This window comes from Mauremys mutica, chromosome 2, assembly GCF_020497125.1.
Source record: "Mauremys mutica isolate MM-2020 ecotype Southern chromosome 2, ASM2049712v1, whole genome shotgun sequence".
NCBI lineage: Eukaryota > Metazoa > Chordata > Testudines > Geoemydidae > Mauremys > Mauremys mutica.
This window is the reverse complement of record NC_059073.1, coordinates 83,770,230-84,058,587: the sequence shown is the minus strand read 5'-3', so window position 1 is coordinate 84,058,587 and position 288,358 is coordinate 83,770,230. Positions and strand designations below refer to the sequence as shown.

General features: G+C 43.4%; 3 protein-coding genes across 21 annotated transcripts; 1 reads left to right on the top strand and 2 right to left on the bottom strand.

The window, feature by feature from the left end:
• The first annotated feature begins 55,073 nt into the window (after positions 1 to 55,073).
• On the top strand, positions 55,074 to 168,233 carry CABLES1 (Cdk5 and Abl enzyme substrate 1). Of its 3 annotated transcripts, none has more exons than XM_045003304.1 (10): positions 55,074 to 56,086; positions 108,408 to 108,479; positions 111,607 to 111,699; positions 132,837 to 132,914; positions 143,130 to 143,229; positions 144,905 to 145,061; positions 146,124 to 146,227; positions 161,767 to 161,873; positions 162,992 to 163,199; positions 165,770 to 168,233. In XM_045003304.1, the coding sequence occupies exons 1-10, from the start codon at positions 55,506 to 55,508 to the stop codon at positions 165,908 to 165,910; spliced, it is 1,641 nt and encodes a 546-aa protein (XP_044859239.1). In that variant the 5' UTR covers positions 55,074 to 55,505; the 3' UTR covers positions 165,911 to 168,233. The 3 variants fall into 3 exon arrangements, with proteins under 3 accessions (XP_044859239.1, XP_044859240.1, XP_044859241.1); XM_045003306.1 differs by lacking the exon at positions 55,074 to 56,086 and adding an exon at positions 72,016 to 72,265; XM_045003305.1 differs by lacking the exon at positions 132,837 to 132,914.
• Positions 132,494 to 275,262, bottom strand: TMEM241 (transmembrane protein 241). Of its 15 annotated transcripts, XR_006576587.1 has the most exons (18): positions 274,912 to 275,241; positions 269,702 to 269,748; positions 266,147 to 266,224; positions 255,816 to 255,897; positions 251,823 to 251,900; positions 250,260 to 250,285; positions 246,839 to 246,890; positions 243,604 to 243,652; positions 241,058 to 241,103; positions 239,317 to 239,352; positions 229,129 to 229,163; positions 227,331 to 227,400; positions 222,849 to 222,942; positions 197,474 to 197,538; positions 187,647 to 187,818; positions 153,229 to 153,325; positions 149,186 to 149,281; positions 132,659 to 132,694 (listed from the first exon to the last, which is right to left on the bottom strand). XR_006576587.1 is itself a non-coding variant. In XM_045003310.1 (17 exons), exons 1-17 carry the CDS (start codon positions 274,981 to 274,983, stop codon positions 132,654 to 132,656), a joined length of 1,083 nt encoding a protein of 360 aa, XP_044859245.1. In that variant the 5' UTR covers positions 274,984 to 275,262; the 3' UTR covers positions 132,498 to 132,653. The 15 variants fall into 15 exon arrangements, 13 of the variants coding, with proteins under 13 accessions (XP_044859249.1, XP_044859245.1, XP_044859253.1 ...); XM_045003310.1 differs by lacking the exons at positions 149,186 to 149,281; positions 153,229 to 153,325; positions 241,058 to 241,103 and adding exons at positions 176,782 to 176,824; positions 240,976 to 241,021 and having other exon boundaries at positions 132,498 to 132,694; positions 250,260 to 250,282; positions 274,912 to 275,262; XM_045003308.1 differs by lacking the exons at positions 149,186 to 149,281; positions 153,229 to 153,325; positions 241,058 to 241,103 and adding exons at positions 176,782 to 176,824; positions 240,976 to 241,021 and having other exon boundaries at positions 132,499 to 132,694; positions 274,912 to 275,252.
• Positions 275,263 to 277,879: 2,617 nt separating this feature from the next.
• Positions 277,880 to 283,541, bottom strand: LOC123363777 (carboxypeptidase N subunit 2-like). 3 transcript variants are annotated; one of them, XM_045005138.1, is made up of 2 exons: positions 283,421 to 283,541; positions 277,880 to 279,183 (listed from the first exon to the last, which is right to left on the bottom strand). In XM_045005138.1, exons 1-2 carry the CDS (start codon positions 283,439 to 283,441, stop codon positions 277,939 to 277,941), a joined length of 1,266 nt encoding a protein of 421 aa, XP_044861073.1. In that variant the 5' UTR covers positions 283,442 to 283,541; the 3' UTR covers positions 277,880 to 277,938. The 3 variants fall into 3 exon arrangements, with proteins under 3 accessions (XP_044861073.1, XP_044861072.1, XP_044861074.1); XM_045005137.1 differs by lacking the exon at positions 283,421 to 283,541 and adding an exon at positions 281,763 to 281,874; XM_045005139.1 differs by lacking the exon at positions 283,421 to 283,541 and adding an exon at positions 281,498 to 281,588.
• Between the last annotated feature and the right edge of the window lie 4,817 nt (positions 283,542 to 288,358).

The window sequence follows — 288,358 nt, the reverse complement described above, 5'->3', positions numbered from 1 at the left end:
GCGAGGCAGCCAGCTTTTATTATGTAAAAGAAAACCACTCAGGTGTAAAATCCACTGAAGCAGAGGAAGTAGTAGTGGGGAAATTACCTTGGGTGGCATTGTATTTTAGGCTGTCTTGCTCTGGAAGCTGCCTCCCAGTGTTTCACTAGCTGAGGACAATGAATTACTATTTTCACATTGAACCCAAATATTTGTGGGATGATACCCAGTTTGTATAGGCAGTGTCCAGTGATTCACCACATCCGGTCATTCCGCCACTAAGCTCTTCCACAATTAGAATTATAGAATAGAATCATAGGACTGGAAGGGACCTCAAGAGGTCATCTAGTCTGGTCCCCTGCACTCATGGCAGGACTAAGTATTATCTATTCTAGAATGTGTCATCAGCAGCTCTGACATGAGGTTTTTTTAAGTATGAGTTCTGTGTGCACCAGCCCCCTATGGTTTGCATTTGTTTGTTTTAAGCTTCTATAAGAAAAAGATAACAGCTAGAAGTGACACAGATCTTTAGATGGTTGCCCAGTCATAATATTTAGCACTTCTGTATTATGTTAGCTCTTCAAAATCACTGTACAAACATTAAACAAACAATCTAAAGCCTTTCAGCTTTTGAATGACTAGGAGTATTGGTTGATCACAGGATGACTATGAGCCACCAATGTGATATGGCCGCGAAAAAAAGCTAATGCGGTCTTGGGATGCATTAGGCAAGGTATTGCCAACAGAGATAAGGAGGTGTTAGTACCGTTATACAAGGCACTGGTGAGATCTCATCTGGCATACTGTGTGCAGTTCTGGTCTCCCATGTTAAAAAGGATGAATTCAAACTGGAACAGGTACAGAGAAGGGCTACTAGAATGATCCAAGGAATGGAAAACCTGTCTTATGAAAGGAGACTCAAAGAACTTGGCTTGTTTAGCCTAACCAAAAGAAGGCTGAGGGGAGATATGATTGCTCTCTATAAATATATCAGAGGGATAAATATCAGGGAGGGAGAGGAATTATTTAAGCTCAGTACCAATGTGGACACAAGAACAAATGGATATAAACTGTCCATCAGGAAATTTAGACTTGAAATTAGATGAAGGTTTCTAACCATCAGAGGAGTGAAGTTCTGGAACAGCCTTCCAAGGGGAGCTGTGGGGGTAAAAGACACATCTGGCTTCAAGACTAAACTTGATAAGTTTATGGAGAGGATGGTATGATGGGATACCCTAATTTTGGCAGGGCCACCTGGGGCAGGAGCAAGTGGGGCAATTTGCCCCAGGCCCCACAGGGGCCCCCACGAGAGTTTTTCAGGGCCCCTGGAGCAGAGTCCTTCACTCGCTCCGGGTCTTCGGCGGCAGGGGGGTCCTTCCACCCCAGGACCCGCCACTGAAGTGCCGGGTCTTTGGCGGCAATTCGGTGGCAGGGGCCCCCTGCCACTGAAGACCACAGGCCCCCTGAATTTTGACAATTAATTGATTGGCAGAGGCCCTGGGTTTTTTTCACCTTCCTCTGCAGCGTGGGGCAGGGGTTACTTGCTGGAGGATTCTCTGCACCTTGAAGTCTTTAAACCATGATTTGAGGACTTCAGTAGCTCAGACATAGGTTAGGGGTTTGTTGCGGGAGTGGGTGGATGAGATTCTGGGCCTGCGTTGTGCAGGAGATCAGACTAGACGATCATATTGGTCCCTTCTGACCCTAAAGTCTATGAGTCGACAAAACAGAACTATTCCTTGTTGTGTTCTCTGCCCCCCGAACAAAAAAACTTAATTGAAAATCAGCATCTTAAAAGAACCATTAAGGATCTTTCAAAAGAACAGTCCAACCAAGGCTGCTGTAGTGACACCCTTGTTACATCAGGTCTGGTGTTTATTTAAGGCTGGTGTAAAATGAAGTGAGAGCTTCTTGTTTCCTTTGCATGTGTAACCCAAGCAGACCTTGCTTATTTTTTTTCCTTAAGTGCTCAGAGTTTAGGGGAGGAAAGGGAATGAGATTCTGCTTATACCAAGTGTGAAAAAGTAGAAGGGACCAAAATCTATTCTTGTGCAAAAATTTGTTCTCCCTGAAGTCAATAAGGTTACACATTAAGAACATAAGAATGGCCGTACCGGGTCAGACCAAAGGTCCATCTAGCCCAGTATCTGTCTACCGACAGTGGCCAATGCCAGGTGCCCCAGAGGGAGTGAACCTAACAGGCAATGATCAAGTGATCTCTCTCCTGCCATCCATCTCCATCCTCTGACGAACAGAGGCTAGGGACACCATTCTTACCCATCCTAGCTAATAGCCATTTATGGACTTAGCCACCATGAATTTATCCAGTCCCCTTTTAAACATTGTTATAGTCCTAGCCTTCACAACCTCCTCAGGTAAGGAGTTCCACAAGTTGACTGTGCACTGCGTGAAGAAGAACTTTCTTTTATTTGTTTTAAACCTGCTGCCTATTAATTTCATTTGGTGACCCCTAGTTCTTGTATTATGGGAATAAGTAAATAACTTTTCCTTATCCACTTTCTCGACATCACTCATGATTTTATATACCTCTATCATATCCCCCCTTAGTCTTCTCTTTTCCAAGCTGAAGAGTCCTAGTCTCTTTAATCTTTCCTCGTATGGGACCCTCTCCAAACCCCTAATCATTTTAGTTGCCCTTTTCTGAACCTTTTCTAGTGCTAGAATATCTTTTTTGAGGTGAGGAGACCACATCTGTACACAGTATTTGAGATGTGGGTGTACCATGGATTTATATAAGGGCAATAATATATTCTCAGTCTTATTTTCTATCCCCTTTTTAATGATTCCTAACATCCTGTTTGCTTTTTTGACCACCTCTGCACACTGCGTGGACATCTTCAGAGAACTATCCATGATGACTCCAAGATCTTTTTCCTGACTCGTTGTAACTAAATTAGCCCCCATCATGTTGTATGTATAGTTGGGGTTATTTTTTCCAATGTGCATTACTTTACATTTATCCACAAAGGTAATAATTGGAGATATACCAATCTCCTAGAACTGGAAGGGACCTTGAAAGGTCATTGAGTCCAGCCCCCTGCTGTCACTAGCAGGACCAATTTTTGCCCCAGATTCCTAAGTGGCCCCCTCAGGGATTGAACTCACAACCCTGGATTTAGCAGGCCAATGTTCAAACCACTGAGCTATTCCTGCCCCTACAGGTGTAACTGTCAGCAGGAATTGGCCTGTGTTCTCCTTCCCCTTCTTGAATCACACATCCATGCTTACCCAATATTTTCCACTTGGGAAAGAAGTTAGTTTGAGTTGGGACAGAAAAATGAGGACTAACTTCAGGTTTATTTAGCTTTAAGATTTTGGAATAAAACTCAAAAGAGGTTATTTTATGATGGATTGAATTGCTAGAGAACCAGCAAATGGACAGAACCTGCCTTTAGCCTATTCAGCCAGTCATTCTAGTATAGCCTGCTAAGAAGTGAATTTAAAATCTTTGAGGGAGTGTGACATTATCTGATTAAAATATGACCATATAGATCATTGTTGCAACCACTGTTATATATTTGCAGCAAATCTTGTACAAAGATTGTCAAGTGAGGTGTCTATAAAAAGGGTTATGATCTGCTGGTTATGATTATGCATGTATCATTCTTCTTCGAGTGCTTGCTCATATCAATTCCAATTAGGTGTGCGCACGCCGCGTGCACGTTCGTTGGAAGATTTTTACCCTAGCAACACTCGGTGGCTCTGCTGGGCGCCCCCTGGAGTGGCGCCGCTATGGCACCGGATATAAACCCCTGCCGACCCATCCGCCCCTCAGTTCCTTCTTACCGCCTGTGTCGGTCGTTGGAACAGTGGAGCGCGGCTTAGCTGACCTCCACTTCCCTAGCTACTCGTAGTTCTCTCGTTCCTTGTTGTGTATATAGTTAAAAACTTTTTATATAGTTCAACTCAGTTATCACTTTATAGTATATTTAGTATAATATAGTTAAGAGGAGTTCGGGGAATAGCCCCTTCCCCACACCCGGTGCCGGGACCCATGCCGGGTTCACTGGGTTTCAAACCGTGCTCGGCCTGCCACAAGCCGATGCCAACAGGAGACCCGCACGACTCCTGTCTGAAGTGCCTCGGGGAATTGCACCTGACAGCTAAGTGCCACATTTGCAAGGCTTTTAACGGGACATTAGGCTAAAGCAGCTACTCATGGAGGCGGCTCTCACCCCTCCGCCTTCGGCACCAAGCGCTGGTCAATCTACGAGCAGAAGCACCTCTTCGGCACCGGACCACGCCGGTACGGCCAAGGGTCCTCGCCACCAACCGTCGCCGGCACTGAGGCCGGCTCGACGCCGCTCCCTCTCCCCGAGGTCGAGAAAGACTAAGACTCCTGCTGCTTCCGTGCCACCGGCACCACAGCCAGAGAGCTCATCCAAGTCGGATCGTCCAGCGCCGGCACCCGCCACGGCACTGACGACGTCGGCACCATCAATTCCGGTCCCACAAGGGCCGTCGAGTCCGATGCCTGTCAGCTCCCCGGTTAGACCCGTGGTAGAGCTTACTATCCCGTCCACGCCGGAGATGTTCTCAACGGCGAGGGATCTCATTGCAATGACAGAATCAACGCTGCCTCCACCCCCGGCACCACCGGTGCAGGTGATACGGTCTATAGGCAAGCCGGCCTTGATACGCCCACCCTCTGTCGGCACAGCGGACCGGCACCGTTCAAGATCACGGTCCCGCAGATGTTCCAGGTCCCGATGGCGCTCCCGTCACCGCTCGCAGTCCCGACACCGTTCTCCTCTTCGGTACCGGTCGCACTCGCGGTCCCGGTCGGCATCCCATTCGCCGGCCCGCTATTCTCAGCACTGCTCCGGCTCCCGTCACCACTACAGGCATCGAGATTCCTGTAGCCGCTCCCGACGTCGAGGCTCGAGATCCCGGTCAACCTCCCAGCACCGCTCCGGTCGCAGGTCCCGATCTCGCTCCCGGTACCGGTATACCTCCCAGTACCGGTCTCCGGTGCCGAGTAGTGCAAGGCCAGCTAGAGACAGGGACTCTGCTCAGGGCCTCTCCGCTCCTCCATGGCCATCCAGGCACGCTTCTGTGTCGTCTCACGCGAACAGCTATTATGTGCAGGACTGCGAGTCCGATGTGCCCACAGGGGTCTTCCAAGAGGCACAGGCCCAGGACCTAGGCCCACACCACTGGTCCTTCTGGACACCCTGGGTGTACCACCAGGCCCAAGGTGCACCAGTAGTCCCGTCCCGCACCATCAGAGCACCGGGTGCCAGAGGCGACAATCAGCCATCCCCTGGTGCGGAGGAAGCTCCAGTCCACCGGTCCCACTGGAGCAGGAGGTTGCTCAGGAGCAAGAGGCCACGCAAGACCCTCTCATCCCAGGTGTTTCCTCTTCCTCTTCTCCAGATGAGGCGGTGGCAGGGACATCCTCCTCGGGCCCTCCTCCAATCGACCTGAGGGCCCACCAGGATCTCCTCAGTAGGGTAGCACTCAACATGAACCTCCAGGTGGAGGAGGTCCCAGAGGTAGAGGACCCGGTAGTGAGCATTCTGTCAGCAGATGCTCCCACCAGAGTGGCCCTACCATTTATTCGCACCATCTAGGCCAATGCCGACACTATATGGCAATCGCCGGCCTCCATCCCACCTACAGCCAGGGGAGTCGAACGTAAATATATGGTGCCCTCTAAGGGGTACGAATATTTGTATGTCCATCCTCCTCCCTGCTCACTGGTTGTTCAGTCAGTTAATGAGAGGGAACGCCATGGCCAGCAGGCGGCAGCCTCAAAATCGAAGGAGGCTAGGCGAATGGACCTGCTCGGCCGTAAAGTGTACTTGGCAGGTGCCTTACAGCTCCGGGTGGCAAATCAACAAGCCCTCCTCAGCCACTATAGTTACAACACATGGGCGGAGGGGGGGAAATTTACGGAACTACTCCCTCAGGATTCCCGTCAGGAGTTCGCGGCCTTCTTGGAGGAAGGAAAAAAGGTGGCCAGAACTTCCCTCCAAGCCTCGCTCGATGCAGCCGACTCAGGAGCCAGGACTCTGGCCTCAGGTGTTGCCATGAGGCATATCTCATGGCTTCAGGTTTCCAACCTCCCGCCAGAGCTGCAGTACACCATCCAGGACTTGCCGTTCGATGGTAAAGGCCTCTTCTCGGAGAAGACTGACCCTAGGCTGCAAAGCCTGAAGGACAATAGGGTCATAATGCGTTCTCTAGGCATGCACCCACCAGTGACCCAATGCAGGCCCTTCCGCCCCCAACCTCCCCGCCCGTACTTTGTGCCTAGACACAGACAGGACTTTGACAGACGGCGCAGACGAGGTGGGCGTAGACACCAGTCAGGACCCCAAAGGGGCTGAAATCAAGGTCCCTCGAAGCCACCAGCAGGACCAAAATCTAACTTTTGAAGGTGCGCCCGAGGACGGCGTACCAGTTATAGACCAGGATCCTTCTCCTCCCTTCTCCAACCGTCTCTCCTACTTCCTCCCGGCGTGGTCCCAAGTTGACTTTGGATCTCTGGGTCCTACGCACGGTGGAATATGGATACCACCTCCAATTTGTTTCAACCCCACCCTCCCACCCCGTCCCTCTTCAGGGACCCCTCTCACGAGCAATTCCTCTTGCAAGAGGTGCGGTCGCTCCTCGCCATGGGGGCTATAGAGGAGGTGCCAAAGAATGAAAAGGGCAACAGGTTTTACTCCCATTATTTCCTAATCCCCAAGTCGAAGGGTGGTCTCAGACCCATCCTAGACCTGCGAGGACTCAACCAGTTTATGGTAAAGTTGAAGTTCCATATGGTATCCCTGGGGACCATTATCCTGTCCTTGGATCCTGGAGATTGGTATGCCGCCCTCGATATGAAGGATGCATATTTTCATATCGGCATTTTTCCTCCGCACAGGAGGTACCTCCGCTTCGTAGCTGACCATCAGCACTTCCAGTTCACAGTCCTGCCCTTCGGACTTTCCACAGCCCCAAGGGTATTCACGAAGTGCATGGCCATGGTCGCCGCATATCTCCGCCGATGTCGGATACACGTCGGATACACGTTTCTGTATCTGGACGATTGGCTCATCCGGGGGACCTCCGAGGGACAAGTCACCCAGCATGTGGGCATCGTCAGGGACCTATTCACTCGTCTAGGCCTGGTGATCAATATAGAGGAGTCCTCTCTGGTTCCCACACAGAGGTTAGACTTCATAAGAGCAACCCTAGACTCCAATCTAGCCAGGGCCTGCTTACCACAGCCGCGGTTTCAAGCATGGCAACAATCATCCGAGGTCTGCAGAATTTCCCGACGACCTCGGTTCGCACTTGTCTCGGTCTCTTGGGTCACATGGCTGCATGCATGTTCATAACCAAGCACGCCAGGCTCCGCCTCCGTCCGTTACAAACTTGGCTCAACTCGGTATACCGCCCGAGCAGGGACTCAATAGACACAATAGTCACCATTCCCCCGAGCACTCCAGGCTCTCTAGTCTGGTGGCTGACTCCCTCCCTGGTGTGTGCAGGGCTACCGTTCCATCCGCCTCAGCCCTCAGTGTCCCTGACGACAGACGCATCTTCTCTCGGCTGGGGCGTGCACCTCGGGAGCCTTCGTATGCAAGGCCTCTGGTCACCTCAGGAGCTGATGCTGCACATAAATGTCCGAGAACTGAGAGCAGTCTGCCTAGCGTGCCAGGCGTTCCTGCAACATTTACAAGGCCACGGTGTCTCATTGTTTACGGACAACACAACAGCCATGTACTATATAAACAAACAGGGAGGGACTCGATCTTCCCCCCTTTGTCAGGAGACCATCGGACTCTGGGACTTTTGTATAGCCCACTCGATATACCTGGTAGCGTCCTTTCTCCCAGGGGTTCGGAACACTCTGGCGGATCGACTGAGCAGATCATTCCTCTACCACGAGTGGTCGATATGCCCGGATGTTATTCATTCGGTTTTCCAGAGGTGGGGATTTCCCCACATAGACCTGTTTGCTTCCCGTGAGAACAGGAAATGCCAGATGTTCTGCTCCTTCCAAGGCCTCTCACCAGGGTCGATCTTGGACGCATTCCTGATGCCGTGGATGAACCAGCTGCTTTATGCCTTCCCGCCGTTCCCACTGGTTCACAAGGTCCTGCTAAAACTCCGCAGGGACAGAGCGCGCCTACTCTTGATCGCTCCAGCATGGCCCAGGCAGCACTGGTACACCACGCTGCTCGACCTGTCATTAGCCAACCCGATTACCCTGCCACTCCACCCAAACCTCATAATGCAGGACCACGGCAGACTTTGCCACCCAGACCTGCAGGCCCTTCACCTCAAGGCGTGGCTGCTGCATGGCTAAACCAGTCAGAGTTGTGTTGCTCTACCTCAGTACAGCAAGTACTCCTGGGTAGCAGGAAGCCTTCCACCCGGTCAACGTATCTGGCCAAATGGAAACGTTTCTCCTGCCGGTGCGGGACACACAGTGTTACCCCCACTGAGGCCTTGATCCCTACCATCTTAGACTACCTCTGGTCTCTCAAACAGGAGGGCCTGGCAGTATCTTCATTGAGGGTGCACTTGGCGGCCATCTCTACCTTCCATCCAGGGGAGAGTGGCTGCTCTGTGTTCTCACACCCTATGGTCTCGAGATTTCTCAAGGGCCTGGAGCGCCTATACCCACAAGTACGACGCCCCGCCCCAACATGGGACCTCAACCTGGTTCTAACCAGGCTTATGTCTCCCCCATTTGAGCCGTTGGCAACATGCTCGTTGCTATACCCGTCCTGGAAGACAGCTTTGCTCATAGCCATTACATCGGCCAGACGAGTTTCCGAGCTTCGTGCTCTAACGGTGCACCCACCATATATTGTGTTCCACAAGGACAAGGTGAAGTTACGGCCACACCCGGCATTCCTCCCTAAAGTGGTTTCGGCATTTCATGTCAACCAGGATATCTTCCTTCCGGTCTTCTTCCCAAAGCCACACTCATCACGATGGGAGCAACAATTGCACTCCCTGGATGTCCGTAGGGTGCTCACTTTTTATATCGAGCGGACAAAATCATTTCGTAAAACGCCCCAGCTCTTCGTTGCAGTGGCAGACTGAATGAAGGGTCTACCTGTCTCATCCCAGAGAATCTTGTCGTGGGTAATGGCGTGTATCCGTACTTGTTACGACTTGACTCATGTACCCTCAAGCCGCCTCACCGCACATTCTACCAGGGCTCAGGCTTCATTTGCCGCCTTCCTGGCTTGTGTACCTATCCAGGAGATATGTCGTGCAGCTACCTGGTCTTCGGTCCACACCTTTGCTTCACATTATGCTCTGGTTCAACAGTCCAGAGATGATGCAGCCTTTGGCTCAGCAGTTTTGCATTCTGCAACATCTCACTTCGACCCCACCGCCTAGGTAAGGCTTGGGAATCACCTAATTGGAATTGATATGAGCAAGCACTCAAAGAAGAAAAGACGGTTACTCACCTTTGTAACTGTTGTTCTTTGAGATGTGTTGCTCATATCCATTCCAAATCCGCCCTCCTTCCCCACTGTCGGAGTAGCTGGCAAGAAGGAACTGAGGGGCGGATGGGTCGGCAGGGGTATATATCCGGTGCCATAGCGGCACCACTCCAGGGGGCGCCCAGCCAAGCCACCGAGTGTTGCTAGGGTAAAAATCTTCCGACGAACGTGCACACACACCTAATTGGAATGGATATGAGCAACACATCTCAAAGAACAACAGTTACAAAGGTGAGTAACCGTCTTTTTTTGTATTTGAAGTTATAAGTATTGGCTCTATACTTGGATTTCAAATGTTTGCTCCTGGGGTACCGCCCACAAGGTAGCTAGCCAGCACAGCTTGGAGGGACTATTCAAATTGAGTGGCTTATGGAAAGAACATTTAACTGAAAATAGACCATGGGAGACGCCCATCTACACTTAATGGAATTTCCTGCAATAACTGAGAGAAATTGGGCATGAACATGTGACTTGCCAATGAGACTCCAAACACGATCTGGTCACCTGTGATTCTCCACTAGCTGTTCTGAGGGCTTTGTTTTGAAACAGTGGGTGTCCCTCTACATTGCAGAAGAGAAAAAAGGCCCTGGAAACTCCCCCATTTTGCCTCTATCCTCCTCCAGCCTCTGGACTTATACTAATGGGAGCATTCTAAGCAAGGGACTGAGGTCCTTCCAATGCTTTGGAAGCAACCAGAGATTTAACAAGCCAGCAGTTTATTCCATCACTGCTACAAGCCTGATCCAAGAACTTTACAATTATTGTATGTATTTGATTCCTTTAACCAATTTTAACTCTCACCTTTCTTTCTTGTCTTTTATGATTCAATCTTTAGATTTTAGGTACTAAAGGATTGGCATCAGCATGATTTTTGAGTAAGATCTAAGTTATATATTGACCTGGGTGTGTGGCTGATCCTTTGGGATCAGAAGAACCTTTTATTTGAAGAGGTTGGTTGTAAAGAACCACTCATCTCTAAATCCAGTGTTTTTGGTGGTGATATAAGGACTGGAATGCCAAAGGAAACTGCTTTTATGACTTCTTGTTAGCCAGTGTGGTGAAACAGAAGTTTCTTCTTCGAGTGATTGCTCATATGCATTCCAATTAGGTGTGTGCGCGCCGCGTGCACATTCGTCGGAAGATTTTTACCCTAGCAACACTCGGTGGGTCGGCTGGGCGCCCCCTGGAGTGGCGCCGCTATAGCGCCAGATATATACCCATGCCGACCCATCCGCCCCTCAGTTCCTTCTTACCGCCCGTGTCGGTCGTTGGAACAGTGGAGCGCGGCTTAGCTGACCTCCACTTCCCTAGCTACTCGTAGTTTCTCTCGTTAATTCTTGTATATAGTTCAGATTTATATAGTTGTAGTTAACTTTATTCGTTTGTAGTATAGTTAGTGTATTTAGTTCACAGGGGTTCGGGGATTATCCCCTTCCCTGCACCCGGGGCTGGGTACGATGCCCGGTTCACAGCGTTTCACAATGCTCGGCCGGCCACAAGCCGATGCCGGCAACAGATCCTCTCCTAAGTGCCTCGAGGAATCTCAACTAACAGATAAGTGCCGCATTTGTAAGGCCTTTAAGCCGAGAACAAAAGGGGAGCGGGACTTTCATCTCAAGGAGCTCCTGAGGGAGGCAGCTCTTGCTCCTCCGCTCTCGGCACCGAGCGCTGGTTACTCTTCAGGAAGGGCTCCCTCGGCACCGGATCGCCAGTACCGCCAAGGCCTCTTGGCACCGGCCGTCGCTGGCTCCGACGTCCGCTCGGCATGGATCCCTCTCCTGGAGGATGAAGAGGCACAAGACTCTTGCTGCGTCCGAGCCGCCTGCTCCGCAGCCCGAGCGCTATACTAAGTCGGACCGCCCGGCACTGATGTCTGCCGCAGCACCGACAATATCGGCACCGTCGACTCCGGCCACGCAAGAGCCGTCGAGTCCAGTCTCTGAACGCTCCCCGATGTGAACTGTGGTTGAGCTCACTATTCCCTCCACGCCAGAGAAATTTCCACGGCGAGGGAGTTGATGGCAATGACAGCGCCTGCGCTGCCTCAACCCCCGGCACCACCTGTGCGGGTTATATCGTCGATCGGCAAGCCTGCCTTGCTCAGACCACCCTGCGTCGGCACCGCAGAGCGGCAACGTTTACGTTCGCGGTCCCACAGATGTTCTCGGTCCCGTCGCCAAGCCAGGTGCTGACACCGCTCACGGTCCTGGCACCGTTCTCCATTTCCGTACCAGTCGTACTCGCGGCACCGATCAGCATCCCGTTCGCCGACCTGGTACACCCGGCGCCGATCCAGCTCTCGGCACCGCTCCAGGCACTGGATCTCGGTCAACCTCCCGGCACCGCTCCAGTCGCAGGTCCCATTCTTGCTCCCGGTACCGGTATGCCTCCCGGTACCGATCCCCGGTGCCACGTCGAGCGGCATCAGCTAAAGAGGGAGACTCTGCCCAGGGCTTTTAGCTCCTCCATGGCCATCCATTCGGATGTGCACACCAGAGTCTTCCAGGTGCCCAGGCACAGGACCCTGACCCCCATCAGTGGCCACCCTGTACATCTTGGGTGTGCCATCAGGCCAAAGGCCTACCTGTGATCCCATCTCGCTCTGTTCCATCAGAGCACTGGGTGCCAGAGGCGACAGTTAGCCGTCCCCCTCCGACCTGTACGGAGGAAGCCCTGGTTCAGCCACCGGATTCCCACATCCCACCGGATCAGGAGGTCGCCCAGGAGCGTGAGCCCACACAGGACCCACTTGTCCCCAACCTTTCTTCTCCCTCCTCCCCAGATGAGGCGGTGGCAGGAGCGTGCTCCTCGGGCCCTCCCCTAATCGACTTGGGGGCCCATCAGGACCTCCTGAGACGGGTGGCATTCAATATGAATCTCCAAGTGGCCACTATCCTGCCCGTGGGCACGGGAGTCAAATGCATGTGCATGGTATCCTCCAGGAGCGACAGGCACCTATATAAGCAGCAAAGAATCCTGTGGCACCTTATAGACTAACAGACGTAAGGTGCCACAGGATTCTTTGCTGCTTCTACAGAACCAGACTAACACGGCTACCCCTCTGATACTAGGCACCTATATGTACGTCTTTCCCCCTGCTCCCTTGTCATCTAGTCCATCAATGAGACGCAACACCCTGGCCAACAGGTACCAGCCCCTAAATCCAAGGAGGCTAGGCGAATGGACTTCCTGGGCCATAAGATGTACTTGGCAGGCGCCCTGCACCTTCGCGTAGCAAACCAGCAAGCCCGGCTTAGCCGTTACTATGGGCGGCGGTGGGAGAATTTATGGAGTCGGTTTCTCAGAACTCCCGTCAAGAGTTTGATGCCCTCCTGGAAAAAGGGACGAAAGTGGCGAGAGCTTCCCTCCAGGTCTTCCTGGATGTAGCTGACTCCGCAGCCACGACTCTGGCCTCAGGTGTTGCCACGAGGCGCATTTCATGGCTCCAGTTATCGAGCCTTCCCTCGCAGCTGCTGCACACTATACAGGACTTATCCTTCAATGACAAAGGCCTGTTCTCAAAAAAAAAAACAAAAAAACCTGACCCTAGGCTGCAAGGCCCAAAGGACAGCAAGGTCACTATGCACTCCCTCTCGGCATGTACATGCCGATGTCTCATCGCCGACCTTTCTGCCCAGCCTCGCCGCCCTTACCCTGCGCCTAGACAAAGACAGGGCTTTGCCAGCAGGCGTCGCTAAGGCAGTCGTAGGCGTTGGTCAGGACCCCAAAGGGGCCAAAATCAGGGTCCTCCTAACCACCAATCGGGCAAAAGCCTATCCCTCCTCGTTCATCTTAGGCACCCCTCTCACAAGCAATCCTCTTGCAAGACGTGCGGACGCTCCTCCCCATCGGAGCTATAGAGGAGGTTCCAAGGACGAAAGGGGCAAAGGGTTCTAGTCCCACTAATTCCTGATCCCCAAGGTGAAGGGAGGTCTCAGACCTATCCTAGACCTGCGGGAGCTCAACAAGTTTATGATATATCTGGAGTTCCGCATGGTATCCATGGGGACCGTCATCCCATCCTTGGATCCCAGAGACTGGTATGCTGCCCTCGATATGAAGGGCGCGTATTTTCACGTCGCCGTTTATCGTCCACACAGAAGGTACCTCCGGTTTGTGGCCAACCGTCATTTCCAGTTTACGGTCCTCCCGGTTGGCCTCTATACAGCCCCATGTGTATTCACAATGTCTGGCTGTAGTCGCCGCCCTCTCCGCCACCGTCGGATACACGTTCTCCGTATCTAGATGATTGGCTCATTCGAGGGACCACCGGGGCCCAAGTTACCACTCATGTGGGCGTCGACAAGGTCCTATTCCTGCGTTTAGGCCTGATGATCCATATAAAGGAATCCACCCTGATTCCCACACAGGGAATAGACTTAACTGGGGGCCATCCTGGACTCCAGTATCGCACAGCCTGCTTAGCTACGCCTTGATTTCACGCGATGGTAACTATTGTACAAGGTCTACGGACCTTCCCAACAACTTTGGCTCACACTTGCCTAGGTTTCCTGGGTCACATGGCTGCCTGCACATTCGTAACCAAACATGCCAGGCTTCGCCTCCGTACACTTTAATCGTGACTCACCTCGGTGTACCACCCGGGCAGAGACAGCATGGTCATGGTCACCTCAAACCCCCCCCCCCCCCGAGCGTCCTAGGCTCCCTCGACTGGGGGGTCGATGCTCTCCCTGATGTGTGCAGGGATGCTGTTCCATCCACCTCACCCCTCGGTGTCCCTCATGATGGACGCCCCATCTCTCGGCTGGGGTGCTCACTTGGGTCAGTTTCGCACTCAAGGCCTTCGGTTGGCTCAACAGCTGGCCTTGCCCATCAATGTCCGGGAGCTGAGAGCAGTCTGCCTTGTGTACCAGGCGCTGCAGCAGCACCTGCAAGGCTGTTGTGTCTCGGTGTTCACAGACAACACAACGGCCACGCGTTGCATAAACAAGCATGGAGGAGCACGGTCCTCCCCTCTTTGCAGGGAGCTATCCAGCTCTGGGACTCCCGCACAGCCCAATCGATGGACCTGGTAGCGTCCTTTCTCCCAGGGGTCTGGAACACTCTGGCGGATCGCCTCAGCAGATCCTTCCTGTCTCTCAAGTGATCGATTCCTCCGGACGTTTTCCATTCCATTTCCGGAAGTGGGGTTTTCCCCACATAGTCCTCTTCACTCTCGCGAGAACAGAACGAGAGAGAAGTTCTGCTCATTCCGAGGCCTCTCCCCGGGCTCGATCTTGGCTGCTTTTCTGATGCCGTGGACGAGCCGTCTGCCGCACGCTTTCCCGCCATTCCCGCTGGTTCACAGGGTCCTGCTAAAACTCCACAGGGACAGAGCGCACCTGATCATGATTGCTCCAGCGTGACCCAGGCAGCACTGGTACACCATGTTGCTAGACCTGTCGGTAGCCAACCCAATTCCCCTGCCTCTTTGCCCAGACCTCATAACGCAGGATCACGGCAAACTTCACCACCCAGCCCTACAATCCCTGCACCTCACAGCATGCCTGCTGAGGGTCTAAACCGATCCGAGTTACGTTGTTCTGCCTTGGTTCTACAGGATTCTCCTGGGTGGTAGGAAGCCTTCCACTCAGTTAACATATCTGGTCAACTGGAAGTGTTTCTCTTGCTGCTACGAAACGCCAATGTTTCTCCCACCGAGGTTCCGATACATTCCATCTTGGACTACCTCTGATGTTTCAAACAGCAGCGCCTGGCGCGGTCATCATTAAGAGTACACTTGGCAGCCATCTCTACCTTCCACCCAGGGGAGAGTGGCCGCTCCATGTTCTCACACTCTGTGGTTTCTAGGTTCCTCAAGGGCTTGGGGCGTTTATACCCCCAGGTTCACCGCCCCGCCAAAACCTGGGTCTTCAACCTGGTTATAACCAGACTCATGCCTGCCCCATTCGAGCCACTGACAACATGCTCGCTGAGATACCTGCCCTGAAAGACAGTTTTTTCCTTGTGCCTTTGCGTCGGCCAGACGAGTCTCCGAGCTTCAGGCTCTCTCGGTGGACCCATGGTATACTGTGTTTCGCAAGGACAAGGTGCGGTTGTGACCACGTCCACCCTTCCTCCCTAAGGTGCTGTTGACCTTCATATCAACCAGGATATCTTCCTTCCGGTCTTCTTTCCGAAGCCACATTCATCGCGAAGGGAGCACATTTGCCCTCCCTAGACGTCCGTAGGGAGCTCGCTTTTTATATCGACCGGACAAAGCCCTTTCGTACGCCCCAACTCTTCGTTGTATTGGCAGACCGGATGAAGGGCCTACCTGTCTCCTCCCAGAGGTTTTCATCTTGGGTGACGTCGTGCATTTGCACCTCTTGTGACTTGGCCCATGTTCCTTCGAGCCACCTTACTGCTCGTTTCACCAGGGCTCAGGCTTCTTCTGCTGCCTTCCTGACTCACATACCCTTCCAGGGGCTATGTCGTGCTACTACCTGGTCCTCGGTCCACACCTTTGCCTTATTGGTCTAACAGTCCAGAGATGATGCAGCCTTTGGCTCAGCAGTTTGCATTCTGCAACATCTCACTCCGACCCCACCGCCTACGTAAGGCTTGGGAATCACCTAACTGGAATGCATATGAGCAATCACTCGAAGAAGAAAAGACGGTTACTCACCGTTGTAACTGTTGTTCTTTGAGATGTGTTGCTCATATCCATTCCAGACCCGCCCTCCTCCCCCACTGTCGGAGTAGCCGGCAAGAAGGAACTGAGGGGCAGATGGGTCGGCAGGGGTATATATCTGGCGCTATAGCGGCGCCACTCCAGGGGGCGCCCAGCCGACCCACCGAGTGTTGCTAGGGTAAAAATCTTCCGACGAACGTGCACGCAGCGCGCACACACCTAACTGGAATGGATATGAGCAACACATCTCGAAGAACAACAGTTACAACGGTGAGTAACCGTCTTTTACTTTTGTTGCTGGTTTGGTATATCTTAGGGAAGAATAACCACCAGTTTGGGGTTGTGTTTGCCCTGTTTTTGGCATTCTCAGTTGTGGCCCACTGAGGCACGGTTACAGGGAGAAATCTACAACATTGTGTGTTGAGCTTCCTCCAGTGCTTTTGCAACCCCTTAAAAGTACAAAGATGTGTTGGCCTATGGAACTAGGCCGAACATAAGGAAAGAACTTGATTGCCTGTGCATCTCAGTACAGAAAAATACATAAAAGAAAAAAACTTGGATTTCTTTGATTTTTAGTACAGTTCAATATAGTATTGACCACCGTGCATCATAAATCTGAAGCCCCTCGATGGAAGGTACTGTACAAGTTAAAGTACTGGTATCCAGAATGGAATGTTTTGATTTGTTTTTCCTACAAATGTGTGGGAATTCGTTCCTTATCCATGGAAGGGGCAATAGTTCTGGCTGGAGCTGGATAGAGCATGTACAGGTTCTGTGCAAGCTTCCCTCCCTACTGGACTGGTACTGCCTCTTTCCCCCACCACAGGCACTCACCAGTTGTCCAGAAATGGGACCCAGCACACATAGAAGATGATGGTGATGGGCACTAGGTCCCAGGAGTCAGCGTCCTGGAGCTGCCTGCCAGCCTCAGCTGAGGAGAAGGACAGAGGGACCTTCTTCCCTCCCTGACAGCTAAACAGAGCTCTGGAGAAATTGGGGGTGGAGCAAGGGAGGACTATGTCTGCTCAAACTACACCCACGACTGGCATGGGTTCCCATGGTAACTGGATTTTTAGTGTCCGGATACCTGGAAGTTTCTACAGTGTGGGGAGATGCAGACACAGGGAGTGGAAGCAGCTGCCTGCTGGCTGAGCTCCTTCCAAGCCACAGAGGGCTGCTTTGCCTTTCCTGCTGGCAGGAGTGCACCAGCAGGGCTGCATGAGCAAGCTCACCCCCCTCATCCGGGCCTGGCCACGCCCCCTGCCTGACCAGTAGGGCCTAAAAATAGGAGGGCCCAAGGCTAGAGCCTTATTAGCCTAATGGTTAATCCGAGTCTGCACCTAGGCAAGCTGGTCTTTTCAATAGATGATCCCTTACACCAAAAATCACAACAATATCCAGGTTACTTCCAGTCCCAAAGAACCCAGGTCAATGGTACCTTAGATCTCTCACCAACGACAACACTTGTGGCCAGTCCTGTAATACTAACTAAAGAGTTGTTGACTTGGAAAACGTGTCTATTCTCCTTTCAAAAGATTTATTTTGTTTCAAAACAAAGAGTATCCACAACTGGACAGCTGACAACTGCATGTCCCCCTCTCTCAGTCACTGTGTTGTCATTTCCCGTTTGTTCTTAGCCAAGGCCCAGAGCCTGCACAGGCAGGACCCTGCATCTATGCAGAGCCCTGCGATTGGGCCCAGGAATCCATCTTTAGCTACCTATTCAGGTACATAAAATGGCCCGCACTCCCATAGTATCTGAGCACCATTCCCATCTAAGGTGCTAGATCAGTAATAAATAACAGCCCACTACAAAATGCAAATCTCTAAGCTGAGCCCACATATAAATTACACTGCCATTATGCACCTGTCAGGCTGACTTGCAGCATTTGATTGGACTCACTTGCCTTGTGGCCTGTGAAAGTCCAATATGGCCCTTCAAAATTAAAACTAACAACACTCACAAGACAATGAGATGTACATCTCTCAAAACTCTATGCTAATTTTACCCAAACAATAATTAGTTAGATATTGTTTTAAAACTTACACCGTAATAAGCAGTTTGTTGCGACAATGGATTACTTCAATGGTGCACTATGGGGGCTCCTTGGTCCTACTCCATTTAAAGTCAATGCAACTTTTGTCACTGAGCATGGGAACAAGGCCTTTGAAGACGAGAGAGGGGAAGCATCAGGGCAGGACCAGTAGGGTTGCCACTGCACGGATCCAGGGGTCACTGCCCCAATGGTCACTCTCCCCACACATTAGATTACCTATTGGGACCATGGTCTTTCTACAGAAACCTAAGTGTGCTATTTCCCATTGCCAAGATGGACAAGGTTGGTGTGAGTGCTGATTGGACAGAGATTCCCGGTGTATATACACAACAAAAAAATAAAGCATGCTGTATCCGAAGCCACCACACGAGAGTGGATGTGAGTGAAAATACTGATTAGATGCTTGAACCAAAGCTAGGGTTGCCAACTGTCTAATCACACAAACCCAAACACCCTTGCCCTGCCCCACCCCTTCCCCAAGGTGCCTCCCCTCTCACTCCATCTTCCCTACCTCCGCCGCTCACACTCACCCACCCTCACTTACCTACCGGGCTGGGGCTGGGGTGCAGGAGGGAGTGCAGGCTCTGGGCTGGGGCTGAGGGGTTTGGAGTGTGGGAGGGGGCTCCGGACTGAGGCTGGGACAGGGGGTTGGGGTGCAGGAGGGGATACGGGGTACAAGATGTGGGAGGGAGTTTGGGTGCTGGAGGGAGCTCAGGGCTGGGGGTTGGGGTGCGGGAGGGGTTCTGGGTGCGGGCTCCGGCCAGGTGACGCTTACCTCAGGCATCTCCCATTCGGCAGTGCAGCGGGGCTAAGGCAGACTCCCTGGCCCTGTGCCACTTCTGGAAACAGCTGGCACATCCCTGAAGCCCATGGGTGGGGGGAAGAGGTCTCCGTGCAATGCCTGTGCCCTGAGCACCGACTCCACAGCTTGCGGCCAATGGGAGCTGATGGGCCAGTGCCTGCCTTAGTCCTGCTGCGTTGCTGCCCAAGATCCGCCCGAAGTAAGCAGGGCCATGGGGCACTGCACGCTGCCCCCTCCGTGCACCGCTCCCAGAAGCAGTCAGCACGTTCCTGCGGGCTCTGGGAGGGGGTAGCAAGCAGCTCTGTACTTCCCATTTGCCGCAGTTCCCAGACAATGAGCGCTGCAGAGTCAACGCTCGGGGTGCAGTTAGCACATGGAAACCCCCGGCCCCTCCCCCAGGGGCTGCAGGGATGTGCTGGCCGCTTCCAAGAGCAGCGCAAGGCCAGGGCAGGTGGGAAGCCTGCCTTAGCCCCACTGCACCACCGGACTTTTAATGGCCTAAAATCTCCTGGTTTGGCTTCAGTAACCTCAGGAAGATAGAGCCCAATTCAGGGAGACTCCTGGCAAAACCGGGAGGGTTTGCAACCCTATCTAAAACCCATGGGGAGAGCGTCTCTTTGACTCCAGTGGGCTTTGGATCAGACCCCATATTGGGTTTATATGGCTAATGGGTACTAGAGATCAGCCTACCACAATCACATTCACAATAACTGAAAAACAAACAGTCATTGCCCTACTCCTCTGCAGAAGTACCAGATTCTGAATATTTTTCTTTTATGCACATTCTTAATCAAGGCTCCCAACTGGGCTCTTTGAAATACCAATGTTCTAAATATGCTTAAGGCTAAATAGGAAGTGTTGTAACCCAGGTTGAATTGCAAACAGCTAGTTATGACCGTTAGGATGCTACATAATTTTTGCACAAACACAAGAAACTCACATATGCATTTCAACGTATTCATTTTAAAATATAATTGTAATAAGCATTATAGAACTGTTTTAAGGTGGAATTAAACTGAAGCCTCATCTATCCACTGTGTCATTCTGGGATTGATTTTATAGTATCTGGGGAATTAAATTTAGAGGGAGGCACAGGCTGAAATAACTGGGTGACCAGTGCAAGACAGCTCAGTATCTGAAAACACGCAGGTTGGCTACTAGCTATAGGCAGAACCCTTTCCAAAAAGTTACTGCCCTACGGCAAAGTATTATTTTAGATCTATGTGGCTCCTCAAAGAGAATTACACAGGAAGCAATAGCTAGATGTCACATCACTGGGCATTCCATGCATGTAAGGCAGGGGTGGGCAAACTTTTTGGCCTGAGGGCTACATCTGGGAATGGAAATTGTATGGTGGGCCATGAATGCTCACAAAATTGGGGGTTGGGGTGTGGGAGGGGGTGAGGGCTCCCAGGGTGGGGCCATAAATGAGCAGTTCAGGGTGCAGGAGTGGGCTCAGGGCTGGGGCAGAAGGTTGGGATGCGGGGGAGGGGGTGCGGGCTCTGGGGTGGGGCTGGGTATGAGGAGTTTGGGGGGCAGGAGGGTGCGCTGGGCTGGGATCGAGGGGTTCAGAGGGCAGGAGGGGGCTCAGGGCTGGGGCAAGGGGTTGGGCTGTGGGGAGAAGCTAGGGGTACAGGCTCTGGGCAGCGCTTACCTCAAGCAGCTCCCAGAAGCAGCAGCATGTCCCCACTCCGGCTCCTAGGGGCTCAGCCTATCCTAGGGAGCTCAGCATATCAGAGCCCAAGGTCAGCCATCCAGATACAAGCTAGAAGAGCAAAATTTGGCCCCTAGGATGGGTCGTGTACGGTCACACCACCACTTCATGAAGGAGCAACATTTTAAGAGCTGCACACAAGAAGCTATTTGCAGCACAAAGTAGTTGTACGGGTACTATAAAATCAAGGAACTATGCTACATATGCTTGAGCGCCATTTCCTGGCTTCTTTTCTATTATGCATCTATCGACAAACATCTCTTTATGGAGCACTCCTGTGGCACATCCCCAGAGAACCAGGAGGAAAAGGCGAGGGAGAGAGAGTGAGGGTAAGGTCAGCAAGATAAACACAGTTGTTTCTCATTAAGTCTGAGGAGAAGATAATATTTCCAGCAGTTCTTGTTGACAGGAAAACCTTACTAACTTAGGCCCGTATCAAGTGGGAATACAGGATGGTGCGAACGGATGTACTGGAATTAGGTGTGCTGGGGGTGCTGCTGCACCCGCTGGCTTGAAGTGGTTTCTATTATATACAACATTTACAAATTTGGTTCAATGGCTCTCATTCCTGCTATGAAAATTGTTCCAGCCCCTCTGTGTGCAAAATAAATACATGCATGGGAAGCCTTTTGCTTTACAAAATCTTTGTTCGTTTTCATCAAACTTAATTTCCTTGGCTCTTTAGCTAGGTTTTTGGTGTTCCAGAGCTTTACAAGTTTGATTGCCCAGATGCAAGAGCTCAGTTTCACTGGCATGATTTAATCAAACTGCAGTCAAACAGCTCTCTCGCTGTGTGTTTTCATGGCATAATAACATGCTTCACTGGACTGGTTCAAGTTCTAATGTTAGCTTGCCCATAGCCACCAAGAGAATACCATTACACCTGCAATTTGCTTTGTTTCTTCACCTTTGATAGTTGCACCTTTTGTAGGTTTCAACAAGATTTAAAATGGTTAAAAATGTAATAATGGGAGTCTTTTCAGAATGGTAACAATTTCCCATTCTGTCTCAAAAATTCTGACTTTTAACAAGTTAGCCCTTATTATTGAAACTAGGACAGGACTTACTGAACTGTATGTTACCTAACATGTAAGCAATAAAAGCAAACCATGAGACAGATTGTTTCTTTGAATAACCCTCCAGCCCACCCCACCCCACCCATGGCAAATGGAGCAGGAAAGCTGGAGATTATTCCTGGGTAGGTTTCCTTAGATCATCTATTGACGGGCAGGGTTTGCTCCTCTGTGGAGCAAGCATATGATTCCACTCTCAGAAGCTATGGATGCCTTGAAAGATATGCACTATTTGGAGTATCTTTCTGAGGCACAAGCACAAGGCTATCATGGCAGAGACCCTGTGCCACTGCACCAGCCCAAGGCCCCTACTTGTCCTCCCTCCAATTCCTTCACAATGTTGCTCCTCCACAGAGTACAGGGCCAAAGGACAACTACCAAAAGAGTGGCTGCTGCAGGCCCTTCTGCAGGGGAAGGTGCAAACCTCCTTGATAGTGCTCATCCCTGAGCTCCAAATCAGCCCCACCTCCCGTCCCTGTAACTGGATGCAACTTCTGCTGGAGAAGGGAGATTATTTCAACCTTGTCTCTCCGTGAACAGTTTCCTTTGATATAGATTTCCTCTGGCATCTTGGATTTGTGACATCGGCAATGTGGTGACACAATTAAAGCCCTGTAGGATAAAAGCCCTTTATTCCCAAAGAGATTTGAAGCAGACTATTATCTCAGACCGGTCTAAACATCGCTATTCTATGCACAGCAAAAAAATCAGGCAAATAGAGGAGGTTACTGGTAGAGCTATGCAGAAAATAAATTTCTTCCCATAAGAAATTTTGACTTTTCTAACTTAGTTTCCGTTCTGACTCCGAACAGGAAGTCAAAATGTTGAATAGTTTCACAGAATAAAAATATTCTTGAAATTTTGAATCTGAAATGTTGAAACAAAATAACTGACATTTCCACTCGAAACTAAATGATTCAATTAGTTGACACAACACCTTTCATTTTCAAGTATCAGGGGGTAGCCGTGTTAGTTTGTAACCACAAAAACAACAACGAGTCCGGTGGCACCTTAAAGACTAACAGATTTATTTGGGCATAAGCTTGTGGCTAAAAAAACCAATCCATAAACTGAAATATTTAATCAAAACTTACTTTTTCCATGGAAAATGTCAACATAGATGAAATCACACTTTCTGACAGGAAATTATTTAATGTGAAAAACTTCAACCAACTCTGACAATAGACACACACACACACACACACCCCGTAGCTAGTGTCTTCAAGAAAGACTGACTTCAAATTGAGGGCTCAAACATGAACAGTCAGTATTTTAACACAAAAGACGTTGGACTTTCCCTGCTTCCCTTCAATGAGGGTTTTTGCGAGGGCCCAGCTTTCCCACCTGATGTCCAAGATTTTCAGTGAGAATCTACTTTTGTGTTTCTGTCAATATTTAAAGTTTGAGTTGCTATCAAAGGAATTTGTAATGGTCCTTTAAACACTCTTTTGAAATAGTGAACTCTGTTTATTGTGGGCCTGAGTCAGTAACTCTTACTCATGGACGATGAGGAGAGTATTTAAATTCACCCCTGGGCAGAGAAGCAGCAAAAAGCCTATGCACCACTAAGTCTCACATAAACCTGTTTAAGTTGTATAACCCTGATGCAGATCCGTTTGCACTGGGATGAATTACACCCATTGAGTAACACTTTGAAGCCAATGAAGTTATCCACGTGTGAGTGAGCGAGGCTGCAGAATCAGGCCCGATATTATATTTTGAACGGTACCAGTGCCAGCATTTATTACCTATTTTGTGATTCTAAGATAGAAAAATATCCCTATCAACTGAATCAAAAAAGAACTAGATAAGGTCATGGAGGATAGGTCCATCAATGATTATTAGCCAGAATGGGCAGGGATGGTGTCCCTAGCCTCTGTTAGCCAGAAGCTGGAAATGGGTGACAGGGGATGGATCACTTGATGATTACTAGTTCTGTTCATTCCCTCTGGCGCACCTGGCAGTGGTTACTGTTGCAAGACAGGATATTGGGCTAGATGGACTGTTGGTCTGACCCAGTATGGCCGTTCTTATGAATATACTCACAATGTTAAGGTTTTAAGGATTTTTCTTTTCAGGTTCCTGAGTTAGTAATACCTGTATGTATTCTCTTTGACTCTCCTAGTGGGGATTCCCCAGGGATAGTCTTCTTTTGCAGCTATGGCTCCAAGGAAGTGGAAATTCCTGGAGAAGTTCTTCCAACCAAAGCCTCTGATTGATTCTTTTTTTAAAACAGGCTAAATTGGGTGGGGAAGACGAGAACACCTCTTTTATGGGATTTATCCCCAAGGTTCCTCCCTTCACACCACGTTATCTTCTTGGGTATGACTAGACCTACTAATAGTGAAAATCACTTTAATAATGCTGTATAACTTGCTTTTTTTTAAGGATGTAAAACGAGAGGAATGTCATAATGTTATCCCCACATGTCAGAATGTCATAATTTTGAAGTATTGGTGGATTGTTTTAAAAAAAGATCAAATGTTAGAAATAACAAGCACCAACTAAAATGGAATTTGATAATCCTAAAATACCATGTAAAATGAAGGTGAGGTAATTTTTTTTATTGGACCAGCTTCTGTTGGTAAAAGAGACAAGCTTTTGAGCTATACAGCTTTTTTTCAGACTTGAAGAAGAGCTCTGTGTAGCCTGAAAGGTTATCTCACATGTTGGTCCAGTAAAGGATATTACCTCAGCCACCTTGTGTCTCTCATATCCTGGGAGCAACACAGCTACAACAACACTACAAACACATCATACGTCAGTAAGAATTATTTTGCAACAGAAATTGGCATTTTAATAAAAACAGTCACATGCCTTTAAGTAAAAAAAAAGTATTTAAAAGGCAAGCTGGGATAACTTTACCTGATTGATGTAGTAGAACAACAGCTGGAAACTAAATTGAATCTATCTGTGGTAACAGAATCTGCACTTAATTTGTCAAGCTCTCCAGCCTCATGTGTAACTAAAGAAGCTGTGAAGAAAACATTTGTGATGGGAAGTTGTACTCTCGTTGGGACTTTCCAGTTTGTGTGTGGGAGAGAAAAGAGGATAAAATTATGACCTCAACTAAACAAAACAAAACAAAAGTCCTGTTTCATGGGAAATGAATTGTGATGTTTCCAGGTATACGTAAATAGACACAAGAAAGACGACTGAGGTTTCACAGGCAATGAGATAGCACTAGTGACCCTGGAAAGAATTAGATAAATATTTGTAGATTTTGATGAAGCCAGGAATTTATTTATTTATTTTTTAAAAAAAAAGATGCCACAATCATGATCTCCCAACACTAACTCACATGAGTAACCTTCATTCAACTCATCAGTGAAATTCTCCACGGTGCAGAGAGCCAGTAGAAGGTCCTTTGCACCATCCCACACACATTCTGTGTAAAGGCAGCTGGCTGTTGATTGGTTGCACAGTGGAACCTGAGGATCCTGTGTGGTGCAGGTGAGGGTCATAGACAGGGCAAAAGGGGTGGAGGAGGAGAAGGATGACAAAAAAAATCATGCAGTTTCTCAGTAAGGAATGTACACACCTAACTGCTGTAGACTGGATGGCAGAAGTGAATTTTAGGAGGCACTTAAATGCAGCAAGGAAGGTGGCTTGACACACAGGCTTAAGGATGGAGTTTCAAGCTTAAGCGACAGCATGGAAAAAGGTGTGAGAGACGGAGACAGAGGGTCTATTGAGGCCGGAATCAGGGGAATGAGGAAGGCAGCAGAGTAGAGGGCTTCTGGGGAGAATGATGAAATATTGTTGCATGGAGATTGTGATGGTGGCAGGCCTGGTGTCAGCTCATGCTAAGGCCCCACGCCTCACAGAACACTGACAAATGCATAGGTGCAGAGGCACCAACTTCCACTGTTCCCAATGGATGCTCAACCCCACCCCTCCCCTGGCCCCACCCCTGAACCACCCTCATCGCGCCCCCATTCCACCCTTTCCCCAAAGTCCCTGCCCCCTTCCCGCTCCCATTCCACCTTCCCCCAAGTCCCCGCCCTTGCCCCACCTCTTTGCCACCTCCTCCCCTGAGCACTGCATCCCCACTCCTCCCCATCCCCCCTCGGAAGTCCTAAGCGCCACCAAACAGCTGTTTGGCGGCAGGAAGCGCTGGGAGGTAGGCAGAAGAGCGGGGACACAGCGCTGGGGCTGGGGGAGGAGGTGAGATGGGGCGGGGGGGGAGGGGAGCTTGGCTGCCACTGGGTGCAGAGCACCCACAAATTTTTCCCTTTGGGTGCTCCAGCCCCAGAGCACCCACGGAGTTGGCGCCTATGCATAGCTGGGAACCAGTGTGGCTTACCTGTGGGTTAGTATAGTTAAAATAGATATTAGTGTTCTAACAATGTGGGTAGTGTTTAGACATTATGGAATGCTTCTAGGATGTTGCATGTGTTAATCCTACTTATAATATCTGTATTCCATGTTATAAAGTTGTATTGAGAGTTTGCATTGTAAACCTCTGTAACTGTGTATCGCACCAAACAGGCAAAGAAGCATTAAGTACGACTTCTCCTGCACACAGGATGGCCCCTTGAAGGCAAATGGGGTATTGTGTAGCATCAAAGGACACAGATCTTGTCAATTGCATTCCTCACACCCTCCAGGAAGAGGAGGCCTGCGCATGAACTCATCTCATCAGCTTGGATTCTGGGGAGATAAAAATCCCTGACAAGGAGAAACAGGGTCTCTTCATGCTGTCTGGATTCTGAGGGGCAAAGATTCGGAAACACAAGCAAGAGATCCCCCTATTTGACATGTGACAGGCCTAAAGGACATGTAGAGTAGCTTATTATAGAAGCTTATATTACCTTTTTAAATCTATAGACTGTAAGTAATTTGTGTGTGTGTGTTTCTTATTTTATCCCTGTAAATAACTCATTTCTTTTCCTAGTTAATAAATCTTTAGTTAGTTTATTAGGATAGGCTACAGATGTTGTCTTTGGTTTCAGATCTGAGTGCAACTGAGCTGGGGTAAGTGACTGCTCCTTTGGGACTGGTAGTAAACTGAATATTGCTGTGATTTTTGGTGTAAAGTGACCATCAATCACATAGTCCATCTTACCTGGGTGGCAAGATAGCCTGGAATACCCAAGGGGACAGTCTGTGACTCCATAGTAAAACTGTTACAGTGCTTTAGGAGTTCACTTGTTATTGGATTGGTGAAATCTAATTACAGAACATATACCCAGTTTGGGATTTGTGCCCTGGTTTTTGATAGTCTGCCCTGACATTCATGGTCATGAGCCACTCAAGGGAGCATGACAGAGATACAGGACAGACCTGCATGAAACAGGACCTTGAAGGTAGCCAGATCCTCTGTTGGCATAAAATCAGCACCTATTTGATCTGGCCCAAGAAAAGTCAACTCAGTGTAATGAGGAGCCAGCGACTGGGTGGGGCAACATAGTTGAAGGGAAAGGTGAGATGTGGTCTTGACAGCAGCATTTGCAGGGAGTGGGGCTGATGAGGTTAGTAGCCAAGGAGAAGGGTGTAGTAAAGGCAGGAAATGATTAAAACATAGACAAGTGAATTTCTGTCCAGAACAGAAAGGAAGGGGCTGAAATTTGTAAATATTGAGAAGGAGAGAGAAACAGGACTGGGCCTCAGATACAATAGTAAGAAGAGATGTGTCATGGTGACTTTAATCTTGGCTTTTATTGTTCATTACTTGCATTGTGGGAGCACTCAGAGGCCCCATTCAGGATCAGAGCCCCACTGCACTAACAGACTGTATGATACAAGCCTTCTCCCCTTCAAAAAGAATTTGTTGACTCAACATAAACAAGAAGAGTGAAAGCTGAATGGCACATAGCCTAAGCATAACCTGAGCTAACAAAAAGTATAACTATGCTATCATACTTCGGGGAGGGATAGCTCAGTGGTTTTGAGCATTAGCCTGCTAACCCCAGCATGGTGAGCTCAATCCTTGAGGAGGTCACTTAAGGATCTGGGGCAAAATCAATACTTGGTCCTGCTAGTGAAGGCAGGGGGCTGGACTTAATGACCTTTCAGCACTCCTTCCAGTTCTATGAGATAGGTATATCTCCATATATATATATTATTATCTCACACACACACTTTCCTTTTTTACACCTCATGGGTACCAATAATGAAGGACAAGCGCTTAATGCAAAACAATTTTATTCATCAATACAATAACTTGCTATCCTTTGAGATTTATTTACAGTCTTCTAAAAAGGTCTTCCTTTTGATACAAATAGGGACGTGTGGACATTCTTAAGAGAGCATTAATTTCTTTCAAATGTGTTAGTTGTGCTGTGAATTGTTCTCTCTCTTACTGATTTTAGTTAACCAAACACTTAAGGGAAGCATAAGTCTATTGAACCAAGGACAAGACTGAGAGTCAGGAACAGCTATGTGCTCTGATTCCCACTCTGGCACCAACCTCTGCTGTAGCCTTGGGCAAGATAGCTCCCACCAACTTTAGTTGGTGGTTTGAGTGCTCAACACATACAATAAGGCCCTACTTGCCTTAAATTGGGCAACCAAAAAACAGAAGCACTCCAAATCAGAAGGCGCTGTTGAAAATGTAGGCCTCAACCGCTCTCATTCTTTAACAAATAGTGAGATAATGCTCACCCTACCTCATAGACCTGTAGGATGAAATTCACCCATGTGCCAGCATGAGGCCAGATAGTGTTTAAGCAGTGCATAGCCCTTGTGTTGGCCCTCTGCACAAAAGTTAAAAGTGGGTCTGTGACCAGTGTCCTAGTGGGGAGCCAGCTGTGGTCCCTAATTGAGCCGCTCAGCCTGCTGCTGGTCTGGGGTTCTGTCCACCGGCCCCACTCAGCCCACTGATGATCTGGAGTTCTGGCTGCCAGCCCCTTGCCAGCAAGGGTCTTGGCCGCTGGCCCCGCTCAGCCCGCAGCTAGCCTGAGAGAACAGAACCCCTGGCCGGCAGCGGCTGAGCAGGGCCGGCAGCCAGGACCCCAACTGGCAGGAGCCGGCGGATGGAACCCCAGACCGGCATCGGGCCCCTTGCCAGCCGGGGTCCTAGCCATCGGCCCCCGCTTAGCCTGCTGCCAGCCTGGGATACCAGCCGCCGGCCCTACTCACCTCACTACTGGTCTGGGGTTCCAGCCGCCTGACCCCCTGCCAGCCGGAGTTTGGGTTTCCAGCCCTGCTCAGCCCTCCTGCCAGCCTGGGGTACCGGCAGCCAGCCCAGGGCTCTGCTCCTGGTCTGGTCCCAGCACTCTGCAGCCTTTATAAAAAATTACACTACAATTAGCTTAAAAACTTGAAAACTTAAAAACTTTGTTTGTATATAGTAATTGTTAAAACGTGTATAATGTTAGTAAATACATAGGTATGATGAAACAGAGCAGTTGTACTTAGGGGCCTGTGCTTAATTTGTGTTTTCAATAATTTACCTTCTAAAAAAAAAAACTCGCATGTCTCACACCCCCGGAAAGGGCATCTTGCACCCCTAGGGGGTGCGTGCACCCCAGGTTAAGAACCACTGCACTAAACTGATAAGATCTGCATTTTAATTTAATTTTAAATGAAGCTTCTTAAACATTTTAAAAACCTTATTTACTGTACAAACAACAATAATTTAGTTATATATTATAGACATAGAAAGAGACCTTCTAAAAACGTTAAAATGTATTACTGGCACGTGGAACCTTAACGTAGAGTGAATAAATGAAGACTTGGCACACCACTTCTGAAAGGTTGCTGACTCCTGATATAAAAAGACCCTTTGGCCTGATTCTGTCATCTCAGATCTGCTTAGACCTCATCAGGGGAAGTTTGAGTTGCAAGACTGAGGTCCCAGTTATGCTGGGACGCCCTGAATATGAGATTTGGACATTGGACTATGACCAATGAACTGAATTCTAAAGGAACTCTTTGCAACTACGAAGCTCACCATCTCTGTTGTGAATCTGAACTTCAATGAATTGAGCTCATGCCTGTATGTATATTAAACATTTAACCATACACTGTCTCTTTTGTTTTTTTAATAAATTTTAGTTTAGTTAACAAGAATTGGCTGTAGCGTGTATTTGAGTAATGAAACATTCATTAACCTGGGAGGTAATGTGCCCGATGCTTTGGGATTGGTAGAACCTCTTCTTTTATATGATGAAATAAGATTTACAGAAATTTTCATCATATCTGACGTGGGTACCTGGATGGGGGCTTGAGACTGGATCACTTTAAGGGAACTGTGTTGTTTGGACTTCTGACTAACCAGTAAGGTAATAAAGACGCTGTTTGTGCTAGTTTGGTGAATCTCAGTATTGGAATATCCACCAGCTTTTGGGGGATTGTCTGCTCCATTCTTTGTAGTTCACCCTAATTGAGAGACACTCAGTCTGCTGCCGGTCTGGGGTTCTGTCCGCCGGCCCCGCTCAGCCTGCTGCCGGCTGGGGGTTCCGTTCACCTAGGCCAGCAGCCAGCTGAGCGGGGCCAGCAGCTGGGACCCCGGCTGGCAGCAGTGTGCCAGTAAAAATCAGCTCCATGCCGCCTTTGGCACGCGTGCCGCAGGTTGCTGACCCCTGTTTTATACAGTGTTCTAGCATCCATTTGACCACACAGCCCTGGTTAAACAATAGGCTTTTGATGTAACCTTTTGCTTTCTAAACACCACCAGTAATTAGTTACACAAAGTAACATAGGGAAATTTATCCATTAGGCAGGCTATTAAAAACTTCAAAGAGACATATAGACAATAACATTATTTTACCCAAGATTCATTCAAATGTTAATATTCCCATTTGATCTCTGAATCAATAGTTATAGTGACAGACAGGAACTGTCTGTTTACCGGCAGCATCTAAGACAAACACAATTAGTATGACTTCTAACAATATAGGTTTGCATTTCAAAGTTCTAGCCTATTTAGCATGAATGGCCCCAATTATCATTCGCATACCTTTCTAACATGACTTTAAAGGTGGGCTTTGGGTCATTCAGCCTGCAAGCTGTTTAACCCTTTCTAGCCATGCGACACAGGGCCAAATTAATCACTGGTGCAGCACCAGGGAAGTTCACAGGGTTGCAAAGTTGTCCCAGTATTTGGTACTTTGCAGAAGAAAAGCACTGTATGAGTAAATGCTAAGTGTTGTCATTACTCATAATGAAGCTGCAGAAATTTTTTTTATTAACTTATGAGTGATGATCTCCTCTGACATTTAAAAGTGTGTATACAGACACACACTCCCATGCCCACATACCTATTCATAATTTACACACTTGAATGACAGCCATGGAGATTCACTGAAAAACTCTTGCAGCTAGGAAAATATATTCCCAGACTAACTAGACATAGTCACAGAAACAGAACTAAATTAATATGTAAACACAATGTTCCACCAGCGTGACCCTGAAGAGCAGCGCACAATGAGGCAAAAATCACATGTAGCAATACAATCAAACTTTTGGATAACAAAACCCTCCACTGACTCTTCCAGAAAAATGCCCTTGAACAACCAACCCAGGGCCATCCCAGCCACTGACAAAGCTAACAACAAAATCAAATAGAGAAACATCTAGACAGAATTCAACCTACAAAAGAAACTATAAACTATTATTGACCATGAGACAAATTAGTAAGAGATCACACTGTATATTAGCAATTCACACTGAAATGTATTGGAAAGACTTATTCAATGAACATGTGTCATGCAATCATATACTAAGAAACATTTATATGTGGAAGAGTAAACTTATTATTTCAGTGTTTTATTCACTCACACTGGATCTATGGAAGAGTGTGTGGGTTTTAAAAATCTGCTATAATGTAAACTGCAATATCTACGTGGTATTTAAGAGAATAAATTAGGAAAGAATTTTAAGCATACAATTCTCATTAAAATTATCACCTGTCACCCCCTCTCTACAGATTAGAATAGAGACTCTTGGCCAAGATTTTAAGAAGTGACTCATGATTCTGAGTGCTTCAATTTGTAAGTCCAACTTGAGACAATTTAAAGGGCTTGATGTTTAGGAAGTGCTGAGCATTAGCCCTTCAGAAATTGGATTGGAAACAGTTAAGATGTCTCAAGTTGAGCACCCAAAAATCACTAGTGTTTTGGAAGGTTTGGGCGCTAATTTTCAATTTTAAATATCTAAAGTGTAAATTTAGTACTCAGGAAAGGCTCCAGAATGACATCCCCGGCATAAAAAACCTCCTATATCCAGAAAGAACCAGTATAGTATGGAAAGTAGCATGCAAGCTTCCCCACGCCAAAGTGCCCAGAACCTGCTCCAGAAGAAGCATTACTATTGTGATTAATTATTTTTAATGCTATAACTCCTAGGTAATGGACCAGAGCCCTGCAACTCCCAGGTAATGGACTGGGTAACTCCCAAGTAATGGACCAGAGCCCTGTGTGCGAGGCACTGTACAAAACACAGAACAAAAGCCTGTTGGAAATTAATTTAGTCTGCACAGTGTGACAAAGTTCCTCCTCTACCTTGGTGGGTCCTGCGCTTATTGGCAGAGTTTGCTCACCTCAGTGATCTTCCCCACAGTCTGGGTCAACTCCTCCTGTGTCTGATCAGGAGTTGGGAGGTTTGGGGGGAACCCGGGCCCGCCCTCTACTCCAGGTTCCAGCCCAGGGCCCTGTGGATTGCAGCTGTCTATAGTGCCTCCTGTAACAGCTGCATGACAGCTACAACTCCCTGGGCTACTTCCCCATGGCCTCCTCCAAACACCTTCTTTATCCTCACCACAGGACCTTCCTCCTGGTGTCTGATATCGCTTGTACTCCTCAATCCTCCAGCTGCACACCCTCTTACTCTTAGCTCCTTGCACCTCTTGCTCCCTCACACGCACTTCCTCTCCTCTGGCTCTCCCCTCCCTGACTGGAGTGAGCTTCTTTTTAAACCCAGGTGCCCTGATTAGCCTGCCTTGATTGGCTGCAGGTGTTCCAATTAAGGCAGACAGGCTGATTAGTTCTAGCAGGTGCCTGATTACTCTAGTGCAGCCCCTGCTCTGGTCACTCAGGGAACAGAAAACTACTCATCCAGTGACCAGTATATTTGCCCTCTGCCAGACTCATGTACCCCACTGGCCTGGGTCTGTCACAACAGCTATTCATTCTTTGGCCACTCTGTTGAAACTACCATTAAGGGTTCCAATAAGCATCTATTTCAGTAATGGTGATATGTAGACCCCAACCACTAGGAACCCCACTAAGATAACCGACGATCAGGACCCAAATGGAACTGATGACCTCAAACTGGAGCTATCGCTAGCCCCAGGGGCGGCTTCAGGCACCAGCACGCCAAGTGTGTGCCTGGGGCGGCAAGCCACGGGGGGCGCTCTGCCGGTCTCTGCGAGGACGGCAGGCAGGTTGCCTTTGGCGGCATGCCTGCGGAGGGTCTGCTGGTCCTGCGGCTTCGGCGGACTTCCCGCAGGCTGCCGCTGAATCCGCGGGACCGGGGACCTCCCGCAGGCAAGCCGCCGAAGGCAGCCTGCCTGCCGTGCTTGGGGCGGCAAAATATCTAGAGCCACCCCTGGCTAGCCCATTGCCTTGAACCACCACATTTTCCCTTATCATGTCTATACAACAAATATATTATTTTATGGTCAAATTGTGCGGGTCTTTTCTCAGTTTTGACTCCATCAAAATCAATAGGAATTTGTCCTAGGGGAACCCAAAGTACAGGTTTAAGGATATGGTTCAAAAAGACTAGCAGATTAAAAACAAACACATGCAAAAACATATACGAAAGAACTAGTTACACAACCATGTTTAGTCAGCTACATATAGATACCAACCTACTCTCAATGTTATTGCATGAATGTATCAAACAGTATGAAAATCACCTCTGTGCAGAAGGTTAGCACAATGCCGATGCACCACTAAGTCCTCAAAACAGGGCTTAAGTGAGATTTAAGTGGTATATAGGCTGTGTACTTGCCTGCTGCACGGGGGCAAATTTCACCCATGCGAAGGAAAGTGGATGGCCTTGGAGAGGGGACAACCCTAAGAAGAATAGCACAGAAAGTATCAGAAGGATCAACAGTAATAATATCCTACTACAGAAAGCTCCAGAGAGCATGAATAACCACCAGACTATGCTGAGTTGAAAGGTCTCACAGAGACACTGCTTGTTTTAATAGGTTATTTGAAAAGTCACTGGAAAAACAGGTTTCAGGCCTGACAGCTCTATCAAATTTCTCCAGGACCAGCAAGGGTGGAGACGCTGTGCCCTCTGGCATCCTATCCTGCCAACACACCTCTGTTCCATAACAAAGACACAGGACTGCAGAAGCCAGCACTATGTGCTGCACCTTGTACTATCAATAAAAAATGCCACCAAAGCAAAAATATATTTTACTCAGTCAGAACACGTGCACAGATGGACTTCCAATGGAGTCCACTAAATTCACATGCCACAGACCAGGGGGAAGGTGTTGCCTTCAAAGAAAAACCCATGGGAAGGTGAAAGCACCCAAAGTTCTTCCAAGTTACAACTCGTGGAGCTGGCACTCTGTGTTCCCCTCAGGGCAAAGGGTTTATAGCCTAACGAAGGAGTAGGTAGCAAACCTCACAGTTCCAAAACCCAGCCCTACAGATCCATCCATGGGAAGAGACTATCCCTCTATTATTAGGGGGTAGCTGTGTTAGTCTGTATCCACAAAAACAACAAGGAGTCTGGTGGCACCTTAAAGACTAACAGATTTGTTTGGGCATAAGCTTTCGTGGGTAAAAAAACTCACTTCTTCATGTATCTGAAGAAGTGATGTTTTTTACCCACGAAAGCTTATGACCCAATAAATCTGTTAATCCCTCTATTGTGCTCCCTGAGTTTCCTATCCCTCATGAGCCATCTCCCTTATGCATCTGCACTCTGTCCTGCCCTAAGAGGAGGCGTAGAAGGTGCAGCAGCGTTCAAGCAGATTTGAGGAGTATTACTACTACATGGAAGCCATCATAGCAGTTGAGTAGAACATGCCACATAGAGTAGCTACTTCTCCCAAATCCAGGGTGTCTAACCCAGGCAGAGGTTGCATGGAGGATCATAGTGGTCTCAAGAGAAGAGGGACAGCAGATAATAGCACCACGAATCCCCTTTCACAAGCTTTTGTGCAGACATGTATTACCTAAGGCAACATTAAGTGCCATCCAGGTTTGGTGTAAGAGCCACCTGTAGAGGGGAAAGCAAACAACCATCCACTAAACTCAATTCTCCGTTTCAGAGGAAAAGTCCAAATGCCGCTCTCTCAAACACTGCTTAACTCCTTCCCAGGACAGCAATATCCAGGCCACGTGTGCCCTAGCCAGAAATGATATTCCTGCTAGCTAAAAAGAGCCTCTTGATGCCGACCTTAAAGTATAGTGATAATAATAATATTTGGCATCTATCTAGGTGTCCTGTATCTTCAGAGTGCTGTACAACCATTAGCTAATTATGTGGTGAAGAAACACCAGTCAAGATGGGAAATAATGTGATTAATTTTGTAAAGGTTATCACCAGCCATGCTACCTCCCTGACGGGTGCCATTAAGAAGGGAAATGGAGGCACATGTCAGTATCACAGTACTGAAAAATTATTGTCCTCTCCTCTTAGTACGTAATGCTGTCATTAAAGCAAACTCCACAGGGAATGAAAGCACACACACCGCAAATGCCTCATCATGCGATAATAGCGGTGTGTCACAGAAAGAGTCATTTTTTTCTAGCACTGAATAAGGAACTTTATTAGAATAAACAAAAAATATAGTGTTATGCCTAAAGCTACAAACTCCCTCCTGCTCTCAGCTTCCCAGCACAGCTAATACCTGTAGTAGGAAGCCAGATTTAAAGAAATAATAAACGTTCTTACACCCCTGGAAGCCATTTAAAACTGTCTCAAGCTCCCACCTTTATGCTCATCTTGGGGTATGCCAACCCACCCACAGATATCAACGTCAACATTATATGTATTGCTGAGTTTAAATTTGAAGTCCATTATTTTCTTTGCAGATTACCAAAATGGTCTGATATGCCATTTCCAAGCCACATACCCTCACATATTGAAAAGATGTGAAATTCTAGTGTTTATCTGATTATTTGTACTGGGAAATATATGGGCCAGAGTCAGAGTGGTAGGAATGAGATCAAGCATGCTGAAAGGCCAATGGTACATGCTGAGGTTCTGAGGTTCTGTGCTATCTGCCTGGCACCAGTTTACAATCCTGAGTGCCTGGTGCCACACCAAACTAGGTTCCTCCTAAAATCTGACCCTCTTTCTCCAGATCCACTCATCATGCTACAGACCCAGATGTTGTCAATGCATGACTGTAGGGGGGTGGGCAAATGGGCCTCAGATCTACTTCAATGCTCTCTCTGATCCCCAGAACGGCTCTAAACTCTATGCTAACTAGCGCCATTCTGGGAGCTGGGGGATCCCTGGGACTTAGCAATGCCTTGCTCATACCCCTTTGCCACATTCCCCACCCCCTCAGATGTTCAGGGCCACCATAAATGTGACTCTGTGCTGCCTGAAGATTCACTTAGGCAGGGACAATCCAATCCTCAAGGAGCTGGATCCTTTGGCTTTATGGCCGCTTTGTACCAACAGAGCAGTACAAAGCAACTGGCGCAGGACTCAGTATATATCTTTATCATTAGTTCACTGATATATTTGTGTATTCATGCCACTTTGATGCAATAAGGCTCAATGCATTATTTATTGAAACCTGTAGAAGGGGGCCAGAGCAGGCCCTCGTATAACCCCCTCTTAGCCACAGCTACAAATTCCACAGAGCCCCTTCTACACAGTACATGCACAGAAGAGCATCATGTGCTTATGAGAGGCAGTGTGTGAGGTTCCATAGTCTTATGGAAGAGCCCTGTAGAATTTAATAATGATGAAGCTTGTAGGGTTCCACAGAAATGTAACTGGGCTCTATATGGTGGTTTAAAAAAAGAAAGAAGTTCATTCTTCATTATGATATGTAGAAGTTTAGAGTAACTGCACTAGGGTTCCACAGACATGTAACAGGATTCTGTAATTTTCATCATCATTAAATTCTAGAGGACTCTTACATCAAGCTAGAGGTGGCATGTGAGCCCTCTTTTAACAGAGGGGACATCCTGGGGTCCTGCTTAATGTAGCTTTCAGCCCGGAAAATTAAATGAGGCTGGCAAGTTTCACTTTTGCTGCTAGCCACTTTCTAGTGCATTTTGCGTTCTAGGTTTCATTCGCACAATGCTGGTGTGTTTAGTTTCACACCCCTGCAAGGGAACGTTCACACTGTAAACAACATAATCCCATGAAAACATTTGTCTTCATTTTGGAGTCCCATTCACTCCCCTGCAGAAGTCCAGTGCGAGATGCGTGTGCCGCTTGAGTTGTACTGAAGAGTTCAATCCTACACCATTGAAATCAATGGGAGCAGGCCCCAAGTCCACAAAATAAATGGAACTTAAGTGGTGCCTACAGCTTGTGTGAGTCTGCTGCACAGGAGTAAATTTCAAACTGAGTGTTTTGTAATGCACCCCCACTGAACAGCTGCATTTTGGGCCTAGGATTAGTTATCTGGGTCGCCTGTAAAAACTACAGTTTAAAAACAGGGGAGATACTGAATGTAGAGAGAACAGGAGAACATGAGGCACCTTAGAGACTAAGAAAAAGGGAGGGGGAGGAGTAATTCTTCCTTGTTTTTGAGATCCAAGGGAATTGGATCTGGACTCACCAGGGAATTGGTGGAGGAGTTTCTCAAGGCTACCCAGGGAGGAGAAGGTTTTTGGGGGAAAGGGAGTGATCCAGGTACTCAGAAATTCTGGATGGTGGCAGCGAGACCAGATCTAAGCTGGTAATTAAGCTTAGAAGTGTCCATGCAGGTCCCCACATCTGTACCCTAAAGTTCAGAGTGGGGGCGAGTCTCTAAGGTGCCACAAGTACTCCTGTTCTTTTTGCGGATACAGACTAACACGGCTGCTACTCTGAAACCTGAATGTAGAGAGTTTGTTCGGTGAATTTCATTTACCATGTTTGCATTTGTCATCCTCTTTGCTTTTGCAGTCCCTTGTGGTCTTGTCTCTCTTTAGACTCCAGTTATATTTAACTCACGGTAATGAAAGAGAAAATCCTTCTTGACTACCTCATTCCAGTTTGCAGGCAAATATGGGAAGCATTCAGACCACATTTCAACAGCATGCTGCTATTCAAATAAATGTATGTTTGATAAGACGCAAAGAATTAACACACCTATGTTTACCACTTGGTTTTATTCTCTTGGGAGCTAGAAGAATTGTCCTGAAGAGTGCAGCTGCAAAATCCCTCTAACTCTTTAAGGGTACAGTACACTCCATAATATGCTAGAAATACAGTAAACATCTCTAGTGAGATGCTGGTTAGAAGGATTTTTAATTGACCAGCTAGGATGATGAAAGAACAAAACACTGAGAGGTGACCAGATATTATCTATTCACAGGCTGTAGGAAATTTAAACCAGGAAACGTCTGGAGAATTCAAAGGAGGATTTCAATACTGATAACAGCAACAAAAACAAAGCTGGGTTTCTAGATCCTATTTCCCCCCTTCTCTATTGTCCTTTATGGTTATCTTTTTTATGCAGAGAAACCAAAGGACTCACACCAAGCTCTCCTCTCTACTTAAGCCTGGTTGTGGGTGTGACATTACCCAGGGTACAATCTGGACTGATGAACATGTGTCCCCTCAGTTCTCCAACCTTGGGTGCCTTGTACACTACTTTGCTGTTAGAGCTACCACTCATGGTCCACTCACACACAGCCTCCAGCATGTAAGTCACTCCCAGCTATACTGTATGAGTGCTATAGCCAGCCACTCATGAATTACACTGCAGAGCAACACCAGTAAATTCCTAGTCCTAAACTTTCCCCCAGAAATGTGTGTCTTGTATTGCCCAGCCCTCTTCTGGACAACACAAGCTCATATAAAGTCCATCGTTTTATGAATAGAAAACGACATGCACAAATCCTGTTATCCCAAATAGATTTTCCCAAACATACTGGTTTAGATAAAACAAGTTTATTAACTAAGGAAAGATAGATTTTAAACGATTACAAGGAAAGAGGCATAAAAGTCACAACTGGTTACAAGAAAATAAAAGTAAAATGCAACTAATGGCTAATTTAGCAAGTGAAGTGGATTGAAAGCCAAGTCTCTCTCACCACAAATTTCAGCAATCTTACTGGGAGAGTCTCTTTCAGTCAGGATCGCTCCCCCAATCCAATGATGTTTCCTTTGTTCCTTTGTGTTGTCGATGCCATGGGTAAAAGATGAAGGGAGATGATCTTTTGGGGTGTCTGCTCCTCCTTCAGATTGTCCCTTCTTTCTTACCCTTCTTTTCTTTGAGAAGCATCCCCAGCTGAGGTTCAGGAGACAGTAAGTCAGTATGGACAGGAACCCCCCCCCCACCTGTTTCTTTGTCAAGATATAGATTTTCACCCACACCCTCCTTCCTGCCAAAGAATGGCCACTTTATGAGTTTCCACAAGGCATACTTTGTACAAAATGTATCATCATCTTGTAAAAGGGGTAAGTAGAGGGGTACAGATTGTCACAGTGGGGTCATGCAAAGAGGTAGCCTGTGGCAGTAAAACATCTGTTCCTTCCCTGTGGATTGCAGAGGTGATCTCTGGATCCATATAATTTGCTAGAGCCAGGGCAGGATGTAAAAGTGCCAGCAGTGGTGCCAGTACAGACAGAACCCAGGCGTTTCCAGCATCATATCACTTGAAGCTACTCAGACCAGGTGTTCATGACACTGTGCCAATAAAAAACAGAACCCCACTTTCAGGGAAGTTTGTTTGAGTACTGACTGAGCATAACTGGAATAACTGATTAGGGACTTCATGATTTGGCCCAATAATAATTATAGCAAATAAATAATTTTTTTACCTTGTTCCCATCTGCCTTAGGTGTTTGTTACACCCCCCTGTTGCATCTGGTTTTAAATGCAGCTTATAAATTCTTTGAGGCGGGGACTGCCTATTGCTATAGATTAGTACAGCAACTGTTACAATGGGGTCACAGCTGGGTGGGGCCTCTAGGTGCTACTGTAATATAAATAATGATAATACAAGATGTCCAACTGGAAAGCACCCAGGGATCGATCCTGAGAGGTGCTGAGCATGAGCAATGATCAATGAAGTCAATGGGGAGTTGCTGCTCCTTGGCACCTCTCAAATAAAACTCTAATGTAGTTTTTATAAAGTCCATTATAAAATACTGTTTTAACAACTGCAGTACCAGGAAAATAACAGGCAGAATTTGAGGAACCTTCTGCTTGTGCCTAGATGCTTTGGCTGATTGAGCTGCAAGTCAGGTTTCCTAAAAAACTTATGCTGCTCTTGAGTGTAATATACACAAGTCCATTTAAAATTTGCAGTGAATGATGGTGGTACACATCTTTAATAACAGTTATTTTTTACAACGCACGGCTTCTCTGCCACATAGCTCTGAGAATCATCAGTCACAATCATATTTCAGGATCTATAGAGAGCCCACAAATATGTAGTATGTGAGTATGAAATGACTAGGCCTAAGGTTTTATTCACATCCATACTGTAGATGTACAGCACACCTAGCTTCATTATAGCGCAAACTGAATCATTACCTGAATTCTAAACTTGCCTATTGATATTCCAGTTCCATTCTCTGTGGTATCCCCTAATAAAGTACATGTCATTCCCTGTCTAATGCTTCTGGGTAAAGCTCCGTCTATTAAAAAAGGAGCTGAATCTCCTATTTAAATAACTGGCTACAAATTGCCATTATAATAACAGGTTGGCATAAGAACAAAAGAGGGTTAAAATAAACTGAACACATGAGATACACAGTGGTGCAGAGTACGAGTGCTCAGACTACTGATCATAGGAAGAAATCTGCTATTTACGTGCTCCATTTAGTTTCTGACTGATTTCCAATATTGTAATCATCTGTTTTGTTCTTCTCTAGAATCCCTTCTCTTCACACATGCTCAATGCAGTTCTCTTAAAGCTCCAGAGTTTTCTTCTGTAAGCGTTGCTTCTAATATTAATAATTACGAAGACTGCAAGCAATACAGGGTTTGTCTTCCAGAAGAGCAAATATAGATCAGATTCCAAACAACCTATCCTGACATAAAGCCATTTCTGATACCTTTACTCAGGTTGATTAGTACCTTAACCCACTAACAGTCCCACTGAAATCAATACAACCATTTATGCAATAACATGCTACTCTACTTGAGTAAAGACAGCAGCAGCTAGCCCCTGGAAAGCAGGGACTTGCAAGGTTCCACAGAGTGCACAAGCAAGCTGCTACTACTAAGGGTATGTTAGAACCATAATTGAAACTAACACATCTAAGTGCATCTAGCGTTGTTCACCGTTAGGAGTGTGAGTGCTCTGAATTAGCTCTGAAAAGTGGTTCACTCCACACGCTATGAGAGTGTTTGCAAAACTGGTTCAACTTTGTGCTAGTGTGGATAGAATTCTTTAATCAGAATTCATCTATCCATTCTCTTTCTATAGTAGGTCTCTTGCTATGGGGAAGCGCGTGCCCAGATGAGCATTTCCCAACAGTTATACTCCTGTGACACACGGGTGGTTAAAATAGTTTGAAAATACCCTGACAGAATAATTCTGGTAAATCTTCATTCTGTTTTCTCTAATTTTGGGAAATACTTTTACGTCACATGCTGGGAGAACTAGCTGAAATGACTTCCCAAACGTGGAGAAAATAAAATGCTAGTGTAATTCTGCTACATTCTCAGGGGATATTCCTGTTCCCTTTCAGACAACCACATGAGGCAACAACCATCAAGGAAATTGCAACAGAGTAAAAGCAAACTGCTCCTCTTTAATATGGCTAGGAATCCATCAGTATCAAACTTTCAAATAGAAAGAGTTCTATTTGTGAAATATCTAAAAAGAAGCTTTTAAAAGAGCTATCTCCATTGGCTATATTGTCAGTTCTTTGTTTTATGGTTCAGTTGTTTGTTGGCCCTTGACAGTTTTATTTGGAAATTCATTAGAAGGGATTCAGCAGAATTCTACCAACATTTACTTCCACTAGTTTTTATGGATTTGACTTTTCTTTGAGGCTTTAGGAGGTTGTCCTCTTGATTTCCTCATGGCCTCAAAGTTGAAAACCAAAAGAAAATGAATGGCAACTGAACTTTTCTTCTTACTTTAACACTTAAATGCTTCAATTATTTAAACATAGTTGGTCCAATTTTCTATGATCTCTTCCTGTTTTGTGGATGGTGTATATGTATCTTGATCCATTAGCCTCTTACAGTGTAATGCAAGAGGAGTCTTTTCTTTAGAGAAACACCAATAGAGAAAGGCATCTAATTTAGAGCAATTTTTAGCCACCTTTATTTTATCAGATTATATATACATATATAACATGATATACTTATTTAGAACTAGACTTTTTCTCCTTCTGCCATCAGTATGCAATCCGCTTTCCCAACACAAACCTCTCCAGTCCACGCGGCTAAGGTAATCATCCTCCTAGCCCACTGCTCTGCCCACTTCACCCCACTATTTGAATCCCTCCACAGGCTGCCCATTTTCCACTGCATCAGATCAGAAGTTTCTTATCCTCTCCAAATGGACTCTTCACAAATGTGTTGCTCCCTATTTATCTACTCTTATCTTTTTTTAGATCTGCCCCCTTTGTTCCACCAATAAGGGCAATCACTAAGCTCATATTGCTTGGTTCTAACACAATCATCTCCAAACTCATGCTTCATCTTATGCATTAAATGTCCTCTCTGAATTAATCCATAAAGCTCCTATGCCTTTCCTCCAGCCCCACTTCTGCTCTGGTGCTTAGAAGAAGCCAGCCAACCAATGAGGGCAATCAGGGATACCCCCATTTTAATGTATATATTAAACGAGAAAAAAAGAAACAAACCTTTCAATTATTTGGAACCATCACGCAGTGTAAATGCTAACTTATGAGACGGCATGATCTCCTCCCCCACCTTACTCCCATTATTTGTCACACTCAGTTGTAAGTAGATTCAAATTAGTTTGTCAGCTTTTGAGGATGGGTACCCTGGCCTTGAGTGTGTTCTGCTCTGTGTGCAATCACATCCCCCCATCCTTATTTTGTTCCTTTCTGTCTGGGAAATAGGTCACTCAGAGTGTTTTGGCCAATATATGCTGGGTTGCATATAATATTAATAATATGCACCATATATACATTAGTATGCATTAAGCACAAATAGTATAGCAGTTATATAGGCTAATTTGCCCTATATGTTTTTTATAATCCTGTTCTCTCATGCTCAGTATCTCATAACACCTTGCATTAGCTGAAGTGAGCTTTGGCATAAGCAGATAAGAAACTTGTCAAACTTAAGATACCTTTTTTCTATGTCTCAGTACAAGCTAGGGGAGTACCATCACAGACCAGTACCTGAAATGCTAGTATCTAAAAAAAAGACCAGGAACAGAATAAGATAGGGAACTGGAACAAACTGGTTGAATTTTAGTGACATGTAAAAAGATGTGTAACTTGTAAAATCCTCATATAAATACCATCAGCTGACATGTGCAACTTTGGGAGCCTACTCTCCACATAAGGTGAATGTAACATCAGTGCACAAGACTATCTATTTCAGAAAAGAAAGCACCATTTTTGAGCTCCTCTTATTTGGGTTTAAAGCATTTCTAGACAGGCTGAATTAATATCAGGGACTCAGAAGTGAAATATTTTACCAGCAACACCCAGCAAGTCTGCCTCTGAAGTAGAAATGTTTATTTATTTAATTTGTTAGAATAATTGAAGACGGGATCTCAAAAGCTGTCAACAACATTTTCACTCTAGTACAGCTCTACAGTGCTCTGTGTCCTATGAACGGGAGAATTTTCCTCCCAGAGGCAGCCCATATACTTAAAAAGGTTTGCTCACATGAATGTTTCAGAACCTTGCAGTACATTTTAAAATTAAACTTCCTGGGATGATTAAAATTTAACATAAAAACACCATAATGATGGAACTCTCCAAGCTTTCCTTTGAAATCTTAATACCCAAGACATCCTATAACTTAATTCCAAATTGTCTTGAACTAGGAAAGAATAACTTACATCATGGCTGACATTTCATGGAAAACTTCGTAAACATATATCAACAGAACTGGCTCCAAATATGTCTTCTGTTTTATTCTTTCATTTTGATTTAATTTTATTTTTCTTGACCACTAATGCTTTAAGGATATTCGCAGGAAGATAGGATCTTTGCACCTGACTGCTTGCTGATTTCCCACTTGAAATCATAATTCTGCATTTCTAACATCATAATCACTGATTTCCCACTTGAAGTCATAATTCTGCATTTCTAACATCATAATCACGTCAACAGCAACTATGTTACAAACAAAAAGAGAAATATGATTTTGAAAGGGAAACAAGCAGTAAGAGAACGAAGAACTCCTAAGCAAGAATTATACTGTTTTTGTGCAATTGTCCTCAGTAAAAACAAAATAATAAACAAATGCAATGATGTGGCCATGTTTTTATAGTTAGGATCAACAACTGCCACATACCAATTACCACTGTGACATTGCTACCTTTATATTGGAAGCTCTTTTGGGCAGAGTCTGACTTTTGCTATGTGTTTGTTCAGCATCTAGCAAAATGAGCCCCAGTTTTAGCTGGGGCCTGTAGGTGCTGCTATAATACAAATTACACGCACAAAATGATGTTAAAATCATTATTAAGGTTGCAAAGTCAAACACTCAAAAGTTAGGAAGTGCCAGAACTGAGGTTGCCTGTGCAACCTTCATTTGGCCACCTTGTGAGTCTGCATTATGATACTTTTGTTAACTATATGACCATATACTATTTTGACACAGGACCCTGGCCTCATTCAGTGCACAGGATGGACAGCGCTCAATTAATGAGCTGCTATTCAATATTTTATTTAATCTTCATTGTTCCATGTCTGGTCCCAGGTCTGTCTTACTGCACACTATTCAAACCCTGCTCTGAAAGATAGAATTACTATTTTCCTCATGGATAATATAATGATGAGCCATAGCAAAGCCCAGGTGCTTCACAAATATTTAATTTATCTTCACAAAATCTCTGTGAGGTCAGGGGTGATATAATCCCCATTTTACAGATGAGATGCTGAGGCACAGAGAGATTAAGATCAAAAGTATCCACTAAATTTGGGTGCCCAATCTGAGACACCGAGAACCTGATTTTTCAGAGTACACCACTACCCTGATATAACGCTATCCTCAGGAGCCAAAACAATCTTACCACATTATAGGTGAAACCGCGTTATATCAAACTTGCTTTGACCCACCAGAGTGCACAGCCCTCCCTTTCCCTGCACCCTCCCCCGAGCACTGCTTTACTGCGTTATATCTGAATTCATGTTATATCAGATCGTGTAATATCAGGGTAGAGGTGTAATTAGCATTATAAATCCTTTACATATTGATGCACAGCTCCCGTTGACTTCAGTTGCAGTTGTGAGTACTCAGCACTTCTGCAAATCAGACCTCAGGTCTCAAGTTGGGCACCCAGAAAATAAGAAACCCACAATTAATGACCACCTGTGAGAAGTCTGGATTAAGTGACTTTATGCTTCACACAGGAACTCTGAGGCAGAAGCAGGGAGAGACTCCAGGGCAGCATTCAGTTGCCTTAACCATGAGACTCTCCTTTCTCTTCATGCAATACTCTGCCTCATTCACTACACACCTTCCACCTTCTACAAGAAATGAGGCAGGGGCCTACACACAAGTCTCCTTTGCTATATAACTCTGATTCATGGAGCAGATCCATCCTGTGCACTGAATGAGGCTGGGCCCTGGGGAAATATAGCACTCTTCTTCTTCTCATGTCCAGCCACAACAAACAACTATAGTCTTCTCAGTGTGGGGCAAATGATATAGCCTGGTGTGTAGCAGTTGCGATATCATGATGCATAGTTCCTCCATGAGCTGGCAGACCAAGAGATGTTCCATGGTTTCTGTTTCACTACAATCACATGTGCATGGGTCATGAGAATAACCCACTTCTGCAAATTGTCTTTGACCAGCCAACTCTTGTTTAGAGGTGATTTAAACCTCTCCAGGTCAACCAATCCTTCTCCATGCCTGCGTGAAGGCGCTTGGTAATATTTATGTACATTTTGACATCCTCATTGAGTATTTCAAGCTATGTGTACCACATTTCCAGTCGTGTAGCTGTCAGTGATTTTTTTAAGCATTTCTGTTGCAGGTAGGAAGCTTTTCTGCAATTTCAGATGGCCAGCTACTATGGTGTGCCCTTGTAGCACCTGTCTGATATCTTCAACCTTTCATAATTGTTCCCTTTTGCTTGTGACCACTCTCCTAATATCCAGTGCAGCAATTCCAGCAAGCACATAAACGCTGTTCGCATTTGTTGGTTTTAGTCATCCTATAATGTAGTGGCAGCTGTCATTCAGCACAGGGTCCAGCTTCTTTGCATGAGCTGATCTTTCCCACACTGGACATGAGTATTCAGCAATCAAATAGCAAAGTGCAACTGCAATGGCTGTTAATGTTGCTGGATTGCTTCCCCTTTTTGAAATTCCAAACTTCCTATGTATGTTGTTCCAGATGTTAATTTTCCTTTTTGTCATCTCCACACATGCCTTGAAGGAAAGAGAGCATGGCCTAGCGTCACTCCAAGGTAGACAGGATTCCTGCTGGGGTCATTTGATACCCGATTCCAGATGATGCTGAGTTGTCTATTGGCCTCACAACTCTGAAGATGGAAGAGACTCATTTGTGTTTTGGCTGGGTAGGTGCACACTTGGTTCCAGTGTAATAGCTTGAGAGCCCGGACAGCACCAACATTAGCATAGCTTTGATCTGGAGGAGATCCTTGGCTTGGGCAGCGACGCATAGGTTGTTAGCATAGATAAGACTTCTTGTCCTGAGATGGATTGGTTGATCATTCATGTAGATGTTGAAAAACACTCCCTTGTGGTAGGTCATTTTTCTGTTTCCATCATCAACTCCACTTCCTGTGTAGTTCAACATAAAAATGTCAGTTCTCTAGTAGATATTGCATCAGATATATGAAGTGGTGATCTTTTGTCATGTTGTATATTTTAGAGAGGAACCTTTGGTGATTCACTGTGTTGTATGCTGCTTATAAGTCAACAAAGACAGCGCCTGTTACCATGCCCTTTTCAAAACTATCTTTGATGTATTGAGTGATATTTATCACTTAACTGATGCATGACTTTCCTGGGCAGAATCCAGCTTCCTCTGGAATCAGGGGCTTTTCAACGAGAAGTGATAGGCAGTTTAAGATAAGACGCTTTACAAGTGACATAGTAATAGGTCTGAAGTTCTTCGACTCCATTGCATCCTTCCCTGACTTCAGGAGTGCCACAACATCATGTGCTCATCATCAGATCTTGGGTACTCTGTATGTGTCTGAACATGTGTTAAACAACTTGATTAACCAGTTCTTTGTTGGTGATCTGGAGGGTTTGAGTTGTTTGGTACGAATGTCATCTAGACTGGTGGCTTTCCCATTCCTATGGGCATTAATTCAATCATTGTGTACTGTGCCCTAAAATTATAAGTCTTCTTGCTGCTTAAGCCATGTATTGGGTTGTTTGTTTGATTCCTTGCCGTTTTCTAGGAGTTGGTGTGTGACCTGGTCTGCAATAATGTTGTAGTGTTGCTCTGCTTTTTTGGGGCCATAGTTAAGCTTCCAGATGGTTAGCCATGCTTTCTTACTGCTGTGGTCACAGCCATGCTCCCAGTAAGATTCTGCTATGACTTCTGTTTTTCCTTCTTTAGGTCAGAGACCAGTTCTTTGCCAGCTGTGATGGTATCCTCAATAAATAGGTCTGCTTCAAATTTCTGCTTGTATTTTGTGTACTGATCCAATAGCTCAAATGTCAGTCCTGGCACATAATTTGTTCTGCAGCCTAGGGGAATATTATTCTTTGAGACAGTGCACTCCACGTTGACAAACTGATCATAATTTTCTATATTCGTTCAATTTTTCTTAGAACATTATAAAAGTTGTTGGTGAAGCCCTTGCATTCCACTTTCTTAAAATTAAAGAAGCACTGAAATGGTACTGAGTTCAGTATTATGGCCCCATAGATAGAGTGTGAGCATGTAATTAAAAACTGTAGCATAATACATATGCATGCCAGCTCCTTGTCTCTCCTCCCTGCTGATTCCTTGTCCTTGTCTCCTTGTCTAGCCTGTCGCAGTCACCTCCTTTCCCTCAGCTCCTTATCCAATTTCAGTGTTGACCCTCCCAAGCCATGTGGCTCTCAGGTCTCTCCACCTACATTCACTGGATCCCAGTACCCTCTGCCTCTAATTCCCAGTTTCTCTCCCCTCCTTCAGTCCCAGATGCCTTGTCCCAATCTACTCCTTTCCTTCCCACTTAGTTCAGCCTTTGTCCCCTCCACATCCAAATAAAACAGCTTCCCCTTCCACAGTCCCTGGATGCCAGTAGGGAGAGGGGGTCACTCAGAGCACTGGAGAGACAGGCATCCTGCTCTCTGTTCCTCTGCCTAAGCCACTGGGAGCAGTTATCATAGGAAAATCCTTCTAAGCCCCTGGTAATCATGAAGCATTCTCAGTCTCTGTGGGGACGGTGAATGAAGACTCTAGTTAGAATAAGAGCTGTGAGAGGCTCAAGCATGCTCAGTGAAGACAGAATTTTCTGAGATTTTTAGCTGTTAAAGTCTAACAAGTCTCTACTGAGCATGTGCTAACTGATTTATCAAAGCTTATAACTTGACTACATTTGGGCAGATTTTCATAGTGATGGCAAAAGGCACATCCTGGACACAAAGGCCACTGCCCTGCCAAATTTCATGTCTGTGCTCCAAAGCATGTGAGTGGTAGAGTTTATCAAAGAAAAAAACCCACAAGATTTTTAACCTAGGCAAAACAATTTTCCAGAAAAAAATTCAGCCTGAGGCAGACACTCAGCATGGAAAACGCAAGCCCAAACAGTTGATGTCTGGCAAAGGTATAAGCAACTGAAAACTGGGTCTTATCAAGGGAAGTGTGAGGCAACCTTAACAGTAGGAAGTGCTACTAGCCTCACCTATCCTAATTCCTTTTGTGGTCTCAGACAAGCCACTTAACTAGTCCACCTTAGTTCTGTGGAGACAAGATAAACATCTGTCAAATGGGCCCTATTATTATTATATACAGACTACTACCATATAGGAGATAGGAAATTCTACAAAGTTCTCACGGAGTTTTCACCAGACTGTACTCTTTGCATAAAGGTGTGTGAGTGCATGTGTGTTTGTGGCATGTCCCGCCCCCCCTCCGGCCCCCATGAATAGCATGTTCAACTTCTTCCCTTCCCCCCATCCTACAAATGTCAGATGCACAACATCATCCTCACTGAAGCCATGTGCCTCTGTACTTCCTTTCAGGTCCCTGTGGTGTTTTGCCAGCACAGCCATGTTGCCAGGTGATGACAAACCCCTTACCCCTCACGGTGTTGAGGTGTAAACTGGGCAAAGTGAAGAAATAATTCAGCGTTACTTTACCCAGCACAAGTTCCACAGATTTCAAGACGGGGGAAACCAAGCACTGTACCCAGCAATGGCCATCTCAGAGCACAGAGCCCAAATGCTGCAGCACAGCCATAAAGAGGATTCTGCAGGGTCCAGGAATAAAGGTGAAGAATGCCTTCGAGAAATACCTTCCACTCCTGTTCCCATCCCAGATAAACTGAGATTTCACACACGGAGACAGAGGGGATAGCACCCCATATTACTTGCTAAACTTACACATTAGTAGGTTGTTATGAAGATATATTATTTACTGCTTGTACACATCCTTCAGTTATGTAAGAGCTAAGTATCATTCTTTAAAAAAAGACCAGAAGAAAATATGTATCTGCAGATTTGTATCTAACAGCCTGTCAAATGTGGTGGCAGTAGATCTTTAAGCATTAGCACCAAGACTTTGCATTTTAACAAGTAAAACAAAAATGCCAATTGAAATGTAAACACACAAGATTTAGAAGGGATGTCAATGTGAGCAGCAGCTCAGCACTTCTGAGACTCAGATCACTTTTATATACATTAAATCTGGGCTTCAACATTTTTGGCTATGTCGAACAAATTATGCATTTCAGCCTTCCATTTTCTTTCTTAACTACTGCTACATATTTCTGAGATTACGTTTTAAGTTTCTCTCCACTTTTATCCCAGATCCTTTTCCTGAGCAGTAAGACTTTATATACAATTTTCCAAGCCTTCATTGCTACTATTTTTCTCCTTTAAAGTGCTGTTGTGTGCTGAAAAGGGACTTTAAAAAACAGGCATTTTGTGTTTGTATATTTATTGTTTCTGAATGCACTTGCCTATCAAATGTACTCAGTAGAACTTTTGTCTAACTGCCAACTCAATCTGGGCTCTGAAAATCGAGCTGCATACATTCTCTCATGGGATATCATCAATAATAATCAGTTATTCTTTCAGTTACACCCGTGCAGAAGTATTGTCATCACACTGCTCCTTCACTGACATCTGCACAACCCCATTATTAATCTCATCTGACTAGTCCTGTCACTGGAATTTAGTAAACAATTCTGTTGCTGTTGCACAAAGAGAATAGAACCAGCTTCATTCTCTCTTAGTGGTGGCTGTGCAGGGCTAACAAGAATAAAAATTCAAGCCTTGTCTACACTACACATGCTTTGCCAGTGTAGCTACACCAGCAGACCCCTCCCAACCCCAGCCTAGATGTAGCTTATGCCAACAGGAGTTTTTCTTTCAAATGACATTACCTATGCCAACAGTTGACAAAGCTGCATCTACACTGGGGATTTTGCTGGTTATGTTGACTAGAGGTGTGTTTTTTTCACACCCCACTGAAATAGCTATGCTAAAAAGCCTTATAGCGTAGACCTGGCCTTATTTTTCTCGCTAAAGACAGCAGATATTATGAATGCACACAGGAAACAGACTGGTGACTCCAGGCTTGTCTTCACTGCAGGGTTAACTTGAGTTATCACTTGAGGGTTGCCCCTGACTTGAGTCGCATCCACACACAAAAACCCTTAACTCCTGGGCAATGGCAGTGTTTTTACTCAAGTTAGCTGGCAAGTCAGTGGGTATTATAGGCTATGGCTCAAGTTAACACATTTCGTCAGCTGCTAACACAAACATCTGTGTAGCTCAGGTGTTATTCGGCTAATTTGAGAGGAGTTATTTTAGTTTATCTACATAAGAGTAAACACTGCACTACAGAAGGTGCTAGTTTTGTATAGTCACATTTCAGACTAGATCCACACTCTTAAATTGCCTGAGCTGCTTATTTGGCTATATCTTTAATTTTCCAGCTCTCTTTAAATCCATACTCCACTCTGTACTGTATTAACTAACCCACCACATTTCAGGTTCTCTGCAAACATCCACATGGCTGCCTAATGTCTCCTCCAGCTCATTGTATTCAGGGTGAACAAGACAGATCCCCCACAGCAGTCTCTTGAGCATAACACTTGTTACCATCTTACCACTTATATCAGCCTCTGGTTTCTGTTATCAACACTTTTTGTTTCAATTAAGCAGAGCTGGTCAGTTGAAAAATGAAGAGAGAAAAATAGAGAGTCACAAAAGTTATCGGAATTTCTCCCCCCTCCCTTGTTTTTGAAATTTTCCCCACTCAGACACACACACAAATAAAAAGACAAAGGGAGAGGGTGAGAATGTCATGAAGAATTTCAAAGACCACTTTTTTTTTATTTTTCATCAAAATTTTCTGTGCAGCTCTACAGTGGAGGATTTCTCAATCCATACATACTAATAACCATATTGATTGCAGTGTAATACTACATGAAGGACCAAGCTTTCAAGTTTCACACAGTGAACTCAGTTTGGTTATCTTTTTCAGGTCAGATTCTGGCAAACAGAACAGACATCATGCAAGTAGTCTTATATATTGAGTCAGACCATGGACTGAATGGACATAATTTATACTTTGCAGCCAGCTCCATGCTTTCTTCATTATTTATAACCCTGAGGGGATCACGCTCAGAGATACTTTAGATATTAATGCAGACACCTGAGATTTTAATTTGCAACTAATATAGCATGCTTGGATACTTATGTATTTCGAACACACCCATCATGTTAATAACACGGTGTCATACACTTAATTAAGAGTATCATTTCCATCTGAAAAAGGATTATACTCTTCTTTGTTTTATGCTGCTTTCTTAAATGAGTTTATTCCTGTATGCAATGTCAGGTCATCCTGCAGTCATTGTTGAAGGTAGGCCTGTACAGAGAGAATACTTACATAGATGGGCGGCCTGTCTAAGTTAGCAACATTTGCACCAGTTTAAATACATTGATGTAGTTACTTTGAGGCAAACCCCTACCACACACACACTGAACCCAGGTAAAATGATGCTTGCACTAATGTGATTTACCTTATTGGAGGCTTGTGTAGATTAGGAAAATTTGAACAAGTATAACTACATTTGCCCTTGTGCAAATTTCCCTAATCTAGACAAGACCCTCGGCTCATCATCCTGAGCCCTGGTGGTGAGGAACCCTACAGCAAGGACTTTCCAGCCAGCTGTCAACTGAAAATTGTTCAGGCAACTGTAACTGTTGAGTTTGCTGCTGTCTCTCATCCTTGACACTGTCACCATTTTCAATTTTACGTTAAAAGAGGAGTAGTACGAATAAAGGAAATCCAGACTGAGTCACCATCACATCAAGGAGCCCACTCTTGAATTGTCTGGACATTCAAAGCTCCAGTTTTACAGAGAATGGAGGCTAAGGCCCAGGAGTCCCTCCCATAGGCCAAATTTAAACTTGTTTGTTTTCTGTATTTGTTACTAATCATATTAGAAAATATTGATAAAAATTGTAAAGCAGAAGCAGCTCATATTTGCCCATGGTTCGCAATTGGAAATAACATGTTAGCCACCAGTAAATGTAACCTGAAACTAATGCAGATCACGTTATACTAGTTATACCTCTGTATGCAGCCTTAGGCATATGGCTATCTGACAACTGCACACGCCTGTGTGTATGAGATCCAACCATTTCTTAAGCCATTGATGAAATTATCACCAGAAGAAAAACTCTTGTAACAGGTTGAGTTAACAGAAATAAATGAGGTTCAAGACAGTACTTCAGACGCTATTCTGGTATCACTAGCTGTGCTCATTGAGGACTACTGCAGAAAGGGAAAGTTTGAAGACATAAAATTCCATGGAAGATGATAATTAACATAGGAAGAACACCTATTTACATTTCTAAGTGTGGGGTAAACTAAAAGACTGTAAACCAGTGGTGGGCAACCTGTGGCATGTGGGTGGCCCAGCAGGGTAATCTGATTGTGGGCTGCGAGACACTTTGCTGATGTTGACCGTAGTTCCACTGACTGGCCGAAGTTCCCGGGGCTGCAGGGGGCCGTGCCTGCGGACGGTCAACGTCAGCAAAATCAGATTACCCTGCTGGGTCGCATGTGGCCCGCGGGCCACGGGTTGCCCACCACTGCCATAAACCCAAATAAATAATCCACTCATCATTCCTGTGTGGAGGATAACTTCTACAAGAAATGCTTGAGAATTGTTTTGTTTTCATATTTCAGCAAAAATTTGAAAATAGCTGGCTCCTCCTGACTATTATCCTCATTTAGGGGATGAGAGAGGGAGGATGGTTTGTGGTTAAGCAGAAGAGTGAGAGTCAGAAGGTCTGGGTTTTACACTTGGCTGTGCCATTGACATCCTGTGTGACAATGAGCAAGTCACCATAGGTCTACACACTGCACAATAAGCCCTGGTCTATGGGATTGTGGCTTGTGGATTTAGTGTTTTTAAGCCCATGTTTCAGTGGTCACACTAACACTATTCTATAAACTTGGGTTTCCCATTGCTGGAATCGGGTTTCACAGCTGCGCTAATGACAGCGGGACTTGTGGTCTGACCCACTACCCTCGCAGGATCCTAGGACCCAAGCTGTGAATGCTTGCGGAGCTGAGTTAGACTAATTTGTGTGTGAACAGAAAGTGGCTTGGGCTCAAACCTGAGTCAGAGCCCAGGCTGTGTGCAGTGTAGATATACTGCTCTCTCTGTGCCCTCATCCCATCTGCAAAATGAGGTTAATAGTAGGGCTGTAAATTAATTGCAGTTAACTCAAGTGATTAATGCAAAACAAATTAACTAGATTTTAAAGTCACGATTAATTGCAATTTTAATCACACTGTTAATAATAGAATACCAATTTAAATGTACTATAAATATTTTGGGATATTTTTCTATATTTTCAAATATATTGATTTCAATTACAACACAGAATATGAAGTATAGAGTGCTCACTCTATATTATTTTTATTACAAATATTTGCACTGTAAAAAAGATATAGTATTCTTCAGTTCACCTCATACAAGTACTGTAGAGCAATCTCTTTATTGTGAAAGTGCAATTTATAAATTTAGAATTTTTTTTACATAACTGCACTCAAAACAAAGTAAAACTTTAGAGCCTACAAATCCACTCAGTCCTATGTCTTGTGTTCAGCCAATCGCTAAGACAAACAAGTTTGTTTACATTTATGGGAGATAATGCTGCTGGCTTCTTATTTACATTACCTGCAAGTTAGAAAGGCATTCACATGGCACTGTTGTAGATGGTGTTGCAAGGTATTTAAGTGCCAGATATGCTAAACATTCATATGCCCCTTCATGTTTTGGCCACCATTCCAGAGGTCATGCTTCCATGCTGAATTTAAATTGGTATTCTATTATTGTTTACCGGGGCGATTATAACTGCGATTAATCACAGCTATTTTTTTAATCTCATGATTAACTGTGATCATTGTTTAGAATGGTTTGACAGCCCTACTTAATAGCACTGCTCTTACTTATGGGGGTGTGTTGTGTGGATAACCACATTGAAGATTGTGGATTCAGATATAAAAAGATTCAGATATAAAAAGATTGACGATTCAGATATAAAAATTTTATTAAAGTTAATGTTTAAAATTAAATATACACAAGTTAAGAGGGCAGGTACTGTACATCTGGGGTTACTACAGTCTTAGCGACCACAGGGATACCTTAGATAGATGTTGGTAAAGTCTTTCAGATGCTTTGGGAGGAATGTGCTCTAGACAGGGTTTACAGTGTGGAAATGAAATGCACAAGGATTAAATGACTAGCTCCAGACCACCCAGCAAGTCGCTGGCTAAACTGGGACTGAGGGCTCTGGGCTTCCTAGTCCACCAGCCATCTCTGCAGACCACACTCCTTCCCCGGGAGCCACGGCCTGGCAGAGGAGCCTGAGGGTTACTAAACCCTGGGAGCCTGAACGGACTTATGTAACCACCTCAGGACCATGTGCTGGGCACTACACCCAGCCTCCACCTTCCGCCGCTGCCTCCCCCCAGCGCACAGACACAAGGAGGAGGAAAAACCAGAAGGGCTGAAAGGAGGGAGCTGCCTTAGACCCAGCCTCCTCCTCCTCCAGCTGCTGGCTGGGGCTTTTGTTTTCTTCCCATCTCGCTAGTCCCCACACGTGATTGCTGTGTTATGGCAGGGCGAGTGCACCTATAACGACTGTTAACACGGCCCGAGGAGCGGGGAGGGGGGAGAGGCAGGGCGGGAGGCAAGGCAAAGGCAGCGAGCCACCCATGCACAGCCAGCCCGGGGGAGGGAGGCGGGGAAGCATGCCAGGCCAGCCACCGCTCCCTCGCCCTGCCTGCTAACCCTTCTCCTCCGCAGCCTGCCCGAGAGCCGCTGCCTCGCCGCGGCCACGGCCTGGGGGAGCGGGAGGCGAAGGGAAGGAGCGAGCCCCGGACAATGGCGGCGGCGGCTGCCACCAGCAGCCCTGGCAGCGCCAGCAGCACGTTGCCGCAGCCGCCGCTGGAGCCCTGCCTGAGGAAGCCGCCGCCGCCGCGCATGGACCCCCGGCGCAGGCAGGCAGCGCTCTCCTTCCTCACCAACATCTCGCTGGACGGCCGGCCGCCGCCGCCGCCCGAGGAGAGCGGCGCGGAGCAGAGCGGGGGCGCCGCCAAGGCGGCAGCCGGCAGCGCCAGGACTCGCCACAGCCTGGGCGCCTTCCAGCCCCCCGCCGCCGCCGCCGCAGCGGCTCCGCAGCAGCCGGGGGGCCACTGCGGCAGCGGCCGGCTGTCGAGCCCCCCGGGAGCGGCTGGGGAGCCGCCGGAGGAAGAGGAGGAGGAGGACGCCTTCGCCAGCGTGCAGGTGCCGGCAGCCGCCTTCCTGGGCTCGGGGACCCCCTCCGGGGCGGCCGGCGGCAGCAGGGGCCGCCTCAACTCCTTCACTCAGGGAATCCTGCCCGTGTCCTTCTCCAGACCCATCCCGCAGGGCTACTGCTGCCTGGAGCAGGGCGGCCCCGGCGCCTTGGAGCTGCAGCGGTCCCGGTAAGCGAGCCCCGTGCACCCCCCGTCTCCCTGCGCGAGTCCCCGGGGGCGGCGTGCGCAGGGCACCGCGCGGGCCGGTGGGCGACGCTTGCAAGCGGGCAGGCGACACTGACCCCTAAAGGTGCCAGCGGGGACGGGGCCCCGTCTCCTGGAGCTAACTCCAGCCCGGCGGGTTAGCAACACCCAACCTCCGGGGGGGGCGGGGGCTGCGTGCTTTTGAACTTAGCCCAGGTCACCTTGGCAAACCCATTGGTTCTGCTTTCAGCTGGGCCAAGACCGTTCTGTTTATACAACGCCCCCTTCCCCGCTGAACTTCTGTCCGCTACCCATTAAAATATGTGCAGTTAACCCTTGTTTCAGGGGCTGGTACCCCGTGCTCAGGAGACCCGTCAATGCACGTTTCCTGGCGCATGTGAACATCTGTGCAGGGGCCAGGTTAGAGAGCAGATCGGATACAGGGTTAAAAATAGCTCTTGATAGACTGTTAATCGTTAGGGTGTCATTGGGTCTGTGACAGGAGAAAAGGCCTGTTTGCTAAATTATTGCCTCTCCTTTTTTCCATTAATGGGTAGCAGGCATTTATCTGCTCTTAACATTAATCTGGCATTTTTAACAAACTGACCCAAGTAGCAGTGTTAGTTTGTAGGGTTCAGACACAGATCTGGATTTTGAAATATTGATCGGTGAGGTTTACCTCCTCCCCCTCCAGTGTAAGCATTCTGTTTACCTAATAGAAAGATTAAGAATTGCAGTGTTGTAGTAATCCTGATGAATAAATGAGCCATACATGACAGTTCTGCACAGTTCTCACTTTAAGCGCACATCATTCCTTTAACCTCTATGAATATTTTCAGAGTTGAAGCATTTTCTTTTAGCATGCACATAGAGCAGATGCTCAACAGTTTAAATATTATCATTTGACAGTGTCTGGGAATCAGTAAGGCGAGGGATAATGACAGTCATACTGGTGTAAATTGCAGTACCACAAAGAATAGGTAAACTTCTTGTAGTTGGGGCATTTATGTCCCATCAGCTGGAGGCACCATGGAGAGAACAAATAATAATTTTAGTGTGTGAATGTGGATATTTATATATGTGTACTGTGGATTTAGCTGTGTCATGCTGATTAATGCATTCACTGATAAATTAGCAGGCTAGTTTTTCAAAGTTTCACCCTAAATGTGGTTCAGGTTTAAACTCATATGTATAGTCTTACCAGATATCCTTTTTTAAATACTCAGTGCAACATTGGTTTTCTTATTAATAAATCCAAAGTCTTACCCCCTTGTTTTCTCATTTGTGTAAATGCAATGAACTGAACTATCATTCTGAGTGCTTTCTAGACAGACTGCTGACACAAATACTATTGAAAGACCCTGCTCCAAAGTCTACTTTCCATTGACTTCAATGATTGGATGAGGTCCAAAAATACATGAAAGAAATGAGATTTGCTAACCCCTTAAGCACACCCTTTATCTACAGACACCACTTTTTCTTATGGTGAATGTCTTACCACCTTGTGCCACTGGTTATTAGTTTGCCCTTTTAATGGACTCTCCCATAGAGAAAAATCTCGCTTGCTAAAATATTTCTAAAGACGTCAACTAAGAATACTCAACCATGTACAAATGTATATATGCATTATGGAATAAATGTATCATAGTTACACAATAATCCTCATTTGCTTAATATGCTTAGGTGTCACAGTGGGGTAGGGAAGAAACTGGAGGAAGAAACCATGCTTCGTCCAGACCAGCATAATTTGCCACTCCTACATTCCCCATTTGTCACGCTCACTTCTTTCTATTTCTCCCATAGACTTAGCTAAGTAGACTTTGACTCTCATGCTTCAACAGCTTGTAAGGGTAATTGATCATAAAAGTACCAGAGGCTGCTGTAGAAACAGCCTTTTAAGGGTTAGGTTTAGTAGAAAGATTGGAGCTCTACCAAATGAAAGTTGCCTCAATACTGTATACCCCCTGTCCTTGGTTTGATCTGAATTGTAGTCATAGCTTTCTGAGGTCCCTTTACAGATATTGATGCTGAGGTAAGCCCCCAATAAAATAGCTGCTGGTGATGTACCCTATTGAACGCTAGGGGGAGGAATAGCTCAGTGGTTTGAGCATGGGCTTGCTAAACATCATAGGGTTGTGAGTTCAATCCTTGAGGGGGCCACTTAGGGATCTGGGGCAAAAATTGGTCCTGCTAGTGAAGGCAGGGGGCTGGACTCCAATGACCTTTCAGGGTCCCTTCCAGTTCTAGGAGATTGGTATATCTCCAATTATTATTTTTTTTTATTAACCCAACTTCAGTCTAGTTCTAGTCTTCATCTATAGTTCCTCTTTTGATAAGAGTTCCTCCATTTTTTTAAAAAAGATGTTCTGAGCAGTGCTCTGTTACTGTTCAAGAGAAGATTTTCCCCTCACCCCTGTTGTTCTCCTTACTGAATAATAGTTGTATTAATGCTCCTGTAAAGACTTACTGGAGTCCCAAAGATCCTTCTTATTTTTCATTGCATGCACATGTTGGCCCTATATTATAGACTAGACATCTTCTGCCTAACTGAAGAGATCTGGATGGGACTTCTTCAGATCTCATCTGTGTCACTCCTTAACTGGACTCCTCTGATCTTCCTGCCAACCCCTTGCCCCTGTTGTTCTGCAGTGTTTCCCTTCTCGTTTCTGTGCCTGCTTGGTTATTTAGTTTCCCTCCCCAGTACATACAGCTTTTTATATTAGCTTGCCTGGAAAAGTTGGAGATATAGCAAATGAAAAATTGTCTGTTGGCTGGATACCCTCTTATTCAATCTGACTTGTAGACTGCGTTATCTAATCTAATAGGCAATCAAGATTTCTTACGCTAGGGGGAATCCCCACAGATCAGTGTTTCATAAACCAGCTCAGTGTTTAATGCTGCAAAAGCACTGGTTATAAGGAACCTTGTAGGTTTCACTTTATTCTGCATACAAACAGCAGCGTGGATTATTGGAAAGCTGAGCGAGAGAGAGAGATCTGAACAACAGCTCACCCAATATACAATACCAATCAGGTATTGGCCCTCTCTGAGTTCTCCATGTGCTTATGTGGTGCTGGTAGTGCACCCAGATTTATAGATTTGAAGTTGGAAGTGTTTTCTCATGCAGTTGCTTCTTCTTGGGCTAAATTAAACTCTGGTATAAGTGGGATGCCTGGTAAATTTGGCCTGAGCTTTGTATCACTTGTGTGCTCTTTAGTGGCAAGTTTTCCCTTCAGTTACACCTGTGCAACCGTGCTGACTATAGTGAGATTGCATGGATGTAATCTAGAGCAGAACTTGGCCCACACTGAATATATTGCCATTATAAAATGCACATGGCACTTTTAAAAATACCTGGTAAATAGATACTATAATTATAAAGCAGCACCAACTTGAGTACTCTAGCTTGCACACAGTGCATAAGGTGTCCTTTCAGAGATCTTATATTAGCCTTTGGGCTTAAGTATAAATTATGCACAATGAACAGCCATTAGACTATCCCTACTTACAAATTATCCACTAGGTCCTAGTCTTACAAGAGAGCTACATAACACATAAATCATAAGCATGCACATTGCTGACATAAGCCCAAGGACAGAGTTCAAGACCTTCTGCTATTCCGTTAATGGTGAGAAAAGAGCCAAATGCTCTGCATATGGCCTTCCACTATGAGCAGGATGACAAGGAGAGAAAAAAATTGTCACAAGACAGTCATTAGCGCACCCGAAGGAGAGTCATTAGGTAGTGGTTATCAGTGATGAGAGTATAGGGATTAGAAAGGAGTGGGGGAGAGTAAAATAAAGCGTTCAGAGAATTTCTTTGTATTTGCTTTCTCCCTCTCCCCTTGTGGCAGACTTGAGTTTGATCTGTCATTTGAAAGACTAGTCCTCTATGCTTAGACATGCACTTTGTTATATAGTAACATTAAATAATTTTCTATTACAATATCATACAAGACATGCTATGATGTTTTTGTTTTCAATTAGTTTCCAGAAGCCATTGTGAACATATAATTAGAGTTTCCTGCCTTTTTTGTTTGTGTTAGCAGTTTCAATAATTGCATACTAGTTTATATTTAACAAGGTTATCATTAATGTGGTTTGGGTTTCTGCTGTACATTTATTCACAAGAAACAAACTATACAAGAACATGGAGCTGCTTGCTGTTTGGAGGCTGATATATAATTATGTGTATACAAGAAAAAAACTCTAACCCTGATTTTAAAGTTGGTACATAGATGCTGAAATTCTGATTAACTTATCTGGTGCCTAAGGTATTATTTATTTTAAATGATCTGTTAAACAGATGGCTAAAAATGGTAGACTACTTGAGATACAGAGCACCTCACTCTTCTGGTAGTCCCATTGGGCCTGTACATGGAGTAAACATGAATAAAGGTGGTAAAATCTGGTCCTGAAACAACAAATGTGATTGCTTTTCACGTACAGCTAGAGCATTTACCTCCATAGCTATTTATGAAAAATAAACATTGATATTTTGTTCAGCGATGTTGCCCGCTGTTGTGTTAACTTCAGTGGAGTAATTGGGCCAGACAGTAGGGCCCTCTCATAGTCAAAGGCAAAACCGAACCCTTTTTGTGGGCTCAAATTGTAAGAGACTAGCATATAGGTTTTGTTATTCTTGAGAATTGCTGGCAATAATGACCAGATTTGGGGTTTAAACTTTACTTTTCATCACATTTGCCTTTCTCATCACAGTAGGATGAGGGTAAGGAATCACTTTTTGGACAACTGATACTGGAAAAGGAACAGAAGGGAACAGATGCCAAGTAATTGAGCATTGTTCATTTAAAGAGACACTCAAGTAGTTCTGGCCTGAAATTTAATTTACTTTAAGATGGTATATTGTCCCACTAAAGAAAAATACATTTATATCCATGTTTTAGTAGCTATCCGGATTAGTTTTCTAACATTAAAAATCTAGTTTACTTTTCATTATTTGAAGTTCACCAATATTGTTTATCTTCCAACTCACTCATTTTATACAGTGCCGATAGGAGTCACTTTCACACTTAGGTTCTCATGAACTAGCACAGTGTTGTGACGTTTTTGGTAGCAAAGTCATGAAGAGGGAATATTTTAAAAACCCAAACAAAAACAGTTTAAAACATGGAAATGTTTATTAATAATGGCATTGGTCATTTTTAATTTACAGAACCTATTTTGGCCCTCCACTAAGTAATAGTCCCTTAAAAAAGATGGATAACATCCTTAGAAATTTAGATTTAAAAAAAAAAAAAAAAGAATCTAGGTGAGTGCTAGAGATGCAACAACCCATTAGGGGGCTGTTCAGGAGCTGAATCCTGGTGTTCAGTTTGCAAGAGGTTGGCAGTGAATCAAACCTGTCATGTTTGCTTGAAGGTTCGAATTAACTTAACTCAAACCTTGCAGCGGTTCTCAAACTTCATTGCACCGTGACCCCCTTCTGACAACAGAATTACTGCATGACCCTGTGTGGGAGTGGGGGCAGAGCCGGAGCCCAAGCTCTACCGTCCCGAGTGGGGGAAAAGGGGGTCCAAGCCCCACACCCCCAAGTGGGGAGGAGCTTGGGCTTCAGTCTAATGCTGGCTCTGGCAACCCCATTAAAAATGGGGTCATGACTCATGTTGGGGTTCCAACCCACAGTTTGAGAACCGCTGCTTTAAGGAACCCCATAACTCCTTAGTACACCTTACTTATTTGAGGGAAGGTAGATTTTCTAGTGGGCTCCATTTCCCCAGGGTGAATGGCTTCCTTCTCAGTCTTAAAGGAACAGTGCTCTTGGGGTTAAGGCATAGATTTGGACACAGGAAATTTGGTGTCTGTTCCCAGGTCTGTAATAGACCTGCTGTGTGTCTTTGGACAAGTTCTGTGAAGCCTGATTTTCAGTAGTGCTGAGTTCACATAGGCCCTTTACCTCCATTTCCTCCTCTGTAAGATGGTGGTCGTACTTGTGTATGTCACAGGATAGTTGTTTGATTAAATTAATATTTGCAAAGTGCTTTGAGGTTCTGGGATGAAGTGTGTTATACAAGTGCAAAGTATTATTTGTTGCACCTTTGGGCTGAAAACCTCCTCAGGGGTTTTCAGGAAGGAGTCACACCACTTCCTTGTCTCCATATTCCTGGGAACACTTCCTATCCCACTGTAGCAGCTACAACACTAAGACCAGGAACAGGGATGGTACCTCTGAAAGTTCCAGAGCAATTAAATATAGAAATTTGAGCCCCATAATAAATGATTGCTAGAGAACCCCTCTGAAGTAGTTGATGGTCACCATTTAGGTACTGGCCTCGGCTGAGCTACAGAATGGAAGAATATTTCATAGTGGCACTGCTCTCTACCAAGGTTAGTCTTGAGGACTTTCATTGCCAGAGAAGCATATGAGAAGGCAGTAATGGTATGTAAAATGACTGAAGACAGTAGTTGAGGTCAGACATAGCTATATATATTTTTTCATTACAGGAACCATGTATACATAAACTTGAAATTCTCTTTCGATGTATAGCAGTTGAAAAGCTGTCTATAAATTTGAGTTTCATCCAGGAGTCTAGGAGAAATAAAAATCAGTCCATCCATAATACACATTTTGTAACTTCCTTTCCCATCCATATTTATGGGGGGTGCATTAGGGGACAGCTAAGGGAAAAGTTAGGCAAAACCCTCCCATTTTATTATGCAAAACAGTACTATCAAGTCAAACAGTTGCGCTGTTCTACTAATGAGCAAAGTTTATTTTAGTATAACAGCTATGATGCCCCAGCTGATATACACTGCAGGGGTAACGGATTATATCAGCTTCTCAAATGCTAATAAGATAAAAGACTGGAAATTAAGGGAAATAACCACATCCTGTAGAAAAGGCTCCACTCCACCAAATTCCAAGGCTTTATTAGGGCACTTAGTAAGGTTCATTTGTCAAACAAAAGAATGACAAAAGACAGGAAAAATGTACACTAAGTTACTGTCAAGTCAGTATGGGCACTAGAACAGATTGTAGTATATGCAGTCATTATAAATCAGACTGATCTCTTTATTTAGCCATCAATAAAAAAAAATCATGGGGATTTATATTAATTCGTTTCTAGATCATTTAGCATTAGGGCTGTCAAGTGATTAAAAATTAATCTTGATTAAAAAAATTAATCATGATTAATTGCACTGTTAATAGAATGCCATTTATTTAAATATTTTTGGAGGTTTTCTACATTTTCAAATATATTCATTTCAGTTGCAACACAGAATACAACGTACACAGTGCTCACTTTATATTTATGTTTGATTACAAGTATTTGCACTGTTAAAAACAGTCTTTCAATTCACCTAATAGAAATACTGTAGTGAAATCTCTGTCATGAACATTGAACTTACAAATGTAGAATTATGTACAAAAAACTGCATTCAAAAATAAAACAATGTAAAATTTTAGAGCCTACAAGTCCACTCAGTCCTATTTCTTGTTCAGTCAATCACTCAGACAAACAAATTTGTTTACATTTGCAGGAGATAATGCTGCCCACTTGTTTACAATGTCATCTGAAAGTGAGAACAGGAGTTCACATGACACCGTTGTAGATGGCATTGCAAGATATTTACATGCCAGATGTGCTAAAGAGTCATATGTCTCTTCATGCTTCAACCACCATTGCAGGGGACATGTGTCCATGCTGATGACGGGTTCTCCTTGATAACAGTCCAAAGCAGTGCAGACTGTCGCATGTTTATTTTCATTATCTGAGTCAGATGCCATCAGCAGAAGGTTGATTTTTCTTTTTTGGTGGATCGGTTTCTGTAATTTCCACATCAGACTGTTGCTGTTTTAAGACTTCTGAAACCATGCTCCACACTTTGTCCCTCTCAGATTTTGGAAAGCACTTCAGATTCTTAAATCTTGGGTCGAGTGCTGTAGCTATCTTTAGAAATCTCACACTTGTACCTTCTTTGCATTTTGTCAGATCTGCAGTGAAAGTGTTCTTAAAATGAACAACATGTGCTGGATCATCATCTGAGACTGCTATAACATGAAATATATGGCAGAATGCAAATAAAACAGAGCAGGGGACATTGAACTCCTTGGGGGATAATTGTGTCACAAATTTAATGAATGCATTTTTTTTAGAAGCGTCATCAGCATGGAAGCATGTCCTCTGGAATGGTGGCTGAAGCATGAAGGGGCATATGAATATTTAGCATATCTGGCATGTAAATACTTTGCAATGCCAGCTACAAAAGTGCCATGCAAATGCCTGTTCTCACTTTCTGGTGCCATTGTAAATAAGAAGAGGGCAGCATTATCTCCTGTAAATGTAAACAAACTTGTTTGTCTTAGTGATTGGCTGAACAAGAAGTAGGACTGAGTGGACTTGTAGGCTCTAAAATTTTACTTTTTTTATATAACTGCACTCAAAACAATTCTACATTTGTAAGTTGCACTTTCATGATTGCACTACAGTACTTGTATGAGGTGAACTGAAAAATACCATTTCCTTTGTTTACCATTTTACAGTGCAAATATTTGTAATTAAAAAAAGTACACTTTGATTTCAATTACAACACAGAATGCAATATATATGAAAATGTAGAAAAACATCCAAAATATTTAATACATTTCAATTGGTGTGATTAAAGTGTGATTAAAACTGCATTTAGTCACAATTAATTTTTTTGAGTTAATTGCGTGAGTTAACTGCAATTAATTGACAGCCCTTTTTAGAATACGTAAGAATCTTATAGAAGCATTGTTGACCAAACAGTGTTGAGTAGCTATACCAAATACCAAGTGTGTATTTGTTAGCTGACAAAAGTGTAACAGCAGGGACTTGGCAGCAGCTGTGTTTATACTGTATACCTATGTTCTCAGTAACTGTAAACCTTTAACCTCCAGCCTCAACTCTCTGAAAGTTTATGGCTATCCGATATAATTGCTTAACATATCAAGGATTAGTAGGTGTGTGAAATGTATGAGAGGTATCAGGGGAAGGGAGGGATAATTGAAGAAGCTTTGACAGGTTTGCATATGTAGCTTGCGTCTGGCACTTCCATTCTCACTGGTGAAGTTCCTCTTTGTCCTATTCTTAGCAGCAGCTAGGCTGGTTCTCCTTGTTTCCAGATGCTTCTTTGCAATGAAGAGCCTGGAGATTGGTAGAAGCAGCTGGAAATGAAGAGTGGCTAGTACCATGGGGCCAGCCAGCTCTCCATGGACCACAGTTTAAGAACTGTTGTTATCTTAAACTGACAACATCAAAAGAGTTACAGATGAGGGTGATTTTTAAAACTTGCTCACTCTAGTTGAGAATATACCCTAATATCTTTACTATCTGCTAAAATATATATGAAATTCACAATTTTCCCTTTCTAAAAAGGGAATAATACTCTATAATCCGGTGAGTGCCTTGTTTCTAGGAAATAATACTCAAACTGGATTATACCTGATCTTTTTCCAGAGCAGTGAGAAATTTGTCTATAGGAAGTCAGAGTGGAAGAGATGAAGTATTTAAAACTAAGATTTTAACAAGTCAGAGCCAAGTCTTGACTTCCTTGACTTCAGCTGGAAATCAGTGGGACTTTACCTGAGTAAGGACTAAGAGACTAAATCAAATTTGAGCTTACACCTTTGCATTTAACTGTAATACTAACATTTATACACACACCGACTGATCCCATGACATGTCATTACATACAGTGGGCCAGATGCTATGCTCAGTTACACTGATGTCAGTGGAGTTAATCATAGATATGCATTGATGTATCCAAGAGTAGAATTTGGTCTAGTCTTGCAGGTCCCCATTGCCTAGAGCTCCCACTGAAGCAAGTGGGAATTCCACAAGATCAGGGCTAGTAATACAACAGATGCAATTAAAGAAAACCAGACATGTTTGAGTGTAAAACAGGTGCTACTAGCATGGCTCAACACTATGTGACTTGCATTTTTCTCTTCCACCCTGTTGTTACAACTTTGGCCACTTAATTTTATAAACATGCACTTTGGATAAACATCTTAATCTTTGTGTGATTATCTGAATGGGTCTCAGTCTCCAAAGCTTTTGAGATTCACCCTCCACATCTTAAAAATAGGCTTTGCTAAACATGTCTTGGGTGGTGTAAGAAGATTCATCTCTTAAGGCCCATATCCTGCAGACTTACCTTTGTGTGTAATGTTATGCACATGGCATTTTAATATATGGAGATATACCTATCTCCTAGAACTGGAAGGGACCCTGAAAGGTCATCAAGTCCAGCCCCCTGCCTTCACTAGCAGGACCACGTACTGATTTTGCCCCAGATCCCTAAGTGGCCCCCTCAAGGATTGAACTCACAACCCTGGGTTTAGCAGGCTCAAACCACTGAGCTATCCCTCCCCCCAAAGTGCTCCCTTGTGTAAAGTTGTGGAGACCTGTTAATGACACAGGTAAGTCATTGCAGGTTTGGGGCCTTGCCTCAGAATACCCTGCCAAATAGAAAAACTTGGTGCCTGTATTGTTCCAAGTTAAGACTCTAAATAAAGAATAAAGTCATTTTTGTAATTGTTAATTGTCATAAACAGATAGTTAAGGGTTAAAGTCTGTTTTACCTGTAAAGGGTTAACATGTAGTACCTGGTGACCACCTGACCAGAGGACCAATCAGAGATGAGATAATTTCAAATCTCTGTGGAGGGAAGCTTTTGTCTGTGTTTTTCTTTGTTTGTGTGAGAACTGTTTTTGGATCTAACAGAGGACAGTCATGTCTCCAAGTTCTCCTGGAGTAGTTTCTACTAATTAATAGTGAGTATTAATTAGAAAGGCGAATTAGTCTTATGATTTGATTTCTATATTTGCAGTTGTGTGTTTGCTAAAGGAAATGCTTTATTCCTGTTTGCTGATATTGCTTTTACTGAGAAAAGGGGGAGAGGGGATTCTCTCCAGAGATTGATAAGGTTATACCCTATGAGTGTCCAGCTTGGGCTCATAGAGATTCTGTACTTTCTTTTTGTTCTCTTAATAAATTCTTTTCTATTAAGGACTTGTTGGTCTTTCCTTGGGTGGATTCTCAGGGAAAGGGGAGGGGGAGGTATCCCTCTGTAGTTGGATCCCGGTATCTCTCCTAGGAAAAGGGAGGGGGGAGGAAGCAGGGGGAATGGTTTGTTTCTCCTGGGTGTGAGAACTCCATGGATTTGGGGCTCTTGGAATCCCCTAGGATTTTGGGGAAGGACTGTGTCTCAATCCACATTTCTTGATTGAGTGGTGGCAGCGAGAAGGAACCCTACCCTAAGGGTTAGGGTGGTGGCAGAATACCTGCGGGTCCCCATCTTTGAACCCACAAGCTCAAAGTGGGGGTGAGATCCCATAGGACATGGTGGCAGAATACATGCGGGTCCTCACTTTGAAACCGCCCAGTTTCAAGTGAGGGTAGACCATGACATGGTGGCAGCTTACTAGATCTAAACTAGGATTTTAGTTTAGAGGGAAACCAAGTCAGGTCCCCACATTGGAGCCGAACAGCTCCAAGTGGGGGTGAGACCTTTGACATGGTGGCATGCGGGTCCTCACTTTGAAACCGCCCAGTTTCAAGTGAGGGTAGACCCATGACATGGTGGCAGCGGAGTTTCGAACCCATTGTTACAAGGAGTTTTTTTCAGCCGGGCTACGCTGAAGGGAGCTATTCTCTTCTTCTAGAGCAGGAAAGCAACCTGAGAGAAGAGGGAGTTTACAGTTTCAGCCAGGTTGGCTGGAGGCAATTAAGTTTTCCAACAGGCTTTGTTGGAAGCAGTTTTCTTTCTTGTTGCTTCAACAGGCAGCTTGAGGAAAAGGCAGTTTTGAAGCAGTTTCAGGGTTAGGAGGAGTTTTTTTTCTCTGCTGGCTATGCTGAGGAAAAACTCTTCCCTAGAGGTGTGTCCTTCCTTTGTGATATCAGGTATCACTCAGGATTCCTAAGGTGGGGGGAAGTGCTCGACAAAGTACATTCCCATCCAGTGGGGAAAACAGGTTTGGGGGGGGGAGACAGAAACCCTCCAGCCACATTTTTTTTCCCTGTGTCTTTTGAAATCCTCTGGAGCCAGGGAATACAAATCCCTGAGAGGATTTACTACACTTTTCTGCAGGTACTAAGTAGCACCAGCCGGTCAGCTGGGCTTATTAGGAAGATTGTTTTTTTGGAAACAGATTTTCAGCTGGGTTTAGCTGAGGGATAAGGTTTTCTAACAGGCTGTGTTAGAAAAGGATTTTTTTCCTTCTTTTCTTTTTTCTCCTTTTTTTCTTTCTGTCTGCTTAAAAACAGCTAGGAAAGAGGTGCAAGTTTTTCTAGGAGGCTTGTTAGAAAGGACCCCCACTGTGAGGTACTTAGCAAGTGCTAGAAACAGGACAAACCAGTTTTTTTGGTCTTCTCAGTATATCAGCAAACAGCAACTACACATTTGCAAATGAAAAGGTTTTGTTTCTTTTCTATTCAGTCTCTCGGGAATAGAAAGGGTTAGGAATTGGGAAGCAAGCAACCCAATTCCCTGACTGCACAGGGGTGTGGCCAGCACCAAAGAGCAACACCAGCAAGCCACACATAAAATTCACTGACTGCAGAGGGGTGTGGCCAGCACCAGAAGGCACTGTTCCCCATCCCAAGAAATTTCCCACCTACATGGCAGGTGAGGACACTAAGGCCTTCTTCAAAAAGGTTAAAAGGACCTGCCATGGGTACAGCATCCCTGAAGACCAGTACAAGGACTGGTCAGGAAAGTGGACTTTTGCTGTCTATAACAATTATTCCATCCCCATGCTACTGGGGGAAGACTTGGCCAACCATGTGCAGCTGGCCAAGAGGGGGGGAGTGGTCACCCGCGGCCAGGCCAAACAAGCAGGCACTCCCATCCCTGTTCCTGAGCCATCCACCAGGACCCTGTCTGTGTTACCAGAGACCCAGACAGAGGTGGTGGAACCGGATCTCATGCCAACAACTACAGCAGCCATAGTACATCCAGTCCCAGGACCGGAACTGGAAAAGCAACCAGCGGCAGAACCAGCGCCAGCACTGATGCCAGCGCTTGCAACTCCACCGCCAGGGGGCGCCAACGGGCCTAAACTGGCAGAAGCAGCAAACAACTCTACCCAAGAGGCTCAGCCAGAGCCTGAAATATCACCTTGTGCACCAGCGCAGAGCGGTTCACAGTCAATGGAAACAACCTCATCACCTACATCGCTCCCACAGGAACTGGTGTCTCCCGCCTCAAGGGAACAGTTCCAGACAGAGCAGTAAGCCGATGACAGCCTTAAGAAAGCTTGGGCGGCGGCACGAAGCAACCCACCGCCTCTCAGCTCTTCTACCCAATTCCAGTTTGTTGTAAAACAAGGACTTTTATATAAAAACATTCTTTCTGGTGAACACCAGGAAGGCCAGCATCCTCAAAGACAGTTGGTAGTTCCAACTAAGTACTGGGACAAGCTCTTAAGCTTGGGCCCTGACATCCCAGTGGGCATTCTGGGGTCAACAAAGCAAAAACAGGTTAAAAACATTCCTTCCACTGGGGGAGGATGGGCAAGGACGTTGCCAAGTATGTCCGCTCAAATGCATAAAAAGTGTTCTTCAATGTCAAATACCTTGTTGTTTACATACTTAGTAGTATATGTAATAGTGCATGTGTTTTGTTAATCTGTTTATTTTAAAGTTCTAGAAGGAAATCACCGCCAGTGTGGTTCCCCCACTGTCTGCGATTTGGGGGGCGTGTCATAAACAGATAGTTAAGGGTTAAAGTCTGTTTTACCTGTAAAGGGTTAACATGTAGTACCTGGTGACCACCTGACCAGAGGACCAATCAGAGATGAGATAATTTCAAATCTCTGTGGAGGGAAGCTTTTGTCTGTGTTTTTCTTTGTTTGTGTGAGAACTGTTTTTGGATCTAACAGAGGACAGTCATGTCTCCAAGTTCTCCTGGAGTAGTTTCTACTAATTAATAGTGAGTATTAATTAGAAAGGCGAATTAGTCTTATGATTTGATTTCTATATTTGCAGTTGTGTGTTTGCTAAAGGAAATGCTTTATTCCTGTTTGCTGATATTGCTTTTACTGAGAAAAGGGGGAGAGGGGATTCTCTCCAGAGATTGATAAGGTTATACCCTATGAGTGTCCAGCTTGGGCTCATAGAGATTCTGTACTTTCTTTTTGTTCTCTTAATAAATTCTTTTCTATTAAGGACTTGTTGGTCTTTCCTTGGGTGGATTCTCAGGGAAAGGGGAGGGGGAGGTATCCCTCTGTAGTTGGATCCCGGTATCTCTCCTAGGAAAAGGGAGGGGGGAGGAAGCAGGGGGAATGGTTTGTTTCTCCTGGGTGTGAGAACTCCATGGATTTGGGGCTCTTGGAATCCCCTAGGATTTTGGGGAAGGACTGTGTCTCAATCCACATTTCTTGATTGAGTGGTGGCAGCGAGAAGGAACCCTACCCTAAGGGTTAGGGTGGTGGCAGAATACCTGCGGGTCCCCATCTTTGAACCCACAAGCTCAAAGTGGGGGTGAGATCCCATAGGACATGGTGGCAGAATACATGCGGGTCCTCACTTTGAAACCGCCCAGTTTCAAGTGAGGGTAGACCCATGACATTAATATTGCATTTTGATGGTTGTATGCTAGTAGTTTGTAAAACTCCTAATACTTCCTAAATCAAAGACTATTTCAAAAGAGTAGACTTTCAAATGAATACTGTTAGGATAAATGAGAGGAACATTCAAGACAGTAGTGCATAGATTCACAGTTTGAAGGACATTTTTGTATACAAAAGAGCTAGAAACATTAATAAAGAAAACTTTAGATTTCACATAACAGAGAAAATCTGTAGGAAGACATCTTATTAATTTCTATTGCTTGCCTGCCACTTTGGTCATGACATAAGATACTTGAAAAAATGGAGAAGGGCAAAGTTATTTAGCCATCCTTTCTTCTTCACTAACCTGCAAATAGGACATAGAATACTAGGAAGTTTTTTATACTTAGTTGTACAACTCAGTTTACATCACCTGCCTGTGAACAGCAGTAGGTTCCAGCCACTCTCCAATTTGTATGTGCAGCTTGCGGTCATGTTGGTATGGGACATATCCCCAAATTCTTTTCTCTACAGGGATACTTAGAACATCAGAGCAGCCTTCCCTCAGTATGCTCACTGGTGAAGTAACTGGTTAAATCACACATTACATTAGGACAATATAAAAGTTCCTATGTTCTCACCATAGGATTTTTAGTGCACAAACAGCACAATTATGGCCACCATGCTACAATGGGATATGTGATGTACTTGCTTATTTTGGGCTTGATTGGGCTTATTAGGCACAGGCCTAAGTAGAGGGCAACGCAGAGTCTCACCACTCTGAGGAGCTCTGAGAGATACTGTGCATCTGGAAGGTACAGATTGTTGACAAATCCCACAGTATACAGGCTGAGCTATCCAGATGGTGACCCCTGCTCCATCCAGTGCACCTGACCCATTGTGTGTGTTGGGGGGGCGGGGGGAGAGACCAAGAGGCTCCTGTTTCTCCTCACCCCCAAAACCAATTGGCACCAGTTGGGGGCATACAGAGGGGTATTGTCCTTAACCCACTCTATATCGCACACTTCAGGCTTCTAAGAAGGTGTGGTAAAGAACATAAATGTAAAACAGAAGGTAAATGGAAGTTCTGTTTTGAAAAGTTACTCACCAGCTTTGCTTCCAATACATTTTTAGTCATATCTGGGTACTTAAATGCCAAAAATAATTTACTTTTCACTTATGTTAGTCCTGGAAACCCAACATAGCTATGGGAAAATAAGCTGCATTTGATTCCTGCAGGCACACCATCTGCAAAATTATTTACTAATTTTAAATCATTTACACCTGTGTAAATCCACGCAGCAACAGAGTTGCTCATGTGCCATCGAGTATATAGTCTGACAAAGAGCATACACAGGTGTTACTAAGAGCTTGTTTAGTCTGCAGAATCTTTTTTCTAGTATTGATGCATGGAAGGAAATAACCCAGTTTCACTTTCAGAGCTCAGGTGAAGTTTGCAGAACTGGTAGCTAGAAAAAACTTAATTTTCCCCAGAAGTGCTGACAATAATTAGAGATTAATTAGACAACGTAAGTCAATAAGATACTTTCCCAAAAGAGTAGGGAGACAATAGAGGAATGGTCTCCAGATGCTGCACTGAGGAGTATGGGATAAAGAACTCCATAGGTGAGTCCAAAATGTGTGCTAATGAGCCACATATTAAAGATATGGGCGGCTTATTGTCTGCTGTTAATAACCTAGAAAGATCTTATGTTAAAATTCCTAACAAAGGCACAGGTATGTTTTTTAAAAAGTTGCTCAGATGACTATTGAGTGTCTTTCACCTTCTCTGTGTCTTTGGAGCCCCTAATTCTGCTAGAATTACTCACATAAAGCAAAAACCAGGTTTGAATTTGAACAGTACTTCAGTCTCATTCTGGAAGAGATGTATGAATGATTAAGAAAAACCTGATATAGAATTGGAAATTGTTAATGGCCTCTCTGGCTCCTTCAAAGAGCATAATCACAATAATAAGTATCCCAAAGTGACCTTTCTTTCTCTTAGATAAGTTTGAAAAATTCATGTAATTCTTTGTGACCTTACATTTGAATGAAGTGCTTTCATGTTTTAAAATGCCATTCCTAGCACCACAGAACTCATGAACAATCTTCCAAACAATGAACTGTCTGCATACATCTGATTTAAGGGGAAATTTTGATAAGGGGATTTTAGCGTTAAGGGTTTATTTTTGTTTTTTTTAATATAGGGATCATAATTAGAGGAACACATTTTATCATTTATACTTTTACATCCCAGTTGGTACATGTCTTAATATAGTGAAGATATTGACATGGTATAACTAAGGGAGGAGTTTTAATGAGTAAGTTTAAAAATAAAAAAATATATATATTGACTGTCCCTTTAAATGGGCACTGTGAAGGATGGTAAGACAAAATTGTTATTTACTAACCTTGTGTTTTGAGTTAAGATTGTAAGCATGATGCAGATGGACAAATACGGTGTGTTGTTTTGCATACAATATATTGACATTCTCCCTGTGGGGTTCAAAGAGCTACTGTTCAACTTGCTGCCTGCACCCATGAGGATCCCCATGCATGTGTGGGTGTTCCCATTTGGATCAGATTGCAGGACTGCGGTCTATGTATTGGGGCACATGCTAGTGTTCAGGGAGGAACCCATACCATTTTTAAAAAATAAAATCACTCAGGATCATAACTGAAACTTAATGTAGTGCTTTTGGGGGAATAGAGCAATGGAAGAAGCCTTACCAGCAACTCTATGTTGCATAGACCAGGACAGTATGAAAATAAGTATAACTTCATTTACTGGGTGGCTTAGGTGTAAACGAGGCTAGAATTTGGCCTCCTTTCTTAAAGATGCGGTAGGTGATATTTCAGGCCTCCTGAGAGACTGCATATCTTGAATATCTTTTTGTATAAAGGGACATGACAACATTTGAGGATTAGGGTATTTTTCATGTATCAGCAGTGAGTTTGTAATTGATGTAGTTATTTTGCAGCATGCCTAAGTATATTTCAACTCTCACTTAGGTTGTTTCCTGTTTACTTATGCTTTAGAAAAGATGCAGCTCTTGGCAGACTTCCTGACCCCTCAAATCTTCATTTCCAGCTGTAGGCAAAATGCTGGTAGTGATGATTTGCTATCACTTTCCCACCCTCCTCCTAATTAGGAGTGCACTTTGTATTATCAAGGAAGGGGAGCAATTAAGGCTGGAATCTATCAGACTTAGGAACCCACAATTTGGGCACACCTAATACCCCAAGTATCTCTGAAAATCCCACCCTAAACCAACAGGCATCTTTTCTGCATCCACTTGCCATCCCATAATGTAACTGGAATTTCATACATGAGTAGCTAATGGTGATGATCGTAAGCTTGATCCTGCTCTCATTAAAATCAACAGCAAAATTCTTGTTAAAAACAGGGAATAGGCTGGGCCCTGTATGCTGTAATGACTTCTGTGCTAGCCTATATGTTTGAGAATTTTCAGAAGAGAAAAAATGTTTATATCAGTAGGTCTTTAAAATTATGATTTCAAGAATTTTGTCAGCCAAATTTTGAGGTGATGTGTAAGGTGGTAAAGGTTTGATTCCCATAGATCTACTTGCATCAACTTTCTGATGTGTAAGAAAGTTTAAAGCTCGGGTAATTTACACACTGGAGGAGTGTGATGGGTTCCCTAGGGTTCAACCTGGAACTGAGGTATCACTGTCTTACCAACCTGGGCTCCCTCTCACACTGTGATACTGTGACAAGCTGCAAACCCTTCCAGGTCCTGCACTCACACAGCTATCCACAGGCAGGGACACACCCAGCTGAGTTACGTGAATCCTTTTGTTAGCCACTCATGAATCAACACTAGAGAGGCTCCAACCAATTCTCCCCAGCCTAGGACCCCAGAGCTGTACCATCTTGCCCTGGTCAGAAGCCTGACCAGTGCAAGTTTATTACACAGTCCACCCCTCCCTGAATGTGTAGAGGACATGCACCAGTTTTTGTTCACTGAGCAGATTTTCCATGCACTTCAAGCAACACACTGTTTTAGGTAAAAATATAAAACAGATTTATTAACTACAGAAAGATAGTAAGCATACAGATCTAGCACTTAAAATCTGTTTATAAAGTGGATTACCTAAGAAAGAAAAAATGCAAGCTGAGTTCTATTACCTAGGCAGGATTTGAATCAAGCAGTGTCTCACCCTGATAGACAATATAAGCAGGTCACAGATCTTCCATACACCGGCTGGAAATCTCTTCAGCCTGGGACCACCTCCCCAGTTCAGTCTTTTTATCCAGATGTGTTTCCAGGTGTTGAGCTGTGGGGGGAGGGAGGACAAATGATGATGTCACTTTCCCTTTTATACCTTCTTTCAGCTTGCTGGAAAGATCTTTTGCTGTGACATGAGTCAAACACCCTCCATTGTATACATGCTATCTCTGAGAAGTTTCCACTGCATACAGTTTCTGGGGTAATCCGTGTGTGTGTGTGTGTGTCTATTCACTTAATGGGCCATCATCTGTTTCTGGCTGCCCCCTTGTTGTACCGGAAAGACTGGTTGTGGGTGTTTCCAACTTTACAATGTATTTTGGTAACGCATAATAAAACTTCATAACTTCACATACAATGAAAGCATATCAGTGTTCAACAGATCAAGACTTTTAGAATGATACACCATAAGGAATACTTTGTATAAATCATAATATCACCATGGTAAGTATGGGGGTGCCTGGGTGTTGCTTTGGGGGTACAGAAAGGCACAAGGTGGAAGTAGAGATGTAAGTTAGATGCTGATAAATTAATTTGGACCTGGCTCTTTGTGTATACATTTACTCATGTTCAAAATTAAGCAGAGTAAGGCAGCAAACGGGTAAAATTCTCATCGGAAAAGGTTTTTACTTACTTTGTGCAAGTATCAGGGACTGCACTAGGTGCAAAGGAGTGGAGAATCAAGCCCACTTGGCCTGATTCTCTGTTGCCCTGCACATCGTGTAGGCATTTGCATCAGTGCAAATTGACAGCATTTTACACCCATTTTCACTGGTGTACATTGTCACACTGTCTGGAGTAACTCATGAGCATGAGTGCCAACCTCTGGGTAGGGCACAAACCCCAAACTGGTTTTATGTTCTATAATTCGATTTCACCAACCAAGTAACAAGTGTGAACTCCTAATGCACCGTAGCAGCCTTAACATGGAATCACAGTCTGGGCACTCTGTTCTGTCTTACCACCCAAGCATGCTGGTCTTTGACATAGATGGCCCCTTTATACCAAAAGTCACAACAATAGTCAGGTTACTCCCAGTCCCAAAGGACCATTCACTTGCCTCGGGTCAGTTGCACCCAGATCTTTCAAGGACAAGGCTTGTAGTCAATCATGTAATAAACTAAAGATTTATTAACTAGGAAAAGCAGGGGAGGAGTTATTTACAAGTTTCAAGCAGGTAACACATACACAAATGAGTTACAGTCTTAGATTCCAAAAGATAATAGAAACTTCTATAAGCAAATTCCATATGTCATAGGGCTAACACAGGCAAAACCACCAGAGGTTTTTTGCTTATGCTTAGTGATTCTTGCCCCTTTGGAGCCCAAGCAGCAAAAAGAACCTAGTTTCTCCTTGTCAGGGTTTTTCAATCCCCTTCACACTAGCGTCCATGCTGATGGGATGAGTTCATGTGTAGGTCTCCTTTTCCTGGAGGGCGTTGAGAAGTTCAATTAATACTTTTTTCTTTTGATGTCTCAAAGGCATGTTTGGTTTCAAAGGTCTTCTCATTGGGAAGGACTTAACATCGTCTGTAGGAAGTCAGCATTTGTATTAGAGAAGGCTTCTCCACTGTTTGAGTTACACAGAAGTTTACAGTGGAAACTCAATACAACTTTATACCAGGCTACAGACATAAGTGAGATCAATACATGTAGCATCCTACAAGCATCTAGTCAGGTCTGAACATATTCTTATCAATTTAACATCTATTTTAGCAATAACATAACAGATGAACCAGCCTGGTTTCCAATTATGCATTTGTCAGTGTCCAGTAAGACCTGAGGCCTTGGCATGAGCTGGCACCTGATCTGCCAACATCACATACATGACTCCATGTAGTGCACGGCACAGAGAATCAGGTCTTTTGAGTCTAGGGAGAGTCTGAGTTCCATGTTGTAGGGACCTGAAGGTGTAACTTAATCCATCTTAGACCTCCTTTAGTCTTTTTTAATTATTATTACTTCAGATTCACTTCTGGATTTTGTCCCATGAGTGTGGGTACAAATCTAGGGTGACCAGACAGCAAGTGTGAAAAATCAGGACGGGGTGGGGGGTAATAGGAGCCTATATAAGAAAAAGACCCCAAAATCGGGACAGTCCCTATAAAATCAGGACATCTGGTCACCCTAGTACAAATCATTTACCTTTTGGTATTTTCTACTGGAAGTCACTGGTTATTGTCTTCTTCCCCAGTGGAGCACTTTAACAGATGCTGAAAGGAGACCTTGGCTTTTGCCTGTCAGATTAGAGTATCGTGCATCTATTTTTAATGGTCTACATGTTACTCTTCACATTTTCATTTGACAGTATAATAGTTTGAATTTAAATAGAATCTCATTGTTCTAGTCGTTCATGAGAAAGAAGTTCTTCCTATAGTATTGTTGTGAAGGATGAAACAGGAAAGAAAATTCCTGAATTTTCAGATCACACGATGCTGGTGTCAGTAGACAATTTTGACTGACGTGAAGGCTTGTCCTTGAACCCAGCACAATTTGAATCTTGTTCTCTGCAACTTGTAGAAGAAAAAACATGGAAAATAATGGTCTCTGTTCTTGATGGGTTTTTAGCTCTGGTAAAGTATATCAAACTTCACTTTCAGGGGGAAAAGGGAATTAAGTGGTCGGGCAAAATTCTGCCTCTGTAGACAATATTTTTATATATTCAAGGATTACATAAGGCAGAATTCTCTCATTTAGTCAAGACAAAAGATCTTCAAGACAGATGAAGATACAGGTTTCCAAGTGTGGCAAATTACAGTACTGCCTCCCTCCCAGCCACTTCTGTTTTACTAACACTCATTTATTTACTTTTCCCCAGTCAGCTGTAAACTGAGATTGGCAAATACATTGATGTTTGCTAGTGTTGTATCAACAAAAGAGATTTTTTTTTTCCTGCAAGTAATGTCTGTTGTGAACCTCGCCTTTGTTCCCAAGTTAACTGCTTTTGGTTTAGGTTTTAAACTTGTCTGTATTTGTATTCTCTTTTGGGATGGTTAACATGAAATAGACTTTATAACACAGCAATATATTAGATGTGAGTGTTTGTGGTGATGTATGCTGTAGACCACTGAAAAGACGTTTGTTTTACAAAGATAACGTCAGCTAAAATTCACACTCCGCTCTGAAAATGTTTTATTTATTATTTATTTATGGTAACATCTTGGAACCCCAATCAAGGGTTAGGGCCCCATTATGCCACACACTGAACAAACAAATAGCCAAGAAGACAGTCCCCTGCCTCAGACAGCTTATAACCTAGGAATCAAAAGGATGCAGAAATTGGATGAAAAAGACATTTTGGTGAAAAATTGAACAGTTTAGCAGAAAAGCAGAAGTTTAGCTCATTGCATGGCTAGCCAATTCCAGAAAAAAATTAGGCCCTAAAATAATTTTTACCATATCAAAGGCAGATACTAGCTATAGTATTTGAGTGCATAGTGACCATTACATTTTGTCTACACAAATACAATCTCATTACTTGTTGTAAAGTACATCCTCTGAGAATGAAGGCACCATATAAAATTCGCTCCTTTCAGAGCCAGAAAAGTTCATGATTGTTTAGGCCCCAACTTGTGAAAATAAAGCAGGCTAATTGAGTTTCACTGTACATTGTAGGGAAAATATTTATGTTGAGCTTTTCCTCTAATTTGAGGCAACAATGATAAGTTTAGAAATAATTTCCTCAGACTGCAAGAAATCAAGATCAGGAAAGAAAATGGTATTGAAAAAATTGTTTTACTTTTTCTAGTTAGTAGCTTGTTTAAAAAAAAATAGCTTGTTTTGTTTTAAGAGAAAATAAAGGCTATTACGGACAGAAAATTAGAAGTTTAGAAACAGCAATTACCAGAAAATACCCAAGAGGGAGGAAATCTCCAAATTCTTTTTATAACTCTGGCAAAGGTAATTGAGATGACAGTCTATTAGCATTAGCATCTCCCATTTTATTTTATTGAACTTGTACAGCTTGTTACACTGGTGTCTGGACCAAGTCGTCCAATATCATTTTCCTTTCAACTTCAGTGCTGAGTGCAGCTAGAAGAGCAATTCATTGCTGTGTGAATGCATTTGGCATGTAGACAACAGGTGGTAAAATCCAGGGATAAGTGTACAAATTCTTTGTCCCTCTGCCATAAGCCTTTCTTTAGTCTTCTTGCTGATGCTTGCTCTCAATAATGATTGCTGGCACATGGCATATTTTGCCATCAGATTTTTCTTATTTACATTTTCCTAACGACACTATTGGAGTCTGAACGGCTCTGCAGAATTTCTTGGAGCATGTTGGCAGGACCAGAGTTGTTACTGTACGTTTTTAATTTATTTTACTTCAAACAGCGCTGCATATTCACACAACATTTTGACCTTGTACCTTACAAGCAGGGACATTTGTTACATTAGAAGGTAACTAGGTACAGCTGATAAGGCCTGCTAGCTGCTAAAACCAATTTTTTACTCTGAGACTGCTGAAACATTATAAATCACAGCTCAGATTCCAAGTAACTTTTTCTAATGAGCCACCCTACAGTAAAGGGTGGCAAGTGTGTGGATATATATGGGATATCTAATTGAAAAGATGAGGAAAAATTGGAAAAAAGTGTTAAGTCTCTCTCCCATCCCTTCTCCACACACAAATTGTTTTAGCTAAATAATCCATATAATAGGCCTGATTTTACCCCCCATGTTGGTATATAAATCAGGAGTAACTTTGTTGAAGTGAAGTGTGGGTGAGAGGTAAATAAAGTCCACTGCATTACTGAACACAATCCTTTATATGGTGTAATAATGCCTGCAGAATATGCCTTTTGTCCTTTTACTTTTAAGCAATTACATACATGGGTATAACTTCATAATGTATTGAAAAATACACGTAACCAAAAATCTGTGCTACAATCATGTAGCTCTTATACTTATAGAGAAGAGGGACATTTATAGAATGCAATAGAACACAAGTTATCTTTTGGAAAGAGAATTATTTGATTAATTGCCTACGTGACATCCTTTGTGCAGATAATGTATTTGCAACAAGAGTTCATGCCCTGTACAGAGTTTTTGTTTGTTTGTTTACTATTTCTCATTAAATTGTGCAATCAGTGCTGGCACAGGTAAAGCTCCAGCTTGTGTTTGACTCACTGATATGGTATTATAAATAGGAAACTATGCTTTGTGTGCATAATCCCATTAAGCAATATTTTTGTTGTTCAAAAACTTTCCTCCTTACCACAAAGCTCTCGTGCCTGTGGTGAAAGCTCCTATGTCTGGGGTGAAGTGTTTTGTGACACATTTAAAATGGACCTTTTGCCCTGTGCACAGTTCTTATAATGCTATAAGCTTTGCCAGTGAACAAGTGTCTCTTTATTTTCTGCCTGTGTTTATTCAGCTTGAGTCTGTGAAGCTGAATACACTGTTAGAGACATAAGTCAGGTGATCTAAGCTGTGTGGAGTTATAAAAGATATGCTTCCATAAAAAAAAAATCAACTAACTTAAGATATAGCAGAATTGTTACCTATACATTACATGACTACATCTAGTTTTGAGATTTAATTAAGTAATAAACATAGGCACATTTTCTTTATTTTTAAAAACCTGTTTAATTACTACTCAACAGATGACTTTTAGTAATGTGAAACTCAGTTGTTTTGGGGAGAGGGAGATGTTAGTTGTAAGTTTGTTGAAAAATATTTTATAAAAAACAGTTGTGCAAAAATCATCCCCTTCGAACAGTTAACACATACTCTTAACTATGCTCCTGTCAGTAGTCCATTGACATTCCCTTTTTAAATTAGTCTGACTAATGTAGGGCCTTAAAGTTAAGCTGCTGCTTAACTGTTTTTGGATCAAGGCCCAACTCACTAAAGTTTTAAGAACATGAGTACCTAAAGTCAAGGGGAATAAAGATACTCACATACTTAAGTCATTGCCAGTTCAGGCCAAAACCATAACTTTTTCAGTAACTTCTGAAATGCTTTAAAACCTTAGAGTTTGGAGTGGCACCATCTCACTTGCTGCTTTGAGAGCTCAAGAGAGATCATTCTGCCCAGCTTCCAAAATAAAGAATCTAACTACTATAAATATTAATACACACAACACTGAATATGGCCAGTTTCCTTTAATATTACACTGATATTTAACATTAAAGAAAATAGATTTTACTATGGTATTATGAAATTATCAGAATATTGGACAATACCTAGCTCCCATGGAAGTCAATGACAAAACCTCCCTTTATCTGAAATAAGAGTAGGATTGAAGTTCTTGAAAGAGTAGAGAGAAATCAAGTATCTTGTGTCATCAGCTCTCTAATGTGTTAACATCTAAAACAGATACAAAGAATTGCTATGGTAATGTTCGCAAATAGTTCTTTATTTGCTTTAGGTATTTATTGTCTGATGCTGATAACTGGTTAAAAGACAGGGAACAAAGGGTAGAATTAATGGTAAATTCTCAGAATGGAGAGGGGTAACTATTGGTGTTCCCCAAGGGTCAGTTCTAGGACCAATCCTATTCAATTTATTCATAAATGATCTGGAGAAAGGCGTAAACAGTGAGGTGGCAAAGTTTGCAGATGATACTAAACTACTCAAGATAGTTAAGACCAAAGCAGATTGTGAAAAACTTCAAAAAGATCTCACAAAACTAAGTGATTGGGCAACAAAATGACAAATGAAATTTAATGTGGATAAATGTAAAGTAATACACATTGGAAAAAATAACCCCAACTATACATACAACATGATGGGGGCAAATTTAGCTACAATGAGTCAGGAAAATGATCTTGGAGTCATCGTGGGTAGTTCTCTGAAGATGTCCACGCAGTGTGCAGAGGCGGTCAAAAAAGCAAACAGGATGTTAGGAATCATTAAAAAGGGGATAGAGAATAAGACAGAGAATATATTATTGCCCTTATATAAATCCATGGTACGCCCACAACTTGAATACTGTGGACAGATGTGGTCTCCTCACCTCAAAAAAGATATTCTAGCACTAGAAAAGGTTCAGAAAAGGGCAACTAAAATGATTAGGGGTTTGGAGAGGGTCCCATATGAGGAAAGATTAAAGAGGCTAGGTCTCTTCAGCTTGGAAAAGAGGAGACTAAGGGGAGATATGATAGAGGTATATAAAATCATGACTGATGTGGAGAAAGTGGATAAGGAAAAGTTATTTACTTATTCCCATAATACAAGAACTAGGGGTCACCAAATGAAATTAATAGGCAGCAGGTTTAAAACAAATAAAAGGAAGTTCTTCTTCACACAGCTCACAGTCAACTTGTGGAACGCCTTACCTGAGGAGGTTGTGAAGGCTAGGACTATAACAATGTTTAAAAGAGAACTGGATAAATTCATGGTGGTGAAGTCCATAAATGGCTATTAGCTAGGATGGGTAAGAATGGTGTCCCTAGTCTCTGTTCGTCAGAGGATGGAGATGGATGGCAGGAGAGAGATCACTTGATCATTGCCTGTTGGGTTCACTCCCTCTGGGGCACCTGGCATTGGCCACTGTCGGTAGACAGATACTGGGCTAGCTGGACCTTTGGTCTGACTTGGTACGGCCGTTCTTATGTTCTTATGCTCCCTATTTAAAAGAGGCTTTTCTATGTCATTCACAAAGGTACGAGAGAGCACTACCTCAGAATTTGGGGCAGGGTGTGATGTGTGTGGAATAGTTAATGAGGTTATTGTTAGTACTTTGAGGCCTGGTTTTGAAACCCTTTCTCATGCAATAATCCTTCCTCAAGCAAGCAGTCCTGTTTCAGGATTAGGCATCTGATATTTAAACACCTCTCTTTCCCTTACACCAGTATTCTTGCTTTGCAGCACACTAAAGGTATTTTGTAGAGCTCTTTAAATTCTTTGCACTCTTTGCTAATCATCTCAGAGTAAAGTTGTACAATATGTAGCTACACTGTGTGCAGGAATAGTTGTTTCCACATTTTCCTTTTTTTAACAAGTGTGTCTTTATTGTAGCAGTTGCCTGGTAATATGCACAAAAGTTAAGGTTGCACAGCCGTTTCTATTATAATCCCATCTTCAGGTGTTCATAACTTTCTGAAACATCCATATTTTAGGCTTAGTGGAATTAGAGCAAAATCCTTTCAGTGGTTTTGAGGGAATGAAATGGGTTTTTACATTTAATTTCTAATTGCACCCCTCCCTCTATACATACATACATACATACATACATACATACATACATACATACATACATACACACACATGCACCCCGAAAAGATGGCTATTTGAAATTTGGCATAAAGAGTCTTCGTTGAGGGTTAGTGTTTATGCTTATCTTGGGAGGAAAAATAAAAATATAGTGTAAACACTGGAAAAGTGACTTCTGAGAAGTCAGCAGGATTGTAGAAGGACTTTCTGAAGCCCCATGCCCTTTGACAGCATAGGACACATTTTCCATGTCACCTGGTCTGATCAGGGGATGGTGCAGGAACAGGGACTGCTGCTCAAACTATTTGCAGAAGGGAAGTGTCTAATACAGTATTGCCAGCTATCAAATGATGCACTCACTGCTGTTGCTGGCACCACCTCTGGTAGTGTATCTCCCATCATCCTCTTGCCCTACAGACCCTTTTCACTCCAGGAACTGCAGCCTCTGCTTTTGTGACCTGGCCCTCCGGCCAGGTCACCATACATGTCTCCTTCTGGGAAATGTAACAAAGTCTTTCCTAGACAAACCGTCCCAGGCAGTCCATTGCGTGGCCTGTGGCACATCCCCAGTGGCTGGTAGTGGAACATGGGCCCACCATCTACTCCGGGTTCCAGCTCAGGGGCCCTCCAGTTAGCAGCCAAGGCCAGCACTGCTATTCCCCTGAGCCTTCTCCTACCTGCCCCCCTCTTTGGGTTTGCCAGCCTCCCAACATCCTCCTTCCAGGGAGCAACTGTGGACAACCCTCTGTATCCCAAACACACCTCCCTGCAGGAAGCGACTACAGCCTGAAGCCCCCTTCTTCTGCCAGCTCCTGGGCTTTACGATAGGCCTGCCTGTTCCTGCCCAGCTAAGCCTGTTCCCAGGCAGTCCTTGGCTCCTCTTCCAGGTGCAGGCTGTGGAGTTAATTAGCCCATCTTAACCCCTTCCAGTCTCGTGTGGTGTGAGAGCTGGTATGATTGGGGGTCTACAAGTCTTGTGATATTTGCTGTGTTTCTTAAAGCCTCCGTCATGGGACTGAGACTCAGTTTTCACTTTTTTTAAAACACAAAGCAAGTTTCTTGCCTTCATGGTTGCAAAAAAGCCTGAAAAAACATGAACCACTAAAGACTCAGATAACAACAGAAGGCAAATAAAGCACCCAAAAATTTATAAAAATCTTAATTTTTACAAATTAATTTTGGGTTCTCTTTCTTTTGCCTTTGGATTTCTGAGCCTCTAGATTGCACTCACTTCATATTTCCAATTTTCCTCTGCAACAATGAGGGCTAGAAACTTACTTTTTTTTGTTTCAGTATTTTGAATGCCCTAATATGGTCAAATTCTGCCATCAGATACTTATGACTAGCCAGATTTCAGAGTGGTAGCAATGTTAGTCTGTATCAGCAAAAATGTGGAGTCCTTGTGGCACTTTAGAGACTAACGAATGTATTTGGGCATAAACTTTCGTGGGGCTTATGCCCAAATAAATTTGTTAGTCTCTAAGGTGCCACAAGGACTTCTCATTGAAAATCAATGGCTAGTCATTTAAAAAAAAATCAATCAGTGTTATGGTCAGGTATTGTAGAATTAAGGCCCTAACCATCCAAGTATTAACTCCATAACTTCAGCTTTTGCAGAACAGGAGGGTTGGAGTTATTCGTTCTAATGGGTGATGAGGATTTATTACTGATTTTAGACCAGTTTTTCATTTCTTATACACATTCTTTATAAAACTATGTGTACATGCACCGAGAGCATTGAATTGGTGTATTTTAGATATCAAAGTATTTATTTTAAAATGAAGGGCTCAGACTGGCAAAAACGTAATGTATATTTAGTTATTCAGGAGTAGATGAATGATCTATGAAATAGGTGTTAAAAAACAAACACTTAGAATGAAAGATTGCTCTGTCAAAAATTCAATAGTCCAGATGAAGGCTGACAAAGCTTCTCCTCCCGTTCTCTAATCCTTCAGCAAAACCAGGGAAGACAAGAAATTACATTTTCAGTGTTAAAGCAAGAAATGCCTTTTTTTCCCTCTCCCCTGAAAAAGCTTTCAGGCCTTATTGTTTAAAAAACAAAGACTGCGGGGGAGAGAACTTTCAGAGAAAGTAAAGTGAGGGGGGAAGTGGAAGGGATTTTTTCTTTTTATTATTTATTTCCAGTATCTCAAAAATTGCTTAGGAAATTTCACTCAATTTGGGCAGAGACCAAGCATGGAAATTTTCAGATGCAAAGGTGACTGTTTAGTAAGTTATGAGCACATGATAATATAGGAGAATGGTAATGGAATGTGGTTTTTTTTTTCAACTTTAAGTACAGTGTAGCAGCTGCTACTACCATGACTGCTCTAGAAAATGCCTCTTATTGATGTTTGTCGGGGTGTTTAGTTTATTATGTAATACAGCAGAAACCTTCTGTACATTTTCTGACTTTTTTTAAATAATTGTTTGTGAATTGTTGTTTATTTTTAGGAGTAGGGTAGGAGATGGGTCTGGCATAGGGAGCACCACACCAACAATGAGAATCATTATGTGAGGAAAACAGGAGTTTCTGCTGTTTGAGAAACAGACTGCATATTATAAGATTGTAAATTAAACTGAGCAAGTTGTACAAACGTACATCAGGCTGGGTTGTTCACTTTTTTCACAAGCTTGTGGAAAATAACTTAAGGAATTGAGTTCAAAGTAACTCTTCCAAAGAAAGGCAGGGAAGATAGGGGAATACATTGTGATGTACTGACTAATGTATGGGTATACCATTGGGTGCTACTGGATGGAATGAAGTGTGTCTGCTCATACTATCTTTCATAACCAGTCTACAATTGGAAATTGAGTAGTTGCTGAAAGTTATTTTCGGTAAGAGGTCTGAACCATGTGTGACGTTATTGACTCAAACTATGACCGTATCAATCATTGTTGCAACCCAGGTCCTATAGTGGCACCAAAATTGTACAAAGGAGATCAAGTAAGATGGCTAGGAAAGGTTATGATTTTCTGTTTATGATTATTCTATCTGTATGCATGTATCAGTTTTGTATTTAAAGTTATAAGAATTGGCTCTATACTCTCTGGGTATGGCTACACTTGCAGCTGTACAGCGCTGGGAGTTAAACCTGTCTTCGTACAGCTGAGTAGGGAAAGCGCTGCAGTCTGTCCACACTGACAGCTACCAGCACACTGTCGTATCCACATTTGCAGCATCTGCAGCGGCATTGGGAGTGGTGCATTATGGGCAGCTATCCCAGCCTTCAAGTGGCTGCAACATGCTTTTCAAAAGGGGGGTGGGTGGAGTGTGACAGGGAGGGTGGGGGAGAGAGAGAGTGGATTTTTGGAGCTGACACTGTGTCAGCATGCTGCCTTGCAAGTTCCGACCCCCCCTCCCTCATCCATCCCTCTCTCACTCACTGAAAGCAAACAGCTGTTTCTTTTTCCTCACAGACCAGATAAGCAGCCGCTCCGAAACGGTCCTCCCGCCCGCCGCGCTGCTTCTCTCCTCAAGCCCTCTCCCTCCCCCTCTCTTCAAGCAAACACTAGCTGTGGGCCTTCCAAAGGGAGCCCCCCCCCGCCTCTGCTCATTCACTGCAAACAGGAGCTGTGTTTGCTTTTTAGATACAAAACAAAGAGAGGCATCACAACAAAACAAAGAGCGGGACCTTCACTTAAAAGGATTATGGGAAGCTTCGGGAAGCGTACTAAGATTATTCCCTGTTTACACTGGCGCCCCAGCACTGCAGCAGCAGCACTATACTCTTTATTCCTCTCGGGGAGGTGACGTACAAGCAGTGCTCTAGCCACGGAGATACAGCGCTGTACGTGCCTTGCCAGTGTGGATGGGGAGTGAGTTACAGCGCTATAAAGCCACCAACAGCGCTGTAACTCTCAAGTGTAGCCAAGGCCTCTGTATTTCAAACTTGTGCTGTGCTATGCTTCTGGGTGACACCCCAGACAGTTTGGCATCAGCACTGCCTAGCCTGCTTGATGAACCATTAAGGACCATCAGCTATACAACTGACCCATTGAGAGAAGGCAGATACACCTTGTGATTCAGCAAGAAATGCAGGGACATGTCTATGGAGATAACTCTAAGGCTTTCAAGACTTGTGCTGGGCAGCTTGTGTTTGAAACAAAGGAAGCACAGGCCACATGGCAAAAGGGTATAAAAGGCAGCTGCATCCTCTCCATCTTGTCTTCAATCCTGCTTCTTACCTCTGGAGAAACCTTGTTCAGAGCTTCAGTTCATAGCAAAGGACTGAATGACCCATCCAAGCTGTGGATGTACTCCAGAGACTTGACTTAAGCCAGCAGTTTATTCCATCACTGCTACAAGCCTGAACCAAGAACTTTGCCATTACTGTACATAATTGGTTCCATTTAACCAATTTTAGCTCTCATCTATATTTTTCTTTTTATGAATAAACCTTTAGATGTTAGATTCTAAAGGATTGGCAACAGCGTGATTTGTGGGTAAGATCTGACTTGTCTGTATTGACCTGGGTCTGGGGCTTGGTCCTTTGGGATCAGGGGAACCTTTTTTCTTATACTGGGGTATTGACTTTCAAAACCATTCAGCCCCATAACAAGTGGTGCTGGTGGTAATATTGGAGTGTCTGAGGGAACTGCTTATATGACTTCTGGTTAGACAGTGGGGTAAAACCAAAGTCCTCTCTCTTTGGCTGGTTTGGTGTGCCTTAGTAATTGAGGAACCCCAGCCTTCGTCTGTGACTGCCCTGCTCTAATCAATTTGTCCTAAATTGATACTCTCAGTAGCGTCCCACCAGAGGCCACTTTGTTATACCATGCATGAGTGGTTGGGACTGAAGGCCAGCTCTGAGCTGGCTGCTTGCCCCACACTTCAACAATCACCTGCCAGCGCTATATGTGGGGAGTGGGTCCTGGCGGAGCAGTTCATCCCAAAAGACTTGGTGATACACATTCAGAGGAGTCCTAGAGAGTCTTACAGAAGTAAAGACACCCGGGTCCCTCTACTTTTTCAACTGGGAAATTTCTCCCAGGTAATGGCCTGCATCCACTGAATATTTGTGGCCTCCTTGCAGTCCCTGTTGAGGGGATCATGACACCTTCCCTTCCCCTCACCTTGCTCCACCGAAATTCCTAAAGAGGAGCCCTTCCTGCCTTGGTGCAGGTTCCCTGTCCATTTCCATCATCTTGGGGGACCCTCCACACCATCTTCCAGGAAGAGCAAGCCACACTTCAGTGAGAAAGTGCCCTGTGAAGCACAAACCCAACAAGAGGATGAAGTCAAAGCCTTTCTCTGGCTAGTCAGAGTCCAGCCAGAAATCAATTCTGACCAAGGAGAGCCCGGAGTAGTAACTCCAGTTTTAGGGAATCTCCTTGTTTCTTCCTCCACAGAATGGGGTTACTTCAGACTTCTGGTTGTTTTCTGTGGGGAGGGTGGGTTATGTCATGGAAATTTCTATCTTCCCTTCCTACCTTAACCTCACTCCTCTGTCCTTGGATCAACAGAAACAAGACTGAGTCCTACAGACTTGTGGTAGAAGCCATGTCTTCTATCCCCAGCCCATCAAAGGAGGCAGGAAGTTTGCACTTAGTACTGATGATGCACAAGTGGTCAGGAAGACAGAGACTTGTTTACCTTTAATCATTGAACCAGTTTGAAAAATATCAGAAAAATCACTTTTTCTGCATTCCATAATTGTTTAGTTTAATTCTGCAGTGAAAAGGAGGCGTTGTGTTTGTGATGGAGCCTCTTTCTCAAAGTTTTTAGCTCCTAGTTGATATTTGAAAGAGCCATCATCCAGTAAAGTTAAACTGAGGACTATATGTAGTCCAGATGTTGTCCTCTATGTATGAGCAAAACTGTTTTACCAGTAAAGGAGCAAGATTAGCTCTTTATGGTCTTCAGTGTCCTTATAATATTGACATAGGCACAAAAGAAAAAAATAGGATAAGTGAATATTATGTAAATCTGTAATTAGTCACAGTTAGAACAGTTTGTGAAAATCAGCTTGCATTTCCAGTAATTCAGATTTATGCAATCCTTTTAAACCTCATTGTACTATGACACTAAGGCAACTAATTAAATTTACTATACAAAAATTACTTTGGAAAATTAATATTTTAAAGAGCATTTTAATGGAAATAGTGTTCCGTTAGATAATTTATTATGACTGCCTGTTAAACATCCCCAGCCAAACACCATGAAAAATTTTCTGTTGGCTGTATGTAGATCAACATGGACTAGGTCTGTCTTATCTGAAGGTTTTCTGTAGTTTATTCACAGATGTTTAAAACTTTTTTTCTTGAATAATTCATTGTACTTTGTTTGAAGGAAGATGTCCATGTACAGTAGCCATGTGTTGTGCAGTACTCAATTCAATCTCTCTAATTTTTCCTCAAGAAAAATCTTCCAAAATATAAAAGGTTTCAAAGAGTTCTGTGATGGCTGCAATGAGAATGGTAGTGTCTCCACCAGCTTGCACCTGCCGCTGTAGATATGGTCAGTGTAGTAGTGTGCTTGGGGGTAGTTAGCTCCATTGAGGGTTAGAGCACATGCATTTGCGAAAGGGAAGAAGCCCGGTGGTGCACTGGGGTACAGCCCAGAGGGTCAGCATTCAGGTCCCAGTTCTGTACTCCTTATTCATGTTGAGTAACACTCAAGCAAATAGTCGTGCTGACTTCAGTGAGCTTTCTGGTGTGAGCAAAGATTCTAGAATTGGACCTTAAATTAGGAACTGAGGGTGTGATGCACAAAGCAACTTAGAGGTAGGCACCTAAGTCTGTGTGTGGCACCACTGTGATCCACAAAGTTCCTGCTTGGCTGCTGCCTAACCCTGTAGTCACCTTGCCTAACTTTCCACTGTAAAAGTTCCTGAGGAGCCTAAATTTTAGACCCTGGGGCACCCATGTAGCCGCTTCCCTCTAGGCATCTGGATGCCTATCTCCCACCTAAGTCCCAGAGTGATTCACGAGCTGGGGAAGATAGATATTTGGCTTCCTCGGTCACCTGCAGGGCCCAATCTGGTAGGCAACTGGCGAGCACACCTACCAGAACAAGTCCCATTCAAAATCTATACAGAAGAGAAGGAGGTGGCGCCACCTTATAACTTTTAGCCCAGTGGTCAGAGCTCTCACCTGGGGCATGGGAGATCTAGGTTTGATTCCCACCGCCAAAGTGGGAGGAGGGATTTGAACAAGAGTCTCTCACATCTCAGAAGGGTGCTTTAACCACTGCACTACCAGATATTCCGACGTGGGGCTCAGTCAGCCTTTCCCATTGAGCAAATAATGTGAGCAAATAATGAAAGTCATTGGAGCAGGGGAACTGGATGTAGGGTTCTCACATTTCCAAGGTGGGTGCCCTAATCATTGGGCTACAGTCTCTCTCCTCACTCACCACTCCTGGAATAGACCCATAACCTCTGGCTGAGTTACTGAAGTCCTCCAATCATGATTTAAAGATTTAAGTTACAGAGAACCTGCCATTTACACTGTATCCCACACTGCAGAGGAAGGCAAAAACCCCCCCCCAGGGTCTGCCAGTCTGACCTGGGGGAAAAATTCCTTCCTGACCCCAAATATGGTGATCAGTTGAACTTTGAGCATGTGGGCAAGACCCACCAGCCAGACACCTGCAAAAGAATTCTCTGACACTGAACATTGCAACACCTAAGTACCTTCATGGATCCCACCCTGAGAGCCATAGAGAACCTGTTAAAAATGGGAAGTAGCATAACTGCTGTGTACAACTGGTTGAGGACCAGTGGTGTATAATGATGTTATATCTACTACCAGACTAGGTCACTGAAGGGCTTATTGCTGCTCAGAAAGTTAGCACAAAAAGTAGTTCTGATTAAAACATCAATGACGTAAAAGCTATTGAGAGGAAAATAAGTGCAAATATAGATGTACAGGAGAAGTTAGACATTCTGGATATGCATAGCTCTTGAATCTAAAGAAAATATGCTAGCTAATTTCTCTTAGCTATCCTGTCTAATAAAAAGTTAATCAAAATGATCCAGAAATAAATTGTCCAGAATATAATCCATAATTAGTCAATTTATTCACTTTCTGAATTTTGGAGTTTATAAGGAATTGCATTTCTTCTAAGTGTAAAAATGACAGCCCTTCGGTTTAAATTATTGTGGTCACTGTTTTATCACTTAGGGCCTTCCTCCCCTGCTCTCCCATCCCCTCCCCTGCAATATTTTAATATTATGGCTCATTTATCCTTTTCCCTTTGTTGAAAACACTGCTCCTTTTGATTAGATCAAAAAGGGGGCCCCTCCTAAACCCTTCACTCCCAGCAATGAGAGCCTACCAAGTAGGACACACTCGAGGAGGCAACCTGATGTCAGCAGTTCTTCCTGTGCAGAAGATTGTCATAGGCTAGAATGGATTAATTGAAATTATTCTGGCCATGAATAAACCTCAGATAGGGCCAACTAAATTCCTTTGATTGTTACCAAAAATTCTCAAGTTAATCTGAAGCTAATTTCCTGATCATCATGGTAATTAGAATTCTGGATAATTATATTTACAATAGAGAATATGTACTAATAACATATCCTCTGAAGACTCCAAATGAGCTATAAAAGAACCAAATCACTGTTTCAGAGAGTGACAGTGGTAACATTAACTGGATAAGTTATATCTAATAATTGTCTGGTTTTATTTGCATGAAGCAGTCAGCTTGAAGTATTGAAATGTAGGAGATAATGTGAAATTCCTAAGCCTGAATTATAGTAGTTTTATATTTGAAAGGTACCCTGATGAGCATACATTGGGGGGAAAAAGCGAAGTATTACATTTAATGTCTGATGCTGTTTGATCTTTTACTTCAAAATACTTAGTTCAGCGCACTCAAGAATAGAACTTGTTTGATGCAACACAAGGTCTGCGGCGGGGCGAGGGGGTGAAATCTGTTGAAGATTGAAAAGAAGAATGATAGTTACCTGTTTTGTTCAACTAATTTGTTTCAGGTTGTAACTAGGCATTTCAGTTTCACCATTGGTTTTACAGTATAAAAGAGAACCTTCAAAATTGAAAACCATCTTGTAATAAGGTTATATAAAATGTGAGTATCAAAAAAATCTAATGAGTTCTCTTGAACTAAACAATCACTCTAACAGATAAACATTTCTAGTACTGAAAAAAACAAAATAAATAAATATATGTAACACCTGAGTGTTCAGTACCATACCAGGCTCAAAGTTAAGCAGAGATCTTGTAGGTAACTAACTTAATTTAAATCCCTGTTGGTCCTAATTAAAATTACCTGCAGTGACATCCTAATTCACAGCATTCCCCAGGAGTGATTATCTCACCCTTTATGTACTGCAGTTACAAACCATATTCCCAGAGGAACACGCTTCTAGCAGGAGTTAGAACATGCATTCTTTAGCTAGTTTACTAATCTACCCAGCCCTTTAAAAATTTAACTCTCAAGTTACTACATCAAACTTACTACTGTTCTAAAAGTTTTGAGTAAGACATGTGGGTAGAACAATTGAAATATGTCCTCTTAAAATGAGGAGCACTGTATGTATTTCATTAAGCAAAAGCAATAATAAAATATCCCCTTTCAAATGGGGAAACTGAGGCACACTGACTTCTAAAAGACAATGCCGCCAAGTCTACGGCAGAACCAAAAGTAGAGCCCAGTCGACAAAAGCAATTGTATTGGAATTATCTGAGATGCTGTGCAAGAAATTCTATTCACTCCCCGTTGTGGTCCCTCACTCTGAGAAATAGGAGTTGGGACTGCTTGGGAGGCAGAGCCCTCAGGCTCAAAGTGGGAAGGGAGAAAGCCATATTTCACACTGTAGCAAACTCCTGTGAATACTTCTTTTTATGGTTTGGAGAAGGCCTCCTTTGCTGTAAAGAATGGGAGTAACATAGAACATTTGAGAGAAAAAGGGAATTAGAAAGACAGAGGTCTTGGAGGGGGGGGGAACCTTTATACTGATTAGTTTGTCCACGTACACTTTATCCCTAGTTTCCCCAACATTAGTGAAATGGCTAAGTTAGGGGATTGTTTTAATCAAGTAGATGTTGCGTTTTTATAATGACTTTAGAAAGTGACTGACTATGGCCCTGATCCTGCCAAGTGCTTCACCTGCATTTGTGCTAAGCCCCACTGGTAATAAAAGTCCATCTGAAAGCAATTTGCAGGATCATGAGCTACATTTGTCTGTCAATAATCACAATAGGGATTCCCTCCCCCCCCCCTCCATATTTATTACACATCTGCAGGGGATACAAAGACACAGCTCTGTTATACAATATTAGAAGTGTGGTGGTTTTTAAAAAAAAAAAAGTCAGACCTGGACCAAATTCATTGCTTGTGGAAAGGGCACATCTCTATTTACTCCTAGAGTCCAAAAGGAATATGGAAGTAAATGGCTTCTCTCTCCTATAATAAGTGCATTTTATTATAAGGTAGTTGCCAGTTCTGCACTCCATGCTCTAGTCTTGTATTTTCCCATTATTTTTGGAGATACCTGCCTTGCAACAATACACTATACCCTATCGCCCCTTGGGATGTTATGGCCCCACAGCCAAGTCCAAATAACCACTCTTCTCAGTGCAGCATGACCTAATGGTCAGAAACAGTAGAGCTGTCCTTAGATTCATGGCAGCATGGCCTAGTGGCCCACATCAATGAGGTAGCTCTCTAGGTCATGGCAGCATGGCCAAAGTTCATGGTGGGGGGGCTGTCCTTGGATTCAGGGCAGCCTGTCCCAGTGGCCAGAACCAGCAAGGCTACCCCTCAGCACAGAGTGGCCTGTCACAGTGGCCAAGAAGGGGGTGAGTCACCACCTAGGGGTGGGTGGCAGCCAGGCCCTCCCTACTCCACCAGGTCCCAGCCCAGGGGACTATCACCAGAACACGTATCCACCACTGGGTCAGTTGGGATCCTTCCAAGTAACACACACTCCATTCTCAGCTCCACAATCAGATCAAGGTCTGATTCCCTTGGGCTACTTCCTACCCTGTCTTCCTGCTCCATAGTCCACAGGTCCTCTGTTTCTCCAGGGTGGTCAGCAGATGACGTTCCCAGAAACTCCTTCCCCTTGTGGGCCTCCACAGACAGCTAGGTCTCAGCCTGCCTGGCCTCTGTGGTCTGGGGCTCTAACAGCTCTCAGGCAGGAGCCTGCAACACACATCCTTTCTCCTCCATGGTCAGCCCTGAGTGAGCAGAGCTCCTCCCTTTTATACTGTGGTTCCAGCTGGAGCATTCCCAATGGGGCGGGAGGGGCAAGTGGCATGGCTTCTTTAGCCCAAAGTATGGGGTTAACCTCTTCCTGTCCAGTGCAGGGCAGGTATGCCCTGTCACATCTATGTATGTATCTGGATTAGTTCCTTTTCAATTATAGTTATGAAATAGGTGACTAGCCTTAAAATCACATTGTGGCATTAGGATGCTAGTAACAAGAATTCCATTGTGTTATTTTAGAGACCAATTTAATATGAAGCAGTCATCAAAAGTTTTTGGGAGAAATGAATGTGATTTAACTTAATTTTTCTCCTAGGTTTAAAATTTAGTTGGCAATTGATCAGGTAATCTATACTGGAAAGTTGATGTTGGGGCTGTTTGAGAGAGAGATAAAAGTAACATCGTCTTTTGCTGTTACGGCTTTGAATGTTTGTTTACACTGGTGCATACTAACTAAATTGTTTTTCAGTGTAAGTAAGCTATTGGTTTCTTTTGGAGTATTTCTGGAAGTTTTAGATGGATCAATTCTGCTGTTACTGGCATGTTTATTGGCTTTTCTTTTTTACTTGTGAAGATTGTTTCTCTCTCTCTCTCTCTCTCTCTCTCTCTCTCTATATATATATATATATATATATATATATTATTTAAGGTTCTTTTATCTAACTATATATGGTCTCTTATGAAATCCCAGAGTTACTTTGGGAAAAGATAATATGGAGTGCAACTTTCAGCTGTGTGGACTTACATAGTCAAGTAGTTTAGTCCTGAGTTTTACCTACTTAAAAATTTTTATAATTTGGCAAGAAATATGATCTGTATTTGATTTTTTTTTTAAATTCACCTTTACTTACGTGTGAAAATTAGCCCCTCCCCCTCCAAAATTGCCTTTAATGTGTTTTGATGCATACTAAAAATGTTTGTCACGGTACTGGGTACCTCCATAGCTTTTGTTTTGATTTCATGAATGGCAGCAAGTGTATTACAAGCATTCCTTTCATCAGTATAGCCAAGCTGTTTATATAAATGCTAGACTGTTTCAGGGCTTTGATTCTTCTCTGACTTACAGTAATGTCATTCCATTGACATCATTGGAGTTACTGCTCACTGATACACTACAGAGGGCTGCAGTCCAGTTTTAAGTTTTGGCCAGCAGTTACCAACAAATAAATTGCACCACAACCTAGCTAGCTAGCTAGCTGTTAAACTAATGCAAACAGGAAGCCTATCATTTCTTCACAATGAAGTCAAGTTCAGAAAAAGAATAGTGCACTGAAAACCTCAGAATAAGCATCTTTCTGGAGAGGACTTCCTGAGGGACAGTCCTAAACCCAGGCTCTGAACAAAGATCTGATCTGCCTCCATTCATCATGGAGACAAGGAACGCTCCATGTGAAGGCTGCCTGACATGAAGAGTCCTAGAATGAAAATTCAAAAGTAAAACAGAATTTTCCCTTTCAACCTCTTTGTTTTGTTCGAAAAATACAGCATATGTTCCCCAAATTTACAGCACTTACTCTTTGAGTAAAGATTTATTTTTCTGAGCACTTACAAGTACATCTGTATTGGTTTAAATTAATTAATTAAAACTAAACTGTTTTCTTTAAGAATTTTAGCATCCATGTCAGTCGTTTCTTTTTTCCAAATGATCATAACTATAGAATAACTGAGGCTCTTCAAACTTTCCATGTTCTTAACATTAATTGAAGTCTTGAGCATGGGCTATACTTGAAGAAATTAGATTGTAATTAAGCTATAAATCATAGTTTTATCTTTTTTGGTATTACATAGGTGATAGGGTCAGGTCAACAACTCAGGTAACTTTTTTAAATAGTATAGTTCTGACATGATTGGTTGAGTTACCAGTAATCACCCTTCTTCTACAGCTAATTTGCATGCAACAGTTCTATTAGTTGTAACAACTGATATAAGGAAGACCAAACATGTATCAAGAGTTCTCACTGGTAGACTACTTGGCCCAGTTGTCACTGCTGGGGTTTCATGACTGCATGCTATATTTGGGCATCAGTGCAAGAAGTGCTCCCCCTGGTTCTGCTGTCTCAGGTAGACAGCACACAAGGGTAGCACTGCCAAGGAAGACTGATGCAGGGGTTGCCATCAAAGTACATGGGCCTTTGGCACTGGGCTCTCCCTATCCCCCTTTTACATTGCGTCAGACCTAACGCAACCCTTCAAAGCAATATATCAATTGTATGTTAAAGGCCAAATTTGCCAGTATCCTCTGATTTGTGCTGCTCTGATGATGTAGAACAGCTGTAAACCCCAGTCTGCTTTGCCCATGTGCTCTGGCCACTTTTCTTTGCTCTGGTATACTGGTGAATATGCCTAGTTAAAAGTGGTTGAAGGTTATAACTATATATCTTCATATCGTTCGAAATATCACTTGGTAGCATTCTTTTTGGGTCTCTCTTTTAGTGTTCATATATGGAAAATTATCTTTCTTTCTTTTTTTTTTTTTAAACAAGAAAATTCCAAGACACAAAAGCTACAGGGATTTATTCATTTTTCCCAAACCAGGGAATTCAGAATTAAGGGTACACTTTAAAGAAATTTTGTTATGAAATGAAAATGCTCAAGAAAGGTACCCAAAAACTGTAACTCTAACCCGTAGTAAAGGAACATGCAAATTGTTTTTAATGTGTTTATCAAATCAGTTTCACTTAATCTGGACCACAAACACTAAAATTCCCTAATCATAAAGTTAGGCATTACTACAGGGCAGAGTTAAGGTTGTTTTGTCTTTCTTAACTGTGCATTTCTTTACCTTAACATCTGAATTTCTTACATGTAACCTTAACTCTTAATTATATTCTGCCATTAATTTCTTTAATTTTGCATAAGCATAATCATACTGAGGTATGTATTTCAAAGTTGCCTTTACCTACTTTGGTGTCTTAGAACCCAATCCTACAAACTCTTACTTAAACAAATAGTTCCACTGATTTCAGTTCAGCTGCTGTTCTGAGAAGGGGTTCTCAGAATCTGGCTCTTAGGTTATAGTGCAACTGCTGAATAGACATTAATTCTCATCCTAGTAGAACAGATAATGATTAACAAGCAGAGATGGCACAGGGAAAATCGGTTTGATTTTGCAGAGAAAGGCTATTCGAGTAAAATGTGGACAATATAAAAAGGAAATAAAGATGCTGGATTTGTATATCCTTTACAAAGCTATTGTTTTGGAAATAGCAGTGGTGTTTATAGAACAAATGATATATCATGTGGTTTTGCTCCTTTTGCTAGCTTTGAATGTCTTTGACGTCTGTACAGTGATGTCTTATAATAAGACACTGCAGTATTGTAGTAATGGCTGTTTTGAAAAAGACAGCCATGTTAATGTCTTGAGCTATCTAAAATGTATCTTTGTACAAAAGCCTTGCCTAATGCACCTCTACCTCGATATAACGCTGTCCTTGGGAGCCAAAAAAATCTTACCACATTATAGGTGACACCGTGTTATATTGAACTTGCTTTGATCCACCGGAGTGTGCAGCCCCGCCCGGAGTACTGCTTTACTACATTATATCAAAATTGGTGTTATATCGGGTGGCGTTATATCGAGGTAGCGGTGTAGTTCCTGAAGAACTAGCAAAGGGTACAAAAACCAGTGGCTTTTTATTTAGTCCCTGTCACAGGGTGGCTGGCCAACCCCAGTAAAAGAAGCAGGTCCAGCGCCCCTGTGTCAGAACAGGTGCTTTCACTTTGGCCAATTAAGAGGGCAGGACTAGTGTGTTGGAGAGACCCAGTGAGTCAAGGAGATGCAGTCAGGAAAAGGGCAGGTGAGAGCTGTCTGGGAGTCAAGAGACCAGAGAGGGTCTGCAGGGAAAGCTGAAGTGAGTAGAAAGCTTGCTGCAGGCCCTCGCTGGAAAGAAGGAGGGATTATCAGGGAGCCAGTAGAAGGGCTGGCCTACTGACCTTCCTGAGCCAGAGCCAGTGCTGGGAGGCTGGAAAGGGCTGAGGGCTAGGAGGCCAGGGGAGGGGCTGGTCTCCTGATCTTCCAGAGCCAGAGAACCATGGCTGGAGAAAGCTAGAGAGGGCTGAAGGGTGAGAGCAGCTGAGGGAGATGCCTGCTGGCTCTCTGAGCTGGAGAGCTGAAGCCAGAGGGCCAGAGAGAGCTGGAGTCTGGAAGTGAGGCATGGCAAGAATTCTTGGAACTGTACTGGAGAGCTGGAGTGTGATGAGAGCAGTCGGAGCTATACTCGGTGTGTTGTATGTATTGTTTGGACAATGCTGGGTAATTCCGGCCTATGATTGTGGGAGATTTGTTATGATTTATGTGCACAGGACCAGGGGCGGCTCTAGGAATTTTGCCGCCCCAAGCAGGGTGGCACGCCGCGGGGGGCGCTCTGGCGGTCGCCGGTCCCACGGCTCCGGTGGACCTCCCACAGGCATGACTGCGGAGGGTCCGCTGGTCCCGCAGCTCCGGTGGACCTCCCGCAGGCACACCTGTGGATGCTCCACCGAAGCCGCGGGAACCAGCGGACCTTCCGCAGTCATGCCTGCGGGAGGTCCACCGGAGCCGCCTGCTGCCCTCCTGCGGTGCGCCGCCCCAAGCGTGCGCTTGGCACGCTGGGGTCTGGAGCCGGCCCTGCACAGGACTTTGGTAATAAATTAACCCTGCAAGTGAGTGAGAGAGATTCAGAAAGACTTATGGACTGTTTCTGGGGACTCTAAGCAGGCAAACTGAGACAGGCATGTCATGTTGCAGCATGCAAGAGGAAGGTGCTCCAGTCCTGTTTAAATTATTCAACAGACAGTAAAATAAAATAATTTGTAGAAGTGAATCAAAAATGCTTTTGGCTGAATAAATGACCAATTGTATGTAATGTGTGATGTACATTTTAGGGGACTGAGGGACATTTTTTTGAACCTCTAACCTCTTGTACTGAAACCTTATCCCTAGCGAGTGCTGTTATATGTCTTATTACAGTTGGGTGATGGTCAGAAATAGGAAGATGGGTAACAGAGGCTACTGCCTGCAGAGAAAAAACAATAGGCTTCATGCAGCGGCTAGGGAAGATAAAGACAAACTAGGCCCCAAACTCAACATCATTTTGGGCTTCCCTTCCACCAGAGCTGTAGGACCCCATCTTACCCAGTGAGAAACTTCCTCCCAGACCCCTCGCTTCAAACACAATTTTTTTTTTTGTAAATCTCAATTGGACCCAGAACCACACTTCTTTCAACATGTCTGAGGCTGAACTGATGACCAGAAGAGGCCAGTACTGTTTTGAGCATCTCTCACAATTCTACCATATCTCCCTTCTGTTTACCAGAACCGTTTATGTACTCTGTGTGTGTAATAAACAGTCTGCTTCCACTGACTTCAATGGAGTTACTCCTGATTTACCCGTGTGCAAGTTCAAGAAGAATCATGGTTGATTTACCCTTAAGTTAGGCTGACATAGCTACTTGGGGGGGTGGGGAATCACACCCCTGACTGATAATAGCTATGCCAACCAAACCCCCACAGTAGACAGAGTGATGTTGACAAAAGAGTGCTTCTGTCGACATAACTAACTTCATTCAGGGAGGTGGTGTGCCTACATCGACCAAAAAAAACCCATCCGTCTCTGTAGGCTGAGTCTACGCTACAGAGCTATGCCAGTATAGTTTCCATAGTGTAGACACAGCCTTTATCAGACACAGATGATTCTAGTTAACTGCAGGGACTTGTGATACAATTTAATTATTGTAATGTTTTGACATTTCACATATGTTCATCTAGTGTTGTATTTAATAGCCTCTTTTTTGTTTGTTTGGTTAGGGCAGTTTGGGGGGTTGTTTTTTGTTTTGGCTTGGGGGGGGTTGCATTCCTTCTTTTCAGTATTTCTTTTCTTGCACTGTATTTGTATATTTTATATCTATATCAGACAAACGCTTAATACAGCCAACAAATTCTACTAGGTCTTCCCTCCATTTATCAAAATCTTTTATGTCTAAGATATATATGTGTTTAGTATGCTCACATATTGTACATTAATGGGTTCAGTACATTATGGGTTACTATGGTAGAATTTTGTGAGCCACTTCAAAATTTGTGTCTAGCCATTCAACACGGGAGCGGATGACGGCTAGAGAAGGATAAAATGGTTTGGATTGCAAAGTAGGTGAGGTGGCAAGCTCAAGCAGGGAGAATGTTTTGGGAAGGTCCCAACTGGGAGAAGCATTCTTATAACTGGGGGCTGAGGTTAGTTCTGTCTCAGCTGTTTCCCACTCTCTTTTTTTAAAATGGAAAGTCTCAAAAACTTGCCCTGGAGGAGATAGTGGAGACCAAACAGGAAATGGCACTGTTGAAATCATCTCCAGACTTTAGTCTACAGACAGTTAGGCTAATGTAGTTTCGCAATGCATGCCTCAACGGGAACAGTTTGTTGAGTCAATGTTGGGCATTCACCACCACAGTCGGATAATTACTTTCTCTTGAATCAGAATATCAATGAGACCTCCTTAATGCCCTTGAAAAAGTCGTGTTCCAAACCATAACTTCATCCTGCACAGAGGTAGCTCTTAAGCTGAGTTATCTTTCAGAGCATCCCTTTTTGTATTCTGTGGTTTGAATTACTGTTTCTTAATTAACAAAACAATTGATGTATTTTTCAAAATACGCTGAAGATCTTTGGTTTTTTAAGCGTTCAACTTTAGCTGCATTCCAAAACTATTAAACAGTTTTAAAGATCTGAATCATGCATTGAATTTCTTTCCAGGCTTTACAGAGAAGGCAGCTCTTTGTAGTTTTTATTACATATAATTAATTACAGCTCTTGCATCAGCCTGTCCTGTTCCTTCCTGTCACTTTGGGTGCCTCCGGACAATTCTCCTCCTTTTTTTTCAGAAGCTTATTCAGGATTTGTCTTCCTATATTTCTCTTTCTGTAATGGTAATTTTTGGTCTCTGCTCATCTAACTTCTATTATATAATGATGCAGATACCTGGATTTTGTTAAATATCTTTACATGTTGATAGTGTTGTTTAATGGCTCTTCTTCCATTCTTCAAAATCCTAGGAGCTAAAGGTGTTCTCAAGTCAGCCTTCTTTAATTGAGAACACCTCTTCAGTGACTTTTTGAGTACTCACAGCAGAGGGTAAATTTAAATCAAACCTGCCCTGTTTCCCAGGAAATTGGGCTATTTTGGTCCCTCTAATAGTCCCAAGATACAATATTTTAAACTCTGGTATAAACAGTAAACAGCCCTGACAGTCTAACCCTGCTGCTTCTCTGGCACTCCTTCTTTCATATTGGTTCTGGTCACTGCAGAAATGAGATGAACATATTGGACACCTGAACTATGACAATCTCAAATTGACATGATTTCTTGACTCTTGACCCTTATTTTATTTTTTTTTGTCATTGTTAATCATTTGAATACTTGCTTATTGGGATACCTGCAGCTTGTCTATGGCTGTTGTACCTATGGTGGGATTTCAGTAGCAGTGAACATCCCAGATAAGGATAATGTTATGAATAACAAATTATATACATATTTGTTCATACGAAGTCCGGCCTTTTTTCCCAATTCATATATAGCTGTTGGTTTGGGTTAAGATGCATTAATCATGGATTCTGGAGGAGCTGTACCTGCACCTTTTGTAAGCCCCTCTGAGACCAGTTTAAAAAAAATCCCTAGTTTCTGATCATGCTCCTTTGAAGTCAGTGAGAGCTGCACCATTAACTTCAGTGGTATCACACCCGTAGTGAGTGTGGTCTTCACCATCAACTTGTGCAGAATCGATACTTGTATTACATCCCCACATATATTAATTTTTGTTTTGTAGCTGGGCTAGAAACCAAGAGAGTGGAATTTTTCTTATCTCTTAGTTCAGATCTGAACTTCATGGTCCGATGACATCCCTAGTGTTGCTTCTTAAGGTTTACTTGTACTTCTGATTGATTTAATTGATCTGTGTATATTGCAGCAATTGACCTCTCAGCTATTTTTCTGAGAATGGTAAATTGGTTAATGAATCCATTCATGCTATATACTCAAATTGACATTGTCAAGAAGAGTGAGAAATTGACCTTATTGGGAGTTGTGAGCAGAATATGGCTTTTTTCTCCCTTCATGTACATGTTTGTATTTGTTTTAGTTATTGAACAATAAACTTAACTCCTATTTTTTTTAAACAACTAACCAGGTTTTGGGTGGGGACAACAGACAAGGTATTTTTGGTTTCCACATCTTTATGTGGAATCAGGCAGCTAGTCGCTGATTAATCCAGAGTGCAAATGGGGCCATGAGCAATTTTAAAAATGACAATCTAAAACATTGGCCAACCAAACAACTTTTTAGTGTCTTGCCCAGATTTAGTATGCTCATAGATTTATAGAGTCCAAGGCCGGAAGGGACCATTGTGATCATCTAGTCTAGCGGTTCTCAAACTGTGGGTTGGGACCCCAAAGTGGGTTGTGATCCCATTTTAATGGGGTCGCCAGGGCTGGCTTAGACTTGCTGGGGCCTGGGGTGCAGGCTGAAGCCTGAGCCCCACTGCTTGGGGCCAAGGCCAAAGCCTGAGGGCGTCAGCCCTGGACGGCAGGGCTCAGGTTACAGGCCCCCTGCCCGGGGCTAAAGCCTTTAGGCTTTGCCCCGTCCCTCCCCAGGCAGTGGGGCTTTGGGGGGCTCAGGCTTTGGTCCGATCTCCTGGGGTCATGTAGTAATTTTTGTTGTCAGAAGGGGGTTGCGGTGCAATGAAGTTTGAGAACCCCGATCTACTCTGACCTCCTATATAACAAAGGCCATAAAACTTCCCCCAAAATAAGTCCTAGAACATATCATTTAAGAAAATAATCATCCAGTCTAGATTTAAAAATTGTCCGTGACGGAGAATCCACCGCAACCCTTGGTAAATTGTTCCAGTAACTAATTGCCCTCTCTGTCACCTTATTTTCAGTCTGAATTTGTCTAGATTCAACTTCCAGTCATTGGATCATGTTATACGTTTCTCTGCAAGATTGAAGAGCCCATTATTAAATATTTGTCCCTATATAGATACCTGTAGACTGTAATCAAGTCACCCCTTAACCTTCTCTTTGTTAGATTGAGTTTGCTGAATCTAATTTATCACAATCAGGCATGTTTTCTAATCCTGTCATCATTCTCGGAGCTCTTCTCTGAATCTTCTCTAAGGGCTTGTCTACACTGGCACTTTGCAGCATTGCAACTTGCTCACTCGTGTGTGAAAAATCACACTCCCACCCTCCCCCGCGCGCAGCAAGTTTCAGCACTGTAAAGTGCCAGTACAGACAGTGCATCAGCACTGGGAGCCGCACTCTCAGCGCTGGGAGCCACGCCCTTCATGGAGGTGGGGTGTTTTAGAGTGCTGGGAGACCTCTCTTTAATGTTGGCTGGCACTTTAACGTTGCCAGTGTAGACTAGCCCTCATTTATCAACATCTTCATGAACTGTGGCCACCAGAACTTGACATAGTATTCCAGCAGCAGTCACACCAGTGCCAACTACAGAAGTAAAATCACCTCCCTGCTCCTTCTGGAGATTCCCTTGTTTATGCATCCCAGGATTGCATTAGCTTGTTTGGCCACAGCATCACACTGAGTTCATGTTCAGCTGATTATCCACCATGATGCCCAAATCTTTTTCAGACTCACTGCTTCTGAGGATACAGTCTCCCGTCCTGTAAGCGTGGTCTGTGTTCTTTGTTCCTAGATGTATACATTTATATTTAGCTGTATTAAAATGCATACTTTTGCTTACGCCTATCTTACCAAGTGATCCAGATTCTTCTGAATCCGTGACCTGCTTTTTCATTATTTACAGTCCCTCAATTTTTGTGTCATCAGCAAACTTTATCAGTGATCTTCTTTTTTTTTTTCCAGGTCATTGATCAAAATGTTAAATAGCTCTGGTCAAAACTGATCCCTGTGGGACTCCACAGGAAACACACCCACTTGATGATGAGTCCCCATTTACAGTTCCATTTTAAGACCTATCATTTAGCCCATTCTTAATCCATATTTGTCATTTGTAGGCTGATGTAATGAGCTAAGAGGGAATAGGTAGCAACGAAGATTGTTGCAGACAAATGTTTAAGGGAAATTGCTGCCATGTGGCAAAAATTAATAGGCTGGATATCAGCACTTTCTGCTTAAATAGGATTCTGGGCAGCAACATTATAACAAGGTCTGGATTTCAGAACTATGAAGTTGTCCTCCCTCAAAAATGGATATGAATGGCAATATTTACTTAGGCCCCATCTACACAGCAGCATATTAGTATGGGAGAAATTTGGCCAACTAAATCGAGCAAAGATGTTACCTTGCATCTACACTAGAGAAAATGACTGAGTTTAGGTCAGGCTTAGCTAGCATAGGTTAGCTAAACCAGAACTAAACTCAACCAATTTTCCTAGTCCAGAAACCCTTTAACATTTTAACTAATGTATTTTAATACACAAGTTTTAGACAGAGCAAGTCCTATTTTAGCATGAGTTCACCTGCAGAGGTGAACCTATACTAATTTTAAACCATGTTAACTAAGGGCTGGGCTGCACCAAAATAAGGAAATCTGTTTAATTCACACACTGTTGTCATTTTAGGCAGGTGTGCATTTTACTATTCCTTCTTCAGAATAAGTGTCCTATAAAAATATTTCTTGAAATAGAACATTTTTATTCCAAAGTATCTGCATACAGTCTTGGACCAAAAATCGCAATGTGTGAATGAAAACAAATGATTTTTGATGCATGTCAACCAACACCAAACAACTTGTTGAGTTTTAAAATACACCTTTTTAGTTTGTACAAATAAGCTCTAAGTGTGAGAACTCAGAGGAAGAAAGTTCTAATATTAGAAATCCACATTAAAGAACATAAGTATAGGTGATTAGAAAGGCTTTGTCAATGAAATTTGACTTTATAGAAATAATGCTGCAAGTGGGGTAAATAGTTTACCGTTTCAATAGCTTTATTCCTAAAAAAAGTCCTTTTTATGGTGTTTGTGCAACACAGGATGTGGGTTCCTTAGTTGGTGTTTCTGTATGACATTCAGTTATGAAAAAGCTTATCATGTTGGCATGTAAGTGATCATAATTAGGCTTCAAAAGTACCCCCTTCCCCTGATGAATTGGAGGAAATTCACACTCAGTGCTATTGTTTCAGTCTGTCGGCTTACAGACTCAAAGCAGTACATCTTCTCAAGGCTACCTTCACATCCAGACAATTTCTTCAGTGAAAGCTCAGATTCTGGAGTATTCTGCTAGGGAACCCATCCATAATCCTTGGAATTTCTTTGCTTGAGCATTTGTTATACATAATATTCCGCTGTAAATGTGAAGAATGTTACTGCTGTAGCTCATAGTTTGGCTCACTTCTTTTAATCTCTCAAACTACTCTGCAAATTACACAAATACACTGCACCGCGAACAGCAGGGAGCTGCATTCCAGGACAAGTATGAGCAGAGGCAACTTATTTGCACAAGTAGGGTAAAGCAGTAGAATAGTCCTCCACACTGGACAGAATTCAGTTGCAAACTTCTTTTATTCTCAAGAACACAAAGTGAAAAAGCACTAGCGGTGGGAAGAAAATGGACACGTCTATTGCTTTGTCTTGAGTAGGATTTAAAGATATGATTTTTAAATCTTGGCTCAGTCTGACACAGGGCCTGTTACAGCGGGGACCAGGAGGGCCATTTGGCCTGGGTATCAAGCTCAAAGGGGGCCTCAAATTTAGACACTTGTTAATTTTTTGGCATTTGGTAAGTTGCGCAACTTGTTTTTATGCGCATCCCTATCGGACCAAAATGTGACACACAGTCTCAGCGTAGAGCTGCAAATTTAAGCAAATGAGAGATGTGATTTTGGTACAAGACATAATTTTTTTGTTAACTAATATAGATTTTGTCATATTAAAGAGTTTAATATGTTCATAAATATTAATAAAAATATATCGGTTCTAATGGCACAAAATTAGACTGTGATGAACATGTCCTCTCAGATCAGCTGGTTATATAAACAAACCACTACTAGTGGCTGGTGCTGGATCACGTGCGTGTTGAAAGGTAGAGAATTGTTACACTTTAGTGTCTTTCTAGTTTTACATCTAGTTGACTATGGAATTATTTGTGTGTGAGAATTCCTCATTATTATCTTCATATGGTAACTAACAGAGGTGACTGGTTGGTTGGTTGAGCCCTAGCTTGGTAGCTTGGACATCATCATAGGCCTTGTTCTCTCCCTGCATTCTGCTGGGTCTCCTTTTGGATGCCCAAAATTTCCAATTTCAGAGCAATATTTTAAAGTGCTTTAACATCCACATGCAGACTCTACTTCTAATTGAAAAGTATTGTCAAGGAAGTCAGCATTCATTAAACAGAGAGAAAATGAAAGATTCTAGTAAACAGTTAGAGTAATGTAATTGTGACTCATGCTTTTCAGCTATTTCCTGAACAATGGGATGGAGTGCGATCAAATGAAAGCAAGTCGCTAGGTTCAAAGATAGGGAATATTGGGGGCAGAGTCAGAGCAGTGCGGTGGGGATGCTGAGGGTGTTGAAGTAGGGCAGAGGGTGTGGCGATTAGCAGGGTGCAAAGTGGTGGTCTCTGCCATCTCGCCAACCTTTACCCCTTTGATCTGTGTTCTGGCACAGCTACTGAGGGGCCAGCGTATCCTAGGAGATGACTATTGTTAGCGTAAGAGATCATCCAAACACTATGGGTTTTTTTTCAAAACCCAGTTGGAAGACTAGTTTTCCTGAAGCCCGTGGTTTCCAAAAACTGGGTTTTCAGTGATCCCTTAATGAATAAGGCATTGTCATCAAAGGGACCTTTACTCTCTGGGAGCTCAGAAGTGCTGATGAAGCAGAACCATCATGTGGGGGGGGGGAGGCAAGGGGGTGGAGAGTTGGGCACCTTCCCTTCAGTGACTTAGGAGAGAAGAGAAGTGGTACCACCTGGGCTCTCCTCCACAACTGCCTCCATCCTTCAACAGTTTCTCCCCATGGCAGCTCCACTAGGAGCTCCCTGTTCAGGGGAAGGACCCAGAATTCCCTTCCTTCCCTGTGCTAGGGGAAAGGGGGAGGTCAGAGAAATGTAGGGAGGAAAGGAAGGGGGCAGAGCTGTGCAGTGGGTGCTTTAGCTCCGTCTTCACATCTCCCCCTCCCCCCATTTTTATCCCTCATTCAAAACATGCCTCCCACTGACATTATACCAGTCCCTGCATTGCTCCTGCATCCTCTCCACAGCACCTCAATCCAGCAGACTTGGGAAGAGCACTGCTGTCATTGGCCCTAGTAACTTGATGTCTGTGCAGCAGTGCTCTCCTTAATAGAGTATTGGGGTTTCCCTGCACTCCCTGTCCCGCTCATATTTTCCTTCTGACAAGAACAACACTTCTCACCTGTGCTGTAGAGTAAATCCTGTCCTATTAAGCATTAGGTCATGATTTTTTTTCTTTATTTCAATCTTCTCATGATAAAAAAACCTGAGAGTAAAGGAAACAATGTATGTGACCTTGACAACTGCATTTCATCAAAGGGGTGTCTGGCTCAACAGAGAGAACCTCCTTGCTGCGTATAGAACATCATAAAATCAACACCAGAAGAGGATAGATTAATGAGAGCTCATTTTAAAACTGCTATTTAGCACCCACTACTGCCAGTTTTACAATCTTTGAACTAAATATTTAGATCCACCCCCAGCAGCAATGAGACACCAGGGGACAATAATTGCCTGTACATGTGTGAAAACTGAAGGAAAATAGTGTTTGGAGGGAGCAGAATGTGAAGAAAAGTACAATGAAATGCATTCCTTAGAGCAATGTGAATGATAGGAAGTCAGTTTTGGTTCATAGTGATATGGATATAGGTCTACACTTTCTGCAACAAAATAGATGAGCTGCTGTCCTTACGTAGATATTTAAACCGATTGATGAATGGAAACTGGAAAGCAAAAAGCAAGTTTGGGTATAAACTGGGGAGAGTACTGTGGCATGAAATCAGTGGTTGGCAACATAAAGATTCAATTTTTGTTTTGATAGAAAAGCTTTTATGAAATGGTTTACTTATGGTAGGAATCAGTGTGGATCGCCAAGATAAGTAGGACTGAACAGAATGAAACCTGTCTAATATAAAAACATGTGCAGCATATTGCCTTAATAAACAAGAATTCTGATTTTTATTTTTTTTAATCAATGGTGGTTATTTCTTTTCTCCTCAGGCGTCGGTTGATCTCGCAACGCTCTTCTCTGGAGACTTTGGAGGACATCGAGGAAAATGCTCCACTACGGAGGTGATTTTATACATTGCCTGTCTGTATGTCCGTTTGCCTGTTTATGTATAATAGGGACAGATTATGCCACCCTTACTCATATTGAGCAGTACCTTGCTCAGGGAGTAAAACACCCAGGATGAAGAGTATCAAAATCTGGTTCATACTGTTTATCCTCTTTTGTAGTACAGGGTGGTAGATAGAATCTGACTCAAAAATTGCCTGGTTTAGACAGTAAGAAGTGACAATATAAATTGGCAGGGTAGAGAATGGAAGGGCACTTAGAACTGTGATTGTCAGTGCTAGGAGTCATTAGAGCCTTAACGACAAGGAAATCATGATTATTTAACAGACACTTTATTTTTACAAAATTGAGTTTAAGCTTTTTGTCATTCTCTCTCTCTTTTTTTTTTTTTTTTTTTAAATTTTATTTGTGCATGTGTATTTGGGGTTTTGTTGTTATTTTGAGGTTGGTGGTTATGATACTGCTTGTTCTTAGGTGAAAATGCTCAGTTGTGCTTTTTCATTATCCAGCACCAGGGGCGGCTCTAGGATTTGGGGTGCCCCAAGCACGGCGGCACGCCACGGGGGGCGCTGTGGAGGTCGCGGGTCCCGCGGCTCCGGTGGACCTCCTGCAGGCACGCCTGCGGATGCTCCACCGGAGCCACGGGACCAGCGGACCCTCCGCAGACATGCCTGCGGGAGTTCCACCAGAGCCGCCTGCCGCCCTCCCGCAGGATGCCACCCCAAGCGCGCATTTGGCGCGCTGGGGTCTGGAGCCGGCCCTGTCCAGCACTATAGCTTTTTCCCCTTAAGGAGTCTGTACCCACCCCTTTTGTATCTTCCGCCTCATCATAATGTTAATCCTGCAGCCAAGAAGAGATGGCTTCTTTTTGGAGACTGCCATGTGATTGTACGACTAGTCACTAGGCAGTTGGCCAAAGTGATGCAATCTGCAGTGCTAGTTTTAAAAATTAGAAGTATACAAAGATATCCAAGCAGAGAGTTAAGCTTCCAGTTCGGCTATTCAGTGAGGCAAAAGTTTAATTTTAAAGTTCTGTTTACCTTGGGACCCAGTAATTCAGATAGCATATATTGGTATTTACCACATTACCCTGCTTATCCATGTTTTGCTAATATGCACCAAAAAAAAGCTGTCTGTCCCCACCTCTCAGCAAATATTTAACAGTAGAGGCTGTAGCAAGTTGGCCTATTACCATTACTTCATTATTTTTACAAAGGACACTTCCTAGCACCTTATAAAGTGGTCTCATAAATGATTCAGATGGAAACATAATTGGCAAAAGAAATAAATGATTCAGATGGAAACATAATTGGCAAAAGTTATGTTTGTTAATAACATAAACAAAGTGAAGTGGGATTTTGTTTATTTACTTGCATATATATACCTGCCCCTAGAAATTTCCACTACATGCATCCGACGAAGTGGGTATTCACCCACGAAAGCTCATGCTCCAATACGTCTGTTAGTCTATAAGGTGCCACAGGACTCTTTGCTGCTTTTATTGACTTGGTAATTCACAAAATCACCTAGGGCTGTGTTACTTTTGCAATGGAATTCCTGCCACAGTGGGGATTTTCCCTTTCAGTGGAGAGTTAGGGGAGATGCTGGCATGGGGTCAGGGTGTCTCTGGAACTGTGCTGCCAGGGAGCAGGTGGAGAAGCAATACAGCTTCTACAAAGATGTGTAGTGTGTGGCTGGGCCCTCTGGCCTGTTCTGCAGGTGGAGCGCTAACCGCCCCACACCACCATGCCCTCTAATAGAACGATCTACAGAAATGTAGTGCACCTCACAGCAGTTCATCTCCAGATGTGCTGGGTATTTGGCTACCAGTAGGTCTGGCTACTAACTCCACTACTAAAAATCATATGAAACTTTGTTTAAAGTTCAGTCCTAGCCTCTCCTGTGTGTGACAGGCATTGCCCACATATCCTGGAAAATCCACTACCATGCTTGGGCATACATGCACCATAGCTGGCTGTCCAAGATACTGTATGTACAGGCCATCTAGCAGAAGACAAGATAGTAGGGCAAATCCCACTCTCCTGCCTCAACTGGCATGGAGCTCTCTTCCTGGAGTGGAACCAACACAATTCCATTGCAACGGGAGGGAGGATTTCTGGGTCTCCAAATGGGTTTATTCTCCCTCCCCGCTGAGAAGCAGACCTCCCTGCACATTTTCATGAGGCTGGGCTCAGCTGGAGGCAGGGTTCATGGATCTGCTACTACTACATGGATACAATGGCCATTCTTTCCCTTGTGTGATGGTACAGGCACCATGGAGGCAACTCCAGCCTGCAGGTAAAGAATGGTTCTGCTGCTGTTGCTGCTGCTTCATCATCGGGGAAAGATTCCTTTCTCCCTAGCTCCTGAGGAACATCCCAGTGCATAGCCTGGCTGCTCAATTTACAATTTGGGCCTTAATGCATTCATTCTGGAGAGTGTCTACATAAAATAAATTGGTAATTAAAACACAAATCTACAAAATGTACTGCTGTTTCAGTCCATAAGGGAGTGTCATTGTTTGTTTGTTTTTCTCCTGTTGCACTTTATTTTTAAAATTACCATTTAAAAAATGTTAGCCAAAAATTGGTTTTAGAACTAAGATATTTTTTCCTAAGCAATTACTTTATCTATTGTTCAAATGTTTTATAACTTAGTACAGAAATAACTGACCTCTTGAACTAAAGGAACAGGAGAATCACTCCACTAACAGATAGATGACAGATTGCTGCACCCTCTATTTTAATTTTAACTCTAACAGAAACTTTTTAAGTGGTTGAGGAGGACACAAAAATGAAAGTGTGTATATTGTATCTTGAGTAATTCCAAGAATTCAGCTAAAGATTTCTAATTACTGATCATTTCAGAAAACTGTGTCAAACATACCTCAGCAAAGTCCGAGAAGTGGTACATTGCTGAGTTTTTGTGGAGTGTTTTTGTGTGTGTGTGTTTAATATTAAGCCTTCTCATTTCCAGACTTATTGTCTTCATCATTCTTGCTGACTCCTAAAACAGGGTGACTTGAATCATTTGTCTGGTCTTTCCTTCCTGTCATTGTGTTGAGACTTCTCAGCTGTCCAGCAGGGAGCTGACTAAATTCTTTTTAACTAATTTATTTTTCAGATGTCGGACTCTGTCAGGTTCACCCAGACCAAAGAATTTTAAGAAGATTCATTTTATCAAGAGTATGCGGCAACACGATACCAGAAGTGGCAGGTACTGCACAAGCAAAGTGTTCTGTTCAGAAGTTTGGGGTGGGGTCACAAGGAAGGTTAGAGTACGTTTAGCACCTTTACACAGCAAAGTTAACCTTTAGAAATTACCATGTAACACAGTAAATAAAACTCCATTAAGATTAAAATTAAAAAGTGACTTTCTAAATGAAGATGCACACTAGCTTCTTCAGGTGAATTACTGATCGATTGGATTGCTAGTCAGGGGATTTTTAAGACCTCATCTACTTTACAAAAAGAGTTGTGTAATAGGAAAGTACTTTTTAAAATATATTTTTTTACAATGGTTTAAGTTAATCAGGTTTTACCATCATGTGGGACTGAGCAGAATTTGGTTAAAACTGTTCCTTAAAACCATTTTTGAGACTAGAGCCAGATCTTTGGGTACACCTAAGATCTGCTTGATACATCTAAGGGGGTTTCCGAACTGGTCCCCAGCATAAGTTACAGGAGCCAGGGGACAGGAGGAGGGGCATAAAGCCAGCTGGCCTGTTAGGGCAGTTCTGTGGAAATGGGGCTGAGGATCTGGCCCCAGGTTGCTAGAGACATAGGATTCCCAGAGAAAGAGAGATCAGGAGAACTGGTAGTCTAGGAGATGGAGATCCCTTTTGCGGGGGGTAAGGGAGTTGTTTAATTTTGCAGGGGAGGAAAATGGTGGAATTGGAATTTCTGGAGAGGAGAGCAAAGGGAATTGATAAATGGAATGTGAGGAGAGAGAGCTCTAAGAAGAGGCAAAAAAGGATAGCTCTGTCAAAAGAAAAGAATACAGATAAGGGGGTGAAATATAGTGTTGTTGCCTCTGTCGAACCAAACAATAAATATGACATGTTCTGTGTCTACTCTGATGGGTTCAGAGCAAGATTGGGCCGCCTGTGCTTGAGATGTGCAGTAGGGTAAGAGTGGTGGAGTTAAAGGCAACCTGAGGGAATCTCCCTTTACATGGCAGATGCTTGGAACTTTGTTCAAAGGAACACTGGAGGAGTGCGTCCAGTAGTAGCCTTCACTGCTGCTTTGTAAAGGCGCAGCATGCACGCATGCCCACACCATTCCAGATCCCAGCACGAGTATGGGAAGGGACAAAGCTAAGGCCACGTACCCCCATGACTAGTCAGAGTCTCACCCAGTACTCTCCAGGGAGTACTGGATATATAGTGTGGGATGCTCCTTTGTACTCCTGTAGGGATGGTAATACAAGAGGATATGGTAAATGTACAGAGATGATCCTGGCTTTCACATTAGCAAAACATGGACCTTTATTCCAATCCCTTTCATCCAGTCCACATGGGAGATTAATCACTCCCTGATGAAACCTATCCATTGATAAAAATATAATTTCCATGTGTTTTGCCATAAAGATATGCTTCTGAATATGTGCCTCATGGCTTCACTCAGACTCTTCCTTGAAACCCTAAAAATCAGTATCTGTATGTGGGAGGGGAACTAATAAACTAAACTTTACCATTGTCTGCCCTGCATGTGTATGCTACTCCTGGGGGAATTCTGCACCTCTGCGCATGCACAGAAATCATGTCCCTTGGAGATTTCTTTGCTTCCCCACAGAAATATGACTTTCTAACGGGGAAGCAAAGGGCAGCCACAAGAGGGGTCATGCGACCCTCCCCAGCAGTATGTTTGGGTGCCCAGGGCAGCTGGCAGAGAGGTAAACCACTGTGGGGCATGGGGCGGGACTGGGGAAGACCCAGCTGGATCCTACCCTGCACCAGGCTCAGCTGCTAGTCCTGCCTGGGCTGGCAAGGACGGGACTTCCTCTGCCCCTGCACAGCATCCAGGGCCAGGTCAGACCCACTTCCAGATTTCTCCCCAGGCTTCAGGAAGCTCTGCAAACTCCCCTTCCTGCACCTATCGCTCCTCAGCTACAGGAGGAGGGATCACTGTATGGGGAGCTGCTCCCCCATTTGCCAAACCCCCATGCATCCAGACCCCCTCATACCTAGACCCTCCCGCCAAACTTCACCCCCCTCCAGAACCCCACCTGCTGAGCCCCTCTCCCCCTGCACCTGGACCACCCCAATGAGTCACCCGCACCTGGATCCCCACCCCACCAAGCCCCAACCAGCTGCACCTGGATCCCCACCTCACTGAGTGCCACTCACCCAGCATCTGGACCTCCCCATTGAACCCCCCCCCCCATCCGGACCTCCGTGCTGAGCTCTATCCCCCCCACACACACACACACACAGACACACACCCCCGCTGAGCCCAAACCACCTTCACCTGGACCCTCCTGCAGAGTCCCATTGCTGTTGCACCCAGAATCCCCCAACAAACCCCTGTGCCTCCAGATCCTCCCTGCACCCGGATCCTCCACTGAGCTTCCCACACCCAGATTGCCTCACACAGAACCCTTTCAACCTACACCTGGATCCCCCCCACACTAAGTCCCTCCACATTTGGATCCTGCCGGGCTGAGCCTGCCTTCCCACACCTTGTGCGCCCGGTATGTAGGGGCAGGGCCCTGGGGTGTTTCTGGGGCAGGCCCCGTCCTTGTGCTGGGTCAGGGTTGGGTGCAGCCTCACTGCTGAGCCATGTCCTGGGGGGAGCTGCAGAGTGATCTCCCCCTCTTTGTGCTCCCCAATGCTATGCTGGAGCCTCCACATTTATTTGACAAATAAAATCTGCAGAATTTTAAAATATTGTACGTAGAATTTTTAATTTTTTGGCATAAAATTTTTATTTGTTTAGTGCAGAATGCCCTTAGGAGTAGTAGGCAGAACTCCCATGGCAGTCAATGGGAACCATGCACACATGCATCGAAAGAGTTAGGCCCATAGCATGTAATTTAGCCAAATGGAGGACTAGACCAGGGGTCGGCAACCTTTCAGCAGCGGTGTGCTGAGTCTTCATGTATACCCTCTCTAAATTAAGGCTTCGTGTGCCGGTAATACATGTGAACGTTTTTTAGAAGGTCTCTCTATAAGTCTATAATATATAACCAAACTACTGTTATATCTAAAGTAAACAAGGTTTTCAAAATGTTTCAGAAGCTTTATTTAAAATTAAATTAAAATGCAGATCTTATTAGTTTAGTGTGATCCTTGCCCTTGCTTTTCCTTGCTGAGTTTTCCAATGTCTAGTGGCACCTATTTAGATACTTTAAGCTGCACACAGGCTTCTGAGTTATAAGTTGATAACCGGCTGGCAGGAGGTCAGCGGCTGGAACCCCTGATCCGCAGCTGAGGTGAGTGGAGCTGGTGACTGCTAGGGCTGAGCAGGGCCGGAGGCCTGGACCCTGTCTGGCAGGGGGCCTGCGCTGGAACTCCAACTGGAAGCAAGGTGAGTGGGGCTGCGGGGACCCTGGCTGGCAAGAGGCCAGCAGCCAGAACCCCAGAGCAGCGGGGGCTGACCGCCAGAGCTCTGGGGTTTTCACCACCGGTTCCTGCCAGCTGGGGTCTCAGCCCACTGCCAGCCTGGGGTTCCTTCCCCCAGGCCAGCAGATGGTGCTCAGTGGGGCTGCGGCGGGGGGGACCCTGGCTGGCAACGGGCCAGCAGCGGGAACCCCAGAGCGGCGGCGGGCTGAGCAGCTCATCCCGCCACCACTCTGGGGTTTCCACCACCAGCTCCTTGCCAACTGTCTCAGCCCGCTGCCAGCCTGGGGTTCCTTCCCCCAGGCCGGCAGCGGGTGCTGAGTGGGACCAGGCAGGACCCCGGCTGGAAGGGGCCAGCAGCGGGAACTCCATAGCGGCGGCAGGCTGAGCAGCTCAGCCCGCCCTGCGTGCCATGAAAAATCGGCTCGCGTGCCACCTTTGGCATGCGTGCCTTAGGTTGCCGACCCCTGAACTAGACAAATGTCAGTTCTAATTTAACACTGATTAGTGTGATCGTCAGCCAGAGTTTGATAGCTTTACTTACACTGAGTAACACATTTCTCTGCAACTAGTCCCACTGAAATAAGACTACTTGTGATATAAAGTGCCACTCAACATGAGTAAAGATATCAGAATTTGGCTGTGTGTGATTATAGTTCCTTTTAAACTTAGCTTTTGGTGCAGAGACTATATGGTATAACAAAGTTGTTTTTGCAGGCTCATTACTAGTGTCAAACTTCCAAAAGCAACCTCCAAACTGGCATCTGTCATTTTATGCGTAAAGTAGTGCACTCCAGCAAGATATATTTACACATGCAAATTAATAAAGTGCCTGAATACCTGTGGTATGAATGTAAATGTATTTTGTATCCCTGTTATGTGCACACAAAAACTTAGCATAAAAACTCGCCTATGAAAGAGTGAAATTTGGTCCACAGGCAGTAATCTACATCAGCCTGTATTTTTTCCAACAATTGCTAAAGGGTTGGTACAATATGTATGTGGTATGCTGTCTTAGTGTATACACCAATAACATGTCTGATAAGAAAACTGAATATTTTTCTTGTTATGAAAACAGTAAGTTTGTTTTTTGCATACTTTCTTATCTTTATTGGCAGATGCAGTCTTGCCGAGTATTTCCATAATCATATTAAAGATCCCTTTATCTAGAGAGCACACACAATAAACAGAAGGTCCATGATTTTTGAAATGCTGTACGTCATACAGACAAATAATCACAGAGATATTGGTTAAAAATAAAATGTTGTGTCAACACATTCAAACTTGGTTTCCTCAAGTTGGGCACCTAGATCCACCTTTAGGCATCTAAGGAAATGACCTGATTTTCCAAAGATGTTAAGCACCTTGAACTCTCATTGAAATTAACAGGAGTTCTGAATGCAAAGCACCTTTGAAAATCAGGTTGGTCAGTCCATCATACTCATCTGGTTCTCATCACTGTAAAATTTTTAAATCTGAGCACCTCACAGTCTTTAATGTTATATATTCATCATAGGCGCTGACTTTTGTTTTTGCCGGTGGGTGCTTTTGAAGAGGTGTGGGGAGGGGGCACTCCATCAGTTTTGCGGGGAAGCTATTTTCAGCATATTTATACACTTCTTTCATATTCTAGTTATTGAATGTGTCTATCATTGGTATCTTTACTATTTTAATAATGATTCAATTGTTATGAACTACATAATTATATTCTCATGAATTACAGTATATTAAAATCTTTGCCATCACCTATAAGCTGTCTTCACTAACATCCCAGTTTAAAGACATTATATTTCACTGTAGCTTTCTGGATGAAACTGTAGCGATCTTATTTACATCTAGGTTCCCTGGTATTATTTTGATGAACGTTAAGGACAGCTACATTATTCAGCTGTGTCTGCCCCGTTGATGACTGGAGATAATTTTTAGGTCTTCTGAAGCAGGAGAATTTGCATTCGACAGTTCAGGATGATACAGGCACAGTGAGAAGAATTCTTATGAATTTGCAGTACTCTGGAAACAGTGCTTCCAGAGTAATGCAAATGACTCCAAGATCTCTTTCTTGATGGGTAACTGCTAATTTAGGCACCATCCTTTTGTATGTATAGTTGGGATTATATTTTGCCATGTACATTACTTTGCATTTATCGTTGAATTTCATCTGCCATTTTGTTGCCAAGTCACCCAGTTTTGTGAGATCCCTTTGTAACTCTTTGCAGTCTGTTTTGTACTTAGGTATCTTGAATAATTTTGTATCATCTGCAGACTTTACCACCTCACTGTTTACCCCTTTTTGCAGACCATTTATGAATATGTTGAACAGCCCTGATCCAGACCAGTATAAACCTCTTGGGGATACCTCTATTTGCTTCTCTCCATCCTGAAAATGAACCATTTATTCCTACCCTTTGTTTCCTATCTTTTAACTGGAGTGCCTGGGAATGCTTTCAGGATCATATAAGGATGCTTAATTTAATTTAATGACAAGCCTTTTGTTATCTTAATCACCCTGCCTCTGTTTATAAACAAACTCCCTGCCCCAAGGGCAGAAGTTGTTAGCAGCACAGAACTCATCACATTCCACACTCAAGCTCTGACTCCTGGGTGCTGAGCATCCACTCTTCTTTTTTCCATGGGTGCTCGAGCCCCAGAGCACCCATGCAGTCGGCGCCTATGATATTCATCCTCACAACACCCCATGAGGTGGGGAAGTGTTGTTATTCCTGTTTTACAGATGGGGAACTGAGGGACAGAGAGGCTAAGGGACTTAGGTGCCTGACTGCCATTTTAGGCATTAAGTCCAACATTTAGGGCATGGCTACACTTGCAGATGTAGAGTGCCTTGAGTTAAACCAGCCTTCGTAGAGTGCAGTAGGGAAAGCGCTGCAGTCTGTCCACACTGACAGCTGCAAGCACACTGGCGTGGCCATATTAGCAGCTCTTGCAACGGCCACAGTGCATTGTGGTAGTTATCCCAGCATGCAAGTGGCTGCAACATGCTTTTCAAATCAGGGAGGTGGGGTGGAGTGTGACAGAGAGTGTGTTGTGTGTATGTGGGGGGAGAGAGAGTGGGTTTTGGGGGAGCTGAGAGCATGTCAGCATGCTGTCTTGTAAGTTCAGGCAGCAGCAGACCCCCCTTCTCCCTCTCTCATGCACAGCATTCCACAGTAACGGTTGCTTTGTCTCAGAGTAGATAAGCATGCTGGCTGTCAGAAATGGAGCCTTCAAAGGGCATATCGGCATGCCTGCAGTAATTCCAAAACAATGACAAGAGTGGCCACTTGACTTAAAGGGATTATGGGATGTTTTCGGAGGCTGATCAGAGCGCAGCAATGCAACACCTTGTTCATACTGACGCACGGGCGTTTCAGCCAAGGCACGCCAAGCATTAATCTTCTCGCTGAGGTGGAGTACCAGGAGCACTCTAGCCCTGGAGTCAGAGCGTTCTATGTGCCTTGCCAGTGTGGACAGGTAGTGAGCTAGGGCGCCTGGGGCTGCTTTAGTACGCTCTAACTCGCAAGTGTAGCCAAGCCCTTAGACACCACTGGAATCCTCAAAACCCCCCACTCAGCTGCCCCCTAAGCCTATAGGGGCCTACATTACCTGCATGCCTAAAGTTTCCACTAGTAAAGTCCCTGTGGTGCCCAAGTTTCCACCTCTGGGCATGCGCAGAGCTGCTTGAGTCCTGGTGCATCCCAGCTGCTCAACACCACAACTGACACCTAAGCCCTATCTCGCCTGTGGGCCCCAAACCAGTAGATGGACTCAGAGCACACCTAGCCAACACAAAGACAGCTAAGGAAGGTGGGTGGCTGGCTGGCTGGCTGTACCAGGATACCCAGAAGCCCAGTGGTTAGGGCAGTCATATTAGGAGACCAATTTTCAAATCTCCACTCAGCCTGATTTGGGGCAGGAGCTTCACCCTATGTCTCCCATATCCCAGGTGAGAGTCCTAACCCCCAGTTATTGGTTATTCTGGGGCTGGTCTCTCTCACCTGTTGAAGCTGTTCCAGTTTGTATCAGTAATGAAATACTCATTGAAGACTGGCTCTGTAGCCCGATGGTTAGGGAACTCCTTGAGATCTGGAAGACCCAAGTTCAGTTTGCGTTCCAAACCAGGCAGAGCAGGGATTTGAAAACAGGTCTCCCACCTCCCACTAAGGGTCTGCCCCATGGCTATTGTATGTAATAGGTGGGGAGCGTCTCTCTCTGTTTTTTCTTGAGGAAGGGCTAACCTGGCTTAGGCGCCGAACTCCAGGAGAGGGTTCACTGCTGTGAATCCTGAAAAGAGTGAGGTGTCTGACTCCTTTTGATGAGCTGGGGCTAGGCTGCACCCTTCTCCTCAGCACTTCCTATGGGCTGGAATTGTCACAATCCCCGGGTACAATCCGGATCAGTGAGATGTTGTCACCGCCTGCCCTGTAAACATTCAACTTGTCAGGCCAGCTGGAACTCTCTGCCAGATACCTATAAGCTCCTTTGTAAGGGCATAGGGACTGAACCTAGGTCTGCAGAGCCTGGGATGGACAATATTCCCACAGTGCTACCAGAAGGCTCTGCAGAAGCACAGCTGGAAAGCACTGTGGAGAATAGGCACCGCAGGAAGTACCGCCCACAAGACCTAGGGTGATGGTAGCTTGTGGCCATCTGATTGGCCAAGTGCCCCTGCTTAACCCCAGGGGTTGCCCCAGGAAGTTATAGGACAACCAACACAGACCTTGGCCTGTTACTGTGCCAGACTTTGCCTTGATTCTTGATCTTTGACTCCAGCCTGACTTTGACCCTGAGTCCTGCCTCTCGATTCTAACGTGGTACTACCTCTGGTCTCTGACCCCAGCCTGACTCTGACCCTGACTCTTTTTTACAGCACCCGGCCTTGCAATTCTTCTAACTCCAGCCCGGTGACTGCCATCCCTGGTGGGAAGACCTCAGCACAACTGTGGCTGCTAGGCAAGACTGCCTACGCCCCAGTCCCTTACATGCTTACAAGCACCTCTTGCATTGGGATGCTGTTAAGTTACGTGACCTGGAAATCCAACAGCTACTGACTAAATAAACATGAGGTGCACCATCAGATTCTTGTATCCCATGTTCCTGTAGTTACAGTAACCACACATAGGAACCTGCATCATGACATCTAATCTAAGCTAGGAGATGTGCAGTATCAATGGTGAAATATCAAGGCAGAAGAAATCTGGGGGTTTGCTGCCCGCCATGAGACCAAAGACTTCTATGCTGCTTTGAAAGACATATGTCGTCCTATGCACGCACACACACCACACACACACACATTGCCTTTTATGAGCATGGATGGCTTAACACTGACCACTTTCAAAGGAGAAGACCTTCAGAGGTGGCCACAGCATTTCAGTGATCTTCTGAACACACCATCCAACATTATAGATGAGGAACTAATAAGAGTAAAAGCAGCAAAGAGTCCTGTGGCATCTTATAGACTAACAGACGTATTGGAGTATGAGCTTTTGTGAGTGAATACCCACTTCATTGGATGCGCATCCGACGAAGTGGGTATTCACCTACGAAAGCCCATGCTCCAATACGTCTGTTAGTCTATAAGATGCCACAGGACTCTTTGCTGCTTTTACAGATCTAGACTAACATGCCTACCCATCTGATACTTAACAAGAGTAATGGATCAGCCAACATATGACATCATGGACACAGTTCCATCCTTCGATGAAGTCCGCACTGAAATTAGTGCCATGAAGAACTGTAGGGCCCCCAGATCAGATGGCATTCCTGCATAAATATTCCAGTGTGGAGGTGAGAGCTTGCTGAGGCAACAACATGGACTATTTCTCAATATATGGAGTACTGAAGATGTACTGCAAGCCTTCAAAGACACCACCATTGTCACCATATACACGAGGAAAGGTAAAAAGTTTGACTGTGGCAGTTATCACGGTATCTCGTTACTCTCCATTGCTGGAAATGTTCTGGCCAGGGTACTCCTATCGTGTGCTATGCAATGTCGCTAATCGCACATTATTGGAGTCGCAGTGCAGTTTCAGGCCAACGTGAGGAATGGCAGACATTAAATTCGTAGCTCATCAGATGCAGGAGAAAGGCAGAGAACAGCAACAGGACCTTTACACTATCTTCATCAACCTGTTTAAAGCATTTGACATCGTCAGTAGAGTTGGACTTCAGCAACCATTATGTAAGTTTGGTTGTCCAGAAAAATTCTCCAACATTCCGAGGTTACTTATGAGAGAATGCTTGGATGAGTCTGTGTAGAAGGTGTTCTGTCTGACCTGTTTCCTATCACTAATGGTATTAAGAAGGGCTGTGTAAGTGGTCCAGTCCTTTCAATCTCTTTTATGCAGCAATGACTCTGTAAGAGACCTGAGTGCCGAGATCACCATACGTTTTTGGTCCTCTGGAAAATGTATTCAACCTGAACAGGCCACAATCTTTCATGAGCTCTTTTAGAAGTTGTTCATGAGCTGCTGAATGCCAATGACTGTGTTCTAGAGGCACATACTGAAGAAGAGATACAATTGATTGCAGACAGATTTGCAGAGTCTGAAAAAAGGTACTGGCTGACAATCTGAAAAAGATAAGCCACGTATCAACTAGCACCAGCGAAACCCTGCACAAAACCAAAAATCACCATCAGCAACAAGCAGCTGAATGCTGTTACAGACGTCTGCTATCTTAGCAGCACATTGTCAAATGATGCTACTATAGGCAAGCAGCTGACAAGATGCATCAACAGAGCCAGTTCATTGTTTAGCATACTATTAAGCAGAGTCTGGCAGCAACAGGATATTAAGTATCAAACCATGCTAACTTTTATAAAAGTGATTGTGCTGTCCAATTTGTTGTATGAGTGCAAGACCTAGAACTGCTATAGACATCACATCAAGCTTCTAGAAAATGTACATGTATGAAACCTGTGTGGCATACTCGGCATTAAATGCCAGGATAAAGTTACCAGTAATGAGGTTCTGGAACATGGCCACTCCAGAGATTGAAACCATGCTCATTGCATCATGTTACACTGGGCTGATCATGTGCTGAGGATGGATGACACCAGACTGCCAAAGCAGTTGCTGTACGGAGAACTGAAAGTGGGTAATCTCACACAAGGTGGCCAGGAGAAACACTTGAAGGACACACTGAAGCACAATTGGAAGCAGGGCAACATTGACATTTATAGCTGGGAGTCATCAGCAACAGTTAGATCACGCGGGTGAGCAGCAGTCAGTGATGGGATTACTCAATTCGAGATTAATCTCCATATGGATCTTGTGGTACAGAAGCTGAGTGGTGCAGACTCGGTGGCACAGACTTGAATCCCTTCCCTGATATCTAGTTTCATATGCACTCAATGCAAAAAGGACTGCCATTCACTCATCAGCCATTTTAGCCACAGTCAGACTCACAAGGCATAATACCGTCATCAGTGGTCATGAAGGACACCAGCAACAACTGGCTAGCTTAGGTAGCTGCCCATTGCTTGCTGGCTTTTGTGATTCCTTTTCTTAGGCGCCTGACTCTCCCCATGGTTTGTACAGGGAGCTTAGGCACTTCACTCAGGGCTGAGGATTCCACTGGGTGGCAGGGCAGCTAAAAGTTGGGCATGGCCAAACTCACACCTGACTTCCAGAGAGTCACAAAAACAAATCTGTGGTGATTCAGGGACTTGAACCCCAGTCTCCCAAGTCATAGACTATTACTCTAACCACCGGACTCTCCTTCCTCTCATGTGACTTATTCAGGTGCCCAATGATGTATTTAGTCACCTAGCTTGAGGAATCCAACTTTGAAAGTGTTGACAGTGGCTTTAATTTTATGTTTGAGGGGTTAATTGAAAACAAGGTAAATAAAACAAATTAAGTATTGAATTAATCATATTATTGGTATGCGACTCCTGGTTTTATAGTGAAAATACAGACCTTTTGATTAAAAAAGATGGATGACTACCTCACTTGCTGTATATTCTTAGACGTACTAGAGCATAAGCTTTCGTAGGTGAATACCCACTTCTTTGGATGCATCTGACAAAGTGGGTATTCACCCATGAAAGCTTATGCTCCAGTACATCTGTTAGTCTGTAAGGTGCCACAGGACACTTTCGCTTTTTACAGATCCAGACTAACAGAGCTACTCCTCTGATACTTGTATATTCTTAATTACCTGGTCCCATTATGGTTGGAGGTATCTGTTCTGTCATGGGTACTGTAGTGTGATTTATCTATCTCTCGTAGCATGAAGAATGCAGTTTTTTCCCATGGACAGGAACACACACTAGTGGCAATTTACTTACCTAAGCTGGAGGTTGAACTGTGGTCTTTGATGTTCCAGTGCAAGTGGTCTATCAATTGTGTTTTAAAGGAATATCTCTACTAGCTCAACACAGAAGAGAGCCTCCTGTACTGTACACAGCACCTTCCCCACAATTCCTTAAGAACTACCCAATGACTAACCGTTGTGTGTTAGTCAAACCAGTTTCTACAGATTTATAATATATTTCTCGTTAGAGGAAGTGGCAGATTAGATGTTCATAGTCTTAATCAAATCTGGCTGGAAATTTTGTGACTTTTTTTTTTCTTTGACAGAAAATGGCAATTTGTCGAAACTGAAATTGTTCACAGGAATGGGGTTGTCTCAACAAATTTCTCAGTTCAAAAAATTATTTGAAAAAAAGTTTTGTTGAAAAATCTTGTTTTGACATTTTCTAATCAAATTCTGTTTTTTAGTTCAAAATGACTGTGTTAGATTTTAAGCCAACTATTAGTAAAAATGCAGTTTTAAATAAAAAAGGTCAAATTGCAATTTTCATTTACTGGAATCGTATTTTTTTTTCAGATTTTAACTTTTCGTCCTGATTTGGGATGGGATTTTTTTTCTTTTTTTTAAATCTTGAAAATTTTCCCAAGATGAGAAAATAATTTCCTACCCGGGTCTAGACTCAAACAATTGTGCACTGTCAAAGCAGTCTTTGCAGCTGCTCTAAACTGTAGCAATTAGTACCATTTTTGTGTGAAAACATAAAAATTAAAGAATGAAACCATCTCTTTGTTGTTTGATCCCAGTAGTGTATAAGCAGTTGCATTGTATTGTCCTTTGCACAGCAGGCTCCTATTATTAGTGCATTCATAAACTTATGGCTCAGAGGATTCATTTTCATATTAGTCATATCTAGTATCTAGCAGAAAAGTTCACTAAAACAGTGATATCAGCTGTCAAGCCCATTAATATTTCCCTTGGCCTTCTTTATCAATGAGACTAACAAATAAGTGGAACATGCCAGAAAAGCATTATGTCAGTGTGGAAATGAAAATTGCAAAAATTCCTGAGGGAATTCTGCACGAACAAAATAAAAAAATCTGTGCACAATATTTTAAAATTCTGCAAAATTTGGCAAATTGTATTTGTCAATAAACATGAAGGATCCAGCATGGCAGTGGGGAGTACCGGCCACTGGCTGCACAGAGAAGGGAGATCACCCTGCAGCACCCCCTCTGGGACACAGACTCAGCGGTGAGGCTACACCGAACCCTGACACAGCTCAAGAGCCGAGCCTGCCCCAGAAACACCCCGGGGCCTGCCCCTCTGCACCAGGCATGCCAGGTGTGTGCAAGCAGGATCTAACTGTGGAGGTGCTTAGTTCAGGGGATCCAGGTGTGGGGTAAGAGGGTTCTGTTTGGGGCAATCTAGGTGCAGGTGGCTCAGTGGGAGGTCCAGGGAGAATCTGGTGGGGTGGGGGTCTGGATGCTACCCTTTCCCCACTGCGCCTTCCTCTCCCCACTGTCTCCTGCCCCTATACCCCTCCCCTCACTCCCACATCCCCCTCCTGCTGTCCCATTCCCTATGCCTTTCTCTTCCCCCTGGCCTATCCCATCACATCCTATTCCACCACCCTACCCTACCCTACTCCACCACATTCACTCACCATTGTACAGAAAACAGGATTGTGGCCATGCAGGACACCCAGCACACACAGAAGGAGAATATGGCAGGCACTAGGACCCGGGGCAGGGGGGTGTCAGCGAGCCAGAGCAGCCACTCTCCCTCACCCAGCAGGAGAGAAGCTCTTCCCTCCCACCTTCTCCACTCCCTGCCTGGGCCCAGTTTGCAGGGAGAAGGGCCAAGCAAACCAGAAACATGCCAGGGGGAGGTGCAGCATGGGAACCACTGAGCCCCCCTGTCTCCCGGCAAGCTGAGCAGCGCAAGTCCTTGGCAGATTGGCATTCGCAGAAATTGGGGGAGGGCAGTGGCACGTGACCCCGTGTACCCCCTCAAACTACACCCGTGGGTGTCCACAACTGTGCCTCCCTAACCCCACCATGATTTACCTCTCGGCCAGCTGCTCCAAGGGCAGGAAACGATGCACCCAAATTGCTGGGGAAGGTCATGTGACTGCTCTTGTAGCTTCCCTTTGCTTCCCCATCAGAAAGTCATTTTTCTGCAGGGAAGCAGAGAACTCTGCAGAGGACATGAATTCTTAATGTGTGCAATGGTGTGGAATTCCCCCTAGAGTTAAAAAAAAGACTACTTCTCCTCCCCTCCCCCCCATCCCATCCCATTTCTTTTAAGATTTTGGTTTGGGCCAAAAGCAGAACATCATAAATCCATAACCTCTTTGAGCAATAAAGTCCTGTCATAAAACATGTCATTATTTACAAACATATTACATAAACTAATTAATTAATATAAAAATTGCTGCACTCTAAACTTAGCATATAAATATATATGTATACTAAGAGGTGGTGTTCCTCTTGGTTCAATGTCCTCCACTTTTTTAGTAAATGGAAGAGCTGGAACCACAAAGATAAGTCACTTAAGGGGAAAACACAACAGGAAAAGTCCAAAATAGAGCAACACAAATAATAAAAGGTTTAGAAAAATCTGACCTATAAGGAAAGGTTAAAAAACTGGGCATAGTTAATTTTAAGAAAAGAAGATGGGAAGGGATTTGATAAGGGCTGCTACAAAGAGGATGAGCATCAATTGCTCTCCATGTCTGTTGAAGATAGGACAAGAAGTAATGGGTTTAATGTGCAGCAAGGGAGCTTTCGTTAGATATTAGGAAAAACTTTCTAACTATAAAAGTAGTTAAACTCTGGAATTGGCTTCCAAGAGAGACTGTAGAAGGATTTTAAGAACAGTATAGACAGACACGTGTCAGGGATGGTCCAGGTATGGTAGGTCCTGCCTCAGCACCTGGGGCTGGATTTGATGACCTTTTGAGGTCCCTTCCACCCCTACATTCTATGGTTCTATGAAAACCTTCCCAGACAGCATGGCGCGTGTGTCCATCTGTTGTTTTTGTACGCAGGGGAGCAAAGCCACAACAGTTAAACTTAATGAACAGGGGCTGGAATACTGGACTAAGTCTAAGTATATATCACATGGTTCAGCTTCCTAGAAGGTCACAGAATTTTGTCAACACAGTAATTTCCCTTGGCAAGCGCTTGAGAAAGAGAGAAACAGATTTTAATTCTTCCTCCTCTTTAAGTCAGCTGAGTTACTTCTCTTCTTGTCCAGAAACATTGGTGCAAATTTCACCTCTCTCAAAATATTTTCTCCTCAGCAGTAACTCAGAGTTTTTCTGAGAATAGGATAGTTGCCTCTACACCTTCCTCTCCAAATGCACATTTATGGGGGGAAATAAAAGTCGTCTCCCCTTCTTGCTTGGATCATCAGTAGATCCAGAAAAAACAGGATTTTGTTGCTTTTGAAAATGGTCTCCTCAGAAGCTTTGGCTGTCTTTATACCTGCTGCTTATATCAGGACGGTCACCTTGTGAAGTGGCCAAAGGGTTACATGCCCTGGGTAAGAGGCAGAGGCAGGGGCAGGGGCGTCCCAAGACTGTGAAGCTCTGGAACCTGCAGGGAAGTGAGCCTCATTCCTGTGGAAGTACTAGCCCTCCACACTGCTGCTGTGGCCTCCCTGGTAAAACCCCCTTGGCAGCTGTGCAGTGGCAGCCATAGAACAAATTCAGCAAGAGTTCATGCTGCTTCAGGCAGCTCACAGTCAGGTTTGTGTAAGGAAGTGTCCAGGGTAAGCAGAGGATGACACTGGTGGGGAGTAGCTGTTCATTGCTGCTTCCCATCCAATCCCAAAACCCTGCAGTGCACCAACCCCATGAAGTTCTGGTAAAGGAGCTTCCTTGAGGTCTCAGATAAAAGAGGCCATTACCATGGAGACAGAACACACTCCTTCTATTGTCTCCAGGAGAGCTTTGTGGGATCAGGGTCCTACTCTGTTTATGGAAGGAGAGGAGACTGGAGCTCAAAATTGAGTGGGAAAAGTAGCTGTTTTTTCCCCCAAGCTACCCTGGAATTACTGTGCTGTTACCTGTTTTCTTCCTTTTTGATACCTAATTACTCTTGGGGGAATTCTTCATCACTGTGTGCGTGCAAAATTCATGTCCCCTGCAGATTTTTTTGCTTCCCTGCAGAAAAATGACTTCCTTCTGATGGGAAAGCAAATGGAAGCTGGAAGAGCACTCTCACGCCCCTCCACAGCAGCACAAGCAGGTTGGTTTGGGCACCCAGAGCAGCCAATAGAGATGTAAATCACTGCCGGGGGTTGTACTGGGCAGGTGTGTGTGTGTGTGTGTGTGTGTGTGTGTGTGTGTGTGTGTGTGTGTGTGTGTGTGTGTGTGTGTGTGTGTGTGTGTGTGTGTGTGTGTGTGTGTGTGTGTGTGTGTGTCACTCTGTCCCTCTCGCTCACTATTGCAGCACTCTCGGTGTGGAGGGGCAGGGCATCAGGGTGTTTCTGAGGAGGTAGGAATAGGGCAGGCTCTGTCCCCTTAGGCAGAATAGAGAGTAGCAGCCTGCCTGCTTAGTGAATTGTTCCCATTGTTCTTAGTGAATTCCCCCAGGAGTATAAAACAGATGTAAAAGTTTTAAGGCTCCTTTACATTGCCAGAGTGGTGTAAAGGACAGTATGGCCTCATAAATGTTTATGGTGCTTTAGTGATTAGAACTGATCTAAATTTTTGGACTGAAAAAATTTCCTATCAAAATGTGTTCCATGAACTGTTTGCTACTGACCTTCCTGGAGATGGTCAGTAGCCAATATTGTGAGTTTGGTTCTCTAGCCACACTAAGCATATGGCTGCATATGTTTGTTGACTAATAACTAGAAATAAAGGGTCAAACCTAGCTACATTACTATTAGGCAGGAGGGTTTGGGGATTTCCTCCAAAGCTCCCCACTTCCATTCTCCATCCATTATATTGTAGTTTAAGAAAATAATTGAAACCAGATTGATTATTTTGACAAATAAAATATGCAGAATTTTGCAGAATTTTAAAATACTGTGTACAATTTTTTAACATTTTTGGTGCAGAATTCCCCCAGGAATCCCTAATATATATATATATATATATAAAGTTTTTCTTGGTGAGATCTCATTGTATAAGGGCTATCTCTACATGTGGACATGTGAAGGCACCAGTTTGGTTTTCTTTTAATATCATGGGATTTTTCAGGGAGGAGTAGGGCGTTGGTGGAAAAAGCTGAATTTCCAGAAGCAGCAGGGAGGCAGAGTATGTCTGGGGGGTATTGTGGTTTTCAGAATTCAAAGATGTTTTCTGATGTCAGCCTGAAAAATGGTGCCAAGTTGCGTACATCAGCAAACAAGGCTTTCAGTGAGTGAGGGAACTGCTCTGAGTAATAAAATTGTTTGGCAATAAGCAGTGGTGAGCAGAAAGTGAATCTTATGCCAGCTTTTGTGTTTGTTGACTGTCTTTCTCAAATGTGAAAAACACATCCATCTTGCTTTATAGTTGACTTTAATACCATTAAGGCATCTTATAGGGTAAAGTGCTGTCTTGGTGACAGGTTAGATAAAAAGTATTTTGGCACCTAGACAAAGAATGAGATAATACTCTGATGCTGTAAGAAGTCCTCTCACTAGTATGTAGTTGGTTATTATTAGAAAACATTTTTGCATTTGCTTATTATTGCAGCATAAATATTCTCTTCACTGAAGACTTCTTCAAATACATTTTTTGTAAAAGAAGAAAATATTCCTGCTATAATGGAATGTTCCAGGAGAAAGATGACTAACTTCTCAGCTATAGGCACTGACTCTGTGGGTGCTCCGGGGTTGGAGCACCCACGGGGAAAAAATGGTGGATTCTGAGCACCCAAGGGCAGCCCCTCCACCCCACCCCTAGCACCTCCCACCCCACGGATCAGTGCCTCCCCCTCTCTTTCCATGCCTCCCACCCACCTCGAACAGCTGTTTCATGGCATGCAGGGAGGCTGGGAGGGAGGGGGTTGAGCAGGGACACAGTGCAGTCAGGGAAGGGGGCAGAACTGGATGGGAAGAGATGGGGTGGGAGTGGAATGGGGGTGGATAAAGGTGGGGTGGGGCTTTAGGGGAAGGGGTGAAGTGGGGACAGGGCCTGGGGCAGAACCAGGGGTCGAGCACACCCCGGCAGTTTGAAAAGTCAGTGTCTGTGCTCTCAGCTATTCAGGATCCCCCTGGTGGGTGCCGGGAGCAGCATGAAGCAACTCTCTGGGCAACTTAAGTGTGCTTCCGCATATTGGAGAATTGTGGATGCCGTTTGGCTACTGTGGTGGTGATGCTTTAGAATAGCACAATTGCTGAGGGCTTATCTGTAATTTTAATTAAAATGTCTTATGTTGTAGCCCTGTAGATGTACTTGGTACTTTACTGACACTGAACTAAAAATGGTCCTTGCACTGAGCTTATCACCAAGCTTTGACCAATGTAATGCAAAGAGTAAAAATGAGGGGTGAATTCCTGCCCCCACTGAAGTTTGTGGCAGATATGTAAGAGAGGGGAATCAGAGTGTAACGCACCAGAGTGATATGCTTGTGGAAGCCAGGTTGCCAAGTAGGTATTGGCAGCATTCTGAAACAAAAAATAGGGAATTTTCAAGGTCAGCATTTTATTCCTAGGTATAGTGCATTGCACTAATCAAGCCTGGAGGTCATAAGTGCACAGACCATCATGATAAACTCAAAATGTGACAGGATGAAGCACAGTCTGCTTGCCAACCATAGTCCTGTTTGGGACTATGTAAATGCAATCTAAGTATCTTTTAGAGCACACCAGCAGGGTCCACACAAGTCAGTTGGAGCGTGGCTTGTTAGAGCATTTTACAAATCACACTCTTCTAGCATGCTTTGCCAAGTGCCATGCAGGGAAGCCCTCAGTGTCCAAAAGCAGTGAATAATCCAGCATTAGTGAGGAAAGTGGAGACATTAAAAAATGCCAGCTGTTTACTGTTACAGTAGTTTGTGTAGTTTTTTTTCTGGTGAAAATGATCTTCATCGATCCACTCTCATCCGCTTCGTCATTACCTTCAGTAATTAATGCCAATCAATATGGGTTTATGGAAAATAGATCTTGTCAAACTAGCCTGATATCCCTCTTCGATGAGATTACAAATTTTGTGTGAAAGACAACAGTGTTCATGTAATATACTTCAGGGCCGCCCAGAGGGGGGCCAAGAGGGGCAATTTGCCCCAGGCCCCGAGCCCCACAGGGGTCCCCACCAGAGTTTTTCGGGGCCCCTGGAGCGGGGTCCTTCACTCGCTCCGGGGGGGGGGGCGGAAAACTCTCGCGGGGCCGGACGCAGGAGCTTCTTCTGCTCCCGGTCTTCGCCGGCGGGGGGTCCTTCCGCCCGGGCGCGGACGGACCCCCCCCCGCTGGTGAATTACTGCCCAAGACGGAGCGGGACCCGCCGCCGAAGTGCAGCCCGGTCTTCGGCGGTAATTCGGCGGCGGGGGGCCCTTCCAGGACTCGCCACCGAAGTGCCCCGAAGACCCGCGGCGGGGCCCCCCCTTCCGCCGAATTACCGCCGAAGACCGGGCTGCACTTCGGCGGCGGGTCCGGCTTCGGCGGTAATTCGGGGGCGGGGGGGGCCCCGCCGCGGGTCTTCGGGGCACTTCGGCGGCGGGTCCCGGAACGGAAGGGCCCCCCGCCGCCGAAGACCCCGGGCCCCCGGAATCCTCTGGGCGGCCCTGATATACTTAGACTTCTGTGAGGCGTTTGACTTGGGACCACATAATGTTTTGACGATGACTCTAGAATGATACATAATCAACATAGCACATATTAAATGGATCAATAACTGGCTAACTGATAGGTCTCAAAATGTAATTGTAAACAAAATAGTAATTGAATGGGTGTGTTTCTAGTGTGGTCAGCTGGATCTATTCTTGGTCCTACTATGCTATTTAACATTTTATCAATAACCTGGAAGAAAACATAAAATCATCACTGATAAAGTTTGCAGATGACACAAAAATTGGGGGAGTTGGAAATAATGAATACAGGTCACTGATACAGAGCAATCTGTATCTCTTGGTAAACTGGGTGCAAGCAAACTGTACACTTTAATATGGCCAAATGTAAAGTCATGCATCTAGGAACAGAGAGAGCAGGCCACACCTCCAGGATGGGGGACTCTGTCCTGGGAAGCAGTGACTCTGAAAAAAGACTTGGAGGTTATGCTGGATAATTAGTTGAAAATGAGCCCCTAGTATGAAGCTGTGGCCAAAAGGGTTAATGCAATGTTTGAAGGCATAGAGAGTGGAATCTGAGGTAGTAATAGGGAGTTTATATTCCCTCTGTATTTGACACTAGAAGTCTGTGCAGTTCTGGTGTCTACAATTCAAGAAAGATGCTCATAAATTTGAGAGGGTTCAGAGAAAAGCTGCAAAAATTGTTAAAAGATTGGAAAACCTGCCTTATAGTGATAGACTCAAGGAATTCAATCTATTTAATTTATCAAAGAGGAGGTTAAGGGTTGACTTGATCATAGTTTATATCTACATGATGAACAGAAATTTGATTATAGAAGACTCTTCAATCTAGCAGATAGTGACATAACAAGATCCAGTGACTGGAAGTTGAAGCTAGACCAATTCAGACTTGAACTAAGATGTAAATTTTTTTACAGTGTGGATAATTAATCACTGAAGCAACTTAACAAGGGTTGTGGTGGATTCTCAATCATGGAAACTTTTAAATCAAGATTGTATGTTTTTCTAAAAGATATGCTTAAATTCAATCAGAAATTAATTCAGGGAAGCCGTATATGGCCTGTGTTATACAAGAAGTCAGACTAGATGATCACAAAGGTCCTGTCTGGCTTTTTATTCTATGAATAGTTGTCTGAAACTTTTGTGTTTTGCTTCTGATCAGTGTACCTAAATCGGTTTAAAATTAATTGTTTACCAGTCTTGAACTGGTAATAAAGGATCATGTTAAAAATGCAAAGGAGTGCTTTACTATTTTTTTAAACAAGAAGAATTACTGATGTTATAATAGGAATACATTTTTTAAAATGTTATGAGGTTTTTATACTTCTCTAATGATCTCTCTCAAAGAGCATTGTTTTTAAACGTATTTGAAATTGCTTGAATTATGATTTATAACTTGACATGTCTAGGGTAGATTGATTCAACCAATACCAAGTATATGCATTTCATATTTTATTACAAATACAGCCTATCGTCAAACTTCCTTTACCGTACAAGTGAAATTATTAAATAGAACCTCAGTATGGAACTTGGGAACTTCAGCTCTGTTAGCTGTCTATATGATGAGTAGGTGATGTGAGGCAGTGTAATTCAGGTTTCCTGTAAATCATTCAGTTGTACAGTATTTTTCCATGGAACACAGCACCAACTTCTAAAAAGAGAAGGACAAAATTGTCAATGGTAGAAGCTTTTAATTGCTAAATGCCTGAATGCTAACGCTTGTTGTTTGCTTTGTTTATTGCTGTGAGATTTTTTTTTTAATTTTAGTCTTTGATTTTTGTTTATTTTTTTAGAATAGTCCTTATCAGTGGCAGAAGATCCTTCTGTAGCATATTTTCAGTGCTGCCGTATCGAGACTGTACCCAAATCGGGTATGTATATTTATGCATACTACCTCGTCTCTTTGGGTCATAACAGCATATATAGTACTGAATACAGACAATAGGGCTGTTGTTTTTAAATATCTTCCCCCAAAAGATAAATATTTGATTTGTGCTATAGTATCAGGTTAAAATCATATTTTTAAATCACAGATTTCCTTATCTTTGTGTTTGTTTTTCATGCTTCACTCATCTTGGACAATGCAGATATTCTAGACACTATTACTTTTATATATAGTCAGCTTTCCCTTTCTGGTTCTCCTACACTAGAACAATGCTACAGTATCTAGTTTCCAGCACTGTAGAGAAATGATTGAATTCAAACAAAATACTGTTAATTGAACTATTTCATTAAAATGGTTTAAAAACTGTATTCAATTACTGAAAACACCAGTTGTAAAAATGGAGACAAATAACTTAATAAGCCATGGGCCAGATCCTCAATTGGTGTCAGTGTCTTCAGTGGAGCTATGCCAGGTAATACCAGCTGAAGATCTGGGCCAATAGGTTTGTAATTTTCCAAAGATACGGAACGTGCAATGCCCATCATTCCAAACTGAAACCACATAAGTGAAGACATCAAATTAGGATATGTGAAGTTGGGTAACAGTGTGAGAAAGGACACCCACAGATCACTTTGGGTCAAATTCATCCCTTTTCTAATATCACTAAAGTACATCAGAGATGAATTTGGCTCATTGTTTTCAGTAAAGTTTTTTAGCATTACTGTTCAGTGTTTGAGTAATTCATAGCAAATTGTTTTGTGTACAAAAGAAGCAAATACCATATGGTGAAATTGGGTCAATTATCCTGTCTTTGAGAAAAAAAATTCTTTAGCTAATTAAACTGGAAAGATGCATCAAGCAAATCTTGAAACATTAGCAGTTTACGTCTGTAGTGCATTGCAGTGCATTTATGATCACTGGAATGTGGAATTTAACTGCTATCTCAGAGAGCTGAATATGCCTTTGAAAGACTGAAAGCAAGGGGCTATGCCTTCTGAATTGCAGTGATAATGAGGAAAATCACCTGGGAGGCAGAATTTAATCAGAAAAATGTGAATAACAATTGAGAATCATTTAAGAACACCTTACTTGATGCCCCAAAAGCCACAATACCACATTAGAGGAAGAAGGCTATGCTGGTTTAAAAAAAACTATCTGGTTTAAAGAGGAAGTGAAGGCAGCTGTAAATATATAGAGAGAGAGATAGACACATTAGGAATCATGGAAAATTGATAAGGGAAGGCAAGGGACACCAGGAGAAATCTATGGCCATCAGAGTTAAGAACAATAAAGATTTTTTTTAATATATTAGGAACAAAAATATGATGTGATATTGACAATGATATTGGTCCATTACTAGATGGAAATGGTAGAATTATCAATAATAATGCAGAAAAGGCAGAATAAATATTTCTTTTCTGTATTTGGGAAAAAACATGTTATACAGTCTTATCATATAGTGATAACACTCTATTCCATTAGAGTGTCTGGAGAATGTTAAGCAGAAGCTACCAAAGTGAGGGCTTGGCTACACTTGCAGGTGTGCAGCGTTGGGAGTTACAGCTGTCTTCGTACAGCTGTGTAGGGAAAGCGCTGGAGTGTGGCCACACTGACAGTTACCAGCGCTGCAGTGTGGCCACATTTGCAGCATTTACAGCGGTGTTGGGAGTGGTGCATTATGGGCAGCTATCCCAGCGTTCAAGTGGCTGCAACGTGCTTTTCAAAAAGAGGGGGGTGGGGTGGAGTGTGACAGGGAGGTGGGGGAGAGAGAGTGAGTGGATTTTTGGAGTGCAGATTCTGACCACTTCCCCGACCCCTCATTCACTCTTAAATGCAAATAGCCTGCAGACCAGATAAGCAGCTGCTCCTACGGACTCCCTTTCCCCCCCTCCCCACCGTGCTGTTTCTCTCCTCAAGCAAACACTAGGCTGTAGACATTCATCCCCCTGCCTGCCTCATTCACAGCAAACAGTAGCTGTGTTTGTTTTTTAGATAAGCAGCTCCGGGAGCCTCGAGTTCACAACAAAACGAAGAGTGTTATCTTTACTTAAAAGCATTATGGGAAAATTCTGGAGGTCAGTTACAGCGTAGTAAGATTAATCACTGTTTACACTGGCACTCCAGCGCTGCAGCACCAGCGCTGCAGTCATTATTCCCCAGGCAGACGTGGAGTACAGCCAGCGCTGTAGCCAGGGAGATACAGCGCTGTATGTGCCTTGCAAGTGTGGACGGTGAGTGAGTTGCAGCGCTGTAAAGCCACCACCAGCGCTGCAACTCTCCAGTGTAGCCAAGCCCTTAGACATTTTTAAATCAGCTGGTCCAGATAACTTGCATCCAAGAATTTTAAAAGAACTGACTGAGGAGCTTGCTGGACCATTAACATTGATTTTTAAATAAGTCTTGGAGCACTGGGGAAGTTCCAGAAGTAAGAAAGCAAATGTGCCAATTTTTAAAAAGGGTAAACGGGCTGACCCAGGTAATTATAGGCATGACAGCCTGACGTCAATCCCAGGCAAGATAATGGAGCAGTTAATATGGAACTCGATTAATAAAGAATTAAAGGAGGGTAATGTAATTAATGCAAAGCAACATGGGTTTATGGAAAACAGATCCTGTCAAAGAGACCTGATTTTTCATGAGATTACAAGTTTGATTGATAAAGGTAATTGTGTTGACATAATTCACTTAGACTTCTGTAAGGTGTTTGACTTAGTGCCGGACAATATTTTGATGAAAAAACTAGAATGATATAAAAGTCACATGGCACATATTAAATTGATTAAAAACTGGCTAATTGCTAGGTCATAAAATGTAACTGTAAACACAGACTAGTCATTGAGCAGGTCTGTTTTCAGTGGGGTTCCTCAGGGATCGGTTCTTGGCTTTGTGCTATTTAACATTTTTATCAATGACCTGGAAGAAAACATAAAATCATCACTGAAAGTTTGCGGATGACACAAAAATTGGGGGAGTGGTAAATAATGAAAAGGATGGGTTGCTGATTCAGAACAATCTGGATTTCTTGGTAAACTGGATGCAAGCAAACAATGTAGTTTTAATATAGCTAAATGTAAATCTGGGAGCAAAGAATGTAGGGTATACTTCCAGAATGGAGGAACTCTATCCTTGGAAGCAGTGAGTCTGAAAAAGATTTGGGTGTCATGGTGAATAATCAGCTGAAAATAAGCTCTCAGTGAGATGCTGTGTCCAAAAAAGCTAATGGAATCCTGGGATACATAAGCAGGGGAATCTTGAATAGGCGTATGGAGGTTATTTTACCTCTGTATTTTGCACTGGTGCAACTGCTTCTGGAATACTGTGTCCAGTTTGGGTGCTCACAATTCAAGAAGGATTGGAGGGTTCAGAGAAGAGACAGAAGAGCTCAATCTCTTTAGCTTAAAAAAAGAGAAGGTGAAGGGGTGACTTGATTACAGTCTATACGTACCTATATGGGGAATGAATATTTAGCAATATTCAATCTAGGAGAGAAAGGAATAATACGCTCCAATGACTGGAAGTTGAGGCTAGACAAATTCAGACTGGAAAGAAGGTGTAAATACTGTGAGAGTAATTAACTATTGGAAGAATTTAACAAGGGCCATGATGGATTCTCTATCACTGACCATTTTAAAATCAAGATTTGGATGTTTTTCTAAAAGATCTGCTCTGGGAATTATTTTGTGGACATTCTATTGCCTGTGCTATACAGGAGGTTAGAGTAGATGATTGCAATGGGCCCTTCTGACCTTGGAATCTATGAATTTCCACAGGCTCAACTGCGTGCCACAATCTAGCCCAAAGTAAAATAATCCGTAGAATACCGCTGTGAGATAGCTAAGTACTGACTAGTGGCATGGGTCATCCTCACTAATGTAACATCAGCATAACACAGTTGTAATATACTGGGAATATTGCAACAATGTTATTGCTTCATCTGAATTTTTTAATAATAGACACTCTATTTCCCATGATAATTATGGGCCAAATCTGAGAGATGCTTAACACCCGCAGTGATGTTAATGGGAACTGCAGGAAGCCAGCACTGCTTGATTGACCTTGACTGTAATTTTATTTATATTAAGTACAAAGAAACCATATGTCATAAAACTTAAAACGAATGGCCTTAGCATTATAAAGCACTGCATTTGTTTGGTGTATAAATCTACTCCTGTTTAGTACCACAGCAAACTTGTGCTTGTTACATTTCAGCTTCAGAAAGGTTCTTTATGGTTAAAGTATTTATGATCTTTATGTTTCTGCAGTAAGAAGGAACAAAATCTTGCTCTTCTGAGCATGATTTATACTGACATCATACAGACCTATTTAGAATGGCTGAGATAAACATGCATGTCTCACAGACAAAATATGTACATTAAGAAAAATATGATAGTGATTATTTAATCTCTAATTCGATTGGCTCTCAAGCAGAGCTACCACTTGTATGTCTTCCTAAACTGGAAACTGCACCTCCCGGCTGCTGTGTAGACGTAACCTAAGTTTCTTGTGCTATTTTTTTCCTTTGTCAGAACTTGGTATTTAAGGCAATTTTAGATGAAGTCATCATCGTCAACCTCAGGCACACATTTCCTGAATGTTTATCATTCTGTAGACATGGTGAACAGGAACTCCATCTATTCTTAGAAAGTAAAAGAAAAAGATAAACGCTCCTTGCTTTACTTTACCCCTCCCACACAACAAAAAAACTAATAATAGTGCTGTGGAAAATTACAGATTCATAGGCTTTTTTTTTCTCATTAATTTTGTTCCCACAGTGAGAAATTTTCAAAGTCTACAAATTATTTAATGTCAGGAGTATAAGCTTCATTGTTATGTGTATTTTTGGCTTGATATTGAGATTAAGCAGGAAACCTCATTAAGGTGGTAGGATTTATTTTCCTGAGATTTCTCTTATATTAGGTAAAATATCAAGGCAGAAGCTGAAATGCTGAGTCCTTGATGTACTTAGTGAGAGTACACAATACAATTGGAAGGGACTTTGTACCAGTTTCTCAGATTCCTCTGCCAATACACTGTAGCCGTAGTTCTTGTTCCAGTAATAAGTGCAATTAGGAAGTGAAAAACTGGAGCCCAGGTATGGTGAGCAGACTCAGTCAGCATGTGAAGGAAAGGCTTGTTGTTGGTATGTCTGGCATCTGATCCTTGCCAAAGCTATAATTACCCTTATCCCTGCAACAGAGTCAATAAAATGGGAGTTCTTCACTGTGAAGGATGAGAACAATATTTTACTTTGGATTCTCATGAATTTGAAGTGCTGTTGTTTTCAGGCTAGTCTTAATTAATCTGTAATGGTCTGGGATCATTGAGTATATTTACTCCTAACCATATCCCCCGAAGAGCTTACATTTCCAAATAAAATTCACTTATCAGGCACCTGTTGTTGTAAATAGACTTTTTTTCTTTTTAGGTTTCTGGGAGTCAGGTTAATATTTAATTGACTTTTAAATAATTCACAAAAATGTTCAGCTAGTGTTGTCGTTTAAAGAGCAACTGCACAGCAGGAATCTTGCAGTGGATCACATCCAGGCATCCATTTTAGAATCATTCAAGAAATGTTTCATTACTGAATCCAATAATGTGTGATTTATGGACAGCTAATCCGTGCTTAAAATGCATGTGGTAAGAGTTCCTTCTCCGATTTTTGTTTATTCTGATTGTTTATTCTTTCCTATATAAGACAGAAATAATCAAAACCAGTAATTATCCTGTAATAATTTTGCCATGGGATCACAAGTCACACTATGCTGTTCCAGGAAAAATGCTGTGGTACTGCAGTAAAATGCAGAGAGAGAAAATAGCACATTTTCACTACTTTCACTGTAGCTCCCAAATAACCAGCATGTTGAGCTCTGAACCCTGTCAAAACTTCAGATTTAATTTTTTACATACAGTAGGTAAATAGCACCCACCCAACACCGCATTTCCTGATACAAAGTGCACAAATAAAATGTTTAGGGCCTGATTTTTCTGTAACTCTTACGTAAATCTGGACTAACTCCATAGAAGTCAGTGGAGACAAAAAACAATGAGAATCAGGACCCAGTGCATTATTATCCACTAAGGAAATGTAAGAGACCCTCACCCTGGCATGGAAGGTAATAAGTAAGACTTTTATTTTAACAACATCCCTTGTTTCCCTTTCCTTTAACTGGAGAGAGTCTTTAGAAGAAACCCCCCTCTTTGACAGTCTCTTATATGGTACGACCAATAGTGATATCTGCCCTTGGGGGTGGGGGGAGAGAAGAAGTTAGTTGAAATGGTTGGAGCCGTTGTTGTTGTTTCCGAGAAGACACAAAAGAATTGCAAAGATAGAAAATGCAGCTTCTGGTGTTGACCTTCATTTGCAATTGCACTGCTGAAACAAACACAGGCATAGCACATCGTTTTATCAGCCACTCTGAGACCTGGCAAACTTGTACCGGTGTCGGGCTTTTTAAGTTGCATCTCTAGTCACGGGCTTATGGCAAAAAGAACAGGAGTACTTGTGGCACCTTAGAGACTAACAAATTTATTTAAGCATAAGCTTTTATGGGCTACAGCCCACTTCATCGGATGCATGCCGTGGAAAATACAGTAGGAAGATATATATAGATATCTATATTTTTTTTCCACTGAATGCATCCGATGAAGTGGGCTGTAGTCCACGAAAGCTTATGTTAAAATAAATTTGTTAGTCTCTGAGGTGTTACAAGTAATCCTGGGGTTTTTGCGGATACAGACTAACACGGCTGCACCTCTGAGGCTTATGGCAGTGTTGCAAAATATACAGACTTAGCTGGCTAAGCCAGACTCTCATATAGAACAGAAGGCAAAAGAAAGAGGGATGGGAAAGAGAAGAAATAAAGTGGGAAAGGAAAAGGACACAATGGGGCAGAGTGACAAAGTCTCACATCCCAGATGGTGTTTAGGATTTAGCCAGAGCCCATGGAAGTTGCAGTGTTATCTGGGTCCCCTCTCTGGTCTGGTCTGGTCAGGATCTCTCTCAGGTTCAGGCAATCAAGGCCCAATGGTATTCTGGTAAATCCCAAGGTCTCAGAAAATATGGGGGGATGGCAGCAATGATGATGAAGGTTGCTCCTTTCTGTTCTGTCAGCCAGCATCGGGGTAGCCAGCTTCCCCACCCCCCCAAAGTTTCTTTTTGAGGACCCCAAAAGGGAGTGATGGGTGGAACAGCCCATTCTTATTATTTTGTCTAGCAATTAGGACTAATTTCCGACACACCAGTTTTGGTTCAATCGATTACCGGTCCAACACTTTTCTTGTTTACAGGTATAACCCTAATACAATCCTTGAATTATATCAGTAGCCTTTTCGTTTGGACTAATTTAGTCTGTCTCCCTGTGGCACTTTTTCCACAGCCACATTCATTGTTATAGGTTATTGTGACACTTCATCAATTCTTTATCCACTTTCACACAGTTAGGCTCACAAGTGGGTTAGACCAACCAGGGCCCGGTCATTACAATAGTGCTACCACACTATAAATAATAAAAAACACAGACTTTGGAGCCTTAGAAATAATATATATAAGATCGTCTGGGGGCCAAGCCACTGAGCAAAGTAAAGAGACGGCCCATGAGGCGCTTGGTAAGGAATAGAGCCTTAACAGTTACAGTCCCTCTCTGGTACACTGGGGTGTTGCAGAGACTGCGCCTAAAGAACAATGGAGTCCATCTCCCCTGGTGTGACTGGCCACTCAACAAGCTGTATAGGAAGAAACAGACATGTTCCAGCTCCTCCTCTACCTGCTGTGGGGCCCATGCAATCCCCAGGTGTTTAACTGTGCTCTCCTGAATGCAGGGATTGCAAGTGTGACAGGTTGCTTGCTGAGTTACAGTGGGGAGAGGCTCTTTGCACATTTCCCTAGTTCTCTGCATCCCCGTACAATGAACTTCTGCAGTCTGGCCCTGCATTAATAGTTCCAGAAAAAAGGTAACTACAGAATGACTTTGCCTAGGCTCCAAAAAGGTTGGTTGTTTGGTTGGTTTTTTCTAAATGTGTCTGGCTCAGGAGGGAGCCTAAAGCTAACCCATGTGAGTCCTTGGGGCCTCCTCTGCCATTTGGCCCGGCCCATGCACATAGACTTGGATTGCTTTAGGGTCTTGGTAATGGGCAGAAGAACAATAGTACAGTGTAGACCTGAGAGAATTACATGCTCCAAGTAAGCACTTTATTACGTGGGAGAAGGATGTGCCTGCACTCAAGTGGTCTCTTCATTTATATGTAAAGAAGAACATGGCCAATATTTTAGACCAGTCCTCTCCAGGAAAAGGAATTAAGCTCTCTCTAGCCCAAGGGTGATGGGTTCCAAACAATAACCACTATGTTTTACAAAGTGAGCCGGCAGATATTACCTACAAGTAGAGGCTTTGGGAAAGGAGAAGACTGAAAAGTGTTTCTGTGGCACTTTCAGAACAGTACTTAATTTTGAGTGGAATGAGAATAAATGCACTGTAGTAGCAGGGCCCCAGGGATGTATGTTCATTTCAGTAAAGTAAAAGTGACAGAGAAGATTGAGTCACCGTTCCTCATTAAACTTCAGCTAATGTTTAGGAAATATAGTTTATACTCTTACTTGTCAGCTGCCCCTGATCTCACCGACAGAAGAATCAGTTCCTTTTAAATCTTCAGAGTCTACGTTTCTGAAAGACAGCTGTGCTGATTTTTTAAAGTATGCCCGCTTGCTCCCTTTTGAATGTTAGCATAGATACTTAACTTTTTGGTTTTTCCCTTTGATTGCATTAAATAAAAACTGTTCCTTGGGTTTTTGTTTTGTATAATGGCATAATTTCCTCTATAGTCTCCCTAATCTTTTTAGGAAGGAGACTAGAGTGCTTTCATATTATTTCAAAGAATTAAATTTAGCATCTCGGGAATTTTTTAACATATATTAATTTCAAATGTATTTGTTTAGAATAAAGTTTTTATGTTGTGGGACTAATGCAGTAGGGTCTTAAATATCATAAAAATGATACCACATACCATTTTTTCCTTTTAACAGAAAGTATTCCTTTAAGCCTCTTATTCCCAAGTGCACAGAATTTAATCTGGTTCTTCTGCTAGAAGGTTATTTTTATATAATTGTTCTGATCGCTCAGTAAAATATCAGGTAACAAAATGAGAATGTAGCATTGTACTAAGTTAAATTCACTTAAAAATTAACATATTTACAAAAGGTTAAATACCCAGTACAAAGTCTTGTTTTATTATAGAAACGCCTTATCCAGAAGGTGGATACATTTTGCTGTTCATAAAAGTTGATTGTAATTTATGGAGAGCTTCATGCCCTCCCCCCCTCCAGTTTTGAGGGAGAATAAACTGAATGACAGTTTGCATTGTGGACAGAAGGAAGCAGGACAGGGTAAACTCCTGAAGATTCAACCATACCGAATATGAAACATCACAAACTAAGGCTCCAATCCTTTAGTCTCAAATCCACTGAGATGCCTCACAATGTGTCTCATCTTTAACACCACTCTGTAGACTTTCCAGTTCTTTTGGGCCTAAGGCCCCAACCCAGCAAAGGACTTAAGCACATGCTTAACTTGAGTAGTCCCATTGAAACCAATTTGATTAGGCGGGTGCTTAAAGTGCTTTACTGAACTGAGGCCTATAGTGCCCTTCCTGAAGAGAGATGCTTAAGCATGTGCCTAATGTTAAGCACATTTTAAAGTTCCATTGTAGTTAATGGGATTTAAGCATGTATTTTAAAGCTAAGCCCATGCTCAAGAGGGGAGGACTTAAATATGTGCTGACGTGTTTTCAGGCCTATGTAGGGATTGGGTGGGCAAATTCCAGAAGATAAATCCTGCAGTTGCAGGGAAGCAGTCATTTGTGGATCTCATTACCCTACTCTTTATCCTCGTCTTTTTCTTTTGGTTATGAGACAGATGTGTTATGATTCCCAATTCCAGCATGGTGCACCTTTCTTTGACTCACTTGTGGTTGGTTGGTTTGGTTTCTGTTCTGTATGGGTAAAACAAACTATAAAGTTTTATAGAATTTATAGCTATAAAGTACTTTAAGTAGTATAGTGCAGTATGCAGAAGTTGTCTGATCTGAACTTTCTGTATTGTATGTTTTATCATCTTATTTCATCGGTCTTTGGTGGAGGGTAGCAATAGACAGTGTTTCTGCTCCCATCTTAGGAAAAATGTGTTTATTACTGGCTTCTGTTTTCCAGGGATATGAAATTAGAAGGAGGACGTTGTGTGCCTACTGGAGGAGTGTGTTTAAAAGAGATAATTGGTCTTGAAGGTGTGGAACTAGGGGCTGATGGGAAGGTAAGAATGTTAGTTTATTAGATCTAATTTTATGATGAAAATGTAAAATAACCAAAGCCAAGCGCAAATTACATGTTGCATTGTAATCTACATAATGTAAGAGAATAGGTTACAATGCAGTACATACTGATTTATTATAAAATGAATTTAAAAAAAAAGTGCGCAAGCTGTCAGTGCAAACCAACTAGTTTTTTCCTGAAGAAATCATCCTCTGGTCATAATTAGACTACAAATGATTAGTAAATCCAATAGCACTGCTCTGTCCACAACAGATCACTTCACAGTGTATTGACTGGTGTTAGAAAATCATGTGTTAGGTGGTATTACAAATAAGCAGCATTACAGCTTCCCTTTTTATTTTAGTGAATCTTATACATGAAATATAGCAGTAACATTACTTTTGTGCTGTGTGAATGCCTCAGAAAATCCACAAATATTTGCTAGAATAAAAATATTAATTCTGAAACTTTGGGGAAACAGTTTTTAAGCATAGAGAATATATGACTCAAATGCAAGTATTTGTGCTGAAAACCTAGTTCAACTAGTTATACTCATCCAAGGAGTAATAGAAACAATACTTTGTTATTTATTATTATTTGTATTGTAGTAGGGACTAGAGGCCCCAGCCTCATTGTGCTAGGTATTGTACAGATACATAGCAAAGAGATGGTCCCTGCCCCAGAGATCTTACAATCTGTGACCTGTCTTCCCAATCAAAACTAAACACTGCTCGCATTTTGAATTTGATGTACACACAATGAACTGCTTATAAACAATCGGCAGACTAAAAATTATTTGTTGAAATTATTCCATGATTAATTTTGTATAACAAATACATTTGTAGAGCCCTGCAAATCCGTGGAGATCCGCTTTATATCTGTGGATATCTGTATCCGCGGACCGTTTTTGTGGATCGAATGCAGATACAAATTTTGTATCCGCGTAGGGCTCTATACATTTAAGAAAAGAATACCTGTTTCCTGTTAAATGGATAAGTAGATAAAAAAGGAAATTAATCAAATAAACTATTCACTGCAAATCCTTCATTCATCTTTATTCCATGTTGATAGGCAACAGATTACCTGCAGCATACCAGTGTCTAATATCTCCCTCACTATCTAAGATGTTAGGACTAAAAAGTAGCTTCAGAAGCATTTAATCCTGAAACAACTGATAGATAATGTTTTCACCTCTTAGCTCATAGTTCACTCTGGTCCCAGTTGTGCTTGAGAACCGGTATATAGGAATGCTGTTTCAGTAAAGAAATTGTGGGAATCTGCTACAGCTTTCCTAGGAGGAAAAAATGCAAGTGAGGCCTTATCCAAAGTCTACTGAAGTCAATGCGAATCTTTCAGCTGACTTCAATGGATTTAGAATTAGGCCCTTCATTAGGATTTGGTAAATATAACATACTGTATCTACTTTTTTACAAAGGGCATAACATGTATGCAAAAGCTTTTCAGCATGGATGAACTGATCACACTGAAAGGAAAACAAGTGGCTGGTATTAATCTGTGATTAACTCAAAATCTGAAACACAAAAAATTGAATTTGATGGTAAATGCCAGCCACACTGCATGGCATCCCCAATTTCAAACCCAGTCACATCAATTGGATCCTATTAAGGCTGAGTTGTGTGATTAACTGTGTGCCTATTCTGGCTCTTTCTGTCTAGACTGTTTCTTACACACAGTTTCTATTTCCAACCAATGCCTTGGGAACACGGAGAAACACAATTGACTCCACCTCCTCCTTCTCCCAATTTCGCAATGCAAGCCATCGTAGCCTTTCCTTGGCAAGAGCTAACAGCACGCAGGGGAGCATTGACACAGGTAACTTCATAGGAGTTATTTATTTTAATATCCCTTCTCACACTTGCTATAGGAAGTTCTTCACACTGTTGTTTGCTGGGGGGAATTTTTTTTTAAACGAAGCAAAGTTCAGTCTCCAACCAAAGTAACGGGTGATGTAGATTGTGGAAAAACCTTTTTCTAGTTGCCCATACTTTGCTTAGCCAAATTGGTTTAAAGTTCATAGAATCTCAAATAAACAATATTACTGTGGAATGTAGCCCATTACCATCTTCCCACCCACCACACTCACTCACTGTTGGTATCAAAGTCATAGATGTAAAATCTTACCTGTGGCTTTTTGCATTATGAATAATGAAGGTTTTATTTCAATATCAGAATAAACAAGGCTTTTTCTCCCACTCCCCCAGAAGTGTAGCTAAAGCACTATACGTTTAGGATATCTTTACATTTTACCTGAAGCAATTCAAAAGGTCCGTATAAATAGGAGAAAAATCAAGGCAGTTGCTTTATCATATTCACTTGCTGATTTAAAAAAAACTGAAACTTCCCCCATGTCCTTGATCTGATTTTACCACAGGTACCTCTCATCTAAGTGTGGAGGGGTATGTATACTGTAATGTAAAGATGGCAACATATAGATGGCAAACTTATGACTCATGACTACACTATGTAAATTCACAAAGAGTCGTGAATTCAGAGCTTGGAGAATTACAGATTATATTCATAAATGGTAGGTTCAGCATCTTTCTGCAAATTATATTGTCATTGAAGCTTGGGGACTTTACATGCACAACAGCTTTAATGTATCCCACTTCTGTGGAAGGGACACTTCTATATATTTAAAAGGAATGGCAAGCAAGAGAGTTTATGATTTTCAAAGGCCTAAGAGAAGCAGGCACCAAGCTACTATTCAATTTCAACAGGATTTTGTTGCCGGTATCTCCCTTAGGTTCCTTCAGAAGTCCCAGACAGAGGTAATGTTGTCCATTGACTGAAAACTTGCTTGCTGCGTATGTTAAGTCTAAGACATTTCTTGATGCAGTTAATTGTTCAATCACTTTTTTTATATGTTCTTTATAGGCAGTGACCTGGGAGACTATACTGACTATGACCCAAATCTTTTAGATGATCCTCAGTGGCCATGTGGCAAGCATAAGCGGGTTTTAATATTTCCTTCATATATGGTGAGTAACACTTGATAATAGAGTAGTTAGTAGATACATTTTGATCCTAGTGCTTAGGACTTTGAAATCTCCTGCTTAAAATCATCACACACCATTTATACCGCCTAACAGCAGCATTTTGGAATCCCTTGTTCTACATGACAAGGGACATGTAAAAGTAGGTCAGTGTGGGTGTTATTTTATTACTGCTTAATTTCATGGACATTTTAGATGTAAGTCTTGTCGGTTAATAATGCATTTATTCTGTTCCGTCTTTCAGTGGGTTACTTTTATTTCCTCTCCTTGGCACTTATTTCTCGTGTAAATGTGATAGCTGTTACTTTTAGTTTTGTATGAAGCTGCACCAAACAGCGCTGTGTTTTTTGATTCCTGTCATCGCTAGGACAGAACTCTGGTTTCCGGCAGGTTCTTTATATTCTTTGAAGGTGTTATACAGGCTGCTGTCTGTTTTGGCAAGGGTTGCTCTTTGTAGTCTCAAAGTAAGAAGGAAAGTCCCATCACTCACATAAGACATATATTTTCCATGATGTCCAAAGCTGTAACAATTCAGGCTCACAATTCTGCCCATCTCAATATTTTATGTGAGAAGACAAATGGCTCTGCAGCCTTCTAGTTGTTTTTAATTGCATCAAGTTTACATTATCCTTCCTAGAATTTGGTGCACATCTTTTGATTGAGGGGGCAGTCTTACAACATGCATTACATAAGAGTGTGTGCACACATGCACAGTGCATCCAAAGAAGGAGAGACAATAGGAAAAAAATTGACTCACCCCTCCGCCCCCCACCAAAAAAGGCAAGTTTACATTTATAACTATGTATATCTCTGAAAAATTGGTCCATAACAGAAAGCTATTAGGTCAAGTATTGACTTAGCTCAAAACAGATCTTCTTGATACTAGTACAACAGCAGCTAAGCATGTGCTGCATGAAGTTTCTTTTTTCCTCTATCAGTCTTTATTTAATAAACAAGATACAAGTGTTCTCTTTCCACCCATTATTTCTTCAAATTAACATGCTGTGTGCGCCAGTCAGAAGCGAAGTCTGCTCCTCACTGCCAGAAGTTTTCTCGCTATTGCATAGAATGCTTTGATTTAATTCCGCTGCTCCCTTTGTGATGACAGATCTGTCCCTCGAAGGGACAAAAGGTAGAATCTCCTCTGCTTTACTTCCTGCTAATTTCACTATAGGAGCTTGAGAGGTATTTTGGCTTGCACCTCATGGCTAGTGAAATTGAGTGGGGAAAATACTGGATCTGTTTTGAGATTGTTAATGTTCCCTGTCCTCCTGCAGGAAAACCAGCTTCTCTCAACCGAAAGATCATTAAACCATTGCTCAAGAAATCTTCCATTGAGACTGATTTGGCAGTCCTTGCTTTGTTTCTAACCTTCCCCACATGGATAAGGATATTGGGAAGTCTGCAGAGACGCAGCATTTGTTTCATCTAGAATCCTCTGATATCTTTTTCCTTGGTCCCTCCTTTTCAATCTGGCTTTGGCACGGGTATGGCAGAGAGACTGCTGTAGTCTCTTTTATGGATGATTTCCGTCTAGCAATGGACAGAGGTCACATGTTGATGCTGCATCTTTCAGGCTTGTTATCCATCTTCAGTTGTGCTGGCCACAAGATTTTGCTGCCCACCTGTGGCTCTTTGTTGGGATAGATGGCATTGGTTGGAGGTTTTCAGTCTTCTAGAAGGATCACAGAATTTAACGCCAGAGGGATCATTAGATCATCTAGTCTGACCTCCTGTATATTGCAGGCCATAGAATTTCATTCCACTATCCTTGCATTGAACCCAATTAACTTGTGTTTGACTAAAGCAGACAGGGGCGTGCATGGGAAAAAATTTGGCCACATTAGGAGGGGCTCGCTCTCCCCCGGCATCCAGAGTTCTGTGCCCCCACTGATTGTGGGGGCTGTATCCCTGCTTGTCCCCTCTTGTGCATGCTCTTGAAAGCAGATCTTCCAGAAAAGCATCCAGTTTTGATTTGAAGACCTCAGGAGCTGGAGAATCCATGACTTCCCTTGGTCGTTTGTTCCAATGATTAATTATCCTCGTTAAAGACTTATACTTTGCTTCTAATTGAATTTGTCTGGCTTTAACTTCCAGCCATTGCTCCTTGTTATACTTTTCTCTGTGAGATTAAAGAGGCATTTAGTACCCAGTATTTTCTAATTATGAAAGTACCCAGGTAAGTATCCACCATAATTAAGTCACCTGTCGGTCTTCTTTTTGATAAACTAAACAGCAAAGGTTGATGCAGGACAGTTCATCTTCAGAGTTCTGCAAGTATTCTGCTACTTGCTGCTTTACATTTCTGAAGCCACTGTGTGAAACGGGGAGACAGTCTGGGTGTAATACAGCATGCAGCTGATATACAGCTCAGTCTCTTCAAGAATGAGCAGTGTGTTATCTCCTAGTGCCTAGCAGAGTTATAGACTGTGGCTGAAGCTCATTCTAGACAAGAAAGAGGTGATGCCAAGTGACGCATGTAGAATTATTTTGGAGGGATTCACCTAATTTATGTCCAAGAGGCTCACAATTTGGAGATGCTCTTGAATATCTGCTAATACAGGTACCCAAAAGTGCCTTTATACACAAATCTGTAAATGGTGATGATTGCACCTGTTCGTCTAATGATGGCCTTGCCACAATTATAAATACCAAATCAATAAACAGGATTACTGCAGGACTGTTTATGTGATGCTAGCACTGAAGACTGTTTAGAAGCTACAGTAGCACAGACTTCAGCTGCTTGCTTGGCAGTGTGAGTTGAAGAAAGGATATCACACCAATTCTGTGATGACTGCATTGACTCTCTGCAGCCAAGCCTAATTTGGGACATTCGTTCTGATAGGTCAAGCCTTACAAATTTGAGACCTGGATACCTAAGGGACTGACATGGCCTCTCAGTACACCACCAGAGCCACTGGAGCACTCAGGCAGGATTCCTACCTTTAAAGGTCAGGCAGCAGGACATTTTCAGGGAAAAGTTGACACTTCTTCTCCTGGCACTTCTCTGTCATCTTCTCTTCCCCACCACTCAAAGGTCTATGTGAGAGACAAGGCTGGTGGTGAAAAGGTGCCCAGGCCTAGTGGCGTAGTGTTAAAAAAGAAAAGTAGGAGGTAACTTAACCTAAATTAAATTCCATATTCCCAAATGAGAAGTGGGTAAACTCGGTTTACTCAGGTTTACCCTCAACTACACTACTTCCTATACCCTATAGCCCCTCTGTCTTCTAGCAGCAAATCAAAAGATTGCTGGAAAAAGAATAGAAACAGGCTAACTACATATCACCTTGATAGCAAGGAGAAGGTGATCAGCTCCTCAGGGGCTCCCTGTCTCTTTTACACTTACACACACACACTTCCCTGCTCTTCTTTCACACCTTCCATTCACTCCTTATCTCTGTCCTCTCTCCCTCCCTTTACCCTCCCACCCCCAAGACTATCCAAGATTCTTTTCCAGGGGGACACAGGATCATTCTCTCCTTCCCCATGCACCTTAGGTAGCTGCTGTTTTCTGCAAGCAGCCTGTGCTGCTCTAGCTCCTGCTGGCTCTACCCCCTGTTCCCTGATGAAAGGAGTGGGGGTTCCTACCTTCATCAGACAGTGGGAGGGTTCCAAACATCTAAAAGGAACACTAGAATAATGTGAGGAGGAACACTATTGACCATTACGCACATTGACCCTGGAGGGTTATTTTTGATTAAAGTGATGACAGTGGGTATAAACTGCTCTTAAGATCGGAAATGGGGTTTAGAGCTATTAAACTAGAGTCTTCCAGAGTGTTGCATACTGATGGATGCTGGCATTTTCTAGGTAGAATGCCAGATAAAATATTTTCTGCTATCCTGTTATATGGCCAATAGTATTGGAATCCACACTGATATTCAGATTATGCCATCCTGTAAACCCAGACTTAAATATCTGTAGGACTGAAGTCATGAGTGCTTCTGTAACTTTACTCACATGAGCAGCCCCACATAAGTCAATGGCACTACTCACATGGGTAAAGTTATACATTCCAAAACCATTCCCAAAACTCTTGTGTTTTGTTATGCTAGTCTATAATGTCTTAATAGTATAGTTCCACTCTAGAACAAAGCAAGGAGAATTTGACTGGTAAGTGTCTTTGAAGGGCATTTTGCTTGCAATCGGAAGGTGCTGTTCTAATAGATGACAATTTCATCTTCTTCATAATTTTGTTCTGGATTTGCAGAACACTGGCTCCACCCTAGAGAGTGAGTGAGTGGCTTCTGAAGATGCCGATGTGATTCCAAAGATACTGATTTCTCTTAGAACAGCGTAAAACTGTTGTAACTCCATCAGCTTCAGTGGAGTTACTCCTAATTTATATCACCATGAGTGGGCACAGAATCAGGGTCTGTTAGTTTGGTTGCATAATTGTTTCCAGTTAACTTTCTTCCTCCAAAATGTTTTGTCTACAAATCACCATATGCTGCTGTTAAAGCAAATTTTAGCTGGAGCTCAGAGATAAACATGCAGTTTTCTGAACCTGCATAGCCATTTTAATATTAACAGACCACTGCAAAGTGACCACAGCAGTTGCAGACCTACTATGTACTGATTCCAATCCGTTTGCAGTCCTGAATGGAATGCAGCTTTAATTACTGCTTTTCACAAGTGCAGAAGTGGGAGGAGCTGAGGGTGACCCTGGTGTCAGCGATGGACATTTTGTTCAGTATGGGTTCAGCTCGGGTTTTTAATTAAAGTTTTATTAGTTGGCAGGCGTTTATCATTAGAGTTTAGCAGCTGCAGGCTTGTAGAATTTTCCCCCTTTTATGGACGTGAAGATCAATTAATAGAGGGAGCGAGAGAGGGAAGGTGACGAGATGATCTGAACAAAGGGGAATTTTACACAAATTGGGCCAGATCCTGAGCGGGTGTAAGTCTCAATGGCTTCACTAACTTCAAAATATAATTATAGGCTTGTACATTGTTCTTGTAATTCTAGTTTTCTGATTTAAATCATATGGGCCATAGCCTTACTGGAGTAAAACACTGAAGTCAAGGGGAATTTTGCCCTAGTAAAAGACTGGGATTTGGCTCAAGATATGAGAGACTCCTGACCCCTGTTTTGTTTTTACACTGAAATATGTGGGTTTGGCGCTTGATCTTGTTTGGCATGGAGTGTCCTCAACTCCTGTTGAGTCCGATTCTGATCATACTTACATTGGCTTTATAGTAGTGTCGCTCTTGGTTACACTTAAGCTATCCTTGATTTATAGAATTAGGCTCATTGGCTGGAGGCCCTCAGTGCTTTGCAGGATGGGACCTGGGGGAGAAGCTCAACCTTAAGGAGAAAGATGCAATTGTAAGGCAAATTTGTAAAGTGATGCTCAAACTTCGCCTTGTAGGGGAAGATTTTCAAAGGCACAGATGGTAAGTGCTTAATTCCTGTTGATTTTCAAAGACTGAAAATCATCCCTGTAAAGTCTCTTACTTTGAAAGGGAGTCATGTAGCTAACTCCCCATCCTCCATGCTGAAAATGTGTCTTTTCAAATTACTAAGGCACCACAAAGTAAATTTTGTACTTAAATATAAATGAAATATTCTATTTTAGGGAGGAGGTAGAATAAATCATGCTAAAATAAGTGGTAACATCCTTCTTTGACCTATCAAAAAATAGTATTTCTTGCAGAGTCTGAAAAATTCTTTAAGTGCACCAAAATAATAGCTACAGTAGCGTCAGAAAAAAATGGCAGCTCCTCTGCTAGAGACCCATCAACACTGCACTCCAGGTTTGTGTACATTCACTGGCCCCTCTGATTGTTCCTGTCTTTCTCCTAACTATTTCCATTCTTCTGAACAGGGACAGTACTGAAACTAAGAACGTAACCAAAACACATTATGCACAGGCAGAGAAAAAGAAAAACTCTACACCAGGGTTCTCAATCTTTTTCTTTCTGGGGTCCCCCTACCATGCTATAAAAACTCCATGGTCCACCTGTGCCACAACAACTCTTTTTCTGCATATGCAGTAGATTAAAGGCCAGGGCTGGCATTAGGGGGTAGCAAGCAGGACAACTGCCTGGGGCCCCACACAACAGGGAGCCTGCAAAGCTAAATTGCTTGAGCTTCGGCTTCAACCTAAGGTGGTGGGGCTCAGGCTTCAGTCCCAGACGCCAGTGAGTCTAACACCAGCCCTGCTCTCTGGTTTATTTTGGCAGGCCCCCTGAAACCTGCTTGCGCCCCCCCCAGTGGGCCCTAGACCCTTGGTTGAGAACCACTGCTCTACAACACATGCAATTTTTTTTTCTGGTGCAACATAAACCACGAGAGAGATGTTTGAGTGGTTCATGTATGTTGCCAAAACCTGCAGTTAAAAAAATCTAGTTTGATAGTATCTAGAGCTTGAATGGACTCTTCTATAATACTTGGGCCTTTGTTTTTCCACTCAGACCAATGAAGTGAGCTTTAAAATTGCTTTCAGGAATTTACATCATTTTCATTGCACTGGTTTGATTTTTTTTTGTATCAATTTCTAATGCTAATATGTCACTTTACATGAGTTTGAATTGATTTGCAAATTAGATACCATTAACTCTGGCTTGAATAGAGACTGGGAATGGTTGAGTCATTACACTGCTTGAATCTATTTCCTTATGATAACTATCCTTACACCTCTTGTCAACTGTCTGTAATTGACCATCTTGATTATCACTACAAGTTTTTTTCCTGCTGATAACAGGTCATCTTAATTAATTAGCCTCTTAGAGCTGGTATGGCATCTTCTCTGTATGTGTATACATATACACACACACTCTTCTTATATGTTCCATTATATGCATCCGATGAAGTGGGCTGTAGCCCACGAAAGCTTATGCTCAAATAAATTTGTTAGTCTCTAAGGTGCCACAAGTACGCCTGTTCTTTTTGTTGTAAGACCGAGGCTCTGAAAACTGAGGGAGAAGAACTGTGCCTGTGACATTCTTTATGGTGAGAGGTTAGAAGAGGGAAACAATTTAAATACCTAGGGTCAGTGGTTGCTGATGATGGTGTCCTCATGAGTGATGCCTGGCGTTGTAGTACAGCTGCTTGGTACAAATGGTGGGAGCTGACCCCAGTTTCTGTGACAAAAAGATGCCGATAAAGATAAAAAAATTGAGTGTATAAAACTGTAATTCAACCCATCTTAATGTACAGAACAGAGACTTGACCAGATACAAGGAAGGAAATTAGTATGCTCTCCACCAGGGAAATGAAGATGTTGAGGTGGTCAGATGGTTGGACACTCCATGGGAGAAAAATGAAATGAGGGACCTAATACAGGTTGCCCCAGTTGAAGACAAGTTAAGGGAGCCTAGGTTATGTTGGTATGAACACGTCCAGCAGAGCCCCAAGAGTTATGATGCTAGGGTGGCTCGTGAAATGATTGTGGACAGAAGACAACCAAATGGGAAGACCAAAAACTTGGTATATGGAATCAATATCAGTGGAAAGACCAATCAGCACAAATGCATAGCCTACTATCATGAGTTTTGGAAGAAGGCTATAAAAGTCGCTGATCCCGAATAGGGAAGTAGCAAGAAAGAAGAGGATGCTTTGATATTAGATAGCAACACAATCCACATAGTGCAGCAGTGTGTTTTGCTTAGAAGAATTATCTATCCTGTTGTGGGGGAATGTGCTGGAACATCAGTATTGATCAGAATCCTAGCCGAGGCAGAGCCTGGATCAGAGGTAGGGTGAAACTTCAGGCATTCAAGATTGGTTGTTTCTCTAAAAAGTTCTCTGAGAAACGTGTCTAGCCTCCTCTCACCACATATATTTGAAACTGCAGAAAATTCAACTTCTTCCTTTTTGCATCCTTTCTTTCCTCTTTCCTTTTACTCATTGCTACCATTCCCCACTGTGTGCCCCACAACCTGCTTCTGATTCCACTGTATGGCCTCTATTACTATTGCGTGTCGGGGTTTTGCCTCTAAAACTATTGACTATCTAAGCCAGTGGCTCTCAAACTTATTTGATCACACTCCCCTTCTGCATATTGGTAGCTGTTTATGCCTCCACACAAGTACATATACTGCTGTCCAGCCAGAGTGGAGAGCAGCGGCTGCTGGCCGGGGACCCAGCTCTGAAGGCAGCACCACGTCAGCAGCAGCGCAGAAGTAACTCTTTTCACAGCAGACTTAGCGCCACCATTACTTCTGCGCTGCTGCTGCCACCCTGGGGCTGACAGCGGGAGCCTCACCGGCACATCCATGTGAGGGATTTGGGTTGGGAGGAAGGAGAGCCTGAGCCCAGGTGCGGGACTGAGCGGTGGGGAAGGAGAGCCCGAGCTGCCTCCCAGTGAGGGATTGAGTGGGGGAGAAAAGCCCAGGCAGGGGGCTCTGGCTGTCCCCTTTATCCTCTCCCCACACCTTCCAGATGTGCATGGCCCTTCTGCACAATCCCCTGCCACCCGGGGCTGACAGTCAGAGCAAAAGAAAAGAAAGAAGGAACAAACACAGGTCGTGCCTCCCTTTGGAGGCACACCCCGTATTTTGAGAACCGCTGATCTAAACACGTCTTTCATTAGATGGGCCTTAAACATCTGTACCTTGAACATAAGAACGGCCGTACCGGGTCAGACCAAAGGTCCAGCTAGCCCAGTATCTGTCTACCGACAGTGGCCAATGCCAGGTGCCCCAGAGGGAGTGAACCTAACAGGCAATGATCAAGTGATTTCTCTCCTGCCATCCATCTCCATCCTCTGACGAACAGAGGCTAGGGACACCATTCTTACCCATCCTGGCTAATAGCCATTTATGGACTTAGCCACCATGAATTTATCCAGTCCCCTTTTAAACAATGTTATAGTCCTAGCCTTCACAACCTCCTCAGGTAAGGAGTTCCACAAGTTGACTGTGCGCTGCGTGAAGAAGAACGTCCTTTTATTTGTTTTAAACCTGCTGCCTATTAATTTCATTTGGTGACCCCTAGTTCTTGTATTATGGGAATAAGTAAATAACTTTTCCTTATCCACTTTCTCAACATCACTCATGATTTTATATACCTCTATCATATCCCCCCTTAGTCTTCTCTTTTCCAAGCTGAAGAGTCCTAGCCTCTTTAATCTTTCCTCGTATGGGACCCTCTCTAAACCCCTAATCATTTTAGTTGCCCTTTTCTGAACCTTTTCTAGTGCTAGAATATCTTTTTTGAAGTGAGGAGACCACATCTGTACACAGTATTCGAGATGTGGGCGTACCATGGATTTACATAAGGGCAATAATATATTCTCAGTCTTATTCTCTATCCCCTTTTTAATGATTCCTAACATCCTGTTTGCTTTTTTGACCGCCTCTGCGCACTGCGTGGACATCTTCAGAGAACTATCCACGATGACTCCAAGATCTTTTTCCTGACTCGTTGTAGCTAAATTAGACCCCATCATGTTGTATGTATAGTTGGGGTTATTTTTTCCAATGTGCATTTCTTTACATTTATCCACATTAAATTTCATTTGCCATTTTGTTGCCCAATCACTTAGTTTTGTGAGATCTTTTTGAAGTTCTGCACAATCTGCTTTGGTCTTAACTATCTTGAGTAGTTTAGTATCATCTGCAAACTTTGCCACCTCACTGTTTACCCCTTTCTCCAGATCATTTATGAATAAATTGAATAGGATTGGTCCTAGGACTGACCCTTGGGGAACACCACTAGTTGCCCCTCTCCATTCTGAGAATTTACCATTAATTCCTACCCTTTGTTCCCTGTCCTTTAACCAGTTCTCAATCCATGAAAGGACCTTCCCTTTTATCCCATGACAGCTTAATTTACATAAGAGCCTTTGGTGAGGGACCTTGTCAAAGGCTTTCTGGAAGTCTAAATCCACAACAAACGTGGACACCGGATCCCCCTTGTCCACATGTTTGTTGACCCCTTCAAAGAACTCTAATAGATTAGTAAGACACGATTTCCCTTTACAGAAACCATGTTGACTATTGCTCAACAGTTTGTTTTTCTATGTGTCTGACAATTTAGTCGAAACAATAGTTAAAAATAAATTTGCCCGGTACCGACGTTAGACTTACCGGTCTGTAATTGCCGGGATCACCTCTAGAGCCCTTTTTAAATATTGGCGTTACATTAGCTAACTTCCAGTCATTGGGTACCGATGCCGATTTAAAGGACAGGTTACAAACCTTAGTTAATAGTTCCGCAACTTCACATTTGAGTTCTTTCAGAACTCTTGGGTGAATGCCATCGGATCCCGGTGACTTGTTAATGTTGAGTTTATCAATTAATTCCAAAACCTCCTCTAGTGACACTTCAATCTGTGACAGTTCCTCAGATTTGTCACCTACAAAAGCCAGCTCAAGTTTGGGAATCTCCCTAACATCCTCAACTGTGAAGACTGAAGCAAAGAATCCATTTAGTTTCTCCTCAATGACTTTTTCGTCTTTAAGCGCTCCTTTTGTATTTCGATCGTCAAGGGGCCCCACTGGTTGTTTAGCAGGCTTCCTGCTTCTGATGTACTTAAAAAACATTTTGTTATTACCTTTGGAGTTTTTGGCTAGCCGTTCTTCAAACTCCTCTTTGGCTTTTCTTATTACACTCTTGCACTTAAGTTGGCAGTGTTTGTGCTCCTTTCTATTTGCCTCACTAGGATTTGACTTCCACTTTTTAAAGGAAGTCTTTTTATCTCTCACTGCTTCTTTTACATGGTTGTTAAGCCACGGTGGCTCTTTTTTAGTTCTTTTACTGTTTTTCTTAATTTGGGGTATACCTTGAAGTTGGGCCTCTATTATGGTGTCTTTAAAAAGGGCCCATGCAACTTGCAGGGATTTCACTTTAGTCACTGTACCTTTTAACTTTTGTCTAACTAACCCCCTCATTTTTGTATAGTTCCCCCTTTTGAAATTAAATGCCACAGTGTTGGGCAGTTGAGGTGTTCTTCCCACCACAGGGATGTTGAATGCTATTGTATTATGGTCACTATTTCCAAGCGGTCCTGCTATAGTTACCTCTTGGACCAGCTCCTGCGCTCCACTCAGGATTAAATCTAGAGTTGCCTCTCCCCTTGTGGGTTCCCGTACCAGCTGCTCCATGAAGCAGTCATTTAAAGTATCAAGAAATTTTATCTCTGCATTTCGTCCTGAAGTGAAATGTTCCCAGTCAATATGGGGATAATTGAAATCCCCCACTATTATTGGGTTCTTAATTTTGATAGCCTCTCTAATTTCCCTTAGCATTTCATCATCACTATTACTGTCCTGGTCAGGTGGTCGATAATAGATCCCTAATGTTATATTTTTACTAGAGCATGAAATTTCTGTCCATAGAGATTCTATGGAACATGTGGATTCGCTTGGAAATTCTCATTGCACTACTGGAGCAGTATCAAATAAATAGCGTACCAGGTGTGTGCGCTTTGGTAATCAGGACCTCAGTCTATACTTTAAAATTGCATTTTCCATCCCTTTGTTCTTGCAGCAGAACCCAGACAGTAAGGTCCCAATGGTGGAGAGTCCAGCTGAATTGCTGATTGGGTAGAAGTGGGAATGCTATTCAGCATCTCTCTCAGAAGTCCCCATCAGCAGACTGCTCTGTAGTCCAGCCATGGTTTACCGCTGGCCCTCTCTGACAGAACTCCTGGCATATGGATATAGCTGTATTGCGGTCTACTCTCCCATGTGGCTAAATCCCCTGAGTGCAGAGTCCCCTTAGATGTGAAGCGATGGCCGAGAAGGAGTTCTGCAATTTTAATTCTGAAGGGTAGTTAGTTTTGTTATCTATCATGGCACTGAAAAACTGAGAGAGCTAGTGGAGCCAGTACTATTTGTTGAATGTGGTGATAGTATCCTGTTATCCTACTTAGGGATGGCACTCGCTGGTTTTCATCCTGATGATTTAATGATTGTGATCAATGTCCAGCTTGAAGGAACAATTTTCTGGGCTTTTTCTTATTGACTGAGCAAGATTGGCAAGTCTCATTTGATGGTATAAGGTGTTTTTTCTGTATCCAATTTTAAAGCTGAGTAGCTACCCATCTATCCTCGAGTACTTAGTTTTGGCAATTAAAGAATGAAAGTTAAATGATTATTGGCAATCTGCTCTTCAGCAATTGAAGGAGTCAAAAACACTGAGGGTATGATTTGTCAATACAGTTCTGTTCTGCAGAGGTGGCCAGAGAAAATGTAACTTTTGAGGAAAATTTGGCCCTGTGCTACCTTCTTCATTCAATAGGGTACCCTGGTCCACAGAATCTATGGGTTCAAGCAAGCAGTGCTCCATCTGGATCTGAGCAGTCATGGTGGGGTCTGGAATCCCCATGAGCCACACTTCCAAACTAGAAGTTGGGAGCAACTAAAACCTACTGTTCTAAGCAAATTATGCACAACCCTCAGTCCCCTTAGTGAAGAGGGTCAGGGAATCCTGACCTCAACCCAAGTATATTATTATTTAGTGCTGAACTATGTTATTTTCGACAATCAACTCTCATGATTAAAGCAAAGAGAATCAGGAATTCTGGGCTCTATCACCTATCCTGCTCTGACTTACTGAGTAACCATGCACAAGTTACTTATACTCTCTACCTAATTTTTCCTGGCTGTAAAATGGGTATAATATCTCCCTCAAATGGTTGTGGGTCACACTTAATTCTCTAAGCAGTTTGGGCCTGATCCAAATGTCCGTGGAAGGACTCCCATTGAGATCAGATGAAAGACTGAAAATTGTCAAGTATTATATCATATTTGGATGTATTTGGCTTTTGTTTTCTTTGTATAAAGTGTGCCATATAGAAAATAAAAGTGTGTTCCTGGGGCATAGCTGACAAGGCTTATAAAAGAAGGTTCTGGTGAGTGGGTCCCCTCAACCTGTTCTCAAATTAAGTCTGCATACTGTGCAGAGTCCAAAACTCCGCTCTCTACTGACTTCATTAACTAAAAGCAATAAGAAAGTTCAGCCTTCTCCCCTGGCTTGGCTGCTTCTAGGATTTCTCTCCCCTCTTTGCAGTGCTACTCACACCTCACTTTTATCCAGGCATGGATCAATGGCCGGAAGCTGAAGGTAGACAAAGTCCGATAAGAAATAAGATGCACATTTTTAAACAGTGAGTGCAATTAGTCTTTGGATCAGCTTACTAGGGATGTGGTGTATTCTGTTACTTAAAATCTTTAAAAGCAAGATTTTGATGTCTTTCTAAAAGATCTGCTATAGCTCAAACAAGTTATGGGCTTGATGCAGGGAGCACTTGGTAATATTCTATGCAGGAGGTCAGACTAGAGGAAAATAAGGGTGTTTTCTCACCTTACAATCTATTAATAATAGAATGGGCATGTTCCCAACTGGGCCAGCACATTACGCATCTGTGGCACTTTATGGAAGGTCAGCATAGCAGACGCCTTATGGTACAGATGAGGCATACAATTCAGGCAGTAACTTTTCAAACAATGAGATGTTTAAGCTCTGGTGTCCCAGAATTAAGCTATGGTATGTACACAAAGGGGGCAGGGATAGACATAGAAGATTTATTTGATTTGTTTCTTTAGATCCATCTTGCTGGCAATTTGGTTAGATGCTAAAGCTGTGTGTTGGCCTAGAACCTCCCTCGTAACTTGTCTCATTTGTTGGGCATGCAGAAAAACTCAAGATTGGCTTAACATGCCATACAGGCACACATCCTGCAATGAATGTGTGCACGGTTCTCAAGGTGATTGCAGGTTTCTGTTATGCTTTCTCCATCTACCTGAATGGACAATTGCCTGCCAGGGTAAATAGCTACCATTTCAAATGCACTAACACCAGCCCATCTGTAAGGGTTTGCACTAAAAATGCATAATCAGTTGCTTAGCTTCACTATGGTAACTCTTATCTTCCAAAATACTGCCCTTTGCAAGTTGAGTGGTGGGGATTTAAGGGAGAATGTGTGCAGGAGGTGTTTGTGGGGGAGGGGTAATTGGAAGACTTCTCAATGTGCTTTTTCTTTTTAGTTCCTGTATCTATACCTTATTCCTCCTTTATAGCTTCTAAACAAAGGCAGGAAAGATTACTTCTTGCTCCCCTCCTTTCTACTTTAGAAAGTGTAGTGAGACCAGAAGGGCATGCATGGCTTTTTCTAGGATTGTCATGTTGCCCTCTATATGAATAGCTGATTAGAAATAAAAGGCTAATTACATTTTCCCCCATACCACTTGTTAGTTATCTGAAATTAACCCAAACTTATACTCCTCTTCAGCTGGTTTAGGCTTCCATAAGGATAGAATACTGCTAGGCTTAGTCTTTTAAATAATCCTCATGGGCTGTGAGAACCAAAACAGGTTTACCAATTGTGCCTGCCAGTGGTGCTTACCTGTTGTGCACCTTTTCCCCCCTTAGCATTGTCTGGGGAGGAAGCCAAAGATTAATCTGTCTTATAACAAAAACAGGAATTAGAAAAGATATGTTACCACTGTCTTGATTGGGAGGCAGACAGGACACGCTTCGTGGAATAATACATAAGTGATACCTTGGTGAGGTAATCAGGCAGGAGGCCAAGTATCTGTAGCAACCAAAGTACAGTTTTCTCACAACAGATGCATGCCCTGGATTGTATGTTTTGTACTTATACGTTTCTATACTTGACTTTGAGAGCAAATAATGAGACTGGCCGCTCAGGACCAGCCATTCATTAACTCATGCAATTGTGGGGCAGAGTTTCTCTCAATCATGTCTATTCTTCAAGTGAAAACAGTTTAAAAAAATAATCAGGAAATCTCTGTACTTTTCCAACATGAATGTTTGAGCATTACTGATTTGGCAATTTTTGGCCAACAAAGTAGTGGGAAGATCTTCAAGACAGGAGAGCAAGAGGCAGTTTTCTAGATAGCAGATAACACTGTGGCATCCCCCTCAATAGTCAGGAGTTCTTTTCTGTCACATAGGGATCTCACCAAAATGAAGCTGTCTCAAAGATATTCTTAAGATTATGTAGATTGACTAAACATTTTTTTTACCTGCTTACTAGCACTCTAAGCGAAGTTATGCAACCTCATATTACATTGAATTCCCTGCCATTTAGGCTTATGAATGTGTATATTTAAAGAAAGATGGGATATACATTTTTAATAAAATACAGTTACAACACAGACTTCAAAAGGGTACTTTTGGTGCAAATTCTGAAAAGGCAAAATAGTTAAACTTGAAAGAAAATCAGCAGTGTGCTTCAGAACTGAATAGAGCCATGCACACAAAATTCAAGTTCATTAAATCAATTACTGTAATGACCTAGGTCTTTGCTTTGTCCTAACAAGAATACTTATTAACTGGGCTCCATCCACCCACATATTTGGAACTCGTTTTCAACATGTCATTTGAAAAATGATCTTAACATGTATTTTACTAATATAGCGATTTGTGGTTGTTTGCTCTGAGCAGTCATCATTCTAGAGTTCAGTTCACTTGTTCTGACAGAGCAACCACAAACTCTGTTTTGGTAATTCAGATTATTTCCCCAAGACTGACATACAAGTCACCATTTGGTTTTTTGGAGTGATCGGTTAGAGATTATGATAACTAATCCATTTCTACTGATCTGCTGCAGACTACAGTAATTGACTATGTGAAGCCATCAGACCTCAAAAAGGACATGAATGAGACCTTCAAGGAGAAGTTCCCTCACATCAAGTTAACCCTCAGTAAAATAAGAAGGTACTGTGCAGAATGACACGTGATTTAAACCTGCCACAGCATGCAACTACACTCACATTTTAGTGGAATTGTTGTTGCCATTGTACATTAAGGAAATCACAATAGTAATTGATTTTCAGAAACAATGACCTTCAAAGGCACAGAATAAATCAGGCGCTTGCTTTGACTTGTGAGCGGAGTAAATAAGATAGGAAAGTCGGAGAGTCTGTTTCTGGATATAGCATTCTTGCAAGTTTAAAAAAAAAAAACCCAAAGGGATGGTGGATGTGAGCTGAACAGCCACTATATTATGAGGTCCATGACATGGACAGAAAATCTCAGAGCTCATGGTACTAAAAGCTTAGTCAGACTTTGAGGAAAGGGGAGATTAGATTCTGTGTGTACCCGAATAATGCAGCTACAAGGTAGGATCGGGTTAGGAAACGTTGAGATAACAGACTGTGATAGATATTACCCAGCACTTACCATTTTATAGATAGGGTTTCCCTTCTATTCAGCGTTGCAGTGAAGATGTAATATGGAATTGGTGCTTATACCACTATTTCCAACACAGCAGGATAGAATTATGACTTCACCGTCGGATGCAGCTGAAGGAGCTGCTCATTTAAGAGGGAAACACTTTCCTTTGAACCTTCAAATTATTATTATTTGCATGTCCCCAGAGTGTACTTGATGCTTTGCAGAAGTAACTAGGGAAGCAGTACTGGAGTAGTTTGAAGAGTTTACCAATTAAATGTGACAGGATACGAAAAGTATCCGACAGAAAGGGGGAAAGAGGAAAGGACAGGACAATGATTACAATAATTTGAGCACAGCTATTCAGTAAGGCACGTGTATCTTAATGGTTCTGCTACATCATTTTTAGTGATTTGCTTCTCATAGCTGAAACGCCAGAGTGAATATTTATTGGGGGATTTGATTTATATTAGATAATAGCAAATAGAAACAGAAAATACCAACCATGTAAATTGCATTCCCACACCCACCCACCTCCTGTTTGCTTGCTCATGAAAGTCCCTCATCAGAAAGTTGTTTTAAAAGAATGCGTCTCTTGCTTTAATCTGTGAATTCTGGGTCAGCTCACACAGCATGTCTGTCTCTGTGTTCTCTTTCCTCAGCCTCAAGCGAGAGATGCGCAAACTAGCTCAAGAAGAGTGTGGTTTTGAGGAGCCCACTGTGGCCATGGCCTTTGTCTACTTTGAGAAGCTCGCTCTCAAAGGGAAACTAAACAAGCAGAACAGAAAGCTTTGTGCTGGAGCATGTGTCCTACTAGCAGCCAAAATTGGCAGTGACCTCAGAAAACATGAAGTTAAACATCTTATAGATGTAAGTATCCTTTGGCCACTAGTGTTTTCCACAGCAGAAGTTCCCAAACTGTGATTCTCAGAGCTGGATAACAACATGGTCTTGGCAGTCCTCGTGGCTTCCAGTTGCTAAACCAGATTCAAAGACAACAACTGAATATGTCCTTAATATACGTTGTGTGTGTGCATGCACATGCAATTATGACAGTTGCACCAAGGAAATTACTTGATCACAAGAGGAAGGGCGTGGTCAGTGTAGTCATAACTGGCTGGGAAGCAACAAAGAGTCCTGTGGCACCTTATAGACTAACAGATGTATTGGAGCATAAGCTTTTGTGGGTGAAATACCCACTTGACCAACGAAAGTTTATGCTCCAATACATCTGTTAGTCTATAAGCCACAGGACTCTTTGTTGCTTTTTACAGATCCAGACTAACATGGCTACCCCTCTGATACTTGGCTGGGAAGGTTAATCAATGCGAATGAATGGCTGGGAGGTCTCCACGAGACATTAAAGACAACATAGTGTGCCTGATAAAGAAGTTGGAGAATCCCCCAATCCTATAAGAAAATGTTCTAAGGCTCTGATCCAGCAACTACTTAAATGCTGAGCTTGTATAACTACAGAAGAGCTGAACTAGAGGTTGAGGGCCAGATCCTTGGCTTCAGCCAAACAACACATGGTGCTTGACCCAAGGGAATTCAGGAGCAAGGGGGAAGAAGTGGCTTAAACTGCCTTTTATGCCAGATTGGGAACACTGAGCTGGTTTGGCAGTCCACTTAAATTAGAATAGCCTCAGGGCAGCTGAAAGAAAGGACTGCTGCAGCAGCTGAAAATCTGGTCCTCAGACGACTACCCCTCTGACTGAGTAGATACTGAGCTTCCCTTCAGGCTTGGTTGTTCACGCTATCATCAAAGAGTCTAAGGCCATGGCTACACTTGCAAATTTGCAGCACTGCAGCAGGGTGTGAAAACACACCCTCTCCAGCGCTGCAAATTGCGGCGCTGCAAAGCGCCAGTGTGGTCAAAGCCCCAGCGCTGGGAGCGCGGCTCCCAGCACTGTACGTTATTCCCCACAGGGAGGTGGAGTACGGACAGCGCTGGGAGAGCTCTCTCCCAGCGCTGGCGCTTTGACTACACTTAGCGCTTCGCTTTGAAATGCAAGTGTAGCCATAGCCTAACACAGAGTCAACAAAAAGTGAAACGGGCAGGTCAGAAGTGGAAAAAAAAAAATCAAACCCCAAAACAATTGACTTCATTCTACTAGTGTACAAGTCCAAAAGAAACAGCAGAACAGACAAATTATAGCAGAAAGCCACCTATGAAACCAGTATCTTCTCCCCTTGGGGGTAGTTCAGCTTCCATTCTTCACTGTTCGATTATTGTTGCAGATGTCACCTTGTGCCTCTGAGGTATTAAGAGGCTCAAACAGATCTAATATTAATATGGGAATCATTTTTTTAAAAATTCCCTTTTCTTCCCACAATAGTGTAGTACAACATACCGTCTCAAATCACAACAAAAAAACCACAGTCACCAGCTGAGGACCCCCTCTTGTGAATAGATGTAATTAATAAATCATCTGGCAGATGTGGTTATTGTGTTAGGGAAGTCCCTACCATTTGTGTCAAGCTCTTGAGAGGGAGTGTGTGAGAGCAGTTGTGCCTTACCTCCCTCAGAGCCTGATTTGATAGTTGTTCATAACTCAATAGTCACTGGAAGAAAACCAGATTTAGTTTTTCTGCTAAAAGAAAAATGGAATGAATGAAAATGCCACTTGTGCATCATCTTTGGCTTATTAAAAAAAACCCACTTGTCGAGGTGTGTTTCGTGAAGTGAACAAACCGGCCTTCTAGTAAGAAATTAGTATAATTTGTTGGTTCTGGTAGCTGGTTGCCTACTGACCAGTTTGACCGCTTGACATGCACAGCTCCTGAGTGGCATGTTCAGATCAGTTTAGTAGGAACACATTTTTTTCAGTAGGCAGTGTTGTCATTACGAGAAAAAAAAATATAGTGTTCCGATTTGAGAAACTAGAGTGTACCTATTAGGCACAGGCCCAAGTGATGGTGCAGAGCCACATTGCCTCGGGGACAGTTCTGGGAGGCATTGTGCACTCCCAAAGGGAGCCCGAGTTTGCTCTTCCACTCATGGCCAGCCAGCTCTTTTAACCAGTAGAGAGAAGATACAGGCCGTTGGGCCCCCCCGCTTCTTCTCTGCCGCTTTTGGAATGGCTTGTGCCTGCTGGAGCACTACCAGAGGAGCAGTCCCTGCACTCAGGAGTGCATAGGGACTGAAGTTACAGATGGCCTCTGCACTGGTGGCACAGCTCCTGGCATTCTCCCATGACGCAAAGGCCAACCCAAATCTGTTCCATGGCTAGCAAGATCCAGTACTAGGTAATGCAAATGTCCCAGCTCTCTCTCTCTCCAAAACTAGACTTCAATAGGCAGTAAGTTTGAGTGAGAGCAGAATGTTTACTGGTAAATATTTGAGTACTGCCACCAGTAAGATGATACAAGAAACTGGTATTCTAATGCCCTAAGACTTCTTGGTTTTGTTTTGTTTTTTAAACTTGTCTGTGTTACAGAAACTGGAAGAGAAGTTCCGACTGAACAGGCGAGAGCTGATTGCCTTCGAATTTCCAGTGTTAGTGGCCTTGGAATTTGCTCTCCATCTGCCTGAACATGAAGTGATGCCACATTATAGACGTTTGATCCAGAATTCCTAGCACAGGCTACCCTTCCAGGAAGGGGTCTTAAGACTGTTTCTATTCAGCATTGTCAAGCTGCAGTTACTACTGGAAATGCAAAAACAGGACTTAATACCAAACTTCTTTCTCTCTCTCTCTCCAAATACACAATTTTTCAGGCAGCATATTGGGAACACTGCATGGAGTTTCCTAAGACTCTCAGACTAAATGAATTCATGTAGTGTTTATTACTCAGAGCAGGTGCAGAATGAGATGCATATATTGATGAAGAACTAACAACTGATGCCGGAACTGGGGGGAAACAGACTCTTACCACGGGGACCAAAGGAGTAAAATTAGTTACCCATATCAGTCATGCAAGAACAAAAATTAAATGACAGCCTCCATTCCCATCTGTCTTACAATCACCTGTACACTTTGCAAGCGAGTCAAGTGCATTCTTGTAGTGCTCTGCTACAGACTTGCTCTGACTTACAAAATGACTTAGTAACGTCGTGGAAAAGCTTTTAAAAAGATATCTTCACTGTGTCAAAAAGAGCGTGCCAATTTATTTTTGTACCTGCTATTGGAAGTGCACTTTTTCCTGTGGGGTGCCTGTGTGTGTGACGTTGATTTGGTTTTGGTCCACGTGGGCTGGTTTGGCTATTTGAGAGGATGTCATTTACTGATGCTGAAGACCAAGGGGACTTTCCGTGTTTACTTCTTGAAAACATAACTACTGGAAAAGTAGTAAATGGGATCATTTTTGGACACTTGTTTTTTATCCCTGATTTTTCAACATCTTTTACCTTTCTGAAGATTACACTACTACTGCAAGAGATGAATCAGCAGCTGGCCATGTGTTTTCAGTCTTGTATATGGTAAAGACGAAAGCATTTAGTTCGTGATTTACATGTAATAGTTTTTAAATGTCTTGTGTTAAGCCACATGCATATTTTTAACCTTTGCACTTTTCCCACTGTGGAGATGGTTGGACTTGCACTTTGTAGTGTTGTATTTCTGTGCTCTATGTTAGAGTGCATAAGCAGCACATTTATTGTGCTACATCTTAAACAGTATTTTATAAAATCAAGAATAGGGCTGAGCAGTATAATTGGTGTCTTAAGGCTTTGATAGGGGAGATGCCTCATGTTGGTAAATTTTAGTTTTTAAATATAATTGACTGCAAAATGTAATCAATGGCCATTTAAATTGTTACGTACAGTCCAGTACCTTTATAGACATTGCAGTACTGGAGTTTTAACAGTTTGTTTCCTGCAATTTACAAGGTTCTGGCTGGACAACCAGAAAAGCTGGACAGAATCACTCTAGCTCTCCAGCATTATATATGCGATGCTCACATGCTGAAGGATGTGTATTAGAGTAAAGAATTAAATTATTTTTATATATCTATAACCTACTCCAATTGCTGATCCACTTGATCCCCATCATGCCTGAAACAAACTCCAATAAAATCAAATACTTAACCTCTGTGGCGTATAAAACTTAATCTGAAAACAAATCTCAGTTAGGAAACTCCAACTGCAGCTTTATCTCTCTATGTTGGAGAGGGTTTGTTCATGGTATGGAAATGACAAAGGAGGTGGGAGAAGGAGTGGGACAAACAAAGATATAAACACACTAATCTTTGCTTTCAATTTGATGTTTTCCTCAGCTATACCAGGAATCACCTCAGTCAAAGGTCCTAACAGAAATGTAAACTCAGTCTTTTTTGTAGCCCTCTCTTTTTAATCCTAGCGTGGCAACAACAACAGATGCCTGAAAGATTCCTCTGTAGAATGTGGAAAGGTCGTGGAAAAAGAGTTTGGATGAATGGGAATTTTGTTGCTCCTTCTCCATTTTAAAAGGGTTACTTTCAAAGTATCTCAAAACTACAATTAAACCTCCTCTCTGTATACTTTTATTTTTATATACTGTAATTAGATTCCAACCTGATTTGGAGGAATGGGGAGGAGAGAGAATGAAATGGTGCCTCCAAGATGTGCTCCAGCATTGCTTAAATCCCACCATTGCTCTTTCACTGGAAAGACATGGCACTAGGTTCTCCCATCAGATGTGCTACTGTTCCTTGATTCTGCCAGCCTGCTCCATTCTTCGAAGGAGGCAAAGGACTGAAGAATGCAAAAGGCCTGTGCAGCATTTCTTTTGTAATGATTACATTTCAATACCCTGCCTGTTTAGTCATGTAGCAGAAGACCAGTGTCACATGCACAGGTTCACAAACCAAAACACAGCTGGCATGTCTAAAATTAGTCCTTCCAGCCTTGTCCACATCCCTTTAATTTAAATCATGTGTGTAAATTCCAGCTTTTTTCATTAAAGAGCTTTGTTGTTAATAATGGGACTGTCTACAAATATAAGGAAGTCTTAACTGTGTATAAAAACTTCATTTGCCTTGAGTTTGGTTTTCATATTGCTTTATAGTTTGGCTGGGAGAAAGGGTATCATAACTGCAAAAGACTGATTGAAGGATGACAGATGTTTTTGAATCATTCTCTCATGTCTATTGTCTTTGCTAATGCTATCCAGCCCGGAGCTACAGTTTACATAGGTTTCTGGGATCAAATCTGATTGGAGACTTTCTGCTTTTATTTGGCATAATGTTCAGCTACAGTTTGAATGTTGAATAAATATTTAAAAGATAAAAATGTTGCACTGTTCACTTAGGAACATATAAAGCCATATTGATACTAAACATCAAAGGACCAAGCTTGGTCAGTAGAATGATGGTTAGGATAGTATTTCTCCTCTCTCTCCAGGCCTGTGAAAACACAAGCTGAAGTGATAAATCTGTACCAAACAAAAAATGATGATTGTTTGCCTTTGTCTTGTACGGAAATGACAGTTGATTTACAAAATTTTAGTTTTGAATTAAAGTGGATCAGGAAATAGTTCATTCCATATCATTCATAATATTTTGAAATTATGTAACACTTTACCATACAGAGGTTTAAATAAATAAAAAAGCAGCTATGTTCCCCCAGTAACAGCAAGTAAAACTATTCAGTGCTATCACTTGTGTGTTGGAGAGGGTTTTTTTATTGTTGTTGTCTTCCTCTGGGACATAGAAAGCTGCTTACTACTGCTGCCATTTCTAACTATATTTATGATTTATACAGACTGTGAATTTTCTATAACTTCTGTAACTTGCAAGAAGAAGGGGGGAAAAAGCAGTTGCAACTAACCAAACCTTTAACCCCAAACCTGTCATCGATGTAGGAACATGAACTTACGTAAGCCCTAATGCTGAGCTTCTTCCAGACAGGTGGACTTCAGTATCTGTTGACTTCAGAGGGGCTCCAGGCTGGCACAGCAATCTGCTTGCATGGAACATGTAGCAGGACTGTGGCCTTAATGGCATTTAGGCCATTCTTAGCTCTTACCATTTTACTTTAGTGTAAGGAGTTTACGTGAAGAAAATCCAGTGTACTTCAGTGTACAAAAATCCAGAAGTATGCACACCCTACACCTTTGAAAAAGGAATTTATTACTGTAATAACCCACTGAGAGGGACATTAACATATTTGTGAATAATGGAGCTCATTAGTAAATTCATGGATGGCAGAGCTGTGCTGCTGAAGAGCAAATATTGGGTTTTCAATAACAGGTGTTAGTGTAGTTTCTCTTTAGTCTTGTTTTGCTATGAAAAATTGCCAAGTATTAGTAGAGCAGAGACGAAAAGCTCCCAGGGGGTAACAGTGAGAGAGAATCCTTCTGAAAGCAACAAGCTGTCAATATTTACGAAGTAGGAGTTACTGAGAATGAGTTTGAGATGGTTTCAATGGCTTTGAAGCTGCGAATGGGATGGTTCTATTTCAGCCGGAAGGTAAAAAGGCTCAGACACAAAACAAATCTCTTAGGCTCCAGCTCTCATCTGAACTAGCACACTAATGGTGGTCGTAGTGTAGCCGCAGTAGCATGGGGGCAGAAGCACATGCTAGCTGCCCTGAGTACAAACCCCATGGGTAGGTGCTCGGGGCTGTTAGCACATGCTGCCACCCATGTTACTGTGACTAAACCACTATTTTTAGCATGCTAGTGCTAGCTCTCATCTGAACAAGTATGTCTGTGCAAGCAGGGAATCACACCCTTAGCGTACAGTCTAGACATAGCGTTATTTCACCTGTGAGACCTATAGTATGTCTTGTATTCGTACCCCCGAAGTCCATAAACCCTTAAACTCTTGTGGCAAAGTGGATAATGTGAAGTGAAAAAATGTACCAGGCCTGATCCAAAGACTACCATGGAGTTCAGTGGGCTTTGGATCTGGCCCTATATATACACAAGGCTGCCAAGTGTCATGCGTTTCCATAGCTCAGTTGAATTTGCACACATTCAGCTGGACTGTAGGAATGGGCTGTAACTGCATCTCATGGCCATCCGAGGCTGCTGTGGATCCTGCCTCGTTGAGCCTGCCTGACCCACACCTGGTGTGCCTGGCACAGAGGAGCAGGGCCCCAGGGTGTTTCTGGGGCAAGCCCAGGCCTTGTGCTGTGTCAGGGTCGGGTGCAGGGTCACCACTGCATTAGGATCCCGGGGGTGTGGGGGCTGCAGAGTGATCTCCCACCTTTGTGCAGCCAGTGGCCTGTGCTCCCCACTGCCATGCTAGCGCCTCTGCATTATAAAGGTAATAATTGGAGACATACCAATCTCCTAGAACTGGAAAGGACCTTGAAAGGTCATTGAGTCCAGCCCCCTGCCTTCACTAGCAGGACCAATTTTTGCCCCAAATCCCTAAGTGGCCCCCTCAAGGATTGAACTCACAACCCTGGGTTTAGCAGGCCCATGCTCAAACCACTGAGCTATCCCTCCCCCCATTTATTTATTGACAAATAAAACTTGCAGAAATTTAAAATATTGTGTGCAGAAACATGTTGTTTCTCCAACTCTCATATACTGTGGAGCAGCTCTCCCCTCGGTCTGAATCTAACAGCTTCCCTGCAGCAGGCAGCAACCAGGAGTCCAAACTGCCAAGAAGACAAATGATTTCCTCCCCTTCTGGTGATACTGCTATGGACATAAGGATATTTTAAAAGGGTAGAAATGTCATATCTTACTAGCAAGCAGATCAGTTTCAAGAGAAGCCTTGAACGAAAACTAGGGGGGGTTGGCAACACCATTGGACTGGACTAATTGCACCAAATTACAAAGATATTCAACAGAAGATACCTCTGGCCCACTCCACAAGCCCTCATCCCATCCTACCCATATTTCCAATTGTACAAACCCAACACCATGCTATGCTATCCACATGTTCCTGGACAAAAGTTCTGGGAAAGTTATGAACACGTATTACGTATTAAGTACAGTACAAACAAAACAAAACAAGAAGTAAAAGCCTGTTGCCACCTTGCTATGGTTAGGAGAAAGATATTTGTTTAAATTGAAATACAAATGAATAGTCCGAAAATTCCTCCTCTCTGCAACACATTCCTCCCTTCCCCTCTGGGACACAGAGTTTGTCATAGGCTATGGGATGAGGAATTTGCGTGGGAGTCCCCTATTAAAATGTTGACAGCATGTTACAGTGGCAAATATGAACCGCAGAGTATCCGCTTTTCTCTTTTATTGTTGGTAACCTATTGCAACAACACAGCACGCAAAAACATGCAGCATGACAAGTATGAGCATATATTTATGGACTGGCCAGGGAAAGACTATCAAATGCTAAGTTTGAGATATAATGTATGCTGGTTACATTTATCCAAGATAATTATACCAAAAAATGGGAGAGAACTGCAAAATATAGGACTTCAATTAACAGGTGAATTCCATATGAGCTAATTTAGAGTGACAGTCACCTAAAAGGAATGGAAAATTACGTGCCAAGAACACATGTAGAAAAATTGCAGAAATTAATAGTCTGAACCTTTGGTGGGAGGATGTCTCACAAAATCTTATCTCTAGATGAAAACAACAGAAGTCTCTGCATTTCTTGTTCAGATTTTATATTTGTAATAAACAGACCTGTTTAATTTTTTTAAAAAAATCAGAAAAATCAAACACTGATGTAGAACCATAATAGCTGTAAAGTTCAAAAAACTATTTCTCAAATAATAGCAAGGGGGAATTGATGGCTCAGGGATTGGTAATTGGATATAAAGCTTCTGTTTCTTAATTGTTCTTATGAGTGAGCTATCATCTTGGGCTGTTCAGTAGTCTATGTAATAATATTTTGGTGGTCTCAGTCCATTTCCCAGTGGACAGGTGGCCATATAACAATGTGCACACAAGAATGGCACTAGTTGGCATTCTTAGCTGAGAGACTAGGCCAAGGGGTGTCTGGACATGGAGAGCAAACCATCCTCTCGCCTCATGGTGACCCTTTCAGATCAGGGATTTTTCACGTTCGTGGGGAAGCTTGTAATGCTGCTAGAGCTTCACTGATCTGTGAATACACAGAATATATCACTCTCCAGGGTTAACAGTACATTACCTCATAGCTAGGTATTAGTAGTGCTAAATCGCCATATGCAGCCCTTGCTCTCCATTGGACAAGATCGTATCAGTTTGGATCAGTAATGCAAAGGTGTAGGCGGACTGTATCTCCCCTTCATCAAACATCATTCTACCAGCACAAATGCCAGGAGTTACATCTGTTGCAGTGACTAAGTTGTACCAGTCTTTTGATATGTCATAGAACCTTGGCTAGCCAGTTTGCAGGCCACACCTGTTAATTTCCAGAAACAAGTGATTCCACTATGATATGCTCTCTCCTGTGTTCAGTAGGGTGACCAGACAGCAAATGTGAAAAATCGGGACGGGGTGGGGGGTAATAGGAGCCTATATAAGAAAAAGACCCAAAAATCGGGACTGTCCCTATAGAATCAGGACATCTGGTCACCCTAGTGTTCAGGGACACTGGCATATAATGAACCGTTCCCTCCTCAACAAGTCACATTTCTGACTGGGACTGTCCCCATACATGTAGTTACAGGGAAAGGTACTGTCCCCATACGTGTAGTTATGGGGAAAGGGGGAAAAAGTGCTTCAAAGTCACCCCTTCCCAAAATTTCAAGAAATCATCTCCCATCTCTTTTTCAGGTCACATGTCCGGCACTGTAGCATTGATGCAGCCAACAGCACTAGAAGGGATTTTTCCATTACTGTAGAAACACTACCTACCTGAGTGAGGGTAGCTAGGTAGGTGGAAGCATTCTTCCTTTGACCTACCTACATCTACACCAGGGGATAGGCAAGCATAGCTACAGTACTCAGAGGTCTGGATTTTTCACATCCCAGAGCATTGTGCCTATGTCAACCCAAGTTTTAAGTGTAGGCCAGACCTCATTCAGAGGTAGGAGAAAAGATCATGCCTCTGTACCTCCAGACCCTCTTTCTTTGCTCCATCTATGGACCAGTCAAAGAGAAAAGCCAACTCTGATTAACAGATTACTAAAGTAAAATCAACAGCAATTTAGCTTCCTCCTCTGAACTTCAGAAAAAATTCACATATTCATACAATGCGCCATGATGATCACCTGATCTGATCTCCTGCATAACATGGGCCATAGAACAATGGCACACAGAACTTCCTGCATCAAGCCGATAAATTCTGGTTCAGCTAGAACGTATCTTTTAGAAAGACACCCAGTCTTGATGTAAAGATTTCAAGTGACAGAGAATCTGTCACATCCCGAGGTAAGTTGTTCCAATGATTAATCAACCTCACTGTTAAGATTTTGCACCTTATTTCTAGTCTAAATTTGTCAGAGTTCTAGGGGATTTCGACACAGTTTTTCAACTGAAATGAATGGAAGTGATGTCTAAATCCCCTAGCCTGCTTTGAAATTTTAACATAGACCACATCTATGCTATGGAGACTACACCAGCATAGCTAAGTGTAAACCAACCCCATATCTACTCCTGCAGGAATCCACCTTTTCTCCAAGCTGCCTTGAGAGATCCTTACCCAAAGAATGACAAAGATACAAGCCCTTTAGAGAGGAAAACACTTACTATTTGAAGAAAGTAGCAGTTCAATTTATACAGCCTGAAACAACAAGGCACTGACCTCCCACTGAAATCCCTGAGACTGGGAATCCGAATTTAAAACTAGAGTCATGTGGATGGATCAAAAATGATCAGACCTTGTTTACTGCTTCATTCCATGTCAATCATTTTTTCCCCTTACTACTACTTTTTAAGCATTTGTCCTTTAATTCGTTTTCTTTTTGTTATTGTTTCAGTAACCTAGAGAGAAACAGAGAGGACATGGTGCTATGTAGTGAGTTGACCCAGTCAGCCTTTTTAATTTAGTGCTTCCAGAGCTGTGGGCCCCACCCATCTAGCATTGTCTGATTTATTTTAAAAACAAAGGCTGTAGCCTCTAATGGAAAATTGAGCTCTATTCAGATCCCCATGGTGTCCATGGATAGGAAAATGGAAAGTTTCAGTTTAAAGCTGCTGGCGGCCAAAATGTGAATGTTTAGTAACATTAATTGATGTTTGTCCATGCTAATACCAAGGAGACCCAGAGACGCCGCTTAGCTTGAAAAATAATGGAGGGTGGGATACAGGTCTCTGAAGGGAGGGGGCTGAACTATTCTTTTCCAACTGCATTAAGGACGTTGGAAAAGACGGGTTGGCTTTCCCTCTACAAGGAGGGCACATTATGCCCCTGGGTACCATCGGCCTCACAAATTCCCATCTTACAGTATTTTGTGGGCAAGTGGAATGTGCAGCCTTTGATGTGAGGGGAATACACCACCTAAACTGGCCTGTAAATCTCAGCCTGCTCTCCAAGGCTGAAGAGAATGTGTTGGACTATGCTAGCTGACTCTTTTCGCACTTCCACAGGAGCTTGTGAAAAACAGAGCAGAGCAGCGTGGATTCCACAGTGCTCTGTCTTACTAGAATGTGGGAGTTTACTCTGGAGACCCTGGGGCCAGACTCTACCCAGGAGTGAGGGCGGGGACACCCAAAAACTAGCTTTACCAACTAACTGAGCATTCCCCTGTATAGGGGACTCGCCAGTGGCATAGTTCTAATGTAGTGTCTACTATGTCCTCCCAGTCCCCACCCTCAGCATAGCTAGGAAAAAAGCAGGCAGTGACGCCTGGTCATAATTACAATAACCAGCTGCTGGCACAGCTCCAGCCCCCTTAGGGGTATGGACAGTTATAGTAGTGTTCTACCCATGAACAGAAGAACAAGTGAAGATGTTCTAAGTTACACCAGTGGCAAATCCACAACCACAGCCAGCTACAGGACTGGGGAGAAGTTAACCTGGCATGAGTTTCCTTGCCCCTTTCCATCTGATTCAGTGCTGAGTACAGCTGGAATTGTCTCCAACAGATCTTTCAGAGTTGCTGTTTTATGGAGGATTTACATGCCTGTTGTCTACAGACTTTAAAATTATGGTCAAGTTTTCTTAACATTCTACTGCTAGAACTGCCGAAAAGACACGACTGTGTGTATTGCTTTCACCTGCGACTCAGGATGCCTTTAGAAAAAAGGAGCGCGGTTCTATTCTGATCTGCGCTGATGTAAGTGAGACGTAATCCCATCCAGGTCAATAGTATTCCGCAGGTGTAAAAAGCAGTGTCAGACGGGAAGCATTCCCAAGATATTACATCACAGCACCTCCTCATTGCTTTAAGCAAAATGCATAACCATGAAGGGTTTTGTTTTGAGATTTGTTCTATAGCTCTTTATAGATAGCATTTATCAAATATTAGATTATGTTCTTATTGTTATCAGGACATCATATAATTCATGGAGGTTTAGAAAAGCTGGTGTTTTAATCTACCCACTTGGCAATAAGCACTAACACACAGATCAGTTGTAAGTTGATGTGGAATGAAAGCTGACAAGAAGCATTTCAGAAAGATAGAAATGTGAGCCATTGCCTTTAAAATACCTTACCCTGATATATGACAGGGCAATACGTGCCTTAGCAATGCCTTAGGCATTCTGAGGCTGATCTTAAGTAGGGAGAATAGTGATAGAAGGGGCTTATGACCCCACCTGAGTGACCCCATTCACTCATCCTCTGGCCTTATCTAGGATAGGTAACTGGGGAAGCTGTTGGTGCCATTAGTAGTTATGCTGGCTAATTTCACCCTTTTTACTGTGAATTCCCCTGAGTTGTTTCTCCCCTTACAGAATGCAATTCATCCTGTCTGCTGGTACATTTTTGCTTTTTGCAAGCATTCTCCTGAGATGTATAGACATTTCATCTCTTTTCCTTTGATTGCACTGACTGCAAGAAGTTCAACCACCACTTCTGCTTTTCATTCCATCACTTGATATTCAGACACTTTGCAGAACTGATCTTTTGAAATAAGATAAAAGTTCTTCTCTATTGTTTAACCATTAATTTGTTCTTACAATGGCCATCTGGATTTATTCAAACTGTTTTTAAACAAGTTTCATGTCCAGCTTCACAACAAGATGTTAATGGTATTAATGGAGGTCTTAAGCTGACCACTATGTAGCTGTCATGCCTCCTTTAAATCTATTAGAGACCAGTAACATACTGTGGGTTTTGAAGCATGAATGTGAATAGATCCCAGCACAGGGGTTAGACTCAGACTTTAAGGCCAGAACTGACCATGATGATTATTTAGTCTGACCTCCTGAACCTCACAGGCCACAGAACCTCAACCATTCACTCCTGTAATCAACCCAACATCTGCCTCCTGTCTTGTAGGGAGAAGCCTGCTGACACCTTGTCTACACTAGGGTTTCAACCATTGCTACCAGCCATGGGGCAACATAAATGTTAGCAATAGTTATTAGAATATAAAGCTATTAAAGGGAAAAAACCTAGTGCAAACCCCATTAGAATTACTCTTGTTGAAGAGCCCTATAGAATTTAGCAAGGGACAAAAAACAACGTTGTTCTGTGGAAGTTTAGCACAGTTCACACAAATTGTTCTACCTACCTATAGAATTTGATAGGGAATGCTTAGATTCTTCTCCTCCCGCCTTAAAAACAAACAAACAAACCCATCCCATTAAATTCTATAGCAGGGGTACCATTTTCTATTATATTCTGAGACAGTTAAAAAACCAAACTCTAAAACAAAATGTACAGTTAAGTTCTATCAGGTTTTTCCCACGAGATCAGGATAGCTCAAGCTCTAATTCACCAAGGAATTTGTCATGAAGTTATTCCATCAAAGAAAAAAAATCTTTGAAAGACAGACTTTCACATCTATGGCTCTTTAGAAGAAAGCTCCTCTCCCCCTTTTCTGTAGGCAGAGGTACAAGTACTTGCAAAATTTTTCAAAGGCTTCATTGCCACACTAGTGAAATTACTGTTAAGGGGATGATACGGAGGCACAATGCAGTTCCCTCTTGTAAAACAGCCTTCTTTCACTACCATTTCAGCTAGGATGGGCAGAGTAATGACGTTTGCATTAGTATGAACATCTCTTTAAGAGAGAGAGTTAAGTGCTTTCAAAGCACTTTACAAAAGGAGATAACTTGGACAATAGAGTGGAGAGTATGCTTATAAAATTTGCAGATGACACCAAAGCTGGGAGGGGTTGCTAGCACTCTGGAGGACAGGATTGGAATTCAAAATGATCTTGATAAATTAGACAATTGGTCTGAAATCAGTAAGATGAAATTTAATGACAAGTGTAAAGTACTACGCTCAGGAAAGAAAAATGAAATGCACAAACTCAAAATGGGGAATAATTGGCACCGCAGAAAGGGATCTGAGAGTTATAGTGGATCACAAATAGAATGAGTCAGCAGTGTGATGCTGCTGTGAAAAAAAACAAACATGCCAGGTTGTATTAACAGGAGTGTTGTACATAAGACATGGGAGGCAACTGTTCCACTCTACTGGGCACTAGTGAGGTCTTAACTAGAATACTTTTTTGGGTACTGCACTTTAAGAAAAATGTGAACAAACTGGAGAGAGTCCAGAAGAGAACAAAAATTAAAAGTATTTTGGACTGTGTTGGAATTGCAAGCTGTCCCTTTAAGGCTGGGGGTGCGGGTGAGGGTTCCAGTCCTGCTTGCAGGCTAGGGGGCTCTGCAGGAAAGCCTATCAGAGTCAGTCTGGAAAGAACCAACACAGAACAAGGTGGGGTGAATTGTGCCTCTGTAAGGAACTGAGGCATAGGTGGCAGGGCCGTAGCAACATAGAACGTGGCCCCCTCCGAACATATGTCCGGGGCCCCTTACAATGCAGAAACTGGAATGCGGTATTTATTTTATACAATATACAGGGTTCATATTATGTATACATAGGCCTACAGTGTACATGTATTCCGTATTTACGCAAAGCGCTTCTTTCGAGCCTTGTTCTCCGCAAATTGGTTAATCAATGCGTCATAGTCCAGAGATCTGGCAATCTTGTTTTCGATTGAGGTAACTGCAAGCGCAGAAAGCCTGTCATCTGTCATGGTTGAGCGCAGGATATTCTTGATCAGTTTCATTCTGCTGAAGCTCCTTTCAGCACCGGCAACAGTAACTGGTGTGGTCAGAAGAATTCTGATGCAAATGCAAAGATTCGGATATATCTCCTGAAGGCTGTTCTTGTATATGTACGTTAAAAAATTGTTTGCCGTGACAAGTCCTCTCTCTTTCTAGATGACATAAATAAAACGATTCAATTCCATTATGAGTTCGTTGGCATCAATGTCTCCCATTTTTCTTTCAAAATTTTTGCTGTGATTCTCCAGTTCATTTTCTCTGTGACACTGCTTCAGGCTGTTAGCGTTGTACAGAAATCCAAACAACTTATACCACTCCACGAGTTGGTCAAATCGCGACGAAACAGAAGATATGGCCTGATCAGTGAGAACAAGAAAGAACTGCGATTTGAATTTTTCTTCAGCAGAAAGACGACTCGAATCATCAGCACATTCGTAATCAAACATTCTCTTCTTACGTCGCACCCTGGTTTCTGGAAACACCTGCTCAATACCCATATGCTCTGCTATTTCACGTGCATTTGTGACCACAGAGTTATATCCTGTATTTCGATAGTCTTCCAAAAACTTCATTGTAGCACCGACTTCTGCCTGCAGTACGTCAATTGACGCATCTGGTGACTGAATTAATTTGCTGGTTTTATTGACGTGAAATAGTATATCGTACCACATGTACACAGTCAGAACAAAAGGCCATGTAGTAACATGGTCTAAAAGCGCACTGGCTTCTGTTGCTGTATTGCCATCTTTCTTTTCGAGCGCATATTCTCGCAAAGATGACAAAGCATTGCACAATTCTTCAAGGTGATAACGCAATGGCTTCACAGCATCAATTCTCGACTCCCAACGAGTGTCCGATAACCCTTTAACAGATATTGGCATATGTTCTTGAAGTATATCCCAACGTGAAGGTGACGAAGAAAAGATAACGTATATTCTGTTAATCAGACCGAAAAAGTCAACGGCATATTTCGATGACTTTGCTGCGTCTGAGATCACAAGATTCCAAGTGTGAGCTCCACATGGTACATACAAGGCACGGTCATTTATTTCTAGCATGCGGGCTTGAACTCCTTTATTCTTTCCTCTCATATTTGCGCCGTTATCATAAGCTTGGCCTCTCATGTCAGCAATGTCTATTCCTAAGTTATTAACAACTAAATTAATAACATTTATCCGCCGACCACCATTATGAACGCAAATACACATTCTTTGAATGGGTCCAACTAAAATTCGAAACTGACCAACAGACAACTGATATAGCCAATAGCATTATGATGTATCATAATGACTTCACGGTTTTGTCAGTAAAACCGACATGGATTGTGCAATAGCGTCAATAAATGTCACTTACCTAGTTATACCTTACATTTTTTTTGCCACTTTTAGGGGCCCCCTTCCTTGCAGGGCCCCCTCCGGTCGGAGGGTATGGAGGGCGCTCGCTACACCTCTGATAGGTGGTTTGGCTTAGTGGTCACAGCTGGACTGGTGTCAACACGTCAAGGATGGTTGTGAGGCAGTAGTCAGTGAGCAGAGATCAGCGTAATGGTTAGAGCCAGGATCAATATACAAAAGTCAGGACTGGAGTCAGGCTGGCCTCGGAGAATGGAGCTCAGAGGTAGTTACCAGGCTGGAATCAGGAGGCAAGAGTCAGGCTGGGGTCAAAGACTGGAAATCAGCAAGCAAGGTGAAGTCTGGATTCACAGCAAGCCTGAAATCTGTGTGGCTGCCCAAACAACTTTCTGGGGCACACTCCAGGGTTAAATAGTGAGCATGGGCCAATCAGAAGGCCAGAGGATGCTTTTATGCTGGGCAGTACATCTCATGGTGTATAATCTCCTTGGATATATTTCTGCATGGGCTCCCAGTGGTGATGTGGGATTGTCAGCTGCCCCAGGCTCCACAAACCTGAGTTCTAATCCTGTGGCTCCACAGGAATCCCTGTGTTGTAGAATCGCTATCACTGGAGGTTTTTAAAGCACAAGTTGGACAAACTCCTGTCAGGGATGGTCTAGATGTACTTAATCCTTCCTCAAACACAGGGATGAATTACATGACCCCATGAGGTCTCTTCCAGCACTACATTTCTATGATTCTAAGTATCACCATTGCTGAGATTATGCTTATTTTATGAATTGGTAAATGAAGTCACAGAGAGGTTAAGTGACTGGCACACAATTGCCCAGCACATCAGTGCAATAGAAACAAGGTCTTCTCCAATTTTGCCCACTCTTGTGATTTTATCATAAGGTTTGAGATATTTGACGTCACTTAAAGCCCAATCTCCTGTAGACAAGTTATTACGTGAGCAAATCGCAGCTATTATATTTTTAAAAGCATGGGTCTAGCCCTGGTGGTTTAGAGAAAAAGCTTGAAAGTGCGACCAAGTGCACCCTAAAGGCACCAAAACAAGAAGGAAAATGAAAAATTAAAAAAAAAATTAGGGGTTCTTTTTATCTCCATGATTTTTTGGAAGTTTGATGTTAGCAGTACTATGACTCCTGGTCCAGTGTCCTATCCACTGAACCACACAGCCTCCCTCCCAGAGACTGTTGGATCTGGAAGGTTTTTTGTCAGACAAAGACGGGGGGTGGGGAAGAGACAGCAAATGGAGTTAGCCTGTGATCAGCTGCAGCTGAGGCACTTTAAAATGCTGGTAGCTGTAAGCTAGCTATAAAACATGCCCTTTCAGAAAAGAACCCATTCAGCTCTCCACTCCACAATTGTAACATTCCACTTTAAATGTAATTGAACTGTACAGAATCCTGTTGTATAAGGTTCCTTGCCCTGCCTTTGAAGGTAGAGAATTTTCTCTTTTGGTTACAGCTTGTCAAGTCTTGAGGCTACAATCATCTGTGTTAATCTCTGAGCAGTCCGGTCTCATTCATCATCAATAACACGTCCAAGGAGCAGCCATGCCGAAGAAGCTCTGTACTGACAAAAAACAAAAACTGCCTGGCTGAGGTTTTTCGCTTCCATGTTTCTCCTACATTCCAACTCTTTGGATACAACTGATCGGAGACTTTAAATGAAGAGGTCACAATAGGTTCAGCCCTGAAGGATTAAAAAAAAAAAAAAGAAGTTCAACTCCATTTTCAAATGGGTCTTTGTGGGAATGACTTGCAGCTCGGGCTCTCTGCCAGCCTGAAGAGAGATGGCAGAGAGAAGAATGTTTATGCTGGTTTTTCCATGCTTTAGTTTTTATTGTGGCTCTCACATTTCCAGCCATCCTTACATTTTCCTGTTAATTGCTTTGGCTCATGCATGTTCCGTAAAGCTGCTATAGATCAGATTGATCAACAAGTGGCAAACTGGCCAAGGCGACACTTGCATATTCAGATGTAGTTTTCCTTCTTTTGCCTGCTCTCTGGTGACAGTGAAATGAAGCTGGCACTTCCAGCATTGGATTCTACAACAGCAAGCAAGTACATGCCTTAAAACCTACACCGAGTTCCTTCAGTTGAGGTCTGATCACAGGAAGTGCTGAATACCTCCTGCGAGTTGATGAGAATCTTTAATAGCATGGAGCAGCCTACATTTAGGAGGCAAAGGCGTGCACTCATGTCTGTAGGGACTACTGGAACAAAGACAGGACTCCTTGTGAGAAATTCCCCATGGCTTGTTTGAACTTGAGTCCAGACTGACTGACCCATTGATAAGTAAGCCACATGACAGAAAAGCAACAGAATTCCTGCAGGTTTTCACCAGCTCCAGGGCTGGAGAGACCTGTTATTCAAACATGCTTCAGCACCTCTCTCCATTAAAATGAAAGCACAAGTAGCATGTGTGTTTCATGAGGTCCAGGACTCTTACCAACTGATATTCATAGTAAAGCTCCCCCACCCCCTCCATGCAGTCACAGCTTAGAGCAAAAGATTATCCTCAAGCTTTACAATGGGCATCTGTAAACCATTAAGACATTCCAAATTAGCAGCTCTGTTCTGCTTCAACTACAATATTCTTCATAGAAAGCTTTAATCCCATAGCTAATCTGCCTGGTATTAGTGATGTTAATTCCTTTTCCATCCATATATGATAGAAACTATAAAAACAGTACTCCTCTCTCTTTCCTTTTGAGTATGTTGTAACATTTAAATTGTCCCCTTTTTCGCTTCTCTCTTATGCTGTAAATAGAGATGGCCTTGAACCCACCTCTCAAATCTGTAACATCCCCTTAACCAAGCAACTGGTATAACTAACCTCTATCGATCTTCTAGGAGCTATATTAGGGCAGTTTTATTGGTTACAAATCTTCTCCTTTTGCTGACTTGGGGTAAAGGTTACTAAATGCAATTCCAAACTACACATAATAGTCAACCCTTCTCTAAACAAACATTAAACAGCTAAACAGAGCAAAAAGCTACATTTAAATATACAGCTCTGACATGAAGCTTAACGTTTTATTAACGCACCCATAGAAGTTTCTGTCTGCACAGCACCAAAACAGCCCTAACTCCACCTCTGGAGTCATGTACTGAAGCCAACTTGGAACATGCAACAAGCTACTTCTGCCCATGTAAGCTTTTGAAAACACTTGCATCAGCCACCCAAGGCCTCAGTTACCTCATCTGTATAATGGGAATAAGTTTGCTTCTCTCCTATGGGAGTAGTGTTAGGTTCCAATGAGTAAGAGTTATGAAGTACATTGAATTATCAGAAGCAGTCAGTAGAAAGGTAGGAAGAGAACTGAGAACATTCTTGGCTCCCAGAGATGAGGCATGTTGACAGAGAAGGTTGATACTCTTTTACCGAGCTTTGCATTTCCCTGAAGTGTTTGGAAAGAGGTCTAGGCCACTTTGGAGTAATTCAAGGAATGAAATAATTGTGTGCGTCTCCTCTCCCTGCTGCCTCAGAGACCCCATTCACTAATTACATGTAAAGTGAGGTAAATACACATTTTTTTGTTCAGGATACTTCTGTCTGGGCAGGGCTGCATGGTTTTGAACATGTGCCAAGAACATTATACAGGGGGATTTCATAACTTTACATATAATGTTGCTACATACATTTCACCATGATATCATTGACCAGCAAGTTATTAGCTTTCAAGTGATACCTCACAAGGCATATTTTGCACAAAGATTTATGGTCGTGTGGACGGCAGTGGTGGGAAACCTGTGACCTACATGCGGCCCATAAGGGTAATCTGATTGTGGGCCACAAGACATTTTGCTGACATTGACTGTCTGCAGGCACAGCCCCCCCACAGCTCCCAGTGGCTGCGGTTCGCTGTTCCCAGCCAACGGGAGCTGTGGGAAGCTGCAGCCACTGTGTCCCTGCACCCTGCCACTTCCTGCAGCTCCCATTGGCCAGGACCAGCAAACCGCAGCCACTAGGAGCTGCGGGGGGCAGTGCCTGCGGACAGTCAACATCAGCAAAATGTCTCATGGCCTGCAATCGGATTACCCTGGTGGGCCACAGGTTGCCCTCCGTTGGTGTAGGGTGTGAATACAGGAGTGCTTTTGGTCACAGTGTGTTGCCATTTTAGCCACACATAACAGATGTAACATGATCAAATTTAACTGCACATTACATGAGTTTAGCAACAAAGCATGAGCAAAATATACTAAGCTTGCACAGTGTGATTTTCAAGAAGACTTGCCAATCGTAAAATTTCACCTTCTTGCGGAAACCAAGCCTAGACAATTTCAGCCCCAGAAGTCCAGGGATTAGTACAGAAGCAGTTACACACCTTAGTGGACTGTGACCAGTGCCTGGTATAATCCCATCTTGAAAAGGATTGTAAGAGTCATGTACTTGCGGCACACTCTAATCAAACAGACTGTGATCATGCATCACAGTTTCAGAAGCAAAATATCTTTCTATCTTGTGGCTCAAACCCGTTCCAGTCTTAACTTCTCTCTTCACCATCACCCCCAACCCGTTTCTAAACAAAATGAGCTGCTCATGTGCTGATTGTCTGAAATGGGATTAACATTTCACACTGATCTGTTGCCTGGCTTACAGCAACAGATGATCTGCTTGAAAGCTGCTCCTTCAGCTTCTGCCATGGGCTAAACATGATTTGCTATAACATTTTCCTCCACCAACCCCCTCCTTCGGTTTACAGACAAAACACAACAACAAAGCAGAAAGGACTGTTCTTCCCATGAGTATTCAGCACTGCTCCAAGTCACTGATTGTTCTGCAATACCATTCCAGCATCCCTTGTGATGCTTTGGGGTTTCACCCAGTCCAGCAAAGGGTTGGTTCACCGCTTGCCTTGTAACCCTGGGTGCTTCTGTGCTGTGCAACTTTGGCTGAGCCCTGACAGCAGCACCGTGCTCACAGAACAGTGGCCTCACCCTGGCTGCCACCAGCATGGTTACTCCTTAGAGTGACACCAACAGCCCCTCCAGTCCCATGTCTCCCTTGCAGTGACCTCTCACTGATAAGCATGCTGCCTCCAGAGACAGAGCACACGCCAGCCTGTTAGTTTAGTTGAGGATTCCACCCTTCAGTTTAATACACAGCCCTGAGATGGTTTTGTAATAAAACACATTTGCTAACAAAGAACAGATATTTAAGTGAAAATAAGCAAGAATAATAGAGAGAGATGTAGGTGCAAGTAAAACAAATCAGAACACGCTTTCTAGCACTAAAACTTAGCTTCAGCATTGCAATCTTCATTCAAGCAGGTTTATCACCTAGTGTCAGTTCCAGCTACTCTTGGTTTTCGGGCCAAGAGGGTCTCTTTTCATGAGCTCACAGGGCACTGCTCACTCTTTGTCCCCTAAGTGATGGATGCCAAAATGTCTCTCTCCTTCTGCTTATACATCCTAAAGTCTATTGTCTCTATTTCAAGAGCCAGAAAGGCTTTGGGGGGCGGGGGGAGGGGAGTGTGCAGGCTCCATCCCCTGTCATGAGCATTAAGTGGTCTAGCCCCCGAGCCAGGCTCATTTAGCTTGATGGCTTTGTTTACCTCAGATGCCGATGTACATTTCAATGTCCTCTGAAATATTTCCTGGCTCGACTTACATTGGTGACACAGGAAAACAGGCAAGACAACATTCCTTAATGTAACACAGGCTGATCTTGCGTGCTGCTTGCAAAACACCCTTTAAGAATATATTTCCAGCACACACTTATAATTCTTTATACGCCTCCCATACATCACGCAATAATATGAATGACCGGCATGTTACCGGTTTGCATGTGATACCTTACTTGATCCCTTCTAGATACAGAGTATGACAACAGTGTGTTGTTGCAATGAGTGCATCGGGCTGATGTGAGTTATATGTTGTGCCCTCTGCCAGCTGGCATTGAGGGACTCCCTGGTTCAGACCCCTTTAAACGCTTATTTCAAATGTATATAAACATACACTGACTTATTGTCAAGGTCCCTTTTCATTTGTTTGAGACAAATAAAGGGGATTATTGATGTTTTGGGGGAAGAGGGGAAATAATTATATTCATGCATCTTGTTGTATCCTAGGTGAAGTTCTATAATATGACTCTCTGCCTTTCAGTAAATATGTTAATAGGCTCCTTGCTTTTGCAAAATACTTTACCACCATTTTTGTTCAGGTCATTTGCCATACAGGAGATTTCCAAGTCTGCTATAAGTCTCCACAAACATGAGTTAACACAACCTCACTTCTTTCCCATCACCGGTAACAAGATGCAAAGATCACTGGGCCATGGACAGCAATGACAGATTAAAAGAAAACAGAAGTGCTTCAACAGTAGAGATATTAATTTAGCAAGCACATTAGGATCCATAAAGCCTCCAGCTACAAATTTTCATGACAACAAAAAAACTGGCACAGAAAATTGTTTACCAGAGTGCCCCTGCTGGCTGTATCATAGCAATGTCGTTATACCTTGCCCAACCTCACATAGAAAGTCAATAGCAGAGCAGAAAATTGAACCTGGGTGTCCTGATCCCAGGCCAGCTCATCCTTCCTTTATGAAACCCACAGCACAAGGCAGTGGTGGCCCCACAATTTGCCTTCCTGACATGGCGATACCCTCCCCCCGGTTGGAAAATAGAGAACAGACTGCACCGCCGACACTGCAGGAGTGAATCAAGATCATCAGTTTTAAACCAGCCTTATTCTTTAAACAACCGCCTTTGAAGTTCACCTGAGACATGGAATTTTGCAAGTTGTCTTGTGTAATGACAGTGTTCTGAAAAAGTTACTAATGATCTGCTCTCCCTTTAAGAGCCCTCTTGTACCCCCACATTCCCCCTGCAGCCCCATGGCCTTCTTTGCCAAGGACAGGACAGGACGCCCTTTAGAGCTTAAGCAGGTTAACTAGCTGATTATGAGAAACCAGAGGTTCTCCCACAGTCTTAATGACACAGGCATGATGATGCATTTGGACAAAGATCAATGCCACAGCGCTTTTACAGGGAGCAAGTGCCCCGTTACTCAGATTGGGGTGGTTACTGTAGGATGTCACAACAGGGCAGAATTAGGGCTGTTTGGGTGCTTTAACTGTGCATTTCTTACTTTATCATGTTTGGATTTCTTTTAAGTGTAACTCTAACTTTGAATTTCCAGGGTTTAACAGGTTTTGTTGGAGGGGGGATAATTACAACATCCCTGTAGTGTTTTTTATCCTTAAATTACTGATATGTACTCTCAAAACGTACACTCCATCTTAACTCTGAGAGTTTACACTAATGAAATTAAATCCATGGGGTGGAAGAAATAAGGAAAGACTCAATATCAGTTCTATGACTGCTGAGTGGGGCAACCCCCCTCTACCCAGATTAGAGGTTGTTGAAAAATGAGGACATTTTTTCATGGAAAAATTCACTCCCTTTCTCCTGCCCCAATCAAAGTTTGGGTGTCAAAATTCAGAAATTTCTACAAGTTCTAGAGCTGGCTGGAAACAAAATGAACTTTTTCTTCTTTTGGGGGGGGGGAGCGGCAGGAAGCAGGGTAGGTGGGGAGAGGAGGGAAGGGAAAAAACTCATTCCATTTCCCCCTCCCATTGAAATGCCAACATTTGGGAAGCTTCTACCAGCTCTGATCCTGATGCTTTCCCTGTGGATTCTAGGGATACTCATCAATGCTTGAGCTTATATTAGCAGCTGAAAGGACCATTGTCACATGGCTTGGGCCTGAAATAATGTGTGGGGAGGGCTCTGGATGGAGTAATTTTTACTCAAAAGCTGGTCATAGAGAACAAGAAGCTGGCTACACAGATGAGCTCAGTTCTCCTCCTGAAAGCCCCCTGTAACACCACATCCTATACATACATTATAAGTGTGTGCATGCACGCACCAGAGAATGTGTATAACACTATGTCCCACCCCACCCCACCAATGTGCTGCCCCTTTCCCAGGCTCTTTGTTCCATATGATACTTAGACCCAGTCTTTTCCCCTTCCCCAGCAGTACTTACCCACTCCCATGGAAGGCAGCAGTGGGTGTCCTTTCTATCTCCTCTCAGGTGAGGAAGATACTCTGCTTGTACATGCAACCAGCAGACAGGAAGCTTGCCCTCTTGCTCCCTCCAGTGCAGTCTGCTTTTCAGCAGGAGCTCTGATTTTCCCTCATCTGCTGTTAGAAGTTCCCTGGAAAAGGAGTCAGTCAGTATTGAAGCTGCTACTATAGCTATACACAGCCATACTTTTGGGGCTAGGAACAGTTTCCATTTCGCTCTCTCTTTCACCGGCTGGAAGTGGGGAAGGAAAACACACTGTTGTTCCTCCCATGCTGAAAGTCCAGCAGAGGGGATGTCCTGCGGCAATTAGGCCTGTTGTGGGTCTACTTTGAAGTTTCTCTGTGAAATGCCATCCTAGGCTTTCATGTCTATTGACTCTAATTGATCCCAGACTGAAATTTACCACACTGAGGAAGTAAAAAGCAACTTGTTTTTACTGCACATTTAACCCTGGCGTTTCTCCTCTGCAGCAGACTGGATAGAACAGGCCAAATCAGCTCATCAGTCAGTGACACCTGTGCAACATCCCCCCCACCACACACACTCCTCAGTCAGCCGGCTGGCACAGGTGTAAGTGATTGGAACTCAGCAAACAATTCTGTTGCAGTGCTTCTATATCCTGGGAAATTTCCCACACTGGGAATTTGTGAGTAAAATGTTTTGAATGAAAATTCCCAGTTTCCCAAGTTGAAACATTTTACTCACAAATTCCCAAGTTCTGGGAAATTTCCCAGGATATAGAAGCATTGTAAAAAACTGTCTCTAGGAATTTTTCACCAGATTTGGGACATTTTTAGCGCTAGGTTGGGAAACGTTGGCATCACGATATAGAAGCACTGTCTGTTGCTGCAGGAGAAGAGACTCAATCCAGCTCTCCTTATTGACCCTGCAGAGCAATTTTAATTAGTCACTAAAGTGAGCTAATATGATTCTGAAGACACAAAGGTTGACATTCAGCCCTGTGCAGCTCTGGAGTTCCACTTAAGCCTATTTTGACTTAAAGACATATAAAGCCTTGTGCTGGCCTGCTGCACAGGGGCCAGTTTCACCCAAAGACAGCAGATCTGTTGAGTGCCCTTTTTACAGCTCCTTTACACAGCAGAGCCAAATGTTAATATGAAGTACGGTTTTGGTTTTTTAAAACTGAAACTGAGGATTTTTGGGTTACCGTTCCCTTGTGATGTTGGAAACGCAAACACAACAGCATGGTGCCAGCACATGGAAATGAAAGTGATTAAACCAAAGTGAAAGTAACCAGCTTACCTTGTTAAATACAAAATAAAGAAAAAAAATGGGTGAGTTTCACACTGATGAAGACTCCAGTTCAGCAGCCCTAAAGGCTGAAGTCTGTCAGAGACCAGGTTGCACAGGCAGTGGTAAAGCAAGCTTCCAACTACGCTGCCCAGTCCATAGGCCTCAGACAACCTCTAGGACTAGATTAGTCTGCAGGCTGATGCAACGCTTGGCTTCTCTGCTGAGACAGCCAGCAAAGGTACAGTTATGTTGGGTGTTCTTTGGTGGACCCCTGTCAATTAAGAACTGGACTGAGATGAACAGCTCCTTTCAGACAGGGCACTATACATTCATCCATTTAATAATCAGAGTTATTAGGGGTAAGGTCGAGATTGTGGCTGGCCCTTGAAAGTTGTATAAGAGGAGATGTGCGTAAGGCGCTTTTACCTGTAGCACAGGGTCCAGCCACAACTGCAGTCCTGTGCTCTCCGGTTATGCAGAGAGCACTCCCTGCAAACCAGCTGGAGCCATTAGCCATTGCAAAAGGATCAGGGAGGAGGCTTGGCACTAGCACCATTGTCCCCTTTACACTGACGGGCAGAGCTGACCAGTCATGGAGTGGAGAACTGAAAAGAATGTGCAGAATCCGCATTCTCCAGGAGTACAATTGCCTCTCGGAGCTGCTTCTGGGGCTGTGCAGTCTGCACTGCCTCTAGATCCATAGATTTCAAGGCCAGAAGGGACCAATGGGATCATCCGGTCAGACCTCCTGAAAAGCACAGGCCAGTTCGTAATCCATTTCATGTTGATTTTGTATCGTTCTAGTTGCTCAATCGAAATGTCACGCAGTAGCAAGTCAAACGCCTTCTGGAAGTCTAAGTATATTAAAACAACACCATTGCCTCTATCAGCCACACTTATAACTTAATAAAAAAAAAAGATACCAAGTTAGTTTGACAAGATTTATTTTCTGTAAACCCCTGTTGCATGGCATTATATTATGCTCTTTTAATTGAAGTCCCAGATCAACCACGCCATTATTTTGCCTGGGATCAATGTCAGGCTGAGAGGTCTATAATTCACCAGGTCAGCTCGTGGTGGGCCCCCTCTCAGTTTCTTCTGTTGAAGCTGTTCCAATTTGTATAAATAATTAAATAAGCAAACTTGGGTCTCCCACATCCCAGGAGAGTATCCTAATTATCAGTCAATCTCTCTCTCTCTTTCTCCCTGTGGCCCAATGAATATTTATTTATTACAAAATGGAATAGCTTTGACAGGCGAGCACCCTCCCCCAGAATATCCAATAGTCTGGTGGTTAGGGCACTCAGATGGGAGATCCAAGTTCAAGTCCCTGCTCCAAATCAGGCAGAACAAGGAGTCAAAGGCAGGTGAGCGAGTGTCCTCATTAGGGGGTGTATTTTGAGATGCACATCCCCACCCTGGAAAATTCCCAATCTGGTCACCCTTGCCTGCCTTTGGTGTGAGGCCCCATCCAGTAGGCATGCTCTGAGCATGCCTACTAGATCGGGCCCTGCAGACAAGATAGGCAGAGGAATGCATAGCTGAGAATCCTGCTGACACTTAGGTGTTGAGTTAGGGTGCGCTCTGCACTGTCATGACTTAGGCCTCTGCTACACTAGTGGGGGGTTTTGAACTAAGATACACAACTTCAGCGAATAGCGTAGCTGAGGTTGAAGTATCTTAGATCGACTTACCTGGCCATCCTCATGGCAGTGAGTCAACTGCTGCGGTGCCCCCGTCGACTGCACTTACTCCTCCTGCTGAGGTGGAGTACGGGTGTCGATTAGTGGATCGATTTATCGTGTCCAGACGAGACGCGATAAATTGATCCCCGATACATCGAACACGATCCGGCGGGTAGTATAGATGTACCCTTAGGCAGTTTTGTGCATGCCCTCCAGCAGAAACTTAAGCACCTAGGAGACTTTGGCAGCAGAAATTTAGACACCTAGGGAATTTAGGTGGCAACTAAGCAAGGGTTTGGAGGATCACAGGTGTCCCTAAATGTTGGATTTAAGGCACAGAACTGCCATTTTAATGTGCCTACATCCCTTTGTGGCTCTAGTCTTTAGAGACTCTTAAAAATCTCATCCTACATTGGCAAACATGAAAATTTCAAGCAGTGACTGGGGAATGGAATTATTTCAAGGCTTTTTGGAATTAATTTCTTTCAACTTCTCATGACATTGATTCAAGGTTTATAATCTCTGCTTCCTCTTAAGATAACTTAGAGACAACCCACTGCTAGCAAACAGTACCAAAACAAAACAAAGTCCTCCCTAAAAAAAAATGTACAACGGTCAAGAGAAACCCTGGATAAGGAGAAGAAAAAAATAATAGTACACACACACAAATTGAGTCAGTACAATAGATAGTAAGATTTATTTGTTGATTTCCCATTCAGCAAAGTTTTATCTGTCAATCTGCCACAATTCAAAAAAGGAATTATCTCCAGAGGCCCTATGTTCTCACACACTGTGCCAACCCAGACAACGTGACTGGAGACCTGCATGTGGGAACTTGCCTTTTACAGGACAACTTAAAACAAAATCCATGCCCACTGCTATTTCATTCACGGCAGTGCCTGGATTTTCACATTGTTCAGTGTAACCTGCTCTCAGTCTCTAACAAAAGCTCTGGGGCATCCAGTGGAGAACACGACTTTTCCTGTTTCTGCAGAGTAGCCGGGGAGTTCAGTTGCTTGCGTGAGAAGGTGCTGCTGAAAAAGGTTCTCACACTGAGCCGTCTAGAGACACAATACAGTTTTTCCTTTACAGCGTCTATCAGAAATAGCTCTTGTCCTGTACTTTGAGGCAAACACTCATAATCATCAGACCAACTATGCTTCTCCTTCACTGGTGCTATTAATAGTATGTTTTTCCCTCTAAAGAAAGACAAAAGAAGAATGAAGGGACCTGGTGTTTGATCACATTTTTTCATTCTCGCTGCTGCTGCTTTATTTTTTTTCATTCTGAGTTTTCTGAGCTTCAGCTGTTTTTTTCCAGTTGCGGGTGAGGGTTTGGAATCCTCACTGTTTTCAGTTATGTGCCCATCCTTTCTGCGTAAACAAGCAGGGCTTCTCCAAGTCCACCGAGCAGAAGACTGTAAACAAAGCAAGGTGGAACTTTAATATTGATCAAGTACGCACACTTGATAGAAGGGCGAACAGCACAGCATCAAAGGAAAGGAGGAAGTTTGTTTGCCTACATGCGTGTCCTTCATCAGGGTGACATTACAGAACCCCAGCATTTTTCATGATGATAAATGTTTTCACTCAGAGTGCTAAGAAATGGTTGAAACCAGAAATGGCTTGTTTCTTCAGATCTCATTGAGATAGTTCCCCTCCAATATTTTAGAGACGGGTGCATATATGTGTAAATATATAGACACAAATAGCTGCTTTATTTATCGATTTTAAAATAATTACACAGGCATGTATACATGGGAGGGAGCAGGAAGGCTTTGAACCTCATCTGGTTATTGATATAAGTACAGACTTCCCCTTAGCAATTTCTGCTTGTATTCTAATTTGAAAATGGACTCACTGCTTGACAAAAATGGGAAGGGAGATAAACTTTCCTGCTTTTGGGAAATGAACCAACATCTAACTGACAAGGTTGGGAATAAACTTCCACTCTGGGCAGGTTATGCTGGACTAGCTGACCAATTAGGATGACCAGACAGCAAGTGTGAAAAATCGGGACAGGAGGTGGGGGGTAACGGGAGCCTATATAAGAAAAAGCCCCCAAACTCGGGACTGTCCCTATAAAAGCGGGACAGCTGGTCACCCTATGACCAACAGAAATGCCTGCACACTTACTGGGCACTTACAGAAGAGCTGGCACACCGAACTGTTCTAACTGGAGCAGTGTGTGCACCAAGGCACATCCCTAACTCCTGCCTCTCCTGGCACAATGACGGCTCTTTCGTTCCTACTCTCACCCAGGTCTTGGGAGCAGCTAGCACTGGAAGCAGGGTTCCAAAGCGAGCCGAGTTCAATGGAATTGTCTTTGTTTATATAAATGTCAGTCATCAGGCCATCCATCTTGTGCCAGAGCAACTAATCCCCAAATCTCCTCTAAAATCACATGCTAGTGGAATATGGTGGACTGCTGGCTCGTCTCCACTTCCGTTGCAACAGTGAAAAGCTAAATGTAACGACTTTGCATTTTAGCCTCACGGCTTAGTTAGCTTATGAAACAGCAAAGCTCCTTATTAAACTTTATAAATAAAACAAACTTCTGTACAGGTTACTGGTAAGAGGGCGCTTATTTATTTATGTTATTCAAAAAGCATGTATAGCTGACAAGGTTGTCCAGATATTAATAGTATTATATTAACTTAAATATTAGTGTCAGTGAATTGTTTATAAACACCATTAATCCCTGAAAGATGCAAACTTTATATAACAATTGTACAGTATACTATTAATACAGTGATACTATTGTGCAGTATAAAGCCCTGGAAGGGTAGCTGCTATGGAGATGGCAACTTTCATATGCAGAGACAGTCCACTTTTGGCTATGGAACTACCATTAAGAAGCAATGCACTGTTAGAGGTGCATCAAAAGAGATTTAAAACCAAGAGCCTGTTCACTTATAATCATTACAAATTCATGGCACTTTTCTCAGGAAACCATTAGCCTGAGTTTCCCGCCTAAATTTCAGCTCCAGTTATTAACATTTATCAGAATTAATTCCTTCTGAAATTACAAGTGGATAATATGTTCTTCTTCTTTATCCCTATAGGAAAGTCTTATAGAGTTCAATGGGGATTAAACCAACAAGGTCCCATAGAAATTACACTGAAAGAGAAAGAGTACTTTCTACTTTGTATAGAGTTTTTAATAGACAGTTTAATAGAGAATCAGATCTCTTCAAAAAAATTCTGTAGATTATCGAATTTTTAAGCCAGAGACAATATCATTCACTATCAAACTCTATTAACTAGGACTTTTCCACAAGGACACTTCCTGGCTAGCCTATTCTGTAAACTGCTGTCATGTTCTATTTCAGAGGTGGCTGCACTTCAGCGATCAGTAAAAAAATGGGTATACCAGGAGAACTACCATATCTGTAGCATCAGTAGCTGGATACATAGTAAAGTGATTGTGGGTGGTTTGGAATGAAAGGCATAAATGTGTGATTTCTATTAGGATTTCTCTTTGTGTATTTATGTATTATCACTTACCAGTCTTTATCCTCAGCCATATAACATGATCTCACTAAGTACATCTCACTACGCTTTAAAAATATAGGTACTGTCCCCTTAGGGGGCTGCATGGGAATGCTCACGCTGTTTGCTGCCCTTTACAATCTGGCCATCAACCAAGAGAAGAGGATGAATGTCCTTGCATTCAGGGATGCTACATGTGGTTCTTCCAACCTTGGACAGCAGTTGCCAAATACCCTAGTTTTGCAGAGATAGCATGGGATACCAAAACATCCACCACGACACTTTCTAACACTGCCATTAATTGACCTGTTGCTCACGCCAGGCACTAACTTCCTTGTGCATGTAAAAAGGGTGAGGGCCACTAAAGCAGGAGGAGTCCAACGCTGTTTCTAGAGAGACAGAGTCGGGGTTAGATTATCACGAGACCCTTAACTTCTGAATTTTTCTGATTCTTGGAAAGTTCAACACTTTTTCTTCAAAACTATTATACTTCAGCCTCTACATCCTGTATCTACATCCATTATCCACAGATCCTTTAGTATCCTGGATTTTATCCATATTTCCCCTTCCTGTCTCCCACTTCATCACAATCCGCTCTGGCTGAGACTAAACAAAATTTTCTCTGTAATTGTTACCAACACACTGCTTTGTGGATTATCCACAAGAGTTGAGAAGTAAAAAGAGATTAGATCTGAAATCTGCTCCTTTGCTTAAGTGTACCAGTGTAATGTATAATCACCAGACCACTGAGCTAACAGAAGCCTTCATTTTAACTTCAAAATGGAGTACTGTCAAGTAATGTACCCTCAACCCTGGATTTACCTTACATTTAAAATATGGTGAATCCTTTGGATACTGTTAATTAAGGGATGAGAGTTAAAAGCACCACACTGTCACTGAGAAACTAACACACAGAATGATAGCCACTGTTAATGTTGGACCTACACCAAAAACCCCTGTGGTTTGTGATCTTATGCTTGCTCTGCAGCTGCTGTAATCTAACAAACCTTATTCCAAAAACTCTGCTGAAATCCCTGATGCTGCTGGTGCACAACCAGTAATAGAAGACAAAAAATATTTTTTTTTAAAAATCACCTTTTTGAGTTCTCAACAATCTGAACATAACTCTGGGCTAAGGTCCCAAGCAAAGTTTCTTTTAAAATATTAATTGGTTACTTATGTACGGTAAACACATAAACTTACACATATATTACATACATATAAATGTATATAGGGTGTATCGTGCATATTGTGTATGCAATTATGTATGTGTTTATACTATATCTATATGTACACAGACATATAGATATACACTGATCTGTATGTATGTGTATTATATGTCAGTGCATGCATGTATATATATCATATATATGCAATATACACACACATATATATGCGTGCTTGCTAATGTCCTGGGCTGGGTGTGCTGCTGTTTTCTGCCTTTGGCAACACGTCAGCAGGATGTACTGAGTTACATACACATGGCCACAGAAGTGACCTTCTGCAATTGCAGAAAAATACAAAAGATTTATTTTGGCATTTCTTATAAAAAAAAGAGCCCAGTTTGAATTTAAAGTCTGCTTTCTGCAACTTGTTTTAACCTCTGAGCTGTAGCTGAAAAAAAAGCAACATGAGAAATTGTTTGGGGAACGAGGGTAGAATATGAAATGTCAGCTTTGCATAAATGTATTTTATATACATTTCACTATAGTTTTTCAAGGTCTGTTAGTGAAAAGCTTCATGTACAGAAAGCTTTAGAAGCAATGGATGCATATTGGTGGAGGAAGTATTTTAATACTTTGACTTTCCATTATATAGGTCACATTTCAGAATGATTCTCTGCCTTGGTGTGATTAGGCATTAATATCTAAAGATAACTAAGAAAGAACAAAATACAGGAAGGAAATGAGTGGTTCGTTGACTTGGAAATTTTTAAAAACAATGAAGGAAAGTCAAGCACAAGGCAAACTGGATTATTTGTGGAAGGAGGATTATTTTTCATTGGACACACAATGGACACACAATCACAGTTGTATAGTACAGACAAAGAGCTTAGTCCTTCATTCACTGAACCCAATCAGAATTTCTCTGCTGACTTCAGTGAGAGTTGGATCAGATCTTCAAAAATTTCAAGATAAGATGAGAATGAATATCTACATAATACAGACTGGAATTAATTTTCTAAAGTAGTGTCTAAGAGACTAGTCCTGTTTGTGTTACTCACATTGGGTGAAATTTGTCCCTTTATGGACAGTCAGCACAAAGTTCATGCACCTCAAGTCCCCAAAATTTGCATGCCCATGTTTTGCATGGCTTAAAAATTCAAATCAGTTGTATGCACAGTAGCTTGATTGGCTGCATTCACATGGTTAACAAATGCAAATCTGAGATTTTAAGTGCACAAAATACTTGTCCCACAATTTTGGGCCTAACATCATTATCACTGATATCAAATCTTGAAAACCGAATACGGTAATTTAATTCATTGCAAAGCAGAATCTCTCTGACACCAACCATACTACGAGGAAAAGAGAAGAGCCTGGTCTAAAGGTCTGTAAAAGTGAGAGGCTTTGGACTTTCAACAGTATCTCCATTTCTTGAGATACACCTTGACTCCCTTATTTATTAATTATTATTAATAATAATATTTCTATTGCAGCAGTGCTGAAGTTATGGAACAGGACCCCATTGTGCTAGGCACTATACAAACACAGGACCAAAAGACAGATTGTAAGGATTGGGGCAGGGACTAAGCATTGATACCATTCAATAAGAATTTTGATTTGGGAGATTCTAAGTTTGTTTAGCAGACTCTTTATTACCAAATCCCATGTACTGCTTTGGATGGAGGTATGTATTATTTATTGTTATTTAATTTTATTCTTTCTATTTGCAGTCCACACTATGTTAGGCATTGTCCATGGACACCCACAGGAATACATATGATATTGGTCAGAATGTCAGAGTTCCTGAAAATCAGGACTTCTCTGTTCTATTCCAAGCTCTGTCACTAACTCACTATGTGACACTGGATGAGTCATTTAACTGCCCTTTGCCTCACTTTAACTAGCTTGTAAAATGTGTATAGTCAACAATATCTCACAGAGATGTCATGAGGTGTAACATCTGTAAAGAGTTTTGAGATCCTCCGAAGAAATTCTGTTCTTTTCAGATAGATTATTAGACCGTGCTCATCACCATGGTGTCTGAACACCTGACTCTCCTCTGTGCAAAATATTTTTGCTACTTGTCAGACTAGCCTTTTAAAAAGCATTTCTGGGTAAAATAATGAGTCTTGTAAAGAAATTCAATAGAAACTTCAAAATAACCATACAAATTTCAGGAAATTACTTACCAACAAACTGTTGGTACATTAACAGTCATGCCAAAGACAAGTGGTGATAAACCAGCTGTGGTAACCTGTAAAATTAACAAGAAGAAAGGATTTGCCTGATATCATCATTGAAAGTTGCAACATCTTTGAGATTAACTTTGTACAGGTGCACTCACACTAAGTATTTGTTTACCCCCAGGTCAGTAATCCAGCCATAACACAGATGTTCAGTGGGAAGGAGAAACCCATTGGGATGTAGAATCTGCTACCACTTCCATCAAACCCCTCCCCACTGACTTATGACCCTCCAGGGGGCACATGCAGGCACATCTCCTTGCCCTGGCCAGTAGAAGGAAGGGGCAAAAACTATGAAAAGAACCTTATCCTGGAAGTGACCTAGCACTTAGGGAAGCAGGGTCCACACGGCAAGACAGGAGCAGCAAGGACACTGAATACAGCAGAAACCACCGGGGAATTGTGTGCAGAGCAGGCTGCCGCAGAAGCCAGGGAATCACATGTGGAACAAATGTGACTGTAGGACACTGCAGCTGGGTTCAAGACTGTGCAGAACTTGTGGAGAAGCAACAGAGACTGAGCAAGGAGCCAGTGCTGAGGCAACGAGATATATCACTAACTGATCCTGGCCAGGAAATCGGTATTCTCCTATTTGTCTCTAGCAGAGACTGGACTGGAGAGGCACTGGGCCTGAGGAGCCCTAACCCTCTAGCAGACTACCACTGTTTAAGCCACAGTACCTAAGGTATTGCAACCTTCCCCTTCCTGCCAGCCCTAGTAAAATACCCCTTCATTTAGCCATACATCTGAATCATTATTGGGACCTATCAAAGGTCTATAGAATGTAGCATCTGAAAGGCCTTCAACTCTTGCCTCTGAGCAGGGGTACACCCAGCACACCACTAGGACCATCAAGGTTTAGTGTGACACAGCACTACCAGCTGTAACAATTACATCAGGATGGAGTAAAGGTGAACAAGACTTGAGGATGATAGGAGATAGTGCAATGTAAATTCATGTCTAATGCACTATTGGAGGGGGAAAAGGCCAGTGCACTTTTGGTCTGGAAACATAGGAGCATCAGGCTAGGTCCTCCACAGTAACCAAGTTGCACTCAGGGTAGTCTAGGAGGATGGGGCAAAGGTGATTTTATGCCATCTTTGCAGTGGTCTGATCTCAGGGATAGCTGGAAACTAGGCCAGATCCAATGCATGAGTGAGCAGTCTCCAGGCATGTCCCTTCCCCCCCTGACCCCAAAGAGCTGTTCTGGCAGCCAGGGATATAATGATATCCATATATAATGAATGGCTCCTTGGCAATGCTCTCTTTTCCCCAAACACTCCCCCTACAAATGGGGCAGGTGTCAAAGCTGCTATGCCGGCCCTCTGCCATGTGAGGACTCCCCTTACTGAGGAAGAATCCCCCACACACATACCCACACACACAGGCAGAATCTTCAGGCAGCCAGTTAAGCTGGTTTTAAAGCTGCTTTGTGTCACCGGTAGAACAAAGCAGGGAGAACAGGCCCCAGATCTTGCCCACCATATTATGGAGCAGGATGGTATCTATCCCTGACTCTGCAGTGCCTTTGCTACCACAGCTGCAGTGCTGCATTAAATTCTGGGCACCTCATTGCCAGACCAATAACATAAAATGGAAGGAGTCCTGAGAACAGTGACAGAAGTGATTAGGGAGAAGGAATTGATTTTCAGTGAAAGATTCGGATAAATAATGTCTATAGAAAAGGATGACAAGGTGACAGTCTACAAATGAAAACACTGACGAGTGAAAGGGATTATTTAGGGTAGTACAGCAGGGTATAACTAAGAGTAACAGGATGAAGCAAAATATTTAGACGGTTATCAGGAAAGACTTCCTGACAGTAAGATTTATTAGCTTGTCTAATTGTCTCTCAAGGGAGTGCTGGAAACCCAGGCTCATTTAAAACTTGACAAAACACTAGCATACGTGCAACGGGGAGCATGAAGCCATTTCAGAGCAGACTCTGCTTCACAGTAACTCTGAGTTACATTGTTAGCCCATATCGGTTACATTTATGTTATCATTGCCCTTTCAAAAACAGGCTCAGACCCCTGAGTCTGTCTGAGCTGTGCTCAGCACAAGACCAGGACCAAAGGGAAAGGTGGCTCTGGGCCATCTCTCCACTCCCAGTCCTGAGGCCAACTGGGGGCTGAACCAAGTAATCCAAATTATGTCAGCTAGAACAGTTGCATGGGAACCGCGATGCTGATTGGGAACTATCCGAGCACCGTGCACCCCAGCCAGGTCCTCTTCTGCCCCAGCCCACCAAGGAATGCCCCCTCCTCCTGTGAGAGAGGAGAGATAGCTATGCTGGATTTATGCCACCTAAGAATTGCTGTAAATTAGGGAAAACTCCAGAAATTCCCGTTTGTATCGCTGGAGCAGTGCAAAGGGGACAAAGCTAGGGGTGCGCATCTGACCCAGCATGTGTAGCACTGGGACTTCAGGTTTACTGCATGGAATTATTGTAATTAATGTGGCCATATGTATCTCTAACTGACATAATCTACCTGGCCATCTGTCTTAGGTGTTTCTAAAGCGCTGCCCAACACCTTAACATGGGCAAAGCTGTAAAGCATGAAATTAAGAGAATAATTAAGCCACCTCTCCATGAGAACATATCACTACAAAACACCTATATAATATATAGGTCAAAACTCACTAGTTATCTGCATTTTTCTCGTCTTTATATCCATATGTCAATGAAAATTTAAAAAAAAAAAAAAGAACAGGGAAAAGCTAACTATAGGTACACTGCAGGCTCCAAAATGCAGCAGTGTTAGCACCCAAATGAGATTAGTGGAGGGTGGCACAGTTCACTGTTCTCAGAGTCACCGCTTGAGGCTATCTGCAGACCCAGGAAGACAGAATGCAATAGTTTGCATGCCGTTCACATTTGGAAGGTTATCTTTGCAACCAGCAGGGCTAGAAACTTACTGAAAAAAAATTTAATGCCCAGATATTAGAGAATCTGAGTATGTCATGCAGGTCACATATACCCAGCCTGGTTGTTGTATTTATTTGGATAAAATATTTGTATAAAATCTAAGAACCTGCACCTTACTGTAATGGGTTTGATTTTGATCTTACATACGTTGGTGTAGCTTTATTAATTTTAGTGGAATTACTCCTGATTTACTTAAGTGTAAGTGAGAGTAGAGTCAAGTGTACTGAGCTTGCATTACACTAATACTGGGGTAGTAGGCTGAGAAGTATAATGCTCATTCCCAAGCACATAAATAGAAATCAGTATAGGATGGATGCTGTGATAGTTATAGAACTACTTATCTTTTAAAACTGTTTGCTATTCTTTCGCTATAAGGAACTAAAGTGTCATTTTTTAAAGTGACCCAAGGAATGGTTATGTCACATTGTAGAGTTGTGTTTACAGGTAACTTGACAGGAGGCCAAAAAAGGGAAAGAGAGAAATGACAAACTCGTTGAAAACTGCCCTTATTAAAAATATTATACTATTCTACAGTAATCACCCCCAAACCTCTGCACAAACACTACTGTAAGCTGTAGCCTTTTGGACAATTAATGTAGAACACTTGTATTTTTTTTTACTTATATAAGATTGTCTTGATGCCAAATAGAATCAAAATATCTCTGAGAGCAGAAGTACTAAGTGTATGCAAGAAAAAAACAAAAGAAAAAACAATTCTGCACAGAAACTTCCAACTTAACTTTTTCATTTAAAAAAAAAAGGAAACGTTTGAAAATGAAAAACAAATTTTCCGGGAAATCAAGCACGTAACTTGCTCTAGGGTAAAATTGGGAACACATGGCTCCAGTCCAGAAGCTAATTTTTCTTTTACTAAACTTAAACAAAATGTGTTGACCTGTTTTTAATTTACATGTACATTTACTTATACTTATAAAAAAAGCCAGAAAAAGGCACCTATCCACATGCTCTAGGTGCCCTTGACATAATTTTAAAAACACACCCTACGTGTACCAGTTGAGGATTGCTCTCCATAAGCTCCCTTTTCCCCTAAAATAATTATGGCACATCTTGTAATACTTAGGAAAGAACAATTTCTAGCCATCAAAGCATTTGCGTCACCTGACGCTGTTATTGAAAAATAATTTCAACCCTACCCACATGAAAAGAAAAAAAGCTTTCTTTAAAAAGCAGTCACTCTTAAGAGAAATAAGATAATTAGTCACATGGGCCTCAGTAACACAACTTATTTAGACTCGATATTTTGATCAAATTTACCTATCTCAATTCCAGCTATTTCTGTCAATCCAATTGCTGATTTATCTAGATGTAACTTTACATGTAGGCAGAACAAACAGCTCAGGAATAAAAACTACAGTACTATTAGTACATATGACTAAAGAATGTTTGTCAAAGTCTTAACTAAAAACATAGCCACATCCTCTGGAAATGTTGTAGGGTGAAACATATAGGTACAGCATCCAAAGTGCCTGGAAATTACCTTGATTTCAGCATGTTTTTAAGGCCATCACTTTGCTTCCTCCTACGGTCTCTTGTATTCTCAGATAAAATAGGGTCATATACATCAATTACGCTTTGTATTTGCAAATCTGCTTTTGTGAATTCATGACCCTTGTTCATTTGCATCTTCATATTATGACCAATTAGAGTTCAGTACAGACTGGTTTTAAAAGAAGCCTCATCCAGTCCTCCTCATCCAGAAAGATGGTATTCATGGCCTGACAACTGAAGAGTGAAGGTGTAATAACAGGAGCAAATGTGGAGAGGGATCCTCAGAGGACCTTGGTGGTGTAAAGAAACATCCCTACCATTCATAAAAGGAGGTTTTGCTTTTAAAAAGATGTTTCTGTGGTTTCCATCTCTACAGTACCCAATCACTCCACAAATGTTAATGAATTAGGCCTCACAACCCACCTGTAAAGTAGGGAATTATTAATATCCCATTTTACAACTGGAAAAACTGAAATACACAGAATTTAAAAGAAAGATTGCATCTTGCCCAATGCACCTGTGCTACTGTGATTCTCAGGATCATGATTCATTCCTTGGTTAGCTTCTGGGGCAGTGCAACTAGGTGCTGCCATTCAGGGTAGACGGTAAGTTGACAATCTAGTCCTAAATGACTTGCCCAAGGTCTCTCAGGCAGTCTGTGGCATAGCCAGAAATTAAGCCAAGCTCTCCTGGTTCCTACTCTTGTGCTTTATCCATGAGTCCATTTGTATATTCTGGAGCAGAAAGTTAAAGAGAAAATCCTTAACCTTCTGAGAATTCACTCCCTGGGCATCAACCCTGACCAACTAGTCAGTTTTCTCTCCATTATCTCTAGGATGTTCTCAAGCAACAAAATTTGGATCTGAATTTTAAATACCCCAAAGTTTACAGATGTTCAGATCCAGGGTTTTCGTTTGGACCATTATAAAGGTAAGGGCCATTTGCAAACTTCAGATCCAAACCGGTTCAGATTTTACCATCTTACTCCAGAGTTCAGAGGTGTATGCAAGATTTTGGTTTAGACTTATCTTATTATTTAACATGGCAATATTATTTCACTATAGCCTATAAAAAGTACTTATTTCCTTTAATTCACCATATCTTTGTTAGAAAACATAATGTCATAGTTCTCACCAGCTCTTACAGTAATTGAATATGGAATAATTTATAAAGAAGTTCCCTTAGTTTACTTACCCAAAGCCAATCCATTTAACCTCACCTCCCCAATCTGCCAAAACTTTTTTCCCTTTTTGAAAATATGTATTTTTCAAAAGACAGTGTTTTGAAACAGCCTTTCAAGTTCACTCACTGATCAAAATAAATCTTCCTGTCTATTTATCATCAGTGTCATCTTCTCCAAACAGAGAAGACAAAAGCTTCTGATGTATGTAACTTTTGTTTTCATTTTATCAAAGCAATGTCAGGCTCTTTATAGATATGCTATTTGTTTCACCCTTCATCTGTACCTATTTTTCCAGCCTCTCAGGACCAAAAAACCATCAAGGGAATGGATTAGTGCCAGTGCCACTGGAAACAGTTAAATCAGGTTATCAGTAGTGCAAAAATCACTGCATGCAATATCAATACTGATGACTATTCTTTTACTTCTTCAGGGAGACCCATTGAAATAGTGTCCCAGACTGCAGGATTATTTCCAATGCCTACATATTTGAGCACCTGCCTTTGCTTGGGCAGTCAGTTACCTCAGTTATCAAAACAAATTGGGTATTTGCACCTAATTAAATACCCGTTTTTATCCAAATGTTGGAATTTGGGAACAGACGCGTAGAGAGAGACCTCAGTCCTGTCTATTAAAATATTTTATACATGTAGCCCTAGATCATACCAACGACATTCAAGATGCTTAAGACTTCAGCTTCACTGTAACAATTGAAAAGTTAATATACAGAGACTCTTCTCTGGGAGATGCAAATTCTCATCAGGGTATCAATCTTGTAAAAAAACAATGAACATTAATGACATTTGTCAGCCGTCAACATTTGTACTGATATTCTCCCAAAAGCATTTGAGAGCGTAGGCAGGTTATTTTGCTTGTCTCTTGTCATTTATTCAAAGACTTTCCTGTAGGTTGTTTTATGTTTTTGATGCTTCATGTTGGGTCAGAAGTTAATTGCACTGAAAATAAAATAGGTTTATTTCATTTACTCTAGGATTAGTGTCTTACCAGTGCAACTAGGGGGTTTGACTTCCAGGCCCTATTTAGATACTGGCTGCTGACATTCTTGCCTCTGTGTCACTTTGCATGTAATTAGTTGTGCTTTTAGCAATCTCTTTGAATTCACCATCCTTATGTTAATAATTAATAACGTACGGAGAATGATAGTGCATACAGAAGTAAGGAAAGTGCACGAGAAGGGGGACCAGCTTTTCTCTGCGGAGGTGGACACATCTGAAAGTGGGTAGGCAAATGTGAAACAAAGGTGCTCAGAGCAAGTTTATAGAGGCAGGTAAAGCTCACTCTGTATCTGACTCAGAACAAGATGCCATGACACTACCTACTCTCTGCTCTGCTTGTCCCAATCACAGGGTTGTCAGGCACCCTTTGAGGAGCATCTCGGTAGCAGCCCTGCCTTCCCCCAGCAGCTCCTATGTAAGCGGAAGAGAGACATGTGGAGTGGTGAGCTCACACACACACTCCTTCCTTCCTTCCTCCCCTCCTGCTGAGCAACTGCCTAAGGGCTGGGCAGAATCTAGTCATTATGCTGTCAGCACACAGATTTATTACATCGTCTGCCCAGCTTAATGCTGCCATGTGCACTGAACACGGGCCCGTTTTGCCCTCCAGCCAATCCGAATACCTGAGAATGAAACACTTACTACAAGCGTGTTAGTTGCCATCCACAGACCATGCTAAGTTTGGTGTGCTGGCATCGGTGTTACTGAGAGCAAAACATTTTGGGCTTTCCCCAGGTCACTAATACAATGTTTCTTAACCTTTTTGATACCAGAGACCAGTTTGCTGCCTTCCTAAACTGTGTCAAGGACATCTCAGGGACCGGCACTGATCCATGGACAGGCCGTTGAGAAACACTGCTAATACATTTCACCTCAGATAACCTGCTTCCCTTGTTTGATCTGCTGATCTTTAAGGACAGAGTCACAAATTTTGGAAGCAACAGTTTCCAATTCTTCAGTGTTAAGGCATCGTTTGTATTGCTTATGAAACAGGTGGCTCTCTGGTTGCACTCCCTCTTGTCAGAGAATTTCTCAGTGCTCTTGATTCAAGGGGCTGCTCCACTAGCTGAAACAGTTGGGTTAAGGGGCATATTTTGCCCATGTCTTTATCCAGGCAGACCATCATAGCCCAGTAAAATCCTTTCCAAGGGTCCTTCCTACTACCTTGCCATATATGTTTAATACATCTGGCTCAAAATCCAGGAGGAAGGAGACTTTATAGGGTAGTATGGAGGTGGAGAAATTCTGCCCTTACCGCCTTTCATCTCATATCTGGAGGGTGACATTAGCATTCTGAAATACTGACGTTAGGGAACCAATATGGAGTGGCTAGCTTCCAAACGTTTTCCAAATTGTGCAAGAAATGCCCTCTCATTCTGATTGTCAGTTTGTTTGGGAGTTTAATGGGAAAACTCTGGGTTTCCCAGTACTTTATCCCCAAATTCTCCCTCTAATCACAATGGGAACTGTCTATCCCAGAGTACTCCTTTTTCTTGTCTGACTTTCTCTTGATGTCCCTGGAGAAAACTTCTCATGAATCTATACAGGAGGACTGGAGAGGGGACACAGTGGCTTTTTCTGGGTTGAGATTTCCCTGTCCAGGAACCTGGAGGAATCTTCTTTGGCTAATGCCTAACCTGCACAACTATCCTTGGGTTATATTTGATTGGTGATCATGAGAGCTGGAGAGTATGTGCTATTGTTGTTCTTCCTCCTCTCTCTGTCTCTAAGAGAGGTTATTTGTGTCATCTCCCAGCCCAGCTTGGAAGTGGTCTGGCCATAACTGACAGGCTTCTAGTTCTCTTCCATGTTACCCTTTCTTCTGGAGAAGGACCAGAGGTGTATCTGTCATGTGGGACAGGTGCAGGAAGAAATTTGTGTGGGCCTGGGCTTTGTGCTTGGAATATGGAACACTCCCAGCACCCTTGCAACCTATATTCACACCTCCCTCCACACCACACCCCTTGCATTCTACAAGATCCAGGAGAGCAAGACTGGGGCTTTCTCCCAGCTGCTGCGCTTAGCTGAGTGGCAGCTTTGTTCTCCTCTCCTACTCCACTCAGCTAACCAGCAGTTCTAAGCAGCCTATCAGTGGCTTTTAACAGCCTTCCATCACTAATCTGCTGAATGATGGCTGTCAGACCAGGGGTGCTTCTGTTAGTGAAGCTCCCAGAGGCTACCAAGGCCTTTCCCAGCATTGCTCATTTTAGAAGAGGTATTCAGTGTATGTGTTTAGGCCACAGGGTTTGAACTGGGGAGCTCCATCTCCTCGTGCTTAAATGTTGCTGTCTGCCAGTGATCTCACTCTGTAGCCTGTGTCACTACCTCATTAGTCTGCTGCTGTAGCTGAGTGATCACTGTGGTACTATTTATACCATAATGATGTGTGATATAAATAGTTAAACAGCATTGCCATTCTGCTGATTTATTATCTGCCAGTCTTTACTTCCCATCTTGGAGATTATTATTTCTTCAATGTCCATCTCTTTGTTTGGTATGTTTCATTTGTTCTCATTACTATCTCTTTGCTCTGTGATCTGTTGAGATAAGCTTGCAATAAAACTAAGGCCCCAGTTTTACACTGTTTCCAGAATCAGGGCTTTAGATAATTAAAGCAACATTACCAACCTACTCAAATTCACTCAGCACCTTATCTTTTAAGATTTATATTTTATATACAGTGTTTGCTTCTTATTCTGGAAGAGCATTTGAATGCCAGAGAACTGCTCAACTGTTTACTGATTTCACAATTATTCTATTCTTCATAAACTAGTTATATAGTGCTGAATTCTGTCTTTATATTATTTTTTTAATGAAGCCACTTCTGGGATAGAACACAGCAGTTGTTTAACAGCACACAGCAACACTACAAGTTAGGACAGAAAGTAAATAATACCTTAGCTTTTGAATGTAAATGGCTGATTTGGAATTTGGGCAGGGCACCTCTCCTTTTTAAGCAAAAGCACCCTTATATCTTTAATGGTCAAATATGATCAAGACCATACTTTTTTCTCATGTGAACGTCTGCAACTGTTCATGTATATAGTGTAAATATATATATATATAAACACACATAATGTGATAATAAGTAACCTATTAATTTTCAGGGTCAGATGACTGAAATATTGCAAGTATGTCATAACTCACTTTAATTACTTCCCCAAAAACAAAAGACATCTTGAGACTTTAACAAAAACCTTTTTTCTCTCATAAAACTCAAGACTTGGTTGAAATTGTGGTAGCTATTTCTTTTTGGCATCAAATATCCATCCCACCCTACCTTCTCTCTGGTACCCAAACATCAGACGTCCTGTAATAATACAGAGAGAACCAAAACAAGAAGCATATGGTATCTGCTACTGATGCCAATGGCCAAAACACACATTCCCCCTTCCTATGAGTAATGTGATTGGTGGCACTACACCAGACAGCTTCAGCCTATAAAAAGCAGAGCTGTTATAGTACTCAACTCAATTTTAACTCTGCTTTGGTTTGTGTTAAAAGATTTCTCTGCAATGTGACCACTGCATATGTAAACCAGACAGTGATTTTTTTTCACCAGTTCAAAGAAGAAAAGAGAACTGTATGCATACAAGTTCTCCATGTGGTCTGCTTTGTTGTATAAAACTGCTTTCAGCCAAGATTCAAACAGGTGCACAAGTATATCCTCTATTAACAAAGCCTGCTTAGCTGAAGCCATTGAGCACTGGAGAATCCAAGCAACAGTTGAAGTCTTGTCAAATGAGGATAACCTTGGGCACTGACGGACTGGAAATAGTAATTTCATTAGGCCCAACTAACTTTGTCTTTCTGATTTTATAAGAAGATTATTTTTCCATTCTTGCTTCTGTTGGTACATGCACATTAGATCAAGAGATAGCTATTTGAGACTATATAATCAATTCCCAAGGGACAAAATTAATATTTTCAATACGTCACATTATCAAAAAACCCTCTCATTAAAGACTGACGTGTTGCTATCCCCCAGTGCTCAGTGAAGGACACCATATAAGACATTGTTTTTTCTCCACTGTCACTTCAACACCCTAAAATGTCCTCTTTTCCCCCAATTTCTTCCCATTAACCCCAGACGCCTCAAACTGCTGGTGTCTTTCTTCTCGGACAGTTGAGTCCAAGAAGTTAGTAGGGATAACTGATTTGTCCTATTAATTATTATTATTATGGTTATTACACTTGTATATAGTGTAATAGGTGTGCATGAAATGACAGCAACAAAAAAAAAAGTAATATGTTCTATGTGCTAGAATGATAGGAACTGCTGTAATGGAACAGACCAATGGTTTGTCTGCTCATGTATCCTGTCTCTGGTACTAGCCAATGTAAGAGGTTTCAGAAGAATGTATAATCCTCTGATAATGCAACTAGCTGTGCTACAGATGTATTCTGCAGAGGGAGGGAGATTTCTTCTTGACCCTAATTTGTGTTCACTTTTTGCTCTGGAGCATGTGGTTTGCTAGTCCTTGCGCTTTTGTCCTAGAAAGAATGCCATACATACAGGGTCTGTTCCTGCTCCTGTTGAAGTCAGCAAGAGTGTTGCCACTGACTTCACTGGAGCAGGACTAGACCTGTAAAATGTACTCTTTAATCCTACTAAACTGATTGCCTCAATATCGTTCATTTTATGGCCTGAATTTCACAGGTTAATTATGCAGTATATTGAATCGAAGAAGCATTGCCTTTTAGCTGTTTGAAAATTACTGCCTTCCAGTTTTATGGAGTGACCAGTTGTTCTAATGCTCTGCTGCTGCGCGGTAAACCACACTTGATCCAAGGCTAAGCCCACAGCTTGTGTGTTTGCATTCTGAATGATTCTTCACCTCAGCCTCCAGACTTTCAAGGTTACAAAAGAGAAAAGGATCAGCACAGGAAATGGTGGTAGCCTAGTAACAAAAAAAAGTAAATTAAATTTTAAGAAATGCTCATCCCAAAAGAAGGTGGCCACCCACTAGAGCTATGGGAACAGCTTTACAGGTAGAGCAAAGGTCAACTAATGGCTGGCTTTTTGGCAATTGTTTTGGCTTTGATAGTTTTGGTATATTGCCCTGTCACAGTGTGGACTGGCCCTTTAAGGGGCTTTGGGCTCAGCCCCAGTTGCGCCTAGGTTATGTGCCTCACACCTGGCAGAGGCCACATGTGAGGGGGGGCATGTGGGGTCACATCTCCCAGATTTGCCACTTAGCCTGTACTGAGCATGCTCACATGGACTGAGTATACTCAGTAACACTGCTGAAGCTGGCTGCCTTCACTCTGCCCTCCCCCCCACCATCGGCAGGCACAGGACTCTCTGCCCACAAGTGATGGGTTTGGCCTTGGGATGGTGGTTGGGTCAGGTGACCAGGCATCACTTGATTGAAGCCCAAGGGTGGGGCTTCCTATAAGAGGGTGAGACCAGGGATAAGAAAATTCTAAGGGGGAGACATGGAGTGGACCTAATGAAACACCTCTGCTGAGAGAGATACCCTGGGTCTAATATCCTGCTACAAGGATAAAGAGACAGCAGGGAAAGGGCGTGTTAGGGACACAGGGTCACAATGGGCAGGAAGCTCCCTGAATCAGCCAGAGGTAAAGGCCTGGCTGGAGCTTCCTGCAGTACAGGGTAACAAGATAGCAAGTTTGAAAAATTGGGACACTTTTTGGAGGTGGGAGGAGGGTATATAGCTGCCTTTATAAAACAAAGCCCCCAATAGTGGGACATTTGGTCACCCTACTGCAGTAAGAAGCAGGAGCAAAACTCTTCAGAGGAACTTAGGAGCCCTGCTGGAGCATACTGGATTGGTGAGTGTGGAGAAGAAAGACTAGAAGACCCTAGTTTTGAGTTAAACAGTTATTTTATGTTAAACCAGACTCTGAACGGAGGGAGTAGCACACCCAGACCAGTTGTGCTGGTTTGCCCTCCTGTGGAAGGGGGGAAACTGAGACAGTGTCAGGGTCTGACACTAGAGATACGACCTTGTTACATGCCTCCAAATTTCTGCAAAGGCTTCATACGTGAAATGTGCTTTTTCTGCATCCTCTGCCCTCTCATCTCCCCTAATGGTGCTATGGAAAGACTGTGACTCTAGCCATTTAGATCTAAGAAACCCAGTCTTCCATAACATAAGTGGGGAGGGATAGCTCAGTGGTTTGAGCATTAGCCTGCTAAACCCAGGGTTGTGAGTTTAATCCTTGAGGGGGCCACTTAGGGATCTGGGGCAAAATCAGTACTTGGTCCTGCTAGTGAAAACAGGGGGCTGGACTCAATGACCTTTCAGGGTCCCTTTCAGCTCTATGAGATAGGTATATCTCCACATATTATAACAACATAAAGTAGACTGGGGAAGAATGGGAGCCATGCAGGCCCCTGGCTTCTACCTTGCCAGCTTTAAAGAGTTCTCTTCTTTACCCTCCACTTTTCCTTTAAATAATAGGGAGCCAACAGTGGTGTCTCCTACAGAAAGAGTTGTAAAGACTTAGTGAAAGGTTTAAGAATGGGGGTGAACTGGCAGAAATGGTGTGACACAGTGGGAATGTTCTGTACTATTTTTGATGCCTATGTCTGCCTCAGTTTCCCACTGCAGTTTGCATTGCTAAAAGTGCTCAGTCTGCTCTTTGGGGCAGTGCAGGATATAAGGTGAGGGTGTCACCTTGCTGTCTGGGCCGCAGTGAATAGGGTCATTAAGGGACCTGCTGAAAGTGATCAGTATCAATGCAGAATCCCAAACAACAATGGAAAAGCCCCAGTGCCTAACCACTTACACCAGGAAACAATGATCAAGAGGAAGGAGGTTTCCTGCCCCCATCTCTCAGCAGGAAAGCTGAGCAGAGACCCCAGCTCGAGAGCAAGGAACTGAGATGTGACAGGCAGGGAATAAAGTTTGGGCTCTGGAAGCAGCTGGCTGCTCTCTCCTGGGATTGACAGGAGAGAGAGAGAAAAAGCACCTAAAATGGCTACACTACAGATTGGCTGGTGATTTGCTCTGGCTTGACCAGTATGGACTATGCTTTTCCCTCTATTCCTCTACACTAACCTAATGACTTCCAATGCTGTGCCCCAGGTGACTAATAAGCCCTACTGTTTTGAAAACATTGCATGATGTGCATTAGTCCCTGAAGAGTGTACAAGTCTACCTCAGTTGGACTGGCTGGACAGAGCTCGCAATGGGAAGGAGTGCTGGAGCCCAGCTGTTCAATCTAGGAGGTAGTGAGGCTGCATGGCCCACCCTGCAGGAGGCAAAGGGACCCCTTGGGGTTTGCTATGCTACAGGAGTTTCTCCAAGAGACTGTTTAAAAGCTGGGGCATAGCAGAGATCCTGTGGATCCATGACAGATGTGAAGGAGGAGTGAGTTCTACACCCTAGGGCCTGCTGTGGCGAATATGCCATCACCTGCAAATAGGCAGACATCCTCACATTAAAGAGGAAGATTAAGAAGAAGAAAAAATACTCAGCTCATTCTTCTTGTTGTACACATCTGTCCTATGTACACAAATGTTCTTATTACTGCCTCCCTTCACCACTCCTGCCTCCCACTGCTTGTGGCACCCACTTGCCAGGCCTGGAGCAGACCAATGGTCCATTTAATGCGGTATCCTCTCTCCCATAGAGAATGCATCAGCCTCTCACACTATACCTAGTTATGTTGAAATTATAAGCTTTTTTGGACAGGACCTGTCTTCCAGTCTGTGTTTGTACAATACCTTCTACACAGCCACGCTGATCTTGATTGCAGCATGTCAAGGTGCTACCACAGCACATACAATAACAATGCAGAGAAGACAGGTCTTTAATTAGGCATGATTCTTGCAGCAGATCTTGTACAATTCATCCTAATACCATTCATGCATGAGACACACTTTTGCCACTGTAGGTGGGATCCCTAAAAGGCGAGGGCATTAGAACTCAAATATCCCTCAGGCTGATGTTAAAGAAGGGGATCACAAACACAGCTGTGGGTCTAGCGGAGGGCTATTCCCATAGCTCTGCCATGTCCAGGGCAAAGCTATAGTACAATACAATTCCTGGTAGGGTTTCCAGGTGCCCAGTTTTCAACACCAAAAGTCCAGTTACCACAGGTTGGGGGTGGAGCAGGTGCCGGGTCATCAAACCCCCACCAGCCTCTGTTCAGTCGGGGCTGAATCTCATGGGCAGACAGGCAGGCAGGCTCCATGTCAGACTGCAGCTCCGGAGCTGAGGGAGCCCAGGCGGGAGTGGGGCAGGGAGATGCAGAGGATCCAGCTATGAGGAAGGGGAAGGGGGCAAGCAGCAAGCAAGGCGGGGAGAGGAGGGGAGGGGAGGAGTGAACAGTGGTGGTGTCTGGGAGAGGCAAAGAAGGGCGGGACCTGGAGGAAAGAGGTAGGGTAGAGGCAGGGCAGGAGGGTCTGGTTGTCAACAATTAGAAAGTTGGCAACCTTAATTCCTGGTAGCTGCAGCCTCACTGTTAAAACAAAGTTTTATTGAAACTGTCAAGCTTACAGCTGTTGAAACTGTCATCTGATGTATGACAGTACTGTACTAAACACAGCACCATCTGGGAGATGCTGTGTGACAGCCTTCCAGCTACTCTGGCATTTCCATAGTAAGCAGGGTAGGGCATTCAGAATTGGGAGGAGATCCTTCACAGCCTTCCTAGAAATGATTTAAAAATACAGGGCCAAATTCTCTGCCAGCACAACTCCACTGAAGTTGAAGATGTAATGATACCCCAGTCAGAGTTATTCTGGCAAAGAATGTGGCCTACACTTTGTTCAGTTCTGGACTTACACAGACATGGGATCACATTAATTTGTCTGCTGAGGAGAAAACTGTGGAGAAGAGAAAATTGCAAGTGCAAAATTTCACCAAAATATCCATTTTCATAAAATTCCATGAAGTATAATCTTTGGCTGAGCTCTAGTGTGCAAATTCCTTTTGAGAGTCCTTCATCTCTGTACATAATCCTAGTCACCTGTCTAGCTAAAATTTAATTTTCCCAGAATGGAAACACACACCTAATTTACCAGGGACTTTGTTTCAATTTATTGCTATGACTCACATACTCAGGTCAATGACAACAGATATCTGTACACACAAATAATATTCAAAATGCTCTGTGCTTTAAACCTCCACTACACCCTTTGCCACACCCTAACATTTTAAGCAGAGACTCAAAGAGCTTGGCTTGCTTAGCCCAAACAAAAGAAGGCTATGGGGAGATATGATTGCTCTCTATAAATACATCAGAGGCCAGGATAAATACCAGAGAGGGAGAGATGTTATTTAAGTTAAGCACCAATGTGGACGCAAGGACAAATGGATATAAACTGGCCATCAACAAGTTTAGGCTCAAAATTAGAGAGATTTCTAACCACCAGAGGAGTGAAGTTCTGGAACAGCCTTCTAAGGGGAGCAGTGGAGGCAAATAACCTAATTGGCTTCAAGACTGAGCTTGATAAGTTTATGGAGGGGACGTTATGATGAGATTGCCTTACCATGGAAAGTAGCTCATCTGCGACTGCTAGTAGCAAAGATCTCCAGCAGCCAGTGATGGGACACTAGATGGGGAGGGCTCTGAGTTACTACAGAGAGTTCTTTCCCAGGTATCTGGCTGGTGGGTCTTGCCCACATGATCAGAGTATAACTGATCACCATATTTAGAGTCAGGAAGTAATTTTCCCCCAGGGCAGACTAGCAGAAACCCTGGGGGGGTGGGCAGGAGAGGGTTCATCTTCTTCTGCAGCATGGATCATGGGTCACTTGCAGGTTTAAACTAGTGGAAATGGTGGATTCTCTGTAACTTGAAGTCTTTAAATCATAATTTCAGGACTTCAGTAACTCAGACAGAGGTTACAGGTCTATTACGGGAATGGGTGGGCAAGGTTTTGTGGCCTGCAACGTGCATGAGGTCAGACTATATAATCATGATGGTCTGTTCTGACCTTAAAGTCTATGAGTTAAATGGGTATGGGCACAGGTTTTTATGAAGTGAAACAGATTCAGGGATCATGAAAAATATGTATGCCAATCATAATGCTGTTCTTACAAAATATCCTTGGTAGTTAATTCTCTGAGATTCAGGTATGAATGCAAAAGTAATTTGATACAAACCATCCGCACCAAGATTTGAACGAAAGCTTCCATTTGTATTTTTTTTAATCAAGTTCAAAGACTTTAAAATTATTTTAATCTGTAGTTTCTCATAGGACTACTCATATGCTTAAATTTAAGCCCATGCATGAGTGTTTTGCTGGAGTAGGGTCAGAGTGCTCAGCATCTTGCAGGATAAGGGCCCCTGGAAGAGGCATGCCCACAACAAATCCCATCCCCTCCTTCCATTACTGATGCTTTACCCACTAGTTGATATCATGAATTTGATTGGCTTGGCAGTCAGAAATATTGCCGGCCTCTACCAAGCCACCTGTGTTAAAGAAATATTTTAACTGTGAAAAGCTAGAGACTACGAGCAATAGGGGTGCACTGTTTTGTTTTTTTGATTTCACAGTATGCATACACACCTTCCCTGGCTGATGTCAGTGTTTCACAACTATTGAATTATCATATTTCTGCAACACAGATCACTCTTGAGAGGGAGGTCAATGGTATTGGAAATAGCACAAGAAAGTTAAGGATGCATAATCTGGTTTTTAAAAAAATCCATTAACCAAAATAGCAAATTTCCATCAACTTCTCTACCCGCTCATGCAAAACACACATTTGGGGATATTTAAGTGTGTGTTAAAAGTCCATTTCCTATTATATTTCCCATCTCATGGCTCCTTTGGGAGAACATTCATTCATGAACAAACAATTCCCAGACCAGTTAACTAATTTCTTTGCTGACAAGCATGGACAAAGCGTCATCTTGTTCCAGCCCCCACCACATTCCCCCAGCAAGGGCTGGGAACAAATGTAGTCCCTGCAATCAAAGAACTGTAAAGATTGTTCCCTCCTAGAACCCTCGGCGGAGCAATTCATTGTAAATGGAACGGGTAGGTGACAGGGACCTACCCCGCTCCCCTTCATATCAGCCCACAGGGCCAGCCAGACATAGGAAAGTGAGCAGGCTGCATATGTCCCCTGTGCACTGGGGATTTCAGGGATAGTTTGTACATCTGGAACTCAAGCCATTCATCCATGCTGACTCTCCAGGGGCCATGTGGCTCCACACTGACTCCAAGGGGGGAAAAAGTACTATAATCTGGTTTCTAAATAATAGAGGGAGAAAAAAATTAAGAAATGCAGGCAAGGGGGTGGGGGGAGGGAGTTTTTCAGCAGAGATTTGGTAGATAGCTGATGAGACAAAGATACAGGAGATTTGTTCCAGGTGGCAAGAGCTGCAACGAGCACTCTCCTACCAACACTGGTGAGGTGTGTCTGAAAAAACAGGTATGTAGAGTGAGAGACAGAGACAGAGACAGAGACAGAGACAGACAAGGGGCCTGATCCCAAGAGAAACTGAGTGCCTGAAACATCCACTGAAGTCAATAAGAGATATGGTCCCTCTCAAGCTCAGGACTGAAGTCAGTGAAGTAGTCTAGAGAAATTCCATCCTGAAATGAATGGGGAGCCAATGGAAGGGGAGTGGTCTGTTTTGCTCATTAAATTCCTTTCAAATGTATGTTGTAATTCAGATACCTTTGAAATCTTCAACGTTAGCATATTATTTAGTACTCAGTATTTCATCCATCTGGCATGGATATTAGCAGTGGAAACTATTTCCAAGCCAGTATTTGTCTTCTCCTTGCCACTTACACTCATGATTCATTGATCAGCTTTAGCTCTCCATAGATAACTAACCCAGGGAGACTAAATAAAAATGAGGGTGGGTGAAAATCTATTATGCATAGGAACCAATAAGCTCAGTTTCCTCGGCAATTCAAAACCATATCAGCTTCTGACAGATTCTCTTTAAACTGTGTCATTCTCTGCTGCCCCTGAATACATGAAAGGAGACATGGTGTGTATATGGGAAAGGGCAGTAGTGGGGTGGAAGGTACCTAATGGTGTCATATTTCAAGCTAGCATCTAATGCTCACTGGGTTATCTTGACATTTAATAAAGTGCAGTGAGCATTTCAAATGGATATGGTTATGGCTAAATGAACACTGACCATTAAAGAGCATCTCTTCTGCCCAACCCTCAGGATTTATGTCTGCTCCTACTGGAGGAGTAACTTACAGTACTGAGCACAGGTTAAAACTTGCACCTTGCTTGTATGACAATGCTGCACCAAGTAGCAATATGTAACTGTACTCCCCTACATGCTTTCATAGTTAGCTATATATCAATACCACATCTATAACCTGTATAGCCATGTGTGTATTTTATATGGATGCTTACCTGTGTAATTAATTACTTGTACACATCCTTACAAAATATGAAGAGCTTTAAAATATGTAATAAATTTTTCTGTTCTTGAGAGATTTCAAATTCCCAAACATTTCAGTTATTCTTTTATAAGAGTGAGTCTCTTTTATCTGTATTTTAAATGCCCAAGGGCCATACTCCATTTAGCTTAATGGTCATGTTATATACTGAAGGGTTGTTATGGAGACTGTTCTGAAGTATTCCTAGAAATTTCAGGGTATAATTAGTGGTGGATGCTACAACACAACTATCAAGTTATCTCCATGGAAACAACCAGAAAACCTATACTTTTTTGGTTGCAACAAGTGATCTGCATCAACACTGCTTTTTATAGACCTTTAAGATACTATTAAGGGCTCACTGATTGCCTTGTTTGTTAGTTAAGTTCAGCTTAGATATACAGGGTAAAATTCTCTCTTTGATCCACGTGTCTAGCTCCCATTGATTTCAACAGAAGTTACTTATGTGCCACCACGGATGGAATATATTCCATACAAAGTAGATTGATGACATTAACCTTATGATTAGTAAGACTGAGGATGATATACCGTACATGTTAGAGATGGAAGAAGTTAACTTTTAAAAAAATCTTCCTATTTTCCCAGTAATCCCTTCTTCCACTTGGCTCTTCTCTGAAGCCTTGAGAGCATGGAAACTCACTCTCTAACTGAAAGTTAGACACAGCTCACAGCTATGCCACTCAAGGCACTGGGCAGAAGAGGGATACAAGATTCTCTCTCTCCCCCTGGTGCCAGGCACACCACTACACAGTTCTTCCAGAGCAGGGAGTGAGGTTGGGAGCAAGATTCTTATACTTTGCACCGAAGCCGTGGCTAAAGATAATATACAGTACAGATAAATCTCCAGTCAGAGTTTATTCTGTTCTTGTATAAGCAATTTGATAAGTTCCAAACCAAGGAAGGAAGGCGTCTGTCATCCAAGAGCTACTCTTACATTAGTTTGAGTATACCTGTGCACCGAGAGGAAAATATATTTTAATCTCTAACACTGACTGGTCACGTGCACTATAACACAACATTATTTTGTATAGAAGCTTTTACACAAGTGATCACACAGGGCCAGTTTGTGAACCCTTTAGGCCCACTGGTGAGAAATTTGTTACATCAGTGGTTCTACTGACTTCACTAGGAGTGACCCATGTGCATCCATTACCTTTGAAAGGGCTTCTCCTGTGAGTAACTACATATCAGCAGGAATAAGGGGTTCACAATCTGACCCATAATATTTTAGTGTTAATTCAGATATAGAGCTAAACAACAACTAATAGCACAGCAAGAGGAAAATTAAGAGGCACAGGAGTGAGAGAGAGACATTTTAGAGGAGGTTCAAAGACAGTGAAATGTTGATAAGGCAGAGAGAGTCGGAAATCTTTGTCTTGCTTTCCTTGGTGCTTTAGCTGCTGTTTCAGATGGCTGGAACTCCAGCAGAGAATGGCTTTGGACATTAGATTGTGTGAAGAAACGGAGAGGCCGCCAGCAGAGCTAGATTTTGGACTTCATGAAGCTCATGGCCATGCTCCCCCCCCCCCCCCCAGGTCTGGGAGAATCTTGGCTTTCTTTTTAAAAAAAAGAACAAAGTGCAGTTCTGGCCCCTTCCTGTTTGTTAGGGTGACTATATTTCCCAAAGGGAAAATGGGACCCTGCGCAGAGCTGGCCCAAGCCCTCCCTGCCCACCCAGAGCTGGCCCAAGCCGTTTGCCCGAGCCCTGCCTGTCCCCCACCCAAGCTCTGCCATCCCCCCCACCCGCCCCTCTGCAGGGCTGGCATCGCCACTCACCCCCTCACATGTGCCTCCTCACCACACCCCACTTTTTTGACAAAAGTGGGCATCTGTCCCCTTTGCTCTTGTCAACTGATCAAGTCAGAAAGACAAGTTGGACAAATGCCCAATTTTGCCAAAAAAGTCAGGATGCCCAGGACAGGGCTTAAAAAAGGGACGGTCCCAGCCAAAACGGGATGTATAGTCATCCTACTGTTTGTAGATAGCCTTCAAATGTAAACAGATATAATCCATTTTCATGAATCTGTGCTACACTTCCTCAGCGGGAGTCTGTGAGGACATAAAACACACGTACAAAGCGAAATTATTCAGTTTGGGGTGCATCCTAAAGAACCACCTCACTAACCCAGCTTTAGGCTGGCTCTGTGCATAGTGCTAGGATCACACCAGGCTGGAATCAGTTATATTTGAGGTGAGGAAAGCAAGATATTGTTCCAGAAGCCCCCACAAAAGTACTAAAGCCATGTCTGGCAGCCAGTATTAGCCAGAAGAGGGATTGGGGAGGGGCGCAGAAAGAGACAAGGCCCATGAGGTAACCTGTGGCAAATATATCCAGCGATAATGAATAAGGAGCTAGTGCAGCTGTCTGATGACAGGGGTGATAGGATTGTGCTTTTTTTGTGTGTGAAATAGCTAATAGCATCAGTCTGCATATGCTGCAGCCTGTAGAGTTGGGATCTGGGGAGACCACAGAGAAGGCAGTTCCAATCTTCAAATCAGATTACAGTAACTCTTTGCAGTCAGTCAGAGTACAAAAATAGCCTGTAGAAAAGCCAATGCAGTTTGACTTCAATTAGATTATATTCATTTTTTTATCCTTGGGAGGAAGGAGAAAGATTTGGATGCTTCCTTTTCTATTCCCCATCCTCCTCTTCGCAATAGACTAATTCAGTAGGGACCTGCTGGGTACAGGCCAAACATACAACAGTTCACCAAAATATTAATGGAATAGCTGTATATAATCTGACATATGCTTACATTCCCATAAACTTCAGAGCATTGATCAAATATAGCGCTGAGAAGCAATTACATTATTCCTCCTAACTCAACAATTTAAACTGCGGCTGTTGCCTAATTCCTAGAGACCCCAACATGTTTAATCTCTCAATACAGATTAGCAGCCATAATCTAAATAAACCTCACTGGCAGCACTATTAGAGCTCATTAGAGTTCTCACCAGATGTTTCAGTTTGTGTATACTAAGGACTCTGGTTTTTCATTCCAATATATGACCCATGGTACTAACATATTTTGTGAATTAAAACATGCAGTCTCAACATATCTTCAAATTCTTGTTCTTCTGGGGGTAAGTCAATACAAAGCAGAGACAAAGGATGCTCTCTTTGTTCATCTTAAAGGTAGTTTTTGTTTTATGGACACTTCTCAGTGTTTCTCACATGTCTATACAGCGATGACTAATACACACAGTATTTGCTTTTAAACTGAATGTGCAGAGTGCATTTATTAGTCTGAATATCACAGAGTGTACATGCAGACTGATCCTGAGATACTCAGCAATGCGTCAACGCCAGAACTGTCAACAGTTGTTACAGTGTAGTTGTAGCCATGTTGGTCCCAGGATAGTAGAGAGACAAGGTGAGTGAAGTAATATATTTTATTAGACTGACTTCTGGACCAGACCTGAAGAAGAGCTCTGTGTTCCTCAAAAGCTTGTCTCTTTCACCAGCGGAAGGTGATCCAATAACAGATATTACCTCACCCACCTTGTCTGTCAAACAGTTGTTCCAGACCAAAGAACCTGAAAAACTCCTGTGGTGACTAAGTTGCTGCAGACAGTCAAAGTATTTTAAAAAACAAGTTATGCCCCTAATCCAGTTTTAAACTGAATGAAAATAAATAGACAAGGAGACCAGATATGTAGATTACATAAAGAATGTCTCACTGTATCTGTAAAGCAGGATTCTTTAGGGATCATTGATGGTATACTGGTGCATTAATGTTTAAGAAGAAATGAAGTGATGGCCACTATCACAGTATCAGTTCACCAGTCACATAGGTACAAAGCATCCAAATGGAAAACATTCTTGATTCTCTGAACCTCCCTCGAGGCCTGGGCTACTGAGGACTACAGCACTCTCCTTTCTTGGCTAATTCTCAAGACAAACACATTCTGGCCTCAACTGCTGCTTCTTTCCAACTGCTGGTGAAAACTCCAGTCAGTCTGAGAGTTTAAGAGGATGACTTGGGGCACAACTCAGTCCAAGAAAAATGCTCGTGTGGGAATATAATGCTGCTGTTGTTGAGATCCAGTGGGGGGGAGGGGAAAACTTACAACCATGGCCACATCTTCCTCATTTTGTGTGTCTAGTTTTAAATAGTTTCTATTATTTCCTATTTACATTAACTTTCTTCCCCTTTCTCTGTCATTTTTAAAATAATATTAAAAGTGTGGCTAAAATACATTTTACAATGTTAGGTAAGGCTAATCTGAATTTGCCGCTATGGTATCTTGTGCTGTGATCCATTCAATCCTCACATGCTGTCCAAGGTTGGACGACCTCCAAAGGACATCTAGCTGCCGCGGAAAGTGGTGTTGGTGATTCGGTAGGTCTCTCTCTTCCGAATGAGTCGATAGTTAAACCAATGCCCTGCTCAGTGTTGGATGGCAATATGATGCAATAGGAGCCATCCTTCAGATGAAGCATCAAACCCAGAGTCCTAAGCACTTGTGGTCACGATATATTCTATGACAATTTTCTAAGACTTGGTGTATTAACTCCACTGGTCTGGCCAAATTCCACCCCTCGCCCCCCACAGAACTATTGGTATAAAATAGTCTTCTCTGCTGCCTCTCCCAAAACTGTTGAGTAATATTTCTATATTTTATTAAGCAGCTACTGAGTTGCACCCTAGAGGTGGCTGCAATTCAGCAGTGGTCTGTATGTATTCCTTACATACCTCAGAAGAGTATTGTGAAGCTTAATACAATGCTTGTAATGTGCTTTGAGACTCTTGGATGAAAGGCATTACAGAAATGCAAAGTACCACTTGTATCATTATGAACTGGAGCTAGACATACCACATGTACCTGGTACCTGCGTCCCCTTTATACTCAAGACAAGGCATATAAATGACTATTGAGCAACAGTGTAGACATTGCAATAAAGGTTACAAAAAGGTAAGAAAACTAATTTTCTCCTTTAAATAGTTATTTGGTGTTGGATAAAAGAACTTTAATGCAAACGAACCTAACCTTTATGGGCTGATTCCAAGAAAACAAAAGTTGAGTAAATGACCATGGACGTTTAGGGCTATGTCTTTAGCCAGTTTAAGTTGGTGAAACTCCATTGACAATGGCATGACCATATTTTGTGAAGGCTATATCTAGAGCTGGCTCGGAACAAAGCCCCCAAATCTAAACATCTCTGAACTTTGGGAAAGCTTTGATCCAGATAAAAGAGTTTGAGGCTCTGAACCATTTCAGATGGGGAAGGCCCAAGTCTGCTTTACAATACATCTCCCACTACTTCTCGTCCTCCTGTCTTTTGATACTTCATAAACACTACACATAGAACCTCTTCTCCTTACGCACATCATCAGCTAACAGAGTTAGTTATTCCCATGTAGAATGCACCTCTGCCGAGTACATAATATTTTAATAGCAAGCTTTAAATCAATTGACTTGCTACCAAAGAACAAGAAGGTTAAGGCACTGAAACCTCCACAGCCAGACTCTTCTAGGAGAAATTCAAGCCAACAAGAAATGCCATGGGACTAGCAGAGTTTCACTGAGACAGACTTCAGAAATACTTAATACAAAAACAGTGACACTCCTTTCCTGCAGCCGCCAGAACGAAGACTGGGGAGTCATTTTACTGCAACTTGTAAACAAATGTATTATACAAATCCATTAAAAAAGCATTTTCATTCATTTTAGTGTGAAAAACTTGAGGACAAACTGCTCAGGGGAGTTGAGGCTTCAGGGTATCAACACATGGTAATGATTAAGCTGGGTAATTTACATATAGGAAAGGGGAGTCAAACCAGCCCTTCTGACTTTATATACTGTGGATAGTTTAACAGTTAAGCCATTAGCTACTCAGTGCAAGTATCACCCATTTCAGGTTGCCATCGGGTAACACTGGACCAAATTCTGCCCACATAGAAGCCAAAAGGAGTTGTGACATTGGCTTCTATGGGTCCAGATTTTGGCTTTGTGGTTCTGAAAAGCAGTGCTTCTGGGAAGGAAGAGGCAAGAAGGGAAATAATTGCTGGCAGACACTGATGTGATTCTCAGCAGCAGTATCTCACAAAAAATACCACCTGTGGAAAATATCTAACTGCAGTGCTTGGAGCCAGTAGGTCAGATTCTCAGTTGGTATGGCCCATTATTTTGGGGGTAGCCACAGGTGACTGATATGGGCTGCCTCAACTCTGCTATGTGTAGGGTATGAAATAGACAGATACATCTTGCGTCTAATTAGAATGGCTGGGGGGAAGGACAGGGATATGGAGGTTCAACTAGCTCACAGTTTACTCACTGGAGATACAGATCCTCCAAGTTCAGCTGATGGTCTCTCTCTTACCTTTGCAAGGAAACTCCAGGCTGCATATTGCCATGAGGATGTGATGCTTTTTAGCTTCACTGTGTGCAACATCAGAAAGAATCCCAACAGTCCACTGTAAAGGATTGAAAAAGCTTCCATTAATAAAGAGAATTCTCTTAGCTTCTATTAGCCAGAATCTTACAAGTTTCTTGATATCTCTTTTCCTATTACAAAACTAAACAAACGTCCCACAGGTAGTGTTGTTCAAGAACTGGAGTTGCTGATTTGGTAGACAAAGAACTTATTTTATGTCCAAGAGACCCTATTTTTTTTCCAGTCAGGGGCTGCAGTATAAGTAAGAACATTTGATGACCTCATGCTTGGTCTTTAATGGGTACCAAAATGCACCAACATAATCCATGCTTTACAGGTGACTGGAAATGTGAAGTCAAATTCTGATGTTTCAATGGCTCTCATTCAAATCATTCAAGGTTTCAATGGGAGCCAGACATACAATTGGCCCATATTCTCACTCAGTCCAACTTCTGTGATCGCTTGAGCTGCAACAATCACTGGAAAGTTTCACTTTCTAGTATTGCCATGTTGCTTAACCTTCCTAAAGACACAAACTTCAAATTAAAATGTCAAATGTATCTTCAGTTATGGTGGATAAAGAATAAATTAATAAATGTGTAGTGTTAGGGAATAAGACATCCTGATGCTCTTAAGTGAATTCACAGAGCCATTGAGGGTTAACTAGTGATGGGGAAAAGGAAGAGATTCAAAGAAATGCTTCAAAAATACGTATGCAACACATTGTGGCATGGCTAGTTCAATGGACCAGGGGCATAAAGGGTTGCAAGACATCATCACTAGCAGCATGGGAGACTGTGATGGGGTAATGAGGCTGAGAAGGGGCCAATTAACCAGACAGGTCACAGCTGAGGGGAATTAGGTGGCCTAAGTAATCCCCTGAATGATGATGGAGCCCAGCTGAGAAGAGACAGGCAGGGCTCATATAAAGCCAAGAAGCTAGCAACAGAAAGGGCTGCAGTCCCCCCCAAGGCAACACATGGGGAGGCATGTGGGGTCAAGTGCCCCACAGATTTCTTGGGGTGCCTCTGGTGGGGACACCCAGCAGCAAGGAGGCAGCACTCTCCCTGTGTCCCTAAAGCCTGGGGAGGGGCTTGCTCTGCAGACCATCCGCTGAGGTGTCTCTGGGGGTTGTGAGGGGGGAAGTCAGAGCCAACAGTGGGCCCCCAGCAGCAGGAAAAGCAAAGCAGCCCCATGTGATGGGGGAGGAGCTCAGCCAGCTGCCTGGCTGCTTCCTCCCTCCCTGAGCTGCCCAGGTACACACAGTGCTGCTGTCAGGTGAAGTGCTGCCTCTTCACTGTTGGACATCCATCCCAGAGGCATCAATCTGTGGGGAGAGCATGTGACCCCACACTGCTGCCCCCTGCTCTGGCTGCAGCCCAAATCACCCCCCATCCCCAATTCTGCCCCCAACTCCATTTTCAGCTCAAGCTCTGCTGCTGAGGAAGCCTTGGCTGTGCAGTACTGGGGGGAGGGGGCAGCCCAGGCAGATTCCATTAACGGGGAGGAGGCATAACTGGAAGAGGTTGAGCACCACTACTCTATGCTGAAAGATTTTAACGTTCTCTCAGGAACACTCCTCTGCACCAACAAAGGGAAGTATAGCTATGTGCAATGAGAAGCCCAGGAACATTTCTTCTTAAGTCATCTCTTAAAAACAAATCTTGAGGTAGATAAAATGCCCATTAGGATAAATGGCAGATATATTGCTGACATTCTGCTTTTAGGCCAGGGATCATGTGCCTTATTGTGCAGTTTAATACTCCTCTCCCGCTTACTAAGACATCACTTGTATCGACTAGTTCTCATTGCTCTTTGTTCACTTATGTGTTCTCTTACCCACAATGCAGTCAAAACTGAACTGCTTTCAAATAAATACAGCCCCACTGTGTATTGGTAAAAACTATCCAGCTTACTTTTATGATACATCTTCTGGGGTCCTTGGCAAGTCCTTCCTGACCCCCCCCAAACACACACACTTTTTAAAAGGCTGATGTTAGCTCATGGAGGAGTGGTGAAATAGTTAACAATGGTGACATCTAAAGTATCATCATGGGCACCTCAGTGAAAGAAATGGGGCAGTTTACACCTCACAACTATTGTTTCAGGCACTCTGCATGCTCAAGCTGACATTGCTACATTGTTTATACTTACTTTGCATTTGTGAAGGTTTTCTTCAGAACCATAACAGCTAGAGACTTAGGCCTGGTCTACACTGCGCACCTTACAACCGTGCAGCTGTGCTGCTACAGCCGTAGCATTGCAAGCCGCTCTCTGTCGCCGGGAGAGAGCTGTCCCAGAGACAAAATAAGGCATGTCTACACTTGCCATTTAAAGTGGGAAAAGTCCCTTTTTTGCACAAAAACCATGGGAGCATCTACACTTGCCAATGACTTGAGAGGCATACAGCTCTTACTGGTGAGGCTCTTGCAGTGATGTGCAAGTGAAGACAGGTTCTTTCTGTTTACACAGCTTTTAGCCTCTGGAGGATATCCCACAGTGCCTAGGTGACCACTCCGGCCAGCAGCTCTGATGCCAGATAAACAGACATCCACCCCTTCCCCTGTAAAGTTGGGGGAACTTTGAAACTCCCCTTCCTGTTTTCTTGGCAAGTGCTCACTTATCTGGCCAGGTAACAATGCCTGTTCCACAGAGCAAACAATCCCCTCCTTGGAGCAATGCTGAGCTACTGGAGCTGATCAGTGTTTGGGGAGAGGAGGCTGTGCAGGGACCCAGGATGCCCCACGATCACCCCTCACCCCCTTCCCACAAGACCCATCTTAAAAATGGAGAGAGCTGCTCTAGAGCACTGCTCTCATTGGCGATGGAAGTGCTGCTAATGTAAACACTCTGATGCCTGAGGAAGTAAATGAGTACACAAACCAGAGCTTTACTTTCACCAGTTCCCTATCACTGGTGAAACTTATAGCGCAAAAACTCTGCAAGTGTGGACATACCCGCAAACCACCCCCAATGAGGGGCGGTAGCTTCGTGGTTGGGAGAGAGTCTCCCACTGACAAAGTGCTATCCACGCCGGCACTTTTTGTTGTTAAAAATTTTGTTGTTCAAGGAGGGGCTTCATTTCCCTGAGCAACAAAAGTTTTAATGACAAAAGTACAGGGTAGACATAGCCTTACTTTTCAAAACAATGAAAGTGAGAACTCAGAGCAATTGAGAGGTCTGCCCATATACCCCAACTGTGGTGCAAGCTTCACCTTTTGGAAAACACGGATGTAAAGTACTATTTAACACAGGGTAGGGAGAGGAGAGCCTAGAACACTGGTGACAAAAATCTGAGGCCCCTAGTGAGTGAGAAGATCTCTGGTCTAGTTGCATCTCTAGAGTCTGAAACTGAGTCTTGTCTACTGGAGGAGTGACCACGTAGCTGTTGTGGAATAACTATGTTGACACTATATCCTGGGGTAAAAGTGACTTGATTACAAAATAATTTCTTCACTGACAAAGAGAAGTAATTATTGTGCAATAAAGTCACTTTTATTTCAGAACCAAGCATCCACACAGGGGAGTTAGTCCAGAAGAGATCATTACACACATATTTTATCTCTCTCTCTCATATATATGAGTTGTAGCATCAGGACCGTGATCATTTTTCACATTATATCAACCCTTTCAATGGGTAAATAAGATCAAGTTAAGAAAATAAGAAAAGTCCCAAGAAACACTACAACTATTTTAGAACCATTTAGCATGAAAGTTGAAATTCAACTTAAAAATATTAACGGATCTAGTGGACAAAGAACAGAAGATTAAGAGAAGGCTGCAAGTTTCAGCAGAGTAAGGAGAAATAGAATAAATAATGTAATTCTCACAGGATAACATTAGTAGGCTGTTAACTGTTGCTACTCAAAATTGTTACAGCCTTCCCCCTTTACACGACTAACCCATTCTGCCAAGTAACAAGATGTACAGGCAAATAAATCCATGCACACTAATATAATGCTGAAGACTAATGCCTTGTAATCACCACAAAAAGCAAGTTTTACAAGGCCTACTCCAATTTGGGAAGCGTTTGAGAGATGCTAAGATAACACTTGGCCCTGCCACTAGTGCAGCGGACTGGACTAGGTGACCTCTCAAGGTCCCTTCCAGTCCTACGATACTATGCTTTCTATCAAAGCTTTGCTATGGTATGTAAAACTATTTTAATGGCAGCTGGGAACCCTCATGGCCACACTGCACCTATCCGTACCCCTTCCCCCCGATGAAACAACCCCTGGTAAATTTGAATCTCAGGCCCTCAATGGCATTTCAGAGGAAGTCAATGCTCTGCGGCTTTACTGGCTTGTGCCAAGAGAGACTATTGTATCTAACTCAGGTTTTACTAGCGTTTAACTGAGAGTCAAGGTTGGAAGTTGACAGAACCAATTATTCTAAAAGCATTCACACACCCCAGTATGGAGAGGTTACCTGGCACAGCAGCTGCTGTGAAATCTGTAGAAGTACAGAAATGGAAAGTCCAAGGCACTGAAGAGATCACCTGAGGAACAAAGTAATGCACTCAGTGGAAAACTGGCAAAAATACCCATAGTTACAAACAACTGGGGAACAGCAATTAAATAGTCATTACAGTATTAGTTTAACATTCCTTTACAGCTGCCTGGCTCTTTAAATTACTAAGATTTCCACATTTATAATGTTTTAAATGATTCATTCCTGACTTTCTCAGTTCTAGCTGGTTCCTGCCTTCTGTTCGAAAAGGGGGAAAGGGTTGTAGAAAATGTAAAAGTATTCTTGGCTAATATGTTTCTAATGGCACATAAATGATTGTGTTGACACTGCAGTTTCCAATGACCAGGCATGCACCACATTCGCTACTTTTACTGGAGGGCCCCCAGGGGTGAATTTGTTTCCACTGAAGTCAGTTAATTCTTTTAGTTCCATGCTGTGCAACAGGAAACATTTACATGTATTGGCTGCTTCCCTCTCTGGAATTTGAACTCTGTCACAAACAGCAAGTCAGGAGGTTTAAAAACATTCTTCCAAATATGAGCAGAGTAGGGCTGGTGAATATTTTGCATTTCCAGGAAGTCTGACCCATAAAGCTCTCAGGAGTACCTAGTGTCTGAAGTTCTCTCACCTCCAAGCTCTACAAATTCTCAAAGTGTTTCCCTTCAATTTTTAAAATGTCTGCCTATTTCACTGGGCATTTCTCTTTCATAATTCCTGATGGGAGGAAACAGCAGGCACAGTGGCTTTATAAAGCACCAAAAGCTCCCACTAGCTGAAGAGCAGTACCTGTTCATTTCTTAAATACTTTTTCCTTTGTATTTTTGACTGGTTGAATCTTCTGTATAAAGAAATATGGACAGGTTCCACCACCACTGCTTTGACTAGTAAACCACGAATTTGCCAGGAACTGGGAATGGGCGACGGGGGATGGATCACTTCATGATTACCTGTTCTGTTCATTGCCTCTGGTCACTGTCAAAAAACAGGATACTGGGCTAGATGGACCTTTGGTCTGACCCAGTATTGCCATTCTTATGTTCCCTGTTCTAACATACCTCACCTCCCTGAATTATTACTTATTGTTGGCCCTTTGGCCACAGGGAAGGACTAAATTCTACCTTGGGCTGTGATGGAGGGGAGAAGTGAATAGTGAAAAAAAGAGATCCCCTTACTCCATGTGAAAGCAGCAGAGTAAGACCTCTATTTAGCATTGAGAAGAGCATGAGGAAGGAAACCCAGCGTCCAGGCTGGCTGGTAGGCCTTGGTCTCAAGGGAGCAGTCTACCAGCTAATCCTTGGGACTAGCCCCCAGTCAGCTAAAATGCAGGCTATAGTCTGCAGTATCTGTTAGGCTCCCATGCTGCTCCTTTGCAAAGGACAGGTAAGGTCCATATGACAGTCTATTAAGTGCTACTAAATATCAGTGCATGGATATCACAATGATAGGCTCCTTTCCCCTCTCCTCTCTGAACGTTGTATCATGGCCTAGATGGTCCTGATCCTACTCCCAGTTAATTCAGTAGCAAACCTCCTAGTGGTGCAGGATTCAGCCCTGTGGGAGGGCCTGAGACAAGTTTACTACTGTTATTTTGTCATGGCCTTCGTGCAAGCAATTCCACGTGCTTTTCTTGTTGACTCCAAGATTTTGCACCAGGATGCAGAATCTGTTCTTAAACTGCAATACATTAAAAAAAAAAAAAACCACACACACACACAACCCATTAAAAAAAAACAAACACATTCTCTAGTCACTTTACCTGCTGGATGGGATGCAGAGGCCAAAAGCACCACACTAAAGAAAGAAAAGATAAATACTTTACTACAAATTGAATACAGGAGGGTAAACAAACTGCCCACAAATGGACAGTGCACATAACTGTTCATTAATGAGTAAAGTTCTCCCCTATGCAATGGGACAGCACAGGCCTCTGTATCACGTACGTCATCAAAATGAAGCTTAAGTGGGACTATAGCGCATAAGACTCCAGCTGGCTCTCTGTACAAGAGTGAATTTTGACCACGTGTGTGCAAACACATGATTTGTGGGTATGACTGTGGTAAATGCATGTGCAAATTAAGCATCCGGTTCCACATGTATGTTTGTGCAAGCACCGTGTACCCATATTTGTGAGCACTTAGATGAAAGGAACAAGTATTCATCTTACAATTAGAACATCTATAAAGAAAGAGCATGCTAGTGAAACTCCTGGCCTCAGCAGAACTAACTGCATTTAGTTTTCTTTTCTAAAGCTATTCACTGCTGAGTTCCAAACACACTCACAACACTGGAAGGGGAATTTAAAAGAATATTAATGCACATTTTCACGCATATATAAATTATAAAACCAATCAGGGCCAGGGCTTTTTTACCTGACTGACCATTAGTAGGCACTGCAGTTATGAAAGTGAAAAGACATGCTGAAGGCATCACAATTTCCCCCAATTAATTGCTACTGTCTCCTGCAGTCCTAGGGCAGATCTAGGATAGTTGCAAGGTACCAACCCAACCAGTAAAGCCATGGAGGCCTACACAATGAGAAGGAGTTGTGACTGCCAAAGACAGGGCCTGCAGCAGGGTCTTACTAGAGTTCAATGAAGCATGGAGCTTTTCTGGCTGGCGCAGGGCATTTGCTGATATTAAAGTCCCAAAGGGTGTGGAGGTGCGGGTCCTGGCTCTGAAACCAGTAGTGCAGCACACAAGGCAAAGGGGGAAATTACATGTTAAGCTTATGGTCAAGTGGCTTAGGCTTAACATTTTCTTCAAAGTACTTAAAATATATATTACCTGGTGGAAAATGTCCAGAGTCTAAATAGCTGTATTTTTAACAAACCACTGTTGTGCCACAAAGACGTTAAAAAGTCAACATTTCTAAATAGTTGGACACACAGTATGTAATTCTCTGCTGCTGCCTCCAAACTAGATACCCAGAAGGAGCTTCAGTTAAATAAACGCCAATTCCGCAGATTTACTGACATCATCAATTCTGCTGGTAAACATAGCAGAGGAGGTGAAGGCACGTTGCTTATTACTCAGTATGAAACACAACAAGGGAATGGAAGCACAAATAAACCTGCATCGACAGTGGCAAGAGCTACGGTCCCCGTTCTTGCTTTGTACATATTTTACTGATAAGATTATGGAGAGTAGGAAATGTGTATATGTTTGCCTGGGTAAGGAACTTCATCTGCAAGCAAGGGGAATTGATAACCCTTCAACATCCCAGGCTCAGATCCAAAGAAAACAAAAATCTTAGTGGGGCACGGGGCAGCCTAAGCCAGTGGGTTAAAACTGAAGTAAGCTGCACTGTATTTATGTTCTCAACTGGGCATCTTGTGGCACTGCCTGAATGACTCTGGGACTTCCGAAAAGACAATTTAGGACACTAGGCAAGGGAGAAGGAGTAGAAGCACTAGATCTGTGATTTTCCCAAACCCACTATATTTTATTATGGGCTGCACCTCGTAGTCTTTTCTGTCTGATTATGGGGCAGTTTTGTCAGCAAGAAAAGCAATTTATGCCTGCAAAGCTGCCTTTCATCATAGCAAAAAAATCCAGTGCAGCTTTTTGTGCTCATAAATGAGCAAGCCTAGCAACTCTTCCTAAAGCCACTTCTAATGTGGGTGTGTACTCTATAGGCTTTACACATATTTCTGTCAACACACTTGAATCAAAACCCGAAAACACCCCTCCCCTTCTATGTCCCAGGTTTCTCTTGGCCAGAGACTGCCAGTTGTCTGGCACTTCAGTTTCACAGACAAACATCCAATAGATTAAGAGCAACAAACTCAGCCTTTGCTCAGCCTATGGAATTGCCATCATTTCAGGTTTTTAAGCACATGTTAGACAAACATTTGTCAGGTAGGGGTGTATTTAATTCTTCCTTGTCGTGGGGGGGAGGAGGTGTGGACTAGATGACCTCTTGAGGTCCCTTCCAGCCCCACATTTTAGGATTCTGTGTAAGGAGTGGCACACAGCCAGCTCTCCACAGGCAAAAACTTGGAAAGGAATTGTGACTCATTGTTTCTAGGAGAAGCAATTAGTGCCACCACTTTCCAGGTGCACATTACTTTGCCCTCACACTGCACACACTGCCAGCTCTGCTAGTCACAACATGGGGTAGGGAGGAGGAGGACGGAACCAAAACTGCACCCCGTCCTTGCCCAATTGCTGTGGGGGAGAGTACCCAGCATGCATTGCCACCTCTTTGCCCACACCTCACCCACGCTCCAGCCAAGAGACAGGGAGCACTAGCATCAGCATGTGTGTGAGCAGGACTACTACTGGCGCTGTTAGGATAGGCCACAACCTGCCCTGCATGTATGTTTCATCCTATGCAAGAACTGCAGATAGCCCTCCAGAGATAGTGCTTCACTGTCACACTACGTGTCCCAGCACCTCACTGCTATCTCAGATCTGAAAAACTAGGGAAGTTCAAGAGTCTTTTCAAATCTGCAGTCTAAAATTATTTGCATCTTGCCTTGTGAACAATAGCAACAGAGGCAGACTGTGGCATTTTGCAGATTAATTCCCAGTGATTTATCGTCCATGTGCTGATTAAAATAACAAACCCACTTTAAGTCATGACAAAAATAGGCCCTGTAAGGACTGGGGATTATACAGCTACTGGAATTAGCTCTAAATTAGTTTTGCTAGTGAACAGAAGACTCAGCATTCCATACAATGTATATAGTATTTCCACCATTTTATCAAAGTAGATTCTTAAATAATTTAAACTGTATCTGTCACAGTCAACACACCACTCATTTCATGTGGAGGGTATGGCAGGGGGACAATGACCAAAGCCCAAACACACAATAAATGGGAAGGGAGTAACAAAGGAAGAGGAAGAGTGGCAAACATCTCTTTACTGGTTGAACCCTGATATGTCTCTCAGACCTCTCAAAGTGCTGATAAATTTGAAAGCAACAAGATGAGTTAAAGCCCATGGAGAGGTTGCTATGTCCTGCTGCTCTACTCTCGAGCAGCAAAATGCTCCCTGAAGAGAACAGGACAATAAGACAACCCAGTTATAAGGGAGGCCCTCAAAATGGTCAGCTAGAGCACCCGTCGTTGATATTGGAACCAAACGTCCCAGCTTTTAGAGACAAAAGGTTTCTATCTGGGCTATGTGGCTGATAAAGTTCACTTTTACCAGTCTGCAAATCTAATAGGCTTTTCTATAATCATTTTTAGAAACATCACATAAATGGTGGTCAACTTTCTAAGAAAGATACTTTAAGTGATGAGGTGTGAGAAATGCCGTATTTTCAAAATCCAGCAAATCCTTCTTCAGACCTATCTTTTTCTGGAAAGTCCACCTCCATGTTTCTAATGCCCACACTAAAGACAGTCTCCCAAAAAATTCATTCCAGATTTTAAACGAGAATCAGTGCATGCAGGGACAGGAGGCATTAAGATGTTTAGTTTGTTTCAGTTACACTCTTGGCAATACTAGATGGAGCAAATATTTGATCTTTTAAAAAAAGAACTTTATACTAATATATTAAATCCATCCAATAGCTTGGGGCAAAAATTTTAATATGCTCCATCCAGGCATCATCTACAGTAAAAGTGCAACTCTGTTTTCATAACCAGGCGGTAACACTTTCATCTGACCCTTTTACAGCAATCACTGTCAAGTTGTGTTCACACGGCAGCGTTTTCCTGCACAGTCAAATGTAAACCATCTGATCAGGGTTAGATAATATGAAGATACAGGCACCAGCAGCATCAGTATGCAGCAGAGGCTGCCCCTTTCCACACTGTTAATACGCAGCAGAGCTACAACTAGTCTAATAGTGTGAAATTTCCTGAAAAGTGCTCGAGTAGACAAGTCCAGTGAGAAGCACCACACATTCACAGAACCTGGCATCTCAGAAGACTGGGGCCTTATTTGGACTAGGATACAAGGTGTGTTGTTAGCTAACATATGCTAACACATTCTAGAAGTCTGGTGTAGACCAGGCAGTGTGTACAACATTCTAAGTTGGTCAAGCTTAAAAGGTAATAATTGGAGATATACCAATCTCCTAGAGCTGGAAGGGACCTTGAAAGGTCATTGAGTCCAGTCCCCTGCCTTCACTAGCAGGACCAATTTTTTGCCCCACATCCCTAAGTGGCCCCCTCAAGGATTGAACTCACAACCCTGGGTTTAGCAGGCCAATGCTCAAACCACTGAGCTATCCCTCCCCCAAGAAGGAATTAAGAAGCTTAATCTTAGGCTTCCTCACAGGCTTTAACTTGACCATCTTAACTAGGGTGACCACATTTCACTATGCTGAACACGGGACACCTGGTAAAATTACTTGTATTCAAGCGAGTTCAATGGCAATCAATCAGAACTATGCACTACAAACATTCAAATTAACGTCAAGCTGACTGAGGCCTTGGCTACACTTAAGAGTTGCAGCGCTGGTGGTGGCTTTATAGCACTGTAACTCACTCCCCGTCCGCACTGGCAAGGCATATACATCTCCCTGGCTACAGGGCTGCTTGTACTCCACCTCCCTGAGAGGAATAAAGAGTATAGTGCTGCTGCTGCTGCTGCGCTGGGGTGCCAGTGTAAACAGGGAATAATCTTAGTATGCTGTAACTGACCTCCGGAAGCTTCCCATAATGCTTTTAAATACAGATTACTCTCTTTGTTTTGTTGTGATGCCTCTCTTTATTTTGTTGTCAACTCCGAACTCCTGGAGCTGCTTATCTAAAAAAACAAACACAGCTACTGTTTGCTGTGACGGAGCAGAGGCAGGCGGGGGGCTCCCTTTGGAACGCCCACAGCTAGTGTTTGCTTGAGGAGAGAAGCAGCGCGGCAGGCGGAAGGGAGGAGAGGGTCTGTTTTGGGGAGCGGCTGCTTATCTGGTCTGTGAGGAAAAAAGCTGTTTGCTTTCAGTGAGTGAGAGAGGGGTGGAGGAGGGGGTCGGAACTTGCAAGGCAGCATGCTGACACAGTGTCGGCTCCAAAAATCCCCTCTCTCTCTCTCTCTCTCCCCGCCACGCTCCCTGTCACACTCCACCCCACTCCCCCCTTTTGAAAAGCACGTTGCAGCCACTTGAATGCTGGGATAGCTGCCCATAACGCACCGCTCCCGATGCTGCTAAACATGCTGCAAATGTGGCCACGACAGTGCGCTGGTAGCTGTCAGTGTGGACAGACTGCATCGCTTTCCCTACTCAGCTGTATGAAGACAGGTTTAACTCCCAGCGCTGTACAGCTGCAAGTGAAGCCATACTCTGAGCCCCTGTTAAAAAGAAATACTGCGTAGTTGGATTCTTTTTTTTTTTTAACCTTCTTATCTTTAAGGATTTAGGGTTCACACAGGGAGGGGTGGCACACACAGTCCCATACACCTCTCTCACACTGGGGGGGTAACCGACCAACCCCATCCTCCCTGCCCAGTGCTGTGTGCTGTCCATGCCTCACCGGAGCCCCAGGATGGACCTGCCTCTCCTAGTACCTGATCTTCCTGAGGCAACAGCGGGGGGGCGGGGAGAGGAGAATGGGACAGGACATGCAGGGTCACATGCCCCCCCCTCCCAGATTTCTTCCAGGGTTCACACCAGAAGATGGCCAGCAGCAGCCTTTCGGCACTGTGCAGGAGGGAAGGGATGGGAGTTGCTTCCAGCCACAGGGGATGCGGGGGAGGGAGGGATGACCTGGCCCATAACTTTGCAGAGCTCATCTCTTCCCCCATTCCGCCTCCCTCCGCCCCCGTGGCTGGAAGAAGCTTGTCCCTTCCTGCCTGCACATTGTCAAAAGGCAGCTAACCGACATAACCCAGCCACCTCCTGTCCCCTGGCTACAGCGTGGGCAGGAAGGGGTTAAGCCGTAAGGATGCATTGTGAACCCCACCAGAGAGGTGGCTCAGCAGGGGAGGGTGCCTAGGGGGCAGAGCAGCCCCGCACTCATTGGGGGCTGGACCTAGGGCAGAGGGTTTGGGGGGGGAGGGTGAAGAGGGTGCTAACCCCCTGCCCGGGGGGCTGCTGTGGAGCCTGCAGTGTCAGGGCATGGACAGGCTGGAAATCGCTCTCCCCCCCCACCCTGCCACTCCAGAGCTTAGCTGAGGGGCGGAGAGGCTGTCCTGTGCCAGCACTTTCCCGGGGCACCGGCCCAGCCAGAGGCAGTGGGGGAAGGAAGGAGCCTGCCAGCCAGGCTGCTGGTGAGCTGAGCACCCCGACCAGGGGCTGGTTCTCTGCACAGCGCTGGGAGCGGGACATGCCTCACTGGGGGGGGATATGGAGGAGCAGTGGGGCTGGGGAAATGGGGCAAAGTGGCAAAACAGGGAGAAGACAGTGAGAGGGGGAGCACAGAAAGGCCGATGGGTGGGCAGCAGAGGTGACATGTTACCTGCTGCCACTTGGCATGTGCCCACACTCACCAGCCACTGCAGCTCACAGCCAGCGCCAGCCGGAAATGGGACAGTGGGCGGGGTCCTGCTGGCCGAGAGCTGGCAGGCAGCGTGTCTGTGCTGATGGACCAGCAGGGGGAGCAGCCAGCCTCACACACTTCAGCTTGGCCCCGCCACCAGCCTTGTACTTCCACCCCCATCGTCAGCCACTGGACCCCTCTCACTCACCGCTAGTGGGCGGGTGGCTGGCAAGCAGGGCGGGGAGGGGGAAGGAGACAAAAACAGGCAAATTGTCCCGTATTTTCTAAGAAAAATTCGGGACACCCACAGGTGGGCTTAAATACGGGACTGCCCCTTAAGAAACGGGACATCTGATCACCCTAAGATTCTTAACATCTGTTAATGGCAGCTGTGCCCTAGGCTGACCATAACTGGCTAACACAGTTTTAAACAGCACTTAATTAAAATGTTCTAGTTAACACATTTAAAAACAAAAAACCCACTTTTCCCTGGTCTGAACAAGGCCTAATTGCCATGGAACTCAATGTCCCTTAAAAAAAAAAAAATCCCACAGAGTCAAATCAAAGACATGTCAGTTTCCAACCACCTGCCTCCCTTCTAATCAAAGAAATCAAACCAGCTGTTTTCTAGCATTTGCTTTGTGTCAGCAACTTCCAAGCACAGATGACCTGTAAAGCCCTGGATAATGAAAATCTTTGCAAGATGATGCTTATTAATATTCGCTGCTTTTGAGAAGCTGAAAAAACACCTTGTCCTGATTCACACATTTTCACCACCTCTAAAGAAAAGCTTTAAAACTGGGATGCCGGCCACAACTACAACATCCGATCTTACAGCTCCTTAGCTACAAATGCTCTCTTTTCCAACATACAAACAGTAAATGTCCAAAAGCACCAGGTTCAACCAAACAGTTTTATGCTATAAATTGCCCAAATCTTCCTCTCTTTTTTATATTTGATTTGGCTGAAAGTTCTCTGAGGGGTGGGGGGGAAGCTCTACCTAAACTATATGGCCATAGGAGAGGGAAAAAAAACCACATGTAAAGACTTTAAAACAAGCTTGGGAAAAGATGATAATTCTCAGGTTAAATGGAACCCCACATCTCTACTGGGCACAGCTTCAGTGGAATTTCACCCAATTTACACAGCAGAGAATCTGGCCCTAAATTTGCAAGCTATGTTGCAAAATGCAGATTTGGATCCAAGATCTGAATCTAAGGTTTGGGCCCATCTGTAGTTTTCAACTAAATGACAATGGAGATTCATAGTTCATGCATGTGCTAATTACAAGGAACAGGATTTTGTTGCTTGCTTTACTTTTCCACCTGATCATTAGACAATAGACCCATTTAGGATGTTCTAAGCAGAACCACTCAGTCAAGAATTAATAGATTATTTTTGTGCATAAACACCATATTTGCAGTTATGTGAATGAACCAGTGTTCAAAATTACAACAGGTGTCTGTCTCCTTTGTCAAAAATTTGCTTTTTACTTGAAAAACTTAAGAGAACAGATTGATTGCCTTAGGACATGAAACTGCATCATGCAAATAGATACTCACACTATCAGTGCATGCTGCACTGCCAGATTTTCTTTGGCACATAATGCAGGTTTTGTAATAGCCTACTCCAGCTCACCTTATTAATGCAAATTGGAAAGTTTTATCTGACTAAGGTGAAGAGGTCTGGACCCTGCTTTTTAAACTTTATGAACATAGAGTTACAAGGTAAAGGTAGTCAATTAACTGCCTTAGGTCTATCCCACTGATGAGTCTGTATAAGGCCGGCTCAGGCAGGCACACACCCACACAACACATTTTCATCTCCAGTCATTCTTTCATCTGGTTCTGCTCCTACTTCAAGTTCTTGATTTTATTTCCCTTTCAATGTCATCTTTCTCTAGCACCATCTAATAGTGTGCATGCCTGGTGCTCACCAGGAGTCAGAGAGACTCATAAGCAGATGAAGGCTGCCACAGTATTATTTCCCATCCCTCAATAACAAAGCAAAAGTAAAAATATGGACATACTTTGTGCCTGCTGTAGTAACATGAGGCCCTGAAACATAAACTCGTGTCAGAGGCCCAGTCTGAGGCCTGAAGCCTGAACCAAAGTACTTCCAGGCATTGCTAAGTAAAAGCTGGGCTGTAAGCCAGAGGCAGGCCCCACTCACAGAAGTTTGCAAGAAGAGGGCTGCTAGAAGCAGGTGCATCCACACATAAGTGCTAATAAGAGGAACTTGTGCCAAGATGGCATCAGAACACTCCACAGAGATAACGAGGAACAGGCAGGTGCATCTTAAAGACAGGGTCAAAAGGACAACATGATGGATAGATCTGTTTGAACCAACATGATCAAAGAGGGAGATAACACCCAATGAGGGGCTGTACCTCAATACATCAGTAGGGATGAGTAATTTGTCCTGTAACCGTATAAAAGTAGGTCCCAGAGTGCGCATCTTTGTCCAGCCTAGGGGGCAGTGGAGTGTCCCGCCACTGACTGAGCTATGTCCATTGCCAGGGGGCACATATTCATAGTATGTCCTGTAGAGTCTATAGGAAACTATTCCTGTGCTTTGTTTGACAATAAACCTGGCTAAGGTTCCTTCGTACCTTACTAGAGTCTGTGGTCTTTAGGGGTTCTCTCAGGGTTTGCTGTGTCATCTATCTGCGCAGAACTGGGGCAGCACACAGAGGGAACATGCACGCAGCCGACTTATCATCGAACAAGAGCAGAACACCACACTGGTAGCCACTGACAACGCTTGCCTCTAGATATCACTTGGTGTTTGGCACAGGCAGGCAAAAGGTGACTGGGGTCAGCATGGGTATGCACAGGCAAGCAGGGAGGTTTGATTACACGGCCCTACATGGCTTGCAAGTCCTTATCTGAAGTAAGAATCTAGAAACAGCCATGCTCACTGACTTCCCTTGGCTATGATTTGATATGCCCAGTTAATGCCAACAACTAGAGGTCTGAATTATCTGCCCCATATGTTGTGTATTTGGTTGTCATGGGTTTTGTTACTATGGCAACTGAGTTAGACTATTAAGGGATAGCTCAGCCGGTTTCAACCGGCTGAGTGAGCTCTCTGTTTCTGCAAATAAAATGGAGGTTTTGGTTAGCTGTCTGCTCTCTGGCCTCAAGTGATTGCTTCCTACACCGGCTGCCCCTAGGACATAACACCATATAAAGCACCGTTTTTAACAATCACAGTTATTGCCAATGCTTTTTACATTAGATGTGTCTATACCTAATACCACCCCTTTGGTAATAACTGGTTTGCTTGCTCCCCTCCAGGTTTCCTTTCATCAAGTCATTGTGTCAATCTTACCTTTGGAGATCAGTGATCACTCACAGTTAAAACAGTTACCTCTTCAAGTGTAACTTGGCATGTACACCCATTATCTCACCCCCCAAATATTCTACTGTTGGACCCAGGCCCTTTTATAAAGGTACATTAGATGTATTTGGTTAGCAGGAGCATCAGCTGTGCTTCCGAAACAAGGCACTGTTGAAAATGGAAACATCCACCATCTAAGAACAATCACTGTGTATCAAAAGCAAATTCATTTTACCTGAATACATAGTTTATATATTGTTGGTCTAAATCACTAGGGAGAAAAAAGAAAAAAAAAAAAGAAGAGCTCTATCAGTAAACCAGTCTAATGGCAGCACTTTCTAGCTAGCAGTGATTTGAAATATCAATATATTAATTTAAAACATTTAAATGGTTGTAACAATATTTCAAGTTTATTGTTCAGTCGTCCTTACTAAGGAAAAACTCCCATTAACTTCTATAGAAGTTTTGTCTGACTAAGCATTGGGGCCTTAAGGTACATCTACGTTGCAGTGTAAGCCCAGGGTTCGAACTCAGGCACAAGATTAACCAGCCTTCCACCTACACACAACTCACACTAACCCAGGGCTTGGACTCAGGGTCCCAGGACTGCAGGGGGGTGAAAGGTCTGAGCCTGAGTCAAGCCGGGACCCAGCTTTATTGCTTTGCAGCATAGCTGCGGCCCCACTGGACTCGTACTCTGGGAATCCACCAAAAGAATTCCACTATCTCATGGGCTGACTTTCTTTGTCCTCGGGAAAAGCAAGTTTAGTGGACAGTCAAATTTTCCCACAATGCACCATGAACAAAGGTCTAGAGTAGCCACCTTTTGGGAGGGCACTAGAAAGTCTGGGACAGGAGTCGGCAACCTTTCAGAAGTGCTGTGCCGAGTCTTCATTCATTCACTCTAATTTAAGGTTTCGTGTGCCAGTAATACATTTTAATGTTTTTAGAAGGTCTCTTTCGATAAATATATAATATATAACTAAATATTGTTGTATATAAAGTAAATAAAGGTTTTTAAAATATTTAAGAAGCTTCATTTAAAATTAAATTAAAATGCAGAGCCCCCCGGACCGGTAGCCAGGATCCGGGTAGTGCGAGTGCCACTGAAAACCATAGGTTGCCTACCCCTGCCCAACGTTAACAAACTCAGGGTCTGCTAACTCGAGTTCTGCTAACCTGAGCTTACACTGCAATGTAGACGTACCCTTCGTCTTTAAACACATGTGGCAACCAGTCTGGAAAATAAATTTCAGTCCAACCATATTATAATACAGTTTATATGTACATATCCTGCAGCCACAGGCACCCATATCCATATATGCTACTGCAGAGTAATGACAGGACAAATATCCAGGCCGACTTGATTTCAAAGGAGTTACTCACATGAATAAAGTTACGCAAGTGCTAGAGTGCTCATAGGATTGGGGTACAATTTTCAGAAGTGCTTAAATGATTAAGGCACCTAAATCTCATTGAAAGTCCATGAGTTTCAGGTACCTGTCACTTAGGTGCTTTTGAAAATTTTGTCCTGCATCTGTTATAGTGGAGAAAGAGAGAAAAAAAAAATAAGTGCAGACTCTGCAGCACTCAAGCTTAACACAAGCCAACGTTTTTAAAATAACTGTGCCAGGAATCAAGAGGTATGTTTTTCTGAATTGGGCCATGATTCATTAATAATGTACTGTTGAAAGTGAATTCAAGCATGAGTTAGCAGTGTTCATCTTAGTGCTGTATACAATACACTTAGGTGTAACATAAGGGTGACAGTCAACGCTTTTCATTTTATCAGAAAAGTTACTATTGGTCAGTTGGTAGCCATCAAAGAAAGCTAATGTATCAAGGGTCACCTCACTTATCTCAATAAAGCAGAGTAGAGAGGCCTATAGTTTACCTGTCATCTAAATAAATGTCTACCTTCTGTAATGGCCATGCCTTTCCTTTAAAAGAGAAAATATTTTTAAAAAAAAAGTTACCTTAAGGAACTAGTTTTCCACAACTTGTGAATGACTTTGTAAACCCCTGTAATTGAAATGACATGTGTAACTGGTCTAATATACGATCATTCTGGTTAACATGCTGTATTCATTTGATACTGGTACACGCAGATATTTGTACTTTGTACCAGCAAGGCACAAAGGATGCACACAATTGCTAACAAAAATTACCTAAAATAACTGTTCTTGAGGGCACATCTACACTGCAATAAAAGACCCATGGCACAGCTCCTGCTGGCACAGATCAGCTGACTCAGGCTTGTGGGGTTTGGGCTGCAGGGGTATAACATTGTAATGTAGACTTGTTGTCTCGGGCTAGAGCCCTGGCTCTGAGCCCTCACAAGGGGGTGGGTCTCAGAGCCCAGGCGCCAGCCTGAGCCCAGATATCTATACTGCAATTTTAAGCCCCACATTCTAAGCCCCAGGAGCCTGAGTCAGCTGATCCAGGCGCTGAGATTCAGTGCCACAGGTTTTTCACTGCAGCATAGACATACCCTAATAGTTCCTTAGTGTGCTTTGATCTATTCCTGTTTCAAAGCAAGTTAGATCAAAAATCACTAGAAAACAGTGCATGCCTGCAGGGTCCACGTGGACACTTAGTGTGCAGCAGACTACTGTGGAACAGGTTGTCACAGGATGCAGCCCTCATTGCCGGACTGGCACCTCCTCCAGGTCATGCTGGGGATTAGCTCAAGGCCAACCCATCCAGGGTCTGCACATCAGCACTCTGTCTTTGCTGCTGCCTACGGCTCCTCTCGCAGCATCCTCTTCTCAACTCAGCCCTCCAGTAGGTCGTCATTTGTATTTCCCCCTTTCAGGAGCTGGGGGGAAGGGGTATCTATGTCCAACAGTCCAGCCACCTCCCCAGTGGCAAGTGGGGGGACCAGGGCCTGCCCACTACTCCAAGCCCCAACCCAGGAACCCTGTAAATAGCAGCCTCCTGCTGTTCTACTGTCAATGCTGCTCTGTTTCCCTGGGCCACTTCCCCATGGCCCAGGGAAACATCTTCTTCACCCTCACCTCAAGGCACTCAGCAGCTCAGTCCCAGGAGCCAGCCACTGCTCTGGCCAAGGTGCTTACAATTCTCTCAGCCCTCTAGGGATGCAGTCCTCACTCCCTGGGCTCCCAGCAGCAACTAACTCTGCTCTGCCCTGTGGCTCTTTTTATATGGGACCACTGGTCCATGACTGGCAGCCTCTCTTCCTTGCAGCCTCTCTCCTATTGGCTACTTCTTGTGCAGCCTCCCCAGGGCTGTATTAACCCCTTCTCTGCCAGTGTGGGGTGGACGCCCCATCACACAGATTAACACCATAGCTTGTCCCAGACTAGAATAGAGTCTCTAGGCACTATACAAACATAAAGTAAGAGATAATCTCTGCACCAAAAAGTTTATAACCTTAATAGACCAGGTGGAAAGGAAGTATTATTATCCCCATTTTACAGATGGGGAACTGACACACAGACAGACCAAGGCCCAGATCTTCAGAAGTATTTAGGCACCCAACAGGAGGATCTAGGTTTGAGGGACTTGCCCAAGGGCATACAGCAAGTGTATTGCAGAGCCAAGAATTAGTTCAGGTTTTCTGAGACCTGGTCCAATGCTTTAGCCACAAGACCACCCTTCTAGGGGTGGTGATTTTAAAGGTGCAGCTGAATCAGAGACTGGTTAATCCTGTGTTTTTAAATTTTGTCCTTTTAAAATGTGTATATGTTTTATTGAGTTGTGTCAATTTAAAATTAGAAAAACATTTATATTTATTTTTTGTAAATAATGACCTATCGCTAAGACCCTATATATTAATAAATGCATTATTATTTAATTATTTCTACTTTCCCGATCTGCAGATTCCATGGTAGCTTAAGCAGTCAAGCCTGGAGAAAGAGTGTGTCACTGACATCAGATTTACTATGCCAACGCCAATTATCCCAAAAATTATTCAAATTACAGAAAAATATCCAAATGCCCATAGAAAAGAAAACCACAGTTTAAATTAAAAAATGCAAGAGGATTGTATACTCATATACAAATATAACCCAAAATTTCACCACCCTTCCTCCAGGAGTATGTTCTGCACAGATTTTCAGTATTTTAAAATACTATCTGTTAACGGACTCTTTAAATGAAATCAGTGTGTGCAAGTAAAGCCCAGACCACAAGCTATTAGTAAATGTTTTCCAAGGAAGATCTATTAGTGAGCACAGCATCAAAACCCTGCAAAACAACCACTGTTTATTAAAATTATATGTGAATTTTCTGATCCAGAGTTACCATTGACTGCCATGCCTACTTTCTTCTATTGTTGTTTTCAATTAAAAAAGCTATAAAGGCAGTCGGGGTGGGGAGGGAGCTTTCCTATTTTCTGCTGTGCAAGGCAGTATAACAATAAACCCTCTCTTACCTTTCATCAAAGTATTTCTTCTTCTTTTTATCATCAGTTTAAATTTCCCTATTTTCACAAGAAGGCCATAATTTGCCTGCTTAATGGGTTTTCTCTATTTTCTCAGACAAGTTTTTCAAAACTTACCAACACAGATCAAGTGAATTAGAGCCCAGAAATAGCCATCTGGATCAAACTGCAACAGAGAACATCTAAATAAATATATGCACATGCATGTAAATAAGTCCACAAATACTTCTTTTGTATTTGGTTTCACAAATTAAAAGCAATGGGAACTGCACTATAAACAACAACACATTAGGTGAGATTAAAGATTTCTCAAAGACTCTTTTGGAGCCCAGAGGATCATCCTCCCTCAGTGTATCTGGACTTTATATTCCATGGACCAGCTCATCAGCTGGTAAAAATCAGCATAGCTCAATTGGCTTCCATGCACTGATTTAAATAACCTGAGAATCCAACAACCCCCCTAATCTCCACTCTCTGCTGTCAAACCCTGGCATTACAGCTACTCTTCTTCAAGCAGAGGAGAAGAGACATGACTCCCTCAGAAACCTGTCACAACTAATTCTCCTAAATTAGCACAGCAGATAGGGGACTGCTGCAGAGTACTGCAATATGTTTCTTCCCACAGTAGCCAGTTATTCCGTCTCTCCAAGGGTACCTCTACACAGCTAAAAAGACCTGTAGTAACATGTCTCAGAGCCAGGGTCAACTGACTCAGGCTTGCTGGGCTTGGGCTGCAGGGCTAAAAATAGCAGTGTAGATATTTGGACTCAGGGTCTCAGAGCCCAGGCTCCAGCCTGAGTCCAAATATCTACACTGCTATTTTTTAGCCCAGCAGCCCGAGACCTGCAAGCCCGAGTCAATTGACTCAGGCTCTGAGACTCACTGCTGCGGGGGTATTTTTGCTGTGTACAAGTACCCTAGATCAGCCTCTGCAGGCTTGTAACAGGAGAGACCATATGACTGGATCAAACAAAGATTGCAGCGCAGATCACTAGGCCTGCCCCAGATGTGTACCTTCTGTTACAGTATCCACTCTTTCATGACACATGCACACATACCATAAATACAAAAAAACTTCACTGTCAGGAAAAAATGACTTAACTCCTACTACTTAGTTTGTGAGCTTCAGGGAGCAGGGCCCCATCTTTTTGTTATGTTTGTGCAGTACCTGAATAATGGGGTCCTGGTCTATGACTGTCTATCATAGACGGATGCTCTCCGTGCTGCTATGGCATCTTTGTATCTCACAGTCTATAATTTATCCTTACAACACGAGTGCTATTATCCCCATTTTACAGACAGGAAACTGAGGTACAGAGAAGCAAAGTGACTTGCCCAAGATCACCTAGGAAGTCTGTGGCAGAGCAAGAAATTAAACCTGGGTTTCCTGAATCCCAGGCTAACACCTTAACCACTGGAACATCCTTCCTCAAGACTGAGTCTCTTAAAAGCTACCATAATGCAAATAAATAAGATAATAATGCTCATATACTATGTTGTTATTAGGGCTGTCAAGCGATTAATTTTTTTAATTGTGCGATTAATCATGATTAAAAAATTAATCACGATTAATCGTGAAATTAATCGTACTGTTAAACAATAATAGAATACCATTTATTTAAATGTTTTGGATGTTTTCTACATTTTCAAATATATTGATTTCAATTACAACACAGAATACAAAGTGTACAGTGCTCACTTTATATTTATTTTTATTACAAGTGTTTGCACTATAAAAAGACAAAAGAAATAGTATTTTTCAATTCACCTAATACAAGTACTGTAATGCAATCTCTTTATCATGAAAGTTGAATTTGCAAATATAGAATTACCGGTATGTACAAAAGTACTGCATTCAAAATTAAAACAATGTAAAGTTTTAGAGTGCATGTCCACTCAGTCCTACTTCTTGTTTAGCCAATCGCTCAAACAAGTTTGTTTACATTTGCAGGAGATAATGCTGCCCGCTTCTTGTTTACAATGTCACCTGAAAGTGAGAACAGGCGTTCTCATGGCACTGTTGTAGCCGGTGTCACAAGATATTTATGTGTCAGATGCGCATGCTTCAACCACCATTCCAGGGGACATGCGTCCATGTTGATGATGGGTTCTGCTTGAAAACGATCCAAAGCAGTGTGGACCAACGCATGTTCATTTTCATTATCTGAGTCAGATGCCACAAGCAGAAGGTTGATTTTCTTTTTTGGTGGTTCGGGTTCTGTAGTTTCCGCATCAGAGTGTTGCTCTTTTAAGACTTTTGAAACCATGCTCCACACCTCGTCCCTCTCAGATTTTGGAAGGCACTTCAGATTCTTAAACCTTGGGTTGAGTGCTGTAGCTATCTTTACAAATCTTACACTGGTACCTTCTTTACATTTTGTCAAATCTGAAGTGAACTTGTTCTTAAAACAAACAACATGTGCTGGGTCATCATCCGAGACTGCTGTAACATGAAATATATGGCAGAATGCAGGTAAAACTGAGAAGGGGACGTACTATTCTCCCCCCAAGGAGTTCAGTCACAAATTTAATTAACACATTTTTTTTAACAAGCGCCATCAGCACGGAAGCATGTCCTCTGGACTGGTGACCAAAGCATGAAGGGGCATACGAATGTTTAGCATCTCTGACACGTAAATACCTTGCAATGCCAGCTACAAAAGCGCCATGCAAATGCCTGTTCTCACTTTCTGGTGACATTGTAAATAAGAAGAGGGCAGCAGTATCTCCTGAAAATGTAAACGAACTTGTTTGTCTTAGCAATTGGCAGAACAAGAAGTAAGATTGAGTGGACTTGTAGCCTCTGAAGTTTTATATTTTTTGGTTTTGAGTGTAGTTATGTAATCAAAAAAAAAAATTCTACATTTGTAAGTTGCACCTTCAGGACAAAGAGCCTGCACTACAGTACTTGTATGAAGTGAATTGAAAAATACTATTTCTTCTGTTTATCATTTTTACAGTGCAAATAATTGTAATCAAAATATACACTTTGATTTCAATTACAACACAGAATACAAAATATATATGAAAATGTAGAAAAACATCCAAAATATTTAATAAATTTCAATTGGTAGTCTCTTGTTTAACAGTGTGATTAAAACTGCAATGAATCATGATTATTCATTTTTTTGAGTTAATCGCGTAAGTTAATCGCGTGAGTTAACCGCGATTAATTGACAGCCCTAGTTGTTATTAAACATAATAGGCCAAGGAGACACTTTTATAACCCTTCACAAAACTGACTGTGAATTACCTTAGCACACACGCAAAAGCCATGCAAATATATTCCCCTGGCTTGGAAACAAGACTCCCCAATACCAAGGTCAAAGACAGCTGACAAAACAGAACCCACCTGCGTGTCAAACAAAGGAAGGCACCCTGCTGCGATCAGAAGGAATAGCACACTGTGTGAAAGAAAACAAAGACCTATAGTTCGTAATCCAATGCTGCACTCTCAGATCAGATTGGGAGTTTCCATTCAACCTCACACTGACATCCCTTCATTTTTACATAAATGATCACTTTTTCCACCAACAGGAAGGTATTTAACCTATTCTCCTTTGTATTTAACAACAAAAAAAGAATTTAATCAGCAGAAAAGAATACCCATGCAAAATGTACATGAGTTAATGCTGTGGACAAGCTTTGTACTTGAGAGTATTAATCGTATTGTGCCAGATTCTCCCTTATCATCCAGCCCCTTTGTTCCACTCCGGCAGCACAAATGGGGGGTCAGGTTATGGCAATAAATGGCCAGCAAAGAATTCCACTTGTTGAGGGGAGTTCCCTGCTGTCATAAACCCAGCAGAGGTGGCACCTGCACCAGCCACTCCTCCCCCAAGTCCTAGCATAGGGAGCACACTGGGGCCACGGTGGACTGAGGGTGCAAAGGAGAGACACTCTAATATACCAATCCTCCACTGGTGTAAAGCAGGGCCGCCCAGAGGATTCCAGGGGCCCGGGGTCTTCGGCGGCGGGGGGCCCTTCTATTCCGGGACCCGCCGCCAAAGTGCCCCGAAGACCCGCGGCGGGAGCCCCCCACCGCCGAATTACCGCCGAAGCGGGACCCGCCGCCGAAGTGCAGCCCGGTGTTCGGGGCAGGTCCCGCTTCGGCGGTAATTCGCCAGTGGGGGGTCCTTCCGCCCCGGAGCGGAAGGACCCCCCGCTGGCGAAGACCGGGAGCGAAGAAGCTCCTGCGCCCTCTTGCCCCGCCCCCTCTGGGCGGCCCTGACCCTATCCACCCCCCCCAGAACACCCACAATCCAAACCCTCCCATTCCCTGCCTCCTGACCGCTTCCCCAACCTCTGCCCCCTCCCTGTGCCCTGACTGTCCCCAGGACTCCCTGCCCCTTAGCCAACCCCCCCGGCCCCAGCCTCTTACCCCCGGCTCCCTCCTCACCCGGAGTCTCAGCGCCTCGCAGAACAGCTGCAGCGTGTGGCCGGCGGGGCCTGAGCCCCGCCCCGCTCAGAGCCGCGTGGTGAGGGGGCGGGGCTGCGAGCTCCACGCCGAACGGAGGGAGCTGAGCTCAGCCCGGAGCTCCCAGCCCCACCCCCTCACCACGCGGCTCTGAGCAGGGCGGGGCTCAGGGGCCCCCCCGGAAACACGCTGCGGTGCTGTCTGAGGACGCCGCTTGATGTGCTAGGGCTCCAGGAGAGGGGCGGAGGCGGGAGCCTCAGTTGTTCTCTTGGGGGCCCCTGCGGAGCCCGGGGCCCGGGGCAAATTGCCCCCTTTGCCCCCCCCTCTGGGCAGCCCTGGTGTAAGGTCCCTAAAGCTGCTCTTACTCACATGAGGGCTGAGTCAATTGCAGAAACAGGTAGCTATAACCTGCTCTTTGACAGCACCCTTCTCCCCTGCGCCAGGCAGAGCTCAGATGCAGGGCAAAATTAAGCCTGTTTACTTTAATTGTTGTAACCCTCATCCCTCCCCATGTATCCCTTTTTGTCATCTGTTTGTCGTCATTTCTTAAATTCACCTAATTCAGAATGTACGCATTTTGGGCCAAAGTTCGTGTCTATCTTTATTTCTGCAACACACCATGAAAATTTAGGAACTCTGAATCAATAGTAACAATAATGAATAATTGTTTTGCAGTTAGTTTTCCAGGGTTGTGAGGTGTTTTTTGGTTGTTGGGGTTTGTTTGTTTTTAAAACGTGGCAGGGGAAAGCAAAACCAAGCAAGAAAAACTCAGGCATGCTTGATGGAGATAATTCAGTGATCAAAACCCATGTATAACAAGATCACTGGGGAAAAAACACCTGGATTGAAAAAGGTTCTAAAACATCAATGAACGTGTTGCTTCTAAGCAGCATAAAAGTTAAACTAATCTTCTCTGATTAGGAGCAAGGGGGCAGCTTTACTCTCAAGCTCCAAAACAAAGTGGCTAATCCACACTCTAAGGCAGCGTTTTTCAAACTTCGGGTCACAACCCAGTACTGGGTCGCAGCATGTCAGGCACTGGGTCACTCTGGTCAGCACCGCCAACCAGGACGTTAAAAGTCCCATTGGCGGTGCTGCCCAGCTAAGGCAGGCTAGTGGCTACCTATTTCGACACCACGCTGTTCCCCAGAAGCTGCCAGCAGTGGGTCCGGCTTCTAGGTGGGGAGCCACGGGGCTCCGCGCACTGCCCCCGCCCTGAGCACCGCTCCGTACTCCCTTTGGCCAGGAACTGGCCAATGGGAGCTGGGGGGAGGGGGGGCAGTGCCTGTGGGCAAGAGTCGGCGCGAAGCCACTTGCACGCTTCCGCTTAAGAGTCAGACCTGCTGCTGGCCGCTTCTGGGGCGCAACGCAGTTAGAGGGGCCAGGATAGGTGGAAAGCCTGCCTTAGCACCCCCGCTGTGCCACTGACTGGGAGCTGCCCGAGGTAAGTCTGAGCCCCAACAGCACGCCCAATCCCCTACCCCTGCCCTGAGCCCCCCCAACCCGAAGCCCCTCCTGCACCCCAACCCCAGAGCCTGTACCCCCAGCCCAGAACCCTGAACCCCTCCCGCACCCCAACCTCCTGCCCCAGCCGAGTCCCCTCCCACACCCTGAACCCCTCATTTCCAGCCCCACTCTGCAGCCCTCACCCCTGTGCCCCAGCCCTGAGCCCCTCCCACACACCAAACCCCTCATCCCCAGCTCCGCTGGGTCGCAGGCATCAACAATTTTCTTCAACTGGGTCCCCAGAAAAGAAGTTTGAAAACCGCTGCTCTAGGGGTTCTGCGGGAGGGAAGGAGCACTTGGTCTTCTGAATGAATGGCTTTTCTATTTCTTATTCTCCCTCTCTCCTTTTCAGAGGTTAAACTTATAGGGACAACAAATAAAGGACCAGATTCTTCCACCAGCATGAGAAAGGGTGGCAGAATTGGGCCCTATAATTTTCAGAAAGGCGATTTCTGAGCTACTTTAAAGCTTCATTCTTTTGCTGTTTATGATTATCCTTTGGAAGCTTAAACTTGAAATATGTTTCCTTTCCAAAACATTTTTTGCCTCCATCCCGTGCATGCAATGGTTTGTTAGTTATAATCATTGGCCTTCCAGCAATGCCATTTAAGTTATACAAAGGTGGTGGTGGGGGGGAGACGGGGAAATCTATTTATACAATTGTTTTTAGAAAATGAAAATATATAAAGATAATTTAATTACATAAATGTTGCAACGTGGGCCTACTGCTGCCCACAGTAATGTGTCTTAAGTCATACATTGTTTTGGTGTTCCATTACCTGAAGCAAACATAGAAACCAGAGCCAAAACCAGTGCAATTCACCCCATCTGAGTAGCTTAAAAAACTTACCTACAGATTTTTAGGAGAGAGGTCTGCTGTATAAAAAGAAAGAAAATGTGCTCAAAAGATTTAAAGTGACTGATCGCTGAAAAAGTGGTCATTTTTTGCATTAAAATGGGAGATAGATTTCAAACATTTTCTCTGGTGACCCTAAATATTTGCTATTACATAACAAAAATTCAGAACTAATAATTTAATAAAATAAGTTCTACATATGGTGGAAAGGAGTCTCCCAACAAAGCGTTAAAGCCATTATAGATCATCCCAACCGGCAAATAAATTGGTTCAGAGGCTGACAAACAACAATAAACCAGCCATTGTGCTTGACTGGGACACTTAGTTTGCAGTAGAATGAGGATTATAGATTGGCATAAACCAATCTCAGAACTGAATTTTCAGCATACTGGTCATCTTAACCTGAAACCAGATATGCATTTCATACCTGGCCTTTATCTTGGAGTGAGCCAAAAGCCTGGCTATTAATTCACCCAGACTGTGGCGTGGCTGGATCAAATTATAGACATTTGTACAGCCTTTGAGCGTCAGTTTTTCAGCAGCACCCAGTGCTGGCTGTTTGTCTTTTATTCTACACACCACAGATGTAATTAATGGAAGATTCCTTTCAAACTAGAGGAGGCTTCATGTGGTATGAAGTGCTTGCCAGGGCCACTCTACACAGCAAATCACACTGATCTCTAATAAGCAGGATCTCCAATACATCTTAAGACTAGAGACACATCGCACTCCTGTTAAAGGAAATGGGAATCTTTCTCCTGACTTAAATGGGAATTGCACTCTACCAGGGTACATCTACACTGCGTTTTAAAACACATGGCAACAAGTCTCAGAGTCTGTGTCTACAGAAATGGACTTGTAGTTATGGCCCTAAAACCAGCTGTGTAGACATTGCGGTTCAGGCTGGGGCTCGGTCTCTGAAGCCCACCCTGCCTTCCTGGGCTTCAGAGCCCAAACTCCAGCCCAAACCCAAATGTCCACACAGCTGTTTTTAATTCTGTAGCGCAAACCCGATGAGCCCAAATCTGTAGACCTGGGTTCTGAGATTCGGAGCCATGGGTTTTAAAAAGCAGTGCAACCATACCCCATAGCATCTAAAAATATATGGTTTCCCCCCACAACCTTCATGTTCAGATACGATCAATTCTAGCTTTGTATAGTTCACGAGACTCATATCATTTATCAAATCACTATACACACTGTACCTGCAAGATTTAAGGGCCCCAATTCTCCTGCCATTGAGGTTAAAGGATCAAGCTCTTATATCTGGCAAAAGGAGATGGGATTTTCATTTTCAAAAGGAACAAATCATCAGGATCAAACCAGTCTTAAAAAATACAGATCAAATTGTCAATATACATTCAAAGTATTTCCCTAGCCAAGAAAAAGGTCAATAGCTTGATATTTGCTGACAGTGACTGCTGTCTCTGAGACTCACTGCAGTGCAATCAGTGCAGGCAGGAAAGCATGCAGGACTAATTTAGGTATTAAAAGAAATACAGCATCTTGTTATAGTGCAGTTACATTACAGGAACTGGCCTTTCATATATTGATTACCTCTTTCTGCACAAACTTCTGGAATCCACAGGTTATAACTTCTGCTGCATTGTGGACAGTAAGGAACACAGGAATTGGCTGCCACCGGAGGAGGAAAATGACATTCAGAATTAGCACCCTCTCTCTCTACAGTAAGCTGTTATTCATTTTCCTATATCTGTCTATTGATACAGAAACTTGGGTGTTACTTAAGACTAAGGCATTGTGGATGCCATGGTTTTACAGGTTTACCATCAGTTTCTCCTATGGAGAATTGCCATAAACTAGGGAAGTAGTATAGAATAAGGTACTCAAGCAGTACTGGAATTCCACCTTCAAGCCAAAAGGACCCAGAGAGGCCTCTTGCTGCTACTCCAATGAAAGTAATCAAGAAATAGACAACAATAATAGTGATTAATCTGACTCCAGGTGAAGTCAACTAGACTGCAGGTGCTCAGCACTTTTTTTAAAATCAGGTCTGAGGTGTCTCAGATTGACAGCCAAAAACTGAGGCAACCCAACATTAGAAAATGTTGATTTTAATTCTCATAATACTCATGTGAGAAAAGTAAAAATTAATATCCACAGATGGGGAAAACAGACTTGGAGAGATTAGTTCATGTTTGTAAAGTGCTTGAGATCCACTTGGATGATAAATAGTGTATGCACCAAACACATCTTAGATTTTATTTTGCAAAGAAGCCTCAAACCATTTTTCTGTGTTTTGTTCTTCTTTTTCAAATAGCTGGACAAAATGTCCCTACTAAAATATTCCTAGCTATAATGACAATTCAGATGGAGCAATGAACACATTTACATGATTGCTTTAGACACCTTTAAATTAGCAAGAAAATGTAAAAAAAAGTGCATGTAGGCAGCAAATTGTCAGCTGCTCTTTCACGGATAATGAAAACCTAACAAGTACTGACCCCACAGCTGGACTTGGACTTCTGATGCCAAGTGAGAAAGTTAAAATGAGACCATCTAATATTAGCATCTTGAGCTAGACACAATAATAGGAAAATCTAGAAAAAATGATATCCAAGGAAAGTTGACACCAGAATTTACATTATTCCTTTTGTGGAGCCAATTTACTACTTTTTTTGTATGCTATTGGCTCCTTCTAGAGTCAAAAGAAATGTGTTTTAGAGCCAACAATTGCTCCAATTTGACCAGCTCAGTTAACCTTCTCCATATGTTTATTATCTTTGATGTGAATTTTTTTTTTAAATGTATGAGTGGCTTTAGTTCTCATGGACAGAAGGTTTACTGTCTGGGACCAGCCAGTGCAATTGGATTCTGTGCAGACTTTCCTACATAGTTCTGTCAATGCATCTCAGTCCAGACACAAGCAATCCTCTTCCAGTTCCAGACCTGTTCTGAGCAGAGAGATGGACAGTGTGTTTTGTGACGTGCACAAATAATAATAGAGAGCCCAATACAGTAAACAATTATGTGTGTAAGTTATTCACTTATAGGTGTTGGAAGGATTGGGCCCTTGGCATGGCCCATGCAATTAATTAAATTTCTACTTAGGAGGTAAACCACTGGATCCAAGAGCCAAACATATCGCTGATGCGAGCAGGCCCAACTCCAGTGATCTGTTAAATTAATTTTCCTTACGTCTGTATTATATGCCTATAGTGGACAGTGAAGCATGCATTCAGGAGTGAAATTCACTCAAATACATGAATCTACACACCAGTTAGGGTCCATGAACCTAACAGGACTATTTTAATGAGTAATTCTCATGTGCCCAAGTGTTTGCAGGATTGGCCCTTAAATCCTGACTTGTCCACATCACAAAACAAAGTATGACTGGTAGCTTCTGTTCAAGAGAGGTTAGGACATGGACCCCTAAGATCTGTGCATGGACGGAAACCTCATTGTGTGGATCTCTGCCATCCTGCACAGAAGTGGGCTCAACCCTTCCTCTCCCCACAAAAGACATTCCCCTTTTTCCTGGATGTCCATGTATCCAGGCAGTAAGGAAGGAGAGGAAACTGGGTAAACCAAGGGAGGAGTGGGTGAACCAAGGATCTGACTGGGGAGGACTTACTCAGTACCTCCTCCATCCCTATGGAGTGCAGGCAGAGAAGACAATACAGCCTGAAGCCTGAGGATGCATTATTGTTTCCTTTTAGCCCTTTCTAAAGGATCTGTGGTTAGTCACAGCCAGGAGAAGCCAAATGGATCTGCTCTAACGAGGAGCCAAAGAGGCCACCATTGTAGGTGGCCAGGGGTGAGATTCCATCTGCAGGCAAATGGCCCCAGTTTCCTGAAGATCCACTGTAACCCACAGGGAATGAGATTGGGCCCCACAGCCTTTTCCATGGCAGTGGGGGGCCCTGCCTTCACCCTCTCCACCCAACAAGATGAAGTTGAGGTGTATCATTGCAAGCAGATCCTTATGGCAATTTCTCTCCCCATCCCTCTTGTGGGTTTTAATGTGGGTGGGTATGATCTGGCCATGGAGTCGAAGAGTGTTGTCTAAGTCTGGATTGGGATGCATTGACAAAACTCATAGGGAAGTTTGCACAGCATCTGATCACACAGACTGGACAATTCCTATAAAATACTGATATGGGTTTTTTAAAATAAAGTCACAGGATTTTCATTTTCAAAAATACTGAAGGCAATTTAAACAAATGATATTAAATATTACTTAAAGCATACTTGACTTCACCTAGATCTTCACTGGCCTAGTATAGTTTAAATGACTTTATGAATCCATTCAATCCCTTAATCTCTTCCCAAATAGACAATTTGCAATTTATTTTTTCAAACCCCATAATGTGTCAAAAATATCCTATAAAAGGGACACAAGCCTTTTCCACTGATCTCATTATGTATCTCATTTGCAATAGAGGAAAACAATTTAAAAAACAGAGTTAGTAACACCTCCAGCAACTTCTGTTTGCATAAGGCAGATTGGCGAGGCTCTATTCTGCAAGATGCTGAGCATTCCTGGGAGGTGCTGAGTCCTCTCTGCTGTCACTGAAGTCAGTGGGAGTTCAGGGTGCGAGGTACATCTCAGTGATGCTCCACATCTTGCAGAATCAACACTCTAATCTCTAGTAGTGTTAGTAAAACAGCACTGAAATCCTTGCTTGTAGAACATTTTCTTTATCCATGAAGTATAGAGAATCTGGTTATTCATTTCCACTGGAGTGTTCCTTCAGGGCCGCCCAGAGGATTCCAGGGGCTCGGGGTCTTCGGCGGCGGGGGGCCCTTCTATTCCGGGACCCGCCGCCAAAGTGCCCCGAAGACCCGCGGCGGGAGCTCCCCGCCGCCGAATTACCGCCGAAGCGGGACCCGCCGCCGAAGTGCAGCCCGGTGTTCGGGGCAGGTCCCGCTTTGGCGGTAATTCGCCAGTGTGGAGTCCTTCCGCCCCGTAGCGGAAGGACCCCCCGCTGGCGAAGACCGGGAGCGAAGAAGCTCCTGCGCCCTCTTGCCCCGCCCCCTCTGGGCGGCCCTGACCCTATCCACCCCCCCCAGAACACCCACAATCCAAACCCCCCATTCCCTGCCTCCTGACCGCTCCCCCAACCTCTGCCCCCTCCCTGTGCCCTGACTGTCCCCAGGACTCCCTGCCCCTTAGCCAACCCCGCTGGCCCCAGCCTCTTACCCACGGCTCCCTCCTCACCCAGAGTCTCAGCGCCCCGCAGAACAGCTGCAGCGTGTGGCCGGCGGGGCCTGAGCCCCGCCCCGCTCAGAGCCGCGTGGTGAGGGGGCGGGGCTTGGAGCTCCACGCCAAGCGGAGGGAGCTGAGCTCAGCCCGGAGCTCCCAGCCCCGCCCCCTCACCACGCGGCTCTGAGCGGGGTGGGGCTCAGGGGCCCCGGCGGAGACACACTGCGGCGCTGTCTGAGGACGCCGCTTGATGTGCTAGGGCTCCAGGAGAGGGGCGGAGGCGGGAGCCTCAGCTGTTCTCTTGGGGGCCCCTGCAGAGCCCGGGGCCCGGGGCAAATTGCCCCCTTTCCCCCCCCCCCTCTGGGCGGCCCTGTGTTCCTTACCAGTCTAGATAATGCCCTGGAACCTGCATAGATAATGCCCACAAAAAGCGCTGAAGCCGGGATCCATGTCAGTACTTCAGATCTGTAAAAAAAATGAAAAATACCATTATTTACCACATTCCTTTTACAAATGGCCATTAGCAGTAGTTGTTTATGCTGGCCAATGTAAAAGGGCTTTCTCAAGCAAAGCTGTACATATTTAATTCAGTGTTTTGCCCTCACATTCCCACCGCCGACTTACTTAGGAACTCTCCAGGACAGAAAAGAACAAGTTAACTCACCTAACCCCAAATTTCCTTTTTATTGAAGCAGAAGTTGTGCTCCCCAATATATATCTTCCCAGAATACCTGTTTAACTTCCATTAACAGCAATTGTTCTGATTGATTTTGACAGAAATCTGCTCAATAGAAGTTGGAAGAAGGTATAAAATGGCCTGTGTGATGCATACACACACACACACACATACACAGGATGTACATGTTTATTCCTCAGCTAGGTCTGCAAATATATTTCTCCTACAGGTCACTTAGCCCCTGTGAGATTTGCCTCTTGAGTTTTCATAATGACATACCTTTGACTAAGCCAAACTTCTAGAGGCAGTTTAACAACTAATATGGGCAAATGAAGTCATTCCAGCTTGATCTAATTTTTCTTAGTCATATTTTGTGCTGTGGGCTGAAGTTTCACCTTTATGAAGAGTCTTCACAATTTGTTTTCTTCTGCAAGTCTCAGAGGGTAGGGGAGGAAAAGCACCAAGCAAGTGCTTAACTTCAGTGGGAGTGATATCAAATCCTGAATAAGGGGGGAAAGGGGGAGCAACTAAGGGCTTGATTCAAAGTCAATTAAAGTAAATGAATTTTTCCATTGATTTCATCTGGCTTTGGATCAGGCCTAACAGATCATGAAGTAAGGCCGGAATATTTATTTTTAAGAAGTGTGGAATCCTAGTTCTTCCAAAGTCAATTGAATACTACAAAACAAGCCCCTGGGTTTACATCATGTTCATGACTTGTGGACAAGCCCCAAAAAGTGCAGTCACATGATGCAAAAAGCAATATAAAAACTCCATTCAAGAATGTGAAATTAAAATGAGCTGAAATGAGGATATATGTGCAAAGATTTATGCAACTACAATGAAAGAAAAACATAAAATCATGTTTCATCTCCTTCTGTACATTTCTTTTCATCTAGGCTTTTGAAGACACATGACTAAAAACCCAGGAGATCTAAAAGTCACAGACATAGAAATCCCCAGGCTTTCTTGTTTATTGGGTAGTTATGATCATTTTGATAGGAATAATGCACCTTTTAAGGCTATTGACTTCAACTGGAATCTTGCCTGGATCAGGATCTGAACCTACTGTAGTGCACTACCAATGAGTTCACATCAGATCCCTACCTAAAGCAAACGATGCCACTGGAATGGAGAACTCTGGAAAAATAAAACCCCGCAACTTGAGAACTGAATTCCCATTAGGAACATAAAAATAAAAAAATCCTGACCACCATGTGAAGTTTCAGGAATTCCTGAAATGTTTATCTCTCCAGTGCAATCATATCAAATGCAGTGGAGAAGAATTTCAAAAAGAAGTTCTGATGATGTAACAGTACGTTGGGTATTTTTGACCAAGAAAAAGCCTCAAGTAACGTTTCTTTGAATAGTCCAAGAGGGGAAACTGAAGAAGGCTGCCTGTAGTGTGACCCTAGGCCAAGAGAGGGCACATGAGAGGCACATGAGACCTGGTTTATGCTACAAGGTTAAACTGACATAAGCTACCTTGAGTCAACCTATCTGTGGAAGTGTCTTCACTTAAATTTGGCTCCTGCCAACATAAGTGCCTCTCTACACCAATTTAATAACACCAGTTCGCTGAGCGGCCTAAGGTCACATGGTCGATGTATTTAGGTCAATGCAGTGTCAGTGTAGACACTGGGTTGCTTACGTTGACTGTTACTGGCTTTCAGGAGCTGTCCCACAATGCCACACGCTGACAATACAATCGATACAAGTGCTCCTGGTGAGGACGCACACCACCAATACAAGGAGCCAAGTGTGCACCCCGCCACACAAGCGATTTAATAACTGCATGCCAACATAAGTTAGGTCAACATAAATCTGTAATGAAGACATGGCCCGAGTCACTTGTAGTAACGTGACTGACAGCAGAATGCAGCGACATGCATACAGGGAAGTAAACCGCTGTAACAAAGACAGGAAAGGAAAAGGCAACTTCCCAGGCTGTTAGGATGTGATCAGAAGCTCACTGAAGTCAATAGAAAGACTCATTAACTTCAGTGGGTTTTGAATCAGATCCTTAGGGCTCTGCATTTCTCTTTGAGTGAATGCAATATGAATCATCGTCTCTTACTCCCTGAGTAACTATGGCGATATTATGCATAGCCCCTAAGGGTGGGAACATCTCCCACTCTCTACAGAGCCCTTCTTGCTGAGCCAAGTTCCATACAGAGTTACAAATCCAGCCTTTTTGCAGGTAGGAGAAGGGTGACTGTGGTGGCCTTGGGAGTTGGGGGATGATAAACTGGGGTGTCCAAAACGCTAAAGAAAACTTGTTGTAAGCCACATGCCTTATATAGCTCAGTATCTGCTGCTTTTTAGCTTTTATAAAAGATATTTCTTGGGTTCAGGGTCAGAAGTACACGCAGGAGAAAGAGATATTACAGTGCAAAGCTAATGGGGCTACATTTTTCAAAAGCACCCTTTAAGTTTGGGTGCCTTACTTGATGCACCTGATTTTTCAGAGGTGTTGAACACAGCTCCCAGAAGCATCACTTGCCGATGTGGACACTTGGCACCTCTAAAAACCATGTTTAGCTATCTAAAGATGGGCTCTCAAAAATTAAAGCCACCCAGAACTAAAGAGCATTTCTGAAAATTTGGACTTAAATGTCTTGCATGAATTGCAGTACCTAGCTAAGAGTACAGCAAAATATGAGACTTCATACAAAGACTGGAATATAATTACAGTGCTTTGCAGAATGAGTCTAAAGCACTGGCTATTCCTAGTTATTTAATTTAGTCATTAACTAATAGTTAGAGAATGCCTACTCCATAAAACTATGGAGAAATTCTCTCAACTGTTCATCTCTCAAGGGTTGTTAGTCTCATTTAATTCCCTGTATCAGACTGACATCTAGTGGATGTAGGGCTTTGTTTCCAAAACACTCAAAAAAGCTGGTCAAAATTTTTCCATCAAATCTTTTCTTTGATAGAAAATGGCTTTTCAACAAAATCCAAAGTTTTCATCTAAAATTTTCTTCAACATTTTTCAAGGTTTTCACTGAAAGAAATAAACATTAGAAACAAAAAAATATTCGGTTTAGTTCTGGGTATGGCTTTAAATTTTTCAACAACCCATAAAAACCTCAAAGAAAAAATTTGACAAACAATTTTGATTTTGGTTTCATCCAAAAAAAAAAATCATTTCCAAATGAGGCCTACTTAAAAAAAATTGACAGGATGTAACTTATGCCTGCATCTCTTCTGTATTTCCAGGATATATTAAGGGTAAAGAAAAATAATGCATATAGTAGGGGTCGGCAACCTTTCAGAAGCGGTGTGCCGAGTCTTCATTTATTCACTCTAATTTAAGGTTTCGCGGGCCAGTAATACATTTTAATGGTTTTTAGAAAGTCTTTCTATACGTCTATAATATATAACTAAACTATTGTTGTATGTAAAGTAAATAAGGTTTTTAAAATGTTTAAGAAGCTTAATTTAAAATTAAATTAAAATGCAGAGCCCCCCCAGAGCAGTGGCCAGGACCCGGGCAGTGTGAGTGCCACTGAAAATCAGCTCACGTGCCGCCATTGGCACAGGTGCCATAGGTTGCCTACCCCTGGCATACAGAATAAAAGTTTGTTAATAACTGTAGTTACCAACTACCACCAGCAGAACAAGGCTGTTCTCTGAAGGGCCTGATCCTGTCAATGAGCGTTTTGGCCCAAAATATTTCCACTCTATCCAAATTGTTTATAAAAAACATATCGGGACGCAGGGCCGGTGCAAGGATATTTTGCGCCCTAGGCGAAACTTCCACCTTGCGCTCCCTCTCTCCCCCCAGCATCACTTATTAAAAACTTTCAAAAATGAATACTGCATAATGTGGCATTGTTTATTAGAATTAATACACGTCCAGCTTGAAAATTTATTAATTGAATTATTTAGTCTACATATTTAATGAAAATAAATGAATAACCTGACAGTGCTGACATTGTTATCGTTTTCACTTTGCACAACATAACATGGATCTTAAAATAAATCGCATACATTATACACAACACACTGTCACAGAGTAACACCTCATAATTTAGAATTTATTTCTCCACAGGGAAGGGAAGCAGACTGGGTTTGGTCAGTGAGGGTTCGGGTTTGGCTGGGGCAGGGAAAGGAAGCAGACCGGATTCAGTCAGTGACGGTTCGAGTTTGGCCTGGAGGAGAAGGAAGCAGACTGGGTTCGGGTCAGTGAGGGATTGGGTTTGTCTGGGGAGCGGAAGGGAAGCAGACCAGGTTGAGTCAGTGGGGTATCGGGTTAGTGGGGAAGGGAAGCAGACCAGGTTCAGTCAGTGGGCGTTCGGGTTTGGCTGGGGAGTGCAAGGGGAGCAGTCTGCAGCCGGGGTTCGGTCACTGGGAGGATCGGAGTTGGCTGGGAAGGGCAAGGGAAGCGGACTGGGTTTGGGTGTGGAGGGGGGCAGCGGGAGGGGTAGGATTCAAAGAGCCGCAAGATGAAATAGGCACTATCCTCTCCAGTCCCTGGCATGCAGCAGCAGCGGGCCAAGTGCACTTGCAACAGGGCAATGGGAGCATGTGGCCTGCTTTGCCTTCACAAGTCCGTCCTGCACCCGGGCTGGGGAGTTGAATATTGGGCTCTCGCTCCAGCAGGGGGGTGTGGGGCAGGCAGGACTGTGAGGCAGAGAGTGCGCGGCCCTCATACCAAAGCAGGGTCGGGAGGGTAGAAAGCTGGGCGCAAGGAAGTGGGTTAAAGCGGCTTAGCCGCCCCTCCACGCAAGCAGAGCCTCTGCCCTGGAAATCCTGCAGCCGGCTCTCCGAGGAGCATGCCATGTGCAAGCCGTCCCACTTGCACCATACTGACAGCACAGCTCAGCCCAGCGGGGGGTTTTACACTTCCCGAGGCAAGCTGCTCCACTCTCCTTCTGGCTGCTGCTGTGCAATCTACAAGACAGAGGAGCTTGTACTGTAATCATGTACCTACCAACATAGCAATCTGTACAATTATCGATTCACAATCAAAGGACTTCACTGGCTTTCTAAATGGCAGGAGTCGGAGAGCAATTCACTGGGAGTGTGATTCTTATCACCTCTCTATAGTCTGTGATCTAATCAAAGGACTTCCCTAATCGCTGGCTGTCTAAGGCCTGGTCTACACTAGGCGTTTAAATCGGTTTTAGGAGCCTAAAACCGATTTAACGCCACAGCCGTCCACACTAGGAGGCACCTTATATCGATTTTAATGGCTCTTTAAATCGGTTTCTGTACTCCTGCCCGACGAGAGGAGTAGCGCTAATATCGGTATTAACATATCGGAATAGGGTTAGTGTGGCCGCAATCGACGGTATTGGCCTCCGGGAGCTATCCCACAGTGCACCACTGACCGCTCTGGACAGCATTCTCAACTCGGATGCACTGGCCAGGTAGACAGGAAAAGCCCCGTGAACTTTTGAAATTCATTTCCTGCTTCGACAGCGTGGAGAGCTCATCATCACAGGTGACCACGCACAGCTCATCAGCCACAGTTAAACAATGCAGTCTCCTGAGAATCGAAAAAGAGCCCCAGCATGGGACCGCTCAGGAGGTAATGGATCTGATCGCTATATGGGGAGATGATTCAGTGCTAACAGAACTGCGTTCCAAAAGACGAAATGAAAAAGTATTTGAAAGAATTTCTAAGGCTATGACGGATAAAGGCCACAGCAGGGACTCCGTGCAGTGCAGAGTGAAAGTTAAGGAGCTCAGACAAGCCTACCAGAAAACCAAAGAAGCAAACGGAAGGTCCGGGGCAGGTCGAAAAAACATGCCGCTTCTATGATGACCTGCATGCAATTTTAGGGGGCTGCGCCACAAGTACCCCACCCCTGACCGTGGATTCCGAGGTGGGGGTTGTAATCTCTGCCATGTCAGACGGGGAAGATGAAGAGGAAGAAGAAGAGGAAGACCTCGCAGAGAGCACACAGCACTCCGTGACCCCCAGCAGCCAGGAGCTTTTTATCACCCTGACGGAATTACCACTGCTCCCAGCCCTCACAAGCAACTATTCCAGAGAATGACGCCATGGAAGGGAAACTCTGGTGAGTGTACCTTTGCAAATAGCAAAACAGTGTTTTTTAAGCAAGCCTTTTTTAATGATTGATTTGCCCTGAGGACTTGGGACGCATTCGCAGACAGTATAGTTACTTAGAAAAGTTTGTTAACATGTCCGGGGATTGAGAGGAAATCCTCCAGGGACATCTCGATGAAGCGCTCCTGTAGGTACTCCAGAAGCCTTTGCAGAAGGTTTCTGGGCAAGGCATCCTTGTTCCGCCCACCATGGTAGGACACTTTACCATGCCATGCATATAGCAAGTAATCAGGTATCATTGCGTGGCAAAGCATAGCGGCGTATGGTCCCGGTGACTGCTGGCATTCAAGAAGCATCCGCTCTTTATCTTGTTCTGTTATCCTCAGCAAAGTGATATCGTTCAGGATAACCTGGTTAGAAATCAGGAATTTAAGTAAGGGGGGTGGCCATTTTTCTACTGGGTTCGTGGAATGCAGCAGCTTAAAAAAAACACTTTCCTGCACGTAGCAAAGCGGGGGGAGGGGAGGAGTGAAATGCCGATGATCTTTTTCTGTTTGGTCACCGGCGAGGCGATCTTCCCAAGCTACCGGACAAGCAGTGGGTGGGGGGGAGGGGGAAGGTTGTTGATTAGCAGGGAGCTAGCGTGGTATTTGCCTTGCGTTGGGGGGGGAGGGGTAAATCACTGAGTCAGTGGCTTACCATGGCCGCATGCAAGCTGAATCCTGATGCCTGGAACCTGTGTCTGAGATCTGTAACCCAAGAGCTGCAAGCAGGCACTATTAAGATGAAAAATGCGACCTTGTAGGGAAATCACATGTGCTATGTAAGGTGAATAGTGCTTTTCACTGTGAAAGAGTATAACCATTGTTCTGTAAAATGTATCTTTCTAAATATTTATCTCCCTCATGCAGCTGCAAATTTTTCAAGCGTCCCTCCTCCATCCCAAAAGGCTAGCACAGATAAGGCGGAGGAAAAAGAAGACGCGAGATGAGATGTTCTCGGATATTATGGAAGTTACACGCAATGAAAGAGGTCATCTGAATGAGTGGAAGGACGTGGTTTCAAATTACAGGAAAGAGGCCAGTGAACGTGAGGACAGGAGGGACAACCGAGATGAGAGGTGGCGGCAGGAAGACCGGCAGGAAAAATCAGCGGTTGCGGCAGGAAGATCAGCGGTGGCGGGATGCAACTCTGGGGCTGCTGCGTGATCAAACTGACATGCTCCGGCGTCTTGTGGAGCTTCAGGAACGGCAGCAGGATCACAGAGTGCCGCTGCAGCCCCTGTATAACCACCCTCCCCCTCACCATGTTCCTTAGCCTCCTCACCCAGACGTGTAAGAACGCGTGGGGGGAGGCTCCGTGCACCCGCCCAACTCCACCCCCGTGGACAGCCCAACCAGAAGGATGTCGTTACTCTGAATTTTTTTTTTAATGGCCTTCTCCATCCCTCCTTTCCTCCTCCCAAAGCACACCCCTTACTTCTCTCCCTCTTTTTTTAATGAATCAATAAAGAATTCATGCTTTTTAAATGAGAGTGACTTTATTTGCATAAGTAACCTGTACTCGAAGGGGGAGGGGGAGTTGCTTACAGGGACTGAGTCAATCAAGGGGGTTGGGTGTTCATCAACAAACACAGCAGTCACACTGTACCCTGGCCATTGATGAAGCTCGTTTTCAAAGCTTCTCTGATGCGCACCGCTTCCTGTGTGCTCTTCTAATCTCCCTGGTGTCTGGCTGCGCGTAAATCAGCGGCCAGGTGATTTGCCTCAGCCTCCACCCCGCCATAAAGGTCTCCCCCTTACTCTCACAGAGATTGTGGAGAATACAGCAAGCAGCAATAACATAGGGGACATTGGTTTGGCTGAGGTCTGAGCGAGTCAGTAATGTGCGCCAGCGCGCCTTTAAACGGCCAAATGCACATTCCACCACCATTCTGCACTTGCTCAGCCTGTAATTGAACAGATCCTGACCACTGTCCAGGCTGCCTGTGTATGGCTTCATGAGCCATGGCATCAAGGGGTAGGCTGGGTCCCCCAGGATAACGACAGGCATTTCAACATCCCCAACTGTTATTTTCTGGGTCTGGGAAGTAAGTCCCTTGCTGCAGCCATTTAAACAGAGTAGTGCTTCTGAATACGGCGAGCGTCATGAACCCTCCCTGGCCATCCCGCGTGGATGTTTGTGAAACGTCCCTTGTGATCCACCAGTGCTTGCAGCACCATTGAAAAGTACCCCTTCCGGTTTACGTACTGGGTGCCCTGGTGCTGCGGTGCCAAGATAGGGATATGGGTTCCATCTATCGCCCCCCCACAGTTAGGGAATCCCATTGCAGCAAAGCCATCCACTATGGCCTGCACGTTTCCCAGAGTCACAACCTTTCGTAGCAGCAGCTTAGTGATTGCTTTGGCTACTTGCATCACAGCAGCCCCCACAGTAGATTTTCCAACTCCAAATTGATTCCCGACTGACCGGTAGCTGTCTGGCGTTGCAAGCTTCCACAGGGGCTATCGCCACTCGCTTCTCTACTGTGAGGGCTGCTCTCATCTTGGTATTATGGCGTTTCAGGGCAGGGGCAAGCAAGTCACAAAGTTCCATGAAAGTGCCCTTACGCATGCGAAAGTTTCGCAGCCACTGGGAAATCGTCCCACACCTGCAACACAATGCGGTCCCACCAGTCAGTGCTTGTTTCCCGGGCCCAAAATCGGCGTTCAATGGATAGAATCTGCCCCATTACCATCAGGATCTCCAAAGCGCCGGGGCCCGCGGTTTGAGATAATTCTGTGTCCACGTCCTCATCACTGTCATCGCCGCGCTGCCGTATCCGCCTCTTACTCGCCTCGGTTCGAAGGTCCTGGTTCAGCATATACTGCACGAGAGTGCGCGAGGTGTTTAAAACATCCACGATTGCGGTATGGAGCTGAGCAGGGTCCATGCTTGCTGTGCTATGGCGTCTGCACGGTTCACCAAGCAAAAAAGGCGCGAAACGGTTGTCTGCCGCTGTCAGCGAGGGAGGGAGGGGTGAGGCTGTACCCAGAACCACCCGCGAAAATGATTTTTGCCCCATCAGGCACTGGGATCTCAACCCGGAAATGCCAACGGGCGGGGGAGGCTGCGGGAACTATGGGATAGCTACGGGATAGCTACCCACAGTGCAACGCTTCAGAAATCGACGCTAGCCTCGGACCATGGACGCACACCACCGATTTAATGTGTTTAGTGTGGCCGCGCGCACTCGATTTTATAAAATCTGTTTTACAAAACCGGTTTATGCAATTCGGAATAGTCCCGTAGTGTAGACGTACCTTGTATGGCAGGAGAGCAATTCATTGGGAGCGTGGTTCTTATCTACACCCTCTCTACAGCCTGCGTCTTGATTGCTATCTGGTCCTATTTTTAGGCACCGCTTTTCGGAGCCCCCCAAATCTCAGCACCCTAGGCGGCCGCCTAGTTTGCCTAGTGCTTGCACCGGCCCTGTCGGGACAAATTCTGTTGCCATCTACGTCCCTGCAACCTCTCTGAAGTCAGTCTAGTTACTTGGGCATAAGTGAAAGCAAAATTCAGCCCACTACTTGCAAAAGAAAGGATTCCATTCAAAATTATGGAGTCCAGAGTTACAATGCCCTATTCAAATTGTTTAGGTCTCAACACAAAAGTGCTCTATCTGAAAAACCTATCAACTAATATCACCTTGAAAATTTCACTCCTTTATCAAATAAACTAGATGTATCTTTTTAATTACAACTAAAAATATGTAAGTCAAGAAATCTTGGTTGCACCACCTTTTACCACTCACTCTTCATGGAAAATTGAACCTTCACATCACCCATGGGCTGTATCTCATGCCTTTGCTAAGTGGAGTTTGTCTTTAAAAACCGTACATTTATACTCTGAACTGTGCTCACTTTCCATCTGTTCCTACGTGGCAGCTCAATATTTTCCTCTGCAGCAAACCTAACTGTGTCATAGTCCAACAACAAAAAATAAATATTAATGACGTATTGCAGAGTTCACCGTACCTTGAACTGCAACTGATCTCCACCCAGCCCAGCTTCCAGGAGACGTGGAGCAGAAATCCACCAACTAATGTCTGCCACCTGAAACAACACAGAACAGTCACTCTGGTGGGTTTTTTAAAAATCACAAACCATATTTTCCATAGCGAAGTTAGGTTCCCCCCATATGTGGCTTGGCATCTTTTCTTGTCGTGCCTCCTAGCCCTGGAATGTCACCCCTGAGCCTGCAGAGCAGTGATGGGCACCCTGCGGCCGTGCACATGTAAACAAACTGTCTGGAGGCCCACCAGCGGATTACCCTGACGGGCCACAAGTTGCCTTCCACTGTTGTACTGCATACAGCCCTGCTCTTTTCTTTTACACCCTTTCCTCTTCATTAGCCTTCAATCTCTCCACCCCAGCCATCACTCTGGCCACTGCCCCAAATCTAATTGTATTCAAATATACTTTATAAGGAAGGAACTGACCACATTAAAGATTAGCACCCCAGCTCTGTTACATTATAACCTTGGTCCTTCCATATACTTTCCCAACACCGTTGATTTATGGACTCTTGCTCTGGGTTAAAGTAGACTGTAGGCAGGGATCTGTCCGTTTATTTGTCTGATAAGCACTATGCATGCTAATGATACCCAAAAGCTAACTTTCTGTTCCATTATATTATAGAAGAGAGAAGGGAAAAGAAAACAGTTAAATAAACAATGTTTTGAGATTGAACTTCCTCTTTGTCTTCCCAGGTTGTTTTGGTTTGGGGATTCTTTTTGTCCATCTGTTTAAGTTTAAACCCTGTAAATGCTACTGGATCTAAGGCTTCAACAACTGGCTTCAGGTGGATCATTCCTGGCAGTAAGCACCAGAGATACCAGGTGTAGTCCCACTGACTTCACATATCAACTCAAACATGACTATTCATGGTAGCTCACACTAGGTATGGATTGTTAACTCCCTACGGCACAAACTATATTTTCTTCTATCTAGTGCCAAGCGTACTGTCAATAACAATCAAATAATGAATACATAGACTGCACACAACACTCTTTAATCTGTAGCTTCTAGAAAGAGCTCCTTCATAACTGGCTAGTTTTTTGTACAAAATCCAAAACATCCTGGATCTGCCACTATATTGGTATTTCACACCTAATAACACTCTACCCTATCAGAAGAGCCTTCTCTATCCTACTAGAGAAACAGCATGTGAAATCATGAAAAGACTGTGAGGGAATTTATTTTAAACTATAAAAAGAAAATCTGTATACTCAGTGTTAGTTTTATGTTGCACATTTCCTTTTCCTTTGGTTTAGCAGAGTCTTCTTTGGTGGTATGGGGTTTGAATACTGTTTGCTTTATATTCAGTAAATGTTTAGTGTACTGTGCTGTAATGCAAAACCATTGTAACCTGTGTAACTGTTAGGCACAAATGGTTTGTTTGCCTGTTAGTCCTTTCATTGTGAAGCGCTCAATTTAAGCAGTGTGTTGCAAAAAAAGAAAAAAAAGACACCATCACATGCAATGCACGCTACAGCAGAGGTGGGCAAACAGTGGCTCGCAGGCCTGCCCGGCCCTTGAGCTTCCTGCCAGGGAGGCTAGCCCCCGGCTCCTCCTCTGTTGTCTCCCCTTCCCCACAGCCTCAGCTCGCCATGCCGCCAGCGCTCTGGGCGGGGCTGCGAGTTCCTGCCGGGCATCATGGTGGCGCGGCTGACTCCAGCGGGGCGGCGCAGCTGGCAGTCCTGCTGCTCTGAGCAGCATGGTAAGGGGGCGGGGATTGGGGGGGTTGGATAAGGGGCAGGGAGTCCCGGGGGGCAGTCAAGGGAAAAGGAACGGGGGAGGGTTGGATGGGTCAAGGGTTCTGAAGGGGGCAGTCAGGGGGTGGGAAGTGGGAGGGAGTGAATAGGGGGCGGGGGCCAGGCTGTTTGGGGAGGCACAGTCTTCCCTACCCAGCCCTCCATACAGTTTCGGAACCCCGATGCGGCCCTCAGGCCAAAAAGTTTGCCCACCCCTGCTCTACAGCCTGATGCTGGTGGAAAGCAGATAGCTTACTGCCCACAGGAAACATTAAGAACAATCAGTGCAGCTACAACAGTTCACTTTACCTTGTTTAGATGAGGGGCATACAATAATGTAAAAGCTGGGTAAGCCGGATGTTCATCAGGGGCTTGATCCTGCTCCCATTCAAGTCAATGGCAAAACTCCCATTAATGTTAATGGTGCAGGATCAAGTCCCAGAGAGCAAACTCACCTCTGGTATTGAAGATAATCCTACAAGGTGCAGAGCACCCACCACTTCTATTGAAGTCAATGAGAGTTGAAGGTCCTCAGCACCTTGCAGGAGAGAACCCTACATTAGACAGAGAACACAAGCAATGACAACAGACCTATGGTAGGGTGAGATGGTGAGGATAAGGTGCTTTTCTCCCCTGCTCACTTACTCCCAAATCTAAAGGGATAGCATGCAAAGGCCTTTTAACAGTCAGTATTTACCAACCATTACTACAAGATAGCCCACTATTTCCATGTACTTGGAAAAGGAAATAATTGCAGCAACTCAGATAGAACAGTGTGGTAACTGCTAGTGAATGCTGACTTTTAATGAGGACTTACCATATTTGTCTTCTACATATTCCCCTCACACACACTTCATCCCAGAAAATATGAAGAGTTATTGTGTGTGTGTACAGTGCCTAGTACAGTGGGGTCCTGGTCCATGACCAGACCTCTTGGGTGAAACAGTAATATAAAGTAATTTGTACACACATTAACAGTAGAACAGACTCCTGAAAAAAAAGTTCATAATTCTTTTTTAGATTAATAGCCCTCACAGGCCTCAAAGACAATGGAGATTCACCGGGGTTCATCACAGTAAAGGGGGGCGGGGGGGAAAGACAGAAAAAGTTAGGTAATGGTCCAGGACTTGAAAATATCCACTCTCCATAAACACTATTGGCAGGTCACATATGCCAAGAGGACAAAAATGATGGTGAAATCCTGACCTCCATTAACGTCAATGGGCCAGGATTTCACTCAATGTCTTTTATAAATTGATGACAGCAGTGATAGTAAATACAGATAACTTGGCCAAAACAAAAGGCTTGTCAGAGTCACTTGCATGAAGTTGTGATTTGTAATACAGAATTACAATTAAGAAATGGGCTGAGCTTGAAAATAAAGTGCCCTTGTATTTGTGTTAGCCTAGATACAGATTCATCTTTAATTGTTAAATTAAGTAAATCATGTATGCACATAAGCCAAAATCAGTACTTCTTGAAATGGTGTGGGAATCTTATAATTGGTACTTTCCTAGGTTAAAATAACAGGCCACCATGAAAACTAGAATTGATGGAGAGGCTGTTGATCTTGTAAACAGATACTTTACCAGGATGACATTAATATTAACATAGCCAGGTTAACAAACACTTTACTAGGGCTACATTGAGTATGTTTTCTAGACAATAAAAGCATGTAATGACAGGAGATGCTAAAGTTAGCTTCAGCATGGAACAGCTAGACATTTAGTGATTATAGTCATATTTCAAACAAATGTGTTTTTCAAATGGTACTTACCCTTGAAAAAGGGTAGGGTAGGTGAATTTCAGGACAGACAGGACATACTGGAAAACAAATACCAAGTTAATGAACATTACACATCCATAGTGTTATAACATTAACAGACATTCACGAAAGCAATGGAGTACAAGAAACTTCTACAGAAGAAAGCATGAGCAAGGAATTCTAAAATCAGTGCAATTTTAGACACATCCCCAGTGCAGAACTGTTCTTAGCATTTCAGATGTGTTGGACCCTGCCTCATTCAGTGCAGGAGTTACATGGCATTAGAGTAACTAAAGGCTGAGGGCTGCATATTGAACAATGGAGAAAAATATAAATATTGGACAGCTGTCACATTCACTGAGCACCTTCCACACTGCACATGGAGGACCTGGAGGAAAAAAATATGTGACAATGTAATTAAAACTGTATCATACTGCATGCCCATCCTGGAGCAGAGGAAAGGTTGAATGGGCATGTTAACTTTGCCATTTCCTGACGATGAGCGCTGCACTTTGCAATTTCAGTGTAGTTAGTATAGTTTTTTTGCATGGAATATTAACTAGTGTTTGGAAAGTGCTTTGGAAATGTAACATGCTACAGAAGAAGCATTAATGTTGTTTCTTTAGAATGTTTTAGCAGATCAGTATGTGTGGGATGTGGATCCTAGGGTGATTTCCCACATATGTGTCTCTGCAAATAAGGAGCTAAAATCTGCCGGCACTTATGCCTATGCAGCACCTAAGTACTTGCTATGACAAGGTTTATAAACACCATCCCCAGTAAAGTGGAGGAAGGAGTTAAACTTTCTCAGAAGGAAGGAAAAATTTCTGCCACACCCATAGATGCTGGAACTAGGGATGCTACCGCACCTCCTGGCCTAAAGTGGTTTCCGTTATGTACAGGGTTTACAGTTTGGTTCAATGACTCTCAGCACCCCCACTATACAAATTGTTCCCGCACTGCTGGCCAACCCCCAAAAGGGATAATACAAGCTGTCTGTGCTAAAGGGAGGAGCAGGCAAGGGGACCGTATTATTAAGAAGTAAGGCATTGGGTGCTAGCAGAGACATTTATTCCCTGTAAGGATCATACTTCACTTAGACAACAGGCTAAGACTCTGCCTACAGGGCTCAGCACTGAACCTGAAATTTGGCTGAACCACAATGATCATTTTGGGGCTTCCAGACTTGCAGTGGAATCATACGGAGTAATTTTTGGCTCTGTGCTAGGACTCCAGCACTTTTACAAGTTCCCACTTAGAGCCTCACTGACATTAATGGGGTTATAGGCATGTGAGTGGGCTCAGTTAATCTCATCTAGTTCAGTCAATCTAGGCTGGGTTTCCTATCTATCTCATTACTGGGCATAATGTAATGCAGACTTGTTACTGACATTTTAATAATATAGAGTCCAAAGATATGTGTCTTTGGTTGAAACCACAGGCTCCAAACTTAACCAACATATGTATGCAAAAGATACCCTCATTTCTCATATACTATTCATGATTCTTATAAATAAAAATTGCAAGTAGAATTGTAGAATTTAGAGAAGTGAAAATCTATTTGATCACCCAGTCCATTACACTTTCTATCCACATACCCACCTGACCAGTAAGTATTCTAATATTGGGTATCGAGGGTTTCAGAGGTGTCTTTATGCAGCTTGCCTCACAGTGAAACTAAATACATACTCCAAGCTAACTTTTTAGTTGTGATGTGAATAAATATGCCTGCTACACATTTTTTCAGACGAGTATGTGAATAATTGCAACAATTAGGCTGTACAGGTGTAAATGAAAGTAGAATTTAGCCCTGCAGATGAAATTTAACTAACAAACCTATTGATGCATGAGCCAGAAAAGAATCCAGCTTGCAGTCTTAACCATAGTTGCTCTGTAATGCCTTCAGGAGTAAAAAGTAGCAAACACCTATTGGCATAATCTTGGAAGGAGCTGAGCAAAACTCAACACCGATTGCCCTTAATGGGCATGGAGGATGTGAATCTCTTGCAGGAATTGGCCCCTATATTTTGTTACTAAAGAAATGACTTCAATACCCACTGGGAGGTCTGAGTAAGAAAGTGCCATTTTACAGATACTCTTCAGAGTTGATATATGTCTTGGTTTAAAGCACAAGTGTCTTTCTTTCTTTCTTTGCTCTTGCTCATGCAGTGCCTAGGACAAATGAAAATGCCTTATTCTGATTATCTTTTAACTTTTCTGCATTAAAGCCATAAACAATGTTTAGGTGTGTGAGGGACTCTCTTTATCTTATCTAAAATAGATTTACCCTAGCACTTTCTGCAGCCCAACAGCATTTAGATACCACACAGCTGCTGTTTTGGTCCTTTTCAGTTCCTACCTGCTACGTCAACACCCCTTGACATTCTTAATAGAATGTGTGTGGGACAAACTCAGAAGCCGCGGGAGATGGAGGGGGATTTTATATTGTGTCTGCATGAAAAAATACATTTCTCCATCTCTCCATCTCTCCTAAGGATTTCCACACACCTTTGTTGTACAAACAAAGGTGTCTCTTCTTGCAAAGTATCTGCACCAGTGCCACAGAGGCACCCTCTGGCAGAGAAAAGAAGAAGAAGCTTTCATAGTTTCCCCACAGTTATGTGTGGAAGTACAGAAAGAACTGACAGGGATTTGTAGGGGATCTTAATGCATGACAGTCTTTGTTAGCAAGAGTTAGGCTAACTGTAACCCTAAACGCGAGATTTGTAGAAGCAAGGATTGTGTGAGGCGAGTGGAAAAGAACTGTGTGAGAAGTTGTTTTTCAACCTTGTGTAGATAATATGAAACCTAGACTGGAGTCTCTTAAGTGAGAAAAACAAGATATCAGGATGACCTATGTATAAACAAAATGCAGCTGTTGCTTATTATTGTCTGTAACAAAAGTATAAATGCTGCTGTAATTGTTTACCTGTTGAGAGAGACCTGTCTAGGAAGGGGGAGACCCTATGTCCTAGTGCACTCTCTCCCTGTTGTAGCTGCTAAACAGAATAAAGTATCTGATTCTGCTGCACCCAAACAGAAAAGCGAGAACTGAGTTTTTCTCCGACATATGTGACACTCAAAATACAAACTCTGGGATTGATTCTGATCTCACTTGTGTCCATTTTACCACTAGAATTCCACTGGCTTGAGTGAAATTACCACTAATTTTCCACCATTCTCATTGACAGCAGAATCCCAGACTTACTGATGCCATCAACCCTGGGAGACAGGCATTCAAAATAAACCTGTGAAACTCAGAATGTGGAATTAAAACTACATAATACACAAACTCAGGTACTTAGCGAACAAATAAAACAATTCTGGAATACGTTTAGGCTATAAATATTCTCATCCACAGTGTGCACTCTGGCATATTTTTCTTCATGGAACTTCCAATAACATCAATAAGAGAGCACAGTGGAAAGTAGATTTTTGCACTGAATGTATAGTTTAATGAGGCTACAATGGATATTAAGCTTTGCTTAGCTACCATGATCACCCTTTAAAACTTGGCAGTTTTGTCTTGGATAAGTTACCTTGGTGTTTGCAGTATTCCCTAGTGAATGTTGCAACTACTAAGCTACCATTCTATTTTTAATGGTGGCTACTGTGCCTACTGGTATACACTTAATCCTATGTTGGAAAGCATAAAGACTACATGATCTATCAGGTCTTTACCACCTCTGTTTTCTATATTTGCCAGGCAGCTAATAATAGACTTACAAGAATATTAAACTAACACTGTCAAAGCAATGTAACTACCGGCTCTGTAGCTAACATTTTTTGTTTGGACTGCAAAGAGGCCCTCCCTTCGCTCTTGTAAGTAGGCAGGATATTGCAATTTACATACCTTGAAAATGTTGCTTATTTTCACATCTTTGAAAATGGAGCCAGCTGAATGAGGCTCAGATGTGCATGAAATCATGGACAATCATATCCCCATAACAGCAAATAGAAACCCACTAGAGCTTTAGCTGAGAAGCTGGGATTTCATTTATGTTGCAGCCCTAATTTTGGAGGGACTGGCAAACTTTTAGTAATCAGTATAATCCTCAGTTTTGTGCCTTTTTTTACTGCTATCAGTGTTTGTCTGCCACTGTAAATTAACAGTTACTATATTTACAAGCCTTACATTGTATTGAAAAGATAATCTCAGATGTCAGAAGCCCAAAATTAGACCCACTCTTTTCTTTTATTTTCTTTTTTTAATTCTAGTAAAAATGTTGAGAGGATTTTAAACATTTCCATTCTTCTTAGGGAGGGGGAGGAAGTGTCAGCGAAACAGCACTCATGAGCAATACTAGAACAATAATAATGTTTAAGGATTACATTAAGAAACCAGGAGCCTAGTTCTCATCTAATGTACACAGCTATAATTCCACTGACTTCTGTGCAGTTACTCCTGCTTTACACTGGAATAGGTGGAAAGATAATGAAGCCTCATGTTTCAATTGCAAGCTTCCAAAGAAGTTTTTAAAAAGTGAGAAGAAATATAAAATGGCAGTCACACGTACATGAAAGTACTGTACAGTAATCATAACGGTAATTAATACTTGTTTAATTCTTCCCAGCCCCTTTCCCCCACAGAGCCACACTTCACTCATTTGTCCAAGGCTTTATTCTCTGCCTTACACTAACTTTGTAATCTGTGTATTTACAAATAGCCCCTAATGCCTCCTATCACTTTCAGCTTTTCCAGATTTTCCTTCGACCTAACTTTCCCCCTCACTGCTTTCTCGGGGGCGGGACAGACGTTGGGTATAAGACGTGAAGGAACTGTTATATGTTACGGCTTCTTGCCACTGGGCTGTTCTTTTAAAGGGAGACAGACGCAGAGAGGCATCCTTTTAATATGGGGTTTGGGGTTTCTGTTGGGTGTCTCCCTCATATATAGGGGCTGAAAGTCTCAACAAGATAAGGACCACTTCCTGATTCCTCTGTCTGTGCACAAGGACTATTTGCATGGAGGAAGGGGGTTTGTATGCAGCTGACTATGACCAGCTGGAGTCTCTCAAGTCTCAAGAGAAACTGAAAGTGAAATAGCAGCTCCTCCTCTTTCAGCAGGCAAGGAAAGATGCTGAGAAGAGAAAGAAATGCTGTTAGCCTTCCTCCTGTCAGATCTGGGAGAAAATCCAGGAGGTGAATTAAAAAAGGAATTCTCAGGCACTCACTCACTCAGTCAATCAATACAAACCAACTTGCAGCTCCCTCGTCCTCACCTTGTTGGTGAAATAAGAAGCCAAATAGAAGAGACAGAAGGAGAGACCAGCTGCAGGTCTCTTTAAATACATCTGTCACAGCATTTCCCCCGTCCGGGTGAGGAAGATGAGGCACTGGTTCTTCCTGCTGTGATCAACTGGAGACAGTGCTCAGAAAACTGCCACCTGGAGCAGCTGCCATGACAGAGACACGTTGCTCTATGATTGCTCCAATAGGCACAAGAACAACCTCCTGAGGAACTGCCTTCTTAAAGGGGCGATGCTTTCAGGAGATGAGACACACAGACATGCTCACTCTCCCCATCACCACGCGCACTGCTGGCACACACACTTCTTACACTTGTGTGGTTCTCACACTCACGATTCTCTCACACTCCAGCTGATTGTGGAAAATAAATGCCTACAGATTTTAATAGCGAATGATAACCTTTCCATAGGTTGTTTTTGGGAAACCATCTTACAGAACGTCTTTGGGAATTACATCCCTGCTCTAGAATTCTATAACGGTTCAAAAATTATAGAAAAGAACACATTCTCTATTAAGCATCACACGCTTGTCTACATAATGAAATACGGTGGTGTTGTTTTTTTTAATCAGATTAGTTCAATCAAGTTTACATAGTGTAACTGGAAACCCCTCTAACCACCCTTTAACACCTTTAAGGGGCTGTATTCTGACATTCCAAACCTCTGAGAAATTCAAACAGCTGCTTTTTTTTTAAAAATAATCCTGCCGCAGAATGTTTCCTCCTTTTCATCCCAAAAATATGGGATTTCCCGAAATAATTACCCCATCTGAGGCCCAGTGTGGGCAAAATTCAGTCATGGCCCAATGACAGCTTTTCTAGAGAAAAAAAGTGTTGGAGTGCTGTATGTAATGACCCTGATGGGCCTGAAATGGGAGCATGATCCCAACGTGAAAGGAAGATTCCCATGTTCAAAATGGGGTATGCAGCACTCACTTCTAGCCCTGAAAGAATCCAAGATATCAGACCTTAAAGAAATGAGATTTTTACATATAGAAAAGCTATGTTAGGTAGCTTTAGAAGTTTTAACAGCTTCCTCTGAGCCCTGCACCATTGGTTGGACTCATAGGCCTGGATCTACAAAGGGTCTTAGGCATTGCAATGCTCAGCGTCACAACACCTAGCCTTTAGACTCCTAGAAATCACAAGGATAACACTGCAATTCACAACGTCTGCTTTAGAGATCTAGCCTCCCTATACAATGAATGGGGAAAGATAGATGCCGTATAATGCGATCCACAAAACCCAGCACACTAGTTGGGGACCTAGCCAATGGGAGAAGCCAATGGGGAGAAGCCAATACAGTAACTCCTCACTTAACGTTGAAGTTAAGTTCCTGAAAAATGTGACTTTAAGTGAAAGGATGTTAAGCGAATCCAATTTCCCCATAAGAATGAATGTAAATGGAGGGGGGGTTAGGGTCCAGGGAATTATTTTTTTTCCACACAGTACAGTTCAGTACTATAGTTGGGAAGTGCCCCCGCCTTACCCCACACAGGCACAGTCCACTGGCACTGGAGACAATGAGGCAGCCAAGGAGGCTGAAGGTGCTGTAGGCTAGAAGGAGCACATTGCGCAGCAGCAGCAGCTTCCCCTACTCTGCAAGCACCAAGGGCGGGGGGATCAACCCTCGGCCCACCCACACCACCCCTTCAATCTCCCCGCTGCCCCCACTCTGTCAGAGGATGAGAGAAGATTTGAACAGGGGTCTCCCACCTCTATGGTACATACTCCATCCACAGAACTATAGGATATTTGATATGGGGCTCCCTCAATCTCTCCTGTTAAAGCTGTTCCACTGTGGCTAAATAATGAAAGTGTGATTGAAGGAAGGGACTAGACCCAGGTCTCCCATGTCCCAGGTGCGTGCCCTACCTACCAGGCTTCTAGGGTGACCAGATGTACCGATTTTATAGGGACAGTCCTGATATTTGGGGGGTTTTCTTAGATAGGTTCCTATTACCCCCGATCCCCATCCCAATTTTTCACACTTGCTGTCTGGTCACCCTACAGGCTACCAATCAGAGTCATTGTCTCTCATGCTCTCACTTTCTATCCCAATGACTATTTAAGTATTTTTTCACAGTGCAGCACTCATTGGGCCAGACAGAGGGAGAGAGAGCACAACTGCAAATAACTCCATAGTCCAGTGGTTAGGCCACTCACATGGGAGACCCAGCGTTAAGTTCCCCTGCACCAATTACTCTTTAGTTAGTTTCAGTGTGAGAGACTGAGGGAGCCCTACCATATCTTGGTGGGTGAAGCCTTTGCTCCCCCTGTGGCAGAGGGGGCAATTAAATCTGGATCTCCCCAATGCCAGGTGAGTGCTCTAACCCCTGAGATAAACGCTATATGGCATTGGCAAGTACCTTTTACATGTCTTCCTCTAGCTGGATTTTGTAGCTGTATGGAGGCTAAAAGTCAGACTTATCCACTAAGCCTGGAGTTTAAGCATCTATGTACCTCTGTAGAGGTAATTGGTACCCTGGTAACTAAGGCATCTGGCTTCCTAGTTGGAGGGATCGAAGGCACTGTGTCATAAACAAAGTAAATAGTGTCTTGTCAATGTTTTCTGAGATGACCAGATTAATTCTTGTGGCTTCAACACTCATATCATCATATTGTCCTTCAAATATACGTGTGTGTGTATATACTCATAGCTCAATTGTTTAATGATGCTGTAAGAACTAGGGGAGACATACAATAGTAAAGGGACACAAATGTAAATATAAAAATTATTATAATAAACTTCACAGCTGCTATACTTATCACAATATCTTTGTCCTGAGGAAGTTAACCTGTGAAATTTCAAAAGGCTTTTGTGCCATGTCACATATCCATTATTATATTAAACTACCAGACAGTGCAGTGAGTTCATATGGTGTATTAATGCTTGTACTGTTATAGGATGGCCCTTTGTAGTTCAGAAATAATCATGCTTCTTGCAATATGTATGTTAGACTTTTATTGAAGGTAGCAGAAGTACAGTTCTTGCAATCCTTTAATTTTTACTGCTACAGTCTAGTCCTTTAAAAGAATAATGCATAAATTGTTCAGTTGTGCAAACTGGATTCCCAGTCAAAATTACTTTTGTGATATTATGGTTCATCTTAAATGCATCATTCTCTATTTCTCTGATATTGTTCATGGAGAGATCCAATAATTCCAAATTAGCCATGTTGTCAGTGAATGTTTTTGGTAAGACTTTTATGCTATTACAGCATACAGTTAACTCAATCAGATTGTGAAGGCCTGAAAAAATGGGTGGAGTCTTGAGACAAGTTTTGTCCAAATGCAGAAACTCTAGCTTAGTATTATTTATGAATAGATTTTTGGGAACATTACCAATACAATTTGCAGATAAATTAAGAACTTCCAGCTGCTCCAACCCTGAAGGGAAGTCAGAAGGCAGCTCTGAGAGTAAATTACTAGACAAGTCAAGTTTTCTTAAGGTAAACCTACCAGCAAACAAGAGAGGTGGAATATTTTGGATTCTATTTTTAGACATTGAAAAATGTTCTAGGTTGTGGAGGGTTGTGAATATAGCATGTGATATCTCAGTAAAATTATTATAATCTAGCAGCAAGTCATTAAGACTCTTCAGGTTGTCAAACAAACCCTCAGGCAAATGGCTTATTTCATTGTGGGACAGAACAAGGATCTTAAGGTTAGGAATGGGATCAAAAACTCCCTGTGGTATGGTGGGGAGATGGTTACCAGCCAGCATTAAGGTATCAAGCTGGGAAAGCCCCACAAACATGGGTGCAAGCATCTTCAGCCTGTTATTAGAGAGGTCAAGATAGGTGAGTTTTTCTAGGGAGCTGAAAATTGTACTGTCCAGAAGACCCAATCTGTTTTCAGCTAAGTTTAACCAAACCAGTTTCTTTGTGTTCCTGAACAAGTTTGATGGCAAGTCTGTGAAATTGTTCCCAGAGAGATCCAGAGAGAGGATGCTCTTGCCGATATTGTCAAAAGAGTCATTCTGAAGTGACAGCTTGTTGTTGGCTAAACCAAGGAACGTGAGATTGAGAAGGTGCTGAAACACTTCTGGAGAAATGAGGGTTAAATGGTTGTCATTCAAGATCAACGTTTCTGTTTTTTGAGCGATACCATGTGGAATTTCATATAAACTGGCACGGCGGCAATCCATTAGAGAAGGGGTGCATAAACACTTCTGGGGACAGTCTGGCAGTGAAAGGACATATCCAAAGAGCAGCGGAAATAGCACAGGGATCATTATTACAGCCTGCAGGGGAACATAGAGGAGAAAAGGGAACAAATCAACCAATAAATGTGAGCTCCTTCATTTGGGTGTGGTTGTATTTCTAATAAATAAGGCTATATACATGACATTTTTTCATCTACATCTCACCAACATTGCCAGTCATTTTCAGTAACTAAAACCACCCTTTAACAACATTTAGTGTTTATCTGTTCCTGATCAGGGATGTTTCAGACAGTGCTGCCAAACCTGCCACCACAGGATTCTTAAGGGCTCATGCCATACCCCGGACAGGCTGAAATGCTAAAGTGGGGCCAAAGTCTCTGGTGCTACTGTAAATTGACAAAGCTGCACTGACATCAGTGAAGCTGCACCATTTTACACTAGCGGAGCATTTCACTTGTGATGTTTACTGATCATATTCTCCAATGGTGAATGTTATGGAACTCACACATATGTGCCAAAGCAGGGAGTTTTTTTGTGCTTACAGCTCTCTCTGGTGATAGTTTGAGCTGCCTAAAAAATCAAGGTGCTTGCTTCTGATCTCACTTAGACCAATGTAAATCAGAAGTAACTTCACTGAAGTCAATGGGGTTACACCAATGTAAAACTGGCACAAGAGAAACTAGAATTAGGCACAGGATATCTCCTGCTTGATTGTAATTGTGGTGCATTCTGTAGGTTCCCTCCTCCTATTCTCTAGCTGCAATCTTTCATCCACTGTTTACCTAACTACCTCCTCATAACCAAAATACCCCAGTTTTGGTCATAGGACATATTTCAGTCTCTCGTTAACTGTCATAGGAGTTTAGAAGACAGGGAAGGGACATTTTGAATCTTGCAGTAGGGAAAGACAATCAGGGGCGGCTCGCTGCCCCACGCACGGTGGCATGCCGCGGGGGGCGCTCTGCCGGTCGCCGGTCCTGTGGAGGGTCCACTGGTCCCACGGCTCCACCGAAGCGCGTGCGTGGGGTGGTGAAATGTCTAGAGCAGCCCCTGCATACTGGAATAAGAGTATCTACATGAGGATTTATACCCACATAACTAGACTGCTTTAAATTCACATATCCATATAAAAACACTGTGTAGATAACACCTTTTACATTCACATGATATTCTTTTAGTCTCATATTTTTCTTTCCCTCTATATATGCATAACTTTCATTGCCATCCATGGGAGTTCTGTATATGTAGAGGGGACACAGAACTGAGATCCATTATGTAACTCAGAGGCAGAATTTTGCAGTATTCTCATATTTTGACAGGGTACCAATAAGCATTGACTACAATATTAAATGAAAGTTATCAATCTGATTTCTGTCTAAATGTAACCACTAAATTTCAACTGAAGAGCTGGGGTGTGTTTTCTCTGAAAATAATTTAAATATTAGTTTATAGCAAAATAGCAAAATAGTTCAAAACAAATGGCCAGTATATTCAACCTGAAATGTTCCTATGTGTTCCTTCAGCAGTCTGAGAAATGTAACCAAAGCTAATTTCACAAGCTGTAGCTTTCATTGCTTAACTTATGTTTGTTGGCTTAATTTGTTAAGTTAAAGGTGACTTACAAAGTGGCGAAGAAAAAGGTTGCATCCATATTTTTTGTGTGTGTGCTTGTTTATGATGTATCAAAAAAGCCTAAAAGGTTGAATAGGATTTTTTTAAGTGCTGTTTTTATCTGCCTTTTTTTTTTTTTACTACATTAGAAATTCATTTACTCTGTTTTTCTCAGAAGACTTTCTGGATGACTGAAGAATTAGTGAGATTGATCTCACAAGGAAGAATAGAATGAAATCTTAGCAACTGGGAGGAAATTTTTAACCAGACTGTTCTATAACTTCTTTTTTGTTTTTGTTTTTTTAATTTTTTCTTAATATGTATTTAACTCAAACACCTGGCAAACAGCTGGTGAAATATTCAAACGCACATGTACAACTGAAGGATATGAAAGTTCCCTGTACAGTTCTATGATTCTCCAAACAGTTCTCCAGTAAAAATAGTAAGGACAAGCTTTATATTTCTAAGATAAAAAATAAATATTTTTCCTTTTAAATAAGCAAAGCAAAACCAAAAACCTTTCAGAGCTTCTTAGATCATAAAGCAGTAATAAAAAGGGCACAATGTCATTTTTTAAATGTTCATTTGCAGGTCATCTTTAAGAAAACAAGAAAAAATCACCCATTTTTTATGACAAGAGATAAGCAGGGTAAAAGAACTAAAATTGAGTACATCTGTGTCTAATTTTAGATAAATCAACATAAGCATTGTACAAGTTCAAAAGCGAGTTAATATTAGTTTATAACAAAATAGTTCAAAACAAATGGCCAGTATACTCAACCTGAAATGTTCCTATGTGTTCCTTCAGCAGTCTGAGAAATGTAACCACAGCTAATTTCACAAGCTGTAGCTTTCATTGCTTAACTTATGTTTGTTGGCTTAATTTGTTTATTGAGTAAGACTTCCCAGAAGAAAAAAAAAGGATGATGAAGAAACACAAGAAAACTGTAAACACCTAAATTTTACAGCACCGCTTAGATACTACAGTGATTGGTGCTCTGTAAAAACTTTTGTCAAGTAGAAAAAAAATAAAGGATCTGTCCCACCTTGCGATGATTAGCAGTCAGCCTTTTGTTACAAGCATGTTTGGATGGCATTCTTGCAAACTCACAACTGTAACTGGACTTTGGGCCTGCACAGAACCCTATTTTATGGGGGCTGTGTACAGATGCACAGTAGGGTTGCCAACTTTCTAATGGCACAAACCCAAAACACCTTGCCCTGCCCCCTGCTCTGGCCCTGCCCTGCCACTTCTCTGGGGCCCCGTCCCTGCTTGCTGCCTCCCCCCTCCCTCTGTCGCTCGCTCTCTCCCACCCTCACTCACTTTCACCAGACTGGGACAGGGGGTTGGGGTGCAGGAGGGGGCTGAGGGCTCTGGCTGGGGGTGTGGGTGCTGGGGTGGGGCCAGGGATGAGGAGTTTCAGGTGAAGGAGGGGGCTCTGGGCTGGGACAGGAGGTTGGGGTGTGGGGGTTGGTGAGGGCTCCAGCTGGAGGTGTGGACTCTGGGGTGGGGCCGGAGGTGAGGGGTTAATGGTGCAGCAGGGGGCTCAGGGACCAGAGCTGGTGCAGGGGGTTGGGGTGTTGGGGGAGGTGTGGGCTCCAAGAGGGAGTTTGGGTGTGGGAGGGGACTCCGGGCTGGGGCAGGGGGTTGGGCAGCAGGGTCCCAGTGACACTTACCGCAGCTCCCAGGAAGTGGCCACCGGGTCACTGCAGCCCCTAGGCACACGGGCGGCCAGGGAGGCTCCGCACACTGCCCTCACACCTGCAGTTCCTGGCTCCCGGCCAATGGGAGCTGCAGAGCCAGCACTTCGGGTGGGGGCAGCATGCGGACCCTCCCTGGCTGCCCAAGCGGCATGGGCCTGCAAGGACCTGGCAGCCACTTCTGAGAACTGCACGGAGCTAGAGCAGGCAGGAAGCCTGCCTTAGTCCCGGGCCCCTGCTGCACCGCTGACAATTGGCAATGCCAACTGGAGCCACCGGGCATTCTGGTCAAAAACTGGACGCTTGGCAACCCTAGCTGACAGGTCCACCCGTGCAGATAAGTTTTCATCACTGGAGCCCTAGTTTCATAGCATAGGACAAACAAAGTAGCATAAACACAGGAATAGTAAATATAGCCTAGATAGGGACACTTACATGCCACAGTGACAGATGCATAAGAGATGCCTAGCTAGATTACACTGCAGATCTGCTATGCAACATATGGAAATACTGATTTAAAGAGGTCATAATATTGTTTTAAGGTGGTCAAATTTGTTTACTGAAGATAAAATGTCTTTTTTATTATGCCATCGATTCAACATGAAGTACTTTTAATGTATCAAAAAAGATTAAGATAATTTTACACTGATATCTATGAAAACAGTATAGTGAGCAAATGATTAAAATATATTTGATTGCTGATATAATGATGTATCTCTAGCTCACGTAAGGTGAATTCAGTGTCTCTCTTTCTGTTTTCTGCAATGCTTTTGTTAAGCTCCAATCCTCCAAACCCTTGTGCTCAAGGTAAATTTTATTACCATGAGTAGACATTATGGGATGGTAGTAAAGTTGAGTATTTGCATAAATGTTTTGAAGGTTCAGGGCCTTAGTGGTATGATGTAATAGAAAAAATATAAAAACTAGAAATTACAGATCAAAATCAGACCCTCCTCTCTGTCTTTGCGTTTTATATGTATATTATTTTATTTTCTATACTTACAGTTGTATGGAGAATTTGCATTTTTCAATTTTTTTTTTTGCATCCTTCTCTAATGGTGAGCATGATGACATCTCACATGTTCTACAATATGCTGTGTCTTTTGTCAAGGATCTGATGCAATGACCTGTTAAACTGAAAGATTAAAAAAAACAAATACACCTCTACCCTGATATAATGTGACCCAATGTAACATGAATTTGGATATAACGCGGTAAAGCAGTGCTCTGGGGGGGCCGGGGCTGCACGCTCTGGCAGATCAAAGCAAGTTTGATATAATGCAATTTCACCTATAATGCGGTAAGTTTTTTGGCTCCCGAGGATGGCATTATATCGGGGTAGAGGTGTAGAACGAAGTTTTCAATTAATACTTGAGAAATATCAATATCAAAAGGAATACCACCTGTATGTCATTTTTCCCAGGATGTCACAATAAATAAAAAATAACAATTAAAACATTGTACATTTATATAGCAGAACTTTTTATCACAAAGGATTCTGAAATTTTGCACAAACTAGACATGTAAACCAACTGCATCTACTTCTGGGATATAAAAAAGTAGTCAAATAGCGCATAAATGGAGGAAAGAATACTTTTTTGGGCCAAGAACAGCAATATCTTACTTATGAAAAGTGCCACTGTTGAATGACTGAACTGACCCTGAAAAATTGAAACCTGAGTCTATATATTCCAAATATATCAATCTAAGTAATGAAAACTTTATTCCAACAGACAGGGCCGGCTCCAGGCACCAGCCCAGCAAGCAGCTGTTTGGGGCGGCCAAAGGTGAGGGGCGGCCTTCCTCTTGGAGCGAAGGACCAGCTGCTGAATTGCCGCCGAAGACTGAAGCAGCGGCGGTAGAGCTCCCACAGATCGTGATCGTGGCTTTTTTTTTTTTCCTTTTCTTTTTGCTGCTTGGGAAGGCAAAAATCCTGGAGCCAGCCTTGCCAACAGAGTCTGAGTTTTGGGTAATCCACCTAGTGCTCAGGCATTTGTTAAGAATGAGGATGGGAACTTGCATAAATGCTGTTCATAATGACTATGTTAAATAATAGGTTCCATCTCTTTACACGTATTGCTAAATGTCACGAGAAATATGAGTGGAAGTCTTCTAAAGATACTTTTTAAATTTATTATTATTAGGAAATGTTAATGTGCGGCAAGTCCTCCATTTACTTCTCATTTTACAGAACATCACCTCTTGTTAACACAACTAAGAGGTCAAAGGCAGGTCTCCAGCAGTTCTGCAGAAAAGGACCTGGGAATTACAGTGGATGAGAAGCTGGATATGAGTCAGCAGTGTGCCCTTGTTGCCAAGAAGGCCAATGGCATATTGGGCTGTATTAGTAGGAGCATTGCCAGCAGAAGTGATTATTCCCCTCTATTCGGCATTGGTGAGGCCACACCTGGAGTATTGCGTCCAGTTTTGGTCCCCTCACTACGGAAAGGATGTGGACAAATTGGAGAGAGTCCAGTGGACGGCAATGAAAATGATTAGGGGGCTGGGGCACATGACTTACGAGGAGAGGCTGAGGGAACTGGAGTTATTTAGTCTGGAGAAGAGAAGAGTGAGGGGGGATTTGATAGCAGCCTTCAACTACCTGAAGGGGGGTTCCAAAGAGGATGGAGCTAGGCTGTTTTTAGTGGTGGCAGATGAAAGAACAAGAAGCAATGGTCTCAAGTTGCAGAGGGGGAGGTCTAGGATGGATATTAGAAAACACTATTTCATTAGGAGGATGGTGAAGCCCTGGAATGGATTACCTAGGGAGGTGGTGGAATCCCCATCCTGAGAGGTTTTTAAGGCCTGGCTTGACAAAGCCGTGGCTGGGATGATTTAGTTGGTGTTGGTCCTGCTTTGAGCAGGGGATTGGACTAGATGACCTCCTGAGGTCTCTTCCAACCCTATGATTCTATGAAAGGCCATTTGTGCCAATGGAATTCTCTCCATTGGGCCAAAGAGAGAGTGTATGAGAATGACTCTGTAGCTTGGTGGTTGGGGCAACCATGTGGGAGGTGAGAAACCCAGTACCAGTTCCCCTATACTAATCACTCTTTAATTATTGCTACCCAGAGGAACAGTGTCAACAGGAGAGGTTGAGGAAATCCCCCACCAGAATCTTGTAGCTCAGTGGTTGGGGCTACCTCCTTAGAGGTAGGAGACAATTGTTCAGATTCTTTCTTCCCACTTCTAGCAGAGAGGGGGAATTGAACCTGGACCTGCCACATCCTGGGTGAGTGCTTTAACTACTGAGCTAAAAGTTACAAAGTGGGAGGGGTAACATCTCCTTTGACAGCCATTTTGTGTGACATGAGTTAGCCCCTTAACACATTCTCACAAGAAATGATTTGGGCACCTAATCCGCCTGACTCCAGGAGAGGGGTTCCCAGTTGTGGAGTGCCAGCAGAGATAAACATCTCCCTGCAACATGGGCGTAGGCATCTAAGAGGGGCAGCACTTTAGGACACATCCGTCTCCTCAGCATCTGTGTTGGCTAGCTTAGGCGGCTCTCCGCTTAGAGTGCTGGCTTTTGTGGATCACATTCTAACTCTCCCCATTTGTTGAGATAGGAGCCTAGATGCCTAACCCAGGCTTTGTGGCTTGCAGTGTTGTTCTTGTGATTTTCAAGGTGCCTAACAGTTAGTCACCATGACAATCAGTGTTCCACCGCCTAAGTTCTTTTGTGAATCTAGCCCAGGGGTTGGCAACCTTTCAGAAGTGGTGTGCCGAGTCTTCATTTATTCACTCTAATTGAAGGTTTTGCGTGCCAGTAATACATTTTAACATTTTTAGAAGGTCTCTTTCTAGAAGTCTATAATATATAACTAAACTATTGTTGTATGTAAAGTAAATAAGGTTTTTAAAATGTTTAAGAAGCTTTATTTAAAATTAAATTAAAATGCAGAGTCCCCTGGACTGGTGGCCACGACCCCGGCAGTGTGAGTGCCACTGAAAACCAGCTCGCGTGCCACCTTTGGCACGCGTGCCATAGGTTGCCTACCCCTGATCTAGCCCAAAGATACTGTCAAAAATTTCTTCTTTTTTTTTAAGCAATAAATTGAAAAGAAGCTTCTCATCTCTTGTTCACCACAGCTGATGCTAAACAGGTCAAGATGTTAGAGTAGATTTTCATTTTGTTAAACTATAAAAATCAATTGCATTATTTCTGCCAGGCTTGGAGGAAAGCCACGTTTTGTGATAGGAACACTTTTAATGTTTTACTTGTAACATCATGGAAAGAAAGATGTCACATTGTCAAGCCAGGTTCTCCTAGTCATTCATTTAAGCAATGACAATTTATGGGTAATTGATCCAAAGGGAGTGTGATGCTTTAAAACAGTGGTCCCAAACTTTTGAGGATCGCCCCCCCCCAACCCCTGTCTGTGCCCCCCCCCCACAGAGCTGGGGCCAGGAGCAGGGCCGCAGCTCTCTGGGGGATGGAGGACACCGAGAGAGGTAAGGGGGCCAGGTTGGGGCTGCAGCTGGGGGTGGGTCTGGGGCCAGGAGCGGGGCTGTGGCCAGCGGCCGAGGCTAGGGGCAGGAGCAGAGCAGAGCTGGGAGTGGGGAGGGACTGGGTGGTGCTCCCTCTCTGCGCCCCTGGGGGCTGGCCTAGGCCCTGCCACACCCCCCAGGATGTTCCTACATGCCCCCCTACACTTTGGGGACCTCTGCTTCAGAAGGACCTATAAGCACGGCAAATGCTTTTGGTAGTTTGTCTTTCAGAGGACAACTTTCTGTTCCCATCTTCTCGCAAAGACTTGCTTTATATTATATATTTATTACTTTATACCAGTCGTGGGCAACCTGTGGCCCGTGGGCTGCACGCGGCCCATCAGAGTAATCTGCTCACGGGCCATGAGACAGTGTTTACATTGACCGTCCGCAGGCACGGCCGCCCGCAGCTCCCAGTGGCCGTGATTTGCCATTCTCGGCCAATGGGAGCTGCTTTATACGCTAATATCAACCAAAATATTTCAATCTATATTTCCCTAAACAGAAAAAGTCTCATTTTTCAAAAGTGTTCAGCACCTGCAGCTCCTATTGAATTAATTGGCATTTTGTAGGTGCCCAGCACTTCTGAAAATCAAGCTGTTTTAATGTAGGTGATAAATAAGGATTTAGGATCCTAACTTTAGTCTTATAGCCATTTGTACATTCTGTGATCAGCAAGGCACCTCACATCTATGCCAGCAACTGGAAGGGAAATGGTATAGGAGCCACTTTAGTGGCTCTATGCTACCAGAGGATTCCCCTTCCCTGGGGGAAACTGCCAAAGGCTGAGTAAGCGGCTTTAGAGCAGTTTTGTGTTTGCACAGTGCCATAAAGTTGTCACAGTGTACCTGAGAATCAGTCCTTTTTGATTGATAACTAACTATTCCCAGGAAAAGTAGTTTTTATTTAAATATTTTCCTTCTGAGTCTACATCTACCAAATAGCTATTTTGAATTTGTGATTCCGGGAGAGTTTGATTTATGGGGTCAGTGAGAAGTGAGTTATTTTCTTTTCTTGGTCTTATCTCTTTTTCTTCTCTGGGTCAGTTCCTTTAATTAGAAAGCTGATATTCTTATTTTGCTTATTAGCAAAGCACTCCTCTTGTGTTTTTGTATCTTTATAACCATATTGTTATGTTTTCCCAAATTACTTTTACCTGTTCATTTCTTTGGATTAGGGTCCCTAATCTGTGATATTTAGTTCAGATAATCAAACCTTTTGCTCATTCTCTCATTGTTAGAGTAGTTTTGTGGGTATTGCTAAGCTAATTTGCTGAATAACCTTTCCTAAATTCTATACATTCCAAATTCTTTCTAACCCTTGCAGTTGTAAAGAAAGCCTAAAAACATGAGCTGAGCGCACCTGAAAGGCTCAGAAACTCGAAGACAAAAAGAACCCAAAAGTATTCTTTTTTTTAAAAAAATCTCATGAATTTTAAGGCGATCTCATC

What these genes read in the sequence shown, in the direction of transcription:
- CABLES1 (XM_045003304.1), top strand. Translation starts at nt 55,506, where the DNA reads ATGGCGGCGGCGGCTGCCACCAGCAGCCCTGGCAGCGCCAGCAGCACG. An exon ending in CACGATACCAGAAGTGGCAG is followed by an intron (nt 111,700 to 132,836) that starts GTACTGCACAAG and finishes TTATTTTTTTAG; the next exon opens with AATAGTCCTTATCAGTGGCA. An exon ending in GCAGGGGAGCATTGACACAG is followed by an intron (nt 145,062 to 146,123) that starts GTAACTTCATAG and finishes TGTTCTTTATAG; the next exon opens with GCAGTGACCTGGGAGACTAT.
- TMEM241 (XM_045003308.1), bottom strand. Translation starts at nt 274,983, where the DNA reads ATGTATTTAAAGAGACCTGCAGCTGGTCTCTCCTTCTGTCTCTTCTAT. An exon ending in TTCCTTTGTTTGACACGCAG is followed by an intron (nt 243,653 to 246,838) that starts GTGGGTTCTGTT and finishes TCTCTGTTGCAG; the next exon opens with TTTGATCCAGATGGCTATTT. An exon ending in CCTGGAGTTTCCTTGCAAAG is followed by an intron (nt 197,539 to 222,848) that starts GTAAGAGAGAGA and finishes TTAATTTTACAG; the next exon opens with GTTACCACAGCTGGTTTATC.
- LOC123363777 (XM_045005137.1), bottom strand. Translation starts at nt 281,813, where the DNA reads ATGCCATCCAAACATGCTTGTAACAAAAGGCTGACTGCTAATCATCGC. An exon ending in TGACTGCTAATCATCGCAAG is followed by an intron (nt 279,184 to 281,762) that starts GTGGGACAGATC and finishes GTTCCCCTGCAG; the next exon opens with GCTGTAATAATGATCCCTGT.